Genomic DNA, 288358 nt, shown 5'->3' with positions numbered 1-288358 from the left:
CCTTATTGTAACGTACTCTGGCAGAGGTCTCTCTATGCAGTTCCCTCAGCGTATAGATTATACCTGGGTCAATTCCCAGGTGATTCATCATCGCCCAAAGCTTGTTCCTGTTAACATGGTCGAATGCAGCGGCCAAGTCCATGAACCCCAGGTAAATGGCTTCGTTGCTGGTTTTAGTGTACTTTGCAACCAGCATATAGAGGTTCAAGCATTGGTCACTGGTAGACCTGCCGGTCCGAAAGCCGTACTGGGCGTCTGAGATGATGTTATTATCCTCGGCCCATTCGGTCAGGCGATTCAGGATTACTCTTCCTAGGATTTTAGCAGTAACGTCTATCAGAGAGATTGGGCGATAGCATTGGGGGTTATATCTGTTGGCCTTTTTAGGTCGAGCCTAAAACAGCGCATGCGCTGTTGCTCGAATTTTTGTAAGGGGATTTTCAAAGTGCTGCAGCCGCTGGCCTAAAGCCTGCGTGCATGTGCGCGTGAACGCGCGCAGCCGCCATATGTCTCGCGTGCTTGCCACACAGCGCGTCCCTTCCTAGCGATCGCGATCAAAGTCGCTTTGATCGCGATCGCTATTACTTTCGCTTTCACGTTACTTTTACGGCCGCGCGGCTGTCCTGTTTCCTTTTCTCTACGACCCGATAATTACGTTGAAATGCTTGCCTTTCTCTTCAGTGTGCAGGGCCCTAAGCAGAGGGGCCTCTCCCCTGTCTTACTCCACTTGGGTCCATCCAATATTCAGTCCTGTGGAGACAGCTGCTCCGTGTGGCACAGCTCCCGCGTGAAACCCTCATCTTGGTTGTAGTGTGTCTCTGCTGGTACTGATGTTCCGAACTCTCGCGCTGATTCCTCTCCTTGCATGCAGTATACGCAGCCAGCCTGCAAGGGGTCCGTCCCTGCTGACACCGAGGCTGACATGATGTATCTTTAGGTGAGTGCGGCCACGATTTGCACGTACATTCCTCTGACGCTACTTGGTGGTGTAACCCACAGCACCGTGCTTCTTCCTTCTGCAGTATCTTTCAACTGGCGGCCTCCTGCATGTGTCTTTTCCTCAGACACTCGACGCTGGCCTCCTCTTGCATGCTTCGTCCTTTGCCACTCAGTGTTGCCACGTCTGGCACAGGCGTTGCTCTGACACTACTCACTGCCGATTCACAGCGCTGCGATCCTTCACTTCCGAACACCTTTACCGCCTGCCTTCCTCTGACGCGTAATGCTGGCCACCTTCTGCCTATACTTTCCTCTGACTCTACTTAATGCAGTGGCACATAGCCCCTTGATACCCTGACTACCAGACATCATGTGCACATTTTCCTAGCACCCGCTTCTGCCCAGGCGCTCTGTTCACTGCAGGAGACCTCCTGCACACACCTTCCTCTGACTCCCAAAGCAGGCTACCTTCTGCATGCGTCTTCCTTTGAATCTACTCGCTGCTATAATGCACAGTTTTGCCCTCCCTTTATGGTTGCCTGGCTTCGTCGGAAACCCACTTAAAACTAGATTCTGCACGTGCATTCCTGTGACACCTTCCGGCCACCTTCTGCTCTGATAGTACTTACTGCTCTGATGCGCAGCCATACACTCTATCTTTCACCAAAGGGGACCTCCGGCTCGTGCCTTTGTCTCACACCGGTTGCTAGCCACTTTTTGCATGCTCCTTCCTCTGCCATCCAAAGCTGGCCACCATATGCGCGCTTGTTTCTCTCCACCTCAAGGTAGCCACCCTCTGCATGCGCCTTTCTCTGAAGCTACTTGCTGCTATGATGCACAGCGCCGCTTTTCCGATAAGTGCTTACACAGGTTCTTCACTAGCCTTCCCGGAATGCAGTGTAGGCCACGTTCTGCATTCTTCTTCCTCAGATATCCAATGCAGCCCACCTTTTGCACATTTTTTCCTTTGACATACAAGGTGTCTACTCTCCGCACACAGCTTCCTCTGAAACTACTTTCTGCTGTGATGCACAGACAGCCCCACGCTCCCATTTCTGTAGAGGACCATCTGCAGGCACCTTTTTTCAACACTTGTCGTTTCAGTGATGAACAGCTCCTCACTCCCTTCAGTGCAGGGCAGCCTGTTCTGACACCCACCCTCCCATTGTTATTTTTAATCACCCCCACCCTTCCATAGTCGTTTCAATCAACCCCACCCTCTCGTCATTTTCAATTTCTCCCACCCTCCCATCGTTGTTTGCTGACCTCTCACCTCCCCCAACCACCATGTCATTAAAAAAAAAAAAAAAAAAAAAAAAAATCGGCAAAGCTTGGCAATGCGTTTATTCATTTCTTTATGTATATACCCATTTTGGTTAAACAATTAACATGTTCGGAAGTTCTTCCACAAATATTTTCTTCACATACCGATTTTACAAGAACATACAAATAAATATGTAAGTATCCAAGACGATCGTATGTGCAATGTTTACTTACCTACCCCACTTCAAAAGCACAACACAATCACAGGATTGTTGTAGATGTGGGAGAGCTAACTTGATCCCAATAGCTACAGCACGAGCCTAGCCTGGAAAGCATCGCTGTGTAACACACTAACCCCCAGGAAAGCGTTATGGCATTTTTAATGTTCATTCTTTTTATTTTTATTCATACAGCCGCTCAGTTATACATAATATCTTAATTATATCTAAGGTAACAAAAAATGTTATAACACTTGTTATAAATTTATAACATACTGTTACTGTACAGCAGCCATACTGCTCTACATCATCACTTAAACACATTAGTGAGAGCATTTGGCTTTGCCAAACACTTATAAGGTCCCAAAGGCGAGACCTATTGGCTATGCCAATGCTTGTTAAAAATAGGTACTATAATGGCCAGCGACCAAGACCGGGGCAGACCGGCCATGATGGCCGCATTTATTACTCTGGTTAAAATGGGGGCCCATAACTCCTCGTTACTCAAAAACAGATCCGGAGGGGTCCCATCTGGGCCCGGGGCTTTGTTTTTAGTGAGACCCACAATTCCCAAGATAATTTCTTCTAGGGAGAATTCCAGTGCCTGTCCCTGCATAACCACCCCCATCTCCTCTGTCCTATCTTCCTCCCCATGGTTATACAGGCCCTCAAAGTGAGCTGTCCACTGTTCCGGCAGGATATTTGTGGCGACCTCAGGGGCGTTTTTATCTTGAAAACAAGGAGTGTTTATTAATCTCCAAAATTCTGTAATATCCTTTTTTTCGGAGGCCTCCCTCAAGGCCGCCCACGCTTCCCCCTGCAGTGCTACTTTCCTTCTTTTTTGCTCCTTCCTATATTTTAATCTACATGTGTTGACTTTTACTGGGTCCCTAGGTTTACTGCTAAGGGCTTTTTTTTAGCTCCCTCAAGGCTCGTGTGCAGTCCCCGTCAAACCATCTCGGCGAATTAGAGTTGGTTTCTTTTGGAGCCTTGGTCCACAATAGCCCTTCCACCAGGCTAGTTATTTGGCCAAATACGTTTATTAACCGAGCCCCTGCGACAGAGAGGTCTAAAAACTCATCAATGAGTGATTTGCCTTTTTCCATTAAGGACCGGTAAAATCTATCCCCGTCTAATTTCGCCCACCTAAGTCTTCTACCTTGGGCCTGTGGAAATTTAGCTTGCAAACTGAACATTATCTGCGCCATCTTGCCTCTCCCCAGCGCCACGCACAGCGAATGCACGGCCACCATTTTAGGCACCCCACTCTCTCCCCGCTCATTGTCAATCGCCAGCGCGGTCCCCTTGGCGCTGCGAGCATCCCCCGCGCGCTGGCCACCCCCGCTCTCTCATACAGGCCATAAACCCTCTCTTTCTGCGCGACCCTGCTACGGAACCACTTCCGACCGACAACCCATACATGGTCATGCCTCTCCTTTGATAACCCCCTTCCTCTGCGCCCCATTGTCTGAACTGGTCCCAGGCCATCACCTAGCCCTGCGGATGCAGTTTATTGCCCCTACTGTAAGGGAAACACCCCACATCAAAGGGATTACAGTAGATCAAAGCCCCTACTCCCTGAGACCCAACCGGTCACACACCCCCCAGGAATTGGCGGAATACCCTGCTGCGCAATAGCCATCTCCTACTGTGGGTGGGGTGGGAACTTCTACTGTATCTATGTGTGGGATCGGATCTGAACCGGGGCTTCAGGGGATATTCCCCCCGTACATCAAGGGAATCTCAAGAATGTACTATGTGTAATAAAGCAATAAACCAGTGTATAAGAGACCAGGTCTCAGAGATGCAGTTAGAGCACCTCGTGACGATACCTTGCTGTCTGATCTGATGTGTTCTGCTCCGACGGAATAAAACTTTGTTTCCTGCCTTCCAGTCTCCGGCGCCTGCCTCTTTTATTGGTAAATTATCGAGTGGTATGAGAGGCGATTACCGCCGGGCAAATACTTGAAAGGTTATCGACTGAAACTGCCGCTACCATTTAACAATTGGCGTCCCAAACGTGGGGCCCATCAGCGACACGTGGATCCAGTGGGAGAGGTCCCGACGACAGAGTGAACGACTGCAACGATCGGGAGAGCTCCTGCCCAATAGACGCTCGTCTGGCAGCCGATCATCCGAACTTCACTGGTTCCGAGCAGACCTCTCTCGAGTGATCTACGGTCCTGACTGGGAACCATCAGGAGTGCCGCGGCAAATACGGAGAGTAGAGGACGATCGGGCGCTGGAGGCGGAAGACGAGAAACTGTCCACGCGGTCCGGGTAAGGTCGTGATACACGACAAATTGAGAAATAATTGATTGATTGTTTGATGCTTTGGAAATACTAGTATTGCTCATTGATTGTTCTTTTTGAGATATTCGCTGTCTACAAACGGGGAGGAGTAGAAATACTCTCTCTCTCTCTCCCTTTGCAGATAGTGAAGGGTAGGTAACGCAGACTTTTGTCCCCGTTGAAACCCGTCGTGCCTATCTTTATCTCCCCATTGATTGATTGTCCGAACATTGATTGTTTTGAAGAATAGTGCTTTTTGAGATATTCTCTGTTTGCAAATAACGTAGAATAGGAATATTCTGTCTAGTCTTTGCAAATAGTGAAGGGTAGGTAACGCAGACTTTTGTCCCCGTTGAAACCCGTCGTGCCTATCTTTATCTCCCCATTGATTGATTGATTGTCCGAACACTAGTTGTTCGATATTGGTTCTTTGGAGGTATTCTCTGCTTACAAATAACGAAGAATAGAGATATTCTGTCTAGTCTTTGCAAGCAGTGAAAGGATAGGTAGTGCTGACTTTTGTCCCCGTTGAAACCCGTCATGCCTATCTTCTCCCCACTGATTGGTAGTTGGTTCTGCCCGGACCGCTTATTAGAGGTGAACCACCCGGCTCCACTGGAAGGCACCCCTAATAAGGACATGTTCATTAAATATGGACTAGTCGCCGTAGCTTATAGCAAGCTGTGGCATAAATATACCAAGAAGGACCCCGAAAGTCAGTGGCCACTGATGGGATCCTTCGACGACCATAAGATAGAAGCGCTAGAAATAGCTCTGCGTAGCAACAAGACGACGCCTACTATGCTTGACAGTATCGGCATGTGGCGCAAAGAAGCGACGCAACGGAAAAAGAGGGAAGAAGTAAAAGCAGAAAAGGAATTACGAAAGGCAGCTCACCTTGCCGCTAGAAAGTTAGAAGAAGACATAAAGGAGAGAAGGGAAACTAAACTAAGACAGGAGCCCGAAACCTCAGGCCAGTACGCTGTTAGGACCCCTTCTTTGCTCTACCCGGAGTTGTCCTCCAAGCAGCGAACGAATGACGAGTTACTGTTAGGTCCCCCGATCATTTACATGCCCCCTCCGTATGCACCCTCCCAATCAATAGTGCAACACCCACAACCCCCGAACACGAGCGAAAGCAGTACAGGGGCCTCGGCCCTCACGGCCTCCGCGCCGGCTGAGCCTCTTGTGCCGAACCCAACGTCGACTACAACGCTAGACGACCATGAGATAGGAAAGAAAGAGACCACCAGAATGAATCGATTAACTAAGGATGAACGAGCAGGAATTGACAAGATAGTAGGGACGCTGGTGGAACGAAAAGAAAGTGAGGAGTATATAACAGACATGTATAACTCGTACGCCGACAGCCGCAGACGACACTTCGTCGTACGGCTCTGTTATCACGCCCTGAATGCATATGAGGATAGGTACCACGATAAAGGTCCAGAAGGCTTAGCGGCCCTATATAGGAAGGTAGACATTGGGGAAGAAAGAGAGGGCGATGTAGCGAACCTCTTCACCCGTACACTCGAGGTCTACCGACACCTTAAAGAACATGGACAGACCACCAAAACAGAAACCCCCATAGCAACTAAGCCCCAGGGAGGAAGGTCCGATGCCATGATGCCCATTAAAGAAGCTGCCCCCTACTGGGTCCCCCCACGGGGTCAGGGAACACACGACGACATCAACCACCAAGATGCGAAGGGAAGGGTTGTATATAACTGGGTCTACCAGCCGTGGGACCGGCAAGATATTTTGACCTTTAGAAAGACTCTACCCGACTTGAGAAAGAACCCGACTGCCTTCTACACTGAATTGGGTACAGCCTTAGGCTCAACGATAATGACGTTAGCAGATATCGACTTGTTCTTTGGGCTATGCCTGCCGGCTGATGTGTGGAAACAAATCCGGAAAGTTGACCACGCTGAGCCGTTCGGATATACCTGGGTACAACTCGATACCATAGATAAACAGCGAGAACCAGGACAGAAACCCCCGAAGGCCATCTTAGAGCTCCCAGACAAGATTGTACAAAAGCTGAAGACTCTAATCCCAGAAAGAAAGGTAGACTGGTCGATAGTGACGGCTTGCCGCCAGAAACCCCAGGAGGATGTGTCTGAATACTTCTCCCGATTCGAGACTGTGTTCTCCGATTACAGTGGCCAAGACATGACCACCGCAACCGGACATCACCTTTTTGTCCAGAATTATGTAAAGGGTCTGTCGCCAGAAGTTTCCCAGAAACTACAGACCAGCGAGAGTAGTTGGGCAGCCTCCAAACCCGCAGCAATTCTCCAGATGGCCCAATACTACGAAAACCAGAAGAACGAGAATGATAGGGCGTCAGAGAAGAAGAAAAAGGAATTAAAGGAGAGGGTAATGATAGCACAGTTGCAAGGGGTGACCATGGGAAGGGAACCCCCGAAAGAGAATTACCAACCAACCGCCCCTAGAAAGCTACCCCCTAGAGACCATACACCTACACCCTACAACGGACGGAGAGACTTAGATGGGAATCAATGTGCGTTCTGTAGAGGATTCGGACACTGGAAATCCCAGTGCCCGGTCCTTTTGGAACTGAACAAAAATAGGGACCCCAATAGGCACAACAGGAAGTTTGTTGATACCCACCATCAACGTCACCACACTTGATTAGGATCACGTGCAATCGAACCACGCCATTTTCCGAATACGCTAACTGGATCGCTGATACGTACAACGCTCCAGCAAAATAGTATGGTCAAACATTTTTAATAACTTATAAGTATAACAACATTCCGGCAAAATGAACAGGTTAGAACATGTTTTAAACAACTATTTACATGACAGTCTGCTGCGACCTGCACCCCAAAGCATTTACGTCCACGTGACACCGTCCTCGCCTCTCCTACCTCGAAGTTGCAACATTGGCCTGTTTTGGGCGGTCCCTCTTAGTTGACTTTGGGCTATAAAAGCCATGCAAAAATCCCTTGACATCAGTGGCGGGCGATTGTGCGAATAGGCCGGAGGCTATACGAAGCGCCGAAGTTCTGGCAACACCAAGGCGGAGCCCGCCATGCTGTGCGGGCCTACCCGTCTTCTTTCTTCTTTCTTCAATAAGGGCTGATGCCCTGGCGGGGGGAGGCGACGCGGACGGACCTCCCCCACCTCCCCAGGTGGAGGCTCGCCGGGCACCCCAACCGTCTTTGACTCACCGGCCAGCTAAGCTGCACCCAGCCATCTTTTTCATCGGCCTGCTGGATTTCACCCTGACACGCTGTGCGGATCTTCCCATTCACTTCTTCCTTCAATAACGGAGGGTGCCCTGGCGGGGGGAGGCGACGCGGACGGGCCTCCCCCACCTCCCCAGGTGGAGGCTCGCCAGCAGATGAGGGCACCCCAACCGCATCTTTCACACGTCAGCCAGCTGAGTTGCGCCCTGCCACTTCATTCGCCGTTCGGCTGAGCCGGCACCCCTGCACGCGGCCGCCAGGCAACCACCCAAGCACAGGGTTCACCAGGACTGCCGCTAGCACCCGACGCGGGGAGTGGGCCCCCGCAGCCAAGTAAGCAGGGGCCCACTCCGGTGGTGATACCATCCGAACTGCTGTTGTCGCTGCTACTGGAACCACTCCGGTGGCAATACCATCTGAACTGCCGCTGTAGCTGCTGTTGGCCCCTCTCCGATAGCCGTACCGAAGAGCTGCTGCTACTGCTGCCCTTGAACTCCGGCGGTTGACCCCTCCGGTTCCAGGCCTGGCCCACCGTGAGACAATTCTGGACTCGAAAGCTTGTTTGCTAGGGCATGGGCCCCACCCTTGACAGAACGCTCCCCTCAGCCTTGCAGAATTGGTTGGAGTCATTTGACATTCGACTCCTGCGGACTTCCAGTAAGGACAAAACCACCGCCATTGCTCTTTTGCCCCCCGGGCGACGGCCACCTTGCCTCCGCTTGGTGCAGTGAAAAAGTAAAACGTCGGCGGAAGAACCCGCCTGCCGCCCCGCCCTAAGAACGAACCATGGCATTGCTACAAGGTTGCAGTGACGCCATGCTGACGCAAAGTTGACGCTAACGAAAGTTCTCGAACTACCGAAAGGAATTCTGGTTCAACTGCTAATTCATGGAAAGACTTAGACTGTGCACTGGCCCGACCCCGCCCTAAGATGGCGCTGATGTAGGAGTGGCCTACAACTCCTTGTGGCGTTCCAGTCACGTGACATTTGTGTTAAAAAGAGATATATATATATATGTATGCGATGCTTTCACACATGATGGTGGGGGAGAGGGGGGAACCGATTTTTATGTTAATCTAGTGTTGCTCATGTTGCTCGACGCCTCTCACACCGTGGCCGGCCTATAGCGGCTGTAGGCCCGTATTTCTACACTGACATTGTTTTAAATAAAGGGCTTCTTAAAAAGGAATTACGGAATCAGTGTCATGACTAATCATCTGGGTTGTTGAAGGTTTCTCTTTTAAATAAAAGATTGTCACTCCTAAGCAAAAGCATACAGATAATACAGACTCGATTTGCCTAAAATATTTTTGTTTAACGGAATTTGTACCCATCACGCCTGCCCTTTTTCCAAGAATTGTCAAATCAATAATGAACTATAACTTAAGGTATATGTCGCACGCAAGGTATGGTATCTTGCACCATAATACACGACCAATTGAGAAATACATGCACGACCAGGGAACCCGAATTTAGGAGATGAATGAACTAGAGCATCTTTGCCTCGAACTAAAGAATAATAGGTCCGTGGTATTACCCACCCCTGCGGCTAGCCTGGTACATGGTAGGTAGAACCTTTCGTGTCTGCGCGCGCTGGGGTATTTTGAATACTGCACCTCCCCTCCCCTCTTATTTTCCCCTCTATAGGTCACGACGAAGTTCCGACTGAAGAGTGGAGTGGACATGGACCGCACCAAGTTCAACATCAGGGAAAACATAGACAAACGTTGTGAGATAGTGCGTAAAATTACAGACCATCATTGGGAACATGAAAAACTGTATGATATGATTGTGCGTGTGTACTACGATTATACGATATGAATGTGTATGCATTTCATGTTTGGGTCACTTGAAGAGAGCGTCATTGTATGATTGAAGTGCTCGTCCACCGATCAAAGGGAGGAGAATAAAGGGTCAGACAACCCATAAGATAAACTACAAAATACTAAAGGTACGCAGCATGCATAGGAATAGAGGACAGGAAAGGAGAGGTCCCCGTGCTCAACGCAGCCCTGAGTCTCCGTCTTGATGCATGTACTGTCACACCCTATCCGGCATTTGTGTGTACGTGATCACCGAATTTATGTCTTTTCCCCGCTTGTGTTTTCTTACATGGAACAGACCCATGCTACTCCATGTTGTGTGTGCACCAAGTGGCCTATTATCTTACCCATCTCTCTCTCTCTCTCTCTCACTCTCTCTCCCCCTCCCTCGCAAAAGGCTCTTTCTTGCCCTCTTTCTTCTTGAATAAATTAACGACATACACCTCTTTGGTAAGTGTATAATTGGCCTGAACACGGTGGTGTTCGAACAAATTGACAGAAACAAAAACGACCATACTTTACCACGTTACTACCTCTCCTTTTTGCGAACGTTAAGCCTAATCGGCTGAGAAGGAAAGGACAGGTAAGACGACTGATGTCTCCCAATCTGACCCTCAACACGGGGACTATATGTCAGTGGTTTTTGTTCTTAAAGGACACCATCTCCACCGCCCAGAATTACCCCTGACCAATTAGCCCGAAATAGAATGTCTAAAGCACCCTGTTCTCCCAAAGATAACTCCAGCCCTATACTAGCCGTCTCAGAGTATTCCGAACGAAACAGCTGATGGCCCTGTTTTAAACTGATAAAGGGTCACCTACTGTATGAAAAGGATACTCGTGAACGCATGACCGTAGCACCTCGCACTTACGGGTATTACCAAACCTTGTATTATAGGGCGCAGAAACTGACACCTAGAAGGCCAGACGATGGACAGGGACACCCACAGAACCCTGCACCACAGCAGTAATTAATAGATTAGTAACACGCACATTAACATCAGAGTTAATAGACACCAATCATATAGTAACAGATAAGAGCATTTCCGCAACTACTCAGTGGTTGGGAGAGAGAATGAAGTATGTAAATGTCTTCCCTGCCAAAATCTCTAAGACTTTCGTTTCTTATAACCCATTCAAAGATAACCTGCAGCCATCGGAAGAGAGGGGTCGGACGTGACGCACAGTCTGGCTGCGGATCATAAAGCATCTATGACATCGACCAAGGGGGAAGCGACGAAGCAAAAAGGGTGTGAGACGAGACACCATTATCAGAACGATAAGCGCGAAGGGCTACATCGAGGCCCCTGCTCACTGACCAGCGTGCCTGAAGTCTCAACCCGTCGGGCCCGATTGATGGGCCCAGTGCTGAAAGATTCTGCTCTCCTTGGTCCGCATTTTTGATCTGATCCCACGCCACCCCATTCTCTCTTCCTCTTTCATTTGGACTATGACTTTGACCTACTACCGAAGAACAAAAGGCCGGCACCCTGTCTCAAAGTACCTGTGGTGAACTGTGTTAAGGAACAGGACTGTGATCAAAGAACAGTGAGTGGTCACACCCTGCCACGTGAGAAATCGGATTTGAGCTGGACCTTAGCTCCACCGCCGGTGCTCAACAGTGCCAACGAAAGAAGAACAACAATGAGAGCTTACCAGTGATAGCTCTTTATAAAACAAGGACACTGGAAAGAAGAACCCATGTCAAAGTTGAAAATCCTCTCCCAACCACCTTATTATATTAACTATCTTCTTATCAAGTTTTCATGATGTTGCATCAATCACTTCCGACTGTACACTGAGAAGTTAAGAAAATGTAACTTTGTATAGTAACATTCATACAACACCAGCCATGTACACGACTATACTGCAACTTTGAATGTACTTCCTCCTCGCCTACTTTATCAAACTGTATGAGACAATGTACAAATGTGTCAGATTACTCCTGCCTACCCTAAAGACTCTGTATCTTTAAATGTATGACGAACATTGACGATACTGTAACTGAAAGGCTAACAAAGGTGAATATTGGCCGGACAAGCTGGCGAGATATGTTAAAAGGGAGGACTGTGGAAATTTAGCTTGCAAACTGAACATTATCTGCGCCATCTTGCCTCTCCCCAGCGCCACGCACAGCGAATGCACGGCCACCATTTTAGGCACCCCACTCTCTCCCCGCTCATTGTCAATCGCCAGCGCGGTCCCCTTGGCGCTGCGAGCATCCCCCGCGCGCTGGCCACCCCCGCTCTCTCATACAGGCCATAAACCCTCTCTTTCTGCGCGACCCTGCTACGGAACCACTTCCGACCGACAACCCATACATGGTCATGCCTCTCCTTTGATAACCCCCTTCCTCTGCGCCCCATTGTCTGAACTGGTCCCAGGCCATCACCTAGCCCTGCGGATGCAGTTTATTGCCCCTACTGTAAGGGAAACACCCCACATCAAAGGGATTACAGTAGGTCAAAGCCCCTACTCCCTGAGACCCGACCGGTCACACACCCCCCAGGAATTGGCGGAATACCCTGCTGCGCAATAGCCATCTCCTACTGTGGGTGGGAACTTCTACTGTATCTATGTGTGGGATCGGATCTGAACCGGGGCTTCAGGGGATATTCCCCCCGTACATCAAGGGAATCTCAAGAATGTACTATGTGTAATAAAGCAATAAACCAGTGTATAAGAGACCAGGTCTCAGAGATGCAGTTAGAGCACCTCGTGACGATACCTTGCTGTCTGATCTGATGTGTTCTGCTCCGACGGAATAAAACTTTGTTTCCTGCCTTCCAGTCTCCGGCGCCTGCCTCTTTTATTGGTAAATTATCGAGTGGTATGAGAGGCGATTACCGCCGGGCAAATACTTGAAAGGTTATCGACTGAAACTGCCGCTACCATTTAACAGGGCCGTCACTCTTTCGGAGATGCCCCCAACCGGGCTGTTCTTTTGTTTCGCCAGGTACAAAAACTCCATGACCAAGGGGTTATGGTCACTGAAGGGGCTCCACTCAATTCCTACTTCAATGATCCGGTTCTTTAACCCCTTCAGCGCTGCGCGGATTCCCCCGCGGTGCTGAAGGGTTCGAGCGCGGGCGGGGTCATGACGGAACGGTTCCGTCATGAGCACAGCTCAACCGATGCTCATGACGGAACCGTTCCGTCATGAGCATGGAAGGGGTTAAACATCTAGAAGCAAGAATATAATCTATATAAGAGGAGCACCCTCTCCCTTTGAAGGTGGGGGGGGGGGGGGGGGGAGTGTGCCATCTGGCCCCAGTGGGATCTTATCCACCGTGTGTTCCAGATCGTGAGATTGGAGGAGCTTTCCCAGTTCTATACCACTCGATGAGTGGCTAAAATGGGGACCTTTTTTCACTGGGCATTTTGACCAATTCACATTGATCGGGAACAACAGGGGGCATAAGTGGCAGTTCAAATCACCCACTACTAGTGTCAATGGAGCCATGGCACCGTTAGCAGGTGCGAGTTCTTGACTCATTCTGGCATCTAGTTCCCTCAGAATGGGAGTGTCATTTACTGAAAGACCGGAGTTATACACGTTAAACAACACGAGCCCTAACCCTTTGTTCCTAAACCTCAGGGCCTGGATGTTCCATGCGAACCAGTCCACACTGGACCATTTACCTTGTATTTTTAAGTCTACATACGTGGACAATCCACCCTTGGCCCTGCCTGAGGAGGTTTTTTGTGCTGGGATAAAAAAACATTTATGACCAGCCATGTGGAAGTGGGTGTTGTCCGTTACCCAGGTTTCTTGCAGGAAAATTATGTGGAAATGTGCCATATATTGCCGCCAGTCCTCATTATCAAATTTACCTGCAAGACCTGCTATGTTCCAAGAGATAGTTCTCAGTCCCTCTTTCGCAGCGTTAACAGTCCCTGGCCCAGACATGCCTTGAGAGATGTTAACCAGCCCCTCTTGGTTCCTAGGAGGTGGTCTCTGCAAATCCCTGCCCTGCTGTATTGGATCTGGGGCTATAACTCCTAAGAGTACTTGCGGGCGTCCCTTGGCGATGGAGTTAGAAGCTTCCGTGGTCTTTACTGGGGTCCTACACCTGCCCACCCCTAATGTTAACTGTCTATCCTCTTTGGCCAAGAAATGTGTGAGTGGTGTTCCTCCTATCAATGCGTCCAAATCAAAGTTCTTGTGTTCCGTGTCAGCCTGCTTTACCGGGGTATATGGGGCGATTAGTCAATCGATCTCCTCAAGCGACCTTAATGGGCTAAACCTATTTAGCCAGCATGGATGTCCACCTTCCCAAATCCCTGTCATTCGTCGTGTGCAATTTAAGGCCCTGTTTGAAATCGGGTTTGGTCCCTCCCAGCTTCTCCATGTGTTATGCTGACCCTCATTGGTTTCCTGCTGCCTTAGATAGAAATAGCTGAGTGACAAAGGCCTTATGCCACTCACACGCCCAAGTGGCCCCTGTCTGAGAATATGCTCAACCACCCCCCTGTCCCTAAAGTTAGCAATAATACAATTGCCTTCAATGTTTTTGGGTCTGATTCCTAGCCAGTTCACTCTTCTGACCAGAAGGATTTCCCCATCCTGGTTATTAGCTAGTGGCCTATTTTGGGTCAGCCAATAAATGAGTTTATTTTTTAGCTCCTGGTGTGATTCTCTCTGTTCGTGTTTCAGTTCCGGAACCCCAGCAAAAACTACCACAAACGGGCACGACTCTGGTGGTAAATTTATAGTGGGCCGGTACTATGTTTGTGCAAACCAACTGTTTATGGGGGTTCATAAGAGTCTAGGTAATTGTCCAGAGCTTCCCACATCCCCCTCGAGGAGGCTTTCCATGGTGAGTACTGTAGCGCAATATTGTCTGCTCCTCTGAGATACATGACCCAGTTGATCCATGCTTTGTAGCTAGTTTTGCTTGTGTCTTTCCAGTTGGATAGTACTTTTTAATAAAACCACCCTAGTAGTCTTGTCTTCAGCACATCTCAGGCCTTGAGGAAAAAAGGTCCTGGTATAACCTCTCAATAGGCTGCTCCCATTTTCTTTTCCTGACCATGATATGGCTGCCTCTAGGAAAAGACTTGCGCCACAGCATGAAGTGTAAGCGCCAAAAATGTCAAGACCCTGTTACAAGTGCAACCCTGCCCACCTAACCTCCATAATCGTTTTTAAAAGCCTAATCCGTGTTATGTGTAATTGAACAGGATCTGGGGCCTCACTTTCTTAGTTCCCCAATGCTAAGGCAACCTGAATCCTTTCAGCCAGTACTTAGAAGTTCTACCTGCTCTGGATAACACATTATTGCCAGATTTAACAGAAGTTCAGTACTCTCTTTAGTGCCCCCGCCTGGCCATGGATTACTTCTAAGCACGACTGGCAGAACTACTCACACAGTCAAAGACCAAAAGCAATTAAATATACCAGATACTGCAGAATTTAGTGACTTAATACATAATGCCTGCATCAAGGTTTACAGATCGATGCATTTTTTAAAAAATCATTCATATCTCTAAATCCTATGTAGTGTTCTCACAAATGACAGTTAGCTCTAAAATACCCCTTCTTATAATATTAAATATAACATAAAATAAATAAAAACCCCACTTCATATCAACTGGTATTCAATTAAATGTCTTAAAAGCAGATATAGTTACAATCTTCTGAATGAAAATACTCTTATGTACATTATCAAGTCAATGTAAATCAGTGTTCAGGTTCCTCTTTCAGGCAACCAGCATGAAAACATTCTTTGTATTTGTAGAGATGAAATAGGCTCCTTTACATTCACTGTGTCATCTAAAAAACATACCCAGCACACAGGTAGGAAAAATATTTAAGACCCTTTGAATTTTTTTGGGGAAAATATAAGAATCGAGCATTAATTTGCTTCATCTGTACAATTCATGGTGTTGCCACTTACAAGCTGTGGTACTAACCTCTGCTCAGCCTGTGTTGACAGATCATTAATTTTCTCAGCTTCATAATGGAAAATGAACTCCAGAAAGGGACTATTCATCGCTGCTTTCCTTAAAGAAATAAAATCTTTCTCAGCCTGTTTGAGAAAGAAGTGAAACTCTGAACAGTGGAGCTCTTTTTAAACATGCCTGTGTCTTTGCTGCCCTCCCATTGCTTTCCTCACTCGTATTTTGATCCTTTTAGTGTTTTCTTAACAGCATCCGTCAACAAGCATTGACCAAGCCAATTTGTCTGGCCCTGGCTGGCAGTCTTTTTGATTTGTAAACACATATTGCCATAGTAGTCTTTGGCACTGAAGGGAACTTCTTTGTGCGTGGATGTGCTACTTGTGAAAGGGCAGAATGCCACCACTCAAGTAAAGTTATCTGGTGGCTGATCCATTTCCTCAGGCTGTAATGCAGAGGTCTTCAAACTTTTTTGCTCTGAGCCCTGTTAAGCAAAATGTTTTTAAGTTGGGCCCCAGTCCAAACCTTTATGGCAGTACTTGGGAGAGTGGAAGAGTCAGGGCTGTAGGCAGGTTTTATAATTTCAGGGGTACTTTTTCTGTAGCTCTTAATCCACACTAAATGCGAGCCTTCTAAAAGAGCAAATCTATCAAGCAAAAACACTACTACCTATAAATTGGGTGGGGCCCAATACAACTGCATCTGTTGCACTGAGTAACAGACTGTGTCCTCTGCCTCTTCCAACCCTTCCCCAGTATGCCTGGCCATCACTCCAATCTTAAAACAGATTCTCTGTCTCTTTCAGAATAAATTGATCTTACGCATGGTGCAAACTACTAGGACTGAGGGCAGTAAGGGTGCCCACAGGCTTAAAGCTAAAAAGGAAAGTTTGCCTCTTATCCTCTTTAATAAATTGAGGCAGTCATTGTTATGTGGTGGGCCTCTCAAACTCTTGGTGCCGGTGCCATTGCACCTGCTTTGGAAATGAGAGCAACTGCCTGGCAAAGAGGGCAGCCTTCTCTGCTCCTTGTTCAAAATATTGGCCTTCACCTTGCCCCATTCTCCACTCTGCCATCTCTCTGAGGCCTAAGCTAAGATGTCTCCCTGCTGCAATTTTCCCCTCTCTTGGGCCATTGGTCCAACACCCAAAGCAACACTGGCACAGCAGTGCTGCACTGGGTTGTAACGTAAGGAAGGATATTAAAATCATAATAATTGAGGTTTAGGATGCCCCTAACATCCCTGGGCCCCTGTGACAGTGCATCTGCTTCAGAAATTATACCTACTCCTCTACCCATTCCACTGGCCATCACTCTATGGCCTGAGTCCCAAAGAAGGTTATCCTCCTTGCATTAAAAGAGGAGGAACCCACATCTCGCCCCTGTTGCTTTGGAACTCTTCCCTGCACACAAGTGTCACCTGGGCCATAATACCATCAGGGACGGAAGGTTCACAACCATCTCTTTGCTTGTAATATAGCCATAATTTGGGTGCAGTGGTCCCTCGTAGCATTGCCCAAGTCTCACTGCACCTGCCGCAGTGATGGCCAGAAAATAAATCACCACACCTTCCTCAGGGGATGTCCCTAAGGAAGCTACGAATGTCTGTAAATGGGAAAAATACCCCCCCGCCCTTTACATAGCACCCTCTCCTTTGGCGCATCTATTTGACACTATCCGTGGGCAGAGAACTAAAGAAGAAGCTGGCTTGTTTACCAGGGTACTTGTTATCTGAGAGAAAGGTAAATGTGTACAAGTAGTTAATCACCAAATCCAAAGGCTGCTTGGAACAGAGTGCAGGCTTCAATGTATGGTGTCCCTTAAAGCTTGATGGTGAGAAAGATGTATTCTTTTTGAGAGGTGATCAAGGGGTGTTAAGTTTTGGAAAGTGTCATTTTAATGGGCATATAAAGATGATTGCACTAGGTACCTATTACTAAAATATTTTTTGAAAGCAGTTGTTTGGATCTTAAACACTAAATCATTTTGGCGAGCCTACCTTATACTCGGGACCACTGGAAATATGCAATTTTGCGGCTGCAGATTTTTCCACATAATTATGGATTTGCTACATAATCCTGAATCTGCAGATGCTAACAATGCACCAATACATATTGTGGCGCAGTGGAAAGTCCATTACAAAGTTTGACTGGTCATCTTTTTGATGTTTACTTCTGTATTTGGGTACTAATGAGGAGAAACCTTTGACCAGACAGTGTTAGCATGTGTAAAACAGACAAAATAATGAAGTATACTATTCCAAAAAGAGCCAAATTGAGCTGCATATTTTGCCTCATAATTTAGTCCTACTGTTCCACATAATTCAAGTGGCCATGCTGATACTCTGTGCAGTACAATTGTTAAACGACTTGCTTATTCACCGTGCATTGTGTTACAGCGTTATAAATGCACAAATCACTATTACGCACTGCGCCAACCAGGATTCAATTGTGGGAATCTCTCTGGTCACACAGTTCGGCATCTGCAGTGATCACAATAACCAATTGAAGTTTCACAACATAAAAAAAATGTGTTCCCAACGAATTTTTTAATTTACATTTTTTTATTGATGGTATGTGCATTAGTTTATATGCAGATGGCTAAAGGTGAATACAAATATTTACAGAACATTATGTTCTATTTGGCTACTTGGCCATGTCTTTGACCCCGTCACCAGGGCGCCAAGAATGGCAGTTGCCATACATTTCTATGCACTTTAACTGCTTGATAGATACAGACTGGAAACAGTAATTAAAGAAAGTTGTTCTTTCAGGTTCTTTTCATTTACAAATAATTACAAAGAAATTTGCCCTGGAAACACAGTCACGGACTCCCAGGGTGGGGCACGTCTCACAGTTTGAAGACCTCCGCAGAGGGTGGACTAAAAATGTGACTGACAGAACGACAGACCAATGGATGAAGAGAGCTGGTTAAAAGCCCCTGCAAGAAAGTATAGTATACATATAACTTTAGTAAAATCAAAAGGTCTTGGCTAACGCCAGACCTAAAAATGCCTTCGATGCAAGACTGAACTTCTAGATACAGCATGTGGGCTAGTCAGGCTTTGAAGCATTCAAGTAAATGCATTTTACTCTGGATTCTTATTAAATTAATAGATAGATCGAAAGACAGTAAAAGTCAATGGGAAAATGTGCATTTCACAGAAATTCACCACAGGCTGTACTGGTTACTGTTAGAAATGGGGGTCTCTAGTTGGCAATGGCTGGCCACTGTCCAAGTAGGGACCCTTCTTCCTAAGTCAGAGTAAGCGGGCTACACCCTTTGATAACCCCCAGCTCAACCCTGTGGAAACGTAGCACGAGCAGCTAGGCTTATCTCAGAGGCAGTGTGTGAAGCATTTATGACCATACACAGTAACACAGTGAAGAACTCTACAAAGGGACACCACACAAGTAGTTATAAAAAATAAGTATCTTTATATATAGACTTAACACAAGACCAATAACAGTAAAAAGCCACAATACTAGAAAAATAGGATTACTCTTGAAATGCTGCAAAAATAGTTCAAAGTGTGCAAAGAGGAGTTCAGTTCAAAGCAGTGGTCTCTGCGACCCTTTTACTTAAAAAGTACCTGGATTCTGTAGCAAAACAACCAAAAGGTCGCTAAGGAGCTGTAGCGATGATTTTCCTCATGCAAGACCAGCGATGCGTTGAATCCTTGCCGCAAGGGAGGATGATGCGCTGATCTGCAGAAGCGTGTGGGACAAAGCGACAAACTTCTCCACGCTAAGCCAGCGATCCGTTGAAATCCTTGCCGCGAGGGAGGATGATGCGCCAAGCCTGTTGCGTATGCGATCTTGTTGCGATGAAAAGAAATGGCGCTCCGCGAGGGAGCGACGATCCTGATGCGAAGCGATGAAAATGGTGGACGCCTGGCGTCCACGCTGCGATGTCGTGAAGCGATGAACTCGATGCGAAGACCTTTGGTTAGCGAGCACTTGGAGGCCGCAAACGTGTGATGCGATGATCTTCGGGTTAGCGAGCCTTTGGCAGCCCGCAAACGTGCAATGCGATGATTTCTGGTAGCGAGCCCGCAGCGGCAGCAGCGCGATGATTTTTCATACGCGCTTCAGCTGCGGAGGCTCGCAAACGGGCGTTAGCGGCGATTTTCAGCACTCTCTTTTTCTGTAGTAGAACTAGAGGCCCTGGAACTCACAGGAGCCTCACCTGCAGATATAAATCCTCGCTGGGAGGAAACAGGAGGCTGGTGGTGGAGTCTGATGGGCCTGATACTCCAGCAGGAGGCTAGCTCTCTTCTAGCCCTTGGGTGATTGTTTTAGCAAATTGAAATAAAGTTCTCTTCAAAGTACTTTTCCTCTTCTTCCAAGTCCAGTGAAAACTACTGCAGGCCAATCCAAGAAACAGCACACAGACAGTCACCTCCTGCAGATTCCTTCAGTTACACGGACAGAGGTTCTTCTTGTTGTCCAGGAGCAATACCAATTGTAGGGGTTTCAGCACAGATATTTATACCCCAAAAGTCTTTGTTCTCAGAAGCTACAAGTCACTGAACCCAGCCAGAAGCAGTTCTGCCCAGTCCTGGAGCACTTTGTTTACCAGGCTGCATCCTTCCTTCAGACGTGCAGTGGGAGGTGGAGCCAGCATTCACCTTGCCAGGCACAGCCCTATTCAGGTCCAGGAGCTACCCCTTCCCATACTCCAATGCAGATCTCTCTATTCCACCCAGGTCTGACTCAGCCTGCCCTGTCCCTCCAGAACCAGACAGCCAATACACATAACAGCAGAGCACACTGGAAGGCTTAGGCAAGAAAATACCTACTTTCTAAAAGTGGTATTTTCAAACACAGAATATCAATATAAACTTCACTAAAAGATGTATTTTAATATTCTGAGCTCAGGCATACTAAATTCGTTTTTCTACCATGTTCTTTGGGTCAGTTAGGACTATAGGATGTAATAGTCAAACTGCCCATTCTAGCCTATGGAGAACAGGTAGCCTTACAGTAGTGAAAAACGAAATTGGGTGTAATTCACTACCAGGACATGCTACACACACCAAGGCATGTCCTACCTTACACATACAATGCACCCTACCATAGGGGTGGCTTACATGATGCCAAGGGAAGGTTCAGGGGCTGGGAAGTGGGTGCACTTCTCAGCCAAGATGGCAGTTCTGGACTGCACACAGACTCTGCAGTGGCAGGTCTGAGGCACACTTTACAAGCTGCTTCTGTGGGTGGCGTAAACCAGCGCTGCAGCCCCACCAGCAGCATTTGGTTTACCAGCCCTGGGCACACACAGGCCACGCTACTAGGGACTAACAGACAAACCAAATAAGCCAATCATGGATATACCAATTCACATGTCATATTTACACAGGGAGCATTCGCACTGTGGCACTGAATGGCAGTGGCACAGCGCCCAGAGCATCTAATACCAGCAAAAACAGAGGAGACAACAGCAAAAAATGGAAGGGAGACCCACGCCAATGGTGCCAGGTCTAACAGTTACCAACATGTAAATACCCCTTGCACGGCGAGATTAGAGACGTCTAGCAAAACGTATTAGAACAGTAGCATAAAACACGATCCAGGAAAGCAGTACGTTTTAAATAATTAATTTACAACTGATTCACAGTCATAGTTTCATGGGTGCTATATGTGCATCCACAATCTTTGAAGTTTAACAAAAATGCTTCCCTTCTGTGCATGTGTATCTATATATATATATATGACTTTTTCACTAGAGTTCAGTCTGTTAAATACACGATTAAGAACTAATAACTGAGACGGTTCAATGAGTCCCTGGCTTCATGATAACCAGCTTTTGGAAAATCTCAAGCGAAGATGAACCATGTTCACTTTAAATCGGGTAAATAAAAACAATATTTTCTATAAGACATATATTGTCCATGAGTAGACACAGCTGTCAACAAAGCATAAAATCTGGCGGCGGAGTTGGAAAATGCTTTCATTTCTTTAACTGCACCCCTTTTTTATTAAAAAACAAAATGCTGTTTCGAACAACCAGTATAGGGCTTAGTAAAGTCTGGGACCCAGGCCCAAAAGTTTTTTTTATTTTTTTTAATGAAAGTTTTAACCAAGTGATTTTTGACTATGAAGCGGCTGAGCTCCGTGCCTGAAGGAATCCAAACAGAGCGCCAGAGCTTCTATGGTCGCTCTTTAACAGCATCCTCCTTTGTCTCCTGGAACCAGTATTCTTCTTGGCAAATAAATGAGGAACTACTGTGGGGGCTGGGACATTAGGCATCTGGGGGAAAAAACTGTTTTCCTCTATTTGCAGCCCCACCACCTGCAGTTTACAAGACAATACCACATTTAGCGGGATAGATCTTTAGCATAGCTAGGACTGGTTTGCTACCCATCCTCAAAAAATGAGCTTATAGACCTACAAAATAATTTCAATTAACAGTCTGCAAATGGTGTAATTTGTTTTATGAATCAAATCGCACTCCCAAACAGAAGAAAACATGTACCTTGATAGTAAACTTGCCCTTGATCTTGAATAATCTGAATTAAGCTGATTGCTGTCAGATCCGAAATGCTGATCTGGTGAGAGCACTCCAGATCTGCTCCTCTGTCTGGAAAGATGCATCCTTGACAACTATCACTCAATGGCGAGAAGAGTAGATTTGGTGGCCCGTCAAAAGATTACCTGGATCAGTCACCATTGTAGTTATTAGATCCGAGATGCCTGGGGTAAGGTAATATCTTTTAGATCCCAGCAGCACTGGTTCCATTAAAGGCAAAGGTGTGCCATTGCACAGTCTGGTTTTCAGAGGTCCACCAGGGACCAAAAAGATGCATGAAGCCATCAGACCCAATAGGTACAACACTGATCTGTCTGGTGCGAAGACCTGGGGAATTGTTAGATCATTTGGTCTATATGTAGCAAACTCTGTTAAGGTAGATTGGCATTCAGCTGGGTTGTATCCAAACCACCTCTATACACTGGCTGCATTGGCACGTAGTAAGGCAGGATTTTTTCTTATTCAAGAAGTCTGGCTTATTTCAAATGACATGTAGCGGAAAGGCTTTTAAAAAAAATTAATATGGCTGGAAACACTGTTGTTACTAGTCTATCGCTCTGGTAAGTCACAATATTACTCTGAGTATAAGGCTGGTATTCAGCATCAAAAAGATACTCCACTTAAAAAAAAAAAGAAAAAAACAGCTTCATATTTAGCAAAACCAGGTGGTTGGAGAAGCATAATCTCAGAATGAAATAGTACAAATAGATCTTCAGTCGGCAGCTGTGATGTTAGAAGCCACACCAGATGGGACAACCATGGCATCGAAAGTAGGACGAGGATGCAGCCAAGGGCGTAGTTGGGCCCGGATGTGGTGGTCTCAGAGCCAGCATTGGCCTTGGAGCGGAGCAAAGAGGCACAGCTGGAATCGAGGATGGATCTGCCAACAGTATTCCAGCTAGAGGTCCCATCGTATTCACGGGGCTTGAAGCGACACCTGCGGATCAGATATAGCTATGGAAAACATTTTTGGTGCCACCTTTAGCTGTTTGAGTTGATGTGCCAGCCTGATCCGAAGGAATCTGGAATGGATATGGCATCAGAGCCAGCCCTGCAAGGGGAGATCAGCTCAATGTCCTTGAAGGGTCAGTTGCGTTGCACGACTGATTGGTGCGAGTGGCATAACACAGGTGGGCCATGTTTAGACTTCTTATGGCTCAAGCAAAAACTTAAAATGAGAGCAAGAACTTGCCCTTAACTGGGACACTGACGTGGATTCTAACCAGGAATGGGTCCTGGACTGCCATAGCACAGCGATGACTAGCTTGGCCTCACGTTCATGGATAGCCCTTTTTAGTCATATTGGTGCACGACGTACACATCTTAAAGTCAAGTCCAGAGCCAAGACACCAGATGCAATCGTTGTGCGGATCTGTAACCAACATCTCTCAGGTAGAGGTTACACACAGCATAAACCCTAACAGTTCAAGTGACACTATTGCACACAATCTTTACAGTAATTGCCAAAGCCATCAATAACAAATAAGCTGAGGTTCAGCATCCGTTGGCAAAAAGAAAAGAACTGGCACTAGTGCGTGCAGGTGACATATTCTGGTTCAGATGTCATATCCACGTGGGATGGAACGCAATAGGGTAACATGATTCCACACAATGCCACCGGTCGGCAATGGTCATGCAAAAGTTTCCGAATCCAGTATAACTCATGGGGCTATTCAAAAGGTGAAAAATCCTAAGCTGAAGTCTGTATCAGAAGTGGCCCTGACAATGCATTTGAGCTACCATCACCACCATCATTTTCTTTGTGAAGACTCTGAAACCTGATGTCAGTCCAGGCACAGGAAAGCAAGTTGATAAAGGTAATCTCCTGTCATAAAATCTTATGTACTTCCTGTCTTGCCTACATCTCAGGATATAAAAGTAAGCACCTTCGGTGGTCATTGTGCCTGCAGGAGTAGTTTCGCAGCTTGAAGAATTTTCTGGATTGACATGCTGTGCATAGGCCTTCCATCCTGTGAATCGTTCTGCCATCCACTGGTTGGGTCTAGAATTGTATCTGTATTTTTTACTTTTTTTTTTTTTAACCTGTGCTGTGTCAACGATTTGGTGTCTCGTCTTTCACTCAAACACCAGACACCCAACCCTGAAGCCCTTTGTGTGGTCACCATCTTAATCTTCTTTTTCTCGTTTGGTAACTTTGTCATGGCTTCCTAATCTTTTTATATATTCTTTAGACATTATTTGCTCACCAACTGCCTCAACCCCAGGAAAGTGGGGGGTCAGGAGTCAACCCAGAAAATTCGTCCAGCTTCAAAACTACCCCTACTCCATTTTATTTTACACTGTGAATTTTTTCTGTATTCACATGCTCTGCATCAATTATATAGCAGTATTCTCCGCTCTTAGTATGTTTCAGTTGAAATGAGCTTGCGTTTGTGAACAATTGCTTTACTACATTTATCCCACCATTGGTTCTCAGTTAGCTTGAATATCCACATACCGATTATTTGTAATGGTATGTGCAAAAAACCACATGGCTGCTGTACAGAGGTAATTTATGGAGACATTTCCTATGAATGCCAGCGATGTCCCTCATCTTTCTTGGCCAGTGCACTATTGGTCTTTGTCCCAGCACTACACCTAATTTCTTGTAACGTGTCTAGATTATCCATCTTGCAGTAGTGATCGGTGGGCCACTGCTTGCTGGTGCGAAGGAGATGAAGAATCGATTTCCCTTCCTGATTTGTCCTTTCCTATAGGTGATACACAACAGTCCTTCTGACATCCACCGGAAGCAAGACTCTTTCTGCATGTGCTCTTGAATTATGGAAAGAAAAAAAAAAGTTGGCAGTTGTATCACTTGGTTGACATGAAAATGCAAAGTGACCTTCAGCAGAAATTGTGCGTTTGTCCTTATTAATACTCCATCCTTATATATCCGTAAGTAGGGCGTTTGTGTTGGGAGAGCAGGCAACTCACTAACTCCATAAAGATGTGATAGCAATCAAAAAGGCAGTTAGTTGAGTGTCAGACAGTCGAGCTCCTCCATATGAATCATTTTGAATGGAGATTTATTGAGTTGCTTTAGCATCAGGTTTTCATTTCCACAGTGGTGTAGGCATTGTTGGTGCCACTTTCTTTGCCCCTCCTAAAAAAATCTCCTGAGCATCTGAGTATTGAAGAACTGTATTCCAATGACAGCTCAAGCGTAGGATACTATGGCATAGAGGTGAACCTTATGTGAAGCGTATGATGGGCCAACAAGAGAGATACACGACTACTGTAGTCTCCTGTGTTCAACCATCCTTAAGATTTAATCAGTTTCACCGGTGTAGGAACCTATCCCATTTTGCACTGCCTTACTTTCTTTTGGTTGCTCTTTTGGCCTCCTTTAGGACTTACATGATTAATGTGGGAGTCGCTGGTGACTAAATCCTTAAGTCCCCAAGGAACCATATTGCTACGCTAAGGATTGCTGGTTTCGTGTGGTATAACTGGCCCCCTTGCATTTTTTATGAATCCTGATGAGGTGGCAGTATCATCACCCTGTCTTGGGCCATCTCCATCAGATCTGAGAACCTTTGCACTGCAATGAGGATTAATGTTGTGGACAGTTGTCTGCATCTGTTTAACATCCGTGGGATTGGTGGAAACAGGCAAGTTTAAGGCATTGACTAGGCATTCCCCCACAACCATTAGGGTGGGTACCTGGACACAAAGCTTTGGCATTTTGTGGGCCCCCCCTTATGCAAATAGATTTATCAGTGGTTTGCCTCATTTTTATTTTTAACATTTTCTCCACCATTATATCTTTCTGCTATAATAAGTGTGAAGTGCGTGCTTGCTTGCCTGCTTAGCCTGTCTGTCTCTGTGTTTTGGGCTACTGGTAGGTGGACAGTATGGTGATCTTACTCTGGATGGCCCTCTTACATATGCTCTGCACTAGCTAGGATAGGGAGTGCAAGCTTGTTCCTCCCCGTTCGTTGAGGTAGAACATTGTGGTCATGTTGTCTCGCTGTAACTGGACTGTTCTTCCCTTGATGTGTGAAAGTTAGCATGAGACTATCTTTTTAGCTCTTTTCATAATATTCATTAGTTTGGTCATCCTTCACTTTTCAAACTACTATGGGTTTATCCCAGATATTCCTTGTCCTATTAACTTAGTGAACTGGTCAACACTAAACCCAAAGGGGAACACCAAAAAAAGACACCACGCCTCCTCAACAACTCAAAAGTCACTAGATCATTAATAAAAAAAAAGCTACTTTAATATCGAAACATTTTCTTTTAATAAAGTATATTATTTTTTAATATACAGGGATTTGTAGTTTTTAATGACAGTTCAGCTTTTCATATTTTATTCAAATATTTCAGCTTTATCACGGTCTCCTTATATTGTACACAGCCATCCCCATTTAAAAACCTTATGCACTCATACTACACACAATACCACTTCCACCATCACACAAAAACTCTTTGAGCCCCAAGTACATCAACAGTGCCCAGATCAAAATGTAATCATCCTGTTAAAAGTATCCTAAACAAATCATTTTTCAAATTCATAGATGTGGTATCTGACTATATATGGTTGCATCCTTTTCCCATTGATCAACAACAATTTCTTATTTTCTTAATATTCCCGTAATTCTATTCACATGCCCATATCACAGAACTGTTGTGACTTCACATTGAGGTTCGCATACTAGTACTTACTTCGTGCTGACGCGCGTTTCCGTGTCACAAAACGTCCAGGGTAAAATCCAGAGAATAGGAAGGGCAGGAAATACACCTACCCCCACAGCTCCCACTCTGGGTTAGACTACAGATTAGCCACAACAGTGGATTTGCCATAGGTGGAGTTTTAGAGGAGGTTCCGGGGTATGGGGAGTTTGCAGTCACTGGCAACTACACTCAGGATGGTTCATGGAAGCAGACGTCAGCATGTACATTGGTGAGGAGATTGCGTAGTACTCAAAGTTTAATGCCTCTCCAGATATGTCACATGTTAACTTCTAGGAAACCATGAAGGCGGTGAAATAGGGACAGATAATCTCTTAGATTGTACATAGATGGTGGGAAAGGTGGTGAGATGGTCATTCCCTAGAGAGACAACTCCTAGATCTAGACTCTCGGCAGATCTCCTCCCTGTCCAACAAGGATCTGAGACAGCTAGAGGCAGTTCGACTCGTATTAAAACAGAAATTAGTGGATATGCGAGCAGCACTGACAGCGACGCAACATTGCAATGATTTTGGCTACAAGTCCAGAAAGCTCATCTATTGGCTTGCAGCCAAGCATAAACTACAGACTAGTGCCAGGCCTGAAGGCAGTCAATGGCGAAATGATCCATGTAGCACAGGGAGTGGCTGAGGCCCCAACAGATTACTATGAAGCTTTATAGTGATCGCACCCACCCTCGGAAATAGTCCTTTTGATCCCCAGGCTCTCCAAGGAGAGCAAGATCCACTTGGACCTGCCACTCATGGCAGAAGGACTTCTCTCAGCCATAGACAGTATGCCTGTGGGAAAAGCCCCGGGCCCCAATGGCTACCCTGTTGAATTTTACCGGAAGTCTGCTTCCGCGATGATCCCACAGATGTTAGAGATGTTCAACAAGGCTCACAGGGACAGAAACCTACTCCCCTAGACTTATCTGGCACCAGGGTGGTGGTGCTCCCCAAGCCAAATAAACTCTTACAGATTATGTCTCCTACAGGCCTATCTCATTGATCAACTTTGGGGCCAAAATATCGGCCAAAGCACTTGCATTATGGCTGGGGGCAAGAGTGAGGGTCAATGGTGTGCAGTCCCGGAAGTTTCTAATCCAGATGGATACCAGGCAAAGTTGCATCCTGTCTCCCTATCTCTTTGCTCTTGTGGCAGAGTCATTGGCAGAAGGGATAAGGCAAGATGCCCAAATATGGAGACTATGATGGGCAGACGGCTGAGGCCATCTTCCTCTAAGAGTACAACATCGTAGTGTTTGTGCAGAAACTGGAGGCCTCAGTCACCCAGTTAATCCATATGCAACAGGTATATGGAGAGCCCACCGGGTGAACTGGGACAAATCACACCTGCTTCCCATGGTGGCACACAGTACTAGAATATCATACACACATCCTGATAACAAGAGCATTGCAAGCCCATATATTTACCCTGGGTGTGGATGTCAAACAACCCCGCGATATGCACTACATGGTGCGCTGGAATTAACCCTCCCTCAATCTCTTGGGTCATATTGCCCTACTCAAAATGATTACGCTTCCCCAACTGCTTTATACCCTCCAGAACTACCTATATGAGCAACTGCCTAAATGGTTCGGAAGAGCAATCCGAGATTAATGGATAGGTCAGGTGTGGGCATCTCCCTTCACCACACCCTCCAGGTTCATCCACACACACAATTCAATCAAGAGCCACTCGACGGGGGCAATAGATATCCACCTTTACTACTTTGCAGCCCACATTCTCCCAATTACTGGATATTTGGGGACAGGAACTGCCCAGCTATATGTTAAGAAGGTGGGATTCGGGGCTCTACCCAATGGACATGGTTATACAGTGGGGGGCCATAACATGCATGCCCCCAATTAAGGCTATTCCCAGACTGTTGGCACAAAGCCCTAAAGCTGATGGGGTGGAGTAGGAAGATCAACAGGGAACATCACTATGGCTGGGAAACTGGCTCAAGCACACACACAGCTACGGGGGTCAGAGATGGGATAAAATAGGCCTCCCCAAGCTAGGAGAGGTTTGGGCTCAAGAACACATGCTCTCCTTTGACCAATTGAGCTCGGAATACGGCAAGCAGAAATTCCAGTTCTTCCTCTATCTACAATTGAGGCAATCTTTAGATCTCAGACAGGAATCCTGGTTTGCTCCCTGAGTGCTATCTGCTAGAGCTCAAAATTACGATGGGGACATTTGTGGGAAAGGTGTATCACGGCTATACATGACCCTTGTGATCAATACACTGACTTTACAGGGCTCCTGAGAGACCACTGGGCCATAGATATTGGTGAGCTAGACGAGGAAGAGTGGGTGGATGCCAAAATGGTGATCAAACAGCTAGTGATAGATTGTGGCAAATAGGAAGTGTCCTCAGTACTGAGTGCCTTCGATTCCCAAATCCTATGGGTAACTTGATGCCATACCATTTGGGACTTCCCTATAGGGCGAGACCCCCTAATGACTCTACTGGGAGTATTTACGGGATGGCCTCTGGAGACAATGCATCCTGAGGGCTCATGGTCAACATCACATGTGGTAGAGTCTCTGGGGTTAGCGTCAGGTCTGAAGGAACTGTAGAGTCCAGATCCTCCATACTAGAAGTCTCCAACCTTTTCTTTAAAAAGAGCTACTTGTGTTCAACAAAAATAATCCTGAGCTACTATCAAATATGATAGTCGTTGTGATAGGGACCATATCATTAGTAGTCACTCTGTGCAAGATTACCAGAATTGATGACCTAGGTGCATCAGCAGTTATGTAAACAAGCATTTGCAATGCAATAGGTCTCGCATTATTTAAGTTTGAGCTGTTGGCTTTGAAAATGATAATGTTATTTGTTTTTGTTATGGATGTGCAATAATTAAAGCTATTCATGTATAATGTCCAGATGTTCTAAATCTTAGATATGAGATAATATTTGTAGGAAAAGTAGTTTGTAGTAAATGTGAATAATGTATTAGGTATGCAAATTTTTGTAAGAATTTTAGGTGTGCATCTCTATTTGTCCTTTTCTGTCTCGGCATTTTTGTCAGTGCATTTCTGTTTAGGCGTCTGTCTGTGCCTTTTTTTATGTGCCTCTTTCTATGTGTATGTCTTACTTTGTGCAACTCACTAACTCTGTGTACCACTGTACCACCACTGGACGGAGCAGAAAGCAGCAGATCTCTTATCACAAAGACCGCGAGCCCTTATCAAGGAGGCCCAGGCAGCCCACCGCACACGCTCATATTGCGTACGAGACGACACTTATTCTTATGCCCTGAAGAAGTTCATTGTTATGAACGAAATGCGTTGGCTGACAATTACCTGAAAATCAAACCTTTTTGTAATAAAGGACTTTGTTTGATAATCTACTAAAAGACTTTAAGACTCATTGAAAAACAACTTTGTTTGTACTTGGTGGTGCACCACTCCAAACCTTGGATTCAGCATCTTTCTGCGTCGCAGTTAGCACCAAACAACGGCAGGTGCTGGAGTGGCCAATGCACACCCTTTCTATACAAATTGCTGATCTTCATACTATGAGTACACAATAGGATAGTGCGGTCACTGTGTCCACCGTTGTCTGTTACTGTATACTATTGTACCACTGTATCTGTGTATGCTCTGTCTTTGCATTTCTAGCTCTGTGTATTTAATCTGTATGTACAGTCCTGTCTTTCTGTGTACATCTCTGTTTTAGTATATGCGTTTGTTTTTTGCTGTGGATGTATCTGTATTAGTGTCTGTTTGTTCTTTCACAGTGTCTTCATCTTTGTCTTAGTATATGCGTTTCTCTCTCTATCTGTGTTGTCTCTGTATATGCTCCTCTGTGGGCGTCATCCTCCTCTGTGTGTGTTTACCTATGTGTACACTGTATTTGCGTGTATGTGCCTGACTGTATATGTGTGTTTTGTTGTTTATAGGTTTCTGTCTTTATCTCTGCCTCTGTTTCACTTTGTCTATCTGTCTCAGTTTGTCTTTGTGTATGTCCCTCTGATTTTGTGTATCTCTTTGCTTGTCAGTGTCCTTATGTGTGTAGGATGGTCTTCATGTGCCTAGGTGTGGACAGTCTTGTTTCAGTTTCTATTTCATCAATCACAACCATGTATCATCATTGTATCCCATACTACCACCCACCATTTTGAATTGTATAGACTACAATGGAGCGGTGTTCAGCACTTAAGCTGCAACAGCTTTCCAACAAGTATTAATTAGATTGTAGAGGAATAAGTGTGTGATTGTGGGGATCATGGGCTGTATCAAGGAGAACATTCCTTCCAATATTAACACTTTGAGGGGGGGCAATGCAGGTCTATCCAAAATCGTCCAGTGGGAAGTCTTAGGAGACAGCTCATGAAACACAGCCCATGATTAGTGTTCTTTCAGAAGTTCCAACAATTCTGAATTGGGTATTAATCCTTTTCAAAACCCCAAAGGGCCAATCATAGGTCAGAAAGTTTCCGTACCATTTAAACAAAAAGAAAGCCAACTAAAAGAAAGGCTCAGGCTGACAATCCAAGGTAATCCATTCTGTGTGGCGAATGATGTGCATGACAAATCTAGATACAATGGGGCTTATTTACAAGCCCCTTGCGCCCCCGGTGCGTCACTTTTTGTGACACACGGGTGGCTTATTTTGCTGCCCCATATTTATAAGGACAGGAAAAGCCACCCTGCGTGGCTTTTCATGTCCATGTAAATACAGCCTCTTTCCACCCAGAACTTTGCGTGAAAGGGGCGTTCTATGGGTGTTGCTGGGGGTGTTCCCACACAACACCCATGGAACCAGACACATTTCCAGATTTACAAGAAATCTTAAACCTGGAAATGCGTCTGAATGCTCCACCTCCCCAGGGGAGGTGTAGGGAGGAGCAACGAGGAGAAATTTATTTATTTCTCCTTGTTTTTTCGTCTTTCTATGCATGCTGCATTGTACAGCACACATAGAACGAGGAAATCACATCTGGTGATTGTTTATGTGCAGGAAGGTGTTCCTTCCTGCACATAAACAATCATTAAAAAAATGAAGTTTTGCAAGTTCCAGGTGTGCTAACGCAGCACACATAGAAGTTTCAAAAAGTAATGTCAGATTGTTTATGTGCAGGAAGGGACGCCTTCCTGCACATAAACAATCGTACCCAAGATGCAGGCATCCTTGCACCATGGTGTAAGAGTGCCTGCGTTCGCGCACGGCAGATAATTGTGCGGCAGCACTAGGGAGAGCAAAGGGATGTCATTTCTGACGCATACCTTGGCTTCGGAATTAACGCAACGCGTCACAGCCAAGTGGCTTGCGGCACCGCGCTCTGTTAATTCTTTGTAAATCAGGCCCAATGCTCATACTCCTGGGTAGAGAACACAGGCACTGTGGTTCCAACGTGGTCAGAGAGGAGAAATGCTTAGACCAATTTCATTGGTCCCCCGCTCTAGAAAATCCAGATGGGGGAGCAGAGCTTTTTCTACCGTTGCGCCTCTACTCTGGAATGGCCTTCCTCTAGAGATTAAGGCTCTTCCCTCTTTGGCCTTGTTTAGAAAAGCGCTTAAAACCTGGTTCTTTATAAAGGCATATCAGTAAGTTCTCATGTGTTCTTCCAGTCAGCTTTTATGTTAGGCGCCTTGACGCCCATTGGGCTAAGTTTGCGCGTTACAAGTTCCGCTTCATTCATTCATTCATTCATATCTTGACAAGAAGTGCCCAGAGGTGAAGCTAGTGAGGCGTTATACTTCACACACCGCAATTTATCTCAATGGCTACCAAAAATCAAGACAAATACAGGACTGTTGGTCAATAGTGTTGCATCAGTTTCCGACTCCTATGCTTTAGCAGAATTTTGGGCTGGTGACAATCAGTCTTAAACCAATAAAGGAAATGAATAAATTGTGAAATCCAAATTTGCAAAAATATTTAAACTAGATAGTGACTTTTTAGGTATAAACCAAAGAAGGATGTGAGGGTTCAGGATTACACTACCCCAGTGTCGCTCTGTGAGACCTCTATGTAGCTCAAGACATTACACATTACTCTTCTGTCCATCTACAGCGCATCTGTGTGCCATTGCATTTTCTGCAATGCATAGATCAAAACTGCCTAGTAAAATGCATGTGTGGCATTGTCTTTCAACAGAGAGGTACCAGGTTTCACAGGACTCAGAATGGGTTAGTGGCAAACAGGTCCCACAAGAGATATCTCTAGATCTATTGGTCTCTTTCAAGGAAAGTGTCAATGAAGCTATGAGAACAGCATCACTTCTATGAAAATTGGTAGGAAGGTGGGTTGATCTAAGTGCTTTGTGACAATACTAAATATCACAGGGTGATCCTCGATATGGTCAAAGTAGTGCGGCATCTACAGCTAGTGGCCAGCTCAGACTGTTTTACTGAACAATAATAGGGTCAGCCATTGTATCATGAGATGCGTCGTATAACACGGGGCACCGGCAGGCGCAAGACCTGGATGGGTTCTTGGAGGCCGCCCTCCTGCCCACGGTCCCAGCTGCACACCAGGAAGCCCTCGAGGGCCCTCTCACTGTGGAGGAGGTAGGCGATGCGGTGGCCTCTGGAAAGGCGCCGGGGCCGGACGGACTCCCGGCAGAGTACTACAAGGCCTATCGGGAAACACTAGTGCCCAGGCTACATGCGCTCTATCTTGCGGTCCTTGACGAAGGCACACTGCCCGCTTCCAAGCGAGAAGCCTATTTGGTCTCCCTACTCAAGCCCGGGCGAGACCCTACCAGTCTGGGATCATACCGCCCCCTTGCTCTGCTCAATGCGGACTATAAAATCCTGGCTAAGGCTTTGGCGGAGCGACTGGCCCCAACGGTGTCGGAGTTGGTGCACCGAGACCAAAATGGTTTTGTACCAAAACGCAGCACCTCTCTCAACCTGCGGCGATTTTTCCGTGTGGCCGCTGATGGGGCGCTGTGCTGGCCTAGGGCGGGCTGTCTGGTCTTTGACCTTGAAAAGGCCTTTGACTGCCTGGAATGGGGGTACCTGGTAGTGGCGCTATCGCACTATGGGTTAGGCCTCGGGTTCCTCCAGTTGGCGGCCCTCCTTTATAAGAACCCTATGGGGAGGGTGAGAACCGGGCCATATATTTCCAAAGCAATCCCGATCGGCCGGGGTACTCGACAAGGGTATTGACGGAGGGCATCCCGGGTGTCGCTTTATGCAGATGACCTCCTGGTCTTTGTTAGTGATGTGGCGCACATTCCGGTGGAACTATAGCGCACCCTGTCGGAATTCGCTACTCTTTCTGGTCTCCGCGTGAACGCTGCCAAGTCCTGCCTTTATGCGTTCCGGGCTGAAACGCAAGATCCGCACTATCATCTCGGGGGCGTACCGATGCAATGGCGACCGGACACCTTCCGTTATCTGGGTATCCAGATCTATCGGCAGCCGGCGGACCTCGTGGAAGGCAACCTAGGCAAAGCGGTGACGGCCATCAGGCACAGATGCGGTTCTGGGGCACGCTCCCACTCACGGGGCGAATCGCCTTGGTCAAAATGGTGGTTCTCCCCCGGCTGCTGTACTACTTCGCTAACATGCCCATTTATATACCGGCATCCTTTTTCGCCACCTTTGAGCGATTGCTGCGGGATTTTATATGGGGCAGTGCGTGCCATAGAGTAGCGCTACCCAAGTTGTACCTTCCTACTGGCCAGGGGGGGGCTTGCGATGCCGTGCTTTGAGCATTATTATCTAGCGGCACAGTTGCAATGGGTGGCCCGGTGGCTGGCCGACAGGGGGCGAGACGACACGGCGACTACGGCGCCTCCCTTATCTCTGGCTGACGTCACCACATTATTTCATCCTGCCGCGAAGGTGTCGAAACCGGTGCCCCTCTTGGTGTCGTGGCCTATAAATGCTTTCGTCGCTCTCTCTACCTCACCCGAGCCCATACACCGGGCACCCCAGCTATTCCCATAGAAGGCTCCCCTAGTGGGCGGAGGGTACTGAGTTCGACTGAGCTTGCAGACTGGCGGGCGGCAGATATCCACACGCTGGGGGATTTATACCGCGATGGTGCCCTCCTCCCATTCGCCACGTTGGTTGAAGAGTCGGGGTTGCCGCCCGACCACTTCCTTCGTCATCGGTCACTGGTGGCAACGCTGACAAGCCGTTGGGGTGACCTCAGAGGGGAGCCGGAGCAGCACCTCACGATGCAATACCTCCACGTCATGGGGCGCGGGCGACACATGACTCGGTGGTTTGCTGCCTCCTTGCGCACGCACGCGGCGATTAGTTTAGAGCCGCTGCATCGTAAATGTGAGGTCGATTTGGCCCGACCCATGACTGACAGGGAGTGGGGTAAAGTGCTGCGGAGCCCAACGAGGATCCCCCGGAACATGCGTTTCTGCCAAATACAACTCTTAATTCTGCACAGAGCGTATCTTACGCCTGAATCCGTCAACAGGTATTTTCATCGTCTGGACGCGGGCTGTGTCCGCTGTGGGGAGCTCGATGTTGGCCTGGTTCACATGCTGTGGAGTTGTCCCATACTGGCCCTGTACTGGCAGATGGTACATGGGGCGCGCCGCACGTGCACGACTGGTCGGCTGCCGTTGGAGTGGCCGGTTTACTTGTTACACCTCTTTCACATGACCCCCTCCACGAAAGTCGCTTCTCGGTTCATCGATCTGGGGCTGTTGGTGGCAAAACAGCTTCTTACTAAGCGCTGGAGGGCGACTGATCTGCCCCATGTGCGGGCGTGGCAAGGCTCCATGTTGGTATGGGCAAAGGCGGAAGGCACTGCACTCCTACGGGAAGAAACCCTAGGCCTTAGGAAGACACCAATAGCGAGTCAATGGGAGGGAATGGTACAGGCCCTGGTGCGACTAGATGGAGATGGCGCAGTGACTAGCTGGGAACACGATGGAGACACCCACCGGGAGGGGCCGGGTCAGCCAGCAGGCGAGACATGAGGTGGCGAACTGGCGTGTACAGTTCTTCGGGGGGTACATATTGCGAAGGAGATCATGTTGAACGAATAACATCCACACGGGACACCGGGGTGGGGAGTCGGAGCGGGGGGGAAGGATTGAGAAGTTGATATATTACGGGTCAGAGTTTGCTGTTGTTGCCTCATCTAGGCATTTGATGTTCTGCCTTACTGTTACATAGTTAGCTAACTGCTTATGGGAAACATGCAGGAGGCAAGGGGGGGGGGGGGGGGGACGGGGGGGGACATGTTAACGTCTCATCTTGGGGAGGCCTCCCAGTGGCAGGATGTTGAGGGGGATTCTATGACTGTGGCTGCCGGTGGGAGGCTCTCAACATTGCTACGAAACTGGAAGATGTCCCGCCCCTATTAGTTAATATGCAACTGGCTAGATGCATGCCACTCAAACTGCTACAAATGTGAGACGCTCTGACTACAGAGCGATCTGTGTATCCTGTTATAAGAAATGCCAATAAACAGATTTTATAAATAAATGAGATGCGTCGTATAATTACATCCAGACTTATCCCTTTCTTGCCATCCTTATCTGTGGAAAAGGCAGGAGCAAGGATAACCATCAGAGAATGAATCCCCTTCCTAGTTACTTTGGGTATAATCATGGCACCCGCGCTTTACTTATATCATTAAAAGTAAAGCGTGGGTGCCGCGATTATACCACAAGTAACGAAATAGAAAAAAATAAATCTATTTCTTTACCTTTAGTATAAATCGCGGCACCCACGCTTTACTTTTAATGTTATAAGTAAAGCACGGGTGCCGCGATTATACCAAAGGTAAAGATATAGATTTTTTTTTCTATTCCTTTACTTTTGGTATAATCGCGGCACCCGCGCTTTACTTACTCATAACATCAAAAGTAAAGCACGGGTGCCGCGCTTATACCAGAAGTAAAGAAAAACAAGTGGCGCGCGCGTCACGCCTGTCTGGGCAAAATCATAGCTCCACCCACAGCCTATTGGTGTCTATTACGCGCTTGGTGCGTGTAATAGACACCAATATGCCATGGGAGGAGCTATGCGCGCGCCTCAGGCCAATTGCATGCAGTCTTTTGGTAGAAGACGCACGCAAAGGCTAATGGGGGAGCTAAAAAGGAATAGCACACGCACGAGCGTGTGCAATTCCTAGGTCGATTTCTGAACCCCGGAACAAAAGGACTCTTGCCTGCGCAGTGCAACGCAGGTCGCGAGACCTACAAATAGAATGCCTCAATATGGGTAACATAAAAATCATAGCTGCAATGTCCCTGGCATCAAGGTAATATATTATTTACAAGTCTCCTAAATGCAGCAGGATTTATCATTCAAGTATCAGTTTAAAATATATTTGCGATTCTTAAATTGTTCTCCAAACATCATCTTATGAGATCTGAAAATGCACACATTTTTCAAGTTTGGTATTTATATATTAATTCAACCAAGCAAACGCTTCTAACTTGATGATCTGCTCTGCACATAAGGGAGCTACTTACTGGTAGCTGAAGAGTTTCCAGTAGCTCACAAGCTACTTGTTGGACAAGCCTGCTTCATATTAACTTCCACAATTTCCAGTTCTGATGTGGACAATTGAAGGGAGTCAGCTGGGTCTTTGCGACAAACTTGTAATGATGTTGGTCGGATTAGTGTAATTGGTTCTTCTTATGGTTCTTCTTGGACCACTTCAACGATGGTGACGACTCGGATGTCCTCAGCCTGTTCCACTATCCTCTTCATTCTTCTCTTGCTCTGGCCATGAACATCTTGGCCTCCCTCTCCTTAATAGCACTGAGATGCGCACAGGGATGTCTCTAAGGGCAGTGCGACTTGGGTGGTGGGCACGGACTTTGGATGGGGCGCCATACAATATGGTTTTAAAAGTACCTGCTGCTGTGTTCTTTACCTCCAGCAATTTTCACACCTGCTGCACAGAACGTGATCATGCATATCACAGAGTATATAATGTAAATAGGTCAGTACTTTTGTCAGATATCCTATTGTTACTTGCAGTTTGTAAGTTAAAATTAACTGTTATCAAAGAGCTACATGAAAACTGCAAGGTATGGGTTAGAACGTTATGATTTCCCCCCCCCCGTCTTTCATTATCCTAATGTTGCAAAATGGGTTTATTTGGGTAGAAATCAATTCTTATTATTAAAGAGCACCCCCAACTAACGTGTTATGTTTTACATTTTAAGTTCTTGCTTCTCCTGACCAAGCACTCAAACTATACTGCCTACAAGTATGGATCACATGACTCCTACACTTTGTAGTCCTATGACTTATGTAACGTTTCCTATACCCTGTTTTACACACGTATGATTGAGGGTTTGTGAAATGTGTGTGTGATGTTAAGGGCTCTGAAACCCTACACTGGTATGAGTGGCGCTATAGAATGAATTAAATGCATCGGAGAGAAAGTGTTTATGCAGACTTGAGGGGCACTGTTAAAGGGTGGTAGATGGGGAATCCGTGGTGGTCATTGGCGGTGCACCAACAAGCTTGTCTCAACGTGGGCACCAACAGTGCTAAAGCAGGCCCTGGGTGCATACTCATACAAGAGCCGCAAGGCCTGGTCATGATTGCACCCCAAAACCCATAAACACATTTTGTGTGAATCTGTGATGGACTTCGGCCTCTAACATATGGATATGGTTTGAAACCTGAATAGTTTGGGGGACTGAATATAGAATACAAACTGCACCTTAAAAGCAGAATTTAGGTTGACAATGTCGACCATCTCAAAGATTTGAGCTCCAGATTGGAGTCAATAGTGCAGAAAAATGAAAACGGTCATCAGCAGTCTGGTACTTAATAGCCCCAGAGGTGTGACAGGGATGCCGCTTCCAGTGCTGAAGTGGAGCCAGCACCCCAACCAAAATGGTGAGCAACTTGAAAAGTTTCCGGATTCAGTCGGACACTTTGGATATTCAAAAGGTGAGGAATCTGCAAGTAGAAGTATCTTTCACACATGGGGTGTCAGCATTATTCTCAGAATGGTAACTTGTGTATGAAAAACATCACCGACCGAAGTAGGGATTTTAATACTGAGCACCTAGGGTCAAGCAAAGCCTTTGACAGTTTTGCACAGAATGGACATGTGGATCACATGACAATTTAGAACTAGGGAAAGTGGAGCAATTTTACCATTGCAAACATACTGTGTATCATGTTTTTGCCGGATCAGGTTGATATATTTTTCTAAAACACATCATGAAATATTCAAAAGGTTCAGGGCGACTTTGCCTCAGCCATAGTCCAGTGAAAAGGAGACCCCACTGCCGGTTAGTCACATTACCATACCAATATGTAAAATGGAAAGACTGTTTCACTGGCACAATTTAGGAATAGCTATGCAGCAAGACTGACTGCGTATATGAAACAGAGGAATCCACTGTCCATATGCCAAAGCTCGCCATTCAATAGCAGCACAGGGACAGCACCAAAGGTACAACGGCCCATGGGATCTACTGCCCGTCTTAATTCATCATAGCAGTTTGCAATTTATCAGATTATCTAGCCGTAGCCAAATCTTCCATACTCCTTTACTGTGTTTAATCAAAGTAACTTTCTTCAATTTGATTGCTTGAAACTCAGAAAAAATGATACATAAATTCTACCTAAGAAAAAAGCATTTAGCAGCTTCTGTACATTTCTCTGTGTTGTGTGTCATTTATTGAATTGTGTTGATAACTAAATCATGCTCATTTGCCCCAAACAAAATCTTTTTTTTTTTTTTTTTTAAGGAAAGAAATTAATGCATTGATAAGCTCCGGTTATGCCATCTCAAGATCGTGACAAATCCAGTTGATTCCTGAAAAAGACAGGGCCAGTAAATGGGAGCTGGCAGAGATCAGTACTCGAACATTCGGTGCTATTGGATAAATCAGTTTCAAGGTGAGGCAGAGGGCAGAATGATCACCCTTATTGGGTACTAGTTAATCCTTTTGTTCACGCAGAACAAGTTACTTACCTTCGGTAACGATGTATCTCTAAGAAACATTAGTTAGTTAGATTCCTCACCTTAGAATATCCCCAGGCGTCAGACTGGATCCGGAAGATTTTTCGTCAGCAATACCCCTTGCGCGTCGCTAGGTGTCGTCTGCGGCTCCGCGTCAGTCGTCGGCGTCGTGCGCCGGAATGACGTCGGAGTACTTAGACGCCGCCCTCGCGCGCTGACGTCAGTTCTTGTACATAGCTTTCCGCGCCAGGAACGCAGAGCCATGCAAGAGACCGACACTGGTGCCAAAAATAAAATCATGGGGCCTGAAAGGGATAACGTTAACCCTAGATGTCAGTTCGTAGAACGGGGAGGATGGGTGGGTCGGTGAGGAATCTAACTAACTAATGTTTCTTACAGATACATCGTTACCGAAGGTAAGTAACTTGTTCATCTGAAAGAAACACGTTAGTTAGATTCCTCACCTTAGAATAGATACCCAAGCAATGCCATCCCCGGTGGTGGGTCTGCGAACCAAGATCAAACCAGAAAGTCCTGGAGGACAGAACGGCCAAAGAAGCCATCACTCCGGACTTGGCTGTCAAGGCAATAATGCCTGGCAAACGTGTGTAGCGAAGCCCACATTGCCGCCTGACAGATGTCCTGCACAGGGCCACCCCGTCCCAAAGCAGTAGTAGTCGCTGTGGCCCGAGTAGAATGGGCGCGCAGCCCAACAGGAGGGTCCTTTTTTGCCAAGGAATAACAAATTTTGATGCACAAAACGACCCACCGAGAGATGGTCCGTTTGTGCACAGCTTTCCCCTTCTTAGCACCCACGTATCCAACGAAAAGTTGGTCATCCACCCGGAACTGCTTTGTGCGGTCCAGATAAAAGGAGAGTGCACGTTTTGGGTCCAGACGGTGGAGCCTCTCTTCCCCTTTGAAGGATGCGGAGGCGGAAAGAAGGTGGGCAAGGTGACAGACTGCCCAAGATGAAAGGGGGTCACCACTTTCGGAAGAAAGGAGGGACGAGGCCGAAGGACAACCTTGTCCGGATGAACAGAGAGAAAAGGAGGCTTTAATGATAAAGCCTGGAGCTCACTCACCCGTCTAGCAGAGGTGATGGCTACCAGAAAAGCAGTCTTAAGCGTCAGCAGACGAAGAGGACAATTATGAAGAGGCTCAAAGGGAGCGCACATTAGAAATGTGAGAACAAGATTCAAATCCCACTGAGGCATTACAAAAGGGACAGGAGGGAACGTGTGAGTAATGCCTTTTAGAAAGCGTGTAACTACAGGGGACTTGAAAAGAGAACGCTGATCAGGAAGCCGCAAGAAGGCAGAGATGGCAGCAAGATAACCTTTCAAGGTGCCCAGGGCAGAGCCCTGCTGGGCCAAAAAAAGGAGAAAGAGGAGAACCTCAGAAAGAGGGGCGGAAAGGGGATCCACAGCCTTTGCTGTGCACCATGCCACAAATTTGTTCCACCGGCAGGCGTATACCGTCTTTGTGGAGGGACGCCTGGCTGCCAGAATGAGATCACAGACTTCAGGAGGCAAGTCAAATGGCATCAACTGCCGACGCTCAATCTCCACGCATGGAGGTGGAGGCTGGAGAAGTTCGGGTGTAGGACCGTCCCCTGCTGCTGCGACAGAAGATCCTCCCGAAGGGGCAACGTATCGGAGGATCGGTCAACATACTGAGTAGCTCGGGATACCAGTACCTTCGTGCCCAATCTGGAGCCACCAAGATGACTTGGGCCCGGTCGCGCTTGATCTTCAGCACTCTGGGCAGAAGTAGTATAGGCGGAAAGGCGTACAACAGACCGCAACTCCACTCGCGACGAAAAGCGTCGCCGAGCGAGTGCCGCCTTGGAAATTCCAATGCGCAGAACTGCTGACATTGCGCGTTCTCGTCGGTGGCGAATAGATCTAACCAAGGCTCTCCCCACTGCTGAAAGAGACCTTGCGCCACCTCGGAGTTCAGACGCCATTCGTGATCCATCATGCACCGGCGGCTGAGTTCGTCTGCTCTGGTGTTCAGAGAGCCCGCCAGATGTTGAACCACTAGGGTGACGCCCTGGTGTTCTAGCCACGTCCAGAGGCGCAGAGCCTCCTGACAAAGGGTCCACGACCCCAACCCGCCCTGTTTGTTGCAATACCACATGGCGGTGGTGTTGACCGTGAACACCTGCACAATACTTCCCCTGACAGAGGGAAGGAAGGCTTTCAGTGCAAGTCGGATCGCTCTCAACTCCAACAGGTTGATGTGGAGGCGAGACTCCGCCGGAGACCAGAGGCCTCCGATCTCCGCCTCTCCCATATGGCCACCCCATCCCAGGAGGGACGCATCCGTCACTACGACATGCTCCGGTTGGGGAAGGGAGAGGCTCTTGCCCTTGACCCAATCGCGGTCCGTGAGCCACCACTGCAACTGCTGTGCAGTGTCCTCCGAGATCAAGACACGGTCGGACAGGTTGCCGTGATGCTGGGCCCACTGAAACTTCAGGTCCCACTGCAGAGCCCGCATGCGCCGCCTGGCGTGATGCACTAGTAGGATGCAGGAGGCCATCAGCCCCAGAAGCCGCAACACTAGCCTGACCGAAACCCAGGATAGAGGCCGAAAGATGGGAATCGGGGCCTGTATATCCCGGACCCGATGTTCCGGAGGATAGACCCGGAACTGCGCCGAATCGAGAACCGCTCCGATGAAGAGGAGCGTCTGAGAGGGACTCAGGTGTGACTACGGCACGTTGATGGAAAACCCCAGCAAATGCAGGAGATCCGCCGTAGTCTGGAGGTGGGAAACGACTGCCTGGGGCGAGCCTGCCTTCAACAACCAGTCGTCGAGATAGGGGAAGACTGGAACCCCTGATCTGCGCAGATGAGCTGCGACCACCGCCATCACTTTCGTGAACACCCGAGGGGCACTGGTGAGGCCGAAGGGGAGCACAGTGAACTGAAAATGCTCCTGGCCCACCGTGAACCGCAGGTAATGCCGGTGGGCCGGCAGGACGGGGATGTGGAAATATGCATCCTGCAAGTCCAACGCTACCATCCAGTCTCCAGGGTCGAGGGCAGCTAGAACCTGAGCCAAAGTCAACATTTTGAACCGTTCCTTCCGGAGGAAGGCATTGACGTTCCTGAGGTCCAAGATAGGGCGTAGGCCCCCTCTGCCCTTCTTGGGAACCAGAAAGTAGTGGGAATAACAACCACGACCTACTTCTGGGCTCGGAACGCGCTCGACGGCCTCTTTGGCCAAGAGGGCCGAAACTTCCTCTCGCAGAAGATTCAAATGATCCTCCGAGATACGGTGGTGCTGCGGTGGCATGGCTGGAGGGGTCGTCTCGAAGGGGAGGGAGTAGCCCCTTCGGACGATTTGCAGCACCCACCTGTCCGAGGTGATGGTACGCCAGCGGAGCAGGTGATGGCGAACTCTGCCGCCCACTGGCGAGGAATGGGCCGCAAAGCTCGGACTAGGAAGGCTTGGAGGCGGATGCTGCCGGGGTGGATGTGGGCTGACCGCGTCGTCCTCCAGAACCGCCTCGGCGGAAACCACGTCCGCGCGCAGGTTGGTTCTGCGGCTGGTGGCTAGGCGGACGCGAGGAGGTACCCCTTCCTTGGCCACGAAAGGGGCAAAAAGCGAAAGTTTGCGACCGCGGGGCCGAGAGGCCCAAGGACTTGGCCGTAGCCCGGGAGTCCTTAAAGCGATTCAGTGCACTGTCCGCTTTCTCACCAAAAATGCGAGTGCCATCAAAGGGCATGTCCATGAGAGTGCTCTGGACATCCCCCGAAAAGGACGAGGACCGCAGCCAGGCGTGACGTCTAAGCGCCACTGTGGTAGAAATCGCCCTACCCAGCGTGTCCGTAGTGTCAAGCCCACATCGGATTGCATGTCGTGCTGCATCCCTCCCATCGGCCAGAGCCTGGGTAAGTCGTGTCTGGGCCTCCTCCGGACACAGGGGCAGCACGTCCTCCACCGTATCCCACAGAGAGTGGGACTAACGGTCCAAAAGACAGGCGGTGTTCAAGGACTGCAGACCCAAACTAAGGGAGGAGAACAGCTTTTTGCCAAACTGTTCCAGTCTCTTGGAATCCCGGTCCGGCGGAGCGGTCAGGAAGGAGGATTGGGAGGTAGAAGCCTGGATAACCAGGCTCTCGGGGGTGGGGTGTTGGGACAGAAAACTGGGGTCACCCGGAGCAGGGCGGTGGCGCCTGGCGACGTTCCTGTCCACAGGAGGTACTGTGGAGGGCTTGGACCAGGTGCTCTGCAGAACGTCAATGAGGGCCTCATTGAATTGCAGCAGAGGCTCAGTGGAGCTTGCTGCAGAACTGAAGCACCTCAGTGAGGACGTTCGTCCTCACAGCCACGGCAGGCAGCTCGAGCCCAAGGGCTGCGGCCGCCTTGCGCAGCACCACAGAGAAAGTAGCACCCTCCTCCGAAGCCACAGTCGGAGGAGAGATGAATCCAGTGTCTGGTGAGGTATCCAGACCACTGGCCTCCCCCAGTTCATCTGCCCAGTCCTGTGACAGCTGAGCCTGAACGGCCATAGGGTCCTCGGACCCCTCCCATTCGCCCCCGTCATCCGATTCCTGGTAAACCGGAGGAAGGAGCGGAGCCGGACGATAGACATAATGTGTCTCTAACGGCGCCGTACGCGGCGTCCATCGACGCCGTAATGGCGCCGGATCCGGAGCGGGGCTGAACTGGGGCTCGACGCTGAGCAGAGCGAGCGTCGGGGGTGGAACCGGTGTCGACGCCGGCGGAGGAGGCGTGACGAGGTCGACCGGCGTCGGCGGGGACTCTGGGACGAGTCCCTCGGGAACCTGCGGCGTCGGGGCCGGGGCCGAAGCCGGCGCCGGGGCCGGAGCCGCCGGCATGCAAGGTTGCCCAGTCGGGTCTGCAGGGCCCGAAGGCGCGCCAGCAGGCGTCGACGGCAGAGCCAGGCTCTTCATGCCGCGAGGAAGGCACTGACTTCCGCCGGCGCCGCGTCAGTCCCAGGGACCGGCGGGTATGGGGACATGCGCGGCGCCTGCGGCTCCGCTGGAGCCGGGGGGGTGGAACCACCCTGACCCTCGGCCGGCGAGGGGAGTCCGAAGAGCGGTGTCGCCTCTTGGACTTCTTGGAGTGCTTCGACTTACCCGAAGACTTGGAGCCAGACGAGCGATGATAACGTCGGCTGCGGCTCCGCGACCGATCCTTGGACCTCCTCCTGGACCGGGATCGAGAGGGGCACCGAGCCGAGTAGCGAATCTCGAGGAGCTTACGGGACCGCTCCCGTCTAGCCTTCGAGGTCAGGGCCTTGCAGTCCGAACACGACTCCGCGTCGTGGTCGAGGCCCAAACAGTAAAGGCACCGGCGGTGATGATCCGTAACCGACATCAAGCGGTTGCAGTCAGCACAGGCTTTGAAACCAGGCATCCTACCGGCACCGGAGTCGAGACAAGATCAAAAAGGATCAAAAAACTTAGTCAAAAAAGACTAAAATGGGTAGCTCTCCCAGATCTGCGCTTACAGGCGCGGAAAAAAGAAGAAGAACTGAAGTCAGCGCGCGAGGGCGGCGTCTAAGTACTCCGACGACGTCATTCCGGCGCACAACGCCGACGACGGACGCGGAGCCGCAGACGACGCCTAGCGACGCGCAAGGGGTATTGCGGACGAAAAATCTTCCGGATCCAGTCGGACGCCTGGGGATATTCTAAGGTGAGGAATCTAACTAACGTGTTTCTTTCAGATATTTTAAAAACACTGATTTAGTATTTCTCGTGTACTGTCTATTAACACAAAAGGACTAATTTTAGGGAACCAATGAGAATAATTTACTAATTTCTTAAAGGTACTTGGCAAACATACTTGGCATCCTCCCACACGACTGAGGGCCACATGCACAAATACATTTACCCATAGACGCAAAATGGGTAAAACCCTTTAATACATCGGAGCCCAAAACCACACATGCAAACACAGCTGTAGAAGTTTTCACTTTCAGGTTCCTAGAAATAAAAACAATACAACACTAATCAAACAGAACCTTTTTTTATAAAGTCAAACATTTGTTTACAAAAGACGTGTACCGGATATAGAAACCGATATAGTTATTCAATCAGAGTTCATTACATAAATGTACATTCATGGTAATTCTGAACCCTTGTGTGTGTGAAATGCATTTTCCAATTGTTTTTTAAACTAATAATGTTTTTCACTTTCTGTGCCATGATCCATAAGTTGGAAAACCAAACAATATAAAAGATAAGGACAATATTTTAATTAAAATAAGAACATCTGTGACGTTGAGTAAAAAGTACAAAATATTGAAGTAAAGAAAATAGTGTATAAAATGTATGCATCACTAACTTATGGTTTCCTCAAAAATATAAAAGAATAACAAATGAAATATTGTGATCATAACTTTATCACTAAATCAATCTTTAATCCCAAATTACGAAAATAAAATCTACCATTACATCAGATTCTGAAACAGATTCCTGGCTATTGAACAAAACAGGCACAGGCAAGGTTTTATACAATTAACATCATCAGTCTTTTGCCTATGGAAAACTAAGTAATGGCAATTCATTCTGAGTCATGCATGAAAGTACAGTACATATTGAGTTTATCATAATAGCAAACAGGCAATGGAATTCAAATACATACCATTCATATCTTTTCAGGCCCTATAATGTTAATTTGGTTTCAGAATACTTACATTTTCTTATTCACGTTTAATGAATGGGGTGTACGGTTGTGCTTGACAAAGAGTTAACTGCAATGTCTGTTTTTTCAAACAAATGCACAAAGGACAAAAATGTTTAGTGGTTTGACATACATTTACAACATAAGCCATAAAAGAAAGGCTGGAGTAATCATTGAGGACCCATAGGAGTATGAAGATGTGAATCTGCAATCCTATTTAGAACTATATAATAGCTATCAAAGTTGTCAAAGCACACAGTAATTATTCATGCACACTTAACATTTATAAAATATTCCTGCAAAGCAAACAGGGAAGACATTTGCATTTTTTAAACCAGCACCAGGTGATCAATAACATTGAAATACAGATATCTTAAAATATTTGGCACCCGTTTTGAGGTTTTCCAGATGAATAAGATTGTTATGTGTATACAGTCTACTTAAATACTTAAAACAAAGAGCTATGTACAGCTAGTGGCATAAACAAATGCGTAAGTAATGTCATATCTGAGAACTACATTTCCGCCTTTTAGTCTCTCTAAAATATTTTAAAATGAAGAATTTTTAAAGATATATACACAGATGTTTTAAGATAAGCATTACCAGTTTGGTAAATATGCAGTTCCTTTCCCGTTACCTAGTTAATATTCCATACACTACTAATATATACCAGTAGTAGTGCATGATTTTATATACTGAAGTTGTTTCGATAAACATAATCAGAACTAAAATCAAATGTATGACCTACGAGATAACCAAATCCAAAGCATAAAAATGTATTACTACCTTTGCCCAGACATTAGAAAGAAAAAGTCGGATCCAGCTGCTTGGACATTGAGAACAATTATGAAAACCTGTTTACATAACCGAGTCGCATTCTTGAGAATTCAGCACAATTTAAAAGCAAGTATATACATAGCAAAATCTCATTATGTAACAAGTGTAATAATCAAAGGCATCATTCAACGGCAAGGGGAACAATGTGTTGAAAGCTCTTAAGCTGCATAATCGTGCAGAGAAATTTGTGCTTTAAAAACTGGTAATAAAACAAGGAGTTGTAGGTTAAAAAACATAGCCTGGCGATTGATTTGAAGTTTAGCTGTTCTCCTACTGTCCGATGTGACACAAACTTATGCAAATAAAGGAGGCCGTTGAGTAATCACAGCACATCAGACACATTCCTCAGCAGACATCAGGAGAGGGTTGATATATTCAAAGCCTTCAAATTCAGACTGATCAATCTTTCTTACAATGTCCCTGTGAAAACAGCAAACAATCAAATTAATCAAGCAAATTACTGAATGAAATGAGATGCTATATTGCAAATGAAAGAAAATGTACATATCTATTCATGATTCATGATTGGTGGAGAAGTGTAGCTCACTGGTTAGAGGAGGCATACCCTGAAGCAGAGGTTAGACCCGGGACCAGGGTTCGATTCCCGACGCGGCAGGGTCTGGAGCCCAATTGTCCACGGACTCGATAATTCTCGCTTCGGTGCCTACTCTAAGCACGAGTTCACACTATGCAGCTCTGGGCAACAAGCTTGCTTAATCTCCACAACGGCCCCCTGCGGTGGGATGCCTGGCTTTCACCTTGGGGATGCCCAGTACGGGTTATCTCACAGGGAAAAACCAGGACGGGTTCCCAATGCAAGCGCCGAGATGCCCAAGGGTAATTTGAGCGCTATATAAGACTGCACATACATACATACATACATTCTGGCCATGTCTTCAATATCACTATTTTAAACACACGGGTACCCGACTCCCTACAGACAGACATCAACTCTGTTGCTGCCCACCTTCTGTGCAATAAACAGTACTTCCAGAAGCTTCTCATATGTTCTAGTAACATGTACAATTCAAGCTATTCTCACACTCTGAGAAAAAACAAGCTCATCGGGCCCAACAAAAACAAAAAAAAAAAGTTGCACCAAAGGCATGTTTAGACAGCTTTTCGTAAAAGACCACCACAATGCTTCACAAGTTTGAAGTTGCCGTCATGATTTCTAAGCTAAAATGAATTAGATAGTATGTCTTCATATTTCAAAGAAACTTCCTTTCAGAACATATTGGAAAACTGTGAATGGTACAATAATATAAATGAGGAAAACTGCACATGTGCCATAATCGATGACCCCAAACAAACCTGCTTGACACCAGAGAACAGTGGTGACTATAGGGTACCTTGTTTAAAAGTACGGAGATGCTAACAGACAAATATATTCTAGCGCTGTTCTGCTCCGTGTCAGCTGTGCTGCAAATGGTGCCTATATAGGAGCACTGACAGTTACGTTTATTGCGACCTTCCCATGCCAGAAGCACTAAGGGCCTCAGAAGGGCGACCCTGCGCAGAAATCCGTTCATAGAGAAGGGAGGACTGATAAGGAATCAGTGGCTGGAGTCTCTACCAGATATGGCGTTACAGAAGGTAAGTAACTTGTTCATCTGATAAAGACTTCTAGCTACAGACTCCTTACCTTAGATTACCATGAAATACCACCCCGGAGGTGGACCTGCAAACAGATTAGACCAAAATGTCCTGTAGGACCAAACAAGCAAAGTGCCCATCATGAAGGACATGACTGTTCAGGCAATAATGATTAGGGAACATGTGCAGAGATGCCTGGCAGATATCCAGGACAAGGACTCCGAGAGCAAATGCAGTAGTCGCAGCGCTGGCTCTAGTGGAATGAGAGCGCAAGCTCTTCGGGTTGCTTCTAGGCCAATGTGTAACAAATTTCTTTACAGACATATATCCATTGTGAGATTGTCCTTTTCTGCACAGCCTTTAAATTCTTTGCCCCGACATAACCAACAAAGAGTTGATTGTCCACTCAGAACTCTTTAGTACGATCCATGTTTTAGGACTACACCTTTTTTGAGTCTGGGCGGTAGAGTAGCTGCTCTTCTTTAGAAGGGTGAAAGCAAAGAAGGTAGATAGGGTGAGAATTTGACACACATAAAAAGGTGCCACTGCTTTTAGGAGAAAGGAGGCACAAATTCCTAGAACCAGTTTGTCTGGGTAGAATGTTGTGGAGGGAGGGTGCACAGAGAACACTTTCAGTTCGTTGACCCTTCCGGCAGATTTGGCTGCCATAAAAGTCATTTTGATGGTGAGTAAATGGCATGGGCAGTTGTCTGGAGACTCTAAGGGGGAACAGATTAGAAAGGTCAAGACCAGATTGAAGTCCCACTGGGGCACAATGAATTGTACTGGAGGAACAGTTGTTGGAGTGCTTTTAGGAAACAGGTGACGAACAAAGAGGTTTATTCTGGCAACTGCAAGAAAGCTGAAATGGCTGAAAGATAACCTTATACTATGCCCAAAACAGAGCCCTGATAGGCCAGAGAAAGAATAAACAAAACTTGGGATAGAGGGTCAACATTCTTGGAGGCATACCATGTCACAACTTTGTCCAAAAAAGCAGATGTATATAGTAGTCTTGGTGAAGGGATGCCTGGCTGCCAGAATAACATAACAGACTTCCAGGGAAAGGTCAAAGCTGTCAACTATCGCTGCTCAATCTCCAAGCAAGAAGACAGAGTGTGCCCAGGTTCAGGTGCAGCACCGTGACCTGCTCCTGCGACAGAGGATCCTCCTGAAGGGGCAGCCTGATCAGAGGACTGATGCTCATGTTCAGAAACCAAACTCTCTGTACCTAATCTGGAGCCACAAGAATGAATTGGGCCTGGTCATTCTTGATCGTCTTAAGATCTCTGGGCAGGAGTGGTATAGGCGGAAAGGCGTACAGGAGACCTGAGCTCCACTTGAGATGAAAAGTGCCTCAGGGCGAGAGCTGCCTTGGAAACTCCAGAGTGTAAAACTGCTGTTGGCAGTGGTGAACTGATCTAACCAAGGTTCTTCCCAATCTTAAAAACAACCTTGCGCCACCTTTGGATAGAGACACTATTTATGATGCACTAGACAGATGGTTGAATTAGTCCGCTCCAGAATTCAGAGACCCGCCTCATGTTGAACAACCAGGGAAATGTCCTGATGTTCTAGTCCTGTCCAGAGACTCAGGACCTCTTGACATAGGGTCCATGACCCCACCCGCCCTGTTTCTTGAAGTACCATATGGAGGTGGTGTTATATGTGAACACCTGCACCAGCCTTCACTTGATCGAAAAAGAAATGCTTTCAATGGCAGCCTGATCAACCGTAGCTCCAGCAAGTTAATGTAGAGCCCAGACTTGGCCGGATACCAGAGTCCTCTGATCACCACCTCTCCCAAATGGTTCCCCAGGTCCAAGAGTGTCATCTTTCACTACAGTCAGCTCTGGTTGGGGATAGAGAGGGGTCTGCTGCTGACCCAATCGCCTTTCATTAGCCACCACTGCTGGCATTTTGCAGTTCCCTCCGAGATCTGGATAGGGTCAGAGAGTTTCCGCCGATGTTGCGTCCACTGGAACTTCAGGTCCCACTGGAGAACCCACATATGCCAATGGGCATGTGTCACTAGCAGGGTGCAGGAGGCCACTAGGCCCAGCAGCCATAGACAATCACCTAAATCCAGGCTAGAGCCTGAAACATGGGAATAGCCTGAAATCCTGGATTCGCCATTCTGGAGGATAGCCAAGAAAACTGCACTGTGTCCAGAACAGCTACAATGAAATGGAGTGTCTGAGAGGGAGTGAGGAGTGACTTCGGCATGGTGATCATGAACCCCAGCAAGTCTAGGAGGTTCACCATAGTTTGGAGGTTGGTGGCGAGCCCAGCTTCAACAGCCAGTCATCGAGGTACGAGCAGTGCAACCACTGCTTTCACCTTGGTGAACACCTGAGAGGCACTGGTAAAGTCGGGAGCACAGCAAACTGATACTGCTCTTGGCTCATGGTGAGCAACAGGAAACACGTATGCAAACAGGACAGGGATGTGGAAGTAGGCGTCCTGCAAGTCCAGCGCTACCATTCAGTCTCTAGGATCGAGGATAGACAGAACCCGAGCCAACAGAAGCATCTTGAACAACTTCTTCAGGAAGAAGTTGAAGGGGCACAGCTCTAAAATAGGGCATAGGCCTCAATCATTTTTGGACATCAGAAAGTTGCGGGAATAGCAACCAAGACCTACTTCTGTTGACGGCACCCTCTCTATGGCTCCTTTAGCCAAAACAGCCAAGAGTTCCCAAAGGAGCAAGAAGAGAGATGGTCCTCCGTGAGCCGGTCATCAGAAGGTGGCATGGGTGGTAGGGTTTCCAGAAAGGGATGGAGTAACCTCATTGGATGACTTGGAGTACCCACTTATCCGATGTAATGGACTAGCAGTGGGGCAGGGGCTGGCAAATCCTGCCTCCCACTGGGTGCCTGTGCAAATACGAGGGCAAACAAAACGATTTTGGAGGCTGCTGGGACAAGGTGAAGGGAGGAGGCCTGGCCCGACCTCTGGCGGGTGGTCCCATGTGATCTGTGGGAATCACATCCGCTGTCATGAAAAGGCTGGGAAGCCTGTTGGCCTTGGTGGCTTGAGGGGAAAGGACACGGTTGGCTAGGATAAGGTTGAAAGGCAGGCTCAGGTTAGCAGAGGGCCTTGGATCGGTCCAAAGACCTGGCTGTAGCGAATGCCTTTAAAAAGCTCTAGCACGGAGTCCGTCTTTTTCCCAAAAAGCGAGAGCCATAAAAGGTTGGACCTTCCTGAAAATACGGTGGTTCTAAACCAGGTGTGGCATCTAAGTGCCACCAGAATCGTTCTGCCTAGCAAGTCAGTCATGTCCATCCCACATCGAATGGTGGATTCTGCTGCATCTTGTCCATCAGCAATAGCTGGGTTGAGTATGGCTCAGGCTTTCTCCGAGACCATGGGCAACATTTGCGCAACTGAATATCACACAGTGTGGGTGTATCGGTCCAAAAGGCATTCAGTGTACACCGACCGCAGTGCTAAGCAGGGTAAAGAGGACATCCTCTTGCTAAAGTTGTCCAGTCTTTTGGGTTCGCTTTTCCGTGGAGTGGAAGGGAACGTGACAGGGTTAACTTGGGAACTGGAGGCTTGGTCCACCAAGCTCTCCGGGGTGGGATGCAGAGTGAGGAAACTGGGGTCCCCAGGAGCGGGGCTATGGCTGCGGGCACATGTCCTATGCATAGGAGCCCCTGTGCCAGGCTTGGACCATGCCCAAAGCAGGACATTTGTAAGGGCTTCATTAAATGAGAGTAGAGAGTTGGAGGGGGAAACTCCCTGCTGAAGCACCTCCATCAAGACGTTCGTCTTGACCGCCAAGAGTAGCTGAAGGTCCAGGACCTTAACCGTACTCCGCACCAAGATTTCCTCCTCTGTAGCCACAGAGGGAGGAGACACCAAGCCAGTGTTTGGTGAGGTGTCCAAAACACTGGCCTCCCCAATTTCCTCGTACCAGTTGTCCTCTGGTTAATCAAGGCGGTTGTGGTATCCATAAGGGTACTCAGAACCCTCCCAAACGTCTCCCTCTCCAGGCCTATCAAAAGAAAAGGGCACTGGCTCAGATCAGGAAGGCATGGTTCCAGATGGTGCCGGAGTTGGACGCCGCCAATCTGGCTCCATATCGAGTCAGGGATGAAGACAGGGTTGATGCTGCTGTTGGGCGTCGGCGATGCTGAGAAGGGAATCTCGAGAGGCTCAAACCAAGTCTTCCACGCGGCGTCCGATACCCATTCACTTTAGAAGAACCTTTTTTCAAGGTACAATCTGACAGGGCAGTCCTTCGGACTAATCCAAAGTTTCTACCCAAGGTGGTCTCTTCTTTTCACCTTAACCAAACCACAGAACAAATGGTTTTCTTTCCACATCCAACGACAGTGGAAAAGCCAGAAGGCACTTCATACAATAGGTGTAAAAAAAGTACTCATGTACTATATTGATTGCACACAACCAATTTGGAAAACTCAACAATTATTTGTGGCTTTTTCTGAACCACATGAGGGACTGTTATATCAAAGCAAGGAATCGCTTCTTGGCTAGTCAAGTGTATTAAGTCCGGCTGTGCCAAAGCCAAAAGACAGCTCCCACCACCCTCCAAGTCACATTCTGCTTGGAAACATTCAATTGCTGACATTTGTAAAGCTGCTACTCGGTCCCCACCGCACACTTTTGCTAAACACTATTGTTTGCACGTTCCAGCAAAACGACAGGCCCAGGGGGGGGGCAAGCTGTCTCGCATACACTTTTCCAATGTTCGGCAACATCCTCTGGCTTGTCAAAACCTTATAGAGGAAACTGCTTTCTATTCTATTCACAGAATACTTATCTACAGCTACACATGCCACAAATGTAATGTGCTACTTACCCTGTAGAGATCTCTTCATGGCATGTAGTGCTGTAGATTCACAAGCCCCACTCTCCTCCCCAGGAATCCTTAATTGTTGCAGATGCCATATTTTTTCAGTTACTTTATTCTCTCTTACTGCATGAATATCTTCATGCTTCACTTTGCTCTCTATCCTACACTTCCTGAGTGGGACGAAAAAATCTAACTATGGAGTTGATGTTCATGCTCAAGACTCCTTAAGGAACGAATCACTGTACCTTGTGTCTCAAAAGCCTCCTTCTTACAAAAAGATGTTCTACACGTCCAAGCCCAACCCTAGAGGGCAAGAGGTTGCACAGCATGTGTAGATACAGCTACACTTTGTGAGAAAGTGGATCTGTATATACTGTTCCCTAATAGGTACAGGGTGTACAGAGTCCACAGTCCCCAAGGGTTTGACAGAGGCTAAAGTTAGATATAACCTTACTATCTAAAGTGGTAGCTTGGTCGAGCAGTAAGGCAGTATCTGAGGACAGTGTAAAGCATTTGTTGTACACACTCAGTCAGCAAATGGTCTCACACTCAATAACTGAACTCTAGGCCAATGGTTTATATATAAAAAATATATGCTTGTTTTATTTTAGAACCAACACTTGGCATTAAAATATACTTTCTCAGAATGAGATGCTTTATATAAATACTTTTGCAATATGCAATTGACTTTTGTAAACAGTTACAAGTGGTTGCAATAGGCAACACTATTTTAAACACAACAATGCATTGAGCTCAATGGAAATTTCAAGTAATTTGCAACAGATTACTTTTAGGATTACTATTGGAATTCCAGGACTAGATCCTAGATTCAGTCCTGGGTCAGTACTTCGAATCAAGTGATGAAAGTTTACTTAATTACTGTGATGATTTTTAAACAATATTTAGCTATTTTAAAAGTTGACACTTAGAAAATATTTCAAAGAAAACAGTCAATGGTTCCCTATGGAAGAAAATTCAAGTTGCAGGTACAGTATGTTCTCGTTACTTTTGTAATCCAGTACTGGGTACCTAGACTCCGTACTGGGACCTTTATCCAAAAATGGTAAGTAATTACGTTTTCAGATATTATACGATTTTTAAAGAATATTTAAAGATTGCAGAAATTGACACTTAGAAGAAATTTCACAGAAAAACAGTCAATGATTTCCTATGGGAGAAAATTGGGTTACTGGTAAGTACAGTTGTAAGTATTTTTCAGAGTCAGTGCTGGGCACCAAGATCCAGCACTGGGAGCTCACCTAAGAGCAGGTGAGTATTTTCGTTACTCGGCTGATTTTTGGTGAATATTTTAAGATTTGAAAAGTCCACACTTAAAAGAAATTCCAGGAAAAAGCCAGTCAATGTTACACTATGAAGAAAATTGAGTTATCGGTTTAAAGGTAAGTACTCGACTGGCAGAGTTGAGGTTCTGGGCATAGACTCAGGGGTCCCCCAGGGTCAGGTAGGTACAGTTGGTTCACCCTCAGCGACTCTAGGGCGGCCGGGTGCCGAGAGAGTTAGGCCCAATGTTATCCTATGAGGGATAGGGGGGCCTTGGTTGGTGGCTGCTGACTAGCAAGCCATGCGGTGGTGGGAGCTGGGCTCCTGGTCACTTACTCAGGGCAAGTGGGGAAGTAGGTAGGTGTAGAGGTTGCACTGCCAGGGCCACTCGGGCGGCTGGGTGCAGGGTGCTTTTGAGCCTTCGGGCGCTCAATTGATTTCAATGGGAAATCTCCGGTTTAGAAAAAGACTGCAAGCTCGGGGACGAGGATTCTTCAGGTGCCACCACCACTTCAAGAGGTACGTTGGGTAGTTGGAGGATAGGTAGGTACACCCGGATTGGGCACAGGGGGCCGCGGGCAGGGACGCCTTTTGGTGTCGGGAAATCTTACCCTCGGTTGATCGCGGTAGGGGGGGGCACCTTGTTCTGAGGCTGCAGGCTTCTTCATGAGTGTCGAGGGAGGTCCTTGGGTGCCGGACTCGTGGTCGCAGTCGCCGTGGGGTCATCCTCGTGGTCTTTGTTCACTCCGGCACTGGCCAGGCTTGGCTGGTGCAGAGTGTGCTGGGTTCGCGTTCCGGGCTGCTGCCAGGGATTAGAAGTAGGTTTTGAGTAGAGCCTCTACTCATGGGAGTCCCAGGGGCTTAGAGCCAAAAGGTAGCCAGGTCCTCCGGGGTTTGTGAGGTTGCTGGCCACAAGAGATGCCGGGTTGGAGCAGGAGCAGGTTCGAGGGTCGACAGGCCGGTAGGGCTGGGGCCAAAGCAGTTGGTGTCTTCCTCTTCTTAGCAGCTGCAGAGCAAGTCTTCTTTCTTCTTTCTCTTTGTATTTCGGAATCTGGAATCTGGGGAAGGAAGGTTCAGGGTGCCCCTAAATACTAGATTTAGGGGCGTTACAGGTAGGTGAAGGGCAGGGACCTATGGGTCCGTGTCCTGGGATGGGTACACCCCCTATCCTGCCTCTCTTCTGTGGGAGGGGAGCAGTAGCCTAGTCCTGATAGGGTAGGGCTTCCCATCTTCAAGATGGCGAGAGCCCGGAGATGTGCTTCACCTCGCCTCCCCCACCTGAGGGGTGGGGTTGGCAGGCTGGCACATCCCCGGTCCTTATTTGGGTTTTCCGGCCAAGCTTCCCGCCAGAGTGGGGGGTTGCAGTGGCCTGGGAAGCTCACAGAGGCGGCAGGCCTTTGAAGCTTCCCCCTGCCCATCCTGGGGAGGAGATTTAGCACCTCGCCCAGGATGTGCATTGTTGCAGGCCCAGGAGAGCAGGGGCTCTCCCACCCAGGGGTCCAGCAACATGTCTGCTGTGTGGCAGCCTAGGCAGCCTCAGAGCAGACGTGGATTGTAGGTTAGGTTTAAGGGGGCATCTCTAAGATGCCCTCTGTGGTGCTTGGTACATTAAATCCCACACTGGCATCAGTGCGGGTTTAATGTGCTGAGAAGTTTGATACCAAACTTCTCAGTCTTCAGTGTTGCCATTATGGTGCTGTGGAGTTTGTGTTTGACGAGCTCTCAGCACCATGTACTCTTAAATGGCAGCACTGCACTTACAGTGCTCAGGAATGGGCCTGGGTACTGTAGGGGCACAGGGCTCCTGTGCCCACACCATTGGCATAAGGCACCCAGCTAGAGGGGTGGCTGATGTATGCCATGGCAGTGTAGGTGATGGGCATGGCACACAGGGATGTGTGCCATGTCGACTTTGTTTCGTCTTGCACCCAGACACCCAGCCTGCAAAGGCAGTGTGTGTGTGTAAGGGTACAGGGCCTCTAAGGGTGGCACAATGAGTGCTGCAGCCCTTAGAGGCCTTCCCTAGTCACAAGGCCCTGGGTACCTAGGGTACCATTTACCAGGGGCTGACATGTGGCCAGGGTTTGCCAATTTGGGTTTTGTGTGTTTTAGGGAAGGAACATAGGCCCTGGGCACCTGATTAGCAGGAGTCCAGGGCACACTCAGTCAAAGTACATTCAGCAATTCAGCAAAAAGTGGGGGCATACCATGCAAGAAAGATGGCACTTTCTCACACACATGCCACGAACAGATATCAATGGAGGGGGTTCAACGGAAGGTTGCGGTATCTCGGGCAAAGCTGCTCCAGAACGAGCACTAGATCAATGGGGGCAGGATGGCGCTTAAGGTGAGCCCGCTGGTAGGAATCCAGTAGGGGCCCCTCCAGAAGTCATGGGGCCTAAAGGTGCTCCACATGGGTCGGCTGCCAAAATATGAGGCTCCAGAAAACCTCAGAAGGCGCAGAGAAGTTCCAGGCACAGGCTCCGAGGTGGAAGCGAGGCCTCGAATGGTATTGTCGTTCACACCTCTCGTCCGAGGACTTGGGCTGGCGCGATGAAGTTGAAGAGATCTTCAATGTCTTACGTTTGTGGGACTTATCCACGCCTTGGAATGGGATGACTGTCGTTGGGAGCGCCTCCTTGAGCAGTCCTGGGACATTCCATGGAAACGGGATCGTGAGCAGCGCGGAGTTGTCGGACATCAGACGGCATGGAGATTCAAAGAGTGTTCCAGCAGCACCTTTGGATTAATGGCGTGGCAGTTTTTGCAGGTCTTGGAGTCGTGATTCTGCTCCAAGCACCACAGACAAACCAAGTGTGGGTCTGTCGCAGACATCTGCCTGAGACAGGCACCACTGGGTTTGAAACCACGAAACAGGTGTTGGCTCTTGCATGACTGATTTGTGATTGGAATTTGTTGGACTTGATATCTGAAGGTTAGGCAGCTTTCTTTATTAACAAACAACTGGATGGAATTTCAGATATGATTTAAATATTTGAAATTGGACTTTGTTAACTCAGTATCATGACTGCTATTGAGCCTCAATATATCTGAAACTTGTTCTGATAACATTTTAGATAATAATATGTAATACTTTGAATATCAGTAAATTGATCGAATCATCATAATAGTAATTGCTTTCTCCCTTTTGACTTTTTCTAATACCCACTTCCCTTAAGTATATTACTGTAAAATGTATACCAAGCGAATAACTTGTAGTGTGGTTTGAGTGCGCAGGGCCTTTTAGCTTCGGTTATCCGTACACTTGTTAGGGTGATAGACATCGTGCAGGACACTTACAGCGTAGACAACGCCGACCGAGAGCCAAATGACGCTACCTACCGGCAAGCCGATGTACTGCTCAAGAGGTTCCAGGTCCAGTCTAAGCTCTGGGGATAATTCTAAGGTAAGGAATCTACGGCTATAAGTATATTAGATACACATTATTCCCATGTAAGTCACAGAAGATGTGTGGGTCACAGCATGTCTGTTTTCCCATCTGAAGTTGGTGAGTAGGTCCAAATCTGCACTTGCCAGAGCACCTCCGGAAATCTAACTGGGCAGAATGTAAGGGTTGACCTGTAAAAAACATATTAGAGCTACACAAGATAAGAAACTAAGTGATTAGGAAAAGTAACTTGTCTCTGATATGTTCTCTCTTATGGATACTCTATCTTCCCACAGAAACCTCATTTGAGAAGTTTCCACAATGGACTTTTTTTTTTTTAATGCACTACTACCGATTGCCACTTACTTCAGCCCCTCTCCCTCCTAACAGGGGAGGATGAAATTCAAAGAACAGAAAAACAATCATCAGGGAGAGAATGTTGGGTAACAGTCAGAGCTGCCGACTTCAGAGCTGGGGATCCAGGTTTGAGTCTCGGCATCAGCTCGACATCCTGTGATTCTGGGCAAATCACTTAATCTCCCTGGGCCTAGAGACAGGGCCTGCATACCCTCATGGATTATAAGCCGTGTGTGAGAAAGTGGCTCTGTATATACTGTTCCAAAATAGGTACAGTGTGTGCAGAGTCCACAGTCCCCAGAGGTTTGACAGAGGCTAATGTTAGATATAAACTTACTCTCTAAAGTGGTAGCTTGGTCGAGCAGTAAGGCAGTATCAGAGGACAGTGTAAAGCATTTTGTTGTAGACACTCAGTCAGCAAATGGTTTCACACACTCAATAACTGAACTCTAGGCCAATGGTTTATAAAAAAGAAATAGGCTTGTTTTATTTTAGAACCAACAATAGGTATTAAAATATACTTTCTCAGAATGAGATGCTTTAGGTAAATACTTTTGCAATATGGAATTGGCTTTTGTAGATAGTTACAAGTTGTTGCAATAGGCAACACAATTTCAAACACAATAATGCATTGGGTTCAATGGAAGTTTCAAGTTATTTGCAATAGATTACTTTCAGGATTACTTTGGTAACTCCAGGACTGGATCCTAGATTCGGTCCTGGGACAGTTCTTAGAAACAAGTGATAAAAGTCGACTTAGTTACTGTTATGATTTTTAGGCAATATTTTCCAATTTTAAAAGTTGACACTTAAAAGAAATTTCATAGAAAACAGTCAATGGTTTCCTATGGAAGAAAATTGGGTTACTGGTAAGTACGGTTGTGAATATTTTTCAGAGTCAGTGCTGGGCACCAAGATCCAGCACTGGGACCTCTCCTAAAGCAGGTGAGTATTTTCGTTTTCGTTACTCGCTGATTTTTGGTGAGTATTTTAAGTTTTAGAAACTCCACACAGAAGAAATTTCAGAAGAAACCAGTCAATGTTACCCTATGGAGAAAATTTAGTTATCAGTTTTTGTGTAAGTACTCGACTGGCAGAGTTAAGGTTCTGGGCACAGACTCAGGGGTCTCCCAGGGTCAGGTAGGTACAGTTGTTACACCCTCAGCGGCGCTGGGGCAGCCGGGTGCCGAGTGAGTTAGGCCCAATGTTGTCCTATGGGAGGCAGGGGGGCCTTGGTTGGTGGCTGCTGACTAGCAGGCTACTCGGCTGACTGAGCTGTGCTCCAGGTCACTTGCTCAGGGCAAATGGGGAAGTAGATAGGTGCAGAGGTTACACTGCCAGGGCCACTCGGGCAGCTGGGTGCAGGGTGCTTTTGAGCCTTCGGGCGCTCAATTGATTTCAATGGGTGGTTGGAAAAAGGCTGCAAGCTCGGGGACGAAGATTCTTCAGGTGCCACCACCACTTCGAGAGGTAAGTTGGGTAGTTGGAGGATAGGTAGGTATGCTGAGATTGGGTACAGGGGGCCACAGGGCGCCAGGGTGTCTTTTGGTGTCGGGAAATCTTACCCTCTGTTGATCGCGGTGGGGGGGTACCTGGTTCTGAGGCTGCAGACGTCGTCAGGAGCGTCGAGGGAAGTCCTTGGGTGCCGGACTCGGGGTCACAGTCGCCGGGGGGTCGTCCTCGTGGTCTTTGCTCACTAAGGCACAGTCCAGGCTTGGGGGGTGCAGAGTGTGCAAGGTTCGCGGCTCCGGGCTGGAGCCAGGGATTAGAAGCTGGTTTTGAGCAGAGCCTCTGCTCATGGGAATCCCAGGTGCTTAGAGCTGAAAGGTAGCCAGGTCCTCCAGGGTTTGTGAGGTTGCTGGCCACAAAAAGTGCCGGGATGTAGCAGGAGCAGGTTCGAGGGTCGACAGGCCGTTAGGACTGGGTCCAAAGCAGTTGGTGTCTTCCTCTTCTTAGCAGCTGCACGGCAGGTCTTCTTTCTTCTTGCTCTTCTTTGTATTTTGGAATCTGGGGAAGGAAGGTTCAGGGTGCCCCTAAATACTAGAATTAGGGGCATTACAGGTGGGTAAAGGGCAGGGACCAATGGGTCCCTGTCCTGGGGTGGGTACACCCCCTATTCTGCCACTCTCCTGTGGGAGGGGGGCAGTAGCCTAGTCTGGATTGGGTAGGGCCTCCCATCTTCAAGATAGCAAGCGCCCTGAGATATACTTCACCTCGCCTCCCCCACATGAGGGGTGGGGTTGGCAGGCTGGCACATCCCCTGACCTTATTTGGGGTTTCCGGCCAGGCTTCCCGCCAGAGTGGCGGCTGCAAGTGGCCTGGGGAAGCTCACAGAGGCGGCATGCCTTTGAAGCTTCCCCCTGTCCATCCTGGGGGAGGAGACCTAGCACCTCGCCCAGGATGTGCATTGTTGCAGGCCCAGGAGAGCAGGGGCTCTCCTACCCAGGGGTCCAGCAACATGTCTGCTGTGTGGCAGCGTAGGCCGCCTCCCAGACCAGACGTGAATTGTAGGTTAGGTTTCAGGGGGCATCTCTAAGACGCCCTCTGTGGTGCTTGGTACATTAAATCCCACACTGGCATCAGTGCGGGTTCAATGTGCTGAGAAGTTTGATACCAAACTTCTCAGTCTTCAGTGTTGCCATTATGGTGCTGTGGAGTTCGTGTTTGACGAGCTCTCAGCACCATGTACTCTTAATGGCAGCACTGCACTTAAAGTGCCCAGGAATGGACCTGGGTACTGTAGGGGCACAGGGCTCCTGCTCCTGTGCCCACACCAGTGGCATAGGGCACCCAGCTAGAGGGGTGGCGGATGTATGCCAGGGTAGTGTAGGTGGTGGGCATGGCACACAGGGATGTGTGCCATGTCGACTGTTTTGTCTTGTACCCAGACACTCAGCCTGCAAGGGCAGTGTGTGTGTGTTAGGGTACAGGGCCTCTAAGGGTGGCACAATGAGTGCTGCAGCCCTTAGAGGCCTTCCCTGGTCAGAAGGTCCTGGGTATCTAGGGTACCATTTACCTGGGGCTGACATGTGGCCAAGGTTTGTCAATTAGGGTTTAAGGTTTTTAGGGAAGGAACATAGGCCCTGGGCACCTGATTGGCAGGAGTCCAGGGCACACTCAGTCAAAGTACATTCAGCAAAAAGTGGGGGGCATACCATGCAAGAAAGATAGCACTTTCTCACACCGTGCTCTACAAATCGGAGTATTTATTTATCAGAATCTGGTAATTTATGAAGAATCTACATAATAGGGGGGGGGGGGGGGGGGTAGATGCAAGTTATGCACAACTGCGCTGCCCCAGCGTGAAGGCCCTTATCTTCATCACATCCCACACAACATACTGGGGTCGTGAACAGAAGCACTCTGATGACCAGCCCCATCTGTGGAAAGGTCCTCAATCTACACAGCGGCCCCCACCTGACATACAGGGGTTGTTAACAGCAGCACTCCGGCAGATGGTCCGATCGGTGCAATGATCCTCAATCTTCACAGCAGCTTCCAAAATCTTACACTCTGCTTCAGGGATCCAAACAGAATTTCCATGGACCTCACACCCTCAATGAGCTCTCCACCTCTTCTGGTCCCGGCAGGCAGGCCGATGCTAGTGCTCCAGGTTCCAGGATGAGTGGTTTAAATTCTCATGCCTGATGCTCCCTCACCTAGTAGGAAAACTAGCATCCTAGAATAGTTTTGAAGTGCACAAGAGAGCCTGGCTCTCCCTTCCTCTAGTGTGCATGTCCCACCCAGCTATCCAGAGTACAGGTAATTCACACATCTGTCTGGGATAGCTCCTCTACCTTCACATGGATCTACAAGGCCCTGGACTTCCAATATGGAGCACACAGGACTCCATGTACTGACTATACACAGGAACACATACATTACATCATGTACATGGGCGCTGCACAGACTGCATGCTAACAATCTACACCACGGATGACTTAGTTACACAGCAGCTGACGTTTACATGAGTGGGCCAGTAGGCCTCATTCCAGTGATACTGATAAAAAGGTTTGTTCACGCTAATGATCTCAGTCTCACGCACACAAAAAAAAAACAATTAAAAAAGAAGATGTGCATGTCCATTATAATGCAGGGGTATTTGCAATGCCAACAGTACCTATAGTCATTCCTTGTATAGGCAAGTGCATATAACTCTTTCGGTCATTAAAACCTGTAGTAGCGTGATACAGGGCCTATCATCTATGGAGTTCCACAATGCTTCCAATTCATACATGGTCCTCGGGACAGTAGAGAGACTTCAAGGTATCCTCACTTCACCCCTCGCCTCCCCAAGGAAGCAGCTCTGTTTATCAAATGCAGGTTTCACCATAAGCCTCCACAGGAGACAACCTCTACTACTCATCCCAGCGTTCTTGGTTTTCACTGGAAGATCCTGACCTCCCCAAGGTGAGCTAGCACACTGGCTCTGCAAAATATTCTCGGACTGACTGTTTATGGGGGGAGAGAAGAGCATGGGGGCTCACTACGCAGGCACTTGCAGGAATACACCTGTCACACTCCCTCTTGTTCTTTACCAATGGGTTCATCCCAACCCAGGGAATGAGTTAAGAAGTATAACAATTCAGCTGTTACCAGGAGCACCAGTGGACCACCACTGTCTTGGTCCCCCGCTAACTTAGACCCAGATAAAAATGTAAAAGAAAAACATACATTAAGTGAACGGAAGAACCATTCAGCACTCAGGCAGCCAAGTTGATAGTTTAAACAAATGAAAGAAAAACACGTGTATGCGGAAGACAACTTTGATGTAAAAAAGCAAATCATTTAACAGAGAATTATAGGACTAATACAAGAAACTGAAATATTGGAACAATATATCTATGGTAATATAACAGACAGATTATAAATAGGGAAAGAAAATTCTGAAACATCTGGGAAACGGAGCAGACTGTGTACGAAATATCTGAATGACCGGTATAACCATATTTGAGAAGGAATATATTCAATTCAAAATGGAAATCGTGCTATAAATTGGGTGTATTACTTTGTATTTTATGTTGATGTAGTTACAGTTGCATTTACAGAATAAGTGAGAACGGTTAGCAAGACATAAAAGGATCAGTATACTTATTTTGTTTCAATAGAGCTACACCAAGAGATTTTAATCATGGAGCAATAATAAAGAATATTTTGTAGATCTTATTAGATAACGAAAGGGCAATACCTGAAGGAGGTAACTCCTGTTAAACGTATTGGAAATTATCATTAGCCGATTCTGATTAACGTACTTCAATATGATGTAAAGTAATAATTAAAGTGAATCACAACCTTAACAATAGTTGAGACAAGAAGAGAAGAGACGTGCTCTTTTAGTTATTTAAATGGGACCTGCATTTTAATTTTCAATGCCAGTTGTTACACTCTTAAGAAGTTACTATTGGTTCAAGTCCCATACTGGTGGAATAATCAGTATGGAGGCAAGCAGTATTTTGCAGACTGTTTGGGAAAGAGAACCAGTAATTATTGCTGTTCTCAAGTTAAAAAAAAAAAAAGGTGGACAATAGAGGTACATTTCTCCTAGGTATGCATTGTTCATAATATCATAGCCTCTCCTTTTGTGCTTGCCTGGTGCAAAAAGATCCAATACCAACATAGAGAAAAAATGGGCAATGGGAGAGAAGGCCTGGGTAAATGTCAATACAAAATAAATAAGTGTGACCCATTAAAAAACAGAGGAAAGGACAGCAAGCCATAAACAAGTGATTAGGTGGGACATTTTCACCAGTAGTCTTCCTCCCTAAGATAATCTAAATGTACCGCTGGATAGCTGAAGTCAAACAAATGTAAGGTGCCAGACAGTGAGCTCAGGTACACACTATTTCCTAGATGTGACCGCCACTCCAGAACTTTACTTACTCTCCTGCTGTCAGACTTCACCATAGGAAACCATCTGAGGCCTTAGTGTTGCACACATGCACACCATCAGGGTTGTCCTCAGTCTAGACAGCCAACATTCACACCTGCTTCATACAATCATTCTGGCATAGACCACAATCTGCAATTGACCTCTCTGACCGGGTTTGAGACAACTCCTTCACCTTGAGTGAGCGAGTTTGTGTGTGTGTTTATGTGTGTGTGTCTGTGAGTGAGTGAGATTTAGGGGCAGATGCTAGACATGCAGAGGCATGAGGGGCTGGTGCAAACAAAATCTCTCCTACAACCATCTACACATCCTCTCACCATGGCAGTATGCACATAATTACTGGTCAATCATGTCGCTGAAAATCGTGATTTTACTTGATGACCAGTAGTGTGAAAAAATCTCTTAAGCAATGAGAATGGTCACCATATGTTTCCGTAGATACCATTTTCAACATTTCTACAGCTCTACGAACTCTAAGATAGTAAAAGCTATGGGCGGGTTCTAAAATTAAGGAAGACTGACACACATCATAGATGGTGGAGCAGTAACTGAAAGGTCGTAACTGTTTCTTGAAGTTCTTAAGATGATTATTAATTGAAGATGCTAACAAATTAAAGTAGCAGAGACCAGAAAGAAAAAAAGAAATGTCTCCAGGTGTATACTAACTTTGAGAACAGACAACAGCTCAGTCTCCTGGAAGCAGACTAATTTACTTTCAGCATTGTGTGTGGATTACAAATACTTGTCATCCAGTCTAGATGGCTTTATAAAAAGAAAAAAAACGTTTTAAGTGCAGGGGCTTCGCTTCTTCACTGAAGATGCAAGTGGATAGAATAAAAATGTCACAAGCAAAAGCAAACCAAGTATGTTTGGGAAAATGGCAATTTTCACAACTTTTTTGTTTATGAAGGAAAAGCTACTGAACCGCCTAATTTCAAAAGCAACAAAAGGACAAACAATGAAAGCAATGGAACCATAATGGAAGGAGTAATGTTGATGCCCAACATACACCTGATGCCTTTACATAAAGCTGAAGATTTCTGTGAAAGTTAATTTCCTAGCTAAATTCTAAGAAACAGGATTCCATAATACAGTTGGTGAACATGCACCACTGTGTGTTTATCACTGGTGGGTCTATGACAGCCTATAGAAATAAACTGACCTAAAATGGATGAGGAATTTTAATTGCATATCAAAGTTCAGGAATATTGGTTTACCACAGAAACAATCATCATGTATTTGATGTTAAGCAACCTACCTGCTACTGTGGTGAAAACAACGGCAAAAATAATTTACTGAGCGTGCAGTATCCATAATTTACGAGGCAATATATTGTGAAGTAAAAAGTTTGACGCATTAGCAAATAACTCCATTATCATGCCTGAAAGAAATGTCAAAGCTCAACACTAATGACATTTATTTGCATTTTACGAAAAGCCCCTCTAAAATCATATACTTACTCGTCGTCTGGAGTGAGCTGTACTGGTTCATTTGTGAACTGGGCATCAAAGTTGTCCAATCCAAATTCTCCACAGATATTTGGTTTAAAAGGTGGAACAATCTGCTTTTGCTCCATCTAAAAGAAATGTTTTCCAAGGAAAAAAAGTCACATCTAGCATACAAGTAAAAACAAAATTTTTAGAAAAAGCAAATAAATCGTGGAATCACTTATAAGTATTTCATGAAGTTTAAGGTATGGTCCCCGAATAGCTAACATGCAAACATATTACAGTGGGGAAGTATTATGCAGAGTCATGAATATTTTAACAATATTAACACAGGTCTACATCTTGCAGAACAGACGCTGATCAACTATTCTCCAGCAAAAACAAATACAAGTACTCAATAATAAATTTCACACGTGCACTGAATGGTTACATAATTGGTTTAATGGACTAGTAATTGTTTCTAGAACTCCTGGATAAACAGCTAGCTCACAACTACTATCAACAGCTAGCTCATAACTTCAATGTGGAAAGAATAAAAACGATTCTTGTCCATCTTTGTAGTTCTCCAGCATAGATAACTTTTATGTAATTCCTAGGCTTCATAAAGTGCACCTCACCATAATCCATGTTTACATTCAAATTTCAGTTTCACCTTGTGAACCACTTTGCTTTGTAACTCTAACCCACTGTGTGGATGGGTGTTTAAACCCTAGACAAATTCGTCATCTCAGATTCTTTCATGCAGGTGGTTGCACCTACATGCACCCAGCTTCCGAAGGAGGTTGGGATGGTCGTATGTGAATCTGACCATTACATCAGAGCTAGAGAGCTTTAGGCAACATTTTTCTCCAGCACTATGTTTCAATTACCACATGGTTATTTAGCAAAGAATACAAGTGTTTACCAAAGAGGAGGGAGTGAAGCAGCTTACAAATAAAAAAATAATCTTGAGAACACTACCTCATTGTGGTTTCTGCCCTTGCAGACCACCAAGCGTCAGTGCTTTGTGAAGGTGGGCATCAACCTCTACGTTTCTGTTTTAGTGGTCTTGAAACAATGTCTGGAGTAGAAACAGGGTAAGCACTAGTCTGCCTCCAGTCAAATCTACCATCCTGTGGACTGACATTTTCAAGTTTGTTTTAATTTCATATTACTTGATGCATGCAACATAATGCGCTTTAATGTTCTGCTGTCAAGTGGTTTACTGTTGCATTCAAGCTGGATCAACAGCTGATCTTTCATTCTGAGGTCCATTGCTCTTTCGTAGAACACTTCTCACATTCACACATCTGAAAAGACTGTCTAAGAAAAGGCTTATTATTGGGGGACTATAAACAAGGATACCCCCGATATGCAATTAGGATCTTATTTGTGAAAGGTTCTGATGAGTTCTGATCCTCTTTCTCTCTCAAAATCCTGGAAAAGGTTTGAATGCTATTAAAACTCACAACCTGTTAACCCTTGCACGTGAGATTATAATCAGGAAGATCATCTTTCACAACACTGTTGAACTTAAGCTACCCAAACTTAAGCTACCCGGTGTGCCAGCATTTTAAATGAAGGCAAACCCTAATTCGAAGAAGGTATCCGATGAGGCTTGAAAAGAAACTACTGCCAGTTTTAGGGTTTGACATAGGGTTAAGTGGTAAGATTTCATCTCAAGAGGTCCTTTGCCATGGGAACTCATCATGAGCATTTCTGTGAACCACCCATGTCAAATAGTTTCTGTGAGTGTGATGCACCAAAAATTAATGTAAGCAGCTTGCAATTCTAGGGAATAAATTTCACCTGGCTCGAGCCCCACACCGGCAGCTATTTTAAAAGTATAGGAGGACCATTCTAATGAGACAGCCATCCTTCTACAAAGCACACTTTCACTGGCTTGATATAAGTGAAACTGAAAAAACTGCTGTTCTATTTCCTATAGAGGGCTTGAGCAAATGCTGCCGAAACCGCATCAAAATATGATGCCTTATTTGCATAGAGGGCCATGGAACACCTAATGGCTCTCTTGCAAAAGTGGTCAACAAGATCAAATAACATGTAAGAAATATGCTGAACTCGATCTTGTTCCACCTTTAATTTTTGGAACTGCACTTCAAAATATTCTTTGCTTTTTTTTTTTTTTTTTTTTAACTTTGAGGTATTTGCGCATGTTCTTTGATTTATTTGTATTATCTGTTGAATAACTATGACCAGTAATTTTCGGTGAAGGAGGTTGTTTGAAATATCTAGTACCATCATTTTGGACTTGAATAATTCCTTTTTACATTATGTTGGTTCAAGTCCTGAAAAGACTGTCCTTGTCTAGACAGGGTCTTCATTTTAGCATCAGTGCATGCGCCTGCAAGGCATCCACATTCAGCTCACTCTTGGACCCTTGACCTCAAAAGATCCTGCAATCTATTGCCAAGACAATAGCTAGCCATTCAACTACTATCTTCAATAAAATGTTCAGTCAAGGATATTTCCCTAAAGTCTGGAAAGTAGCTTCCATCTTACCTTTGCTAAAACAAATATGTATCTTAATCCGCTGGACCCAAGCAACGACAGGCCTATATCCCGCCTTCCCTTTCCGTCCAAGATTGTGGAGACTGCAATTAACAAAGAACTCCCTTTCTTTCTGGAAGCTAATATATTGTTGGATCACACACAATATGGTTTCAGGAGCAAACACAGCACAGAGTCTGCTTTGATAACAGCATCAGAAGAACTGAGAGCTATCCTGGATGGAGGTAATCCTGCGGCACTGATTTTGTAAGACCTCTCGGCTGCTTTCGATACGGTCGATAAGTACTGAAAAACAGTATTGATTCTCTGGGAATCAGAGGCTCAGCTCTCACGCTGCCTAAATCTTTTCTATCCGAGAGAGAGCTATTTGTATCTATGGATAATTACACTTCCAGTCAATTGGCTCTTCCCTTGTGGGGTACCCCAGGGCTCTTCACTGAGCCCTACCCTTTTCAACTTGTATATTACACCCCTAGCCAACCTTATCAAATCATTTGGATTTTCAGTGATTAGCTATGCAGATGACACCCAGATCATGGACTTCTTGGTCAAAATCCAGCAGGAATCAGCGGACAAATTTCACAGCTGTATGCAACAGATTAGTTACCGGATGACCAATAATGGTTTAAAATTAAACTCTGGCAAAACTGAACTATTGCTTCTAGGTAACAATACTTCCTTTTGGTTTCCAGACTAGTGGCCATCAGACATGGTGGACTTACCTATTCTGGTCTCCAAAGTAAATAAAATTGGGGATATTATTTGATGATCATTTGTCATTTGATAAGCAAAAATTGCAGTGACCTCATCCTTCAACTTAAAGATTCTGAGAAAGGTTTTCCCTTTTATTCCATTAGAATGAGGAAATTAGTGGTCACTGCCCTCGTCCTCTCAAAGTTGGACTACTACAATGCCAGTTCATTAATTTGCAGCAGCATCTACTTAAGTTACAGATTCTGCAGAATGCTGCAGCATGGCTTTTGGTAGGGATTCCTAAGCATCAATTCGCCTCTCAGGCCCTAGTCCAACTTCACTGGCTATCTGTACACAAACACAGATTTTAAGGCATTATGCATTGCTTTTAAAGCCCTGTATCACATTTGTCCGGTATGTTCCACCCAGATCTCTGAAATCTTCATCAGCTCACAATTTGTTTGTACCCAAATGTAACGGAGCCCGCTGGGGCAGCAGAAGCTTGGTCTATGGCAGCACTAAGCAGTAGAATGCCCGGCCTTTTACATTTGAAGATCTGTGTTTCCCTGTCTTCTTGCAGGAAAAAAACTCAAAACCTGGCGTTTTAATTTTTAGATCAGGTTTCTTTGCTATCTTTTCTCTCCCTTCTGCTGAACCGGCTAGTGCCATGATGCCCTCGGGCAAACGTGCACTTTATAAGGATAATGTCATTTACCCAGTAAACATCTGTTCTTGGCATGTACAGCTGTAGATTCACATGGTTTGAATACTCCTGCCATCTAGTGTTGGGTCCGGATATTTGCAAGTTGTTTTTCTTCGAAGAAGTCTTTCCAGTCACGAGGTAGGTGACTCCTCCTTTCGGTGATAGTGCGCATGGGCATCGACTCCATTGTTCGATTGTTTTCCCGCAGAGGGTGAGAATGGAGTTAGTAAAGGTAGAATAGAGATGTCCATGTGTATGTATGTGAAGTAAGAAAACTGCGACAGGTATAGGTACCCGGGGAGGCAGGTGGGCGCATGTGAATCTACAGCTCTACATGCCTAAAACAGATGCTTACTGGGTAAGTAACATTATCCGTTCGAGGCATGTGAGCTGTAGATCACATGTTTTGCATAGACTATACGGCAGTAATCTCCCAAAGCGGTGACTAACGTGTAGCTGTTGCAGTTGTTTAAAAAGGGTTTTAAGTACTGCCTGGCCTACAATAGCTTGTTGCCTCGCTAACACATCTACACAATAGTGCTTGGTGAATGTGTGCGGTGTAGACCATGTTGCTGCCTTACAGATGTCAGCTAGGGGAATATTTCCTAAGAAAGCCATAGTAGCCCCTATTTTTTGGGTGGAATGCGCTCTAGGGGGTATTGTCAAGGTTCTATTCGCTTTCACATAAAATGTTTGGATACATTTCACGATCCATCTTGCAATGCTCAATTTAGAAATGGGATTGCCTTTGTGTGGTTGCAGAAAAGCAACAAAGAGCTGTTTTGTCTTAAGAAAATCTTTTGTTCTTTCTACATAATATAGTAGAGTTCTTCTAACATCTAGTCTGTGTAGAGCTCGTTCTGCTACAGAATCAGGTTGAGGAAAGAACACGGGTAACTCAACTGATTGATTGATGTGGAAAGCAGAAACCACTTTAGGAAGAAATTTGGGATTGGTTCGAGGAACCACATTGTCTTTGTGAAGTTGAAAGAAAGGCTCTTGTATAGTTAGGGCCTGGAGTTCAGCAACTCTCCTTAAGGAAGTGATTGCAATAAGAAAAGCAACCTTCCATTACAGAAACTGTAGTTGACACTTGCATTGGTTCAAAAGGTGGACCCATTAGCCTCGTAAGGACTATGTTCAAGTTTCATACTGGCGCAGGTTGAACTCTTGGTGGTATTACTCTTTTTAGTCCTTCCATAAAGGCTTTAATCACTGGTACTTTAAATAGAGATAAATGTCTGTTTTGTAAGTATGCAGCTACTGCTGCTAAATGCAATCGAATGGATGTGTATGAAATCAAGATTGCTGTAAATGTAAGAGATAAGAGATGATGTTTTGTGCTGAAGCATCAAGGGAATTCATATTGTTATGGTTACAGTATATAACAAATTGTTTCCACTTTGCTGCATAACATGCCCTAGTAGTAGGTTTCCTAGCCTCCTTTAGAATATTCATACAGTCTGGTGGTAATTGTAAATGACCAAACTCTAGGACTTCAGGAGCCAAATTGCTACGTTAAGTACCTTGGGATTTGGATGTCTGATTTCTCCATGGCTCTGAGTGAGGAGGCTGGAGTTGAGATGCAGCTTTTGGCATGGAACTACCATGCTCTAGCAGGATGGGGAACCAAGGTTGACGTGCCCATGTGGGAGCTATGAGAATGAGTTTGAGGGATGATGGTCTGAGCTTCCAAACTGAGTGGGAGAGGCGGAAAAGCGTAGGCAAATATCCCTGACAGGTTCATCCATAGGGCATTGCCTTTGGAGAGCAGGTGTGGGAACCTGGAGGCGGAGTTTGGGCATTGTGCATTTTGAGCTGTGGGGAACAGGTCTATGTGAGGAAATCCCCATTCCTGAAAGTAGGGAAGAAGAATCTGGGGTTGAAGTTCCCACTCGTGGATTTGCTGTCTGTCTGCTGAGAAGGTCTGCAATTTGATTGATAACTCCTGGAAGATGGTCTGCTAGGAGATAACGTTTTGTGATGTATGGCCCATTTCCATATGGCTTGTGCTAGGCGTGACAGTTGGAGTGTGTGTCCCCTCCCCTGTTTTTGTATATAGTACATAGCTGTCATGTTGTCTGTGCGGACTAAGACAGTTTTACCTATTAGGTGAGTTTGAAAGGCTTTGAGCGCTAGAAACACTGCTAGTAGTTATAGGTAATTTATATGGAGGGTCTTGTACTTTAGAGTCCATAATCCTTGGACTGTGTGACTTTGTAGGTGAGCACCCCAACCAGTGAGGGATGCATTTGCTGTTAGCACTGTCTGTGGAACAGGGTCGAGAAAGGGCCGCCCTTTGGATACATTTTGTGGGTTCCACCACTGCAGAGTGTGATGGGTGCGGCCATCTACTAACACTAGATCGGTCAACTGACCCTGCGACTGGTTCCACTGACTTGTTAAACATTCTTGAAGGGGGTGCATGTGAAGTCTTGCGTAAGGAAAAATTAAGACGCCATAATTCCTAGCAGTTGCATTAATACTTTTGCTGGTAATGATTAATTGGGCTGAAATGGAGTGAGAAGGGACTGAATATTGTGAATCCTGGCTGTATTGATAGAGGCTAGAGCTTTCTGAGCGTCTATCATAGCTCCCAAATAAGTTTGTGTGTTGGAAGGCTGTACATGAGACTTCAACACATTTAATGTAAACCCTAGTTGGTGAAGTAAGTGGATTGTGGTTTGAGTGTGTTGGAGACACATTTGGTAAGTGCTGGCTTTAATGAGCCCGTCATTCAGGTATGGGAAGACATGGATGCGTTGTCTTCTCAGATGAGCTGCAACTACTGCCAGACATTTGGTAAATACCTTGGGAGCAGTAGTGACTCCAAACGGTAGTACTTTGAATTGGTAATGATGACCCGCTATTGGAATGTGGAAATATGTGTCTTAAGTCTAGAGTAGACATAAAATCGGCCTGCTGTGGAAGTGGGAGCACTTGAAGTGTCACCAAGTGGAAATGCTCTGAAAGTATGTAGAGGTTTAGTTCTCTGAGGTCTAGAATAAGTCTCAAGGAGCCGTCCTTTTTGGGGATGAGAAAATACAAGGAGTACACGCCTGTTCCTTGCTGTTGTAATGGCACATGTTCAATGTCTCCACTGGACAGGAGAGATTGGACCTCTTGTTGAAGTAGATGTAAATGTTCTGGTGACATTTTGTGAGAACGTGGTGGAATGTTTGGAGGATTGTAGGTAAGCTCCAGGCAATAACCATGTTGGATAATTCATAACACCCATTTGTTTGTGGTGATAGATTGCCAAATGGGGAAGAGTTGTAGAAGACGTCCCCCGACAGGTGTTAAGTGAACGGGGGGAAGTGTAGGCAAGTCACTGCTTGTTGGGGGAGGGGGAATTGCGTGGTGTAGAACCCCTGCCTCAACATTTGTTGTTGTTGCCTCTGTATCCTCCTCTAAAGAAGCCTCTTGTAGAGGAAGATAGATTGTTGCCTTTGAAGAAGGCGGCAGTATTGTCTGAGGACATTGTTTTTGACCCTCCACGGTCGAATATGCGCCGAAAGGAGCCCCGATTAGAGGGAGACTGCATAGCTACCATGGACTTGGCTACTTCTGTGTCTTTTTTCATTTTTTCTAATGACTTATCTACTTCGGGCGTGAAGAGATGTTCCTTGTCAAAAGGTGTATTTAAAATCGATTGTTGTACTTCAGATTTAAAACCAGAAATCCTCAACCATGCATGTCTTCTTAACACCACACTAGTGTTGATTTCTCTAGCTGCGGTGTCTGCAGCATATAAAGTGCATCGAATTGAGGAATTGGATACGAGTTTCCCTTTCTGGACTAAATCTTGAGCTTTTGCTTTGTGCTCATCTGTGCGGTGTTGTAGCAATTGCTCCAACTCGCGCCAGTGTGCCCCATAATATCTGGCTAGCAGGGCCTGGGTGTTGGCAATGCGCCAATTATTTGCTGCTTGGACGGCTACTCATTTACCGGAGGCGTCAAATAGTTTGGACTCTGTCTGGAAGGGGATCATCTCCTGTAGTCTGTGAATTTGCCACCAAGGAGTCTAGTGTTAACTGTCCTTTAATAAAGACTAGAACTGAGGAAGCAGGTTTGTATTTTTTATCAATTATGGGGGTGAGAATGAGAGCACACACTGGATCTTTAAAGATATAATCGGCATGTCTCATCATACCTCTAAGCATAGGTAGAGTGTGGCTAGCCCTTTGTGTGCTACTATGCGTTTCAAATAGGAAATCTTCCTCTAGAGATTCCTTGTGTAACTGTACCCCATGATTTTCTGCAGCTCTAGCTAGTAACTCTAGATATCCTACATTGTTGTCAGGAGGGGAACGCTTTGCAGTATAAAGATCTGGGTTATCTGTAGGTGAATCCGTGTTATAATCCTTCCAGGGGTCTATTAGTAAAATATTGTCCCCCCATCGCCATCATCATCATCAGGTGGTGGAGAGTTAGTTGGTGTATTCAGTAAATGGTGTAAAGGTGGAGACCTAGGTGTAGGGGAACGTGGTGGAGGGGGGGGGAGGGGTGTACCTACATTCTTCCTCTTCAAAGGAATATGGTAAGGTGTGTCCTCTGACTCAGGTTTGCGTTTTTTAGGTGATTTAGTAGGAACATGTCCTGTATGTGGATTTATATAAAGTACCTTTTGTCTTGGGTCTGATTTGGGTGTTGGGGCGTTGAAAATCGAATCCTGCAGCTTCGGAGGAATAGTTTTAGGTTTAGACGCTTAAGATTTAGGTGCCGGGATAGAATGACTTTTCGGCGCGGAAGGTCGAGGCCGAAGGAGGTTTCACATTTGGTGACAATGATTTCTGCTCCGAATCGGTTTTCGGCTTTGAGCCTGAAAGTTTCGGCTCAGTGCCAATCTTTGGCCGACTTGATCCCAAGCCGGAAGGCTTAGTAACATGTTTGGGTGCCAAGCCAGAGGGCGGGGCACCAGAAACATCTTGTTGGTGCCAACCGTGGCCCAAAGGCGGGGCTGGGACCGAAGCCTTTTGTTTCGGCCAAGTTGGAGTTTGGGCCAAGGGGCGTTCGATCCTCACAGGACCTTGACCTTGTGGCAAGTCTTCTTACATCTCTGAGTCCAATTCTGGAATGGAGACAAGTTCTGCTAGTTCTTCCTCGGCCCCTTGTGTGTCAAATTCTTGCTCCGATTCTTCACCGAAGATGTCCGGTGTGTATTCGATGGTTTGACTTTGCATTTCCCAACCTCGAGCCAGACGATCATGGAGCGTTTTCTTCGATCGGAACGATCTGCACGCGTTGCAGTCGTGTTCGTTGTGCTCCGGAGTCAAGCATAAGTTGCACACTTTGTGCGAGTCGGTGCGCGGATACTTGGCATGGCACAGAGGGCAGAGTTTGAATGGAGTCCGTTCTATCGACTGCGAAGTGGCCCAACGTGGTTAAGCCGGACGGCCTTTCAGAGGATCTTTGATCGAAATAGAGGTTTTCCTCGACTGATACGATACACGGAGAAGTGGGATATGTGTTCGAAACAATACAGACGCGGGTAGTGGATTGTGCACCGAGGGGAACCCGAAGAAACGGTTTACAAGCAAAGCGCAGCAATACACGACGGAACCCGATGACAGAAAACAATGGAGTTGATGCCGATGTGCACTATCACCGAAAGGAGGAGTCACCTACCTCGTGACTGGAAAGATTTTGAAGAAAAACAACTTGCAAGCATACGGACCCAACACTAGATGGCAGGAGTATGCAAAGCATGTGATCTACAGCTCACATGCCTCGAACAACGTATTTTCATTTCACTTCACATGTCAGTATCAGTGGTCTTTGATCTTGAATGTGTGCCATTCCTTTACTTGACAAGTAACATCTGCCCTTGCATTCCTTACTGTAGAGTTATACTATCACTTTTCTTCAACGCAAAATGCATCTTCGTTGTACAAAGCTATGTAAAATCTGTAGAATTATTCCAGGCTACAATTAATATGATTAAGTTTTGTTTTTTTAAACAGGTCTAGCTATGCTTTAAAGACAGATGTGCATGTGATTGGTTATAAAGCAGTGTTTGTATAAATTAATAGTCATCTTTTTTGATCCCTTCTTTTAGTGCCTGACGTATCAGTGCTACAGCCCATTTTTCTTTAACTATATTACAATGTCTATTGACCTCAATGAGAAGGACTTTCTTTTCTGTAGGGTTCATTATTAGGTCTCGCTGCCGCCATCTGCCTCCCAGCGCGATCACTTTCACGTGCTGCTGCGCACGCACGCAACCAGCGTGTTTTTTTTTTTTTAAACATTACTACAAGCTTCCCGCATTGTGCGGCCAATGGATGTTTTTTAGAAACCATCGACTTTGCAGAGTCGCGATCGTTGTGGGTGAGTATCCTGCTGCCCGCTGCTACTTTATTTATACGAAATAGCAATCACAAGCCTTTGCATTGCTTGTCCTTAATGATCAATTTTAGCCTTTTCGCATCCTTAGTTGCACGACGCATTGTGTAATTCATTTCAGATGCCCATAATCTCCCCATTTGGTGAGAGGTGTGGTTTTCTTTTTACTCACTTTAATGATTCTTTATGGTCAGCAACTAGATAGTTGTTGCTTGCAGAGCCACAGTTTACTGTGGCCTCAGTGTCCTTCCCTCAGACTGATAATGTGTCTTGACACTGAACACCATGATTTTACATACGTGCGCCTCTTTCAAGGAGGCTGCGCAGTAATGGACAACACAGCACAGCGCCTAGAGGCTACCACATGCCAAAGGTTGCCTGAGCTCCATTCTCTTGTTGGCGAGTTCATGCAATTTTTCTTTACCACCATGTGACACTTAAAAACATATACATTAAGAAGAGGGGGTTGCTGCGAGGCTCTGTGCTGCAGAGGGAACTTACTAGCAGAAGTTCAGAGCAGCAGCCGTGTGTAATGTTTGCAGGCAGCGCACGCTTCGTCACATCTTCCCGCTGGCTGAAGTCCAAAGCAGCAGGAAAAGGAAATGACGCAAGCGAGTGGCAGAAGTTGTGTTTCTGCGCTGCCAGACAGGTGACCCTGGTTAACACATTCCATGCCGTCAGCTTCTGAATGCAACTGTGCCAGCTTGGGTACATTTGTGGAGCTTTGTTCTTCCCCAAAGGGTGATGCTCCCGAATATGTAGGCTTAATTAAAACGAGGGCTTTTACTTTTGATGCTTTATTCAGCTGAGAACACAAGCAATCGACATAGGTGTCTTTTGTTTGCACTTGTTGTCGGCCATATGAGCCTTAATTGAGTCTGGGTTTGAAAATTAAAGAAAAATAAGGTATTACCCTATATCCTTTCCATGTTTTATTTAAGATTAAATTGGACCTTTATCCAACGAATTTTAAAAGGTTTTTTACCAGAACTTGGTTTAGCAAAATACACCATGCTGTATTGATGGTTCAGACTGCAGAACATTCACTTCCTTCTGTCAGGAATCCTTCGGCATCACTGGGGCTTTAGTGACTCTTTTTATGGTTCAGTTTCAATTCACAGTGAAAGAGAAAATATCGGTGCAATAATTACCCGAAATGAGGGCCTGGCCACCATGTATCGATTATGTCTAGTTTGTCAGAGATCAGACAAGTCGCAGTTAAGACATAGGAGTCCTGGTGTTCCAAAAGTTGTTTCCGGTTCACCCTCCCCATAGAGAATGTGTTAAAGCACAAAAACAGTGTGCTGTTGAAAGCCAGAGACCCAATTACAGAGGAGCCCCCGGGACAACAGGTTCGTATGTATGCACACTTTGCACATCCGTGCACTTGAGCATTGCAGAAGGGAACATCAACGCATGCACAGCCACTTTTCTGAGACCCATTGCATGGACCTAATTTGGTGCCTGTTCAACGTCAAGTCAACACTTCCCCATTCACATGAAGGTGAGGGATCCCACTAATGATGGAATGTCTGGTTACTTACTGGTAATATTAATTACTTCAAGTCCATGTCTTCTTTGTCACAGTCCTGAGTCCCTCCCACGTCTCTCTGTGGTCCAATGATTTTGGTTTGTGCTTGATGATTTGAGGAAGTCCTTCCCAGGAAGTGAGGTACTTGTACTTAGGGGTACGGGGGCCATCTTGGATTGGGAAGGAAAAGTCAAGGCTGGTGGTTAGGTTCTGAATGAATGGAGCTAAACTCCTACTTAAGGACTGTGAGAGGAAGACGGCTGAGGAGTTAATGCTTTGCCTTAACACCCGCACTGTATCACTGAGGCTTGCACAAGGGAGAAGGAAGTCTTAGGACGCACTATAACTGTGCACTAACACTGACCTAAAGGGTGCCTTTTGGAGGTGATAACGGAGTTCAAGTATCCCACAGATATTCCACAACAGAAGAGGTGCAGCCACAGACTTCACTAGCCAGCGGTGAAGGATGCGGCATGGTTTAAAACCACAACTTAATCTTTATTTGCTGCTCTCTTTCTATCCCCGGGCGCAGACTCAGTAGTGCCCGGTTTCAATTCTGGCAGGGTCACTCAACCTTTTATCCTTCTGCGGTCGATAACATGAATATTTTTCATTGGATAATAGCAAACATCTGTTATATAGTTCGGAGAAACCCTTTGGGGTGAAAGAGTGTGTTGCAGATAAACATGTAAAAGCAAAACGGAGCAGGGTTGTCCACAGAAAATGGCTCAAGTCTCCATGTCGTAGCAGGATGGCTTACGTCAACCTTGCCTCAAACACAGCGGGTGCCTGGCTGGAACCAAAAGACTGAAGAGGTCGTGTTCCAGAGAATTTTCAAATTCTTAGACTAAGAAACACGAATGAACTCAATCGATTACACCGATACCTATGTCACCTTCCTTTTCCTCCCATACTTCCCCCTTCCACCTACATCCACACTGAGCTAGTTTGTGTCCTAGTGGGTATTATAAACCTGTGAGTGGGAGTTGGTTATTTGCAGGGATGTGATTGTTCAATATCTTTGAGATGCGTGTCCTGTTCTGTCAAAACAAGGCTTAATAAAACACTTTTCTTATAATACCGTCATTTGAGAGCTTTAGCTTTGAAATGGAAGTTAAAAAGTGTGCCTGACTCAAGTATAACATACAACTTTTAAGCATCTGTTGATTTTGGAGTGAAATAATTCTATAAAAGATGCAGGGTATGCTCTAATGATCAAAGGGGAACGCCTCTCTGTGCGGTGCCAACCAGCCCGAATACATTTTAAGTACTAGGACTATCAAAGCCTCCTCTGGCACAATTAGGTGCTCGGGCGACCATAGAAACTACTTAAATTTACTTTCTTAGAATTTGCTCCTTCACAACGAAGAGGGAAGAATTCCATGTTTATGATCTCTTGCCAGCTTCATTACTCTCATACCACCCAGACCCACTCTGCAGTACAGTTCTCCACACTGCACAACCAGTTCGTGTGGCAAAGCTGCACCACTGCACATGGCCATAGTGTTATGGCAACTCCCAGTGCACCACAAAGGTAAAAAGAACTCCCTTGACACAGTGGACAGCACAAGCAGAGATCACACCCAGAATCACACATGAGCACCTTTCATTCCACAGGAAGGAATGCTAGCTAGTCTACACCCTGCTGTATCAAAGGGAGGAACTGTAAACCCTGTGCTTGTACTGTGCGTTCAGATGTGGCCTTCTGCCTTCTCATACTATGCAGGTTGACACCGAGGGTCTGAAACAACACTCTAATACCCAGATTTACTGGCACTTTGTCGGGCTGGCCGGCTACCTTTCTCCGGCAAGCCCGACATGCGCACTGGAGGCCTCTCTCCACCTGCACATTAGGGACTGGGGGTTGATCAATGCCGGAACTCCTGGTCTCCAAATGAACGATGAGACTACCGGCTCAAGCCAATCCTGGCGCTGCTCTCATGCTGTGTAACAGCAAGGGAGCAGCATCTGGATTGGTTTCACCCGCGATGAATATTGACCTGCCTGAGCGTGGTGCGTTTTGATTCTCAGTCTTTAGTTTTCTGGCTGCTAAAGCTCCGGTTATTATGTGCATCACAAACTGCCTGAATCCTTAGAATTTTAGAAGAACCCTCTAACAATGAGATGCTCCTCTTAAGGAAACTGCTCAAAGAGGTGTTTTACCACACCAAGATGGCTATAAGTATTTTACATGTGAGGGTGCTACAATCTCTTGGTGGTGGCAAAGGAACAAGCATTTTTTTATTTTTATTTATATAGCACGAACTCGACTCGAAGGTACTGGGGCGCTTTACACAAGCAACAGTTATATTGCATAAAGACACATTGATTTCTTAGTAGGTACGGGAAGATTAAGGGCCTCATTTATGAGGCTCTACCAGCACTTGTGCGCCACCGGAATGTTACTTTTTTGACATTCTGGTGGCACAATGTGCCACGGCATATTTATAAGGCCACGTAAAGCCACTTTACGTAGCTTTTCATGGCCTTGTAAATATGTGCCCCCTTCAAGCAGGATACTGCGTGAAGGAGTAGTTTCTTACCTGTAACTCCAGTTCTGTAGTAGGGGTATCTCTGTTATAGTCATAATCTATGAATAGTGCCGCCCATGTGCGGGGACCCCGGAGCAATCAAAATATCTCTTAAGCTGTCCTGCATTTGCAAACCTGCAAAGACACTTAAGAGACAGACAAAATAATACAGCCTAATAACAATATGGCTGCACTGGCCAGCACTTCATCTGAAGTGAACACAAAAGCCAAAATAAAGTTTAAATGTCATTTTTATTCACATCTGACATGTTCCTTTATTGTATCACACTCCCTTCACCAAAATCCCCTTAAACAATAGAGAGGAAGGGGTGGACAGACAAGCCCTATAGGCTGTCATTATGTGTCTGCTAAAAGGATACCGTGCCTTTAAGGAACTCTCCAGAGACCCCCGGTATCCCAGGATGCACAGCCAAAGCAAGTTACTTTCAGTTCTTTTTGAAGGTGTATAACAACAGGCCTGATACTATCAGTTTACTCCACCGGGGAGGAGGGAGGGTCGCTTATGACTATAACAGAGATACCCCTACTACAGAACTGGAGTTACAGGTAAGAAACTACTCCTTCTGTAGTAGGGGATCTCTGTGTATAGTCAATCTATGAATAGAATGGCAAGCCCATCCCAACCAATAAACAGCGGTGGAGTAAAAACCGAACACCAACAAATTACTGTGCAAACAAATTCCTCAGCGAAGCCTGTCCAACCTGCGCATCTGCCCTAGCATCAGAGTCCAGGCAGTAATGCTTTGTAAACGTATGGACCGACTTCCAGGTGGCAGCCTTACAGATATCAGCGATTGGAACATTCCTAAGCAAAGCTGTAGTCGCTGCTTTGCCCCTAGTCGAATGCGCTGTAGGCTTACCCCCTAACGTCTTATTAGCTTTCTGATAACAGAGCTGAATACAGGACACAATCCATCTGGAGATGGACTGTTTTGAGGTAGCTAGACCAGTTCGTACCGAACCATAATTTACAAACAGTTGATCCGACCTGCGGATGTCTTTTGTCTTATCTAGATAGAATTTCAACACTCTACGCACATCTAGTGAATGCAGAGACCTCTCCGCCGGAGAGGAGGGATGCAGAAAAAATGTAGGCAAAGTTATCATTTGATTTACATGGAAATCAGATATCACTTTAGGTAAAAACTTAGGATGAGTACGCATTACCACTTTAGAAGCATGGAATACAGTATACGGCTCTTGACAACACAGAGCCTGAATCTCACTTACTCTCCTGGCCGATGTAATGGCCACAAGGAAGGCAGCCTTCCAGGACAAATGCTGCAAAGAAGCCTTATGAATAGGCTCAAAAGGCTCCCTCATTAATCTGGACAACACCACGTTCAATTCCCATGGTGGAGAAGGTCGTCTAACAGGGGGAAACACCTTACGCAAACCCTCCAAAAAATCTTTAATCACAGGGATTTGAAAAAATGAGGTTTGGGAAGGGCCCTTTCTATACGCAGTCAAAGCTGCGAGATGAACTTTAATAGACTGAAAGTTAAGCCCAGATTGAGCTAACTGCAGCAGATAAGGCAGAATCACATCTTCTTTACAGGATGTAGGGTCAATGTCCTTTGCCGTGCACCATAAGCAGAATCTCTTCCACTTATAGGCGTAAGAAGTCCTCGTAGACTGTCTCTTCGCCTCTTTCAAGATCTCCATACAGTCCTGAGGTAGGTTCAAGTGTCCATACTGTACTAGCTCAGGAGCCATGCTGCCAAACTCAAGGACGAGAGATTGGGTTGAACCATCTGTCCTCCGAACTTCGTGAGAAGGTCCGGCCGACACGGCAGGCGCCGGTGTGGTAGAACAGACCGGTGAAGAAGGTCGGTGAACCACCATTGCCTCGGCCACTCCGGAGCAATCAGGATCATCCTGGCTCTGGATTGCGACAGCTTGATCAGCACCGCCGGAATCAGGGGAATGGGTGGAAAGGCGTAGAGAAAGCTGTTCGACCAGCTGATCCATAGTGCATTCCCCAGCGTCCCTGGTTGGTAGTACCTGGATGCGAAGTCGCGGCATTTGCTGTTTTCTGCCGTAGCGAACAGATCGATATACGGAGTGCCCCACTCTGCGAAGACGTCTTAGCACGTCGTCGTTTAGCACCCACTCGTGATTTTCTTGAACGAGCCTGCTGAGCACATCGGCTTGGGCATTCTGCACTCCCGGCAGATGGGTTGCCGTGATCGTTAGGTTCCTGGCCACCAGACAATTCCAGATCGTCTGTGCCTCCCGAGACAGCGTGCGTGAACGGGAGCCCCCCTGCTTGTTGAGGTAATACATGGTAGTAGTATTGTCCGTCTGAACTAGCAGGGAGTTCGTCTTGAAGGAGGGATGGAACGCCTTCAGGGCCAAGTGTACTGCTCTGAGTTCCAAAAAGTTGATGTGGTAAGTCATCTCCGTCTGTGACCAAATCCCCTGAATCTGAAGAGGGCCCGAATGCGCTCCCCAGCCCTGGAGAGACGCATCGGTCACTATGGTCTGGACCGTAATATCCTTGTGAAAGGGAGTCCCCTTGCAGACATTCTCTGAGGAGCACCACCATTTCAGAGACTGTCGAGCGTGTTGGGACAGATGAATCTTGTCCTCCCAACGCCCCCGCCTCTGGTCCCATTGATCCTCCAGACATTCCTGCAGAGGCCTCATATGCAGACGTGCATTGGGGGTGAGAAAGATGCATGAAGCCATCGACCCCAGTAAAGAGGCCACCTTCCTCACTGCAGGAGAGTGGGCTGAGAGGAGGTGCAGGGCCTTCCCACAGATAGATAAGCGTCTCTCCTCCGAAGGACACACGCTTGCGTTCAAAGTATTGACTGAGGCCCCCAAGTACTGGAGACACTGCACAGGGATCGGCACTGACTTCGTCATGTTGATGTGCAGTCCCAGGCGATGAAGCAAGGCAGCTGTCCTGTTGAAATGACACTGGCCTTCCTGGTACGTGGAAGCTTTGATCAGCCAATCATCCAGGTATGGATACACAAACACTTTGTTCTTCCGCAAGTGTGCCACTGCCATGCACTTGGAGAACGTCCTTGGTGCAGACTTCAGACCAAACGGGAGTACTGTATACTGGTAATGGTTGTTGCCTACCAGAAACCTCAGGAACTTGCGATGCTTTTGTGCGATCGGCACATGAAAGTAAGCATCCTGCAGATCTATGACGCACAGCCAGTCTCCTCGATGCAACTGAGGGTAAATCTGATGCAGGGACAACATACGGAACTTTTCTCTGCGGATCCACTTGTTTGCTTGACGCAGATCTAGAATAGGCCTGAACTCGTTCTTGTCCTTTTTTCTGACGAGAAAGAACCTCGAGTAAAGACCTTTTCCTTTTTGCCTCAAAGGAACAGTCTCTATCACCTTCTTCTTTAACAGAATGTCCGCCTCCCACTGGAGCTCTTGCACCATGTATGGATAGCGCACTGGTGGGATCTGTGGAGGCGGGCTGGTGAAACGAAGACTGTACCCATTGCAAACAATATTCAGCACCCACTTGTCCTGAGTTATTGTTCTCCACTCTGCCAGGTAGTATTGAATACTTCCCCCCCCACTGGAGCGGGTAACGGATGAGGGGGAAGTGACATTTCAGGGCTTCGACCCGGCCTGGCCTTTGTTCCCAGACGAGGATTGATGCTGTCCTCTGCCCCTCTGGCGCTTTTGGAAGGACTGCCTCGGGAACTGTTGTTGTTGCTGGTGTTGCTGTTGTTGACCAGACTGACGCCCTTGGCCGCGTTGTTTAGAATAACGCCTGCCATAGGAACGGAATGATCTCTTCTGTTCCTTGGGTTTTTCCAACCCCACGGCCTTCAGGGTTTCTGCTTCGGCCTTCATGCGGGCCATTTCATCATCCGCATGAGACCCGAACAACGTCGTGCCAGAGAAAGGCAAGTTAGCAATCTTTTGCTGCGCTTCAGGCTTTAGAGAGGTAAGTCTCAGCCAGGAATGTCTCCTCATGTGTACTCCATGACAGTACCCATGGGCCGCCAGCAATGACACATCCCCCGCTGCACTGATGATCTGGTTGGAGACCATCATGCCCTCATTCAGCACCTCCTGGAAGTCTTCCCGTTTATCCCTAGGCAGGGAGTCAGCAAACTGTTGCAGGGAGTCCCATAATGATCGGTCATAGCGACCCAGCAGAGCGGAGGCGCTAGCAGCCTTCATAGTCGTGGCCGACGTAGAGCACATCCTCCTCCCCAAGGAGTCCATCTTGCGACTCACCTTATCCGGAGGAGCAGTTGAAGAGGGCGACGTGGAATGTTGTTTCCTAGCCGCAACCACAATGACAGAGTCCGGGGGAGGGTCCACCCTGAGGAACGCCGGGTCCGAATCAGGGGCCCTATACTTCTTCTGCAACCTTGAGGGAGCAGACTTGACCACGGCTGGTGTCAGGAAGACCTCCATGGCTGGTTCCTCCATACCTGGAACCAGAGGGAGGAGGGGGCGTGATAGATGCGCCTTGTGTAATGTCTCAAATATCACAGAGGTAGGGGGAACTGGTACTGTCACTGAGATTCCCAATTTTGCCGCCCCTCTCATCAGCGCATCTTGGAAAGTGGCAATATCATCCACTGGCGAGATTCTAGTAAGCGGCGTTTCCGATAACGTGGGGGAAAGCCGTCCAGTACCAGACGAGTCCGTATACCTCGTGCATCTGGATCGAGATCTATACTTCCGTCGTCCATGCCTTGTGTGAGTGGACGATCTGTGTCTGCTCCGTGACCGCCGGCGAGATCTAGAGCGTGATCTCAGTCTGCGTGGGGTCTTAGGAGCCACTGGTAGCCGCGGAGAAGGAGGGAGCTGTGGCACCGGAGGGGGTGGTAGCGGAGGTGGCGTAGGTGGCTTAGGAGGCGCCACAGGGAGCCGGGGGTCCGGTGGAGGAGGAGGCGTAGGAGTCTTCTGAGGCCGCGGCTGAGGGGGCAGTGGGTCCATTGGAGGGTCACTCCGTCCATCACCCCTTGCAGGAGAACCCGGACTAGCTCTGTCCGGACTTCCGTCCCCCTTTCTCTTCTTTGCGGGTCTACCCCGTGAAGAGGCTGAAGTGAACGAGGGAGAGCGTCCTCCTCTCCTCGATCCACGACTGGAGATCGTAATCACTGAAGTGTTACCAGGGGATCTCGTCCTCGATGTCGAACCGTGCGTCGACCTCGTACGGCTTCTCCTCGCCGTTGAACGCAAACGGCGTCCCCTCGACGTCGAACGGCGTCCCCTGTCTTTCCTCGACGTCGAACGCCTTCGTCTCGACGGCGAGCGATGCCGCCTCGACGTCGATCTCCTTCGCCTCGACGTCGATCTCCTTCGCCTCGACGTCGATCTCCTTCGCCTCGACGTCGATCTCCTTCGCCGGTGCGTCGATGTCGATCCATGAGTCGATGGCGAAGGAGACGAGCGGGCTCGCCTCGACGGCGAGCGGCGCTGTCCGCGGGGCGCAGTACGACGTCGATGGTGTGTCGACGTCGACTGTGAAGTCTTCGACGGCGACCTAGTCCTAGGTCTCGCCGGCCCCTCTCTCGACGTCGAACGTCGAGGACGCCGAGATCCAGAGCCCTGGATCGACGGCGAACACACCGGTGCTGTACCTCTCGCCGTCGACGCAGTCGTCCTCGACGTCGAATGGGATCTTCCGGCCGGTAGGCGTCGTTTCTGCTCCTTTTTCTGCCCGGAGGTCCCTCCAGTGGCTGAAGCATGGGCAGAGGATGGGGAAGGAGATCCTCCATGCCCAGAGGTCCCACCTGTTCTCTGCTTCTCCTGTCCCTGAAGGCGAATCTTCTCCCTGTCCCTCAGGGTCCTCTTGGAGAAGGTCTTGCAGATGTCACATGTAGCAGGGACATGTGAAGATGATAAGCAGAGAATACAGACATCATGTGTGTCCGTCTTGGCCATTTTCCTCCCACACTCAGGGCATTTATCAAATAAAGCCATGTTAATTAAAATAGAGTGGGTCAAACTGCACCAAACTACAGGATGCAGCAGAGAAAGGCTCTAGATGTCGAATGAACAAACTTTTTTCTTCAAAAAACCAATTTTAGTCCAAAACATCCACCCAAAAGGGTAGAGCTCAATGCTCCCGGGTCCTGCTAGCAGGAGCCGGAAAAAAGACCTGAAAGTAACTTGCTTTGGCTGTGCATCCTGGGATACCGGGGGTCTCTGGAGAGTTCCTTAAAGGCACGGTATCCTTTTAGCAGACACACAATGACAGCCTATAGGGCTTGTCTGTCCACCCCTTCCTCTCTATTGTTTAAAGGGATTTTGGTGAAGGGAGTGTGACACAATAAAGGAACATGTCAGATGTGAATAAAAATGACATTTAAACTTTATTTTGGCTTTTGTGTTCACTTCAGATGAAGTGCTGGCCAGTGCAGCCATATTGTTATTAGGCTGTATTATTTTGTCTGTCTCTTAAGTGTCTTTGCAGGTTTGCAAATGCAGGACAGCTTAAGAGATATTTTGATTGCTCCGGGGTCCCCGCACATGGGCGGGACTATTCATAGATTATGACTATACACAGAGATCCCCTACTACAGAAAGGAGCGTTCCATGGGTGTTGCTGTGGGTGTTCCCACGCAACAACCATGGAATCTGGCACATTCCCAGATTTACAAGAAATCGTAAACCTGGGAATATGTCAGAACCTAACACCACCCTAGGGGTGGCATTAGGGAGGTGCAACGAAAATAAATGTTTATTTCTCCTCGTGCTTTCCTTTCTATGTGTGCTGCATTTTGCAGAACATAATAAACAAGCATTGGCATAGCCAATAGGTCTCACCTTTGGGACCTTATAAGTGTTTGGCCAAGCAACAGTTGATGTTCTTGCACCAAGGATATTGTGCTGCATAACTAAATACTTGTAAGGTCCCAAAAGCGAGACCTATTGGCTATGCCAATACTTGTTTCTAATTTCTCGTTGGTTAAAACACTTTAAGTACCTTACACTGGATCAATTAGATCCAATAACTTAGAAGCAAATGTTTCTTTGCGAGATTTACTTCTTTGCAATTGCTTATTTTAAATGTCGCTGTAGCATTTTTTAATGCAAGCAGTAACAAATATATAAAGAAATTGCACGGCGTAACTTGACATCTACCGGGGAGAAAGCCTAACTCAGTGCACATTTTGCTCATGAGAGTGTGGATTCTATTCGGATCCGTATTTTGGCCTTTGTAGTAGACAGCAAACGCAGGAGGTTAGGAGTCTGCTACCAATCTGTAGGTGGCCACTAGTTTCTCTTTACAGTGAAGAAGTTACTTACCTTCAGTAATGCTCTTTCTGGTGATGACTATCGAGATGCAGATTACCCACCTTTTGAATATTTCCCAGGCACCAGGCTTAATCTGGAAACGTTTTCAGATTACCTCCGAGTGTTGAAATTGGAACCATGTGGTTCTGCACTGATGCCGTTCCACTACGGAAGTGACGTGCAGAGCTTATGAAGGCACCACTCCAGTGTGCGGACGTCAGATGCCTTGGAGACTGTCCGCCCTTCCAGACGTAGAGCCCCAAAAGCAAACTGAAATATCCACGTGAAGATTCCTTGACTTGGGATTTTATGAAGAGGTAGAATCACAGCACGGGGAGGATATGTGGTCGGTGAGGAATCTGCAGCTATTGTCGTTGCCAGAAAGAGCATTATGGAAGATAAGTGACTTGTTCTTCTAAAAGAGACTTCTAGCTGCAGACTCCTCACCTTAAGAATAGATACCAATGCAGTACTTTAGGAAGGTGGGCTGTGGATGTACTCAAACCAGAAATTCATGGAGGACCGAGTAGCAGACTTGACTGTCCAGACAATAGTGCTTTGTGCACACATGGAGGGATGCCCACTTAGCTCCCTGGCAGATGTCCAAGATAGTGACTCTGCATGCTAACGCAGTGGTAGCAGCTTTGGCCTTGGTGGAATAAACACGCAATCCTCCTGGAGGCTTCTTCGCCAGTACATTGCAGATCTTAGTGCAGAGCACGATCCAGGTTGATATGATTCATTTCTGCATAGCCTTTCCTTTTTTTCGCTCCAGCGAACCCCACATATAGCTTATCTACCTGGTGGTCTTTGATGTGGTCAAAGTGGAAGCTCAGCACTCTATGCGCTGGAGCCTCTCCTACTTCTTAGAGGGGTGAGATGAAGCACAAAAGTCTGGCAGAGTGTAGTATTGACTGACGTGGAATGGAGTCCCAACCTTCGGGAGAAAGGATGCCCCAATACACACCAGCTTGTCAAGGAGGTGGATGGAGAATGAACACAGAAAGCCTGAAGTTTACTCTAACGCCGTGCTGAGGTGACAGTGACTAGGACCACAGTTTTGACGAGAAGCCAGAAAGGACAACTGTGGAGCGGCTTGAACGGAGTACACATCAAATACGTAAGGACAAGACTGAGGTCCCATTGGGTTGTCACAAACAGACGGGGAAAACGTATGTTGCAGTGCTTTCAGTATGCATCACAACAGCTGATTTAAATAAAGAGGGCTATTTAGGCAATCGTAAGAAGGCAGAGAGGTTTGAAAGATAACCTCCAACTGTGCCCAGAGCAAGGACTTGTCGGGTAAAACCAGAACAAATATTAAAATTTCGGACAGTTTGGTCTGGAGGAGGCTAATCTGGTGAGTGCTGCACAAAACCACAAATTTGTCTCAACAATAGGTGTATACAGTTTTTGTTCAAAGGACGCCTGGCTGCCAAGATGAAATCAACCACCTCTAGAGGAAGGTCAAAGGTAATCAGCTGTTGCCACTCAAATCGACACATGAACGTGGAGGTTGCGAAGGCCAGGGTGAAGAACTAGACTGTTCTGCTGTGACAGCAAATACTCCTAGAGGGGCAGCCTCATCGGAGCACAGATGCTCAAGCCCAGTCTGGAGTTACTGGAAGGACTTGGGCCCCGTGTGTCCTGATCTTCTGAGAACTCTGGAGAGGAGTGGTATTAGTGTAAAGGCATACAGAGTCCAGAGTTCCATTTGGTACGGAAAAGGTGTCCAGGCGCGAGACACCTTGGAAACAACAATGCGCAGAAGTGTTGTCGTGTACGTGTTATCTGCTGTGGCAAAGAGATTGAGCCAAGGTTCTCCCTATTTGTAGAAGAGATCTCTCACCACCTCCAGATGTAGCTGACATTCAAGATACGGTAGGCGCCGACAGCTGAATTTGTCCACCTTTGCATTTAAGGAATTCTGCAAGTTGGTTCACCACCAAGACAATTCCTTGCTGGTCCAGCCATTTCCTGAGGTGCAAGGCCTCCTGGCACAGGATCCGGGAGTCCGCCCTCACCCTGTTTGTTACAGTTTACCATGGCGCGGTCTATGAGCTCCTGCAGCAACCTCCCCTTGATAAAGGTCAGGAACGCTTTCAGTGCAAAACTGACGGCCCTCAACTCCAGAAGGTTGATCCAGAGTCAGGGCTCACCTTAGGACCCAAGGCCTCTCATCCTGACCTCTTCCAGATGACCTCCACAACCCAGCATCAGTCACCACTGTCAGTTTTGGGGTGCGGAAGGGAGAAGAGGGAGTCGTTGACGCAAATGCGGTCCAGTAGCCACCACTGCAGATCCTCTGCAGTCTCCTCCAAGATCTGGACGTGGTAAGAGAGGTCCCCTTGATATTGGGCCCACTGGGACTTCAGATCCCGCTGCAGAGCCCACATATGCCACCTGGCATGCTTGACTAAAAGGTGCACAAGGCTATCAGTCCCAGCAGCCTCCAAGCCAAATTCACTGAAATTGAGGACCAAGGCTAAAAGATCGGCATAATAGCTTGAATGTCTTGGACTCTCTTCCTCAGGAGAAAGGCACGAAACCGAACCATGTCCAAAATGGCTCAAGTGAAAGGGGTCGGTTGTGACTTCAGACCATTGATAATAAAGGCCCAAAGATGACAGGAGGGTCACCGTAGTCTGAGACTCTTGGTGACTGCCCAGGGTGAGCCCGCCTTCAACAGTGAGTCATAGAGGTAGGAGAAAACCATCAGCCCAGATTGCCGAAGGTATGCTGCACCACCACCATAACTTTTGTGAACACACAATGGGCATTGGTGAGACCAAAGGGGAGCAGAGCGAACTGAAAATGCTCCTTCACCACCACAAACTGCAGCCAGCGCAGCTGGACCAGCAGGACGGATTATGGAAATCAGCGTCCTACAGGTCCAACGCCACTATCCAGTCTCCAAGGTAGAGGGCAGACAAGACCTAGGTGAGGGTGAGCATTTTCAACTTCTCCTTGTGGAGGAAGACATTGAAAGGGTGCAGATCTAGGATAGGCCGAAGCCCTCCATCCTTCTTGGCCACCAGAAAGTAATGTGAAAAACAACCATGTCCTACATCAGACAGGGACACCCTCTTGAAAGCCCTTTTGCACCTTCTCCTGCAAAATGCAGACATGGTCCCCAGTCAGTGGTTGGGTAGATGTTGGATTATGTGGCAGGGACGGTAAGGAGTAGCCTTTTCAAACAGTTTGGAGGGCCCACCTGTCCAATGTGATCGCTTGCCAGCCCAGAAAGAATTTGTGGATTCTGCTTCCCATCTGGTGGCTGTCACCCTGTAAGGGAACACTTAAGGGTTTTGCAGGTGGGGCTGCGGAAACTGGTGGACTGAGCGGCACGCTGACCTAGACCACTGGGGCGGTGGGCACCACGACTTCTCCTGAGAAACGGCTGGTTTCCTGTTGCAGCGGGATAGCCTGGCAATAGGGAATGCCTCTGGAGGAAGGTTGGAAGTGTTAGTGGCAAGGCTGGGTGGAAAACCTTAGAGAAGGAGTGGTGGCCCAACTCTCACGCGACAGGTGAGTCCAATCAAACTTTATATTTAATAAGTGAGCAATGGACTTTGCCTGTGAATCCAGTTTAACATAGTCACTCATGGTGACGAATGGCAACACTGGTGCCAATAGCCTACCTGATGGAGTCAATGGTGTCCAAGCCACAATGAACTGTGACCTCTAATTGGCCTGTGACAGAATAGGGTGAAGTTCTTCAGGAACACCTGGGAGAACTTTAGCCACCCAGCCCCAGAGGGCATGAGTTTAGCAGCCTAGTAAACAGGAAGCATTAACGAACCGTAGATGAGAAGACATTTACTGAACGTAGCCATTTGCTTTGACTCCCTGTCAGGGGGAGTGGTAGGAAAATTGTTTGGGTTGGTCCAGCTAGTGGAGGCCTGCACCACGAGGACCTCAGGGAAAGATGCTTCGACAAGAAGGATGATTCAACAAAAAGGCTGGGTAGCCTGGAGCAGGAGTGTTGGCGTCTGGCAATCTGCCAGTTAACCTGAGGGCAGGTACAATGCTTAACACAAGCCTCTACTATAGGATCTGTAAAGGCCTCATTAAAATATAGAAGAGGGTAAGAAGCAGTCTGGCTAAAATGTTATTTTTTACCTCCATATGTAGAAGATCACAGAGCTCAGCCGCTCTACACATAATCATGGCGCAGGACGAAGAGTGTTCCGTGGCTCGGTCAGGAGGGGAGAAAAGGGTTGACTATGGGGAGGTGTGTAGCTCATTAGCATCTTGCAAATCCTCATACCTATTGTCATCAGCATAGGACTGAGCGAACTAATCACCTTAATCAGGGTCGTTTCAGTCTGAGCCAAAAAGAGAATGTAAGGAGTGTTACCTGCCTGTGGTAGGTAAGAGTAGAAACCTTGGTCGCAATCTGTTGAGACGTTGGTCGAATTTAGACCGTGTCGAACCCGTGTAGGAAAGGGCAATCTGGGCCACATCTTCGGGCGATGAAGTCGGCGTTAACACGAGCAGGTTTGAGTAGGGTATGAGCAACAAGGGCGACATCAGTACTGGAGCAGAGAGTAGAAGCAGCAAAGAAGGTCCAGCTGGTGTCAAGGGAGAACCCGCTGGCAGTAATCCAGGCATTAGGCCTCACGGCTCCTTGGGACCTGAAGGCGTGTCAGAGGTAGTTGTTAAAGAACTGAAGAGCCATAGCATGGGTGAGCGAAACTCTTTGTTTTGGCGCAGTGTGGCTGAAGGTCCCGGAATGAATATGCTACTTACCAGTATGCATCTGTTCTTGGCATGTAGGGCTGCTGACATTCATATCTGTGCATAGATCGCCGCCTAGTGTTGGGTCCGGATGTTTGCACGTTGTTGTCCTGGAAGAGTCTTCGAGGTATCCTGGGATAGGTGACTCCTCCCCTGGACTACAGTGCGCATGGGCATCCTCTCCATCCTCAGATTGTTTTTCGCCATTGTGGCAGTGATGGAGTAGATACAGAAAAGTGATGACCATGCTTACAGTAATTCTGAGAGCTGCAGCTGCTACAGGCGCCGGGGAGGAGGGAGGGAGATATGAATGTCAGCAGCCCTACATGCCAAGAACAGATGCATACTGGTAAGTAGCATATTCAGTTCGAGGCATGTGGGCTGCTGAATTCATATCTATGCATAGAATGTATAGCAGTGCCCTCTATTAGCGGCGGCTACCAGTGCCAGCTGCAGCGGTCTGAAAAAGGGTTTTGAGAACAGCCTGTCCTACAGCTGCCTGCTGTTTTGATTGCACATCTACACAATAGTGTTTGGTAAATGTGTGTGTGGTGGACCAGGTGGCTGCTCTACATATATCATGCAGGGGAATATTTCCTAGAAAAGCCATGGAGGCCCCTAACTTACGTGTTGAGTGGGCACGTGGGGGAATAGTTAATGTGCGTTTTGCCTTTTGATAACAAATTTGAATACACTTAACTATCCATCTGGCTATCCCTGCTTTGGAGATGGCGTTACCCTTGTGGTGTGGGGCAAAGGCAACGAACAGTTGTTTTGTCTTCCTAAAGGGTTTAGTCCTGTCGATGTAGTACATGAGGGCCCTCCTTACGTCTAGTGTATGGAGTGCTCGTTCCGCGACAGTTTGTGGGTTTTGGAAGAAAACGGGCAGTTCAATAGTTTGATTCATGTGGAACTGCGAGATTACTTTGGGCATGAATTTGGGGTTGGTACGTAGTACGACCCTGTTGGCGTGAACCTGTATAAATGGCTCTTGAACTGTTAGTGCCTGGAGTTCACTAACCCTTCTTAAAGAAGTGATTGCTACCAGGAAAGCTACTTTCCAGGTGAGGAATTGAATCTCGCATGAGTGTAGAGGTTCAAAGGGTGGACCCATCAGCCGTGTGAGGACCAGGTTGAGGTTCCACATTGGAGCCGGTGGGTGGTTTGGTGGAATGACTCGTTTGAGTCCTTCCAAGAATGCTTTGATGGCAGGCACTCTGAATAGTGAGAGGTGCTGCCTGGTTTGCAGATAGGCTGATATTGCGGTCAAATGGACACGTATAGAGGTGTACGCCAGATTGCATCGGTATAGGTGTAATAGGTAACAAATGATGTTTTGGATGGATGCGTCCAGCGGGTTAATGTCATTATTACTGCAATAAATGATGAACCTTTTCCATTTGGCTGCATAGCAAGCTCTTGTAGTGGGTCTCCTGGCCTCCTTGATGATGTCCATACAGTCAGGTGGCAGGTTGAGGTAGCCAAACTCTAGGACTTCAGGAGCCAGATTGCCAGGTTCAGCTGTTGCGGATCTGGGTGCTGAATCTCTCCATGGTTCTGCGTCAAATGCGCGGGTTTGATCCGCAGCCTTTGATGCGGCACCACGGAAAGTTCGAGGAAGGTGGTGTACCATGGCTGGCGTGCCCACGTAGGAGCAACTAGGACGAGTGTCAGGGAGTGTTGTCTGAGTTTGCGAGCCACCAGCGGTATCAATGGCGCTGGGGGAAAAGCGTACGCAAATCTGCGGGACCAGTTCATCCATATCGCATTGCCCTGCGACTGCGGATGTGGGAACCTGGCGGCAAAGCTTTGGCATTTTGCGTTTTCGCTTGTGGCGAAGAGGTCTATCTCTGGATGACCCCACTGCTGGAAGTACGGTTGGAGTACTGATGGGTGTAACTCCCACTCGTGCATCTGGTGGCTGTGTCTGCTGAGCACATCCGCCATCTGGTTGTCTTTGCCCGGGAGGTGCTCTGCCATGAGGAACATGTTCCTCTGAATGGCCCACTTCCACATGCTCTGAGCCAGATGAGACAACTGTGGAGAGTGTGTTCCTCCCTGCTTCTGTATGTAGTACATGGCAGTCATGTTGTCCGTCCGGATCAACACGACTTTGTTGCACAGATGTACTTTGAATGCCTTCATGGCCAGGAAGATTGCCATCAGTTCCAGAAGGTTGATGTGCATCTTCTTCTGTTGTGTCGTCCATAGTCCCTGCACTGTGTAGTGGAGTACATGAGCTCCCCATCCCTGGAGAGACGCGTCCGCTGTCAGTACTATTTGTGGAACAGGCTCTTGGAACGGTCGGCCCTTGCAAAGGTTTTGAGGGTTCCACCAATGCAGAGAGTTGTATGCCCGACCGCTCACCAACACTAGGTCTTTCAACTGTCCTTGAGCCGGATTCCACTGACGTGCTAAGCACTCCTGAAGCGGGCGCATATGTAATCTCGCGTGTGGGACTATAAAAATGCAGGAGGCCATCATGCCTATCAACTGCATGAACACTCGTGCCGGAAGTGAGTGTTGGGGTTTGAACCTGGAGATCAGCATTTGCATGCTGTTGATCCTCACTAAATTTGGCTGAGCTGTGGCCGCCAGAGTGTCTATAGTCGCACCTAGGTACTGTTGTACGTGTGCAGGCTGGAGATGGGATTTTGGGTAATTTAGTGAGAACCCCAGACTGTGAAGGAGGTGAATGGTGCGGGACATGTGGCTGGCACATTGCTGGGCTGACTTCGCTTGAACGAGCCAGTCGTCCAGGTAAGGGTAGACGTGTATGTGCTGCCTCCGTAGATGTGCCGCCACAGTAGCTAGGCACTTTGTAAACACCCTTGGTGCCGTTGTCATGCCGAAGGGAAGGACTCTGAATTGGTAGTGCTGTCCTTGAACAGTGAACCTGAGGTATTTTTTGTGTGATGGGTGAATGGGTATGTGGAAATACGCATCCTTGAGGTCTAGTGTGGCTAGAAAGTCTCCCTGCTTGAGCAGCGGGAGGACTTGCTGGAGAGTGAGCATGTGAAAATGCTCGGAAAGAATGTATCTGTTTAGGGGTCTCAGGTCTAATATAGGTCTGAGTGACCCGTCCTTCTTCGGTATTAAAAAGTACAGGGAGTACACCCCCGTACCTTGCTCGTGGACGGGTACGACCTCTATTGCGCCTTTTAGAAGCATGCTTTGCACCTCCTGCTGTAAGAGCGTTAAGTGCTCTGAGGACATAGGACGGTTTCTTGGAGGAATTGTGGGTGGAGTGGAGGTTAGCTCTAGACAGTAACCGTATTTGACAATATCTTTGACCCACCTGTCCGTGGTGATGGAGTTCCACGTGGACAGGAACCTTTGTAGCCTTCCCCCGACAGGTGTTATGTGGTCGGGAGGAAGGGAGAGGGCGTCACTGCTTGTTCTTGGGGGAGGACCTGGTGTTGCCGTAGCCGCGTCCTCTTCCCTTTGTACTGGAGCCACGATATCCACCCCGGGTGTTTTTATCGTAGGTGGTTTGTGTATTGCCCTTGTTGTATGTCTGCTGTGACCCCTGTCCTCTACCTGCTCCTCTATTTCCGGGGCGACGAAAGGAGCTGCTCCGAAAGGACTGAGTCTGGAGAGCCCCCATGGACTTTGCGGTGTCCGTGTCCTTTTTTATTTTCTCAAGGGTGGTGTCAACCTCCGGTCCGAATAAATAGTCGGGGTTGACAGGCTGGTTGAGTATATTATTCTGCACCTCCGGTTTGAATCCGGAGATTCGCAACCAGGCATGTCGTCGCAGCATGACGCTTGTGTTAATGGCCCTGGCAGCCGTGTCTGCGGCATCTAGTGCACACTTGATGGAAGCATTTGTGAGTAGCTGTCCCTCTCTGATAAGAATTTCTGCACCTTCTTTGTACTGGTCAGGGAGATGTTGGAGTAGTTGTTCCAATGTGTCATAGTGCGCTCTATCGTAGCGAGCGAGGAGCGCTTGAGTGTTGGCTATGCGCCATATGTTGGCAGCCCGGGCGGCAACTTGCTTGCCGGAGGTCTCTAGCACCTTGGACTCTTTGTCCGGGGGAGGAGCGTCACCTGTCGTCTGCGAGTGTGCCCTCTTGCGAGCATTCGCTACGACAATGGAGTCTAGTGGTAATTGGCCTCTGATGTAAGTAGGGTCCCCAGGCGCCGATCTGTATTTCTTATCGATCCTGGGGTTTATCACTCGTGCCCTGGTGGGTTCTTTGAAGATGTCCTTGGCTGGTTTGAGGACCCCTTTCAACATGGGCAGAGTTTTTACATGTCTTTCTGAGGATGCGAAGGTGTCCATAAGAAAGTCGTCCTCGATGGGGTCAGAGTGAAGCTGCACTCCATGATTATTTGCGGCACGTTCGATAAGAGCGTTGAATGCTGCAGTGTCCTCTGTGGGAGATGTTTTCGCCCCATAGAGTTGTGGGTCTTGTGCATCTAGAGGTGCACCTGGATCTGCAGGGTCGCCCCAAGTTTGATCAGGGTCCTGTTGGTAATCAGGGTCTATGTCTCTGTGGTAGGGGACTTGGTCATCCATGTAGTCCTCCAACACATCCGTGTCGGAGTGTGTGGGAGAGAATGATTGTGGATCCTGGTAGGGCGAGTGGTAAGATTCGCTTAGGAGAGGTTCTTAGTCCACAGGCAGCTTCCTTTTTAGTGGGATCCGGAAAGGGTCCAAAGGTGGCTCTGAAGTTATCCTCCGTTCGTGGATAACCATCCTGCCGGTGTTGGCGTCGATGACATGTGACGGAGACGCCTCAGCAGGTGTAGTTGTGGAGTGGGTGACCCGTGTCCTGAGTTGGAATATTTTTGGGATCGTGGACGGAGGCAGGCCAAAAGTAATGTTGGCTGGCGCCGAAGAGGCTGCTGGAGCCTTTATGGGCCGGAGCCCGACGTGTCCTGGAGGACCGTTTTGGTTTTGCTGCTTTGTGCTGCACCAGGTCGCACTTGGAGCGCCTTCGAGGCTTTCGCGCCGACCAGGTCTGTAGAGGCGGTCGTCGACTTTTTCGGCGCCGGCGGGTCGTCGAGGGGCGGGAATGGCCGTCGACGTCTTCGATGCATGAGGCTTCGGTGTTGCCGTGGAAGCGATGTGAGTCGCAGCCGGCAGTGTGACCTTTGGTGTCGGAGTCGATGGCGTCGACGCCGGGAACCGATCAGGTTTGTTGGTACCGAAGGCCTTTTTCCGTATGCCGACTCCGACGTCGGCCGCTTCAAGTTCGGCACCGAAGTCTGGCTTGGTGCGCTCGGTGCCGACCCGCTTCGCTGGCGTCGAAGGTGTGGAAGGCCTCGATCCGACCAGCGCCACTTTTGGTTTCGGTTTCGATTGAACCAGTGCAGCTTTCGGTTTCGGTTTGGAAGAAGGGAAACCAGCCGATTTAGGTAATAATGGCTGCCGCTGAACGTCCGAGGCCGGGCCCGAGGGCGGGGCCGAAGAACTGCGGGATAGGTCTCGGGTAAGGCCCGAAGGCGATCCCTCGACCGGAGCCATAGACTGTGGCACTGGGCTCTCTTCAGTCTGAACGGGTAGGCCTTGCTCGTCATTGGAGCTACTCTCTTCGGCCCCTAAGGCCTCATCGTAGTCTCCTACCTCGGTGTCGTCTTCATCTCTGCGAAAGAGTGATTCGTCGACGTCGTTCGATCCGGAGTCATGTTCGGAAACGGGACTGGAGGGTAGGATCTCCAATTCTTCGACATCTTCGGTCTCGGCGTTGAAGATGTCTGCCGGGGCCGGTGCCGCGTGCTGCGCTTCGAGTCTTGCCGCTCGTCGGTTCCGTAGAGTCTTCTTGGAACGGAACAGGGCACAGGCCATGCATGTCGATTCGTCGTGATCCGGCGAAAGGCATTTGTTGCACACCGGATGGACGTCGATGTGGGGATATTTCGCATTGCATACCGGACATCTCTTGAACGGTGTCCTCGATTCCATCGTCGATGTCGTCGATGGGCAGGTAAGAAGCGAAAAGTCGGTGCTGAAAGTTGTTAAACTAACAAAGGAGTATCGAAACCGATCGAGAAAACAGTACCGACGCGAACTAAAGGCCTTTTAGCCTCGATAAAGTTTTTCCTAACTTGAGCTAAGATAGCACATCCGAACCCAATGGCGGAAAAATACAATCTGAGGATGGAGAGGATGCCCATGCGCACTGTAGTCCAGGGGAGGAGTCACCTATCCCAGGATACCTCGAAGACTCTTCCAGGACAACAACGTGCAAACATCCGGACCCAACATTAGGCGGCGATCTATGCACAGATATGAATTCAGCAGCCCACATGCCTCGAACACTCTGTTTGTGCCAGTACCAGCTGTGGAAACAGATCCGAAGTCGGGCGACTTGGGGAACAAGACTATTTGCACCGCCAACACATGCTTCATGAGGGAAGTGAGAAGGGCGCGATAGAGCAGAACTCCTCCTTATGTTTCCTTTACTTTCCTGAAGATTTGGAGTGCAACAAAGACCAGTCTTGAGAGCTGGTCCGTCGACTACATGAGTAGTACCAGGAACAAACTTTCGACTTGCAGCGGTCCAGGTGCTGCGCCTTCTTGTGCTTGGCAATGTAAAGATTCATCTTGCATTCCATGGTCCCCTTTCGGTCCCCGCAGGTCTTGAATTTGGGGCTTGACCCCAGAAACTGCAGGCAAACCTGGTGGGGATCTGTCACAGACATCAGTTTGTAACAGTCCTTACAGGGCTTAAAACCGGTCATGTTAGGGAGTGACAACCCTTGTATACTGCTGAAAATTTGGTAAAAAGCAGAGTCATAGACAAAAAAGCTCTGGATTTGTGTCTAGAGGTGTGGAAATAAAGAAATTGACGTCAGTGTGCACACTGCCACCTTCAGGCCTGCAGAGGTACTACGAAAATGTTTCCGGATGCAGTCGGCCGCCTGGGGAATATTCAGAAGGTGAGGAACCTTTCAGTTAGAAGTATCTATCAGAATAACATGTTACAGACTCTTTGACTCATCCCAAACATTTCTGACTACTATGGACTCTGAAATATCCTTCCAAACTTTTCCCTCTGCCTATCCAATACACCTAACAGTCGCAAATGTTCACCACTCTCAACACCATCATATCTTCCCTTTTCTAATCTGATTAGTCTATCCCTTTTCAAAATACTAGAGTAAATGTATGCAAATTGCAAGAGCAAAACTTACCACAACTATTCTTAAAAGGGAAAAATAATCACCTATTACTAACGTACTACCAATTTACAAGAAACCTTATGTTTTGGAGTGCGTGCTACTTGCCATAAAGTGCTTCAATGCCTCATCCAGGGTAGTAAGCATTATATAAACAACTTACATTGTCAAACACCATTTCAGTGACCTGCACTTTTGGCTTCTTTCAAACATTTTTGTGTGATAAGAACATCAGGCATTATTTGATATATTCATTGTTTTATATAACACTTGGGCAATCCTTTATCTTCTCAAAAGTATCTGTTACAGAAAACAGGCACAAGGGTAAACAGCTGCCTCAAAATTTAAGAACCAAAGGAGAAAAACAGTCATCAGTAGAGGTGGAGGAAGAAAGCAAAGGAAAATGAAAGTAGTATGTAGAGTGGAATGCCTTGCCACCAATGTTTTGGTGGTGAACAGGGATACTGTTCTGCACAGTGGTTCTTAGGTGTCTGGTCCCTTGGCAAGTCGTTTTCAGTTTACCAAGGGGTGGAGGTGCTTCGCTATGAAGAGCCTTGTGCACAAAGGTCTTGAATTTCATCCTTTGATTTTAGTGAGTTCCAAAGAGTGGTGCAGAGATTAGTGTGTTTCAGGCCAGGAAGAAGGAGAGGAGCAGAGTTGTCGATTCTGTGAAATTTACGAATGATTTTAGCATAAATTATGTTAGAGTTATCTATTCTGGAGACCAACACTGCCAAGGCAAGGATGATTGTTAGGGGTAATAATAACAGTAGTAGGATCAGTCAAAGCTTGCGCAAGTTGTATGAGGCATTTGTAACAATGTTATTCACTTGAGAGATCTTTGATGGGTAACAGTCTAGTACAATGCCCAGTTTGCAGACATTTTGAGAAGAAGTTGGTGGGTGGGCCATAGAAGGAAGCTGGTCAAATAGAACCAGCAATGATCACATGGACCAAGAAGCATTGTCCAGTTTGAGGAGTTGATACACAACCAATCTGAGTGTTACCAATGTTGGATGCTTTTGAAATATTTCATGGCTTTTATATAGTTACCTGGATCAGTAACAACTTTTATGTGCCCCTGAGTGTCATCTGCTTACATAGGATATGCCAAGTTAAGGCTTTCAAATATATCTGCAAGTAGGATGATGCAGATTTTGTAGAGAGTATGAGAGCGTATCATTGTGGGCCACTTCAGGAAATGATGTTGGAGCAGGATATGCGTGAAAGACAGATATGAGGGAGAACACATTCACTGGTAAGACCTGTTCGCTAGAAATAAAGGAAACTACTTTAGGGAAGTTCCATTCACACACCAGCTACTTTATCGAATGTTAGAGAGATCAAGAAGAATCCAAGCACAAGCTAGCATTTATCTAGTGAGTATATTTTTTTCTGATAGCGTCAGTAGTGGTCCCTGATCCTTGAGATGGCAGAACCCAGATTAAAATTCGCATAGGATGTTGCGATGTTGAAATGACAGTTAGTAGTTGACCATAGATTCCAGTATTTGACAGGCAGGGAACATGAGAAATCAGTGAATAATTGGTAGGCAATTTTGGGACACCATTGGCCTTTTCGAAAAGTGAGATTATCCTACCATGTTTGAGCGGGTGTGGATCCTCCCAATGCTGAAGAGAGGCATTGAAAAATGTAGTAATAATGGTTGTAAGAACTGGTGGGCAGAGTTTAATGACCTTGGCATTGCAGATTTCTTGGAGACAATGCGGCCGGATTGCGGATATTTGCAATTTCACTTATTTCCACTTTTAGGGTACAGGACATGTCAGGGAATCGGACGGAACTTGGGATTGGTGTAACTGAGGGTCATCAGAGCTGGAGGAAGCAGTTATGCTGGCTCGTCTAGTGACTGTTTTGTTATGAAAGTAGGTCAATTAGGTCATCTCCATAAAGGCTTGGGTGAAGTGGCAGTAAAGTTTGTCAGTTCTTTACATGTCTAGAAGACCTTCCTGGTCAAGTTAGTCACTTCAATAATGCAGTTTTGGAAATACAAATTTAGCTTTGCACACTATTTGTCTTAGAGGCTGACCATTACGTTTATGGCCCTGCCTTTCAAGCTGGCAAATATTGAACAACTCGTCATTCTAGTATTCATTTAAATTCTGCACTGTCCAACAAAGATTTTAATATTACTGTGGAAAAAACAAAAAGGTAATGGCTGATTTGATTGAATTAATTGGATCCTTTGGCAATTACTCTGGGCTTTATTTCTCCACATTTACTTTGTTCACTCTGGCACAATATCTAGCTGTGGGGAGAGTGGGAGATGCATCTGTCCAACTCTTTCCATTCCGCTACTGGTTACAATTTCTCCCCAGTCTTAATGTTTTTGTTCTTTTAGGCATGTGGGAACTGGCAAATTTTGTGGTATGGAGAAGCACAACTACACATGCAACCGCTCGCAATGACATCTGGAACTCCTGGGCCACACTATTGGCATTGGTATGCACTGCTCCGCAAGCTCCCTGACTACCAACTGCAGCATGCAAGGAAAATACTCTTGAGAGACAAGCTTAGACTCTGATCTTTTCCAACCTACAACACTGGTGGACTTGCCCTGCACACTGTGGGTGCATGACAGCTTTGGCAATATTAAGTGTGCAGAGCAAACTGCAGGATGGGCAGGAGCAGGAAGCTAATTTTTCAACTTGAGCTTGACCCCAATCAACAATTGGGTTTCATTTCTGATTGATGGCCACCAAATATTTTGCCTTTCCTTACAGATGCTCAAACTGGATTTCCATTTTGTGAGCCTGTTACAAAACCACATTTATCTCGGAGTTCATAGTACAGTCAAGTGTCTGCTGGCTGACAACATTTTCAGTTGACCTAACGGCAACTTAGAGTATCCCTTGAAATGGACTTGGGATTTATTAACCTCCATTATTTGATTGCTGTGACTCCATTGTATTATCTGGCATAGAACCCATCACTTGGAGCAATAACTCAGTCAATCAAGGTGTATACTTTGGATGGTTCAGTCGCTACATATGAATGTTGGTTTGCTAAAAAAAAAAAAAGAGCAAAATGGACCTGGCCTTGTATTATTTGATCTTGGCAAACTTTATTTTGTGGCACAAGAGGAGCAGCCTAGATAGGCCTGAGCCATATTCTCCCAAGCGAGTGAATTCATTAAAATTAGTGTCAAAACAAAAGGAACAGTAGGAAAATATTAAATCATCAGAGCTTATTGATACTACTTTGGGCTGTTCCTTGGCGGGTGTTCCATGACTGACACAGCAATACTTGACCTCCTTTTGTAGTGGCCCCACATGGATAGTCTATGTCAGAAAAAAAAGTGATAAATATTTTCTTTTTCAAACAGACAGTATAACAAGTGTTCCAGCACTTAGCCCAGGTGGCACGGTAGTGATGCAATTTGCGCACTTCATGAGCACCACTTCCACGGAGGAACTGAATTTGTATCGATAGTGTCCAATCAGAGGTCACTTGTTGGTGCTCCTGCCTTCACCACGCTACTCCGGTCTCCTGAAGGTGCAAATACTGCCTTTTACATTCTACTTGAGAAAAACTGAGCCACAGCTAATTAACTTCGGTTGGACAGAACACTGTCCTTGAAGGACAGGTCTGAGTAAAGTAGCAAACAGTCCCATTAGCAGCAAACCATCTGATAGAGGAGTTTCTCTGCTTTTGGCCATCCTGATCTCAGTGTCAACATGACTGAAGGGCTTTACTACAGATCCAGCAATGAATGTCATGTCACTAATTGTTTCTATTAGGCTGTAACAGCCAATTTGTGGACCAATTTTGCTCATTCCAAAACCTTTACATGGTTATAACTGGAAAAACGAAGTACAGGAGTCTATAGCAAAACAAAAATCAGTAATGTAATAACCACAAATGTATGTTATTAATAAAGCTGCTCTCCTGTTCGATGCAACCGAGAGCATAGGTGACATACTTCACATACTTGATATTTGTGTCAATACTGCATATCACTATGGCTTTAAACTATTCTGAACCTGAACACTCATCAGTAAATAACAAAGAGCACTCATCTAGCTGACAAACCACGATTTACAATTGTTTAATTACATTATAACAGGTTAAAATACATACAAATATTTAATTATACAAAATACATACCAGATCCCAATCAACATTGCGGAAAAATGGATGGCCCTGTATGTCAGCAAATCCAGTTTGTGGATGACAGCCTAAACGGTCCTTTGGGTCCTTAATAAGACAAAGAATAAAGTCACCCGTTAATAAGATCTACACAAAATAGTGAAACACCAATGTAAACATCATTCTCAAGTGAAAAATGAACACCACAATAAACAAGGAAAATTGTTTACTTGTATGAAAACTATTGTTTATCTGTAACAATAGTTTTACATGGGAGAGTGGCAATCAAAAGCAGATGATGTTTGGCCTTTCATGAGCACCTCAATAACCGCTGCCCAGACTGGACTATCCACAATTTATAGGAAAAACAATACTGCCACACCTTGAGTGCTTTCGTGGGAGGTGAATTCCTCGCTGATGCAGGGAACTGAGCTTGATCTCTGCTAAAGTGTGGACAATATTAGTTATTAAAATCAAGTGTGTTAGGGGCACAGATTGTGAACAGCCAAGATGACCAGTTAAACAAGTAGCTCTGTTTTCCTAGCCTGAAACAGATACAGACCTCACCAAGAGATTTGCACACTACCAATGATCCCGTTGCACAAGTTACTTACTTGTGTAACGATATATCTGTAAGAGACATTGGTTAGTGATAGATTCCTTACCTTCGAATATCCCCAGACTGGATCCGGAAAGTTTACATCAGCAGTACCCCTGCGTGTCGGTAGGCGTCGTCATACGGCTCTGCGTATGTCGCTGGCGTCGTAGCCGCCGAGATGACCTAGTCAGAGCTACTTAGACGCGCCCGGACGTCAGTTCTGTACACAACTTTTCCGCGCCAGAAGTGCAGAGCCATGCCAGAGACCGACTACTGGTGCAATAGAACTAGGCCACTAAAAGGGATGACCTGAACCCAAGAGAACAGTTCGCAGAATGGGGAGGATGGGCGGGCAGTAAGGAATCTATCACTAACTAATGTTTCTTACAGATATATCGTTACACAAGTAAGTAACTTGTGCATCTGAAAGAGACACGTTAGTGATAGATTCCTTACCTTAGAATACATACCCAAGCAATACCAACTCCTATGATGGATCTGCGAAGTGAGATTACACCAGAAAGTCACAGAGAACTGATCGGCCAAAGAAGCGGTCTCTCTGGACCGGACTGTCAAGGCAATAGTGCTAAGTGAAAGTATGCAACGAGGCCCAAGTGGCCACCTGACAGATGTCTTGCAGGTGGACACAGCGTCCCAATGCTGTGGTAGCTGCTGTTACCCTGTTAGAATGGGCGCGCAGCCCAGCCGGAGGTTCCTTTTTAGCCAGAGAGTAACAGGCTTTATTGCACAAGACAACCCATCGGGAGACAGTTCGCTTGTGCACAGCCCGGTCTTTCTTGGTGCCCACGTAACCAACAAAGAGCTGGTCATCCACCCGGAACTGTTGTGTGCAGTGGAGATAGAACGAGAGCGCACGTTTTGGGTCCAGACGGTGGAGCCTCTCCTCTTGAAGGGTGCAGAAAGAAAGTGGGCTGACTTACAGTTTGCCCGAGATGAAAGGCAGAGACTACTTTGGGTAGAAAGGAGGGATGCGGCCAAAGCACAACCTTGTCCAGATTAATCGCCAGGAAAGGAGGTTTGCAGGAAAGAGCCTGGAGCTCACTCACCCGCCGAGCCGAGGTGATGGCCACCAGGAAGACAGTTTTCAAATTCAATAACCACAAAGGACAGTTATGAAGAGGCTCAAATGGAGCGCACATCAGATATGTGAGAACCAGGTTCAAGTCCCATTGAGACATCACAAGAGGAAGTAATGCTTTTGAGAAATCTATTGACAACCGGGGACTTGAAAAGAGAGGGCTGATCAGGCAACCTAAGAAAGGCTGAAAGAGCAGAAACGTAGCCCTTGATAGTGCCCAAAGCAGAGCCCTGCCGGGCCAAAGAAAGGAGGAACAATAGGACCTCAGAAAGAGGGGCAGCAAGAGGATCAACAGATTTTGCTGTACACCATGCCACAAATTATTTCCACTGACAGGCGTATACCGTTTTATTGGAGGAACGCCTGGCTGCCAGAATCACATTACAGACTTCAGGAGGCAAGTCAAATGGAATCAGCTGTCACCGCTCAATCTCCATGCAAGGAGGTGGAGGCTGGACAGGTTCGGGTGGAGGACCGTCCCTTGGTGCTGCGACAGGAGATCCTCCCATAGATGCAGTCGGATTGGGGGATCCAAGCTCATACTGAGTAGCTCGGGATACCAAACTCTTCGAGCCCAGTCGCACCTGATCTTCTTCAGCACTCTGGGCAGAAGTGGTATAGGTGGAAAGGCGTACAACAGACCGCAACTCCACTCGTGACGAAAAGCGCCGCCTAGCGAGTGCCGCCTTGGAAACTCCAACGCGCAGAACTGCTGACATTGCGCGTTCTCTTCGGTGGCGAATAGATCTAACCAAGGATCTCCCCACTGCTGAAAGAGACCTTGCACCACCTCCGAGTGAAGACGCCATTCGTGATCCAACATGCACCTGAGGCTGAGTTCGTCCGCCCTGGCGTTCAGGGTACCTGCCAGGTGTTGAACCACCAAGGAAAAGCCTTGACGTTCCAGCCACGTCCAGAGGGTATGAGCCTCCTGACATAGGGTCCACAACGCCACCCCGCCCTGTTTGTTGCAATACTACATGGCGGTGGTGTGGTCTGTGAAACACCTGTACTACTCTCCCCTTGACAGAGGGAAGGAATGCTTTGAGTGCAAGCAGGATCGCCCTGAGCTCCAAAATGTTGATATGGAGCTTGGACTCTGCAAGAGACCAGAGGCCTCTGATCTCCACCTCTCCCATGTGACCACCCCATCCTAGGAGGGATACGTCCGTCACTACAGTGTGCTCAGGTTGGGGAAGGGAGAGGGATCTGCCGCTGACCCAACGCTGGTTTGTGAGCCACCACCTCAAGTCCTGTGCAGTGCCCTTCGAGATCTGGACGTAGTCGAACAGGTTCCCCCGATGCTGCGTCCACTGGAACTTCAGGTCCCACTGCAGAGCCCGCATATGCCATCTGGCATGATCGATCAGCAGGATTCTGGAGGCTATGAGGCCCAGCAGCCTCAGTGTGTTCCTGACCGAAACCCAGGACCAGGGCCGAAAGATCGGAATCATAGCCCGAATGTCCCGGACTTGCTGTTCGGGAGGATAAACCCGAAACTGCGCCGTATCCAGAACTGCTCCGATGAAGAGGATCTTCTGAGAGGGAATCAGGTGCAACTTCGGCACGTTGATGGAAAACCCCAGCAAATGCAGTTCAGCCGTAGTCTGGAGGTGGGAGACGACTGCCTCGGGCAAGCTCGCCTTCAACAGCCAGTCGTCGAGATAGGGGAAGACTGAAACCCCTGATCTGCGCAAATGAGCTGTGACCACCGCCATCACTTTCGTGAACACCCGAGGGGCGCTGGTAAGGCCGAAAGGGAGCACGGTGAACTGAAAGTGCTCGTGGCCCACCGTGAACCGTAGGTAACCAGTGGGCTGGCAGGATGGGGGGTATGAAAATAAGCATCCTGCAAGTCCAACGCTATCAGCCAGTCTTGCGGGTCTAGGGCAGACCAGATCTGAGCAAGCGTGAGCATCTTGAACTTCTCCTTCCGGAGGAAGCGATTGATGTTCCGGAGGTCTAAGATAGGGCGCAGACCTTTGTCCTTCTTTGGAACCAAGAAGTGGTGGGAGTAACAACAACAACCTACTTCTGACGTTGGAACGCGATCTATGGCCCCCTTGGCGAAGATGGCCGTAACTTCCTGCTGGGGAAATGCCAAGTGTTCCCAGACATGCGGTGGTACTGAGGTGGCATGGCTGGAAGGGTAGATTTGAAAGGGTGGAAGTTGCTCCTTCGGACTATTTGCAGAACCCACCTGTCTGAGGCTATGGAGCGCCAGTGGGGAAGGGGAATGTCGAATCCTGCCACCCACTGGCGTCAGGTGGGCCGGAAACACCGGCCTAGGAAGGTTTAGAGGCGGCGGCGGCGGCAGGGGAGGTGGCGGATTGACCCGTCCTCGGGACTCACCAAGGCGGGTCCCACGTCCGCGGCTGCGCCGAGACTGTGGCTGCGCAGCCTTGCGGGTCTGAAAAGAACGCGCCTGGGCGCCCCAAACTTGACCTCGAAAGGACCGAAAAGCGGACCCCGAGGGAGCACGCGTGGTGGCGAGACCCAAGGACTAGGCCGTAGCCCGAGAGTCCTTAAAGCGTTCCAGCATGCTATCCGCCTTGTCACCAAAGAGGCGTGAACCATCAAAGGGCATGTCCAACAGGGTGTTCTGGACACCCCCAGAGAAGCCAATAGTCCGGAGCCAAGCATAGCGATGGAGCGCCACAGTTGTGGAAAGGGCCCTATGGAGAGAATCGCCCATGTCAAACCCACAATGAATAGTAAATTTTGCAGCATCTCTCCCTTCGGTAATGGCTTGAGAGAGAACCGCCCGTGCTTCCACAGGGCACTGAGGCAGCACCTGTGCCACAGGTGTGCAGGAGGCTATGCTGCAAGATCGGAGCAGCTTCAGACCGAGTCTGGTGGAGCTTGTGGAGAGTCTTTGGTGCGCTCACATGGTCCCAGGGAGAGCGCAATACTGTACAACCGGTGAGGAGGGGATGCGCTTCATAGTCTTGATTTGAGCAAGGGGCAGCGGGAGCAATTTACCAGACAGGTCAACCAGCCCCAAGCTTACAACGGCGGCAATACGGACTCATGCCTGGCCGTGCCGGAATCCAAAATGGCGGCCGACACGGTCGAAGATCGTATAGTTGAAAGGGGTGAGGCTGCGGAACTGCATCAAAGAGCCTCAGCAGCAACAAACTCCTTAATGCAACAAGAGGGATATATTGAAGGAGGAGATCGGTGCCTCTCAGGTAAACCATTAAACACTGATAACACCCAGCATTTGGCTGTGCTAGATAGGAGCTACCAAGTTGGCGGTGGAGTAGCAGCTAGAAGCTGGAGCACCACTGGATGTGACCCTAAATCAGCCTGGGTCCCCCTACCACTGGGATCCTGCTGGAACTGTCCCTACCACCTCTCCTCCTCTGACCTGGGGGCGAGCTGGAGGATGAGGCAGTCGGCGTTTACCAGTAACACTGTGTCAGGTGCGCCTGATTGAATTTTGACAATGCCCCCTGGGCGTTAACCCTGTCTATACCCACCACTGTGCCTGAGCAACCTTGGCTGATGCCCGGTGGAGCTGTCCTATGCGGCTACAGAGGATTTCGGCTCTAGTTCACCCCTCGGCCGGCACCTACCTAGCCAGATATTGTTTTCCTCACCTCCCCGTAGTGTTTTCCCTACCTGCCTTCCCTACCCCTGTTTACCACCCCCCCTCTTTCCTTTCAGTCCCCATAAGACATGTGTTTGCGCTAATAACTCCCATTATTGTTAAATATCATGTTCTTTTCTCCAATGTTCTTTACTCGATTTGCATAACTATGTAACCTGTAACTTCACTGATCCTTATGTAAAGTGCTCTGATACCTACGGGTCTAGCCAGCACTATATAAAACTTCTCAAATAAAAACAAATAAAATGAAAGATATGTATAGAAGGTCCCGTCCCCTACAGTCTGGACTTGTGTGGTAGCCCTGTGTGAAAGTGCAAAAAATTGAAAAGAGGCAAATCGATGTACACCTTCTGGAAAACACATGGAGGGGAAAACAACAAGTAAAAAACTGGTTAAAAAAACATGGTTGAATAACCACAATTACATTTAACCTGGAAGTGGGGTGCCAAAGGGGAAGGACACCGTGGCAGGAAGTCCTAAAAAACATTGGTGCATATTGAATTACTGGAGAAATGTGCAAATCCAGTCAAACACCAACCATACGTGTATTTCAGTTGCGAAGGTGGGGTGGGGGGGGGGGATGGTTCCACCACAGAAGTGTCCCAAAGCAGGTGTCCCTTTCAGGCCTGAAGGGTGCAGGATCCGAAAGGACTCACCACACCAAGAAAGGGGGGCAGTCTACTGGCCACAACAGTGACGTCCAGGCTACTCACAAAGTGGCGAGGGAGAAACCTGTAATCAAATTAAATCATTCGGTCAAATGGAGGGTGGGGAGGGAGTCGATGCACACCAATGATGTGCTTGTATAAACATGAAGGCTGAATAACCATAAACAGTAGCAAGCGTAAGTTAAAGGATGGGAGTAGGTGGGGGCCGCCAGTGGCAAAATGCCCGCATCAGTAGCCTCAACACGGTAGGGCTACCGGCTCCGTTATACGCTGGTAAAAGTGCTTTCTAAAAGCGATGGACTAAATGGCCATACTGAGCTGGAAAACCAAGCCCCCTGCATGGCAGTATATATGTGGGTAACAAGGCGAAAGAGGGCGGGGACACCGGTGGATTTAAATCAGCAAAGGGCGGATAGTCACGTTGAACGATAAAAGTAATCCCCCTGCATGGCAATACATAATGCCAGTGTGTTATCAAAGAGCGAAGGACTAAAAAGCCAGGTTGGGCGGTATATCGTAAGCCCTCTGCAAGGCAGTACATATGTGGGCAATGAGGTGGAAATAGGCACGGGACGCCGTTAGCTAGAGGCACGCCCAGGTTTGTGAGCTAACAAAAATAATAATGGAGGTCCAAATGACCATAAGCAGTGGTAAATCGCAGCAAAGCAGTTCTATTTGGAAGTAAAAAAGGCCGGCAGGGACCGCCTAAGGCTGGCAGCGAACACCAGTAGCTGCCGGCAACCAGTACTTACTTCAATGGAGTTTCTCTGAGGCGCGGGGCCTACCCGCGGCTGGCCATCACCGGGAATGCCGGGGCCCAGACGGGTGCCTATCTTATCTAAGTGTAGACATGCAGGAGCCGCAAGACTAGAATGCATCCGGGTACTCAAGTAAATGGGAAAAGCGGGCACCATCTTTAGGTCCAGAGATGGGTGCCATCTTGTAGTGATTAGCCTTATAGTATAGAGGCACTCTTGGCCTTGAAATAACAACAATGTTTTTTAAGAGACTAGTGCTATAAAAGGTACCACAGTATTCATTGCAGTTTGTAGAGGGTCCTGCATATTAAATCAAATGCGAGATAAAAAAAAAAACTCATTTTGGACAATAGTGTGTGAAACAACACAAATCCTGCCTTGTAGTGAAAGGTGTCAAAAAGGGGGTTGGGTGGGGGTACCCATTGGTACTCCATATTGACACCCTTACCAGGTGTGTGGTCAGAATGAAAGAAAGGCTAGACAAATGTTCTGAACAACTGGATATGTCGGAAAGATGCATATCCAAAGTGGAGGATGAAACAAATGAACAGGGATGGAAGATACACTAGCTTGAGAAGCATCTCACCATTATCCTCACAATAAATGAGGACTTAGAATCCATACCCAAGATTCAGACACAATAAGTTGCGTAAATACTGGTCAGATAGTGCAGTTTGGAAATACAATGTTGAAAACAATGTTGGGGCCTGGCAACATTTCTCCACTGTTTATAGCGGAGAGCTCTCATCGGTCCTTGATGCCAAGACCCCCACTAAGTGCATCGCTCAGGCCCACCATAAAAAGGATCTTCTATTATAGATACTGTGATGTAGTAGGCTCAGATTTTGGCCATGGAGAAAAAGTATCGACAATATGAAGGACCATTGACATCACCATACCTGGATTTCACAGTAGCGGTGCAAGCAGCGCAGAAAGTTCATTTACTGGTAAACGTACAGCAGCAAGGTATTGAGTGTGCAATGTTATACCCCGCAAAATTTAAAGTCAAGCACACAAACAAACTTCACTTTTTTACTGCATCCAAGGCGGCATTGGTATTTATACAAGTAGAAGTAAAGAAATCTCTGGTCCGGTTCTCCGAAAGCCCCATGACACCAGCTTTGCAGTCACTGGACGATGACTAATGATAACCTCCAGTTGAAAGAATAGCAACACAATCTGATAGAATATGTATAGGGAACTGGGGAAACATATCCCCAGGGATGCCTGGACATCTCCCGAAAAGCCAAGCCACCTCTGCCAAGTGTGGTGCCCAAGTTCCAAATCGCTCTGCCTTGCGAACTGGTTGTATCCAGTCCATTAGGAATTGTGAACTTTGCTACATCTCTACCATCGACAATTCAGCGGCGCCAAGAACGAGGTCACGGAAACAGGCTCTGGGGAAGGATGCAGTCTCTCGATCGGAGTAGCTTTGGATCCCAAACTTGATCCAAGAGGCCCAACTGGTGCTAGTGGCAAACCCACAGGAGGGGCACCTACTGAGCACGCCTAAAAAAGAGGTGCATGGCCCAGTGAAACACTAGGAGTAGGGTGGGGGTTGCTCTGGCAAAATTTATGGCAGTGCAGAGTGGACCCAGAGGCAGGCATCCGCTAGGGAGCGAGGCCTAGAATGACATTGTTCCCATGCCTTGTTTGAATATTTAGTCCGGCATGGCGAAGTCAAAGAGCACTTCGACTTCTATGATTTTTGGTGCGAATTACCCAACGATTTTTAACGCGATAAGTGCCTGGAACAACTCCATGAAAGAGCCTGGGACCTTTTTTGCAACCAGGTCCTTGAGCATCTTGGGGACGACCGGCTTCGGGCGACAAGCAGTTTCAAGGAGCCCTCCCTCAGCACCTCCGGGTTCATGGCGCAGCAGTCCTCTAGTCTTGGATTCTTGGTCCAGCTCCAAGAACCAAAGGCAAATCAGGTGGGGGTCTGTCACAGACATCGGTCTGTGACAGGAACCACAGGGCTTAAACCCCACCGGCTTTTTAGCGGATATCTGGGTCACACTGGAAGACAAAATCTAGAACAAGGGCTTGAGAAAACGCTGCAAAAAGTCAGTCAAAAAACGACTGGAGATAACACTCTCCGGATCTGCATTGACTGGCAAGGAAAGAAAAGAACTGATCTCAGCACGCTGGGGTGGCACCTATATAGGTACCGCGCATGTCACTTCTGACACAGATGGCACATATGTGTAGCCAAACAACGCCACCTACCGGCACGCAAAAGTACTGCTTGAAATGTTTCTGAATCCATCTCATGACTGGGTAATATTCTGAGGTAAGGAATCTGTGGCTAGAAGTCTCTATCAGATATCACATTAATGGTGGAGTATTATGCACCTGACTTCATATTTCTAGTTGTGGAATAAAAGCATATTGCAGTGTATCAGCTTTGCTCTAGTCTTCTATGTAGATGTAACCTAATGTGGTTAAGCCTTTTCCGTTCCCCAGGGCAGAGTGCATTTCATACAGCTCCTTCTACACAACATGGCCACCCAGAATTTTTACTTACGATTTTCCAAATAGCCCTTAGTTGAATTTGCAACAAATGTCCAAGAACATGTTATTTTCTAACTCATACATTTCTTGCTTGTTAGAGGAGCAAGCATCTCCCTTTTGAGGGAAAGGATCAGGCTCCATTAGCCTGCAGGCAATCACTGCACCAATAATAATACGGTCAATTATTTTAGAAAGGTTGTGCTGCTCATTTTGTGGGAATGAAAGAAGTTTAATTACTTTAGATGTACATGTGTTAATATAAAAGTAAGGTAGAACCGTTATACATTTACATTCAATGTCAAAGCAGAATGTAAATGATTCATATATTAAAAGAAATCAAATGCTCTGTAAAAATTTGAACATTATACTTCACAAGTGGAAAAAGTAAGTTCTACATTTCGGTCTACAATTCACGTTTTTCATAGGAAGTAATAATTCTAATAAGCTTAGGGAGTGGGGTCTAATGTAATGTCACACAGGAAAGGAGCATTATATCTGACCAATGAGTGAAATAACGCTGTAAAAGACCCGCTCTCACAATTAACGAACTGAGCCGCAGACAAAGGCAAATAAAGATGGTGGCGGAAAGAAAGGGTTAATTTCCAGCCGAGCTGAGCTGCTGCTGCTTGCAGGTACAGGCTAAACAGGCACTGGCGATACCAACAGGTATGCCTTACAATTGAAAGTGCCCTGGGGCACCTACCATGCAATCATCAACACACACATGCATCCATTCATTAACCTTTGGACTCATTCTTGAATTAACCCACTCGGCCACTCATTACCAAATCAAAAAAAGAAAATCATCACCACTAAATAATTAAACATTTTCAGTTATAAGTAAGTACTACTGGCCAATGCAGGCATGATACTGCTCTAGCTCTAAACTAACCTGGAAATGGTCACGGAGAAGCATATGAGCATCACGTCAGTGCGCCAATGCCAGTTAGTCTTTTTCTTTTCCACGTCTTCAGACCTAAAGTGTAAAATATCTGCTGGTGACAATGAAAGGACCTCTGACATGGGACTTTTTAGGATGTTGAACAAGCCAACTCACAGATTGGGGAGGTTGGAGGGCAGTGCCATAAACTGAACAGCCCATCGCCGTTCAATATTTTTTTAGATCTTGACAATTTTCATATGCCACCTCCTTCCTAGGACCGGTCTAAAACAGAATGATTTGAACAAGTTTGTTCATGCATAGAAGACGCATCACAAGGGGCAGTACTATGACGTACTGCTGCACGCAATGGAAGCGGGGCTACAACATGCAGTGCTGACGGCATACGTAGGACCCAGCCATGCTCCGCAGGAACATCGTGCAGGGATTTGGATGTGGAAGCAGGTGCAGAAGCCCGGACGGTATCCCTAAACAAAGTAAGTAGAATTGCTTGTCTCCTCATGAAATACTACACAATCATTCTTTGAATAGATTTTGCAATACTCACTAATGGTGCAATGGCCTTGAATCTACCGGACAACATAACACAGAACTATGAATGTCTATTCTGTACTTTTTCTCCCCAGCCACAAGTAACAGTAGGGTCAATGAACCATGTGGGTGTGTGCGACTTGTTTTCCCTGTCCCCCCCCCCGCCCGCCCACACACACACACACACACACACACACACACACAAAATAGCAAATGTGACTAAAATTAGTTGATTAAATGTTGCAGCATAAGGAAAAGCCCATGTCATGTAATACAAAGGGATCTATTATAGGTCCTGAGGAAAGCCACCAGACCCTTTTGGGCTGTACACTGCTGGTTGAAAAATGCAGACCCAATTTTGATGCAGGGGCTCACTAATAGTCTCCATTGACATCATCCTTGTTTCTAATCTTGTAGGAGTATTCTGAAGTACACTCCTTTATATAGAAGGGACTCGAGATGACTTTAGGTTTAGCACAGATCACACCACCAAATGTAACTCTAATAAGAGCTCCCTTCTTTTGAAAGTTGAGTCCACCTAGACACAACAGGTGTTCTGGGTGAGGAATCAATGATAAAGCATGACACTAGTTAGTTCTAGTGGGTTAGAGTTCTTTTAACAATAGGAAGGGTTACCTTGAGGTTAGATTTGGATGAATTAGTAGATATCTGAACATATAGTGGTTTCTCTCCACATTATGATGGACGCTCATAAACTGCTAGATGACGTCTGCCCTGGCCTTTGAGTACCTTGCCAAGTTAATGGCTACTAGGAAGATGTTCTGCTGCTTCGGTCACTTCCAGAGACATGCGGCCTTTTGGCACAGGACCCCATCCTCAATGTTTGTTGCAGTACCACACTGCAGTCATGTTGTCTTCAATGACCCGCACTAGTCTCCCCTTAATAGATGGCAAGAAAGCCTTCCAGACCCAATGAATAGCCTAAAGCTCCAGCAGGCTGGTGCCAGCTTTCCTCTAGACACCACAAAACACTAATCTCCACAACGCTTAGATGACCCCATCAACCCAGTCGAGATGAATCTGTCACTACTGTGAGCTCTAGATGGGGAGGGAGAGCGGTCTGCCTCAGGACATAATGGGACTGGTCAGACATCACTGCAGATCTCTGGTCATCTCCCATGAAACATGGATGGAGTTGGAGAGGCAGCTTTGATGCTGGGTGTAGGAAGCTGGCTCTTTACATAGTATACCAAACAGAGGTATAATGTACAAAGTGTCTAGCTATTCCCTTATAAGTGGACTGGGGCTTGCTCTAGCAATCCCAAGGTGCTCTTCTGGGGGGTTTAGACATTTGATGCATACACAGTTAATACAGGATATTCTGGACTCCATAAGGAGAGCCACACCAATTTATAAAAATAACATGTATCTTTATATTACTTTAGGCACCTAGGTCATCAAAATCAGGCAAGTACGTTTCGAGAGAAGAATTTTTACAGTTTTAAAAAACATGAACACAATGCAAATTCTGAAGCTTTAATGTTATCCTATGGAAGAAAGACAGGTACTTCACAGCGTCTTACGGGACCAATCTCCTGGACTTAAAGTAAGTATGAGGCAAGGTGCAGGGCAGCACCAACAGGTCACCTCGGCGGCACTGGGGTGCCCGGGTGCAGAGTTGCTTTTCAGTGTCTGGTGAACAATGTTAGTCAATGGGGATCGGTCTGGTCGAAAAGAGGCAGTAGGCTTGGACTGGGAAACCAGTCAGGCTGAACCAACAGGGAGGCTCAGGTCTCATGATGCTCGGAGAAGTGGGGGGGGGGGGGGCACCTTTGGTCCACTTACACTCAGGCCAGGGACGAAAGGTGAAGGTGTCTTGAGGAGTCAGGTTTTTCACAGCCGAGCCAGTCGCGTCCAGGGGGCTGCACACAAGAGGCTGCAGGTTACGTCGATGTATCCCCTTCTGGCAAGCCAAAGGTGGGCGTCTTCTCAGGAGGACCTCGCTGACACCAATGGCCCATTACAGCTCAGTCTTGGAGCAAGGGGTGCAGTGCTGCTGACCAGTGTCGGGTTTAAATGGTCCAGAGTTCCCACAGTTCTTGCTTTGGTACCTGCGGGAAAGCAGCTCCGCTGCTACAAAGGAGTTCCGGAGTCTTGGCAGAAGTGCTGGCAGTCCTCCCAGGCTTTTGGAGGCACAGAAGCTTACAGGGTTAGTTGACTTTGGCACAATCGTTAGGAACAGCGAACAGGCCGGAAGGGTTGGCGCCAAGTCAGTTGTTCCTTCCACAGATCTTGCTTTTCACAGCTCTTAAGTCCTTCTTTTAGGTTGGCAGGATCTAATTTCCTGTTGCCAGAGGCTTCCCTAAATACTAGATTTAGGGGTGTAGGGTAGCAGCCAACGGACTACTGACCCCTGGGGTCAATACGCCCCCTATATGACTACTTTGGAGGTTGTCAGCATCCTCTCCTGTGAGGGAAGTCAGATTTACATGCTAAAGGTGGTGGGCCCATGCCTTGGAATGCTAATTCGCAGGTAGTTCGAAGAAGGGGGCTGTAAACACCATCTGCCTGAGCAGGATTTGTTCCTGACCTCCTGAGAGCAAAGGCCCTCACCCCGGGGGGTCAGAAACCTGTCTGTGGTGGCAGGCTCGCTAGGACCAGTCAGCATACTAGTAGCTGGTAGGTTTTATGAGGCACCTCTAAGGTGCCCTCTGGGTGTATGGATTAATAAATCCATCACTAGAATCTGTGTGGGTTTATTAATATGAAATGTTTGATACCAAACAGCTTTACTTTCAGTGAAGTCATTGTGTAGCTGGGGAACTCATTTTTGGCCAGCGTCCAGCACATGTATTTAAAATGGCTTCCCTGTTTATTTGTACTGGCAGTAATTGAATTGGCCAGCACAGGGGTATTTCTGCTCACACAGATGTCTACACATGTAATATAATGCACCCTGTCTTAGGGCTGTAAGGCCTGCCGTAGGGGTGACTTACAAATATTACATGCAGTGTTAGGGGACATGGCACCCAAGTGTGTCTCATGTTGTGTTTTCACTTTTTAGAGCACCTTGACACGCAGCCTGCAGTGGCAGTCTGTATAAGTTTGGTGCTGGGTCCCTTAGAGCGGCACAAGATATGCTGCAACTCTTTGGGGCCCTCTTTAGTAGCTATGTCCTAGATACCAGGGGTACCACTTACTAAGGACTTAGAGGTGCGAGAGGCCTGGTTACTTGGAGATCAAGTAACCAGTTGTCTTGTTTTGGGGGATCAACACTGACACCCTGGTTAACAGGAACCCAGTGTACTTCAGTCAAAGTTGCATCAAATACCAGGCAAGAAGTGGTAGTGGTGGTGGTGGTGGCGGCGGCTGGGGGGACACTACTGCAGCAAAAACTAAATTTCCTACACTGGGCTCACAGGGATATCTGGTTCAAGTGCAAGGCCCACATTCCTTGCTGACAAGGAGGATGCATGAGGTACTGAGAGCAAGAACCCTCAAAGTCAGATTCTGGACTGAACCAGGAACATGGGAAGAAGCCTGAATGCAGGAGAAAGGAATATGCTACTTACCATTATGCATCTGTTCTTGGCATGTAGAGCTGCAGAGTCACACACTGAGGATAAGATCGCCATCTGGTGTAGGGCTCGGATGATTGCAGGTTGGTGTTGTCTTCGGAAGAAGCCTTTGGTCGCGAGATAGGTGACTCCTCCCCTGGACAACAGTGCGCATGGGCATCCACTCCATCGTCAGATTGTTTTTCGCCATGATGGGAAAAGATGGAGTGTATAGGAATGAAAAGAAAGGATGTCCATGTGCAATGTCTAAGTAAGACAAATGCTGGAACAGATACAGGTCCCGGGGAGGCGGGTGGGCGTGTGTGACTGCAGCTCTACATGCCAAGAACAGATGCATACTGGTAAGTAGCATATTCCGTTCGAGGCATATGAGCTGCAGATCACACACTGAGGATAGACTATATAGCAGTGTCTCCCCTTAGCGGTGGTCACCTGTATCCGTTGCAGCAGTTTGAAATAAGGTTTTTAGGACAGCCTGGCCCACTGAGGCCTGTTGTTTGGCTTGCACATCAACACAGTAGTGTTTAGTGAAGGTATGCGTGGTAGACCACGTGGCTGCCTTGCAAATGTCTTCTAAGGGAATGTTACCTAAGAAGGCCATAGAAGCCCCTATTTTACGCGAGGAGTGCGCCCTAGGGGGAACTGTAAGAGTACGTTTAGCCTTTTGGTAGCATATTTGGATGCACTTAACTATCCACCGGGCTATACCGGATTTGGAGATGGGATTGCCTTTATGTGGTGGTGCGAAAGCAACAAAGAGTTGTTTTGTCTTTCGAAAAGGTTTTGTCCTGTCGATGTAATAAAGCAAGGCTCTTTTAACATCTAAGGTATGTATGGCCCTTTCAGCTACGGAGTCTGGGTTAGGGAAAAAGACCGGTAGCTCTACTGATTGGTTAAGGTGGAAAGGGGAAATCACTTTTGGAAGAAATTTAGGGTTTGTCCTAAGAACTACTTTGTTACGGTGTAGTTGTAAGAAAGGTTCCTCTAGCGTAAGGGCTTGTATTTCACTTACTCTTCGTAGGGAAGTGATTGCGATAAGGAAAGCTACCTTCCATGTTAGGAACTGTAATTCACATTTGTGCATAGGTTCAAATGGGGGACCCATAAGTCTTGTTAGAACAACATTGAGGTTCCACACTGGGGAAGGTGGTAATCTTGGGGGAAGAATTCTTTTAAGACCTTCCATAAACGCTTTGATGGCTGGTACCTTAAAGAGGGACAGGTGTTGCCTATTTTGCAAGTAGGCTGCCAAGGCTGCTAGGTGTAAACGTATAGAGGAATACGCTAGATTGCATCTTTGCAAGTGTAGTAGATAGCAAATGATGTTTTGGATGGAAGCATCCAATGGATGTATGTCATTATTAGCGCAGTAGATGGCAAATCGTTTCCATTTTGCGGCATAACATGCTCTAGTAGTAGGTCGTCTGGCTTCCTTTATGATATTCATACAGTCTGGAGGGAGGTTGAGGTACCCGAACTCTAAGACTTCAGGAGCCAGATTGCTAGGTTCAGTGTTTGAGGATCTGGGTGTCTGATTTCTCCATGGTTCTGGGTTAATAGATCCGGGGAGAGGTGTAGCTTTTGATGTGGAACTAAAGATAGTTCCAGAAGTGTGGTGAACCATGGTTGACGTGCCCAAGTGGGAGCTACTAGAATTAGTGTTAGCGACTGTTGTTTGTTTGCGTACCACAAATGGAACGAGTGGGAGAGGCGGAAAAGCGTATGCAAATCTGCCTGACCAGTTCATCCATAGGGCATTGCCCTTCGACTGTGGGTGTGGAAACCTGGCGGCGAAGGTTGGGCATTTTGTGTTTTCGGGAGTGGCGAACAGGTCTATGTCTGGTTGTCCCCATTTTTGGAAGAATGGGAGTAGAACCTTGGGGTGTAATTCCCATTCGTGGATCTGCTGTGTGTGGCGACTTAGGAGGTCGGCCACCTGGTTGTGGATTCCTGGGAGATGTTCTGCTAACAGGTAGATGTTTTGGGGAATTGCCCATCTCCAGATTTGCTGTGCCAGTTGGGACACTTGGAGAGAATGTGTCCCCCCTTGCTTCTGTATATAATACATTGTCGTCATGTTGTCTGTGCGTATGAGGACAGTTTTGTTCTTTAGGTGTACCTGAAAGGATTTTAGTGCCAGGAACACCGCTAAGAGTTCTAGGTGATTGATGTGGAGCAGTTTTTGTTGACTGGTCCATCTGCCCTGAGTGGTATGTTGAAGGAGGTGGGCTCCCCACCCCGTGAGAGATGCGTCAGTAGTCAGCACAACTTGTGGAAGAGGCTCTAAGAACGGCCGCCCTTTGGACAGATTGATGGTGTTCCACCATTTCAGTGAGCGAAGTGAGCGACTGTCCACCAACACCAGATCGGTAAGTTGTCCGTGAGCTTGGTTCCACTGTTGTGCTAGACATTCCTGTAAGGGACGCATTTGAAGTCGTGCGTGTGGGACTATGGAGATGCATGACGCCATCACGCCTAGGAGCTGCATGAACACTCTTGCTGGAAGAGATTGATGAGTTTGAAATTGAGAGATCAGATTTTGTATACTGGTTATCCTGGCAGTGCTGGGATAAGCTATGGCTTTGGATGTATCTATGTTTGCTCCTAGATACTGGTGTAAGTGGGAGGGCTGTAGATGGGATTTGGGGTAGTTGATAGTGAATCCCAAGTTGTGGAGGGTTTGAATAGTGCGAGGAGTGTGGAGAACGCATTTTTGGTGAGTATTGGCTTTTATGAGCCAATCGTCCAGATAGGGGAAGACATGGATCTGTTGTCTTCTGAGGTGCGCTGCCACGACTGCTAAGCACTTGGTGAACACTCTGGGTGCTGTTGTTACTCCGAATGGGAGAACTGTAAATTGATAGTGTTGCCCGTCTACCACAAATCGTAGATATTTTCTGTGAGCGGGATGTGAAAGTATGCGTCCTTGAGGTCCAATGTGGCGAGGAAGTCTCCCTGTTGTAATAGTGGGAGGACTTGTTGGAGGGTGGTCATATGAAAATGATCTGATTGTATATACTGGTTTAGTAGTCTGAGATCCAGTATGGGCCTTAACGTTTTGTCCTTTTTGGGAATCAGGACGTATAGGGAATATACTCCTGTTCCCCGATGTTGAAGAGGGACTGGTTCTATTGCATGTTTTTGTAACAGGGATTGAACTTCTTGTTTGAGGAGAGAGAGATGATGTGAGGACATTGGACGGTGTTTGGGCGGTATGTTCGGGGGGGATTGTATTAGTTCGAGGCAGTAGCCAGACTGGATAATTTGTCTTACCCACCTGTCTGTGGTGATGGAAGTCCAGACAGGTAGGAATTGTTGGAGCCGCCCCCCGACCGGAGTGGAATGGTCTGGGGGGAGTGGTGGCAAGTCACTGTTTAGTGGCTGGGGAGGTGCGGGTGTTGTTGTTGTTGCCCCGCCCGCGACCTTTGTTGTTGTTTCCCCTATAACCCCCTCGAAAATATCCTCTGTTAGGGGATGTTTGTCCAGAATTTTTAAAGGTGGACGTGGTCTCAGTTCCCGGATTTTTGGAGGCTCCTCTATAAAAGGAGCGACGAAAGGAACCCCGGGTTTGAGGAGACTGCAGTGCTCCCATAGATTTGGCAGTCTCATTATCTTTCTTCATTTTTTCTAATGCAGTGTCCACTGCAGGGCCAAATAGCTGCTCTTGGTTGAAAGGTTGAGCTAGAATCGTGGTTTGAACCTCCGGTTTAAAACCGGAAATATGGAGCCAGGCATGTCGTCTGAGTAAGACGCTGGTATTGACCGCCCTAGTAGCAGTGTCTGCTGCATCTAAGGCGCATTTAATGGAGGCATTAGATATTAATTTGCCTTCTTGAATGAGGTCAGTAGCCTGGGATTTAAAGGGCTCAGGCAGATGTTGCATAAGGTCCTCAAGTTGGTCATAATGCGCTCTATCATACCGGGCTAACAGGGCTTGGGTATTGGGTATTGGCAATACGCCAGTGGTTAGCCGCCTGTGCGGCGACCCGTTTGCCTGAGGCCTCTAAAAGCTTAGACTCCTTGTCCGGGGGAGGCGTTTCTCCAGTTGTCTGTGAGTTAACACGCTTCCTGGCATTTGACACGACCAAGGAGTCTAAAGGGAGCTGAGCTTTAATGTATGCAGGGTCCTGCGGGGCTGGTCTGTATTTTTTTTCAATGCGGGGGTTGAGAACCCTAGCTCTAACAGGGTCTTTAAAGACTTCAGTGGCATGCTTTATAACCCCTTTAATCATGGGCAGTATGTGAACAGTTTTTTGTGACTGCTCAAAAGTATCGAGGAGAAAGTCCTCTTCAAGGGCGTCTGTGTGCATTGTCGCGCCATGGAATGTTGCTGCCCTATTTACGAGTTGGCCAAACCCCAAATGGTCATCAGGAGGGGAGGGCTTGGAAGGGTAGGTAGTGGGGTCAGGCATGTCAGGTACTGGATAAGACCAGTCATCTACTGGTGCTGTGTCTGGGAACGTAAAAGGGTCGTTTGGATCAAGAGGATCATTAAAGAAATCAGGGTCCGCCCCTCCCCCTAAATCATCATTATCATCCTGTGGAGGAGGTGAATGAGAAGGAGATGGTAAAGGTAAAGGAGAAGGAGGAGGAGGAGGGGGGGGGATGGGTCAGGAGGTAACACAGGAGAGGAAGGACGAAGCGGTGAAGTAGCACAGTCCTTCTTCCGTATGGGAGCTGGAGGTGGTGTGATGTCCAGCTTCCGTTTTTTGTATGGGACTGCAGTCACATGTCCGGTTTTGGGATTAATGTAGATCCGCTTTCGAGTAGGATCTGGGCGAAAAAGTTCATCCGGCTCCGAAAGTGGTGGTGGCGATGGCCGTTTCGGGTCTTTATAAACTTTTTTCGGTGCGGACGGAGTTTTCGGCGCCGATGGAATCTTCGGCGCCGATGGAATCTTCGGCGCCGATGGAATCTTCGGCGCCGATGGAATCTTCGGCGCCGATGGAATCTTCGGCGCCGATGGAATCTTCGGCGCCGATGGAATCTTCGGCGCCGATGGACTTTTAGGCATCGGTGTCGAAGAACGTTTCGGTGCCGGTGGAGACTTCGGTGCCGAGGAACGTTTTGGTGCCGAAGGAGATTTCGGTCTTGAAGCCTGTTTCGGTGCAGACAGTTGAGTTTTCGGTGCCGAAGGTATTATCGGTACAATAACATGAGGTTTGCTCGAGCCCGAGCCACCTACAGGCTTACATGTCTTCGGAGCCGGGCCCGAGGGCGGGGCTTCTGAAGAGGATTTTCGGTCACGACTGGGCCCAGCTGGCGGAGTCTTGACCAATGTCTTTTTGGATGGGGTAGGGGGGGGTGGTACTCACACGCTGCCCTGGAGTGATGAGGTCATCGGAATCGTCGGCCTCGGACACGATCTCGAGATCTTCGGTGTCATCTTCAGGAACATCCTGAGCAAAGATGTCCTCCGGTTCTGGAGCTGGTTTGGCCAGAATATGGCGTCTCGCTCTTCGGTCCCGGAGGGTCTTCTTGGAACAGAAAGCGGCACAAGCTGGACAGTTCGATTCGTTGTGTTCCGGCGACAGGCAGAGGTTGCAAACCTCGTGGTGGTCACTGTGGCGGAACTTCGCTCCACACTGGGGGCATTTTTTAAAAGGTGTCCTGTCCATCAGCCACTTCCGGAACCGGTCCGAGTTGATTTCGATGTCGATGGAATGAAGATTGAAGAGTTATTTTGATTGCTGGAAGTTTTCTGCTGGAGCGGAAAAAAGTTCATCCGAAACCCAATGGCGGAAAAAAACAATCTGACGATGGAGTGGATGCCCATGCGCACTGTTGTCCAGGGGAGGAGTCACCTATCTTGTGACCAAAGGCTTCTTCCGAAGACAACAACAACCTGCAATCATCCGAGCCCAACACCAGATGGCGATCTTATCCTCAGTGTGTGATCTGCAGCTCATATGCCTCGAACATACCTTTTAACCTTACTGTATCCTGGATTGTGAAGCCTCTGTGAGGAAACCAGATAGCACTTTGGCTTGTTCATGGTGAAAGCCAACATTATTAAAAGTTATACCATAGACAAGAGATGATCCACAACAAACTTCTGTGAGCTCGCCTTCAGGAGCCAGTCGTCCCGGTACAGAAATACAGGAACTCCAGACCTCTTCCGAAGGGCAGCAACCACCACCATACCTTTAATGAACACCTTTGGGGCCGTGGTGAGGCCGAAGGAAAGCATAACAAATTGAAAATGTTCGTGGTACACCTCAACCTGCAGGTAACACCTTTGGGATTATAGGATGGGTATGTGAGAATACACGTCCTGCACGACCTGGGACATCATCCTGTTTTGTGGGTCCAATGCACATAGAATCAGAGCCAATGAAAGCATTTTAAATTTGCCCTTCCACAGAAAAGCATTAAACAGGCTGAAGGTCCAGGACAGGTCGGAGGCCCATGCTCTTTTTCAGGATGAGGAATTGGAGTGAACAACAGTCCACACCTCTCTCAGAGTTGGTACCTGTTCAATGGTAAACTTGGAAAGTAAAATATGCACTTCTGCAGTAGGATAGAAAGATGTTCCTATGAAATTTATTCTAGTGTCAGAGGAAGGTGGGGAGGGAAGAAAATGAAAGGCAGGGAGTATCCCCATTAAACAATCTGCAAGACCCATCTATCAGACACAAAGGATTGCCAACCTGGGAGAAAATCTTGAATCCTGTATCCCACTGTTTGGACATGGAGGACAAACTAAAGGGGCTTGGCAGCTGTTGCAGCGGTGGGATGAGAAGCTGGAGGCATGGCACCCTTGCTGTTCTGTGCGAGGTCTGCTGGTGCCACATGCACAGCCAGGGCCGGACTGGGAACCAAAACCGGCCCTGGCAAAGTGCTCGCCCCCCCCCCCCCACCCGTCGGGGTTGCGGCCGAGCTCTTTACCAGGGCCGGTTTTTTGCCGATTTTTTTACAGGGCCGATTTTGCAGCAATGCTGCAAAAACGGCCCTGTAACAAAAACGGCCACCAGGGGCCCAAAACCAGCCCCCACCCGTGGGGCACGCCGGGGGATTGCCCGGTGCCCGCTACGGCCAGTCCGGCCCTGTGCACAGCGCCTAAAGTGTTGTGAGGTCTGCTGCAACACTGGCTGGGAATCCTGCATTGTGCTTCAGCTAACCCCTGGAACATCTCCTAAACTTGCATAGCTGATGGGGCTATTGTTTGGTAGCAGACAGTAGCCCCAATGATAGTGGTGTGGCTCTACAGTCTATAAACCTTTCCAACGCAGTCTGCCTTCTCTCCAAAGATTCTAAATCCATCAAAGAACATGGCCAGCTGGTCTGCATAATCCAGGCACTCCTTCGAAACACTGGTGCCAACTGATTTGCCAATGCAGTATGTGGTATCAAGTCTTGAACAAGTAACTTATCTCATCCTGCCCATCATGGCTCATCTGAGCCAGGGAGGTGCTAAAGTAGTTCAGAACCACCAACAAGATCTTGCTGGCCATATCTAATAAGAAATAAGTATATTGGCCCAAAAGGCAAAATGTGTTTAAGGACTGCAGTGCCAAGCTAGCAAAAAAATTATTATAAAAATCCATTTGTCACAAGCATAAATCCATTGGGGTTCTCTATATGGGGGATTGGTCGGAATGAATTAGGATTAACCTTACTGCACAGTAAGACTTTCAGGAGTTAGTGGGTTGGTGAGGAAATATGGATTACATGGCACAGGACTGTCACCTGGTTGCTTGTTGACTAATTCGAGAACAAGATCTTGGTTTCCACCACATAGCCATCAAGGCATCCATAAGGGAGACACTGAATGGGAGTAAGAGATCCAATGTTGCCTGACCAGGTTGGAGAAATTCCGTCAGAACATGTGTCTTATTATCAATGGAAGACCACTTTAATTCTGGTATCTCAGCTGCCTTCCGCACCACCATCGCAAATAAGGTCCTTTGCTCTGTTGGGGACTCGTGTGGCGAGTCAATCTAGGTTTCAGGGGAAGCGTCAAGCCAACTAGCATTTAGTACGTCCAGTTATAAGGCAGCATCAGTTCAATGAGGAGAAAGCAAGCAATCCCCCGTCTACATAGTCATCATTATCCTGCGGTGCTACAGTTCGGAGTTCGAACTAAAAAGAGAATGCAGCCTCTGCGGATAGTTGTGTCCTGATGGATGCATCGATTTAGAATCAGGCTGCATAACAACTGGTTGTGCTTTAGATATTTCGTAGGGCAACATGTTATGTGAATTTGTAGAGCACAGGTAATCATTCATGATTATGTAAACATAAGTTGAGCTTAGGCTGATGTCTGTTAGGGGTACAATGGGAGACGGCACTAGTTCATCAATCAGCTCCGATGTACAGCAGTAAATGGTGAAGGCCTGAAGTGAAAGTTTGTATCAGCATGGGTTCAAGGCTCGTAATGGGGCCCAAGGAGGTAAGATATAACCGGAGACAGCGATTCCTATGGACTAGGTGATTGATACTAATAACTGGAACGCTCACTGGCATATACTTGGGTGGAAATTTAATGTCAGAAAAAGAATAAGCACCATACACTTAGTAGAATGGTCAAGAAACACTTTTACTAAATTGATGATAATTCTGACAGAAAATGCAAACCAACAAGGTGCTCTGTGTCCCAAGTGAAGTAGGGGGGTAGTGCTAGTGAGTGGTAAAAAAGGTATAGGTATATATATATATATATATATATATATATATATATATATATATATATATATATATATATATATATATATATATATATATATATATATATATATATATATATATATATATATATATATATATATATATATATTAATTAAACAACCACAATTCAATGTATTAAATAAAAAGAAAATCAGTCCTCTAGTACAATGCTAAAAGGCTTTAACAAGGATGTAATACACACAAAAGTGAAAAGAAGCATATGGCTATATCGACTCCGCTTGTAAAGTACAATAAATCTCATACAGCCATTAAATCCAAATATATTGATCAGGGAGTCTTAATTCATCTGTTTTAAATTCCACTTTATTGCAGTTTAGTTAACATGCGTACATCAGCCCAGCCAACGCATTTCGTTCAATAGGACTTCCTCAGGGTTGGGTATATTCCTCAAAGGAACAGACTAATTTTCCTTTAATCAAAAGTCGTGATCTGCCATGTTCACTGTCGGGTTTCAAATGTCGAGTAGTCTATCTGTGTATTTTGAATTTTGATTAATCATATGCTCCTTTTCACTTTGTGTGTATTAATAACTGTATTTTGTTGTGACTTCTAAGCAGTGGGGTCACGAAAAGTTTTAGCATATAAGATCTAGATACGAAAGAGAAAACTATACCTGTGCAACAATCTAAGGCCCACACTGCTGACACTATAATTTTGGCTTTCACAAGGAGGTAAGATGACATCGAGGGAAGACATGCCCACTGTAACCTGAAAGAAAGCCTTTGAACTTCTTTAGAGCCCAAAGGCATGCCAGACAGAGCCAGAAGTGCAGAGGTATTTGCAGCATAGCCTCCTTGAAGGCCTATATCTGCTTTGGGGCTGATAACATCCCAGTACTCTCTCGACGTGTCAGGAGTAGTCGAGGTATCCGTTCCATAGCTGGAGGCTTTGAAGGAGTGCAGCTTAACTCTTGACACCCTGGTGCCGCCTCTTTGGAACTAGAAGGCCTGGATGCGGTCAAACCCCACTTCATTTTCTTGTGTTTGAGTTTGGACTTTGACTTACCCTATGATTCTGAGCAACAAGTGGAGCAGTCGCAGGAAAGGCCTTGGGTTCTGGCCTGGGACTTGGACAGGGAACAGGACCTGTGTTATGACTTCTTCCTTCTGCTTAGTGAAGTACAGCTTTTCCTCCCAGGCTCAAATTACCTCCCGGTGCATTAGGACGCTTTAGTTACACGACTTAGAGTCAGGACCAGGTCCTAAAGACCCACCTTGTGGGGGTCCATGACCAACATCTGCCTATAGCAGTCTCAGATGGCTTAGGCAGTCATTTTTGGTGGAAACATAATTCTCTAGCAGACATCAGAAGACTGGTGAAACTGGGGCAGGGCACCCTATCAGCGCAAAGAAGGGAACTGACGTTGGCATGCATGGACGGCACTTTTATGAGGGTTCGCTCCATCATTTCCAGGGCAGTGCAGAGCAAGTGCAAAGTCGCACAATGTCACATACTGGATCGCACAAACACTGCTGATAAAATTATCCCAAAGCAGTCTGGCATCTGGGGTATATTCCAAAGGCGAGGAATCTGCAGTTTGAAGAATGCATGAAAATAACCTCTTCTTAGGAGCAATACTGCTGCAAATAAGAGGGACGCCAACATGCTGCCAGCAGTGCTGTTCCTGTTCCAAATAGGGAGACGTTGCACTGTTTCCTCTAAACCGGTACCTTTTGAGCAATGAAACAAATACATTTACTGTCCCTATTTGTGTGTGTATATGAGGAGTGTCTGCACTACTAATGCCAGTTCGGCGAGTGTATGAGATGAAGGGTGACGTGGTGCCTGGCTGTGATCTATGCTGGTGAATGCAGTGGCAGATCGGTGTGAGTTCTACACGCTACTCCAATACACAAAGAACGTCTTTAGTACTGAAGTGAAAGGCTCCTGACTGAAGAAATGTGTTTTCTCTTATGTTTGAGGGCACGCACTTTACAAGATGGACCATTAGGTCTAATCGGAGTAAAAGCCCTTACCTGTGCAAAATGTCCAGTCTGGTCACTGGCTGTGGCCAAGAGCTTTAGATAGTCAATCACTCTGCCCTCGTGTTCTTTGTGCCAGGTCACCCACCTGCGGATAATGTCCACCATGGTTGCAGCTGGTGCTTTGTGGCCCTCCTGTGCTGGCAGACTGTATGAAGCACTTGCATTCCAGTGAGTGCAGGAGTACACGCAGGCCGGCTACGGAGTGCGGCACATCTCTCCCACTGATGTCTAGGTGCCTCTACCCAGCTTTCTTCGCTGCAAGACCCAGCAGCTGCTAGCAGTCTGCGAAGGATTCCCTATGGCTGTTTCTTCCTCGCAGCACTGCCCTGGCGCTTCTGGCACACGCAGCTTGTGGCGCAACTGCACAGAGCACGAAGCGTGGAGTAATCTTCACAGAAGCAATAAGGGTGGTTTATAATGACGCGGGGGCGGGAAGTGTAATGGGCCTCCAACAGTATGGATGCGCACTGCACTCTCCTCAGAGGAATACCACTGCTGGCCAATAGAAAACGCTCGGCTGCCAAGAAGAGGCTGGCCAACAAGAGGGTGGCACCACGAATCCTTTCTTGTACTCTTTTTCTCCAGTTTTACCAGCATGGCAAACCTCTACAAGAGCTGAAACTTTCTCTAGCCACACCTAAAAACTGGGACTCGCAATGTCTATGAAGATGTTTGGAGAGGGAGCGGGGAGTTTAATAGCATGACACTCGGTGCGTCAAAAATAAATATCCGAAAGCAGCCATGGGCTGAACGGGAATACCAGGAAGCACTCGGGGAACAAGAAGTGCGAATAACGAGGGGTTTTACCAGGAGGGAAAAAGTTAGTATAATTCGCTGAAAAAAAGCACATCTCTCAGAATTCAAACTCACAAAGTCAAAATGTACGGTGGAAAAAGTAGCACCCCAGATTCAGAGCTGCGGGGAAGCAAACACCTAGGGTCACAAGGCAGAAGGTGGGATTCACAAGACGGATTCCGAAGGTGTGATGACAGCCCAGAGTCAGCAGTGAAAACCGCACGTCACGAGGCCGCAGCTTCCTGCAGCCGACGAGTACAAGCCGTTCCGGAGGGAGCGAGCATTCCCTTGACAGGAGTCACTGAACAAAGGCAAAGAAAGTCACGCGCGGAAAGCAAAGCGACCATCAATTCATGGAGCCGGCGGCAGGCTGCACAGCGGGAGCGAACCTTCCGAGAGTTCACGGCTACTCAGCCAAAGCATAGCGGTCATCTACAGCAACCAAACAGAACAAACCACTGGCTTTGGAAAGGGTTAAATCGGCAAGCGAGCAGCCAGGCAGTCATGTGTTCGTATGACAGCAGCATGCATTAGAAAGACGCCCACCGAGCCATGGAAATACCGAGTTCAGAGAACGCCCACATAAGAATGGCTAAAAGTGAAAGCAAAACAGCAGCACGTAGTAGGGGAACAAAATGCGAGGCAAATATGCTTCAGGAAATAAATAAAACCTACATGGCGCCGCCCATTACTATCTTTTCAATCTCGCTCGTCAGGAATTGCTCGAAGACACCTGCATACAACCCTTCGAGGCCCAGCTTGACAGCGCGGCCGTGCACATCCCCCTGGCCACAGCATTGGACTGTGCAGACGCTGTGCAAAAAGCTGCACCACCCGATTCACGCGGGAGACTCCCGGTTTTCCGAGCACGCGCTGCCCCCACCCAATAAAAACGGCTGTATTTTAGCTGCCACCACCTGAAATTGATTTTTCTACATCATAAGTGGAGGGGGGAGGGGGAGAGAGGGTCGATACTTTCTTCCTATTTCTGTTTCAAATTCTCCCACTTCCCTGTCCTAGAACGTTGGCATGTATCTGATTTGCGGGTGAGCTGATGCTCAGCACGGTAGGTCAGCGTTGGTTATGGTGCGAAGCCTTAGATGAAGGCTACAGGTGTGGTCTGCGTTTAATATTTTACTACAGAATGCTACAATGAAGGCTGCAGGCCGGACTTCCTTTATGTGAAAAGCGTTCGTTGCAGCCAGTAAGCGTTTATGGGTAGAATGTTGTTTTACTGTGTTAGAGGCAGTATGAGGAGTTTGGTTAGAAGGCATCTCACAGGTGCCATAGGTTTCATCTGTTTATTATGAACGTTTTTGACAAAGATAGTAGGTCTGACTTACTTGTTGTGAAAAGCACATTTTACGCCAACCAACCTTAAAGGATGGATTGGTAGTAGGCCGCTTGTAGTCATATTTTGCTACATGGAATCTTAAAGCGATTATAGGGTTTTGGTGCTAGTTGCGCTCAAACTAACTCGGCGAGTAGGGCATTGCAAGGCCTTCAAATGAGGGCCTTACAGGTTAATTTGTCTGCTAGGCTCTTGTAAATTGTAAGAAAATTAAAGCTAACATATATATGCATATATTTTGTGTGCTACATGTTGGTGTTAAACTGGTATTAATAAGGTATAACCAATGGCCAACCTTGTTAAAGGGTAAAAATTACTAATACAGTAATACTATCAAAGTGTGCAGCATTACACAGCATAATTGGTCAATCAATCATTAATAGGCATTTGTATAGCGCACTGCTCACCCGGAGGGTCTCAAGGCGCTGGGGGGGGGGGGGGGGGGGGGGGAACGCTACTGCTCGAACAGCCAGGTCTTGAGTTGCTTCCTGAAGGCGAGATGGTCTTGCGTTGTCCGGAGGTGGATGGGGAGGGAGTTCCATGTCTTGGCTGCCAGGTAGGAGAAGGATCTTCCTCCGGCGGTGGCTCTGCGGATGCGGGGGACGGTGGCGAGAGCGAGGCTGGCGGAGCGGAGCTGGCGGGTGGGCTTGTGGAAGGTCAGGCGGCTGTTGAGGAACTTGGGGCCCAGGTCGTGGAGGGCCTTGTGTGCGTGGGTGAGGAGTCGGAACGTGATTCTTTTGTTGACGGGGAGCCAGTGCAGGTCTCTCAGGTGTCCGGAGATGTGGCTGTGTCGGGGGATGTCCAGGATGAGTCGTGCTGAGGCGTTCTGGATCCGTTGGAGTTTCTTCTGGAGTTTGGCGGTGGTGCCGGCGTAGAGGGCGTTCCCGTAGTCCAGCCGACTGGTGACGAGGGCCTGGGTGACCGTCTTCCTGGTCTCCGTGGGGATCCACCGGAAGATCTTTCGAAGCATGCGCAGGGTGTTGAAGCATGAAGACGAGACGGCGTTGACTTGTCTGGTCATCGAGAGGGAGGAGTCCAGGATGAAGCCTAGGTTGCGTGCGTGGTCTGTTGGCTTGGGGGTGGCTCCCAGGGCGGGGGGCCACCAGGAGTCGTCCCAGGCGGAGGGTGATGATCCCAGGATGAGGACCTCCGTCTTGTCTGAGTTCAGTTTCAGGCGGCAGTTCTTCATCCATTCGGCGAGGTCTTTCATCCCTTCGTGTAGGCTGGCTCTGGCGGCGTCCGGGTCGCTGGTGAGGGAGAGGATCAGCTGCGGGTCGTCGGCGTAGGTGATGATCTTGAGGTTGTGTTGACGTGCGATGGATGCGAGGGGGCTCATGTAGACGTTGAAGAGGGTGGGGCTGAGCGATGACCCTTGTGGAACGCCGCAGATGACTTCGGTGGCCGCTGACTGGAACGGGGGGAGGCGGACTCTCTGGGTTCTTCCGGCGAGGAATGAGGTGATCTACTCCAGGGCCTTCTCCTGGATGCCGGTGTTGTTCAGGCGCTGTACCAGGGTGCGGTGGCAGACAGTGTCGAACGCTGCGGAGAGGTCCAGGAGGATGAGGGCCGCAGTTTGTAATGTACACATTATTTGGAAATCGAGAAGCATCTGTCCACCAGTCTAAAGCATAAACGCAACTAGAAACCAAACCTCTGCGGGGTTGCAGTTCTCATGCCCAAGGTAAAAGCCTGATCGCACTTCTGCTCTAACATTTTCAGGGAAGAGAAGCTGACCTGTAATGCAAGAAGGACGACTGTCATGATCTTGGACCAGCACAAGGCCTAGCTGACTTGAGAATCTGTGTAGAGTACACCTTAAGGGACAGAAACCACTAAGGACTCACAAAATACGGTCAGCTTAGTGGACCAGAAGAAGCACGAAAGGCAACAGTCAGTCATTGTCTGGGCAACAAAATTGCAAAGAGCCTTTTTTTAAGCGAGACATCTTTTTAGGGAAATAGGTGAACATGCCCCTTCCTCCCTGTACTCTTACAGCCCATCATGTACCTTTTCCCAGTCCAGAAGTAGCCAGGAGTCTTAAGCATTCATTTCCCTAGCGCTCCTGATACAGGAAGTGTATGAATCACCTTTCTAGACCTTACAGTTTGGTAGATATAATTTTGAAATTGGACTAGTTCTTTATCCGTAAACTTGTCACAGCAAAAATAACGTCCACAGTTGTAATTACGGAGATACAGGCCACTAGAGAGGCATTATTATGCACAATTTATAAAGCGGATGCCTACATAAAAAAAAGAAGGTTTCCCATCTCTAGGCCATATTACGGAAAATAGATCAACCAGAATACTGTAAAAGGAGATGCGGAATTTGGAAAAATCCAAATGTCGAAAAATCTATGTTTTTAAGAATTTGTGAAATGGAGAGAGTGACTGACACTTCCTTAATGTTGAGGATAGATCATTCTAGAGTCTGGGTCGAAGGCAAAAGACAGGCGTGTCTCCTTGGCGGGTTTTTCCAATTCTAGGAATTACGGCTAACTTCAGATGACTGGAACGCAACAAGCGTGCAGGGGAATACCAAGAGACCAAGGTTCTAAGAAAGACAGTACCTAGATAGACAATGCCTTGAAATGTACACATTGCTCGATGGGTAACCAATACACAAGTGAATTAAAATGTGAGCTGATCGACTATCTCATATGACTCTTGGCTTCAACTGAAAACCAGCTGAGACCTAAACTGGTTCCAGAAACACTTAAACTGTTCTCTGAGACACTTGTAACTCAAAACCTGGTATCCAGTGGCTTGACACCAAGACACAGAAGCTACCTTGACTGCACCATAGTCTACATCAGTAGAAACACGCGTTTTACTGGTAGGCTTTTCGGTTCAATGACTTTATACTCCGACTAAAAAACAGTAAGATGTACATCTCTACACCTAGGGAAAATCACTGGTACAGAGGGACTAAAGACATTGTAGTAAGGTCGCTCAATTAAATCATTTTTGTCTGCAGCTCTCGTCCTTCAACTACATCTTTTGTAACCACTGCAGCAAAAGCCTCAAGGAGTCCTGAAATTGCACAAGTTGAGACATGTGTAGAATATACCAAATTAAGCTACTACCACGTAAACATGATAATCCATTTGCATGGTAATACAGCAAAACAGAACGGGACAGCACCTTGTACGTTTTCTATGTGCGTTATATTTGAACTGGGTTTAATTTACATGTACAACACCTCACTGGCTGGATATGGACTTTTGAGTAGACCTATTGTGTCATATGGTACGAGTCCCTAACCCCCAATCATCATCTACAGTACACCTGGTCTGCTTGACTTTTTAGGTCTCGCCTGGAGAACGCAGCGCGAAGCGCTGCTGTCGCCAGCGAGATCTATTGTTGCTGATTTGCCTCGGAAGTGGGACAGGAGATGGGCACGCGCAGGCTCTTGGCGGATTTGAGTTGGTGTACGCGCTTACAGCCACGCGGCGTGCACATCTCCTGTCCCCCTTCCCTCGCAAGTCAGCATGCAGTTTCACTTTCGTGAACATTCACTCGTTAAAAATGCAGCATTTGTTGGTGGACGCATGATTTACTGGCTTTCTCGTTAACGAACAACAGTATGCACACGTAAAATATGCGCGCAGTAGCTTTTCCTATGAGTGTACGACTAGCTTTTTCAGTACAAATAGCGATGATGTAATATTAGCATGCGGTAGGCTATGGCGCGTTCGTAAACACGTGCTACTGGCTTTCTCTGTAAACAAACACCAAAGATACCACGCGCCAGTTTTGTTAAATAAACTTCGCAAAAAAGCACGCAGTACCTTAATGCCCTTTAAGTTTGCAAACAAGGTGCTCCAAGTATATTCGCGCAGAATTATTTACTATTTATAAAAGTTGCCTACTAATCTATTTCTCCCTCTTTATAAACATACACAATGCTACTTCGGTACAGTTTATCACATGTAACATTTCACTTTTGCAGGAAAAACACCATATTTATATAATGCTCTACTACTACTTATCAGTTCCAGCCCAAGTATTAGAAACTCATACTATCGCAATAGATTACAAAAGGAAATACAGGCAGACCGTATTTTCGTATCCTTGCCTACCAACAGTCACTCTTCTACAACTAGAGATATTATCCAACCATCACAACCATATACAAAACAATACTTAGTTAAAGCATACCACACATTGCATGCCGTTTATTATATATTTTAAAATAATCCGCTATTAAGCCTGTTCGCAATACATAAAATACCCTTTTAGACTTTACAGACTATAAAAAGACTAACACTGTTTACACCGTTGCTATACTAAATGTCACTATTAATTATACTGAATATGTCGCCTCTAAAACGTCCTAATAAAAATACGCTAGGAATTTATAACAATTAAATGCCACAAACTAGACATTCATACATTAATATTGAAAAGCTTACACTTTTGGCGCCATTAAAATATTAATCTCCCAGCTGCTCAGCTCCTCGCAGACTGGTAACATACCACATTGTGCACGTGTATGGCATCGTTAGCAAAACGCCATGACCAGAACTGTGAACGAGCACGGAAGCCAAGTACTAGCACGTTCGTTTTTTTTCCCGCAGCATGCGTCTAGCAGTGTTGCGCAACTTTATCAGTAGACGATAACACACACATACTGCATTGGCATAACACATCTTAGCAGCCATCACAGTAAGATGGGGCACTTACGCTATAGAAATTTGTTGTGGGAGCAAAAAATAAGGCTGCGCCTACAAAGGAGCGTCAACAGTATTTGCTGATAAAAAATTGCTCCTATACGTACAGTCTCACCAAGTTTCCGTTTAAATAAATTATGTACACATGCCAAAGAACATCTAAAAGCCTACACATCTTCTGTACCTTTATGTGTCACCCCTACAATAGTGCACTTCAACATCCCTCGCTGCTGTCACACTACGAAGAATCACTGTTGCTATTGCTACCTATTACTTTAAGTCCAGGGAGACAAGCCATACCTTTTGTTAATGAAATGTTGCTCCCATGCGCACAGTCTCTCCAACTGCCGTTTAATTAAATAATGCCCACACAACAAAAACCCTTTCAGCCATCACAGTAGGAGGGGACACTTACACTATAGAAACCAGTTCTCAAAGCCGGAAAAAAAACCTGCGCCTACGAAGGAGCGTTGTTAGTTTTATAAGATGCCCTAATAAATCAAAAGTAATTCATGGCATTTAATTGGACACCGTGAATAAACAGAGCACATTCTATTTTATTTAATAAGCCGCTGTAAAGAATATTGCCGTGGCTCAAGCAGCTTGAGGAGTGACTTTTTTACAAAATATTAAAAGAGCGTATAGGTTGCTTTAGAGACCCTGAACCTCTTTCAAAGCTACATTAAGGAGAGATAACCAATATGCAGCATAAAAGCTGCAAGTGGGGGGCTCTCTCCACTAACCTTTAACCAGTCAGACATAAAACTGCAAAGTTTCACTAACCTCACAGAAGAAGCGCCCTCTAGTCTGTGTCAAAGCCAAGCCCCGTATTACTGACTTCTTTATCTCTGTGAGCTACAGTTACATATTTACAATTAAATCTAGGGGGTAATACTTTGCTAGCACCCCGCGCGATTGGCCGAGCAGAGCCGATGCAAGCACGCGGCCGGCGCCATAATTATAAGCAGTGCTCAGCCTCCCGTGGCAGCCTCCTTTGCAATGCAATAGGTCTTGCATTTGCGAGAGTTGGAGCTATTGGCATTGTAAATGACAATGCCTTTTATTTATGCGTTTGAAAACCTGCAAGCGGTGCCTGAACAAGCACTTATAGTCCTTGCTTATGAGAAGCAAGGCTGGCAGTCTCCTTTACTGCAAGCCTTGCTTCTCGTAAGCAAGGACTATGCATACAAAGTGCATGTTTATGCGCCGCTTGCAGGTTTTCAAACGCATAAATAAAAGGCATTGTCATTTACAATGCCAATAGCTCCAACTCTCGCAAATGCGAGACCTATTGCATTGCAAATGCTTGTCTACTATACTTGTCTGCTTGACTTTACTACTCAGAGTCAAGTGCCCGAAAGGAATAACTTTGATATACAAGAAGAGTGCTATAGTACTGCTGGCTCTGTGAAAAGTTTAGGTTTAATAATTAACTGATATTGCACACACTGCCAAGCTTAACAGCTCTTGGGCAGTACATCAATCAATCAATCAATCAATCAGGGGTTTGTATAGCACAGCTACTCACCCTTGAGGGTCTCAAGGCGCTTAACATACACATCAGTGGTAAACAACAGTACCCACAAAAAGGTAAACAATATAATTCTAGGCATCCTGAATGCCCAGAGAGCCCAAGAAAAGAGATGCACATAAGTGCATGTATGGAATTCGTAGTAGTGTTTGTTTTGACCACTAAATCGTTGTGATGTGTGTGAGACTGTAATGTGAATGGTGTGAGACTATGATACAAATAAATATTAGGAGAATGCATTGGGAGGTAATGAATTTGTGAAGGAAGGAAATTAGTCCAGGGTGACAAGATTGTGATTAAATGAGATTGTGAGTTACGAGATAGTGACAGCCAAAGTAGGCTCCACTGACAGAAGAAACCAAATGCAAAGTAGCAGTCAACGCTTTTCCTCTATAGGTACGGCCCTTTCGTCAATGCATATTTTCAGGGTTCTCATTTTCAAAAAATACTAAACAAAAAGTGGAGAGAGGAATAGCAATTTATGTAAGAGATTAATTTTTTTACCTGAAAATTTGGTTGTTTACGAGATTTGACCTGAAGGCTTTGAAAAATTCCCAGGTTATGTATCTGGCGATGCTACTCTAGCAGGAGAATTATCGTTGTGGAAGTGAAAGGGTTGAGATTTGCGTGTACTTGTGTGTGTGAAAAATGATCAGTGCCTCTGGGAGGTACAGAACAGGAAATTAAACTGGCTTTTGGCGAATCAAAATACTCATTTTTATTTTTTAATACTCGTATTTTTTTAAGTCTCTCTCTAACTAGCTGTTGCTGCTGTCCTTAACTGACTGTATCTGAAGTTTGCCTCTCACAGAGAGTAGCACTGAAGTATACAGAAAAGTATACTTCACCTTGAGAGAGAGCAAGAGAGACCTCCGACAGGACTAGGAAGTGGAGCTGGAATTTAAAAGTCTAAACCATCATTGTTTGGTTTACTCGATCCCACTCCCATTGTGCACGTTTCACAGTCAACTGTTAAGCTGGAGCCAACACAAATGCATGAAATGCGGGATCCCCACAGGAAAATGTGTCCCTTGGACACGTATGCCAGTGACAAATCGCTACTTCATATTACCAAGTCTAACAAGCATTGGAATAACCAATAGGTCTCGCCTTTGGGGCCTTATAAGTGTTTACCCAGAGCTATGGACTTTGCCAATGTCTTTAAGCTGTGCTGTAGAGAAGTGTGGCTGCTGTGCAGCTTGCTGAAAAGTTTTAATAAAAAAGTGTCAGAAGCATTTTTGTTACCTTATATATGACCAAGAAGGCATTATGTACAACTGAACAACCATATTAAAAAAAGTATTTACAATAAAAAATGTCCTCAGTTTTCTTTTGTTCTTGCAATGCTGGCAACTTGTTTCTGCCTATTCCAATGGTTGTTTGTTAAAGCTTTTTTTTGAGGGGGCATTAAGAATCGGAGGGTGAAGGTTGGGAACTAGTACCTGTATTATAACACTAGCAGCGGCCAGACGCTAGGGGAGAATCAACAGATGCCAGATTCAGAGAGCAGGCTGAGGTGGTGCTGAGGGATGCTGAGGTGGTAGTGGTGGTGGTGACTGGTGTGGAGACGATGCTAAGTTGATACTCAGGTCTTGCTGAGTGATGATGTGGTGGTGCACTAGTGCAAAGGCGATGCTGAGTGAGACTGATGTGGTGCTGAGTGATGCTGTGGTGGTGCTGAGTGATGCTGAGTGATGCTGTGGCGGCGCGGACTTCGTTACACTGTGCTTAAAAACTGTTGTGTAAGGGGAGCTGATTTCCGTGTGAAGCACTATAATGCCGTTGGTTCAAGTTCACGCTATAATTATGTGGGACAGGCAAGCGGGTGTGGCCTAATGTAATCCGACAATAGCAGGTGAAAGCACTAAGCCCGGAAGTTGTGTGCGCGCGTGCGCTAAACAGAAATAACAAGCGCGCGCCTCAAGTGGGGGAGTGCGGCCAAGAGCAGGGACGCGCAGTTTCCCTTGCCAGAGCGAGCGCAATAATTGCTACCAGATGGCGCTGCTCGCTCCCTCAAGGGAATTGCCAAACGTGTACGCGTTGCCATTCAAAGCAATGTGTGCACGTTTTTGCCTGAAAAAGGGAATCTATGGCTAAAGGTCTTTTTCCTACGCAGCGCATGCGTGTGGGAGACCTAAAAAGCATTGTCATTTACAATGCCAATAGCCGAAACTCTCGCAACTGCGAGACCTATTGCATTGCAAAAGCTTGTCACTATCTTGCACTGAACAAAACATTTGATGGGGAAAAATAAGTGCGGGTCCCAAAAATGAATGCTGATGAGCCCCACCTGAAGCCACTAGCTCACAGTGAGCACCGAGTCTAGCATTTCACCCATCACTTCAGCGTGAATTAGCACCAAGGGGGCTGGTGGGCTTGTCAGACTGCCTGTTGTTAAGTGGTGTGAACAGCAGCAGGGTGACAACAGCCATGGTGCCAGGATTTCCTGTGTTTCACACAAGCACAAATGATGAGTGCCCAGTGGAGCCCGCCCTCATCCGTAATGTGCGCTGCACATGACGGGCCATGTGCCGCCCCCTTAATAAGGTCAGAGCTGCTGGAATCCTTTATTGTGAAAGCCAGACTCCGGTCTGTTTATGTTCAGCCCAGACAATGCTTGGCTACACACCGCCAGAGTCATTAAAGTGATTAGCACCAAAAAATAAGCCGGTCAAAATGTAGACGCTACTGTAGACAGCGGTACCAGGAGGACCCTCATTTTCGAATGCTTCTCTTCCAAAGCACCTCTCATTTTAAAGCAGAGCCGTCCATTACTGTTAGGTTTGTGAAATAAACATAACTTCAAGTAACTTCTTCGGCCACAGAGTGGATATGCACCTGAATCTCGTTTCTTGTCAAAGATTAAGAAGGCAAGGGTTATCGAATAATGACGGGTGGCAAAAAGCACAGCTGAATGTTCGAACTTCGGTTACAATACTTGTTTAGCCACTTAAGTGCTAGCATTAAACGACATAAGATTACAGCTAACTCCTCCCTTCCGCCGCTCACGTCTCCAAGAGTTCGCACAATAGTACCATAGAGGCGGAAAATGTAACTATTTTTGCAGTTTCATATCAAGCGAACTGGACCCAAAAGTATTGGAGCGCTTTACATGAACGCCCGTTACATTGAACAAGAACACTAGGACTTGTGATGGTGGTGGAAAATCCGGCGGAAACTTAAATTAGGAGTATAAATTTACAGTGCAATTGTTTTGCCGCGCCTGCTTTTCGTGTCTTCACTCTATAAATTACAAGTCATATGGCTTTCATAAAAAAAAAAAAGTTTGATGTTTGAAATTTAAGTTTCACAAAACATTTTAACAGCTACAAGAGCAAAAACGTAATAACACCTGTGACTAAAGCGCTTAGAAACGGCAGAAGTACGGTACGCAGCGCTATGTAATACACATTTCCATTATTCTATTGTCATTATGCGTTTAGACATTATAATATAGGCTTCTGCTAACCCTTGCAAGCATATTTTACTCATTCTCGTTCCGATCAGTGTTTATTTTGTTTACCTCAAGAAGTATGAGAGGCATAGTGATTGAACACACACAACAGAGGCATCTTGCGAGATAACGCAGTCCTGCAGCCCAGGTAAAGTCAAAAAGCCAATCACATCTACTTAGCGAGGAAGGCAGATGTTTGTGTATTTGGCCAGCCAGCCATCGACACTCGGAGTGTTATTTTCATACCACGTGCATTGCCGGATTTTGGGAAGTCAACTTTTGTCTCACATGCAAATGAGTGAGACCTGCAAATGGATAAAGACCACTAACTGGGATCCGGCTAGCAGAGAGTTCACAAACTAGTTAGTTATGCCAGTTTAGGTCACTGGAGGTAAACTTCAACAAGCATTGCCCGCGCGTGCGAGCGGCTGCGAGACGCGATATGTGGGGGGGAGGGGGAGAAGCAAAAGAAAACAAGCCCGGGAGTTGTGTGCGCGCTTGCAAAAAAAAAAAAAACACGCGAGTGGTGTGCGCAAAAGGAGAGGCCAGGGTGCTAAAAGCTGGCGGCAGCGCGGGTGCGTGAACGCAAGCGCTAGGCCGTGTGGCAGCACTTTTAAAAGCCCTAACTAAATGTCTTGCAGAGCAGCGCATGCGCTGGCTCAGGCGAGACCTAAAAACTACGTTATTCGGCTATCTGGCTGTAGATTCTTAAAAGTGTTCTCCTCTGTAGATTCAAGACCCATATTTAAGAAGTTGCAACTGAATTAGAAACTAGCTCAATCTTGGATATTGAATCTTAATTATGCTAAGAGTATCAGGCAAGCAGAATGCTAAAACTCATCACCACTGCACACAATGCATTTGCAGTCTACCCATGTGTACTTCTAGAGAGGAAGTTCTCCATATACCATACAACGTATACTTTTTAAAGTCTATACACTGCAGCCATTGGTGTGATTTTGCAAGAGTACACTGGCATAAGACAACAAACATGTAAGGACTCATTACTTAAAAAACAGAGTGAATTATTTGTTTTAATGTGCTGAGAATAGAAAATATATTTGGTAACATCTTAACTCACTTTAAAATGTTGTTGCAAAAGACTAACATTGGGCATTATCAATGCATGCTGTTTGTTTATTTGGCTAGTTTCAGAAAGCACAACATTGCTGTACAAGTCAGGGAGTGAGGGTACACAGAAAATAAGGAACAGTTATGGGGAGAGAGGACTAGAACAGGCACAGAGCTCTGCAATAGGATGTGGGCAAAAAAATTGAGTGAAGTTGGGGGGCGAGGGAAGTTGACAATGTGAAGAAAAAGGCAGTCACTGAGGGGTGGTTGAAGAGTGGTTTGTCAAACAAAGGTTAAGCACTTAATTATAGCAATGAAACCACTTCACTTGTTCAGAAACAAAACTATATTACAAAATAAAATGTGTTTGCAAAACTGTAGTCTTACCTTATTTAGAAAACTTTTGAGAACGCTAGCAGCCTTAACTGAAAGGGATCTTGGTATACGAATTTGCTTTTCCAGAATAACTAAAATGAACAACAGAAGTTCATTGGAATTATGTTTATTTTCAGAACATAATAACGCTAAAATAACCAATGCTGCAATATACCTTGGAAAAGATAGTCCTCCGTGTTTTGATCAGGATTATCTGAGCTTCCAACTATGTCAAATGGTGACCTGCCAGCCATCATCTCAAACATGAGAACTCCCAGAGCCCACCAATCTACGCTGAAACCTAAAATAAAGCAAAACAATACAATCAATTATGTAATAAGCTTATTTTTTATATTGCTGTTACCAATGCATTTTATCTGTTTCAAATATCTAGATCAGATATACACAAACAGTTTAGACATTTACAAACAGAAGTTTGACTTTCTTGAATTTTATAAATTGAGATTGTATGGACATTAACAGACGCCAAGACTTTAATGGCAATAAAGTTCTTGTCTGGGAGTGGTTCATATCAAGCAGAGTCAAGGGGAAGGAACGGGTGTGGAATCTTCCAATATGGCAGCTTCTGTGTTGGGTATACTAGAATGACCACCTGTAACCAAACCTACAGGAAGCAAAATAAAATGTTCTGAAACCTGACATAAAAAAGTTTAAGAAAATGTAAAAGCAATGGCTTTCACGCTGATCTAATAATTATGGCAATACAATGTGACACTATTTGGACTGAGAAGATGCCTTCCATGTCTTGTATGTTCGGGTGCCAGAAAGGTTTGTTTGGAGCCCAAGCTCTTCTGTAAGCAGAACATAGAAATAACATAGCTCTTCATGGAGAAGAGGCGGGGCTGGTCACAGAAATTGACAACTTTCAGAAGTCAATACACAACAATGCTAGTCTACTTGACTGCTGTGAGCTTGATACAAACCTGCTACGGTCGTTATAACGGAATACTCAAGTCCCAAAATCAAATAATATTTTTCGGTGATCCTTGAGCACCTTCACCCATAAGAAGTGAAAACACAGACAGGATAATGAAACAGAATATCACTAATTACTTCTGACCGCTTCAAAACAAAATGGTAGATGGAGCTGTCCACTAATGTGAAAATCCAAGTTAACGGATACCTTCAATACATAAAAATATGATAAATACAGGTTGTGAACAAGATAAGGATAGGAGTAATGCAGGTGGTGGGCCATCCTTTACATCACTGGACTGTACATCTTGCCACAAAGGCGGCATTTAAGGCAAGACTGCCTTAACCAGTAAGTAATTTATACTTCCTATTTCAAGCTACAACTCTGCAGGCCTCTTGACACTATCCACGAGTTATCATATGTTTGACAACAGCTTCAAGAAGAAAAGCCTTTGAGTGTTGGGGTCACATGCATTTAAGAGTATAATTTTTTAACATTCTAGTTAAAACAAATAGGCTTTAAGTTTTCTCGCAGACTGAATGCGTGAGATATTCTAACTTTTTGTTGTCCAAGCATCGCCACACAACCATTTATACTTTGCATCATGCCCCATATAGGCAATCTTTAAAAGTGATGTATCTATTCTGGACAGAACAGAAGGGTGCTCATTCTGCACTGTAATCCATAATCTCCCAGCCATCAACTGCTCCCAGCAAACTGGACCCCACCGGTTCTAACCCCCACTTTGGAGGGAGAATTGGCGGGAAAACCAAGATAGGTGGAGAGGTGTGCCCACCTTTGACAACCCCACCACTCGGGTGGGGAGGCGAGGCGCAACTCTCAGTCCCTGCCATCTTGAAGATGGGGGACCCCACCTGTCAGAATGAGGCTTAGGTCCCCCTCCCACTGGAGGGTGACATAATAGGGGGTGTACCCACCCCAAGGAAGGGATACACTGGTCCCGACCTGTACCTACCTGAAACACCCCTAAATTTAGTACTATGGGGCAACCCTGAACCTTGTCTCCGCAGACAAGCAAGAAGAAGGATCGAAGAGCCGTGCTGAAGGAAGAAGAGGAGAATACCAACTGACTGGGCCTGTCCCAACCTCGACCTGCTCCAGCAGAATCCAGTTGTGTCCTGTAGCCAGCAGCCCCCCAGAACCCGGTGGACCTGCCCTGCCTTCCCTACAAAGACTTTGTTTCCTGTGAGCACCTGACTTGCTCAAGAATCAGGCTGTGGCCGAATCCCTGAGTCTGCACCAACCACTCTGCACCTTACGCCTATGGCCCGAGTTAGAGTGGCCGAACACGACAATAAGGTTTCCCCGGCGATCCTGACCTGGGATCTGGTGATCCCGGACCTACCTCAATCCTCATGACAAACACCTGCGGCCTCTATCTGGAGGATCCTCCAAACCGCGACCAGAGCTGGTAATGAAAACCAGACGCCTAAAGACACCCCTGCACCCGGCACCCCACGGCCTTGGGTGACCCAACCAACGGTGTTCAGGCAACCCCCAGCCTCCCAACTTACCTCTCCAACAAGAGGTCACCTTCAGAAAGTCTTCCTGCCTGAGCATGCAGTGTTTGCTCTGACTGGAGTTCCCCCACTGGGAGGAGGGGGCAGCTCACGTGGAAGTGAAAGCGGGGGCAGCTCAAGTGGAAGTGGGGGGGGGGGGGGGGCCAATGCTGGAGCGGCAAGCGTCCAAGTAACCTTGGAGGACAAGGGAGCCACAATGAACTTTGTGATTACAGTGGTGGTTCCGAGGAACTGTGTGCGCAAAAGAAACATTTGTAAACTTGAGTTTCCTTCTTCCGTCTTTTTATTTTTGTGATTTTTCTGAGCGGAGATTTTCCAAATGTAGCGATGCTACATCCTTTCCTGCTCGCTCTGCTCAGCGGTTCAACGGATATTCAGAACATTTTATGTTTCTTTAATTTGTAAGATTTTCTATAAGTATTGTTAGCCTAGAGAGGGTCTAAGGCCACTTCTTCCCAAACCTGCGTTGGTGAGGATCGATGCTGTGAAGACGGCGACTCGGGAGACTTCTACTGAGAGACCTGACCTGACCCATTTATGACAATTAGCTAGAATAGGTAATTATGAGAATAATGATTTTGCTTTTGATTGACTTTCATTTGAACTAATTTTAGATAAAGTACCATTATTTTAAATACAGTGTTGGTGGTTATTTCTTGTTGTTTATTGAATACTCTATTTTGATTATTGTTGTTTAGATCATGACTCAGGACAGTATCAAACTGATCCTATTGGCCTCACTGTAGATACAGGGTGTTTAGGAGTTTTCTCTCCGCAGGTTCAAGGCTGATAGAGTAATCGAGCGTATGTTAGTGAAATGGGCCCAAGTGTATGATGAGTGCATGTGCGTGTATCTGTGAAATTACTCTATCCGTGGAAGTAGGGAGAATTTGTATGCCCTGAATTGCACCACCAACTCACGGGACAAGCGGGGGCCCAACTCACGGGACAAGCGGGGGCCCAACTCACGGGACAAGCGGGGGCCCAACTCACGGGACAAGCGGGGGCCCAACTCACGGGACAAGCGGGGGCCCAACTCACGGGACAAGCGGGACCCAACTCACGGGACAAGCGGGACCCAACTCACGGGACAAGCTGGGACCCAACTCACGGGACAAGCTGGGACCCAACTCACGGGAGGGACAAGGGGGGGCCCAACTCACGGGAGGGACAAGGGGGGGCCCAACTCACGGGAGGGACAAGGGGGGGCCCAACTCACGGGAGGGACAAGGGGGGGCCCAACTCACGGGACATGGGGGGGACCAACTCACGGGACATGGGGGGGACCAACTCACGGGACATGGGGGGGCCCAACTCACGGGACATGGGGGGGCCCAACTCACGGGACATGGGGGGGACCAACTCACGGGACATGGGGGGGGACCAACTCACGGGACATGGGGGGGACCAACTCACGGGACATGGGGGGGACCAACTCACGGGACATGGGGGGGACCAACTCACGGGACATGGGGGGGACCAACTCACGGGACATGGGGGGACCAACTCACGGGACATGGGGGGGACCAACTCACGGGACATGGGGGGGACCAACTCACGGGACATGGGGGGGACCAACTCACGGGACATGGGGGGGACCAACTCACGGGACATGGGGGGGACCAACTCACGGGACATGGGGGGGACCAACTCACGGGACATGGGGGGGACCAACTCACGGGACATGGGGGGACCAACTCACGGGACATGGGGGGGCCAACTCACGGGACATGGGGGGGCCAACTCACGGGACATGGGGGGGCCAACTCACGGGACATGGGGGGCCAACTCATGGGGCAGGGAGGGGGAACAGGTCTACGGAATTGATGCATGCTGCTGAGGTCTGCCAAATAGTTGTCCACCCAGGTATGTACAATAGGAGGAGATGGACTGTGATGTATCGCCCACCGCCAGATGCCCTGGGCTAGAGCAGACAACTGTAGGGAGTGTGAGAGCCATGCTTCACAAACAAAACATGGCAGTTGTGTTGTCTGTCCAGAAAAGAACCACCTTATGTTGAGCTAGAAGAAGGAATGCCTTAAGGACTAGTTGGATCACTAGAAATTCAAAATGCTGGATGTGGCGATCCCTCTGATGGGTGTCCACACACCTTTTATAGTTAGGCCTTTTAGGTGTGCTGTCCAGCCAGTAAGTGAGGCCTCTGTGTTGATGGGCGCTTGCAGAACTGGATCCATGAAGGGCCGTTCCAGCAACAGGCTACTGACATTCCACCAGTGCAGACAACGAGGAGTACGCCCCAGATCAAAACTCCCAGTGAGCCTCCACTTACGACTACTGCGTTGCTAGGCACTCCTTTAATGGACACATGTGTAACCTGGCATGTGCAGCTATGAAAACCAGACGCCAAAAGACACCCCTGCACCCGACACCCCACGGCCTTGGGTGACCCAACCAACGGTGTTCAGGCAACCCCCAGCCTCTCCAACCAGAGGTCGCCTTCAGAAAGTCTTCCTGCCTGAGCATGCAGTGTTTGCTCTGACCGGAGTTCCCCCACTGGGAGGAGGGGAGAGGTGGGGCCATTGGGGGGGGGGGGGGGGGAAGCGCTCAAGTGGCCAGAAAATGTATTTTCTGGCCAAATTAATCGGCGTCCTATACAATCTGTGTGTAAATATTTAAAATGTATTAACCGTAGTCTATAGTTTGGACAGAGCTCCGCTAACTGCCCACAACAAAAGGACCTCTGTTCCTCTGATAGCGGAGGGTGGAGCTCCCCATTCCAATGTTGAAGGGATTGTGGTCGGACTACTGGCGCCGTGTCCTGCATCTGTCTGTACAGCCTGGTGACCAGCCTCCGAGGAGATGGGGAGCGGACCAGACCCTCCAGCGCCAGGAAGACCGGTGGGGGGGGGGCCCCGCCGGAAAGTTCACACTTAGCGTGCGGCATGCCGCCCGCAGCTTGTAATATAAAAATAATTCGGAGAAGTGCACCATCCGCCCCTCCGCCGCCACCGGGGGCTGCATAAATTTATTATCTGGAAATAAATCTGCAAACGTATGAAGGTGCATCCTCCGCAGCAGAGGCGACCCAATTCCGTCCTCAATACAAGGCAACAGAGGGTTTCGCGCCAGGGACAGAGATGGGGCATACAAAAGCGGCACACCTGCCCGTCGTCGCAGTTCCTCCAAGACCCAGCGCAGCATCTCAGCAGAGTCTACATCTCCCCGAGGGTGGCGCGCCTTCACACATCTGGCCACTTTCAGCGGGACTGGCGCCACAATGTCTTGTTCGACAGCTACATGAGGTTGGAAGGGAGTCGGGTGCACCCAGAAGTGCAAAAATTGGGCCTGTGCACATAGGGCGTATAGGCGCATGTCCGGAGCCCCCAGCCCTCCCTGTTTTAAAGGCAAGGTCAGCATATCCCAGGATGCCCGTGCCTGGCCTCCAGCCCACACCAGCGTAAGCAGGTGCGAACGCAGCATTGCAAAAAATTGTGATGTCAAAGGAACTGGGATATTCGCAAATAAATATAAAAATGTAGGCAATACAACCATTTTTACCAATGCAATCCTGCCCGTAAGGGACAGAGGCAGTCTCACCCATATCTTCACATTCTCCTCCAACCACGCAACAGCTCTGCCGTAGTTCAAATTCCAAATTTCTTGAGGGTCCCGGCTTAACCAAATTCCTAGATATTTAACAGCTTCCGCCTCCCACCTTAGGGGGTATTCTGAAGTGACCCTCGGGGTACCATCCGTCAGCGGGAAGACCACCGACTTGGACCAGTTCACCGAGATCCCAGCCAAACCTTCAAAATCGAATAAATTCACGTAGTACTATGTCCAGGTTCTCCTCCGGGTTTATGAGATAAAGTGTCACATCATCCGCATAGAGCGATATCAACAAACATCTGGAGCTGAACCCTATGCCCCGCGCCGTATGGTGTTGTCTAATGCGGGCTGCTAGGGGTTCCATCGCTATTGCGAATAGCAGCGGGGATAGTGGGCACCCCTGTCGCGTACCGCGCGAAATGGGGAACGGGTCAGAAATCATTCCGTTTACCCTGACCCTGGAACTTGGCATAGTATAGAGCAAGCAAATCTTTTTAATGAGTAGCGGGCTAAAACCTATGCGACTCAGTATTGTAAATAAATATGGCCATTCCAGAGTGTCGAAGGCTTTGGTGACATCTAAAAAGACCACCGCGGCATGTACGTCTGGGTGCAAATAGTGTAGGGTAGAAAAAATCGTGCGGATGTTGTGGGATGTAGAGCGCCCCGGAATGAACCCCGACTGATCTGGAAGAGCTATTAGAGCTAGCATAGGTTGTACTCTGTTGGCAATCAATTTGGCGAGAATTTTCACATCCACATTGATCAGAGAGAGCGGTCTGTATGAGTCCATCTCCTCCGCCGGTTTGTCGGGTTTTAGCAGCGTAATGATCAATGCTTCGCGCATTGTTGCAGGCAATATCCCTACCTCCAAAGCCTACTCGTAGACTGCGAGCAGTCGGGAGCCAGTTCTTCAGCGTATGCCTTATAAAAGGCAGTAGTCAGGCCATCTGGGCCCGGGGCCGTATCAAGAGGTAGGCTTTTGATTACTTGGGCTACATCCTCCGCATTAATCGGGAGGTCCATATATTCCCTATGGGTATTATTAAACCAGACCAGCGCTATGGACTCCAAAAAAGATTCCATCCCTTCCGGACTTGCGTCCTGAGTGGCAGTGTACAGGCCGGAGTAGAAGCCCGAGAAGGCATTCAGGATGGAGTCTTGTCCCCTAATCGTGGCGCCCGACTTCATGCGCAACTCATGAATGTATGCCGCGGATCTGGAAGGTCTTATCATAGTTGCCAGTGTGCGGCCTGGTCTATCCCCCTCCCCATACCTCCTTGCCTCAGCATATTTGCCCAAAAATTTCACCTTGCGCCGTGCCTCCTCAGCGTATTCTAGTAGCTTAGCCTTCAATAGACCTATGGTGTCGTGGGTGCCCGTCTCATAAAAGTTTTTTTCAAGGTCTTTAATGATAGCCTCCAGGGATGCAAACGTGCCTCGTATTGCTGTCAGCACCCCCGCCTGGCGGGCTATGCATTGGCCCCTAATAACTTTAAATGCTTCCCAAAGGGAGGATTCGGTAGCCACCGATCCTGTGTTCAGCGCAAAATACTCAGTAATATCCCCTCTAATCTCTTCTTTAAAGGCCTCATCAAGCAAGGCATGCGGTGGGAGGCGCCACAAAAAGCTACGATGGGGCAGACCAGGCATCGATAACCTCAGCAGGCACGGCGCGTGGTCAGACAGAGAACGGGGCATATGCTCGACCTCCGCTGTCCACAGAGCCACATCCCTGGATAGTAAACAATAGTCCAAATCGGGACCATGCATAGCGGTGGTCAGAGATATAAGTTCCCTCCCTCAGCCCGCCATGCCTGTCCTGCCACACATCAATCAACCCCTCCTCCTCCACAATCGCCCTCAGGGCGGCGCCAGCCATCGGGTGCAGGCTACGGGCAGTGCCCTGTCTGTCCAGTGCATCATCCAGGACCGCATTGAAGTCGCCACCCCAGAGAATAGTACTACATCCGGTTGCCCCCACCATCGCCCAGACCCTGTGAAAGAACTCAGGGGAGTCCACATTCGGGCCGTAAACAGCCACAATGGTCACCGGCACCCCACATAAGAGTCCCTGAACCAGTACATATTTCTCCTCTGGATCTCTTTGTGCCATCCCTTCTTTCCAGTCCAACCCTCGTTCGATCAATACAGCCACCCGCCCGAGCATAGTTGGAATACGTGGCAGAGTATACGTGACCCCATCTGGCATGACGAAGTTGGGGAGATGCGTGATCCTGCCCTTCTCTCTGGCGAGCCTTAGGATAATATCTCTATCTTGGTAGTTCAGAAGCTTTGCAATGATTGGCCTAGGCGGCGCTCCAACCGGTGGCCTCTGACCCAGCGATCTATGCGCCCTTTCCACCACAAAAACTGCAGATAGATGCGGGTCGAATAGTTCATGAAGTAAGTCCGCTATGTAGATCTCCATTTTGGATATAGCGGTTGTCTCCGGAATGCCCGTAACACGGAGGTTGTTGAGTCGCGACCTGGCTTCCAAGTCATCATTCTTCGCTCTAATGACTCACAGTAGTTTATCTATATGCAATAGTTGCTCCTTAGTTTCTACCTGAAACTCGTGGAAGTCAGTGGTATGATTGTCGAGCGTGTCCAAGCGCGTCTCGTGTGTCGCAACCTGTGATTTAACAGAGTCAAGTTGCGATGTGAGGGTATCCAATTTAGAATCAATGCTGCAGAGACTAACCTCATCTCCAGCAGGAGGGTCCTCAAATCTTCCCCTTGATCTTCTGCGACAGGTTTGTGCCGGTCCTCCGCCTGCGACGCAGCTTCGGAGTCCGCATGCCACGTCGCTCTTATGGTCGAAGGTGAGTTTCGGATGCTTCGCGTCGTGCTTCCCCATTTCAGCAGATACACTACGCCCACTGCGAGCTGCAGGATAAAGGAAATCAGCCGTCTCCCAAGTAGATCTCTCCTTCCTAGACTTTGATAATCCTCCACAGCAGGCCGTCGGGTGGGGGCAGGTGCATAGGACAGATAAGGCGCTCTCCAAGTGCCATCCACCGCGCCGCAGGCGGATCAGGCCTCACATCCGCCTTTTCAGCTTCCGAGCACAGGACAACTGGGTGCAGCCTGCGAATCAGGCGATCCCGGCTCCGCAGCGGCGCAGCAGTGTGTGCTTAAAGTATCACATCCAGTCCCCATCTACATTAGCTAGGGCCCAGGCTGGTCTCCTCCGCTGCCCAATGATAGTACTTCCAGCTGCGTAGCGCCAGGTAAGCACAGAAGTCACGAGTGCAAACGGCCCAGCAGGCAGATTTAACCTCGTTTGGTCAATACTCCAAGTTGGCGCGATGTGCGCATACGACATACGGGGGGGACCGGCAGCACAGCGACACAGCGAAGCACCTTCACAACTCACAGGGGGGGCCCGCGTCCAGTATCAAGCACCATCTTACTTCACAGCAGGCATATTATAACAGTCTCACCTCCTCTGCCCCTCCGAGCAGGGGGCTCTCGCGGTTAGCAGCCACTGCGCCAGAGAAAATGGCCGTCATCAAATGCCCCCACAGGTATTGCAGAGCGTCGGTTACAGCAGGGCCACTGGAGCAGCAGCACACACCGGTGCAGCAGCGACGCGACTCCAGGCCAGCGCTCGCTGTTCCACCGGTCCGCACCAGGAGTGTCCCGGGCGACCCGGCAGGACGCCTCTCGCCTCGCAGACTCACCGGGGCCCGGGCGGCCTCCCAAGCGTCACCGTCGGATCCGCGATCAGGCGAACGGGGTCACTACATCCCCGCTGAAGTCAGCGTCCGGGCTCCACAGGGCTGCACAGTTCTGCCTTCACACAATCGTAGGCGCAGATTCACCTCACCAGCTTCAGGGCCTTAGTCGGCGCGGGCGCCCCGGGCTCGATTTTGACGGTCCTGCCCCCGCTCCAGGGAGGCGTCCGGTCCTCTCGCAGCCAAGGCTTCGGAAGGCGATATCTCCGTTACCTGTCGCCCTGCGCCCTCAATTTTTTGTCTGCCAATGCCACATAGCCCGCGTCAGCTCCGCAGCAGGTCCGGGCGGGTCTAGCCGATCCGAGAGTGCAGGATTAGTAAAGTATTTTTTTCCGGCCGGCGGAGCTCGCTCAAGCGGCGGCCATTTTGCAGCTCAGCAGGCCACGCCCCCCAAGTGGGCTAGAGTTGACTGGATATTGCATGAAGTGCATTTGGTCTTTGTTGACCTGCCAATATCTGTCCATAGTAGCAGTAATTTTTAAATGGACACCTGTTCACTGAAAAGTGGAACAGTAACAGAGTAGACTATTTAACAGGCTGCCGACAAATCTCACTACATGGTAACAAATGTTGATCTGAACAAATTTAGAGCAATAGACCCAGCAACTAAGTGTCAAAATGATGAGTGATCATCCCCACTTAATGAATTCAGCAAGGTTAATGTTACAGTTTGATAGAATTTGTTAGTAGCACTCCCACAGCTCGCCAAAGAAGTGACTTCTGAAACACCTGCCAGAAGGAAACCTGCATTACAGTAATACATCTGCATGGAAAGAAACCCAAGGATTGCTTAACAGTAAACTGAACTGTGTTTGGTCTTTCACTGAAACTTTATATCTCTGGAGCACTATGTAAACCGGATTATTCTGTCTCAGGAGCTGGGCGTTCCTCTTATGAATAGCTGCATCGACATGATCTTTGCATATTCTGTAAACATGCTTTCCCAACGCTTGCACAAAGTTAAAAACCAAAATTAACAGTCCCTGTTAAAACACTTTAAAGAGGTGGAAATGCAAGTGCCTCGTTTTTACATAGCATGTAAAACTGGTGCTTTTTAATTTCCTGAATTTCTGCAGATGCGATTAGCCCAGGATCACAACATTCAAATGGGAAAGTGAACTTGGGCCTCCTAATTCCACAGCTGGCAATTTAGCCTTGTATTATCTCTCAACTACTCCTCAAATGCCACTGTTGAATGTAAATCCATCTATCATAAGGAGTGCTTCTATTATTCCATTAAAGTGGTGAAAAATACTAAGCAGATCATTTCCATACAGAGGTCTCCTCAAAGGGGGACGGGTTCTGGATGGGGGGGTAATGTGACATATCTTTAATCAAATGGGGCACACATATGTGATCTAAACAAGTCAATATTGGGCCAGCAAAGAAAATGAAGAGCTTATTTACAGTCCAAAAAGATTTGAAGACATAAGGTGATCGACTAGAAGCTTATACCATTCTTTTCAACAAACAGAAAAAAAGCATAATAAACATCCTCAAAATGCAGTCTTATTTTTCCTTTTATTTTCTTTGCACACAGTCATGACTTTTAGCACAAAATAAATGTGCAACAGAATGAAAATTATAAAGCAACTATTGCTCCTATAGAGATATCAATCAAATTTCAGCTTAAATATTTGCATTCCTCACGAATTCCAACATTAGGCATTTTAAATACCAAAGCAAGTCTGTGAAGTAAATAAAACAGACATTCAAGAGCTGGGTAAATAATTACCATAATCTTCTCCTCTCAAGATCTCTGGGGCAATATAATTTGGAGTACCACAAAAAGTGCTTGTTGTATCACCAGGCCTCAATCCTTCCTAAAGAAAAAAAGCAATTTTCTGATTTTAAACAATTTGTCATGTGTTTTAGCGATCAAAACTTCAGCAACAAAACATGGTGAGAGACCATGTATGCATGTAGGTAGGTCGAAGCATGTGTTTATGAATAGAAATATGAATGCGCAGGCAAAAGTATGCAAATGGATGCACACATGTTGATTGATGCATGTATGAAGAAGGGTACTTGTGCGTGGATAAATGTGTGTATGTGCATCTGGACTTAGGGTGGAAATATGCAAGTGGTGGGTACATTTGTAGAAGAGAACTTAAGTGTAGATTGCCGGTTACAGTCCAACTGCACTGGGGCCAAGAAAAGAGCATGTATAGTATCGGAAGGGTGAAATGGAGAACCCAGATATCAGTACATACAACTGAGATTAGTCTGAAAGGCTCTGGCAGCTCAACAAGCACTGGCAGCATAGGCAGCAAGCATTGAAAATGCATTAGGTCTCGCCTTTGATTAAGTTAAAGCCATTTGCTTTGCTAATGGTATTGTATAACAAAGCAAATGGCTTTAACTTAAGAAAACACAAGACCTATTACGTTTTTAATGCTTGTTATGGCAGTGTTTGGCATTCTAAATGAGATACATTTGAGCTCTTATAGGATGAGTTGTCCCAAAGTGTAGACTGAATATATTCATAATAATAAAAGTAAACTCCGAGGTCATTAAATGCGTGCAAGGAATAAAAGAAAACCTGCATCATGATTAAGTGCCAAAACCATAAATGTTCCCTACCTTCATTTGGTGATGAGCAAAACTACTGCTCGCAAACCTTATTGTCCGTCTCTATCCTTTAAACAAGCACTCCAACTGCATGCTACTGCTGACAGGGGGTGCCTTCAGATGCAACTAAGTTTCAAAAACACCACTACGTCCAAACTACTACCGATCTCAGGCTCTCATATGACCCGTTTGTATTTTAAAATCATGACGCCTTTGCCTTTTCAGAAAAAACATGAACAGTCGTCCAGCCTCTCATGTTAGGTTATTTCATCCGCAAATGTTTGTTGGTAGTGCTCTGAAGAAACACGCACCCTGGCTTTGTGTGTATTGTGCAAAAACAGTTGGACAGAATGCAGAACAATGTCATACATTCACCCCAGTACAGAGATCTGGGCCTAAATCCATCGTTTTTTTGCTCACCGTGCCATTCCAGTTTGAACCCAGCCATATGCAAATCAGTTTTGACCCTGTGCCTCATGGGAACAGTCCATCCCGAACTGCCAAGCCAGGTCCTCCCTGGACTGGAAACAAGCATCCTAGGACCGGTTTCAGGCTCGACTGTTCCCAGGAGGCACAGGGTCAAGACTGATTTGCATATGGCCATGTCTGGAGTGGAGTGGTGAGCAAAATAACGATGGATTAAACCCAGATCTGTGACTGGGGGTGAATGTTTTGTCAATGTGCAACATTCCGTCCATCATCTTGTGTGTTTTGCTGTTCGCCCTATGTGGGAAGGGTATGCCCAGACGTGGGTCCCGTGCTCACTACGCCACTGGAGTCAAACTATCCTGGCTGAAGAGGGGTGAAACCCCAAAACTGGTCCTAGGATGCTTGATTCCGATCCAGGGAAGACAAGGCTTGGCAGTTCGGGCTGGACTGTTCTCAGGAGGCACAGGGTCAAGACTGATTTGCATATGGCCATTTCTGAACTGGGGTGGCATGGTGAGCAAAATAACGATGGATTAAACCCAGATCTGTGACTAGGGGTGAAGGTTTTGTCAATGTGCAACATTCCGTCCATCATCATGTGTGTTTTTGTGTGTATTGTACCTTACAATTAGAAGAACTGAATAGCTTAGTTCCGTGGTGTTTGCGCGCAACCTTGAGTCCTGAGTTACGAATGCTTTTATCAAACAGGTTGCTCTTTCTTACTCGCAGTATAACTCGCAGCGCTTAGAAGAACCATACTTCGTCCTTGAAAGCGCAATGCATGCTGGAATATCACGAGCACAAACTAGGCTCCAAGAGTCGGATTCTAGAACAGACATGGGTTAACAGACTGTGGTTTTATCAAGTGAACAGCTCCGGTTTGACTACGGGACAGGACAGCTCTGTTCCATTACTGCATTTTACAAGTCGGGCTATTTCTGGAGCACAAAGTGTGATGTGCATTTTCAATCTTAAAGCAGCATACATCGAAACGGCTGACAAGGACACCTAAAAGGTGCCCGATTAGATTGCTTCTTGAGAACTGATGCAGGTCTAGACAATGTAAATTAGCACCGTCCCCATTAATAGTAACTGGGCTTAACGTAGAGAGCACGCTAGTAATAGAAACCGGAAATGAACAGGCTCTCTGCTTTGGCAAAGGCAGCCACTTGTTTATGATTGCATCGCGCTTTCACTAAGTGAAAGCGCGATGCAAAAATAAACACGCGGCTGCCTTGGCCACAGCCGAATGACAACAACAAGCGCAGTCCCGAAAGTGAAAGAGGACCGCGCAGCAGACGGAGCTTGGCAGCGATCTCTTGTCTTTATGTGGCCATGTGTTTCTAACACATGGCCCCATAAAGATAACAACTTGCTTTGCAACAGACGCAAAGTAGGCAACAGAGTTGGCTCGGAGGCGAAAGGGCGTCCACCAAAAAGCCTAATTTCCAATGGCAGGCCACCGTTTAGCATAAATGGTGACGCCAGCCAATGGAAATGAGGGGCGGGGCTTAAAGCCCTCTTCTGAAAGTCCTCTCTTACAAAATCTCTCGCGGTGGCGGAGCAGGGCTCTGCCCTGCAACACCACGCGAGACCTAAAAAGCTTGAATAGGGCAAGTCATCTTCCCTGCAATGTTAGCGAAGGACACATCCAGTTATGATATTCCCCAGGTGAAGAATTCTCTCCCCATCATCCAACCCTGGAAGTCTAGGGAGTATTGCAATATAAACCCAGCCAAGACCGAGCTTGTTCTAATTGCAAATGCCAGCCATCAACTCCAGATACAGAAATGAATGGTGCAATGAACAACTTCACACTACATGTTGACAGTGCCAAATCACTGAGCTTTCAAATTGACAAACTACAAATTTAAGAAGAACTATATCAAGACTGTCTGGCATCAACTGACCATGTTCCTCAGAGTTAAGCTACTTTACTTAGACTACCACTTCAGAACAGCTTGTCCAGGTGCTTGTTTTTTGACACTATAATTAAGGCAAAGGTGCACTAGCAGGCACCCGAGAAACCCAACTTTTCTATCAAGTGTTCTTACAGCGTTCCGCTTAATCAAAGGCCTTCGGATTTGACAGGACAAACCCCAAAATCTTCACAAGCTCGTATCCACTGCATTATCTTGATAAACTGCTGCATAATCTACAAAGCTGTGCAGAGGCAGCACACTATAACTGGCATCCACAATCAAATGTTCTGGAGGGCCAAGTAAGACATGCAGGAGGAGCATCATGAGATCTGAGGCCATGAAAACAAACAAGTGAGCCGCAGACAGCAGGCTGTCTTATATTATGCATAAAGGGTGTGGAATGTAGCTGCCAGCACAATCAGTCCCCCACTTCATAAAGCAGCACAATACCCTAGGCTTAAAGTTTAACATTCTTTCCGTTTAACCTCACAACTACCAGAGGTTTAAAAGTGCCACCATATCCCTTGAAGCACTTTGCCCGCCACCATCTTCCTCTCGCCGCCCCCTAAAATATGCCGCCCCCTAAAATATGCTGTGCTAATTTCAATTCCTGTTGCCCGTCACCCATTTCTTTCTGCACCATATTCCTCCCACTACTGTAAGCACTCTGTGGCTTTATAACTAGACTCATGTCATGTCCATACAGTCAAACCGGGGACTACTGGTTGGGAAATGGTAGTTGTGTTATAGGGAATTACTGGTATAACAAAAAATGTTGTAGTAAAACTGCCAGTTCAGGAAACCAAAACGAGGTTTGACAAGTTCATAATTTGCTGGAGGCTAGACGTTAATGTACAATAGGTGATATGTCTGTTAAATAGTTTAACTACCTATACTCAATATTGCTAATTATAGATGTACAGGCTGAGACGTTTTCACACGAGTTATAATAAACAAGTTAAGATATTTCTAACCATATTGTGTGAGTAATAAAAGAAAAACAAACTTTAATTTTTGGAGGAAAAAGACCCTGCATATACGTACAAACCGAAATCTTAACTGGAGAGGGAAAAGAGCTAGCAGATTAAAAACAAGCTTGAATTGAAACTAAAACATCTTAACTATTTGACATTTCTACCTTAATGTTAGCTAAAATAGGGACAAATTAAGATAAAAGGTAAAACGGTTTAATAAACTTCGCTTTCTCACCTTGCACATCCCATAATCCGTAAGCTTTATATGCCCTTCAGAATCCAACAACACATTGTCCAGCTTCAAATCTCTGTATATTATGCCTCGTTCATGTAGATAGTTTAACGCAAGGCTGATTTCAGCAGAGTAAAATCTATTAAAATTAAAATGTATGTATTTACATTGAAGGCTTATTCAAAGCACTTTTCAAAAAAGTTTAAAAAGTAGACAAATTAAGAATGCATGTGAAATATAAAACAGGGACGTTAGAAGAAAAGCACATCAATCTGAAGGAAATGCACAAAACAGCAAATGGTTTGTGACATACATACATGTGTACGTGCTTTCATCTGGTGGGGGTAAGTGGTATGGCTTGGTTTTATATAAAATGCATCAACACATTGACTAGGTATATATACCTGGCATGCTCTTCGGGAAGTTTTCTTTGTCGCTGCATGTGGAACATTAAATCGCCTCCATTTACATATTCAATGACAAAAAATAGTCTGAAAGATAATGAAAGGTAATCTAAGAAATGTAGAAAGTTAAGTGAATCCAACATCAGCTAAGCGGAACGCTACAACACACAGATATTTTCTTCATAAAACATAACACTGTCCCCTCGAACAGGCATCTATACAGCTATATTCGACTTGGAGTGTTAGCAACACACAAGGCAAAAAGCATGTTTCACAGGAAAACAAAAATACAACCAAGATGCACATCACATCCTTTTTTACGCATACCTGCTTTCTGTCTGGAAGCAGGAATGCAGTCCAACAAGGAACGGGTGGTTTGACGCTTGCTCAAAAACGTGTTTTTCGGTTTGCACCCAGTCAATGTCCTACAACCGAATAAAAAAATGCAAGATTAAAATGCGATTGTGCTTCCTGCGACATCTTAAAAAATAAAGGGATATGATAAATATCCCAACAATTAAGAACCTCGATTGATTGAGAGATTGTGAAGGACTGGAGGTGTTTGTTATCCAGCAGTAACTATGCAAACGAGGAGGTTTTATAGTACACAAAAGATAACAACAAAAAACAGTTCAGATACTGGGAATGGTTTGTTATAACAGACCTCTAGGACAAGCAGCAAACTGTTTTTAAGAACGTAAAGACAAGAAAGTGACTGTTCATGCCCGGAAAATTAACCTCAGACTATAATACAACTGAGGGAAAGATTGGAGGAACAAGTGGAAGCACGAATAGCACATAATAAAACTACCGTCTCTGAAAAGCAATATATTGTTTTTGACAACTTGACGTACTTTTTTGGAGCTTTTTAAGTTAGTGTATGTTGCCCTTTCATAAAAAGGTTACCAATTAAAAAATTAGACCCCTTGAATTTCACTGTTCTATCTAGCAGTATGGGATTTTATGATGTTCAGTAATTAGCAACACCTACCCCAAAAAAGACCAACCAAGCAGAAACGACAAGTGACGTTCAACAATTCACATTTTCAATTTTTCACAGCCTAGACTTGGTATGGTCACCACTATACTACTGCACATCTACGCCAAATGGATGTCCATGGGTAATGAACCAGAAAGGCATGGATTCTTTTTTATAAAAGTGTCCCTGCCCAATCCGTCAATAACCGAAAAAGTGCCACATGTTCAACGTATTATTCACCTCATTAAACGTAAGAACTGGAAAGTAGATAATGTAGAGAATGGGAGCACAGAGAGTTGAGAAGGGTTCACAACTAAGCGTTAAAGCAAGTATTAACAAGCATTTGCAATGCAATAGGTCTCGCATTTACGAGAGTTTAAGCTATTGGCATTGCAAATGACAATGCCTTTTATTGATCTGTTTTAATAATTAACACAAATAAAAGGCATTGTCATTTACAATGCCAATAGCTCAAACTCTTGTAAATGCGAGACCTATTTCATTTCAAAGAAGTAGCCGCCATTGTTCCGGGCTGCTTGGAAAGTGAAAGAACTCATGGCACGCTGAATGTTGCAGGAAAGCATGTCGTGCCTGCAGTAGGAGAAACTCTTTAAAGAAAATAGTGCTTAGCGATTAAATAAGACATATTGAGTAACAACAGAAGTAAAAGACCCAGGCCTAATGGGAGGTTACAAATGAAGACAAGGCGGTACTAAGGAGGGACTAACAAGCCTATTAACGAATCAGAAGCCAGCATTTACAAAGGACAAAGACACAAGCCAATTAAAAATATGGGCGGAACTTCACGCCCATACTCAATTACGCGGTACAAAAGGGGGTGGTGATGGACGGAGCATCAGAACCAATCAAACACTCACACCCAGTCAACAAATCTGGGTTTGATCCATCACCGTTCTTTAGCCCACTCTGCCACCCCAGTTCAGACACGGCCATATGCAAATCAGTCTGACCCTGTGCCTCATGGGAACAGTCCAGCCCGAACTGCCAGGGAAGGCATGGCTTGGCAGTTTGGGCTGGACTGTTCCCATGAGGCACAGGGTCAGACTGATTTGCATATGGCCATGTCTGAACTAGGGTGGCAGAGTGGGCTAAAGAACGGTGATGGATTAAACCCAGATCTGTTGACTGGGTGTGAGTGTTTGATTGGTTCTGATGCTCCGTCCATCACCACCCCCTTTTGTACCATACTCAATTACAGCATGCCTCGTAGAGCAGCGCATGCCTGGCCAGGCTCAACCTAAAAATGAGCCCTCGAAGACTAGGAGAACCATGGCCACCCCAGACCACTGCCTGCATATACTGGCAAAAATGTGCCTTAACATCAAAGTATGGGGAGTGTTCTGGATTTTAACTGGTCTGGTTATTTCATAGATCTCTGGACAGAAAGTTGTTTAAACTGCCACCACATGTGCCAATGGGAATGAATCCTGAATTTCACTTTCTTTAATTTCAGTGTCCAAATTGAGAGGGCCTTGTTCAAGCATACGCACCATATCTGTAGAAAGTCCTCCTAGAAGGGTACACAGAGCTTTTTCCTGTGATGGCCTTATGGGACATTGTTAACACTTCAAACGTCGATCATGTTCCCACTATGACCCAACAAAGTCTCCCTTCTTTGGGCTGTGACATGCCCAATGGAAGATCCTAGATATTGCTCATACTGGCTGGTTCTGCATTCTACGTAATCTGGCCAAGCATAGTCTGGAACTAAAAAGAGTTGGCATGCATGCAAATAAATCTATTGCAGCAGACTATAAAACAACAAGTGGGCTTGAACTACAAGAAAATGCAAACTACATCGGAAAGGAGGATATTTTTGTGCATGCTTCGGCCACTAACAAGATCTGCCAACTAAGCAAAAGGTCAGGATGGAAAGGATCCAATCAGAGATCCATTAACCCTTTCTGGTGCTGAGCCCAGAGCATGAATGATGGTAAGTAGAGTCATCATCTTCTTGGACCCAACGAGAGAGCACCTATAAGGTATACAAATTAGCTATTCCACAGAGCAGTCTCGAGGGCAAAACATCATGACCTGTCGATACGTGAAATACGGTTATGCAACACACATGCTACTCGCTGCATTACGGGAAAGCTCTGAGGCGCAGCCATGGTTGGAGCTCATGACGCACACTTAGTCATGTATCACGGACATGAAACCCTCAAGCTGTTTTCAAGCTGCAGAAAGTATTGCTTGATTCAAACGAGATATTTGATACATCCACCTTCACACTTCAAATGTCGATTGTGTTGTTGTGATAGAATGCAGTAAAGGAACAAAATACTAAAATGTACTGTATATATCTGTAGAGGGGTCGTACTGTATATATGTACTACGTATTTGTATGGAGAGAGTTCAAGTCGATTTCACAGTGCATTACAACTTCCAGAAGAAACTAGCTTTGTGAGAAATGATTTGATGTGAAATATATGCCTATATATACACAATAAAACTGGAAAGTACAGCTCTGACCACGTCGATATCACAATGCAGAGAGAAACACATCAATAACTCTTTCTCTCTCTCTATATATATATATATCTGTCTCTCTCTGGACAGTGCACTCATTGATAGAACCACCTGTTTGAGGATGATCTTTGCATTGAATTAAGTGGACTAAAATGGAAAGACAGTGCACTTCTAGTACAGTGCTGTGCTGTGTGTTATCCTTAACTTACCCAGGGGCTGCTCCACCTCTGCGGGAAGGAACTCCCTCCACTGGCTCCCGGTTCAACAAAGAATGGAGTTCAAGGCACTTTGTTTGGTGCATCGGGCTCGTTTTGGCGGGGGCGCGAATGATGGGACTGACAGGCTTATACCCTACACTCCGCTCCGTGCTCTGCGATCGGCCAATCTTGGCCTTCTGTGTACGCCAGATTCAATCTTGCCAGATGGGGTGGGCGTTCCTTCGCCATCTGTGCAGCGAGATTATGGAACCAACTGCCTGTCGAGTTGCGACTCCAACCTAGCTATGTACTCTTCAGAAAATTGCTCAAGCATCACCTATTCCAGGTCCAGCTGTAATTTTATTCTCCTGCAAGTCACATACACCACAGCGCCAAGACACCTTATGGTATTCGAGCGCTTTATAAGCCTTTTTATACTTGTACTGAGAGTATTTATCAGTTTAAAAATTAGGGGAGGGAATGCAGTTTTCCGGGTACAACTAATTTTCAGCCATAACCGGTTTTCAACCAATGACCGGTCTTAGTTAGTTTTATTTGGATTAAAAAAAAAAAAGATTCAGACTTTTTAGATAGCTTCAAAGGGGAAATATGCAGGTGACAGGGGTTGTGAAAATCCCATCCACGAGTCAACCTCTTCTCACCACTGAAGATGATTTAATCACCAAAAAAACAATCAGATGGTATTTTGATTTAACCTTCAGAATAGTCCATTATTTTTTCACAGGCATAGTTCAATGTCTAAAAATATATACTGTGACTAGAGCAAGTAGAAACGAAGAATAACTAGTCAATGTCAATTTCCCCCAGCGTAATTGTTTGGTGTGTTTGTTTAGCACTTGGCTACACCTACGTTAAGAGGTTCATAAAACCTCCAAACATCTTTCTGTGGATGCATTGCAGCAAAATAATATATGGCAGACGTGTCATCACCTTGGACGCCCAACTTAATTACATGATGTGGCATAACATGACCTCTAACTCTGAGAGCCACTGACTTTTTTTTTTTTTTAACATTCTTCAATGAAAACTCAAGCAAGTGTTAGTCCGCAAATAAACAGACATAGCAAGCACTAAGAACCAGCTACTATAAGTAGCAAAAAAAGGCATCCTTACTGTGAAACCATATGAAAACACAGGTATCTCAAACCAAATCAACAGAGGCTGCAAGCAGCGAGACAGGGGTAGCAACAGTTGCACCTAGCTACATTTCAATGAAACCATGCACGTCGTACGTACAACATTTAAATGGGACAACTGAGAACCTCATTATGAGTGACCTCTTAATATGGATTTGGGTGAAACCTATCTGTCAGGACCGGTGTTAAGATACCTTTGGGTCGAGTTTGCGCTATATAAATCGAATTTTCTTTTTTGATTGTATATGTAATTATTAATACCCCTACTATCAGTAGTATCAGATATGGAAGTACCACACCACATTACAGAGGAGGACGTAACTTCACCACTCCCACTCTAGGCTCACGATTACCTGAGGGAGTAGGCCGGGGTCACTTTGGTACCAACTCTCCTTTTATAGTGGGTCTTGAGGCAACAGTTCAGACCTTTTTAGGTGGAACGGTGTTCAATTTGCAGCTTTCATATAGAAAGCAATGCAAAGTCTGAGTGGTCTTACCAGAGGCACACATTCACTATACCAATAGGAGTAACCTAAACTTTGTGTACTTGTGAAACTAGGTGCATTAATCTCTAGTCTCTTCAAAAAGTCGCAAGATGCGAGATGGGCATCTTGGAGGTCGGGGCATATTATGGTTTATTGTCCCCAAAGACACTAATCTTTGTTGTGATTTTATTTCAAAGCTTGAATTTAACACATTGCGCTCATGTTCTTTAAGATCAGAGATAATCAACAATGGTTCACAAGGGCTGGGTCCAAAAAACACATTTTCACAAAAACAGATTATGCAAAACATTCAAATTAATTGCATCTAAATATATCCCATGCAAATAACCTATAAAATAGGTATTAAGGTATTAATCTGGCCTTTGTGGACTAACACAGTAAATCTTCTTTTATCCTCCCTTTGTTGGATGCCTATTACGTTTCGTTTTTAATGTTAGTAAATCTATATTGTATCCAAACGTGTTAAGGGATTAAAGGTTTTGTTCCACCATATTTAAACAACATACCAGGCACTACACTTAGGCCAACCAAGGGCTCCAGATAGGTCCTTTCCTTCTTGCGCTCCTTTCCATTTTAGGTCTTTTACCTTGTTTGATCAAATATTCTGTAATGACCTGCCGATTTTGTGAATGACCTTTCTATTCTTGGATTATGTTTAAATCACGCTTAAAGGATCATTTGTTGAACTTGGCTTTCTCTGAAAGTTGATCTTCCAATGAATTTGACACCTTGCTAATGTCTTGGGCCATTTTTGTCTATCTGGATGGGCTTGTGTACTGCGCTTTTATTTGTTACAAGCGTTTTGGCTAAACCTTTTAAACATATTTGACTAGATATATGAATAAACCCCCTTTTCTAGACTTTGGACATCCAGCACTAAGGTAAGATGTCAATATATAGGGAGGTTTTTCATAGATTAGGCCTCGTATTTTCCCAGATTGCAAAAAAAAACACCAAAACTGCCTCAAACAAGCCTAAAAGCATGTAGAGCCATGAAGAATTAAAATATATGAACTCATCATTCTCTGGGGTGTTCAGTAGCATCTTGGGTGACCTGCATCGTGCCCATACGAAAACATTTAAAGTGAAAGACTTAAGTTCTAGCACAGAGGGGATGCCAGTTCGCCAATTACAAAAAAAATATTATTGATGATGGTCCAGTACATGGGATTTTGAATATCAGACTATATATACACAAGAGGAAAATACAACGGAAATTCATCAATTTAAAGAAAATAACGTCAGGGGCTACCAATATCATCCGACACCAAAAACAAGTTGTAAAAAGCAAAAGCAATCAACTAAAATTTTCCAATCAGCAGTTCGATATTGGTCAAAGAGTTGGATACGGTAGGAACTGGTGAACTGGAATTTCCACCAGGGTCAACTTCCTCCTTCTTTAGGTTGAGCCTGTAACAGCGCGCATGCGCTGTTCTGGCAAAGACTTTATGAAGGGGCTTTTGAAATCTGCCCGCACACGCTTGTGCGTATGCATTTTCTTTTGTCCTACGCTATTGGCCATTGCGTGCGTCTTTTTAACAAAGACAGCACGCAATTGGCCAAAGGCGGGCGCATTGCTCAGTCTATGGTCTATTGGTGGCGGTTACCTGCACGGGTGCCATGTGTTTTGAATTATCATGCACAGTTGCGTGTGTGATAATTCAAAACACATGTCTTGGTGTGGTGCGCGCACCACTCTTCTATTCTACGTTCTCAGCAATGCGTGTCGGGGAAGACCTGCAGCTGCGCCCCTTTGCTATCACTCAGTCCTTGGGTAGTTTCTCACCCAGGTCCCTGTTACTGTTTTACACCTTTCCCATTCCGGCTGCGTTCCTCATGCAGTTTCTCGCTACCTCTAAATCCTACTAGCGACCCAATCACTTACATCCCACGGCTGCGCTCACCCTCTTCTCTTACCCACACCCCTAGACGCTTGGCACTCTAGTCACTTGCTCCCTCTCTGGCTTCTCTGTTTCACGCTGTGTGGGGGACGCCTACAATCTCTAAACACGGACCAGCTGTAGAACCTCTTTTTGGGGCCCAGTAGACACTCTCGTCCTAGTCACTCTCCTCCCCCCAACTATAGCTTCCCGGAGTGCATGTTCTTCCTGTCAGGAGATCGGAACCGTTAGACCGGCCATAGTTATCCACCGCTGCTCGCGGGCAAGGGGGTGTAGTAATGTTGTGTCCTGTACCGGCCCAGGGAGTTCCACATCCTTCGGCACCCGACCCTCCATCCCTCACGGGCCCCCTCCTCACCTCAGGAGCGGTCAGTGCCTGCACGGTTCATGCACTCTTCCGCCGCCATCTTGGCTGTCAGTGGGCGGAGAGCTGTGCGTGACGGAGGGAGGGAGTGAGGGGGCTGCGGCCCCAGACCTCTCAACAAACCCGACAGTGACACCGTGACCTCCTGCTACCCTGCGGTGAGGAGCACGCTGAGGAATGTTGTGTGAGGCACTGCACATCACTCCGGGGGTCGGCGTGTCCCCCATGACATGGGTGACACCTACAGAAAGTCCTAGGTTTTTAGCTAAGGACCCGTTGCATTCTGGGATATGCAGTTTTCTAGTGGCGCTCTAATAAATATCCCAGCATGTTGGCCTAAAAGCTGGACTGGTTGATGGTCTCACACATGACCTGGGGGGCACTTAGCAGGTATGCCCCAAATTACAAATACGTCCCATGACATGTGTCACCCACATGTAAAAAGATTGTGTTTATTTAAGTGCTCAAGTTCCCCCCACACAGTTATCAAAATACATTTTAAGCTGTTGAGACTCCAAGAGGGCCGAAGTCAGATTTTTGGAGCGTATGCTCCCTTTCAAGCCAAAGGAGATTAACTATTTTATATGGATGGGAGTTTGAATAGTGGGTGACTCACCTTAACTTAACGTGAAACATTTGGTACGCTGTCATGCATCAATGTGCCCATACACGCCTTATCCGTGCCACAGCACAGACAAGGTATCATAGCCTACTGCCACACAAACACACTGACTTCCATGCTTATGTTGGACCATAATAAAAGAGGGATTACCACGATTTTGCCAGGACTGCCCCCAGAGAATGCCTAAAATATGCCATGGCAGGCACCTTATTGCCATAATCCACAAGCTTGCCAAGGACAGAGTCCAAATGTCAGGTATGGTCACAGGATGCATGGATGGCCAGCATTATGCCAGGTGCAGGCACCATCATATGAAAGATGCTCGGAATACATCAAGAATAGCCACCATTTCCAGTGCAAACCTTAAGCCAGGCATGGGCTCCACCATGCCAGGGATGAATATAGAATGCAATGTATTACTGTCGATGCGCTAGATATATGCCTTGTATGTTGTATCAGGACCAACAGATCCCACAGTGGGTCCCAGAGATGCCAAGGGAAAGATTACGCTTCCAGGCAAGAGGAACACAAGACAAGTCCCATGCTCAGTCTGCTTCACACAGACACATGCACACACGTGGGCACAGCACAAATCTGTACATCAACAAAAGCCATTTTTTACTCCATGTCTCCTTTGCTGCTTCTGGCACCTTCAGCAAAGCCATGCTGACTCTGGTTCTATGCACTTTACACAACATCTGCAACTTGCATTAATCGGTGGAGCGATCCTACATCACATTGTTTGATAGACACCAGGTAATTATTGCACTCAGATTGGCAATGGTGTAGGTTTTGTGCTGTAAATGACATTGTGATTGTGAATGCAGGTCCCTGCAATTGTCGGACTCCCACTGGGGTGCTGATTTGCATGGTAATACTACAATCTATGGGCCTGCCTTTTCTCATCAAATTCTCTAACAGAGCAATTGTGCATCCATTCTACAACAAGCATTGGCATAGCCAATAGGTCTCGCCTTTGGGACCTTATAAGTATTTAGTTATGCAGCACTATTTCCTTGGTGCAACAAAATCAGCTGTTGCATGGCTAAACACTTATAAGGTCCCAAAGGCGAGACCTATTGTCTATGTCAATGCTTGTTAGACTTTGGTACTAACATTACTATAAATCTGTTAGATGTAATTTGTTGCTCTGCAGAGATCCTGGCTATCTCTTAAAACTCTACAAGAATAACTGTTAGGTACCTATTCAGTCTCCTAGAATCAGACTCCTAGAACAGTGGATCCATAATGTGCTTCCAGGAATATCCTGACAGACTTTTCAGTTTTAGGACTATTTTTGCTTCAGTTGACGTCAGTTTCCAAGCGAATACTTTATAAACCCCAGAACACAAAGTTACCTAAATTCAGAATGCCTGCCTAACGTTATCTGCGTCACACCCCGTTGCCAAGGTTTATAAATCCTGTTCCAGTCTGGGATTCCGAGAGGCAAAGCGCAATATTTTCCAGAATGTTCTGGAAAGCATCCACGTCCAGTGAAATGTTGCGCTTCCATCACAGCATTATACCAGTTTATACATAAGCAATGCAGGGGTCTTAGGGAGGTGGCCTATGTGTGACAGCGGCTAAATTATCGATCGTGTCACCTGGGGTCCCAAATTCCAATTTCAACATTCGCACTTGCTTGAGCTGTGTGATCTTCGGCAAAACACTTCACTTCAAGAGGTTTAGGTAACAAAAGGTAGAGGCGTCAGGCCGTCTACATAACAGAAATGTGGTCAGATATCGTTTGAACGATAGGTTAACGCTAAGCTAGTTACAAACTGTTTTCCAGCTCCTGTTCGATTAAAAGAAAATCACACTGGTTTTGGACCGAACCCCACGCATGATTTCATAATCACATCAGCCATTATTTACCAAATCAGAGGGGGTGCAGTGAGATGCCAGCAACAGAAAAAATATAACAAGCATTTGCAATGCAATAGGACTCGCATTTACACAAGACCTATTGCATTGCAAAAGGGAGTGCTGGCGGTGGGCAGGAGGGCGAGAAGGTACGAACAATGAGAGTGGGGATGTGTGGGGAGGGCAGGAAGGCATAAGAAGAGAATAGTGCTCACAATCTAAATAACATACCATGCAACACTCGAAGGGGCCAGTAGCCATGGAAGGATACAAATGACAAGATGGCCGTCATAAGGAGGGACTAACAGCCTATACCAATCAGAAGGCAGCATTTAGAAAGGACAAAGCTACTGCTAGAACTTATTGCACCTCATGTACTTGCGGCAGACAACTTCATCTTACTTGGCGACTTTAACTATCATGCCGAACAGTCACTCGACCCTGATACAGGCCATCTCATTGGGGCAATGCTAACACTAGGTTTGACTCAGAGGGTGGTTGGACCAACCCACTCTGCGGGCCACACCTTAGATCTAATATTTACTAATTCCCCTAAATTAACTATCAATTCTCCTCGCCCGACAATATGGACCGATCACTTCATTCTTGACTTCAGTATGCCCTTAACCATGCCTATCAATGATAGCTCAAAGATAAACACCTGGATTCGGCCTTGGCGTAAACTTTCAATTGACACCTTTTCATCTCACTTTGGGCCTTTCTCACAAGGAGTAAAGGTGGATGCAGTTGATTCCGCTGTTAGTAACCTAGAACTATCTATCACACAGACCCTTGATAAAGTTCTCCCTCTTACAAGGGTCCAAGTAAAAAGTAATGCTTCACCATGGTTTACTGAGGAACTAAAAATTGACAAGCAAAAATGTCGGGCCGCTGAACGTCAGTGGAGGAAATTAAAGACTGATGAGCACCGCAGAAATTATATAAATTTTCACTCAATTTATATGAACAAGATTAAATCCGCAAAAAGGGCTTATCTCACTCAGCGTATCAACAAAGCGGCTCACTCTAGTAAAGAGCTACACAAGATACTGAAGGAATTTACCGCCCCTCAGGTTGAGCGATCTTCTTTTGTACCTACCCAAGACTGGGTCGACTCCATTGCCTTGTTTTTTGATAACAAGATCAAAACTATCTATGCCTCATTTCTTTCTCGGACAGCCGTTCATGTCTGCCATACCACCAATATGAGTCAAACTAGTCCCTCGCCTCAACAGAATAACATTCCTTTATTAACGGAGTTTGATCCCATAACAAGCATCGAAGTCAGGGAGAGCCTAGTAAGGGTTAAGTCTGGCTCCCCCGCCGATCCCTTTCCTCCCCGCTCCTGTGCCAAAATTTTACCTCTATTTGTGGATACCTTAACCGTTGTTTTCAACCAGTCTCTTAATCAAGCCACATTCCCCCGAAGATGGAAACAGGCACAGGTGAAGCCCATTCTTAAAAAACCCTCGGCTGACCCTAGCCTGCCAGCCAACTATCGTCCTATCTCTTTGCTCCCCTACTTTGGGAAGGTCCTGGAGCTCTTAGTTAATAAACGTCTCACGACCTATCTAGAGACCCACAGGCTCCTCGATCCCTCCCAATCAGGCTTCCGTGCGGCTCATAGCACGGAGACCACACTTATTGAGGTAGTGGACAATATCAGACTGGCCCTGGATCGCCGAGAGTCGGCAATCCTGGTCCTTTTGGACCTGTCGGCAGCATTCGACACAATCTCCCACAGTATTCTCAAACATCGTTTGTGGGAGATTGGTGTCAGAGGGAGGGCCCTGGACTGGTTTGCGAGCTATCTGGCGGATCGTTTTACTAAGGTTTCTGTGGACGGGATTACCTCCCGTTCCTACCCAGTAACGGTCGGGGTCCCGCAGGGCTCGATCCTCAGCCCAATGCTGTTTAATGTTTACCTAGCCCCGTTGGCCGACATCATCAGGTCTTATGGTTTTGACACCCTATCATATGCCGATGATACTCAGCTGTTAGTGACTTGTGATCCTGACCAGTCTGATGTCCAAACACGTTTCAAGAGCTGTTTAATTAAGATCAATGACTGGATGCATTTAAACAGGCTTCAGCTTAACGGTGGGAAGACCGAGGTAATCCTATTCGGGAAGGCTGAAAAGTTCTGGACCTGTGACTGGTGGCCTCCAGAGCTGGGTACCTGCCCTACGCCCAAGCTCGCAGTGCGTAACCTGGGTATTACAATTGATAATTCTTTATCTCTGAAAACCCACGTAAATCAAGTGCTGGGGACCTGTTTTGGCATCATGCGTCTGCTACGCAAGATTTTTAAATGGCTACCCATAGAGGCCAGGAAACCTCTGGTCCAGGGTCTAATCATCAGTCGTTTAGATTATGGCAATGCCTTATTTACAGCACTCAACCAGGATCAACTCTGCAAACTACAGATTCTCCAGAACACGGCCGCGAGGCTTGTTCTGGACCTCCCTCCACGCACTCCCTCTGCTCCCATTTTGAATACCCTACATTGGTTGTCAATTCGCCAAAGAGGGCGCTTTAAAATCCTATGCCTTACGCATAAGCTGATGCAAGGCACCGGCCCTCTATACTTGGCAAAAAAACTTCAAAGGTACGTCCCAGGACGCTCGCTGCGGTCCAGCGCTAGACCTCTACTTGTCCAACCCCGTGTCCGGACTGCCCGCAATGGAGGTCGCTCTTTTTCATACCAGGCTCCCACGCTATGGAATAGACTTCCTTTGGATTTACTTTCCATAACCGACCATCTACTTTTTCGCAGAAAGCTGAAAACCTGGCTCTTTTCCCAACAAGCTTAGGCACATCAATATAACGTCACTGTCCAGTCTCTTTGTCTTGGTTGCGAGCGCCCTGCGACCTTTGGTGATTTGTGCGCTATATAAAAATCTTTGACATTGACATTGACATTGACATTGACAAAGACACAAGCCAATGAAAAAGATGGGCGGGGGAGTGGGCGTGGCTTCCACTCCATACTCCATTACTGCATGCCTCGCAGAGCGAGCAGCGCATGCGTGCTGCCGCTATAGGCTCGACCTAAAAAGAAGTAAAGAACAAGTTACTTACCTTCTGTAATGCTTTTTCTGGTGGATACAGTATCTGCCTGTAGATTCCTCACCTTGTGGATATCCCCTGCGCCAGCATTCCATGGAATTTTTTCCTAGCTCTCCACACTGAGGTGGACGTCATAATTCCATGGCTCCGCTCGCGACTCCGTATGACGTCATCGGAGCCATAAGAGAGCCACGTCGGCATGATGACGTCCGTTCCACCCATTTTTTCCGTGCCTTCGAGGCGAACAGGTGGACTGACACAGACTCAAGTATACATAGTACACAACATTTGAACCAATATAAAGAGCACAAAGTCAAAAAGGAAAGCTAAAAAAAAAAGCATTTCCTATAAATGTACTAGATAGAAAATACAATGAATAAACAATCAGCCAAAAAAGGTATCTTTTTAGGTATACAAAGGTGGACAACGGGGAGGCAGTGGGTCAGTGAGGAATCCACAGGCAGATACTGTATCCACCAGAAAAAGCGTTACCGAAGCCAAGTAACTTGTTCTTCTGATGGATACATCTGCCAGTGGATTCCTCACCTTGTGAATAGATTCCCACAGCAGTCCCACTTCCGGAGGAGGGTGTCCACCTTCCTATACCAAAAAGTCCTGCAAGACAGAGCGCGCAAAATGGCCCTCCCTCCTCATCTCAGAGTCTAAGCAATAATGCTTTGCGAAAGTATGGAGGGAGGCCCAAGTCGCGGCCTTACAAATGTCTGCAACTGGAACACCCCTGGCCAAAGCAGAGTTGGAAGACTTGGCTCTAGTAGAATGAGCTCCAATACCCTCAGGAGGTACCTTACCAGCAAGGGCGTAGCAGATCTTGATGGTTAGGATGATCCACCTGGACAGAGTGCACTTGAGCACAGCTTTGCCTTTTGAGTGTCCAATATAGCCCACTAAGAGCTGATCTTCCAAACGAAAATCCTTTGTTCTGTCCAAATAAAAGCTCCCTGCTCTTTTAGGGTCCAAGCGGTGAAGTCTCTCCTCCTTGGAAGGGTGAGGGGGAGGTGTGAGAAAGTGGCTCTGCATAGACTGTTCCCAAATAGGTACAGGGTGTATAGAGTCCACAGTCCCCAGAGGTTTGGCAGAGGCTAAAGTTAGATATAACCTTACTCTCTAAAGTGGTAGCTTGGTCGAGCAGTAAGGCAGTATCAGAGGACAGTGTAAAGCATTTGTTGCACACACTCAGCCAGCAAATGGTCTCACACACTCAATAACTGAACTCTAGGCCAATGGTTTATATATAAAAATATATGCTTGTTTTATTTTAGAACCAACAGGTATTAAAATATACTTTCTCAGAATGAGAGGCTTTATATAAAATACTTTTGCAATATGCAATTGACTTTTGTAGAAAGTTACAAGTGGTTGCAATAGGCAACACAATTTTAAACACAATAATGCATTGAGTTCAATGGAAGTTTCAAGTTATTTGCAACAGATTACTTTTAGGATTACTTTGGGAATTCCAGGACTGGATCCTAGATTCAGTCCTGGGTCAGTACTTGGAATCAAGTGATAAAAGTCGACTTAATTACTGCGATGATTTTTAGACAATATTTTGCCTTTTTAAAAGTTGACACTTCGAAAATATTTCATAGAAAACAGTCAATGATTCCCTATGGCAGAAAATTCAAGTTGCAGCTATAGTATGTTCTCGTTACTTTTGTAATCCAGTACTGGGTACCTAGACTCAGTACTGGGACCTTTATCCAAAACAGGTAAGCAATTACGTTTTCAGAACTTATACGATTTTTAAAGAATATTTAAAGTTTGCAGAAATTGACAGAAGAAATTTCACAGAAAAACAGTCAATGATTTCCTATGGGAGAAAATTGGGTTACTGGTAAGTACAGTTGTAAGTATTTTTCAGAGTCAGTGCTGGGCACCAAGATCCAGCACTGGGAGCTCACCTAAAAGCAGGTGAGTATTTTCGTTTTCGTTACTCGGCTGATTTTTGGTGAATATTTTAAGATTTGAAAAGTCCACAATTAGAAGAAATTTCAGGAAAAAGCCAGTCAATGTTACCCTATGAAGAAAATTGAGTTATCGGTTTAAAGGCAAGTACTCGACTGGCAGAGTTAAGGTTCTGGGCATAGACTCAGGGGTCTCCCAGGGTCGGGTAGGTACAGTTCCTTCACCCTCAGCGGCACAAAGGCGGCCAGGTGCAGAGAGAGTTAGGCCAAATGTTATCCTATGAGAGGTAGGGGGGCCTTGGTTGGTTTAGAAAAAGGCTGCAAGCTCGGGGACGAAGATTCTTCAGGTGCCACCACCACTTCGAGAGGTAGGTTGGGTAGTTGGAGGATAGGTAGGTACCCCGGGATTGGGCATAGGGGGCCGCGGGGCGCCAGGTGCAGGGGTGCCTTTTGGTGTCGGGAAATCTTACCCTCTGTTGATCGCGGTTGGGGGGGGGGCAACCTGGTTCTGAGGCTGCAGGCTTCTTCAGGAGTGTCGAGGGAGGTCCTTGGGTGCCGGACTCTGGGTCACAGTCGCCGTGGGGTCGTCCTCGTGGTCTTTGTTCACTCCGGCACAGGAGAGCAGAGTGTGCTGGGTTCGCGGTTCCGGGTTGCTGCCAGGGATTAGAAGTAGATTTTGAGTAGAGCCTCTACTCATGGGAGTACCAGGGGGCTTAGAGTCAAAAGGTAGCCAGGTCCTCCGGGGTTTGTGAGGTTGCTGGCCACAAGAGATGCCGGGTTGGAACAGGAGCAGGTTCGAGGGTCGACAGGCCGGTAGGGCTGGGGCCAAAGCAGTTGATGTCTTCCTCATCTTAGCAGCTGCAGGGCAGGTCTTCTTTCTTCTAGCTCTTCTTCGGATTTTGGAATCTGGGGGAGGAAGGTTCAGGGTGCCCCTAAATACTAGATTTAGGGGCGTTACAGGTAGGTGAAGGGCAGGGACCAATGGGCCCCTGTCCTGGGGTGGGTACACCCCCTATCCTGCCTCTCTCCTGTGGGAGGGGGGGGGGGGGGGGAGTAGCCTAGTCCTGATTGGGCAGGGCTTCCCATCTTCAAGATGGCGAGAGCCCGGAGATGCGCTTCACCTCACCTCCCCCACCTGAGGGGTGGGGTTTGCAGGCTGGCACATCCCCTGTCCTTATTTGGGGTTTCCGGCCAAGCTTCCCGCCAGAGTGGGGGGTTGCAGTGGCCTGGGGAAGCTCACAGAGGCGCCATGCCTTTGAAGCTTTCCCCTGCCCATCCTGGGGGAGGAGATTTAGCACCTCGCCCAGGATGTGCATTGTTGCAGGCCCAGGAGAGCAGGGGCTCTCCTACCCAGGGGTCCAGCAACCTGTCTGCTGTGAGGCAGCCTAGGCAGTCTCAGAACAGACCTCGATTGTTTGTTAGGTTTCAGGGGGCATCTCTATGATGCCCTCTGGGGTGCTTGGTACATTAAATCCCACACTGGCATCAGTGTGGGTTTAATGTGCTGAGAAGTTTGATCCAAACTTCTCAATCTTCAGTGTTGCCATTATGGTGCTGTGGAGTTCGTGTTTGACGAGCTCCCAGCACCATACACTCTTAAATGGCAGCACTGCACTTACAGTGCCCAGGAATGGACCTGGGTATTGTAGGGGCACAGGGCTCCTGCTCCTGTGCCCACACCATTGGCATAGGGCACCCAGCTAGAGGGGTGGCTGATGTATGCCATGGGAGTGTAGGTGGTGGGCATGGCACACAGGGATGTGTGCCATGTCGACTCTTCGTTTTGTCTTGTACCCAGACACTCAGCCTGCAAGGGCAGTGTGTGTGTGCAAGGGTACAGGGCCTCTAAGGGTGGCACAATGGGTGCTGCAGCCCTTAGAGGCCTTCCCTGGTCACAAGGCCCTGGGTACCAAGGGTACCATTTACCAGGGGCTGACATGTGGCCAGGGTTTGCCAATTTGGGTTTTGTGTTTTAGGGAAGGAACATAGGCCCTGGGCACCTGATTGGCAGGAGTCCAGGGCACACTCAGTCAAAGTACATTCAGCAATTCAGCACAAAGTGGGGGCATACCATGCAAGAAAGATGGCACTGTCTCACAGGAGGATAAAACTCAGGGAGAATAATGGACTGCCCCAGATGAAAAGGAGTAACTACCTTAGGAAGGAAAGCAGCCCTGGTCCTGAGGACCATCCTTTCAGCATGTATGGATAAAAACGGGGGTTTCGAACTAAGAGCTTGAAGCTCACTCACCCTCCTTGCCGAGGTTAGGGCTACAAGAAAGACAGTTTTAAAAGACAACATCCTCAAAGGACAGCTATGAAGGGGCTCAAAAGGGGACCCCATCAAAAAAGTTAGAACAAGATTAAGGTCCCACTGTGGCATTACAAAGGGAGTAGGTGGAAACCTATTAGTAAGGCCTTTGATAAATCTTAAAAGAATAGGAGATTTACATAACTGCTGATCTGGAAGACACAGAAAAGCCGATAAGGCTGATAAATAGCCCTTAACCGTGGCCACAGCACAACCCTGCTGAGCCAAGGAAATAGCAAACTGAAGCACATCAGAAAGGTGGGCTTTTAAAGGGTCAATGGATCTCTTTCCACACCATTTTACAAACTTAGACCATCTATAGGAGTAAATGGACTTGGTGGAGTGTTGCCTGGCCGATAAAATAACATCCACCACATCAGGCAGGAGAAAGAAGGAACTCAGGTTGCCCCATTCAATCTCCAGGCATGAAGGTGCAGGCTCTGGAGGTGGGGGTGTAGAACCTGCCCCTCCGACTGCGAGAGGAGGTCTGCCCTGAGAGGGAGACGGAGCGGAGGGTGCGACGAAAGGTGAAGTAGATCTGTGTACCACACCCTTCTTGGCCAATCCGGAGCGATCAATAAAACTTGGGCCCGGTCTTGGCGAACCTTCCTCAGAACCCAAGGAATCAAGGGTATGGGAGGAAACGCGTAAAGGAGTTGAGAGACCGAACTCAACTGAAACACGTCCCCCAACGCCCCCTGCATCGGAAACTGGAGACTGCAGAATGACGGGCAATGCGCGTTCTCTTGAGTGGCAAACAGGTCCACCCGAGGAGTCCCCCACGTCCGGAAGATGTGCTGAACTACCTCTGGATGAAGCCTCCACTCGTGGTCGGCGTAAAACTGTCGACAGACTGTCCGCACGTACGTTCAGCACCCCGGCCAGATGATTCACCATCAAGCAAATCCGATGGTCCTGAGCCCAGGACCAGAGTCGCAAAGCCTCTCTGCAGAGACGGTACGACCCTACTCCTTCTTGCTTGTTGACATACCACACACATCGAGGTAGTGTGGTCTGTAAGGACTTGAACCGACTGACCGCAAAGGGAAGGGAGAAAAACCTTGAGCGCCAAACGTATCGCCCGCAATTCTAGAGGACTGATATGAGACAATCTTTTCTCTGGAGACCAAAGACCCTTGATCTCCAGATCCCCCAGATGAGCACCCCACCTCAGGGTGAAGGCATCCGTTATCACGGTGGCCACCGTTGGAGGAAGATGAAAGGGCTTTCCTTGAGACAGATTGCCCTCCACGCTCCACCAAGACCAAGACAGATCCGCTGCAGCTTCTCTGGAGATCCTGATTGACTCCCCGAGATCCCCGTCGTGCTGATACCACTGCTTGCAGAGACACCACTGGAGCGCCCTCATGTGCCAGTGTGCATGCTTGACCAACAGAATGCAGGAGGTGAACAGACCGAGCAGGCGAAGGACCTTCAGAACTGGAACAACCGCTCCATAGTGGAATAAAGGGATTATCTCCTGAATGTAGAGAATTCTTTGTGGCGGAGGAAATGCTCGACACACAGTAGTGTCCAGTACCGCCCCTATGAACAAATTGCGCTGAGAGGGCACCAGGTGAGATTTGGGCACATTGATTGAAAAACCCAAGTTGAATAACAGATGAGCAGTTACCTGCAGACGATGTTGCACCATCTCTGGTGACTCTGCTTTCAGTCGTCCAGGTAGGTGAAAACCAGAATCCCCGACCTCCTGAGATGAGCAGCCACCACTGCCATCACCTTGGTGAAGACTCGAGGTGCAGTAGTAAGACCAAACGGGAGGACCGCAAACTGGTAGTGTTGCGACCCAACCGTAAAACGGAGATACTTCCTGTGCGACTTCAGTATTGGGATGTGGAAATATGCGTCCTGCAAGTCGATCGACACCATCCAGTCTTCTTGCTCCAACACCTGAAGAACCTGTGCAAGGGTTAGCATCTTGAATTTCTCCTGCTTCAGGTAAAAATTCAAGACTGAGGTCCAGAATCGGATGCAACCTGCTGTCCTTTTTGGGAATCAGGAAATACCGGGAGTAGCATCCCTGACCCCTTTCCTACTCTGGAACCACCTCTATCGCACCTTTTTGAAGCAATGCAAGAACCTCCTTCTGCAGAAGAAGTAGATTGTCCTCTGAGCAAAACCTTGGCAAGGAGGGTAAGGGGGAGGAAATTCTCGAAAGGGAAGGGCGTACCCATTCTCCACAAGGTTAAAAACCCAAAGGTCCGTCGTGACCAATTTCAACCTTGCAGAAAGTGGGACACCCGACCCTCAACAGGCCCCACATGATCCAGGATGGGGGGGTCTAGGGCTGCTTCCTTGTAGCATCATTGGGAGCAGAGGAGGTTGAGGAGGAGGAGGGATTGCGGCCAGAACCACGTCGACCCCTTTGTCTTCCTCTATAGGACCTATAGAGGATTTTGTTGCTGCTGCTGCTGTTGAGGTTGACGGAAGGAGCGAAAATAAGACCTCCCAAAACCCCTATACTTTTTGAAGCCATAACCTTTCGACTGGGTCTGCAATCCTAATGACTTTGCAGTAGCTCTGCTATCTTTGAACCTCTAAGGCAGAATCCGCTTTCTCTCCAAAAAGCTTTTCCCCATCAAAGGGTAAGTCAATCAGAGTGGCCTGAACATCAGATGAAAAACCAGAAGAGCGGAGCCAAGCCTGCCTTCTAGTGGCTATGGAAGAACCCATAACTCTGGCCACAGAATCAGCCGTATCTAGGCCTGACTGAATAACCTGCCTAGCTGCAGCTTGAGTGTCAGAATTAACCTCCATGAAAGAACCCTTCTCCTCATCAGGCAATTTGGGAGCCAACTGTTTTACAGAGTCCATCAAGGCATGAATGTAGCGGCCCAACAAGCAAGCAGCATTAGTTGACTTTAGTGCCATGCTAGCTGATGAGAAAACCTTTTTAGCTGACTGCTCAATTTTCTTTGAGTCTGTCAGCTGGCGCTTGTGGAAAAGCCCCCAAAGATTGTTTGGAGCAGGATGCTTGTACTACCAAACTCTCTGGAGAAGGATGAGAAGAAAGGAAGCTCGGATCCCCTGGAGCTACTCTATATCGTCTCGCAACAGCCCTAGAAACAGCAGGCGAAGAAAGAGGCGTGCTCCAAACGTCCATAATAGGATACAAGATGGCCTCATTAAAAGGCAACAGAGGCTCGACAATAGAGGAAGGCGAATGAAGAACCTCGGTCAATAAGTTCGGCTTATATTGCACAGAAGGCATCTGTAAGTCCAGAAGCTCCGCGGCCTTCTTTATCACCAAATGGTAAGGAGCCAGCTCGAGGCGGAGAAGATCTGGAAGAAGAAAGTTCCCACTCAGGAGTGGTGTCCAATCCACTTGCCTCCTGAATACCTTCAAACTCATCCGTTGAGTCACCCAATTCACCTTCCTCCACTTCCTCTACACGATACTGCTCCTCCTCTATAAGTCTGAGCCTCTCTTCGAGAACGGATCCGTGGACATGGCGTCGGCGGCGCCGTTCACGGAGTCGGCTGCGCCGATGGAGTCGGCGGCATCACACGCGGTGCAGCTGGAGTCGGCATCGAGGGAGGCTCCGACGAAGGCACAAAATCCTGACGAGGCCGGGAGGAAGGCTCTCCAGACGGCGCTGGGAACTGCCATGATGGCGCCATCGCATGAAGGGCATAAATGGTGCCTGAGCATAGTGTTGTGGCACGCCCAAACTGAATGCCATTGGACCCACGGGACCTGAAGGTTCACCGGATGGGAAGGCTGCTCTTTGAAAAACTCCATACATAGCATTAAAAAAATGCGACGGATCCACGCCCGGGGTCGGGAATTGCGGGTATGGATTCGAACCTGCATCCAGCCGAGGAGTAACTGGAGCCGGAGCCGACGGATCCTCTACTGGATCCACTGGTTCACCTTCAGGCACAGGAGAGAGTTCAGCAACCTGATCAGGCTCGGTGTTGGAAGCTGGTGAATCCATCGGCGCTGGAGACTGCGCCGGAGTTATCTTTGGCGAAGGAGACTTATCCGGAGAGACATGAGGAGAAGGAGAGGGTGAAGGAGACACCAAGTCCTTACTGCGACATCGGGGTGAAGGCGACCTTGAAGCCCTACTCTTCGTCGACCGGCGCAGAGTCATGCTTCCTCTTTTTATTGTGTCTTCTCGACTTCGACGAGTGCGAAGTCGACGACTCCGGCTTCGACTTGTCTCGTTTTCGACCTCTACCTTCCTTCTTCGCCTTGGCCATGAACAGCTTCGCTTCCCGTTCCTTTAGAGCCTTAGGGTTCATTTTCCTACGTCGTGATCCGACGACAGACACCATAAGCAATCTTCATGGGGGTCAATGATGGACAGGTGACCCCCACATTCCTTACACGGCTTAAATCCTGACTTCCTCGACGGAGACATGAGTACTTTAGAAACAGTAACCCACAAGTTAACTACAAAGTAACTCTACAATCAAGGAGAGTGCTAGAAAACCGTTACGCGTCGACGGCGCGGAAAAAAGGGAACGGATGTCATCACGCAGACGTGGCTCTCTTATGGCTCCGGTGACGTCATAAGGAGTCGCAAGCAGAGCCGTGGAATTATGGCATCCACGTCGGCGTGGAGAGCTAGGAAAAAATTCTGTGGAATGCTGGCGCAGGGGATATTCACAAGGTGAGGAATCCACTGGCAGATGTATCCATCAGAAAGTCCCAGCATAAACAGCAGGAAGATAAAGCAAAACATGGAAAGGAGAAGAGACTTGTCCTGCGCACATCAAGCAAAAAATATATTGAAGTCTGTCAAAACCAAAGCTTGCATACTATTGCAGCACTTTCATGCAAATTAGCTACATTCAAGTACAGTCAAATCTCACATTTTCACGCAGGCACTTCAATATATATTCAGCACTGTCATGCAGCCACATCAATAACATTATTCATATCACACTGACCAGAACATACTCCCAACTGTGCGTGCCATACCTTGCACTGATGCTCAATTATAACTCCATGATCACTAACAGATCATCACACACCACAATCTATCTGCCCTCTTTAACAGCGAGATTTGGTTTGTACCTTCCTCTATACATATCTTCACCATTCTCAGGTCTTTAGACTACAACTTTCAACAAGTAGACCACTCTTGCAGTATTGGAGGAGGACTCTTAATCCACAAATTCACCTGGTCTTGTACGATAAGCATACAAGCTACTCCCACATCTTTAAAACTCCTAACCTGAGACTACAAATTCTCAGTTTTGAAAACAGTGTCATATCGTCTGTTCTGCTGACCTCTATGGCCCATAGAAAAATAACTTCATACAAATTTCAAACCTCACCCCTCTGCACGCTTGACTGCATTATGATCACCTCCTCTTCTTTTCACTTCTAGACCCGGTGCCTTTGGAATTAACTGTCAATTACACCCCTTTTCCATGCAACACCTATCCAATTAGGTCTACACAAAAGACAAATGCATGTTCATCAATCCTTTAACTTCTCCTTGAACGCCCTTCAAGATGAACCAAGAACATTATCACACCAAACAAACTGATATCACATTCCTCAACCTATACAGCATTGCATGGAGAAATTATGTGGAGGCAGCTGCTCCACTGACAAACAATACTTCGAACCTCACCCCTGGCGTGTCCCCCACCAATTGGACACACAAGAACTTTAAACAAGCAAATTGCAGACAAAAAAGAGAAAAAAAACAGATACCAACAGTACCTAGGGATCTCTACCAATTCAAATCACACATCACTACTGTTATAGGTGACTTCTACAAGATGAGCAACAACAAAGCGACCAACCGAAAGAAGCAGGTGCACTTCAAGGAAGTCAAACAGTGTCAATCCCATACTGGATCCCCGTTATATTCCCAATCCCACAACCAACAAACGATTGCACCATGGTCCACTCTTTCACATAGAAGATAAAAATAAATACGTAAAAAATACCCAACAAATCAACCACCATGCCTCCCCATGCCATTGTAACAACCACAATTCAACGAACTTCCGAACTCCCTCCAGCCTATCGCTTATGAACACTACCTTATATTGTAATCCAATGTAAGACTACACAATTTTTCGTCCTCAACTAAGGAACCTTTCCAGATGAACTCACAATTGGACAGATGTTACCGGTCTTGGAAAAAAAAATAATAATATCCAACTACCCTCTAATCACCAATCTACCACTCATCATAAGCCATTCAGAAAGCAGCAGCCACTCAATTGCAGGACCAAATAAACCAGAACAATCATACAGGACTATGTAGCCGGATTCAGAACGCATAAGCAGGTATCATTAAAAAAAAAAAAAAACAACAATGAATCTGGTCTTCTTATATTGCTGGACTTCGCCGCAGCCTACAACCAAATCAACCACCAAGCCCGTGTTTGTTTCCTGGAAAAATAGAAAGCCTTTTCAGACAATCAATCCTGTAACAATTCATCCCCCAATGTCATCAAACGACATCAATTTGCCTAACTGGGATCATCAAAAAGAAAGAAACCACCCTTCTTGTTGAGAAAAATCTAAAGATCCACCCGGTCACCCGTCATCTTCAATCGCCATATGGAATCTCTGGGATCCATATTCCACAATGGTTTCAAGATCCACAAATAAATGGATGGCATCACTTTACTTAAAAAGTAAGGCTGCTTGAATCTCATATACTGTACTGGATACCCAGCTCCTATCTCATTAAGGGGAGTATTTCTCCTGCTCACCAATAGCACCAAACAACCCTCTGATGGTAGCCTAGCTGCTATAAACCTGTATGATTTAATCCCCAACTGACAGCCAATGTAAAGTAACTGATTCACTATCAACACAAACCTCCCCTTTAAAGAACATTTTGGCAATTAAACCAAGACATCTTAGTACTAGTTCAGTTTCATAAAAGTGAAAGTTTACATATCTGAACCAGATTTCAGGAAAACCTTCAAATTATTAGCTCTCTCTCACTGGGACAGAGGCAACAGTCCAAGTCCCCACATGCATCACTCTCGCACCGTTAAAGGACATGCAACAAGCTAAAACTCATTTCTGCAAACGACTACAAATGTTTGACCAAATCACAGCAATGCCAAGTAACATCACTGGCTACCCATCCAGGCTTAAATAATCTAAAAAATAGCTGCATTACATCCCCGAAACAGGACTCCGTTTTAACTAGTTAACTGAGCAGTCAGCAGCAAAGTAGGAGCCAAGAAATCACCAGATGAAGAAATGTAAGGTAAAAAAACAGGCAACAGGGCTTCTCCATCTACACAACATAACCATTACCTTCAGAAAAGCACCCCCCCCCCACCTACAATTCCAAAAAGAACTGAAATCCAATCTCTTGAAAGAATACTACCACCCACATTTAAAAAATATATTTTTATTGGTACTTTTGCAGCATGAACAATAAAAACAAACAGATGGTGACAAATATCATGACACCTTACACTGTAAGAACCACTATGGCTCATACAGGCCGCATGGCTGCTACTCCCATGTGTCCATTATAGCCACTTCAGTACCTTCCTACTCACCCACAGTCACCACCCTGCAAGTCTATGCCCATTCATCTAAATCATCGGCCAAATGTTTATAAGTGAATACCATTTTCATTCTTATTTCCTCTGCCACTGCCAACTCCATCAAATTCCGTTCCAAGTTCACAGCATCGGGTCCCGTCACCTACATCCATCAAACAGTTATGTGTCGTTTCGCCAACACCAAAAATGTAAACCGATACTGTATCTTCTTCTCTTTGGGCAATGGAAGGGTGCCCATCAAACAAAGATGGGTGGGGTGAGGGTTTGTAAAATATTCAGCCCAATAACCCTGCATAAGGTCTTTATCGAATCTATCCAGCAGACCTTAAGCCAACCACAGGTCCATGTCATGTGGAAAAAATCTGTACGGTCTAGGCCACACCTGGGGCAATCCGAACGCCTGGTCTAATATATCCTGGCCAGTCTCAGAGGCGTATAGTAGGTTTGGTGTTGGAAGTGGGAATTACTGGAAATCGTCCTGACTTGCTCACAGGCGTGCCCCCACTCTGCATCCGTACAAGGAGTGTTGAGAGCCTTGACCCACTGCCTGCGGGTAGGCAGACCTGTGTTCAGTCTCTCAGCCTTTAACGCCCTATACAATCTAGAAACTCCATGTGCTGCCATACCAGACTCCAGCAGTGGCAGGAAATCCCTGCAAAATCTCACTCTTCACTTTGGTCAACCGTGCCTATTGTAAAAATTGTCCCGGTCTCACCCCTAACTGATCCGGCACATGTCAGCAATTGCTCTCATGGGAACAAGTTCCCCAGCGTCGTGCAATCCCAGCGCCTGCCTGAGAAACATAGTCATATCTCTTTCTATTTTCTGAAATGGCAGTAACCACTTCAAGTCTATTGCTCTGGAAAAAGGGTAGCAACGGAGCACTCTACGTTTCATCTCACCCAATATTTTTGGCATGAGTCTTATCATATGAGAGAGGCCCGAGGGTGCATTCTCCCACTCCCCATCAACAGTATCTTCTGAAGCACATGGATGCCATAGCAGCCAGCCAGCCAACAACGACTTTCCCAAGCTTCACCCCATAAAATGGCGTACTGCAGGCAGGCCGCGTCTTGGGCCTCCCGGATTTAGAATAATATTATTACGTCAGAATACTCCTTTGACGTAGATGTATCGCTAGCGCTCTAGCACCAACACAAACAAAAAAAGACGACAAAGGGTACACCTACCGGGTCACTCTTTCCACATCCCAGGTCCCAGACACTACTCTCACCCTTGCGGTTGGCTTACCATCCACATTAAATATGCCTCCTTATAGAACAACCTGTAAACTATATAACTCTTGTACTAGGGGTTTCTCTCTTATTAGGCGTACCACTGCTATCCAGCTTGGTTTTCTCTATTCAAATACCATTACTCATCATACATTGCTCATCTTCCAAAATCTCAGAAAGGAGATCCACAGTCACGTATGCTGTACCTACTACTTGCTGATCCCTAGGCACTACGGGTTATCATTACAGTCATTACCATAAGATTTTGGTTTAAAACTATATACTTTTGGTCACTGTCACTAACAGTCAAACCACAAGAGGGACTTGTTACAGCAACAGGGGAAGAGGTGTGTCACAACAGAATGTGGAGAAATGTAGCACAATTAATGGATCAGTTTTACCCATAGGTATGCAAAACAATAGAAGTAATTTGGAGTGTGAATGCTAATTGACAGGGAGCTCCTTAAAGCTATCTAGATGAATCAAGTCTCTCTGCATCTAGAGACTGTTTTTCGTTATGACATGGTCAATGTGGCACATTATCTCGAGATTCCACTTGGTTTCCCCTCTGCATTTTTGCTCTTGCAATAGTTTGAAAAGGAATAAAGCGGCTATTACATAATTAGTCTGGTCACAATAAGACTTCATCAAAGCCTTCTGGAGACCAGATTATGGTCCCATGTTACTGAATTAAGAAACTCCAGCCAATTGGAAAATGAAAAATTCATGACTAGCCGCAAAAACATTTTAAATTAAATATCTGGATCATATAAATGTCATCCAGAGGTCTGACTGTATTACACTACCAAACTTTGATGGCAAATGCACAAATTGGTTTATTTGGGTAACATGAGAATTGGGGATGGACACAATTTTTACCGCAATATATGGGACCAGTGGGTGCTGCTTTACCAACAAAGCAACATCCCCACAAAAAAATGATGACATCTTCAATTGCTTTTGTTTGCAATGAATCAGAAAGAGGCTATCTAATTGAATTAGACCAACAAATATTTCATGAATGAAAAATATCAGCCTTCCTATGAAGGAAAACGTAGCCAAAATTAAAATATAAAATAAGCAAAGAAGCAAACAAAAATCAAAACAAAAGCCATTGACTACAACAAAAACAAGAAATGGATGTCAACCGAAAAAGAAGGAAAAACCTTCAATATGAAGTGAGCGTTAATTGATATAGATGGCAGAGAAATTGACAGAATACAGAACATAATTCTGCCATTTTAAATGCAAATGATTTCAACAGCTAAATACAGATAGGAATTTTACTGAGGCGTGTGTGGGGAAGGGTAATACAATAAATGCATTAACCAGTGTGCAAGAACATTCACATGAAAACAAGAGTTTTAATATTGTGCCAAAATACATATTTGAAGTAAAAAAATAAGAGTTCTGGAGGTGAAGTGCAATGCTTCATAAAACACAACGTTATTTATCATAACACAACATGAATAAAATAGAGGCATGACAGCTAGATGATAGTGCTATATTCCAGCCTCCAAACACCAATATAACAACAGAAGCTCATTCTTCCCAAGTCCATTTAAATTCCGTGAAAGGCAAAGATAGTGACAGGGTTGACATGTGAACAGACTGCAAATTATAGTGCGGGACAGCCAAGAACAATAATCGCTACTGGTGACTGCCTGTGTGGCCATGAAGAAGCTTCACTAATTACAAAGGGTGAGAAGAGCAACCAATTTGCTGTTCGTTGACAGGCAACAGGATATTGAGCATCTCCTAAATTGTTTCCAACAGGCAAGGAATGAGTAATTAAATAAAAGTTTGATGTTATCATGATTACCTCATCATCGTTGACTAGCTCCTTTTTCACAATTTTCATGGCATATATGCGTTCAGTTTTCTTTAATCGGACAAGAAGTACTTTTGCGTAACTGCCTCTTCCGATTACACGCAGCAAGTCAAAATCTTGGAGACCCAAACTAGAAGGTGCTCGGCCACTTTCCCGGATATTCATTGCCTAAAAATAAAAGTAACTGGAAGGTCACAAATATGACAACAATTACAACACCCTAAAATTTCCAACCATTCCCAAGTGCTAAACTCACAGATGAAGTTAACGCCCAGCTGTTCCCATTTATAGCCCTCACAAATTCATATTGAAGCTTGCAAAAAGATCACCACCAAATCATTTCATAAGGATTGCTGAAAAACTGTATATAATGTGGTAGTGAATCGACATTAATTAAGAACAGTTCACTGTGAAATCTAAATTGTGTTGATGAGAAACAAATATTTTTGTCTAATTACATTTTACTGGTGACATTACTCAACAGTGCTACTGAACATCTTCAAATTTAAGAAAAAGAAATAAGGTGCGAGATCTAAATAAAAAAGAGAAAATCTATAATTTTACTAGTGTGCAAAGCTTTCCAAACATGGTGTGCAATTGAGAAGACTATCAGTGACTGACCACTAAAATTCAGCTTCACTTCAGAACACCAAGAAAAGAACTAGCTGAAATGCCCATTAAACTGCAATAATGCAATCCTCTGACCTCAAGGTTCGAGTGAGACTAATCAGGCTAGTTGAATACCATTTTACTTTGAAGCATATTTGGAATTGAATGAACAAGTTACTTACCTTTGGTAATGCACCTTCTGGTGGATACTCCAACTAACCTTAGATTCCTCACCTTAGAATACTCCCCAAGCACCGGACTGGATACAGAAAACGTTTCCATAGAGGTGATCCGGACACTGCTTAGTACAATCACATGGCTCTCCACTGACTCTACAATGACTCTATACTGACTCTACACTGACTTCCCCTAAGTGACAGAATGGAGCCGCATAGCAGCACCACCCCTGCACTCTGACAGCAGTTTATTGCGTTTAGCCTGTATGCGCCCTTTGACAGTGAACAATTGCAATAACAGTATGCAAAGTGCTAACGATAGTCCTTTTCACATGTTAAAAAGAGGCACTGCACAGAACGGGGAGATGGAAACGCGGGGAGGAATCTGCAACTAGAGGCAGTACCTACCAGAAAGATATTTACCAAAGGTAGATAACATTTCTTCTTATGGATATTTCTAACCACTTATTCCTCACCTTAGAATAGATACCAAAGCAGTATGTCCCCAGGTGGAGGATCTGTCGAGTGGGTCTTTGCAGGACTGAGTGGGGTAAATGCCCTTCCTGCCAGTGAGCGCACGCACAGACATCCAAATCTCAGCCTGGCAGATGCAAAGACAGGCACTCCATATGCCATCTCAGTGTTAGCAGCCTTTGCCCTAGTGGAATGGGTTCTCAGATGTTCTGGAACAGTTTCTTGGCCAACGTACAGCTCATCTTAATGCAGAGGACTATCCACCTCAACAAGGCCGTCTTCTCGACTAGCTCCACTTTCTTTGCTCCAGAAAACTCCACAAAAAAGCGACTATACTAGATGATTTTTGGAATACTCAATGTAAAGCTTAGAACACTTTTGGGCTCGAAACAATAGAGCTCCGCCCCCACTTTTGACAAGTGAAGGGTAGCAAAGAAAGCCGATAGTGTGATGGATTACCCAATGAGGAAGAAGTCACAACTTTTGGTAAGAGGGCTATAGTCCCCATTACCAACTTTTCCCATTTAAAGGTGGTAAGAGGTACTTTTGAAAATACCTGAAGTTCACTCATGCGACAAGCTGAGATATTCCCAATGAGAAAGACAGTCTTTAAGGTCAGAAGACACAGCGAGCAGCAATGCTTTGGCTTGAAGGGCATACACATGAGAAACGCTAGATCAAGTTATGGTCTCACTGTGGCTTCAACAACAGTGAAATTGTGGGTCAATCTGCTAATAAATCGTATCAGGACAGGATATTTGAACAGGAACGGTTGATCTAACGTAGAAAGGGCAAAAGGGCCAACAAATTAACTTTATAGGGCCTAATGGAAGGCCTTGCTGGCCAAGAATTAAACAAAAGGACGACTGACAGCTTTGCTTGAAAAGGGTCAGTCTTGCAAACTACACATCAGGCCACAAATTTGCTCCAATGCCTGGCATTAAAGGATTTCGTCGAAGGTTAGCAAAGATGACATTTACCACTTTCGGCACAGATCAAAAGCAGTCAGTTGCCACTGCTCAATCTCCACGCAAGTAGATGTAGATTGTGCAGATTGAGTTTGAGGGCCCTGCCCATTTACTGAGATAGGATTTCCTTGTGAAGTGTCAGCTTGATAAAAGGACAGCATGCTCATATTCAGAGGGTCCAGGCATCACACACTCCTGGACCAATCCAGCCATTTGGATGACTTGGGCCCGGTCCTTGCTGATGATTTGTGATTAACTAACTCCTGGCTCCCACTCTTCCACCCTCTGCAGAGATAGGCCACATAGCAATAGACTACATTCCAGACACGGAATTTTGAAACTGCCCCTAATTCTTAACATACCAAAAGTAACTGGTTGAACTCCCAACTCCACCCCCCCACCCACTGGACAGTGGCACAGGTCCACCCCTCCCGATGTCTCGGGGAGCTAGCACTCGAGTCCCCCGCCCTATTCCAACCCCCGAGGATCCCCATGCAAATTAACAATGCACTGCATCATCAACCATAACTGTATGCTTGTTATTCTTGAGGTATTCTGTGTGCAGTAGCCACGTCCCTTCATAGAAATTTGTTGCAAGTGGTTGTGCACTCGTTGGGGTGCAAGGTCAGGGCCTCTAGCTCCTCGGACAGTACTCCGCCTCTGACGGGGAGGCGTGGTCCCGCCCCCTCCCCCCCCAAAGTCACAAGGACCAATACACTATAATTCCCCCACTAAATACACTTTTGAATTGAATTTCCATTGAGTACTTAACTGAGCGTTCCAGTAGTTGTCCTTGCTTTCCTTTTAATCAGTATCAAATTAGGTAACATCAGAATCAGGTACTATATCGGATGAGGCCATATCAGAGTCAGATAACCCTTCAGTCATTTGTAGGGTGCCATCCGTGCACACCCTGAAACGTCCCGAACTGCTGGCGTCTCCAGACAAATCGGGCTCGCCCGGCAGTAGGGTTGGATGTTCTCGATGTCTTTGTTAGCCAGGGTTGTGATTCCCGGTAGGTGCCTGGCCTTCCAGTGGAGTCCAACCAGTCTGATGCCTCTGTTGCGGAGAAGAACAGAGCTTTGCCTTTGTATTCAATCCATAGTTTGGCTGGAAACAGGAGACTATACTTCATAACAGCCTCCCGCAATGGTCTCTTGCCCGCCATAAATGTTCATGGTTGGTCTTGGCTCATGTGTAATCAGGGTATATTGCTATCAGGTGAACATCAAAAAGCGGGACTTTCTTTGTGCGGGTGGCCTGCAAAATCAGGTCCCGATACCGATAGAGAACCGGGCAATAATAGCCCTCGGTGGTGCCGCCGGTCGTGGTGCAGGGACCAGTGCCCAGGGGCCCTCTTGATTTCTTTTTTTTTTGTTTTAATAAACAGATTGGTTTTCTGAAAAAAGCCATACAGACAGCCCCATAGGCATCATACAGAAGTAGTTGGGAAGGCGATATGCATTACAATTATAAACATTAGCATTCCTGCGGCCCTCCCAGAGCTGGCTGCAAGCAAAGAGTCTCATCAGGGGCCCCCAGGAGCACACTACTGGTTCTCCGCCATCTCCCGTAGTTAGCCCAACATACAGCTCTGTTCACCGCCATGTATGTTACAGTCCAAAATGCAGATTCAAATAGAAAACTCCCAATACCCAACCCACCCCCCTGGTCCTTAATCACCCCAACAAAGCCCCCCCCCCCCCCCCACCCCATTCAACCTCCCAAGCATGCCGCTGGCCACTAAAATACTCAGGGAGTCACCCAGATTCCCTGCACCACCCACCAGAATCCTTGCCTTGCAGATCTCAATCTAAGGCAGACCGGGAACACTGGGGGAGAGTCCTTGCCAGGCCCTCAGTCTCATCATGCCCCTCCTTCGAGTGTCAGCCGCTTCAATTGGCCTGTGCGCCCTCCATCTCACCAAGTACACCCTTTTCCCAGGGGCCCTCTCGATGTTAAAGAACATTCTCCCGGGCGCAAGAACCTTCGTGATCCATTCCTCCAAAAACAGCTCTGCTGAAGGACCTTCCACCCGCTCCGGAAACCCCACGAAGCGTAGGTTGTTCCTTTTCCATCGACCTTCTTGATCTTTGGCTCAATCGTCAAGTTTAATCGTCTTGTTTTGCTGATCCATTACCATTTCCCTGACTGACTTCACTTCCGATTGATGGGTCTCTATATGGTGTTCCGTCGTACTATCAGAGATCTTGCGTAAGTCACATCGTAGGAGATTGACATCAATGGCCACTGCATCTATTCTGTTCACCATGTCGTCCCTGGTGGACTGGATTGCTGCCAGGATATCAGTTAGTGAAAGGTCTCGGTGGGCTGCAAAAGGGGCATCCTCAGCGTTGTCTCCCTCCCGCAGTTCCTGCTTGTCTGCAATCTGAGGCAGGGGTTCGCATAGTTCAGGATCTTGTTGGTCTGTGTTCTGTTAGTTTTTTTCTTACACCACGTTGGTCCTGTCCTCGCTACCCACTCATGATAAAGGTAAGTTTATCAACCCACTGGGGGGTTGGTGTTCTCCACCGCTCTCGCGAGAGTCAAAGGCTTCTGCGCTTTTGTATCCGTCAACCAGAGCCGTTCTTTCCTCCCGAATAGAATTGCCCTCTCGGGGGGTCTTATCCGTCAGGTAAGTCCCTCTCCAGTACCCCCCTTCAGGTGTCTCGCCCACAGTCCGCGGACCCATGCGACAGCCCTGCCTCCACCGATGGCATAGGAGGTGATGCCCAGTGTTGACAGGCCCCCGGAAGCAGGGGAACACCCCCCCCCCCCCCCCGACAGCCAAGGCACCCGTCTCTAATTCAATCCCGGAGCCCCAAGACACCCACCAGTGGCTCCAGGATACCACGTTATGTCTTGCCGCAATGTGGAGCTCCACCCACTGCGACGGGTCTCCCCTGGGTAGGCCTGCTAACCGCTCGGCAGGGCCTTGTAGGCCTCGGGTCAGAAACCGGCTCAACCACGCCACAGGCGGCGATGTCCAGTACCAGCAAGCCCCAACGAGCAGAGGGAGCCCCCAAACAACCGAGGCGAGCACCTTTAATTCAATTCCGGGGCACCAAGACACTCACCGGCAGCTCTGGAATGCCTCAATATATGTCTTTGCTGCAATGTGGAGCCTCACCCCCTGCGTTGGGTCTCCTCTGGGTAGGCCCATTCCCTGCATGGCCGGGCCCTGGTAGGCTTCGATAGCTCCGCCGATTCTCAACGGATCACGGCCTCTGGGGTTGAGGTTAGACTGCGGTACAACACTCCATGTTCATGTATGCCCCCGCTAATGGAAGCCCCCCGGTCATCAGGCCATAGTCCGGGTTAGGAAGTCCGCCCGGGCATCTGCTCACTGCTCCCCGCAGCCTGTTGTTCACTCCTCTGGCCGCCTGTTATGTGTCGGTGGCTGTGCCTCGGTCAATATCTGCGGAGTGGCAAACTCAGGGCCAAGACCGCGCGTCCTCCAGATCAGGAGCAGGATTAACCCTGCCACAGTTGGCATCACCGTGGTGCCAGACAGGGCCACCGGCACCACCTGCTCTTCGCGGATCCAGCCGTAGAGCCGTCTGCATTGGTCCAAAATGGCGCCTCCCTCACCTCTGTGTACGTGTGCCTTTGTCTGCTCCCAGGCACGATTAAGGTAAATTACAGTTCCTTAATCCCCCCCCCCCCCCCCGAGGAAAACGGTGAGACTCGTCAACTATCGTGGGGTCGATGCTAGCGAAGAATCGCAGGATAATACCGATCTCCCTGTAACTCAGGAGGAGCTACGAGCAGACACGTCTTACTCGGCCATCTTGTCGTCCAAACCCCCGGGGGGAAATACGGTTATCAGTTTAACGGTAAGAACTTAAGTTTGGGAGTTGGTTTTCTGGGATAAGAACCAAGGTTCCCCAGGGTCAAGAATGCACTCTCTAAGCACCCTCAGAGGCACTTGGTGGGGAGGGGCGCATAGTGCTTAGGCCCAATGTTATCCAATGGTGGATAGGGGGCTCCAGTTGGTGGCTGCTCACGGGCAAGCCACTTGGATGTGGGAGCAAAGCTTCTGGGGTTTAGCTCAGGGCAAAGGGAGGTCTGAGTTAGCACACAAGGTGCACCCACAGCGACACCGGGGCAGCCGGGTGCAGAGTGATTATTTGGCATTGAGTGCCCAGTTTTAAATGAGAGTTGCCGGTTTTGGATTTTGGCTGCAGGCTTGGTCCAGGAAGACTTCCGGGAGGAACCAACAGCTGGGCAGGTAAGTTGGAGGGCTCAGGGACGTAGGTGCACCTCAGGTTCTCTTCTCCATGGCGCAGGGCGGATGGATGCAGGGGTATCTTTTGAGGTCGGAATTCCCCTTACAGGGCCTCTCGCGGTTGGGGGGTCTCATTGCAGAGGAAGCAGGCGACTTAGGGGAGTCATGGAGGGGTCAACCCACAGTAAACATGGACTCTGGAGCACTGGGGGACCTCACTGGGACCGGTAGGCCACTCCAACTCGGCTGTAGGCGACGGGTGAAGTGGTGGTTCCAGGCGTCTGGTTTCTTTGTCCTCAGCAGGCTCCGAGTCTTGCTTTGGAGATTCTTTTGAACAGAGCTGCTGTTCACGAGAGATGCGGTCTTTGTGGAAGGCAGTCAGTCCTACCAAGGGTTCTGGAGATCGCTGGGTGCAGGACAAGGCGACTTTTGGTGCAGGATCTCTGGAAACCGCAGACGGGCGTTAGGGCTGGGACCAAGTCTGTTCTTCTCTGCAGTCTCCTCTGCTGGGCATCTTCTTTCGTCCTTCTTCGTAGGTTGCGGGAATATGCCTTTTTGTTTCAGGGCTGCCTCCCTAAATACTGTATTTGGGGGCGTTTTTAGGGGTCTCTAGGTCAGTAGCCACTGGGCTATCGAACTTAGGGTGACTACACCCTTGGGGTGCTCACCTCACATGGGGGAGTGAGCACAATCCCTAACTCTTATTGGAGAGTGCCTGCCATCTGCAAGATGGCGCGCACTGAAGATTGGGCTTCACCTCGCCTATCCCACCTGAGTGGGGTTGGCAGAATTGGGCACACCTTCTGGGCAGCTCTAGTTTTTCCCACCTGTCTTCCCACCGAAAAGGAGGGGAGACAAGGGAGCCTGCTCCTGATAGCAGGAGAGGCTGGGTATCGGGTTACAAAGGCTGCAAGGCCTTTGAAGCTCCCATGCCACAGATGACTCTTCCCGATCTGGGTGAGGTGTGAGCACCTTCGCCCGGGAAAGGCTTTGTTACTGGGCTCAGGGAGTGAAGGCTCCCACCTCAGGGGTCCAGAAACTTGTCTGGTGGTTGGAGGCTGGTGTTAACCTGTCAGGGAACCCACCAGAGGCAGGTCGTTTTTCAGGGGGGATCTCTAAGATGCCCTCTGAGTGCATGGTATAATAAATCCCACACTGGCATCAGTGTGGGTTTATTATGCTGAGATGTTTGATAGCGAACTTCCCAGAATTCAGTAAAGCCAATATGGTGAAGTGGAGTTTGTAATGACAAACTGCCAGACTATATACTCTTTATGGCTTTACTGCACTTACAATGTCTAAGAATGGACTTAGACACCGTAGGGGTACAGTGCTCATGCAAATGTACCCTCACTAGTGGTATAGTGCACCCAGCTAGAAGGGTGCCCTACCTATACCATAGGCAGTGGGTTGTAGGCGTGCCATGTCAACTCTTCACTTTTCTCTGCACCAAAACACACAGCCTGCAATAGCAGTGTGTATGTGTTAAGGTACAGGACCTCTAAGGGTGGCACAATATGTGCCACAGCCCTTAGAGACCTTCCCTTTTCACAGTGCCATTGATACTCATGGTACCTTTTACAAGGCACTTACATGTGGCCAGAGAGGTGGCAATTGGGGGTACAAAGGTACAGTTTGGGGAAAGAACACAGGCCCTGGGAACCCGATTGGCATGGACCCAGGGCACATCATGTCCAAGTGCATCAGAAATCTGGCAAAAAGTTGGGGGTTATTCCAACAGAAACCCAGCTCCCTACAGCGTGGCAAGATGGGGTTGAGGGGTTGAGCACGCTACACTTTATGATTACACTGGAAATCAACTTACCAACAAACTTAAAAATTGAGGGGTTGGGGAAACATTTTTGGGACGGAGTCTACACCACTGACTTGGAGCATGAGAGGGACCTAAACGAAAACAGCAACTTCTGCTGGTGATCGGTGATATGCAGCTTCACACTCCAACCTCGGATCGCATTACTTGCCGCATGACTTAAAACGGAGGCCAAACACCAAAGAGACACCTGGTGCGGGTCGATGCCGAACACATGCTACCTGCAGTTGTGGCACGGCTTTAAACCTGTTCTTTTGGGTGGACACCTCATTTCCTAGTACGTTGGGGAAAAGGGTTTAGAAGTCATAAGAAAACAGTCAAAGTTGGGTGTGCAGCTTAAGACTCACTTCAGAAAGCACAAAAAATAAAGGAACGGACGTCAGCGTTCAGGGGTGGCGCTTATGTGGTTCTGCTCCTTCACTTCCAGGGCAGTGTGGAAGAAAAAAAACACTGGGAGCACTGCTACAGAAAGGTATTGAGGATTCAGTCCGGCACATGGGAAGTATTCAAAAGGTGAGGAATCTGCGATTAGAAGTATTCATCAGAAATTCGGGAGTATGTTAAGCTTTGTCACAATCAGATCTGTGTAGTTGGGCGTTTCCAAATGAAAATTTAACTCAGCAACCTTAGCTAGATAGAACTGTATAAAGGGAGAGGGTTTCTGATTAAAAATTAAAACCCATTACAATGTAGTTTTAAAAAGGTAATATAAGCTAACAAGATGGATAGATTACCTCCTTTTCTTCACCAACATGGTCCAGGCTTTCTTGACTTGATGGGTTATATGGAATAACTAAAATAGTAAAAAAAAAAAACACATTTTTTAAATCATAACTTACGGAACTCAAACAATAAAGTTCCAACACGAATTTGACATAAATTTGGTTTTGGATTATGTGAAATCAAAAACTCTAGATAAAATGAGTTTTAATTATGTTATTGTGTATTCTAGCACTGCTGACAAATTGTAAATGGGCAGGAAGATGGTGAAGCTCTTTTAGTGGTAACATACATGAGAATCAGAAAGCTAACTTCTCTGCCAAATGGTAGTCACATTCCATCACTGTGCTCTACCAACATGCTTCATATCACCAAGATAAAAAAAACAAAGGGAAATTAAAAAATGATTTACTTACGACAACTTTGTCTTTCAAATGAAACTGAAAGCCTAGCAAAAGGTGTGTTCTAATTTATGTAGAGTAATGAAGTATTACCAGTGGACTACATAGAGACTTTGATTCCTCGCTAACATGGAAAATTCTGAACTAACTTTTGGCCTACAATCTACTCTCAGACATGTGTTTTGGGGAAAGAGGTTAGGCGAGGGAGTAGAAGAATACAGAGTTGGATACACTTATTTGACCAACGTGCATGGGATACGACTGATCAAGAAAAATAAACAGGTGGTCTCCAGCATCAATAGGAGAGTTGCTCTCCTGGAACAGATTCTAGGCACAGCCCTCTCTTTTTACATAGAGATGAACCAAGATGGTAGTGCTGCAGAGGTCAAGCTTCACATGGTAGGAAGCAGATGTTCTCTCCACCTGTAGCAGTAAGTCAGCAGATGAAAAAAAGAGTGAAAACAGAGATGGATAGGGTACACACTAGTAAATGTTAGGGCAGCAATCCATCTTTTCTTTCAGGGGGTATAACAAGCAAGATGCTTCTATAAGCAAATCAGTCTTGGCACCACCACAGCAAAGGACTGTCTGGACAGACCCGCTCACCTATTTGCCATCTGAACAGAAACACAAGCAACCTTAGAAGCATTTCAGCCTTGCTGGCCTCCGAGATGGTGCGAACTTGAACGCTTATTGATAGAACTCACTCTTGGGCATGTCATTTGCAGAGACACAGTTTAAAAATGAAACAGAAAAAAGTGATGATTCAAAAACCCAACTCAATCACGACTACTAATAATTATTCTGGGGAGCATTAAATCAATGTTAACGTCTTATTTTGTCACAATACAGATGCTTATCCACTGACAACAGAAGTAGCAGCCCAACCAGTTATGGTACTTTTATGCATCACAACGTCCAACAGTTCTGCGGCAAGAATGATTTATTATCTTTGTAGTGAGCTTCTCTGTGATTTGTTTTCAATACTGTTATCACAATATGTTCTCGCTCTTCACCCTGCTCTATCCTACCCTTTTAGTTCACCTGTGTGCCACAAACATGCAGCAACCATAGTCAAATCTTGTCCCCTTCCCGAAAAGGGAAGCCTGAACCAACTGACCATACACCCGTCTCATTTTTACCCATTTAAGGGGCCTACACTAGCTGTTTGGCTTGAATGTACTTTCTAGGGAACTGCTAATACTGTTCTCCTTGGGTTGGTTCTTATCTTTAATGACACAGACTTACAAAACAAAGACATAGTGATCCTACTGCTTTCTGCTGCACTGCGACGTCCTTACCCCCTGCCCTAATCCAGCTACTAATAATCAAGAAATAAACACAATTCTGATCAGCTGATAAAGAGTCTTAAGGCGGGCCTTGTCACGATGTTTCCGCTCTCGCTGTTTAAAATCACACTTGTCTCATGTGATTTTAATTGACCTTACCTGGCTGTTAGACATCCGGGCTAACCGGAAGCTAGGAGGTGAACAAAAGGCTGCCTCAGCAACAGCTGATTTATTCACTGCTGTCGAACAGGTAGACAGTAATAAGGAGGCTGAAAACAGGCACAACATATGGTAGAGAGACAGAGGAAGAACAGTACTGGAAAAAGGCGGGATAAACCAAGACTACACATGGCCAGTTACCAGAAAAAAGTAGTAAATAGCTAGACTGGATAGGGTTAGCAGTCCTCGTCTGCCGCCACATTTATGTGGTATGCGATATCTCGATTATAGAAGACTAGCTCTAAGAGCTCTATGTCCTCTGTACTAAGCAAGGTGATTTCATGTGAGGTCATGATTAGTGTTAACTAGTGGAGGCGCTTGGGGGAGAATCTAAAGGGGGTGTTCTCCATTTCACACTATCGGTCCCACCCCTCAGTTGTATATTCTCTAACCGCATGATTGGGTCGCCCACGTGTCCAACCGTTTTCCCTGGTGTCCTTTAGTGCTTTCACTCTTTTCCTGATGTGCCTGTCGATGGTGTCTGTGTCTACCGGTTTTATTGGTTTGCTTTTTTGTTGTTCTGTCGATGCTCCGGGGCTCCCAGGATGTACGTCCGACATCACAGGAGGATGGGCATGACACCTAATGATGGTCAACAATACCCAGAGAGGAAAAGTAAAAAGAAGGGACTAGAGAAAACAATTCCAGACCCAATTACCAGAAAGCAGAATAATACACAGTATGTGAATACAGAAAAGATCCATGCTGCTAAAGCAATGCAACGGAAAACTGTCCGGAATTATTATCAGTTGTCAAGAGTGTTGCAGGCATCTCCAACCAGGAATTGTCTTTTTATGGCAGTACAGGGGTAGAGGATGCTGAAGATAGATTACTGAGAAACAGCCCAATTCTTGATCCATGTAGTGGCACTTGGAAGCAGGGTAGTAAAGCTAGTTGAGAGGCAATCCTGTGGTAGCTATGCCTTTATGGAGGATCACAAAGGTTAGTCCAATTTGTGATAGACAGTGAATATATCAGTAAAGAGATGCAAAACATCAGCATCCCTTTGGAAATGACACCTGGCATTAAGCAAGAGTTTGTTAGTAAAACTCTAATTTAGAAACTACAGCCATCTTTTTGTCAAGGGAGCTCTGAGCCTCAACGTCCACATTAGGAGTTACTAAACCAGAAAATTAACAGAGGAAGGGCTAAAAATTCCAGGATGAAAGATCAATCCTGTTGAATCTGCCAAAGTTCGCAGTGGGGCAAACAAACAGAGCACTGGTGGTATACGAAAAGGAGAATTCCCTTGTTTTTTGAGGGACAGTGATGAAGAAGAGGTGCGCAAACGAGTAAAACAAGGTTAGAAAATTAATTTCATCTACAACTTAATTTGTGTATATCACCACTCAAAGTAGCTACCAACATGAATAAGAGTTTTTAACACAAAAAGTTCAGTTCTGTAGAGAGCTGTACTTAGACTGCCAGCAAAAATGGAAATAGCAGCATAATGCTAGCGAGTCTGGGAAAGGGAAGAAATAGGCACAGAGAACTTAAAGCATATGTCTGGGATATGCAGGACTTGCAAAGGAATGCCAATAAAGGGAGGATAAGAAATCTACATGCAAAAGATGCAATGGAAAATGGATTATATATTAAAGTCCATGGAATATAGCCAGCTCAGAGGCGAACTTCATATGGTTCATTTAAGAATTGCTCTTCTCCATAACACGCCACCATTAACAAATAGGGGATTACATGTTAATTTTAACATAAATAAATACAGAAAATGACAAGGCACATTCTAGCTCTTCCTTTCCTGTTTAAAACGGTTACAAGTTTTAAATAGCTTAAAAACAAAAAACAGAAATTCTTTAATGGAGCTAACAGCAAGCACTGTAAGCAGAACAATCAGAGCGCATTGTTTCATCTTAGTAGTATTGGGATCAACAGTGGAAGACATACCTGCCGATCCTACAAATGTAGGTAACCCCAAGGATATAGGTGGAAAGCTACCACGTTAGAGCAATGTCTACTGATTTTGCACCATATCCCTGGGGTTTTTAAAAGCCTGCCTATGCACTTTCTGCTAAGCCCTTCACTTCTTAAGTAAGCCAAAAACACAGGCCAAGGTTGGGACTCGCCTAGCTAACAGTAACAGATCGATTTTTCACCAACTGGATCTGTGCTGGATGCCAGAATTATGCCTCTAGAGCCAACGCTCTCCTTGTAAGGGGTAGAGCTACTGACCAGATCTATGGGATACGTAATTACATAATGTACGTAATCCAACTAGTGGTGAGACTCAAGCACTCCCTGGTAAACCTTGTGGTTAGTTGAACCTTTTTAATGGTGCCGGTTGGTAGGTCCTCCTTAGTATGAAGTATAGTTATTCAACAAAAAATGCACTGAGCCCTTAAGCCTGGGGAGCGACCCCAAACCGAACTCAAAGTTTTCAATATCAAAAAATGAATTGTTCAAGTTGCATTGTGGTAATTAGTAGAGTTCCTTTTATTTATTTTCTTTCCATGAATTACATCCTTGTTTGCATAGTACTACTCATTTTATTTTTCTTCCAAACTCATGTATCCATAAATTAAATTTGCCCAAATGTAATTCATTGATACATGTGTGGAAGAAAAAATAAAAATTAGTATATTTTTCATTTTGGATATTGAAAACTTTGAGTGCAGTTTGGGGACGCTCCCCAGGCTTAAGGGGTCAGCGCATTTTTGGTTGATGCTGAATTACATCACAATAACCGAAACACATCAGTCCTCTGTTGATCTGTGTACCCAAAGGAAGGTCATAGAAATAATAAAGCATGTGAGCACTGTTAATGTTTACAGCACTGTGGTGTGCGGGGAGTACAAATTAGTGACACTGGCGAGACATGCTGCACTGCAGTTTTATAATAGATTTACTGTGAGACATAAAATAAAGATGTTTCCAACATTACTTTAATCCTCTTGGCTTTAAAATTTTTCAATTACTGCCCAGTCTGAAAAGGGTAAGCTAAATCTATATTGTGTATTTTCAGTTAAAAAATTAATATGTCAATTTAAAACCACTACCTAATTTTCGGCCCAGAATTCTAAAATGTTGGCAAGTATGGGAAGATGTTTCATTTTGCTATTTTTTTTTTTTAACTGTTTGACATTATCATTAAGATATCTATTAGGCCAAACAATACGACAATGACAATTTCAGTTCAATTTACCAGTCTCCGGTAATATGGACCTATGTTAATATTATGTTAATTATATTTATATAGCGCAGCTGTTACCCGGAGGGGTCCTGGCGCTAGTTACATCTCCTGTGGCAAAAGAATGGAAGAAATTTATTGGGCGAAAAGCCAAGTCTTAAGGGTTTTCCTGAGAGCTAAAAGGTTTGTAATGCATCTTAATTGGAACGGCAGGTTGTTCCAAGCTTTAGCCGCACTGTAGGTAAAGCTTCTGCCTCCCCATCACACTTTTTTTATGCGTGGTACTGAGACAAGCCTAGCCCCTAATGAACGAAGTGGCCTTTTCGGTGTGTACCAATGGAAATGCGGTTTTAAATAGCCAGGTCCTGAGCCATACAGCGCCTTATAAACTAGACAACTGGCTTTGAAGCAAACTCGGTTCCTTACCGGTAGCCAATGTAGTTTGTTTATTTCCTTAGTAATGGGTGCAAACCGAGGTGTGCCTGAGATCAGTCTGGCTGCTGCATTCTGTAATGTTTGGAGTTTATTCAGGAGCCTTTGTTGAGCATTAAGGTACAAACTATTTCAGATTAGCTCTGCATCACATATACATATAAAGCTAATCATTAATTACATCATGTGTCTAGTCATAAACTGTATGCTCCAAGCATGAACTTTTAACATTGTGTTTTGTATGACAAATGTATACATATACATGGTGGGTCTTTTGTCCAGGTCAACAAAAAAAACAAAAAAAAGACAGCTTGTAAGCTGGAAGATGTGGACATGGTGTTGGCCAAAAGACAGATAGCAATGTGATGAAAGAAAGCTCCCTTGACTACTGGATGGCTATCAGACCAGTGTAAATCTGTAATGGTGGAAATCAACACTCTAGCAGTACTGGCCAGTGACACAATCTAGGAAGCGATGTGATCAACTGAATGTATATTTAATCAATCAGACTTCTGTAAATCTTAATGATTTAACTCTATTGTAGGCTAAATGCAAAAATTATGAGGAAACAATGGATGATGGAGGGTAGTGATGTTGTAGAAGTGTATACCACTATCATTGTAAAAGCACTGCCAATTAATCCAGAAAATAGAAGCGCCCACTACTCTGTTAACGGTAAATGATTATTTATAATGCTACTGCTGTGATAACGCATCTAATGATGCACAACAGACTTAGTTAATTTCTCTGCACGAACAAGTTACATATGTGCATGTTTGTTTATGGTTTTATTTGTACACTTGTGATAATTAAAATAACAAATATTTTTCAAAAACACAAACATTGTAAACAAGCGTAGTAGTTAGCACAACAATCATCACAGTGGTCGACAGTTCAAGGGCTATTCCAAAATGTTCAGATCTACATTCAATACATCAAGTCCAGGTTCTATACTCTGCACTAGGTTGCAACTTTCTCACCTAAAACACATAAGAAGTGATGGCAGAAATGCTTGCAAATAGTCTAACCACTGGCAATTGCTCGGGTTAGCACATGTGGGCCCCTTGCTCACTATGCAATGAGAACCAAGATACACCAGAGTGTAGAGTTCCAATCAACTTGCTTGGTAGTTTGGGCTGGACTGTTCATATCAGAGCAGGACCTAGACTGATTTGCATAGAGATGGGTCTCATACAAGGTGGCATTGTATGTCGAAGAACGATGGGTTGGAATGCTACCCTGAGTGATTGCCAGTGATTACATCAAACACACCTGCTTGCAATAAGTGTAAAGTCCTAAGTGTCCATGGGATTGGACAGACATGGATCCCTTGCTCACTGTGTCACAGGAACCAAGCAACACCTGCCTAAAGAGGCCCAGTCAGGCTGAAACCGGCCTTGGGTTGCTTGTGTCCCTGGGTTGCTTGTGTCCCGGTTTAGAGAGGACCTAGCTTGGCAGGTCTGATCCTGTTAGAGCAGGGCCAAGACGGATTAACATATGGCTGAGTCCAATGCGAATTAGCATTGTGGGCAAAAGAATGATGGGCTGGAATGCTACCCTGAGTGACTGCCAATGGTTAGACTTTTTGCAAGCATTCCTCTAGTCATATTTTGTGTGTTTCATGGGTAGTAACAGACAATCCTACCACACTGTCCTGAACTAATTACTTCATTTGTTTAAACACTGAGCCACATCAAGAAACAACACTAAGCACGTGATTTTAAATAGTCTTTTTGTACATTTTATTTTAAAAATATTTATACGGACAGGTTGAGAAGGTTGCAATTAAAGCAGTGGGTCTGAGGGTAAACTATACTAATTAGACTATGGACAATGAGAGCAAGCTTGAGCTTGATTATGCGGTGATTGGCAACCTACTGAGAGTCTGAAGGGTGAGTATTAGGTGGGGCTTTTTGGGGGGGGGGGGGGGGGGGTCCCATTACTGAATTCTCAAGTTACCTCCATTTTATAAAGAAAAGAAAATATGATAAGAACTTTATGACAGCATTATATAAAAAGCATCTTAAATGTGTGAGTAACAAAGAGGTACCAAACATAACTTCTTCTTGAGGTGCACTACTTTACACAGGGAGTACTAGGAAATCACTGCTGCAGAAGGATAGCTCTTTGCTGGTCACACCGGCTTGCTCGACCCTGCCCTGCTAGACCACTGGCCACAAAGGCTAAGGGCCATTATCATCAAGAGAGGGAGTCCACAGAGATCTCATGTCAGCAGTTACATCTCCACTTTATGAAATGAAGAGGACAGCTTCTTGAGAGACTTGCCTAGAGGCCAATACACTTCAGAAATTGTTAGAATGTACCAGTTATCCCTTTTTAAGGGATCTGACTGGATGATGATAAATCCTGACAAAGCATATCTCAGAACCACAATAGAATAAAAGAGTGACAGGATACCCAACAAGAGCATTGCCTGAAGCTCAATTGAGATTTGCACAGGAAAGCGATTTGGGTGGATGGGTGTAGTGCACATATAATGGAGAAGAATACTTCCATGGGCAGTACCTGTGCTCCTAGCATGGCTAATCTTTACATGCATGGTTTTGAGACAAAACACATTTATCCAGTGGGCAATCCTTTTTATAACAAACTAAAACTATGGAAGCGTTAGATAGATGATATCCTGGTCATCTGGGAAGGTGACCAGGAGTCTCTTGTGACTTTTTCAGAGTGGTTGAATACGCGTGATGGTAATTTGAGGTTTACTGGTAAATTTAACAATCATTCCCTGGCATTTTTAGACCTCAGACTATACCCACATAATGGCAGGATACATACTGAACTATATCAAAAACCCATGGCAAGGAATTCCCTGTTGAGCTATCACAGTTTCCATCCTCGGGCTCTTCTGACGAATTTGCCAGTTGGTCAGTTCCTCAGATTGAGGAGAAACTGTACTGAGTTAGCCAATTACAAAAAACATGCTACTAAACTAAGTGAAGAACTGGCTGCACAACATTACCCAGTTCCGTTTATTAAAGGAGCCTCTAAAAGAGCCTGTAATAATGACAGAGGGACCCTTTTAGAAACCTGCAGTAAACCAAAAATGGAGAAAATGGTTTGTGTTACAACTTTTAGTAGTCTGACTGCGAATATCAAAAGAGCTATAAATAAAAATTGGCACATTCTCAATACTGGAAACTTGACACTAATTCGCCCACTCTTTGCACTAAAACGCAGTAGCAATCTGCAGGATTTGATGGTACACACCAGACCCAGAACTATGACTTGTCAGAATAGACAAATGACCTTATGAAATTCGGAGCCTGAGATTGGACATTTCCCATGTGGATCTTGTTCAGTATGTCCTTTCACTGGACATTTGACAGAGGTTGATATTCTATCGAATAAACCTTGGAAATTGAATAAGCATACCAATTGTAATTCGAGTGGAGTGATCTACATGATCAAGTGTCCCTATTCATTGATTTACATTGGAATGACTTCACGTAAAGTGCGCCAGAGGATTACAGAACATCGTAGTACCTTTCGGTGCAAAAAAGCTAATACACGCATGATCAAACATTATCTAGAGAAGGGACACACAGAGAACGACCTACAATGGGTCATTATTGACAAACCCCATTATGATACCAACATGGGTCCTTTAGAACCTGTACTATTTCGCCGCGAACAGCGGTGGGTGTTCCGTACAAAAAGTCACATTAAAGACCTGAATGAGGACATTCCTTGGGGGTCGGTGTAGTAAAAACCTGCCATACCACTGGTTTGATTTTGAAGGCGTATATATACATGGCACATTTTAATATACCTGTTGTATTACTATATGCCTTGGGACTATGTCCAAAATGCATTGACTACATGTATACACATACATATTGTTGTGATAATCCAACAACACAACATTTAACATATGACTAATGAACATTTCATCCATCGGACTTACATATAGGGCTGAGAAACCATTGTATTGATAATATATATCCCCTCCATTGTGTATATGATTTCTTTTTGGTCAATGGCTAGTGACTATGGGTTTAATTAGTATGCTCAATAGATTGTGCTATATTGGGAAAATGTAGGCGGTATAACTAGTCTTGCCATGTAACACACTTCGATCTCGCTAGATTTTGTTATACATGTATGGCGCTCCTCCTGTTTTCCTGTTTTTTGACTGTAGTGAATGCTCTCCCGATATGGAGTAGTTCAACCGTGTATGTTGAACTACATTTCCCTTGGTTCCCATGACCCGGAAGTGAATTATCACACTTCCGGGTTGTTACAATACCGCAGAGAACGCTGTATAGGGATACAAGGAGACGGGAGCTGACCGGGTTTCCCCTCGGGTGGTCGCCGCACAAGGAAAGGACACAGAATATTCCTAGGTAACGTGGAGGCGGCGGTTGTGCACAGGGACTGAAACGAAACTACGTAATGTCCCGTAACTTACTTATGGAGTTTTGGCTATCTTGACACAATACAAATATCAGCGTTTTAGACTGAGGCTGAGAAGGAATTGTGGAATGCTTTGTATCTTGTTTGTGAAACCATGGCGGATATGAACATCAATATGCTAGTCATTGCAGAACTTGGGGCTAGCATTCGTATATTCCAGGAGCCTAATGAATACAATATATTAATCTTTGTCCATTGGGTACACATATGAGGGCTACACATCAGATTCTACATTCCACAAGACAGATTCTGTGACTACATGTATAGTCATGGCTTGGTGCCATGTTTGCTTGAGATGATAAAACATGTTCTTTCAAGAATATAATGGGATCTACATATACATCTATAAATTGACTTACATATTCCACACTCTTTTTACTGTCATGTGTAGTTTGAAGACGGAATCTGACCTTTTTTCCTTTTCTGTGTGCGTTTTATCCTCAGAAAACTGATCTGAGGCAATACTCCCTTAAAGGTTGAGGTAAATTTATATTACCCCTTAGGTGAGTTATGTGATTTTCTTGTTCACATTTTAAATCACGTGTGCAGTTTGGTATCACGTGTGTGGTGTTTTTGCAGGGAGTACACCAAGGTTGAAATTTATAATGAACATGCTATTTATGTATGTTTCTTGTAGACACTGGACCTGACTGCAGCTGGTGCCATTGTCCTAAAACTACCATAACAAACCAAGTATGGTTTTCTTTTTATATTTCACTTCTTTTTTAGCAGAGTGACAACGTTGGAGGTCCTGATGAATGCTGCGAACTTATAATCATTTGGCAGAAACATGTCGACCATTGACAAATAGGACATTTTTTCAGTCCTTTATCACTTTCTTTTTAATCTTAGCCCATGGGGACATTTATTAAATTGGTCTGTGTCACCCAGGAGCTATTTTTAATGCACCCTTTTTGCTTTGTATTTTGCACTCTGCCCCTCACTCTCATTGCCTAAATTGGTAACCTTTCAAAACACCTCACGCTCCTCTCCCCCCTTTCTTTGAGAGTTGTAGCCCACACTGTATACCTTGCGGTTGCAGTGTGCAAGAGGGGACCCAATGATAAAGCATGTCACCCTTGGGTGAGTGAGGGATCTCGTCTTTAGAAATAAAGATGTCTTCCTTCCACTTTTTCCTGCTGTTTTTTACCTTGGTTTATAGACACATTGTGGTCAGCAATTTAAACCAGCATCCCATTACTTTTTGTGAGAAATATAGTTTGGAGTGGTGATGTGGATGCAACAATTCACTCCATTTTCATGAACCCCCCTAGTGTGATACAAACATATTGCGCCCCCAGGAGTCCAGCCAGCGGGCCTCCCGTGATGGGGGAGAACAGCAGCGGCAAAGCAGTTAAGGCAGACTGCAAAAGGGGGCCTTTGGTCGAAGGGTGAAGACAAAGGCACACCGGATCACACGGTGTCGGATGGTGGAGGTGCAGAAGGTGCTGGGGCACTGGGTCCCCCGTGGCGGGACAGCCCCAAGTCCCCAAGAGAGAAGAGTGGAGTGAACCCTCGAAGGGAAGCAACAGTTCTCTACCACCAGAGCCCTGATGGAGAACCTCCAGAAGATGATCTGCGGGGAAATGAGTAGCTGGGTCACCCATGCGCAAAATTCCCACAGCGGTGGAAACAGCGTGGGCGAAAGCCGCACCCACCTCCGTAGGGCCCCGCGGAGGGGAAAGCAGCTCCTCGTTAGGTGACGGCTGCAAGCTAAGGCGGCCATACCCCCAAGCCAACCGGAGGAAGGAAGGGCCAAGGCCGGAAGGAAAGAAGAGGGACCGAAGAGTGGGGGACCTGCGGCTCCTCCGTGAAGACCGCGGTCGTGGAGATGGCAAGGAGCCGCCCTCAGACGACGTCGGGGGAAAAAGCCACGATGCGGCGGCGCATCTCCGGCGAGGTGGACACCAGCAACCATTGAACCACTGGAGAAGAGGAGGCATCTGAAGAAGAGTCAACAACCAGACGTCAGCCCGGCGCCATAGAGTGCGCAACCTGAGGCAGGACACCGTCGTCGACCGACGCCGGAGGAGACGCCGGAGCGACATCTGACACAGCACACGGCGCAGGAGACCAGAGCTGGGCCGGAGCCGGGTGTCAAAGGGGCAGCGCCGCAACGGCGCCGACCTGACCTCTGACGAGGCAGCCGCCTGCGTGGAGGGACGAGGAGTCCCACGCCAGCCGTAGCGACGTCACCTCGGCCTCAGACAAGGCCGCTGCCTGTCCGAAGAACCGAGAGTGGCCCGGGGTGCGACCAGAGCCCCGGTGACCTCCCGCAAGACCACAGGGACATCGGCGGGAGTTTGCGTCGAAGCAGAGGCGCCGTGGTCTGAAGGAGGGACCCCCGAAGGGCCGCACCCCAACGGCACCACATCCTCCGAGCCTGGATCCGAACCAGTCGGCGCCGAGAGGGCCCCGCACACTGCAAGGTATCCGCTGACATCCCAGGAGGAGGAGGAGGAGAAGCCAGCGAGGCCTGCAAAGCCGCCGCATAGGTCTCCATCTGGACTCTGGTCGCCCCCACGCTGGGAAACGGCAGATAAGGGGACGGCACACTGGGCCGCACCACCCGCGGAGAGCCCACGCCCCAGACAAACTGCGACACTTACCAAGAGGTGAGCGGCGCTCTTGCGACCTGGGAGAAGATCGAAGACGGCGAGGGAAGCCGCGGGTCCGAGAACCCTCCGCAGGGGCCGGGTGAGAGGACAACGCCGACCAGGACACACGAGCCGAAAGAAGTTTCATCCGGCGCTCCCGTTGGAATTTCGGCTTCACCTGCTGGCACGCCTCACAATGAGTGGAGTCGTGGTGCTCCCCCAGACACCACATACAGATGGGGTGAGGATCTGTCACCGACATGAGGCAGCCACACGACAAGCAAGTTTAAAACCCGAAAGCATTCGCACACTGTTCCTACACACGCAGCAATAGCATAAGGGAAAGGCCTAAACAGGCCCAGAGCACAAACCGGATCCACGTTGCACGCGGAAAAGGAAAGAACTGACGTAGGCGCACCGGGTTGGGACATGTGACCTCGCTGGCGTCACGTACGCGGACGATGCCTGGGCGGAGTCGCGAGATGCTGTCCCCACAGCGCGCAGGGATGCTGGGCAAGAAAGTTTTCCGGGTCCAGTCTCACGCCTGGGGATAATTCTACGAGAAGGAATCTGCGGCTAGCAGACTATCAGATATTGAAATTCATTGATTTTGTCAAAACTTCAAGCTTCGTTACTCTCAAATTATATCAAATACAATACTTCGAATCTGAAAAATGGAGAGAATGCCACTGACAGTTGAGAGACCGGTCTCTACCAGACAGATTGCAGTTTAAAGTGCTAATACTCGAATTTTTACTTTTTTCTTAGAACCACTAAAGCCAAAAGCTGAATATCAGACTCCTACCAGCCCCTTCTTCACAGCACACGATTCTGTATAGTCCAATTCAATATACTTTGCAGATCCCTTCACTGCTTGCTAACACTATGTGAATTCGAAGACTTACATACTCTGGAAATAAAGCGTCTACAGTGTATGCGCCAATCCTGGGTCTATTGGTTTACGGGTGCAGGGAGGGGCAGCAGTAACTGTATCATCACAGAGTCCATTCCACTGCTTGACAGGATTCAAAATTCATAAATCCCCCTAATTCTCCATCAGTGAACTGATTACCCAAAGGAGTGACCATTTACACTTCTGGCAGATGTATCACTGGCAACTCTGTAGAATTGAAATGAGAGCCAAACCATTAGATACTAATGCATTCTAGCAGCACAGTCCTTGTTGTAAAAAGCATTTTCACTAAAGTCCCTTGTTTTTGTTATTTTACCACAACACATTGAGACTCAGATAGGAACACACGTAGGCCCATTCAGTGTGCTTCCACTCAAATGAAGAAAGTATGTTATTTTCCTTGAACCTAGGTTGTAGCTGATAAAGAGAACAATGTGCCAATCCCTTAACAGGATTAATGCGGACACATTAACTAGAACATTATCTGATCTTACCCGTTTCCATGTTTTCAGGATGCAGTGATGTCTGGTCCATTTGTGGTAAGTGTTCCTGTAATTGGTCAGAATGAAAACACAGACTAATTAGTAAAATGAAGCATCTAAATATTGTCGACAACAAAAACATATTAAAATAAGAAAACTGACCATGTACGAAAAGTTTAATTTCTTTAATTCAAAGAAGGTGCATCTTAAAAAAAAACATGTATTACCCTCAAACAAATTTAGCAGACTCAATGGCCAATGTACCACCATTATTAGAGTGGCCAAAGCCTGGTTCTATGAATGTTTACTAGGCCTAGAGATGGAAATTATGTAAAAGTACAGTCATTATTGATTTGTAGTGAGGAAACATCTCTTATTCTTTACTTTGTTTCCTACGAGTTGCGTTTAAAATCCTGTGGTAGAAAGTAAAGATTAATATGAACCAAACGCGGAGAAGTGGTATTTTGGACCTTTACTACACAAATTAAGCTACAGTCACATTAGAGCCCTTGTTTTGCTTTTCTGCGACCTACACCGAGACAATGCTGCAGTAATCACTGTTTACGGAAGTGAAACAATCTCCTGAACACCATTAGATGAAAGGTGATGTTCTTTACTACTACGCCACTGCTTTTTTACATGTTGGTATAAGACAGGGGCCTCTGATAGTTCAATGGCTCAGGCAAGCTATATTAAAGGGTAATGAGTTTCTAGTTCGGCGTATCATAAAAATGATCTCCAATTTCTATCTATCGACTGAAGTGGTGTAGCTTTGGTTCCAAAATCAGATATGTTTCAGAGACAGACCCTAATCAGGATTACATACGGACTCTGTCTTTACTGCGTCAAAATTGCAGGTTTCAGAGCCATCTGTAAGTCTGAACTCCGGATATCAGTCAGTGGAAAGTTGTTTACTACTGATCTCAGAATTTAAATCTATGCTTCAAGTTTTGTTGCCGCAGGAAATAGAATGTCCTTCCTATATTCTGAATCAAGTTCTATGAAATATTTTACGACTTCTTCCTTTTCCAGGTGCAGATGGATGGTTTTATTATCCTTATACGTTTGGAACTAGATATTATGCTGGTTGATAACCCAAACCAAAAGTTGAGTTTTTGCAGCAAACAAAGAAAATTATACCACTAAGCTTTGTGTTACAACACAGGCCACTATTTCTGATGAGATGATGCTGCTGATGATGTGGCTTGGCGTACTGTAGGTAAACAACATGATAGGATACGTCTCAGAGGTTGTCTTGTTGTCCTAAAGTATTTCAGTCAGGAGAATTTTTAGGTCACCTGTATCAAAATTTGCAAAAAGGCTGAGATGGCAGGTCATTGCTGGATTCCAGCAATATCAGCCAAATATTGTTGCCTCTGGAAGGCCTAGACATGGACTGAAAGAGTCTGGATACCTTTCAGCAAATGGAGAGGACGCTTGAACAAGTCCTTGCATTTTTTTATAGCTTAGGGAATAATCCATGCCTTAAGGAGGAGGTACAGACATCCAAAATAAAGCAAATAGATTTGAAATACAGTGCTTAATAAAGGTTGTTGGGCAGGTAGCCGCTGAAAGTTCGAAGCTTTTATTCTGCCAATGATTTACATACTTTCAGCACGCTCACAAGTTGAAAGATACTAAGAAGTTATGTGATGTCAAGTCGTGACTTTCTCCGGACCCCACGGCCCAGCTTCTCGGCCGGTTGGTGCCCAGCCGACCGGCGGCCATTTTCACTCGGTCCTGCGGGCCTCTCCGGGGTGCATCTCCCACCATGACTGCCAGGGGTGAACCCGAGAAGCGGAAGACCAAGACGTCTCTTCGCGGGGGACAGTTCCAGACAAATGTTATGGACGCCTACACTCAAGCCAAGGGATCCCCAGGGCTCTCCAGCAATACTCCGGAGGATGCTAGAGACGGCCCATCTGTCCCTGTCGACTTGTCCCTGCAGGACATTATGGGCGCCATTACCGGTATGAAGGAGACCATCGGCCAGCAGTATGAGGCCCTGGCTCGTAAACTTGACACGGTCGCCATCGATGTCACTTTAATCAGGGCTGACCTGTCCAAAACTAACGAGAAGGATAAGTCATTGGATTTGACGACCTCCAGCCTCACGGCCGATGTGTCGGAACTTCGAACAGACCTTGGCGCCCTGAAATCGGCAAACGACTTGATGTCCCATCGGTTGGATGAGTTTGAGAACCTGGCAAGACGCAACAACATCCGCGTCATAGGTGTTTCCGGAGAATCCCGAGACTCGTTCTGTTGACCTCCTGATCGAAGAGCTGATCCTCACCCATCTTGCCCCGTCTGGCCGTAGCAAGTTTTTTGCTGTGGAGCGTGCACATCATGTCCCGGGCAGTAAGCCTAGGCCTGGCGCTCCCCCGAGGCCTATCATCGCCAAGCTTTTCCATTTCAGGGACCGAGATGCGATCTTGCAGGCCTCGAGGGTGCACGGCCCGGTGAAATTCGAAAACTCCTCAGTCAATTTTTTCCCGGACTTCACTCAACAGACAGAGGATGGGCTTTCAGGGGGTTAAGCGACGTCTTCGGGACCTGAGCTTGAAGTATGCGATGCTCTTCCCTGCCAGGCTTCGAGTGGAACATGAGGAGCGGACCTTCTTTTTTGAACGACCGGACAATGTGAGTGACTGGTTGGATTCCCTGCCTGGTAGGGGCGATCGAGCGGGGCACTCTGGCGGTGCCGAGGGTGGTGAGCCTCCACAGAATTGACTTTTCGGTCCCTAACCTTGATAATCGGACATTACTCAGTTGGGTTCTACCTCTCTTGTATATTTTGTTTTATAGTAGCTCTCGTCTGGGTGGCGGGTGGTGGCTGGCCTTCCTCCTCCTCCGGGGTCTTTTTGTAGAATGGGATTGTTAGGGCGACAGGCACACTGCATTTTGGGGTGGTTTTACAGTTTGCAGGGGTGCAGGGAGGGGGGAGTTGTAACAGGTTTTGGTGGGGGTGTTTGTGTTTGGGGGTGCTTTTTTTCCTCTCAAGGCGGCATATTTGTTCTTTCTTTGTTTCCGGTGTCCTGCTTTCTGTGGGGAGACTCCTGCTACTTTTGTGGGGATGGGGGGTAGTGGGTTGAGGTTGCTAACTTGGAACGTCAATGGATTGGGGGATCGTATCAAACGGGGGTGTTGTACTACAATATTTGCGTCGTCTGGCGCCTGATGTTGTACTCCTGCAGGAAACGCATTTGGTTGGCAATGTGTGTCATGCTATGAATAGGTGGGGATACCGACTGGTTGCACACTCCGGGTTCACCACCGGTTCCAGGGGGGTCGATATTTTTGTTCGGTCTTCCCTCCCACTAGAGATTGACAACGTCATCCTTGACGACAGAGGGCGTTATGCCGCCCTAACTGGAAGGTGGGAGGGTAGGACCCTTTCATTAGTCACGATATATGTCCCCCCGGGCCTCCAGACCTCCACTTTCTCTGATGTTGGTCGGATGTTGCTGGAACTCCCGGATAGTCTTCTCTTCATGGGTGGTGACTTTAATGCTGTGCTATCCGGCGACCTGGATCGTCATCCCCCCAGGGCCCTTCCCGTTTCCCAATCATGGCTTGGTGGGTTCTTGGACACTTTTGGGCTGGTGGATTGTTGGAGGTTGATGCACCCGACGCAGTGTCAGTACACCTTCCACTCCGGGGCGCATGGGAGTCTCTCCAGGCTTGATTACTTCCTTATGCCCGCGGCCCAGGCCACCCGCATTGGTGAGGTTCGACACTTGGCCCGGGGCATCTCAGATCACTCCCCTGTGTGGCTGCATTTCGATACGGGGATGCAGGCCGCGGGGCGGATCGCCCCCATTAACCCTTGGCATCTCCGTAGCCCTAAGACTCGCGATAGCCTCCTGAAGTCGCTCGACCACTACTTCTTGGAGAACGAGGGGTCTGTCTTGTCCTCAGTGTCCTTGTGGGAAGCCTTTAAAACGGTCATACGGGGCCAGGCCCTCTCTTTAATAGCTGAGACCAAGAAAGCTAGGAATGGGGAGGTCGCGGGGCTTGAGGCTGAAATACTGGAGTTGGAGGCGGAGCTAGACTCGGGTGTTACTCATGAGGGGCTTCATGCCCTTAGCTTGAAACAGTTTGAATACAAATCCCTTGTCACTGATGCCGCCAAGACATTGTACAGGGAACAGCAAGGTAGACTGTATGATGTCGGGGATAAGGCGGGTAAACTGATTGCTTGGCTTGATAAGAAGGAGAGAGTGAATCGCGTGGTCCCTGTGCTTCAGAACCCCGATGGGGTGCGTGTGACTGACCCTGGCGAGATTGTGGAGTGTTTTGCTGACTATTTTCGTGTGATCTACTCCCCGGTGTCCGATAGAGATGTGGCTGACTCTTGTTCCCTGTTGAGGGATATTGCGCTGCCTTGTCTGTCTGAAGAGGATCGAGAATGCATGGATGCGTCGTTGTCAGCCGACGAGATTGCGGCCGCGATTCGTTCCCTTCGTACTGGTAAGGCTATGGGCCCCAATGGCTTGCCCATTGAATTGTACAAATTATGCCCTGATAAAGTGGCGCCGTTTCTCCGTGATATGTTTTTGGAGTCGCGTGAGCTCGGTTCCCTCCCTAGTGACCAACGTCTGGCTACCATAGTTGTGATTCCTAAGGAGGGCAAGCCTCGTGATCGTTGTGCCTCATACAGGCCCATTTCCCTATTAAACGCTGAACCGAAGATTCTTGCCAAGGTCCTCGCTAATCGCTTACTCGCTGTAATCTGTGACTTGATTCATCCGGATCAGTCCGGTTTCATTCCCCACCGGAACACTGCTCTCAACCGGCGGCGTTTGCATGGCGTTCTCGCCAGGGCGGAGTTTCTTTCCGAGCCGGCCATCTTGGCTTCGTTGGACGCCACGATGGCCTTTGACACGATCGAATGGCCATACCTCTGGGCCGCACTGGCGAAGTTCGGTTTCGGGCGGGATTTATTAGTTGGGTGAGACTTTTCTATACGGATCCGCTAGCTCAGGTTGTTGTCAATGGGAGGGTGTCCCAGCCCTTCGCTCTCGGGAGGGGCACTAGGCAGGGGTGTCCGTTGTCCCCCCTGCTCTTTGCTCTTGCTTTAGAGCCGCTCGCAGCCTGGCTCCGATGGGAACCGTCGATAAGGGGTATTCAGTGGGCCCCTGGCTTTGTGGACCGAGTCTCGTTGTACGCCGACGATATTCTCTTGTACCTCACCTCCCCGCGTGAATCCCTTAATGTCCTTTTTGATGTCCTCACTTCTTTCGGGAAAAACTCCAGGTTGATTATTAATTGGTCCAAATCTTGTGTGTATGTCATTTCCGGTGGCCTTCCCCCCCCCCCCCCCCCTGCCGAATAGGTTTCCCATCCAAATTTCGCAAACCGGTTTCAAGTACTTGGGGGTCTATGTATCGCTAGACCCGGCGGTCCGCCATGAGCATAATCTCCTTCCTCCTCTTCGGCGCTTGAAGTTGGATGTGGCCCGCTGGCGTAGGTTGCCGTTGCCGCCACTCGGTCGAGCGGCACTTTTTAAAATGATGTCACTGCCCCGATTTCTCTACGCACTCCAGAACTCCTTTGACATTATTCCGGCGGCTTATTTCCGGGAGGTAGAGGGTTTGCAGAGGAGGCTTATTTGGGATGGTCGCGCTCGTATAGCTCTCGCAAAACTGACTCTCCCCTGGTACGACGGGGGCATCGCGCTCCCGGATATCAGGAGGTATTATTGAGCCTCCCAGCTGTCCGCTATCAACCATGCTACTTACGCACCGGGTCCGAATCCGGCTTTCGAGATGGATAAATATCAGTTGCCTGGTGGCGACTTCAACAGAGCACTCTATTCTCGGGCGGCTGGGAGGAACCTAACGGGACCCACTAAGATTGCAGTACGTGTGTGGAGGGATGCTAATGTTGCCATGGGTTGGAATGAGCGCCTGACACGAGCGACCCCCTTGTTTGCGTCGGACGGATTGGGATGCCTCTGGACAACGAAAGGCTTTGAGAACTGGGATATGATTGGCATCAGCAGAGTGGGTGACCTCTGGGTGAAAGGTGTGGTCAAATCCTTTGTGGTGCTTCAGAGTGAGTATGAGTTGAGTGAGAGGGAGTTCTTCAGGTACGTACAGGTTCGCCACGCTCTGCTGTCGGCCTTTGGGGCAGGTACCACGATCCCCGCAGCTTCCCCACTCGAGGACCGTATACTTGATGGTCATCTGCCCGATAGTACGATTTCCTTAATTTATAAGAAGTTAATTAATAATCGGGCAGACCTCCTTGTGCGTCTTCGGGAGGCCTGGACCGGAGACGAGTTGGATGACGAGGACTGGCAGTCTGCACTGTCCTTCCCGAAGGAGGTCGCCATTCCGGCCCGTCTCCGTCTTGTCCAGCTAAAAATTCTTCGCCGTGTGTATGTGACGGGTCCTCGGTTGATTGTGATGGGTTTTTCTTCGGATGGGCTGTGTAAGCGCGGCTGTGGATTGAGTGCCACCTTCCTTCATATCCTTTGGGAGTGTCGCGAGGTCGCGGCTTATTGGCGCCGTGTGCATGCGGTGATGAAGGATGTCACTGGGGTCGCTCTGTTGCCTGAGGCTCGTCGATGTCTGCTGAATGTATGGGAGCCTAATGATTACAACGTTGCCCAGGCCCGGTGGGCGGCACTTGGGAACATGATTGCAAAGAGGGATATCGCGCAGCTTTGGGGTTCCCGACGGCCTCCCACCGTGTCAGTGTGGAAGGAGAACATGGATTGGTGCATGTTCAGAGAGAAGACGGTATATCTGGTTCAGGGCAAGCCTGGGGCGTGGGGTAAAATTTGGGGTCAATGGAACGCCTACCGAGGTAACATTTGTACGCCCCCTTTTGAAGATACTTCTGACATTCCTCTGTCCCCCTGATCCTGGGGTTCCCGGAATACTGTACTTGTTATGTGGATGGTTCTGACTTCCCCGCTGCCTCCCCTCCCCCCCGGGTTGACCTTATTGACCTCCTGATTCTTTATCTGGTATGGTGGGGTCCCCCCCGTCGGCGCTCGGCACCATTTAGATTGTTTTTCGCCTTGAGTTTTGTTTTTTGTTTGTTTAGTTCTCTTTAAAATTTAAAAATGTCTGTATCCTGTCTAACTTTTGAGTTGCCGAGAATAATTCTATATTCCGGCTGTGCCTTTGGAGATCAGTTGCTGCTCTGCGACGCTATGTAATTGACTAGCACAAACTAGCGGCCGGCCCTGGTGGTTGTAGGCCCATGTCTGTAATTTTGACTCTGCACAATAAAGTTTTTCAAAAAAAAAAAAAAAAATGTAGTTATGTGATGGGAAAGCTAACTGGCAGATGGAGCGATTAATATGGATTTGCACAAACTGGGTCTTTGATCCCTGCAATCATCTCATCAAAGAACCTGGTTAGGTCTTTGTAGTGTTCAGCTAAGTTCTGCCTTGGCTCCTGGTAGATTTTGATCTGTTTACCCACTTGGTTCTTAACCTCTCTGAACTGAAGGTCTTTGTCTTCAGAACTGCTCTGAGTCTCTCATAAGCAGGTAGTAGCACTGTTTGTCCTCTTGCATCACTGTTTTCCTATGGTGTTTGAAAAGAAGCTCTGTCCTTACAAGCACTGCATGATACATGATAAACCAGGTCATCTTTGGGCTGGTTTCGCTTTTTGAATTTTAAGGGAGAAAATGAGTCAAAGCCCATCTTTTACATATGCTCACAGATTTCCAGACCTTTCACAGGGGTAGATGAATGATTCCGGTTGACAGGATAGAAGAGTAAAGCACAAATGCAAACAAAAAGTGAAAGGTTTTTATCTAAAACATTATCTTACTCACAAAATAAAAAATAATTTTCCAACACTGGTCGGATCAGCAGAAATCCAGGAGGATAAAAAGATCGAAAAGAGTGAAGAATTAACAAATTTCTCGCAAGCAGCCTAGTCAGTGTGGCAAATAAAGATCTTCTAGTATGTATGGTACACCATGGCTGGAGGAATAATGTTGCTCCTACAGTGGTCACTGTGACTAAACTTTCAAGAACTCCTAGTGTTCCTAGCTAGCAATGAAAAAGGTTAAGAAAGGTAAGCAAGGGTTTAAAGGAAAAGCTAAATTCTGAAAGCACCACCGCTTACACAGCAGGTCTCAAATTTCATGCACCATTGGACTACAGCAATACATTGCTCTTTAGTGAATCTCAACACAGAAATTATGAAATTAATTCTAAGCAACGGGTCACTTACGTGCAATGTATGACGTCCACATTCTATACTGACAAGCTTGTGACACTTTTTGTGAACAAGAAGCTTACAGTTGATACATTTATATCCTTGACGGCCCAGCCCCCAAATTCGGTCACTGCAGATGGCGCAGTGCGCTCGCTGAAAGAGCAATACAAAAAGGTAGCATTATGCAAACAAAATAAAAGATTACTTAAATATTTTTTAGACCATTGGAATGTTGTAAGTTCCACTGAAAGCAATGGAGCGGCTGAGAGTTTACAATGGCCAACGTAAGCCTCCTGCCCCATCACTCACAGGGTTTATGCTCCAGCTATCCCCGTTTCAATTAGGACACACTTTCCTCAATATGTTGGGTGTTTCAATAACACACTTCACAAAGTTAGAACACAGAAAATAGGGCACCCACAAACAGATATAGTCCTCTATTTTGGACGGAATGCTAAGAACATGCTCGCCTATGCACTTACAAATACTGGCATCACTGCAGCTGCCCACCGCATGATGTGATTTTTACACATTCCAGCTTTTGTCAAAGAACTCTTATTGCTACATCTAAACCAGTTTAGGTTGAGCGTTTGCATATGTGATGACTGATCAGAATGGTTATAGTTAACTTTGAACGCAAGGTCTCCAATGAACCTTAAGTATGGCTTTTGTTCATTATGTTTTGAATGAAGGACAGACTAGTACTTTGAGTGGTTATGAAAGCTGGAATGAACACAAAGTGAAAGTGAATTGATGGCAGCAGGAGCATTCTGCCTGGTGGCTGCGTCATGCTCCCTTGCCTGTTAACTTACCACAATACTCTACTTTCTAGCCCCAGCATTGTACAGCACTCAGAGACTTAGTAGCTAGCTATACACATAACCATGAGCATATTTCATAGAAAGCTGTGTGAACAGCGGAGAGAAATGCTTTCCAGCATGAGCCAGTTCTATTGAAAAACTGGTCCTCAAGAGGCGGCCCATCAATCCAGCCAGCACTAAAACGAAGAACTTCAGACTGTCTAAGAACTGATTAAATAGTATAAGTAAAGGTGCTCAGCTCAAGACTGCTGCACAGTGCCACGCCACTATGAAATGGTTAGAGGATGAGAGGGAAACTGTGAAATGGATTCCAGGGGAAGCCAGGCTTCCCTCATGCTCCCGATCACATATTAAAGAGAGACTGAGCCTTGACAGCTGACCGATCAACATTGACTGTGGAAGCAGAGAGTGGTAGAATGACTGAAAGAATGCTAGTTTGTCTAAGGTCGACTGAAAGTATTCTGTGAAACGCAGAGAGAGGTTGTAGTCTATGAAATCAATTATATCTTACTATTCATGGATTGTGGTGCTAGTGCCAGATTAGCTTGTGTTTGGGACTTTGTCGGTGTGAGGTTACCTCTTCCAGTCAGTCATCAGATATGCCATGGTCGGAAAGATATTTGCCCCTTTACCACATACCACATGGAGCCCATTGGCCAATCCTTTATGGCAGTATTCAACATTAGACGCCTCGTCAGGAGTAGCAAGCGCTATATAAATGCATTTACAATGCAATTACAAAACATCAGGGTTTTTTAATTAAGAAATGTACTGAGGAGACACTAGTCTGTGTTGGCTATCATCCTACACTGTTATCACACAATCTACATGGCTGACAAGCAATAGGAAATTGGTAAATCATGGATTCTTCATCTTGTCAACAGCATTAGCTATTCAGGGGGCAATACAAAGGAGGATTTTGTTGTTAAAATAGAAAGTTAATAAGCACACTTCAGAGCCCCAACTTGTGGGTGTTCTTACCTGCATTTCAAAAAGCACTGGGCACTTTTTCACATTTACACTTTATTAATTTGGATGAAATTCAACCTACAATAAATGGGTATTTCTATTGAGCTGCCGATGTAGCTTTATATTACAGGTCCAATACATTATCTAACAACATGGACATGTAAATGAAATTAATTTGCCAAGGAACTGCGGTTTTAATTTATATATGCATTTACCCAGGTTCCTCTGGTATGATTTGAGTAGTCCTTGTTCATCTTTACCCGTTCGGCAGTAGGCAGTATCGTTGCATTAACAAAACAAAAAACAAAAAACCTGCTGCTGCTCATGTCACTAATTCCCATTCTTATCTTTATGGCATCCTTTTACTCATTCAGCACCATCTCTGCTTGGAGCATGTGGATATATGGATTACTGGTCCTTGTCCAATTATCTGTGCTGTCTATATGCTACACTGGTGCAAAGTAGCTGCCTATTGCGTCGTTCCCCACAACACAATAACCGCACATCTCTGGTCATCAAACACATGAAACCAGGGTCTACATAAGCTTAAAACAAATATGCTACTCTTCTAATCACACTTACTTCAATGTGAAGCTTGCTATACCTATATATAAACACTTCACTGCCCCCACACTATATAAACGCTACAATACTATAGGTTATACTAACAAAGTTAAATCATTGTTTTAAAGGGCTCTTCATTTAAAATCAAATTTTAGAGCGGTCGGAAGAGTACAACTATTACCATGATAGTCCTAAATCATATTTAAGAAACTGATCAGCCAAACTTACCCTATTGAATCTTTTTGCCTGGAAAGTGTGTCCATTCGCACAGTAAAGCTTTCTCCATCTCCGCGCACCTCGCCTATAAATGGACTCTAACAAGAAAAAAAAAAACAGCATGCATCAAAGTCACAGCAAGGTGAGAATATTTTCTGAAGAGAATGCTTTTCAATAAACAAATGATAATACTAAAACAATGAACTGGCGATTTACAGCATAGCATGAGTTCTGCTAGACACCCACTCCCACCTAACCCATTCCCTTAAGGACAGTGTCAGCTTTTTTCTTGTCAAGAATCTTCTAAATACAAACTGTGCAATTTTGTTATAAAACACAGGTTTGCATCTTTTAAATTGCTAGCGAATACCACTAATAGTTCTGGGGAAGGGATCCTAACCAACAGGAACCATTTGATAACTATCTGCTAAGGAGAAATCCCTCAATAAATCTGGAGTGTTCTATTTTTCAGATCATTGGAGAATACATTAAGTCCATAAATGGACTTTCCTTTTCAATTTGATAGCTATCAGATGTTAATGGCTTTTGGTCAAAGGATAACATCTTCTACGGATGTAGGTAATGAACAATGGAAAACACAATATCAAAAGGATAAGTCAATTAATCATTTGTCACATTCTACGGTATGTATTGTTGAAAATAATCTATTATAGAGAAGTAACTGCTTACTATCTTCTCCGGGACAAGGCATACCAGGCCTTTCAGGCACACAGGAGAACACTGCAAACAGAAAAACAAAGACTGTATCAGCTCTGAAATCATCAAAAAGACAGACTTAAAAGCACTTGTTCTGCATAAAACGTCAACAAGAATGACTTTTCGTAACCTTCAATATTTTATGGATGAATCTTCAATCACTTTACTGTGGATCAAAAAAACAAAACAATAAAAATTGAATTACATAATTTTCTTAGAAAACAAAATAAAGTCCCTCGTCAAAAAAACAAATCAGTCAAAACAGAATTCTAGATTTTCTGTGCGTACGGAATTCAGCCTTGGGCCTCAGAGCAGAAAGATTTTATCAAGTGCTTTGAGGCTCTACTTAGAAATCAGTATCGGTCAATATGAAAACATCCCACACCTTTATTTACCTGGCACCTATTTTTAACCTGTTCAATAAACACATTTCAACCACAGCTAAAATAGCTGACTTACAAGAGTGTAGAAAGAAGAGTGCATTAGTGTGTCAATGATGCCTTGCTTCTGCATGCATTTCCTTTATTTGAGTGTCTTTTTTTCTGCCACAAGCCCAGAGTGCCTGTCTACTGGGAGTCTCCTGAATCACAATGTCACAGATGGAATGGAGGGAGGGGGGGAAGGGGTGGGGGCGGAAGAGGACGGTAACCTAGGAGTATTAATTACTCCCATTTCAATTTCTGCTCAAAATAAAGGATTGCCTGGAATTGTGAGTCTCCATTTTCTGTACAAACATTAGATTTCACGTTCCTGAAGACAGTTTTCACTTGTTACCTGGACTGCAGAATCTCGAACGCAGGAGAAGCTGAACTACACCAAGGTTCTTTAAGGGCAGACAAGAGGCTAATGTGCCTGTTCATGCCTAATGTAGGAAACTGGAATTTTGTTGAAGTTGTCTTCCCACTTTTTGCCCCCTTTAGAATCACTGGATGCTTGTTTTCAACTCACAGTGCACAGAGGTCTGCTAACCAGACCTCCGTGCCGGTGCTCTTTCCCCTAAAACAAGTAGAGTCTAGCTGTAACCCAACTGGCATGGACTTTAGCTCCCCTCCGGTACTTGGGGCATGTGTACTAAAGAGGGTCCCTAAATGCTGCAGCATGTCTTATCCCACCCTAAGAGATCCCCACACAAATTGCATGCACACTCGCTGTGTGTCATGCCAAAGTAATCTCAAGTAATATATGTAAGTCGCCCTTACAGCAGGCCTTGTATCCTTAAGGTAGGGTGCTTATATTACATGTGAGGACATACCTGCATGAGCAGATATGCCCCTGTACTGTCTATTCCAATTACTAGATGGAACAAGTGAAAAGGGAAGCCATCTTAAATTTATGCACTGGTCATTACGAGTTCCCCAGCTACAGGATGGCTTCACTGAAAATACTGGTGTTTGGTATCAAATACCTTGTCTCAAATCTGGACAGATGCCAGAACTAGATTTAATATGACATGCACTCAGACGGCACTTTGAAAGTGCCCCCTGAAACCTTACGAGTCTTCTAGTGTGCTGCCTGCTGGATCCTTCCAGCCTGCAACCCCACAATGCATTTCTGACCCCCTGCAAGTGAGAGCCCATACTCTCCGGAACAATGCCTGCTCTGGCAGGAGGTGTTATCACCTCCTCCAGCAGAATGGCTAGTATATCTGCATACCAAGGCCAGAGGTTTCAAAGCCTCTACAGCCTTTGATATACGACCTTGGCTTCCCTCTAGACCTGAAAGATGCCGCCACCTGCCCCGAGGCCCATTTGGCACCAGGACAGGTGGGAAAATTAGCTATGCAAGTAGGCTTGTTGCATCACCAGGCTAGTCACACCCCTAAGGTGGGCTGCCTGATGTGCTCGACAAAGGAAGGGTTAAACCATCTTGAATTTGGTGGCATTAGGAACTCTGGGACAGGGTTGTGCCCACTCCCCACAGGTGGTCATATATTGGCAGTCTAGTGACCCCAAGGGTACGTAGCCCATTGGTGTAAGAAAGTGGCTCTGTATATACTGTTCCCAAATAGGTACAGTGTGCACAGAGTCCACAGTCCCCAGAGGTTTGACAGAGGCTAAAGTTAGATATAACCTTACTCTCTAAAGTGGTAGCTTGGTCAAGCAGTAAGGCAGTATCAGAGGACAGTGTAAAGCATTTGTTGTACACAGTCAGTCAGCAAATGGTCTCACACACTCAATAACTGAACTCTAGGCCAATGGTTTGTATATAAAAATATATGGTTGTTTTATTTTAGAACCAACAATAGGTATCAAAATATACTTTCTCCAAATGAGATGCTTTAGATAAATGCTTTCACAGTAGCTACAGTTGTTGCAATGGGCAACACAATTTCAAACACAATTATACATTGAGCTCAATGGGAATTTCTAAGTATATTCAATTAGTTACTTTTTGGATTACTTTTCTTACACCACAGGACTGGATCCAAGGTTCAGTCCTGGGACATTTCCTGGAAACAGGTGAATAACAACGTTTTGGTTACAGGTATGATTTTTAAGGAATATTATTGTATTTTAAAAGTTGACAGAAGAAGTTTTGGTGAAAACCAGGCAATGTTATCCTATGGAGGAAAATCAAGTTAGCGGTAAGTACAGTTGTAATTACTTTTCAGGGTCAGTGCTGGGCACCAAGATCCAGCACTGGGATCTCTCCTGATAACAGGTGAGTAATTTCGTTTTCGTTATTCGGCTGATTTTAGACTAATATTTTAAAGTTTCAAAACTCGACACTTTGACTGGTTTCAATTGTAAATTCTTCTATGTTACCCTATGGAAGAAAAGTGAGTTATCGGCTTTTGGGTAAGTATTCGACTGGCAGAGTTAAGGTTCTGGGCATAGACTCGGGGGTCTACCAGGGTCAGGTAGGTACAGTAGTTACACCTTCAGCGGCACAGGGGCAACCGGGTGCAGAGAGAGTTAGGCCCAATGTTATCCTATGGCGGGCAGGGGGGCTTTAGTTGGTGGCTGCTGGCAAACAGGCCACGCGGCTGTGGGAGCTGGGCTTCTGGTCACTTGCTCAGGGCAAGTGGGCAAGTGAATTAGGATAGAGGTTGCACTCCCAGGGGCACTGGGGCGGCTGGGTTGCAGGGTGCTTTTGAGCAGTCGGGCGCTCAATGGAGAAGCTCAGTGACGAACAAAGGCTGCAAGCTCGGGGACAAAGATTCTTCAGGTGCGACCACCACTTCGAGAGGTAAGTTGGGAAGTTGGAGGATAGGTAGGCACCCAGGAGCTGGGCACAGGGGTCCGCAGGGCACCGGGTGCAGGGGTGTCTTTTCGCGTCGGGAATTCTTACCCTCAGCTGGTCGCGATTGGGGGGGGGGTGGGTCCCTGGTGTTGAGGCTGCATGCGTCGTCAGGAGCGCCGAGGAGGGTCCTTGGGTGCTGGATTCGGGGTCAAAGTCGCCGGGGGGATGTCCTCTTGGTCTTTGTCCACTCCGGCAGAGCCAAGGCTTGGCAGGTGCAGAGTGTGCAGGAGCCGCGGTTCCTGGTTGGCACCAGGGGCTTGTTACTTGCTTTGAGCAGAACCACTGCTCGTGGGAGTTTCAGTCTTTAAGAGTCACAAGGCAGTCAGGTCCTCTGGGGTTTTTGAGGTTGCGGACCACTGGAAACGCCGCGGTTTAGCAGGATCGAGGGTCGACAGGCCTGTAGGGCTGGGGCCAAATCAGTTGGTGTCTTCCTCTTGTTAGCAGCTGCACGGCAGGTCTTCTTGTTTCTTGATCTTCTTGCTTGTTTCGGATTCGGGATCTGAGGAAGGAAGGTTCAGGGTGCCCCTAAATACTACATTTAGGGGCTTTACAGGTAGGTAAAGGGCAGGGACCAATGGGTCCCTTCCCTGGGGTGGGTACACCCCCTATCCTGCCACTCTCCTGTGGGAGGGGGCAGTAGTCTAGTCCTGATTTGACAGGGCTCCCCATATTCAAGATGGCGAGAGCCCGGAAATGTGCTTCATCTCGCCTCCCCCACCTGAGGGGTGGGGTTGGCAGAGGCTGGCACACCCCCTTTCCTCCCTTGGGGTTTCCCGCCAGAGTGGGAGTCAGACCCGGTGGGGGCCACTTGCTGAGTACAGCAAGTTGCCTGGAGAAGCTCACAAAGGTGGCATGCCTTTGAAGCTTCCCCTGCCCATCCTGGGGAGGAGACCTGGCACCTCGCCCAGGATGTGCATTGTTGCAGGCCCAGGAGAGCGGATGGCTCTCTACCCAGGTGTCCAGCAACATGTCTGCTGTGTGGCAGCCTAGGCAGCCCCACAGACAAGACGTGGATTGTAGGTTTGGTTCAGGGGGCAACTCCAAGTTGCCCTCTGTCATGCATTGTACATTAAATCCCACACTGGCATCAGTGCCGGTTTAATATGCTGAGAAGTTTGATACCAAACTTCTCAGCCTTCAGTGTTGCCATCATGGTGCTGTGGAGTTCGTGTTGACGACCTCCCAGCACCATATACTCTTAATGGCAGCACTGCACTTACAGTGCCCAGGAATGGCCCTGGGTACTGTAGGGGCACAGGGCTCATTCACCTGTACCCACACCACTGGCATAGGGCACCCAGCTAGAGGGGTGATTGAGGTATGCCAGGGCAGTGTGTGTTGTGGGCATGGCACACAGGGATGTGTGCCATGTGGACTCTCTGTTTTGTTATGCACCAAGACACTCAGCCTGCAAAGGCAGTGTGTGTGGGTGTCAGGGTACAGGGCCTCTAAGGGTGGCACAATAAGTGCTGCAGCCCTTAAGGGCCTTCTCTGGTCACAAGGCCCTGGGCACCTAGGGTACCATTTACCAGGGGCTGACATGTGGCCAGAGATGCCAATTGGGTTTAGGCTTCATGCAGTTTTAGGGAAGGAACATAGGTCCTGGGTACCTGATTGGCAGGTGCCCAGGGCACACTCAAAGTACAACAGCAATTCAGCAAAAGGTGGGGGCATACCATACAAGAAAGATGGCACTTTCTCACAACTGGCTACTACCTTTCAATCCCCTTAACACCACTAAAATCAGTATTTTGGTGTCCGCAGACACCAGGAACTCAGATTCACCTGAGCACAAGAAGAAGAGAACAAAGAATAGCCGAAAGAAGTGAGAACTGTGGACTACCGGTAGACTATGCCTACAAACCCTGCTTGCCTGCTCCGGTCCAGACAGTCACGACAAACCCGACTCGTCCTGTAGCTGTGCATCTTTCGAAAGCCTCGGAGGGCCACCAGCACTTAGCCAAGCAATCAGCATCTCCCACGAAGTGGAGGAGCTACTTCCCTGTAGCCACCGACCGCAATGTCCGATTCCACGTACTGCTGACCACCGGGTCCACTGACGCAGGAGCCGCCCAGGAGGAGCTCACCATTCTCCTAGAGGTCAGATCAGTCTCCCTACCAAGTTTGGAGATGCCAAGATCCCAGGAGCCACCCTACACCAATACCTGGGGTGCTGGACCCCTTGCAGTAACCAAAGCTTGTTTGAAGCCCAATCCAGTCTCCAACACCGCAAAGTCCGACCAGCTGACGAGGAATGTCTGCATCACAAAGGCCAGCACAGGGAGTTGCCCAGCTGTCCTATTTTGTCCACCTCTGCAGGCCTGAGCGAGAACTGAGAGTGCCTACAACACACAGAAACAGTGGACCAAATGTCTCTGCACCCAAGCGCCCCGGGCCGGGTCCACGAACACAGACTATACCCTCCTGCGACCCTCAAAAACAGAGCCACCCAATGGGAGATCCCGGACATGTCCCCAAGTCCCCCTCTGCAGCCTGTTTCTAGGTCCCCCACCTGGTCAATGGAGTAGTGTGCAAGGCTACCAACCCATCCAGCACCTCTGCACTCGGACACTCCAGGGCAGGTAAAATCGAACTGCTGGCGGCTCTTGTGACCTTGACCCTCTACCACCTTAAGTCCAAGGGGGAACCAACGAAATAGGATTGCAAATACTTGTATGCAGTATATGTTACTTCTCCATAGAAAAGCATTATCGCATAAAGGCGCATTAGTGCGACATTTCTGAATAACTGAAAAAAATGTATAACTCAAAAAGTACTTAACTGATAACGAAGCTTTTGGTGCTAATTTATATAAAAATACCAGTTATTTTTCTAAATTGGTCACGAGTTTCTTCTTGAACGTGTATATCATTTATTGACTGTGTGTACAACAAATGCTTAAAGCTACCCTCTGATAGGCCTAACCTGCTCGGCCACTCTACCATAAAAGAGAGCATTTAGGATTATTAATTTTAAACCTCTAAGCCAATAGGGGTTGTCTGGACTTACTACATAGTGTACCTCTTTTTAGTACACTACATGAAAAGCCAGCTTCCCACACCTAGGATATCAGCACAAACAGACATAGCAGGCATGGGGATTTAACTAATGTCTCAACCTAAAAAGCTAAATGTAAGCTAGCTACGCGTTACCCTGCTAGGTGAAAAGCCATCTTCATCCTGAACATAGCGAGTGAAGGTTTTGAAGGACACCCAGTATTTCCATTGCTAATTAAATATTTTCATTTAAGACAGGGACTTTATCAGCCCCATATTAAACAGCTAACCGTACTGGCCTTATAAACCCATTATTAAAGAGTTTCAAAGAGCCAGTACAATCGACATTTCTACCATCGTCTCAGTCATCACTAATCGCTATCTCTGAAGAAAAATGATTATCTTTACATTTAACTCCAAAGAAATCCATACATAAAACCACATGCAGGTCAACTCCAACCAGGACAATGCCATCTCCTGACCTTCAATGCTAATCCATCATCAAAATTACAGAATTTAACAAGCTTTATAACGGAGCACTTTATGCATATGTAAACCTAGATTTCCTCTTGTATTGCATCCATGCATTGTGGAGTCAGTGCAAGAACCATCACATTTTTTTGTAAATTATTACCCTAGCCCTCCCAAATTAAGAGGGAGTAGTGGAGCCCCAGGGAATGCAAGGAAGAGCACTTGTGGGGTGTCCAGTGCGAGTACATGTCTAACAAGGGAAGACTTCTGCGTTAAGCCTGGTGCACTCTGCGGCCACACTGCCCAGTCTACCTGGAAATAAGTGGTGATGGGAGAAGCTGGGTTGACCCGGGTGTGCTCCCAGGGCGGAGGTAATTTTCTGTTTAAATGTTCAAGGAAAGGTAATGCTGCCCTAGAGTTGAGGAGATGGGGTGGGTAGATAACTGCAATTGCTTGTCTTTTGTCTCACTCTGCCGTCGCTTCCTTCCTTCAGGCTCCTGCGTGTGATGCGGAGATGGTTCTCTGCCGTTATAGCATGCTTGGAATGCCAATGAAAAGTTGCCCGTCTACTTTAGTGACCACAATTTGACAGATCAGATGGGATGGGATTCGGTTTCTGAGGGGAGTGTCCATTGTAAGGTGCTATATATTTGTGGCACAGTGCATGTTGTTTTCTGGTCATGGTTTTCAATAAACACAGACTTGAATCTAAATGTAATGATGCAACACATCCATATAATCAAGTATGGTTTCTTTGTATGTCCCTGGATAATAATCCTTAAATTGCGTCTCGGACATGGCTGGTCTCCTAGCATGCTGCGTATGCCCAAATTAATTTCTACCCCTTCAGGCTGCCAATTAAAGGAACACCCTCCTCTCTTACTATTTTATCTGCAGTTCGAATTCGGTTATTTAAGCCTTTTTGCGTTTAGAATTCTATTTTGCAACATATTTTTCAATTTGTTGTTTTGGAAAACGTCCCAAATACATTCAATTAAATAAAATAAACCAATGAAGATCGCTATGTTATTTGCATTTTAGCCCTGCTGCACAGATTAAATTTGTTGTTTTCATCGATCCCACACTGCTTTCACAAAAGACTCCCTAAACTTAGGGTATTGAGTGTTTGCCACAATAGTCCAGTATAGATAGAGTCCAACACTCGCTTGAAGTCCATAAATGTCAAAAGCAGGAAGTCTTTAATTTCACATATTTGACACCCATGAATTGAAGCGACAAGCCCCATTTCCTTGAGTCACAGTCTCAGAAGAGATGTCACCCGCCGACACATATTCCTGCCCTCTGTTAAAAAGTGCTATGGAGCGAAGTAGAGCCACTCGCTAAACAATAACTATGTCCAGAGGGATCCCGTTGGCTGGGAAGAAGGGAGATCTGTGTAACTCTAGAATATGGCTAAATGCCCTAAATGAATGTCCTAAACCACCTGGACTTCAAGATCGCCGATACCTACAACTGAAAGATTAAGTGGCAGAAGTCACCTTATCATGCAGGTTTCAAATAAGCAAATTAAGGACAATCATGCCTTGTCTTACAGCAGAAAGATGTTTCATGCAAGCTTCTGTGCTAGTGGCATCACAATTAGGTTATAACCAAGGCACAGCTAATCAAAGGTCTGTTCTGCAAGATGTATTTCTTTCAATCGGACAGCAGAACATTGGTCATTCTCACAAGAAAGAAACTTATAGTAATATGAACACTACAAAATTAAATGTACCTAACCGCAGGATTCCTCGCCTCTACATACAGTACATTATGTTTCACAAAAAAACAGAGTTTCAAGTTCTTTCCGAAGAAACACTATTGGAGGGGCCTGAGGCCCAGAAACAATGGCATCTGCACAAACAGATTTCAACACCGTATCCCAACACACTGACCAACAGGCTCCACCAGATTGGAGCTGAAGGAGCAGCCCTCATGTGGATTGCATCACAGGAAGAACAGAGAAAATCATCCTCCCTACTCCTCGCTCCCTAACATCAGCAGTGGGGTACCTCAAGGCTCATCCCTCAGTCCAACCCTCTTCAACAAATACATGACCCCCTCAGGCCAACATCGTCAAAAGCCACGGACTCAACATCCTCTCCTACACTGAACACCCAACTCATCCTCTCTCTAACTAACATTCCAAGATCCATCAAAGGCAAGTTCCAAAGATGCATGAAAAATGCTGCCAACTGGATGATCACCAACTGTCTCAAACTCGACACAGACTAGACAGAAGTACTCTTCTTCGGGAAAGGCAAGAACGCACACTGGAACAACGAATGGTGGCACCGGAACTGGGGCCAACCCCGATACCCACCGGACACACCTGTAACCTTTGCATCATCCTGGACAGTCAGCTATCCATAAAGAAGCAAGTCCGCGCCATCGCCACCGCCAGCTTCCTCATGCTCCGTATGCTCAGGAAGGTTTTCAGATATCTCCAGACCAACACCAGGCAAACTGTCATGCAGGCTATTGTCACCAGCAGACTACACAACGGCAACACCCTCAGTGTAGGAATAACAGCCCAACTCATGAAGAACCTTCAGACAATTCAGAACACAGCAGCCAGGCTCATCCTTGACCTCCCCAGACAGAGGCACATAACCCCTCACCTCAGGAAACTTTAATGGCTACCAGTCATGAAGAGATGCCAGCACTAGCTACTCACCCACGTGTACAAGACATTACACAATGAAGGACCTGCCTACCTCAACCAATGTGTGACCTTTCACCAGCCCACCAGGAAACTCTGGTCCGGATTACTCACCCTAGCTGTCGCCCGTCGCATCCGCCAGACAAACTGCCCCAAGTCAAGGTTTACGCACTGGGGAAAAGTTAAATTTTCAACATAAATAAATTGCTTATCTGTAACAATAGGTTGACACCTTAAAGCTATATACATTGATGTTGTGTGTAATTCCACCAGAGAGTGATCGGGTTCAGACAATGTTTACTTGAAAAATTAAGAATTTAGAGTATCCACCATAGGTATGGCCAGAATGCCTAATTTTTAAACCAACCTGAAGCCAAGCATTTTTCTATCTAAGACGCCATCTTCAGAATGTCTTTTTCGTCACATTGATTTTGTAATAGAGGAGTGGAAAAGGGTAAGCTTTAGCACCTGTTTGTATTATGTACTTCTATTTTCATTTATAACGGCCAAATTCCAGAACCAAATCTAGCATCAAGGCGCCTACAATCATTACCCATTACAATTAAAACAAAATCAATTACCCAAAACATACAATTAAAAGGTTATCTTGACAATTATGCCCACCACAAGAACAACGCACTAAAGAACTGTCTAAACAGTTTTAAGTCTCAACAGTACTTCTTAAAGATATAAGGCTAAAACATTCCATTTCAGTTGATGTTTAAAGCCTATAAATAGGGTTGTTCAGCTTACCAGGGCAGAAAGCTGGTTCCACAGCATAACTGCCACCACATCTACCACCTATTTTGGAAACAAGCAACACTGGGTTGGTTTGATTCGAATCGGCTTTGCAGCCTCAGGTTTTATTTGGTTTAATAAATTGGAAGTGATTAGACAAATGTAAGGTTGCCATGCAACAGTTAGATTTAGAACTCCTACACGATACCCTTAATCTGGCCTGGATTTTCACTGCACGATCACCAAATTAGTTTGCACATGCATTCATGTTTAACAGCCCCACGTGTCACGAGTCGTTTCATTTTGGGTATGTTGGGGCTTAGCCATTGAGTTTTGGGGACTATTTAAATACACCACCAAGAAACAAAAGATGCTGGAAAACACACAATTTTGAACGAGAGCTACATGGTTGGCCAACCCTAAAAGGGACCTAGCTGTAGATAAACTGAAGGCCTAAATGCGAGCTTTTTCAGAGGAAGTGTCCACGGCAACTGGCTACTCAAATGCCAGTGATGAAGAGGGAGCAGGACCCAATACCAACATTCTAGAACTGCCATTATTTAAACAGAGATTAGCTAACATCGAGATTTTCATAGGTAGCAGACAAGCCAAAATCGAAACAATGTCCGCAGAACCCTCTTAAAGATCCTGAGAAACTATGTGTCATTGACGTACATCTGAAGCCATGGACTCCAAAAATCCTGTTAATGACCATATAAGCATTAAATAGAATGTGTGAGGTTGCAGATCCCTATGGAGCAATACACCTTAAGGTTTACATGTTTGGCAAAAACTGCTGTAGATGGACCGATAACAGATGTCGATTGGAACAAACGGTGTAGTCCAGGACCTGGTACACATCTGTAAATCATTATAAGCCCATGTATGAAACAGTACACAGTCTTCAGGTTCAACAGCTAGACACGGTTCTAAAACAATAAAATCTACTGACTAAAACTTAACAGCATTTCTGGTAACTGATCCTCAATACACACGTTACTCTTAAGGAAACTATAGTCACAGTTCAGCTATTCAAGTATGAGGAGAATTTTTTACACCATTTTTTTTTTTACCAAGAGTACAGGTGTAGCGAAGGGCCCATCATTAACATGTTTTCTAGGATCTAAAGTAACCTTTAGATAGTGCGAAAAAATAAATAAACAAATAGTTCCTCAATCACATCTGGCACTAATAAAGTGCAATTAATATGTGCTTAGTCCATGCTCCACAAAAAGACATGAAGGTGAAACGTTGTACGTACTTTTCCACAACTTACTCAATGTATGTACAGTCCCTATGACCCAGGTGATCATTAACTATATTGAAAATATGAACATTGTAGATAACCAACTATCTGAAAATACAGAACAGCTCAAGAGACTAACAGCGAATTGGACCCTGGTTGGCGAGGATGCAGGTATGGATCCACCAGCAAAAGATGTGCCTCAATGCCACCAAAAAAGTGTGAAAACTTCGAAGTAAGATAAGTGTCCAACCTGGCCTTTATAGGTCAAGTTAACAGTCGTAAAAGTCTTTAAATTTTATGCCAACTAAGGGTTATCTTTCTCCTGCTGACCTTTTCAAACTGGGTCATAGATAAAACATCCAGACTCGCCTACCGCAATGCCATCCACAGCAATCTAACAGCCAAACATATTGCCAAACTGCAAAAGGCTCCGAATCATATCATGTCCTCTACTTAAGCCAGCGCTCATACACCACATCATACAAAATATAGAGGGCTATCAATAAAAAAAGATTAAACAGTCTAAATCCTTATGAACGGACCGGTCCGTATGCCTTAACATACAAGGCAGCAGTCCACCTCAAATACATGTTGCAGATGTACCAGTCAAAAAGATGCCCAAGATTGAGGTTCTTGAATTTACTTGCCACTAAACAGGACAATTATATGTAAAAAGATCTCAAACCACAATACTTGCTTACCACCCACCTATGCTTTGTAGAGACTTGAAGAACCCCCAGAACTGATGAAAGAATTGAAAACATCCATTTTTCAGTAGACCTTTGAGTAAAGGGGTCGTAAAAGCAGCCAGCATATGCTTCAGCCTGTACCTTCACCATTTCTGGCTGTTTGATTCTAGAACACCTACTAGCTGCCTCTGGAACAGTCATTGTTGACAACACACCAAGCCACTGGTGTCTGGGGACTCGTCCTACTATGGCTCTGCAAACTGTCCACACGTCATGCAATCAAGGCATCTCATGGAGGTAGAATGCAGAGAAGAGCTCAGAACCATCAGATACAACAACATATTGATCAGACGAGGGCTCATCTTTTAGCTAAAAGAAATACTTTAATCTTACAACAAAATACTATTCAGATCAATTGGAGTCTCTGTGGCAGGGTTGAAATCTTACTCACGATCTTCAATGAGATTATACACCCCTTACCTTACCCTGTCCACACTACAGATATTTTTTAACCAGGTATACTGTTGTAAATACTTATCTGACTGTTTATGTTAGCCATTTAATAACTGATAATGGCACTCAGCTTACTTCACATAGTATGTGCACGTTTTTATCCTCTTGTGGTGTAACACATCACCGCACTTCACTTTACAATCCCCAAGGGAATGGGGTTTGTGAGAGAGCCAACAGGGTTGTCAAAGGAATCATACAAATGTCGTGCACATCTGGTGGTTTTGCAGATGAAATGGTACAAGATATGTATGGGCATATCGCACTACATCTCATGATTCGCGTGGAAAGTCTCCATTTGAATTAATGAGAGGTAGACGTCCTGGTACTAAATTGAATCCATCTTGGATTAAAAACAGGGTGTGCAAAACTTCAAAAGGGAGCTGTTCTCTTTCATCTACCATGTCTATTTCACCAGGGGATTTAGTGAAAGTTAAACCTGGCAGAATAACCAAGGGACTCAATAATTTTAGAGGTCCCTATAGAGTTAAGGAATCTTTCCAAAATTATGTTGTACTAGATAATGGTGAGAGGTGGAATCTGAGGAGAGTGGCCTTGTATCAAAAGTCTAGTGTGGGCAACACTTCTACTAGGGGTGACTCGGACTCCATGTCTAACTCGGGTTATATGCTATCAATTCCTTGCGACATCACTCCATCTTCTTCGAGTTCTCTGAGGGAGGAAGGTGGTGGAGATGCTTTTCAAAGTGTAAACCATTAAGAATGTTCTACGTCGGTAGAACCCAGAAATGCAAGATTTCGCAGACCTCCTGCGTATTTGAATGATTGTGTTAGTAGTAATGGCTGAAACATTATTATAGATATTGTGGTTTAGGCTTGTTTGATTTATTCTGTTTAGTCTTTGCTGAAATCTTTCTTAAAATTAATCTGTAAGGGAGAAGATGTGTTGTAAATACTTATCTGACTGTTTATGTTAGCCCTTCCTTTGTGTCCTTTCCCTCCTATCACTCTAGAAGATGTAGGGTGTTCGAAGAGTGTATATCTATTAAGGTATATTCCATGCTTGGCAGTTATGTGTCGGGCCAGCTGGAGAGAGGTTGCTGTTTGCTGTTATCCGAATAAATCCACACCTGCTTACCTGTAGACGACCGTTGTGTCCCTGACGTCTTTGCTTACATCATATACAACAGTTCGCACCAGACTGGCTTGATGTGCAAATCAGTTTGAACAGCTTTATATCAATTAGAGTTCACCTGGCAATAGCCTTAGGGCAGAAACGTCTTGTTCTACTCAAAGTTAAACTTCTGTTTTACCTGCTCAGATGTAGATGCGGTTGTTGACATGGTGGGTGCTCTTGCCACATCTACCCTGCAACGGCAGGGGCTGTGGTAATGACCTCCTGCAGAACACGCCTCTGGGAAGCATCAGCATGGGAGGTTCACACAGTGTTAATTGTTTTCAACAGCACAAGTGCACTTGAATATGGCATGTCAAGCCTCCACGCTGGGTCACAGCAGGTGGGTGTCTGCAGCAGTTGAAGCCTTTCGGCGGGTTAGGGCTTCTGCATCAGTGGCGACAAAGGATCTCAGACACCCGCAGCACCAGTCTCTTGGAAACATGGCAGAATGCACAACAGCATAATGCTTAAAAGATTAAGTGCATTTCACAACAACCACCACTCTGGAAGACCCCTCCTGACATCTCCCCCTTGACGCGGTCAGCCTCCTCTGGGAGAGCCAACATGCTGGGTTTCTTCTACTGGACAGTCCCTTTACCTGCAGGGCAAGGGACACTCCTTACCTCCAGCTACAGACAAGCAGGCAAGATCCTAAGCAGACCCTCAACCATAAAGTTCAGATTTCAGGTGAGGTCTCCTAACTTTTGTGAGGCTAACACAAGCGCAAGGCAAGTCATATAGTAGTCCTACAAGTACTGTCCAGAACACTTGTTTCTTAGTCAAGAAGAACTAGGAACTGGAACAAAGAGGGACTTTGGAACCCACTTTTATACACTTTTTCCAGAGAGGAAATACAGATCCACTGTCTAAGATATATATAACTGTTCGGGGTTGGTTCTTTTTCTAATGTCATTTTATTGCTGCCCTTCGGACACAGCCTTATGTAAGGTGGCTCTTACAGCAGTGAAGATGGCTTCAAGTAGGACTAATACAAATAAAAACAACGAAGTGTGAGATTTCTGCACCGACTGTCATCAGCCTTCCTGAAGCAGTAATCGGAGATAAACAGAAGGGCAGCCCTGCCTAGAATCTTTCTCACCTTGAACAGTAACTGCAGTTTCCCCCCCCTACCATCCATCATTTATCAAATGGAAGCGCTCAGGAGGAACTAATCAACGGCTCTCTACTAACATTGAATTTCTGAGGGTAGCCTGGTCTCCACACTCCCTCTCTTCTGGGTCTTGGTCTGCATCCTAGAGCAACAGGAAGCCAGTCAATGCACTGCCTCCGTCTGGGGAATCTTCGTTCACCCTCCATCTTGTGGCATGCTAAACCAGGGGCCATCAAAATGGATTGTACTGGCCCCTGTACTCCTACTTACCACACAGATTCAATACAATACTCGAGTCACACATCAAATGCCTCGACTCAACTTGCCGTGTCTGAGCAATGTCTGTGTTTCACATTAAAGTGGAACTTTACATTAAAGTAGTGAGAACAACGGCATCTCTGCTGACAGACAGAGAAAGGGCTGCTCATACTAAAGATTCACAGAACTCTAAGCTGCCACCACCGCTTGATGTGACTAACCCAGGGCATGGACAGTAGTTCTATCCCCACTTGGAGGACCAGCTTTGGGGAGTCTCTCCAGATCAGATATCAGGTTCTGGGACTTGAATTACTAGGGAAAAGCCTAGGCCTCTGCGCATATACTAGATTAGTGTGATGACAGTGTCAAACAAAAAGTCTGAACACCAGTTTCACATTTGATTGGGCATTCAGGTCTGGGGTACAAGCAACTTTACCATGCAGGGGGGTATTCCTGTGCCAAGAATGCCTACATTCCACAAATGCAAATTACATTGCATCCCTGAAGCATCCTTCGATTGCAACCAAAATTTACAAATACTGTTAAGCACAATAATTTCAGTCCAGCAACAGTATGTGAAACAGTTTCAATGTTCTCAGACATTAGGTCATCAGAGCAAAGGGCCACAAATCTAACTTAATTGCTGTCCTATAGTAGTCAAAATAGGAATGGTATTTTTCATGCCAAACATACGCCACAAGTTGGAGTAACAACCCTAGACCGGTGGGGGTGTGAGGTGATTCCATTTAGTCACAATAGCTTGTTTTAGCAATTATGTCAGAGTTCCCTTGGCCACTGCACCTCCGACAAGCATTCTACGTGGAATTAGACTGCAACAATATCCCACTTCAATCTGTTCTATGGTAGCTAGGAACTATATCCATAAGTTGCGCAATATTGCTCAAACCCAAACAATATGCAAAGACATGCCTCTTTCGTCACAAAGCCTGGAGCTTTTTTCTCATCTCTCATATTTAATAGTGAGTAGACGTGAGACGTCAATAAAACAGGTTTAAAACTGGCTGCAATACCCTGGGCATGAGTAGCTCCTCAACCCCAATTAAGAATAACCATCCCTATTGGCCATCAGTAAGCTGCATCCTTAATTTCTCCTTCAATGTCATTTGGAAGTGCAACAGCTATACGGGTTTCACTTTTAAAAAGTTTTGGTGCATAAAAAACATTGTGTGCAAAAAAAATAAATAAAGTTGTTTCTTTTTTTCCAAGTTTGAGTCCCTAATGGCACACGGTTTCATAATGGGGTGGAGATCACAATGTCTAACCTTGACGTAGCAAAATATTACAGCCTCACCTAAACATTACTCCTAAAATAACAATGAGGTACACTGAAATGGGGAAATAGTCAACCCCATTCTTAAGTTTCAATGTGTCCCAAACTAAAAGTGTGTGACTGAGGAAGAGCAGACCTATCATTCCTATTGAGTCTTCGTACCACCCAAAGTGGGTGTCTGCCAAAGTATGGTCATTAAAGAAACAATGACATTCAGTCCCCACCCTGGACCATTCTAGCAAGAACTGCAGCAGAGCAGCCTGACATTACTCAAATCTGGGATCCTAAGCCCCGTCCGTTAGGAGGTCATACTTCCTGCATCAAATCTTTCCCAACCTATTAAATTAGACCAGAAGCACTGCACTTTATGTAATGTGAATTAAGCATAAACTTTGAGAAAGGTCTGAAAGAAAACAGAACACTAGGGAAAATTGGCATTACATGTACATTGCATCAAAGGTTCTAAATAAAGTGAAGTAAGGAGAGGAGAAAGTGAAATAAGGAGAGGAGAGAGTGAGCATGACAACCTTATGCCCCTCTGGATTATTACCCTATGGAACTGTCGCTGGTGGATTAACATAACTGTTCTTCAAGAGAAAAATAAAGGACCATTTCCTTTCACCCTGAATGCCTCTCACAAGAAGCTCCATGCTACCCTATCAGACTTTTTTTGGTATTGAATTATTAAAGTACCACCACTTCCACTCCTTTCAGCTATGTGTAGATTATGCTGTAATTTCTCCTACCTGCCTTTTATTTTGCACCCCACCTGATATGTATGAACCACCTGGGGCAGTTCACAGTACTAGAGACAAAGCGCAAAAATCTTGGTGATTTTCTGGTCGACATTAAATAAAGTGGATGGCCTTCTGATCCACAGTCTTTCATAGGCTTATGAATGAGGGTGAAGCTAGCCTCGACCATGGATGGAATTACCTGTGCCGTAGTGGCAAAACTGTTAAGAAGCCTGGTAGCTATGCCCAACATTAAGTCAGCTTGGGGCAGGATTATCAAGGATTTAATGCTTCTAATTGCACAAATTATCAGATCATTTGCCAAAGCTTATTACAACTGGACAGACTGTTTAGTTGTTAGAGACGGCTTTCTAGTCTGTTATATAATGCTGAATCACGTTAAAATTTGAGCCCTGCAGATCAATGGATTTTGTCAGTTTGAGACATATAATTTGACTCATTGCTTCCACTCACTGCAACATATGACCCAGTCTGATGTGATCATAGTTTTGCTGTCAGAAGTGCCTTTGCCTTCTTGCCCCAGTCATAGAATTTCATCCTAACCATACATTTTGCCTTGTTTTCTTCAAGGAGCCACAGCTGCCCTCTCAAGGTAAGAACAATTTGCCATGTTTAAGGAGACTGACACTGCGCATGTAAGGGCAATAATAAGATCTCCTTTGTTGTTGGAACCCATTCAGACTGGTACAAAGCCTGCTCCAAATGATGAGGGAAGCCCAATGATGAAGCATACCACCGTTGGAGAATGAGGGCACCAGTACTAAATAAGGATAGTCAGGAGTGGATTCTGAAACCTTATTGCCTTAGTAGAGGTTTGCTTTACTACCTGCATGCATGCATTTACGATATGTGTTAGAGGGTTTACTGCAAACATTTTACTCATATACTCCCAAGTTGTGGATCATATAATGATAAATTCCCACAGCAGGTGTAATCAGATCTCTCTACTGGGGCCCAATTTAGGATGGATGATCCCAAGCAGTAAAGCAGAGCTCCCTGGTGAGGAAAAAGCCCAGTGACACTTCGAGTGACAATGCTGCTAGATATGTCCTCCTACTTTTTCAGTGGGTGGGGGAGGGATGGGGGTGGTTGTTAAACCATTTTCACTTACTACACAACATATTGCAGGAATAAAAATTTTAATTTATGATCATATAGTAAGATCAAAATGCATTAAAAAAGAAAATCAAAGGCTCGATCATTTAACAGACATAGCATAACACACCTGCTGTTGGCGAAAGGCCTTCAGAAGGCATACACCACTTAACGTGCTTACTCTATATAAACCTGCAAGTTCGCAATTATATATTATAGATATTATATCAGGTATCAGAGTTCTGGATCTGGTCTCTGTCACTCTGGAAAACCTCTGTTTTGGTCAAAAGGTTAATAAATCCTAAATATAGAAAACTCACCATGAATTAAGAGTTCAGAATCTTTATTTAGTTCATACAAACGAAAAGCCTCCTCCAACTCCAGCTGAGAAGAAATTGTGCATGGATCCCCTAAGGAAAGTAAAAGATAAAAAATACCTTTACAACTGCAGAGATGAAAACCTAACACCATGGAAACACAAATAAAAATTGTACATAACTAAACTCTTATTCTAAATATATATATATATATATATATATATATATATATATACATACATATACATACATACACATATACACACATACATTCATACATACACACATATATATATAAACATACACTAACATCCTTCGAATATGCCAGTTTCTAAAAGTGGTATTTGCAAACACACAATTTAAACCATCTTTACTAAAGGATGGGTTATCAAATTCTGAGTTCAGGGATACCAAACTCCATTTTCTATCTTATCCTTATAGGAAAATATGCATGTAAAATGTTACAAAGCATTCCCCATTCTGTCCTATGGGGCAAGACAGCCTTTTAATAGTGAAAAACGAAATTGGCAGAATTTCAAAACAGGACATGTTACACACACCAGTACATGTCCTACCTTTCACATACACTGCACCCTGCCCAGGGTTTACCTTGGGCCTACCATAGGAGTGCCCTATATGTAAGGAAAGGGAAGGTTAGGGCACGGCAAGTAGGTGCACTTGAAAAGTCAACATGGCAGTGAAACTGCGCGCTGGCACCGCAGTGGCAGGCCCCAGACATCTTTTCAGGGCTACTCATGTGGGTGGCTCAATCAGTGCTGCAAGCCTACTAGTAGCATTTGATTTGCCCGCCCTGGCACAATCAGTGCACTTTACTTGGGACCTACTGGTAAATCAAATATGCCAATCATGGATAACCAATCGCAATAACAATTTACACAGAGAGCATATGCACTTCAGCACTGATCAGCAGTGGTAAATTGCCCCGAGTCCTATAGCCAGCAAACACAGGTCAGGAAAAAATAGGAGGAAGAAGCAAAAAGTTTGGGGATAACCCCTGCAAAAAAAGGCCATTTACAGCAGATGGGCACTAAGCCCATTTTAAGCCTTTTTTGTTATCAAAATATTTTGCCGAAGCGCATGCGGGGTCTCGGGGGGCGAAACCTAATAAAATTACTGGATGATTCTAGGTCTTTGCATTATGGCCACTTCAAATCCAAATACACAAGCACTGGATTGAACAACTTCTTTAGGGTCAAAAATTAGGATTGTAATTTCTGGTTTTCATCGCTTAAATAAAACTATTTTGTTTGTATATTTATTAGTTTTACATATACATGATTAAAATGGAAAAGGACACCCAGGATAGTTTTTAAGCAGAAATCCAGGACGCTAGTGCATGAAACAATTAAATCATTGTTACCTACATTTATAAAACTGAGTTTATTTGCATTTAAATTACTTTATAGAGCACAACGTTTACCTAGAGGGTTTCATGGCACTGAGAAACAACTGAAATACAAAGCAGTCAACAGCTCTAAAATAATTAACTGCTGGAAAATGGCAGAGTTAGTAGATGTTTTCTGAACACTGTTTAAGATCTGACTTATGTCGTAGCTGAGGATGTAGTGCGTTCCATCTTTTGGCAGTGGTTTGACAAAAGTGTGGTCTCCCGGCGTTACTAGACTAATTTTATGAATAATTAGGTGTATCTGGCCTGACAATCGTTATAGGCAAGCCGGTTTGTGAAGCACCAAACGATTCGTAAGGGGAGAAGGGTGATCTGAATACAAGGCTTTATCGATAATGGGCAGAGTTTTAAAGGTTATTCTGTGCCTAATGAGCAACCAATTAAGAGACCTCAGAGATGCGCTCCCAGGATTTAGGTTCCCTATAATCTTGGCTGCAGCGTTCTCTACCTTTTGAAGTTTTTCGATCGCCGACCTGGTTAATTCTGAGTAGACAAAAAGTTGTTGAAGACAAGCTAGGAAGAAACAAAGGCACTTAAAATCTCTACCTTCTGACTACAGGTTAGTAGTCTGTTTTAGTGACTGGGGTTGCAAAACACAGCTCTTTACAGCAGTTTTTATTTGGTCTTTCATTAGTAAGCCAGAGTGGATTTCTTTCTCACAGATTATTTTCATGCTATTGTCAAATTTAGGTGTAGGTCCTAGTGAAAGGGGTTTATATTCTTTTCTTTTAGGACAGACAACAGGTCAAACCAGTTATATTTCCAGAAAAAAGTTCTGTTGAACACAATGACATTCTATACAACAAAGGTAGCACTGTTGAATATTCACGTACCTTCTTCGTCAATCCACTTCATAGTAAATAGCTGTTCGTTGTCAAAAATGCACATGTCGCGAACATCATTGCAGAGTCCCTCAAACGAAATGGACGGTTCAAAATGTGTTATCATGATATCCCTGTGGTAAATTAAAAACAATTAAAAAAATTAAGGTATTATTCTCCTCTCGAACAATATTTTAGTGAAATATTTCATTTCTTACAGTCTCCATTTTCCAAGCCTTTTGGCATATTACCTTTTGCCAAACAGAAAGGATGGTAAGTTGATCGTATATTTTTAAAGAAAAAAAAGGTTTTCAGCCAATAATTGCCTCACTTGTTACTGACTTATCCTAGGAAGTCTAAACTCAAATACTTTCAAATAGATACTGAAGTGCACACATTTTAAAGCAAAGCTAATGTCAAATCTGTATTACAAACTGCAATAAAGCATTATCCTTGAAGAACCATCGAAACAGCAGGACTAAAATACAAAATCTAAGTTTGACTTGCAGTGCTAAACATTGAAATAGATTAATATACAATTTGAGTAAAGTCAACAAACATGAACTGAAATCATCACCTTGCACTTAAAACATTAAAAGTTAGTTAAGGAAAAAGAAATGAAAAAAATGTAGAAGTGTACTAAAAAAAGAAAAATCTACAGTTCTGCCAAGCGACTAGGATAAAGCATTGCAGCCAACTGCCACAGCAGAAGCACTAATTTCAAGTGAAATATACAAAAAAGGGATGGAATGCTTGAATTAATCTTATCCACAGTCTGCATTGTGTGATCTCTCTAGCTTCAGCGTTACACCAGCTCCAAACTATTGCATGGAGACCGTAGAGCTGCAAATTGTAGGAAAGTCGGCCAATTAGAAGAATAAATGGCGCCGATGTGTGGGAGTGGTATAACTAAAAAGCAGAGTCTACCTACGATGTACTTACAATGACAAAACCAGCACCAACATGTTCTAAAATTTCTTTCATTCAAACAGTTTTAAAATGATGAATTATCCTTAATGAATTCAGTCCAGGAGTCCACAAAACCTAATCTGTAGTAGGGCTGCCAGGATGGCGGTATATTTGTGTCTTGGGCCCACTTGGTTCATCCCGTAGAACTGATTTGTTAAGCCACCAGTCCAGACGTTTCAGCCAATCACAGACTATGGAAATAATGCTGTGGATCTTCATCAATCTAATGTCTTTCCAGAAAGCCAAGTAATCCTAACCTGATGACTGCTTCAAGGGTGCTTGCTAAGCTTAATATCGTTTCTCTAGCAATTTATCTTTATTATAGTTAATGTCCTATTACTTTTCCAGTTGTATGCTGTTGCCACGGATATCAGAGTAGAAACAATTCTGGCAATATACACACTCAATGAGGGGCTGGCGTCCTATATGTTCCATAAAATGTATTGGTCCATAAGTTTGCATAATTATATTTACTATTTCACTGCCCTATTTATGAGGCCCAAGAATTTCGCAATCAAAAATGAATTCCAAGACAACCGTCCATGATATTTTATATTTTACTCCATAAACCAAACATGAAAATCTATTATTGGCTTTCACACCATTTAAGATTTAGGTTTTCTTTAACTTTATCATAATATGATTTTCCATTACGTAAAAGGTCCAAAACTGACAAAAAATATATTCCTGTATAGATTCTGTAAACTACACACTAAAAGAAGCATGTTCACTGCCTTCAAATCAGCCCACGATGGGTTAACAAGCATTGGCAATGCCTATAAGTCTGGCTTTAAAGGAATGGCGTGTGTTAATGTGAAGCATTAAAAGTAAATAGCATGGGGCTAGGTATGTATTTATGTAGAAGGAAAGAAGTGTAGAATAATATTGGTGTAGGTTGAAACATCAGGTTGCACTGCCAAGCCAGACCTAAAAATCCATGTAGGCTAATGACCGCCATCCTACCATCTGTGCTGCTGCCAGTGAAAAACAAAATAAATGATCACATTATCCAAGATGCTTTAATAGCATTCAAATGACTTGTGTGTGCCCCTGAAAGTTCAAGCTTAGGCAGCTGGATAAATAAACAATGTTCACAGCTGCTTGGAGGGTGAACACTTTTTTGGAAGCACACTTCTACCAAACTACAACACGTACTCTTGATTACCACCTGTGAAAGGACCCCAAACCCCCTCTCTAGTCATGCTCACATATAGCATCAGCTGTGCTGTTAAGCCAGCACATAAAAAGACAATGTGCTATAAAGCAGCCTCGTCACAGACAGTTTAAGGGTAGACATTTATTTTAATACGGTCATCCCCCTTCAGCCAATGGTTGTGTGACTTGTCCTTCACAATTCTGATCAGGCTTTTGCCCTGCTCATATAAAATTCAGAGTGACAGGCCGTGCTTAGGTTTCTTAGAGCAGCTAGAATTACACCTTTTGGCAATACATTAAAGAGCTGCGACAATTGCCTGGCACCCGAAGAAGCTCGCCCCCTTTAGCCTTCACTTTAGGCACTGTGAGACTGAGTAGCAGCGTAATAGCTTGTACGTAGGGCATCCAGTTGGATCCCTAGCATCTCCACTTCTTCCTTTCTTTTAAACCTCATTATTTTAATATCATGCAGACTCTAAAACACAGAGGAAATTTCTATATTATATTATCTCACCCTCGGGCACAGTCATGCATGTTTTTATAGGTGATAATATTCCATGTGAACATTATATAAATATGCGCCATTTCCTAACAATTCTATCTGTCTACACCGAGAGGGGTAGGGATACTGCAATTCCGCATAGGCAGCCATTGGTGGACGTGCTTCGCTACGTTAAGCTTGGATGCACATTCAGTGGCTCCTTCAATATCAGCAGCTCCTGGAGACTGATTTAGGAACTGCTGTGCTCAGTCGGAGGTCCTGCTTAAGCCATATCGCAAGTGAGAGGAATGGTCTTTGTTGACAATGAATATTAATGTATGGATTCTGCTTCCGAGTCCTAGTAATTGGGCTCAGGGTGCCAAAGTCGTTTTGCACTTGTTCACACACAATTCCCATCTCATTCTACAGCTACTAATGATTTTCCAGAAATTCAGTACAGGCTGTCACAATCTGGTTGGGGGAAGGGGTGTATATCAACTGAGACTATTTGCCTTACGCACAGCTCTTTCATGGGCCCTCACTGCAAATCAATCGATACTGCAAATAAACCTTGATTAAATAGCCAAAAGAAGTCGTACCATTAGATGGTGCCAAACTCTATCTAAGATTGCGCAGAATTTTCTTTTTATTTATTCAGTATTCATGGTTGCCCAGCATGAAGAAAACCACAATCAAAGGCCGAGTGGTGCATGTTTTATTTTATATTCAGCACCCCATCTGAGCACGTGTTTTTCTTGCTCCCTAACCCTTCTTTTTCTTCTCTCGGCCAAGCTGGTTTCATTCCCTCTCCCCGCTCACCAGATATTTGTTAATTTTCATAATGCCTAGCAGTTGCAAAGCTCTTCCAAACCGCTTAATTCATTGTTTGCAATACACACAATATATATATATATATATATATATATATATATATATATATATATATATATATATATTATTATATATATGTATGTATATAATATATATATATATATATATATATATATATTTTCACTGGAAAAACCATAAGTTTCAGGCACGTTATGTTAGAAATTAGCATTTAAAAAACCATGGAAATCCACTGAAAAAAACCATAGGTTTCAGGAATGTTATAGTTCGTTAGACATTTCACTCGTACAAAACCATAGAAATGCCGGCGTTATAGTTAGTTCAGCTAACTATAACTCGTGCCCCGCAATGCACTGCTGATCACGTCACATATTACATCATTCTTGACATGGTCAGTGACATCACTGATGACATCATCCAGTGACTGTTTCTGTAAAGTTTAATTTTGTTGTATATATATATATATATATATATATATATATATATATATATATATATATATATGCCAAGCTGTATTGAGGAATGAGTGGGTTTCAAGTGTCTGTATGGAGGATTTAGTAGGAACGTGACTGACTGTATAAGTGAGTGATTAAATGTGTCTTACTGAATGCATGGGTTAGTGACTAAACTGTGTGAAAGTCTATCAGTCTGTCTGTTGTTGTTGTGTAAGGTGCTGCAATTGGTTGGTGAGTAGCTGCATGAGTGTGTATATGGGTTATTGATAGCTTGCCTGAGTATTTGTATGGCAGTGTGTGCACGAGTGTGCGTGACTGTGCATAGATGTGGGAGTGGTTGATTCACTGGGTGTATGGGTTCAGGAGTGCATGTGGAAACAGCTGCAAGGGTGGGTGAGTGTGTGTATGGGCGTGTTGATGAGTGAATGGATGTCTCAGTGGTACATGTGCAAGTAACTACATATGTAAAAGGCAGTATATGTGAGTGATGGTGTATATAAATAACTATATGTGAGAGTCAGTGGCTGCATGGATGAGTGTGTATTTGTATCAGTGATTCTATAAGAGTAATTATGTATTAGTGTGTGTATGAAGAAGTGAGGTTGTGTCTGTATAACTGTATAGGTGAGTAAATGGAAGTATGATTGATTCTTTGCATGACTGACCAAGTGTGTGAGTAACTCTGTATATGTGGAAGTGTGTGTGTCTCTGTATAGGCATATGAGTGCATATGATAGTGTTGTACTGATGAGTGACTGTATGGGTGGATGTGTGTGTATAGACCTAGGAATCAGTCAGTGCGTATTTAGTAACTGGTATTGATGTGTCCATTTTTTCGAAAATGATAGTCTGTATTTTTGAGTGGGTGTATCAAAGGTTATATTCAGGTGTGAGGAGGTGTATCAGATTTTCACGCGGATGATGTCATGAGTGATGTCACTGACCATGTCATGAATGATGTAATATGTGACGTCATCAGCAGTGCATTGCGGGGGCGCGAGTTATAGTTAGCTGAACTAACTATAATGCCGGAATTTCTATGGTTTTGTACGAGTGAAATGTCCAACTAACTATAACGTTCCTGAAACCTATGGTTTCCTTTAAGTGTTTGTCCAAGTATTATTTTCAATATAATTTTGACTAAAAATGATTCGATTATTATTGGATTCGGAGGGATGGCCATTTTGCTCGATCTGTTTTGCAAGATTTTTTAGTCTAGTCAGGTGGACACCCTCCTCCGGGTGAGGTACGGCTTGAGGATTCTATTCAAAAGGTGAGGAATCAACAGGCAGAAGTATCCATCAGAAGAGCAAGTTACACTTTTTCTGGTGGATACAGTATCTGCCTGTGGATTCCTCACTGCCCCACCCGCCTCCCAGTTATCCACCCGTTTCTACCAAAAAGATGCTTTTACTGTTGGGCATGAATGTTTTTAATATGTCTTTATCATGCTTATGTTCTAACAGTGAGAAATGCTTGATCTGTTGCTATTTCTTTATTGGTTATGATATATATATATCCACGCTACCAACAATGTCCACGCTCTCGGACAAAGCACAGCACTCCGGGAGGATTCCGTATATTAGTTTATTCGGCAACAAGCAAAGAACAGACGCGTTTCAGGGTATCCTTCGACACTGACGAAGGATACCCTGAAACGCGTCTGTTCTTTGCTTGTTGCCGAATAAACTAATATACGGAATCCTCCCGGAGTGCTGTGCTTTGTCCGAGAGCGTGGACATTGTTGGTAGCGTGGATTTTAAACGCGGGCACCACCGCGTTACAGCACCCGCCTATGAGTGCCTTGGCCCTTGGTGCAACTTGGTAGCGATTATATATATATATATATATATATATATATATATATATATATATATACATACATACCAAACAAAGTCTCCAATTCCAAGGAGCCCCCGACCCTTCAGGGTGGCCTCACGGAACAGTGAGCATGGAGCAGCTCACCAGCACACACCGTGACCAAACAAAGATGCGAGGCCCATCTCGGAGATAAAAGCATTTATTTCGAAGACAGCAGCACTAATCTTCTATCACCTTACGCGTTTCGGCTGTCGCCTTGCTCACAGGTAAGAAGTTAACAATTGCAAAGTGCGTTGTGCTTGCTTTTTTAAACATAATGTCACATGACCTTTCATTCGAAATACTGGCCCCATAATGCATTGTACTGTTCGTAAGTTCATTACACATGGAATCATAATTAATCCTCAATCAGCATGTTATTTCAGCATTATTTTCTTTAGTACCTGCATCGTTTTAGTGGAAATAAAGTCTCGCAGCCATGTGTTTTTTTGGAGGCAACTGTTTATGTTGCCACTCCAGAAACCGAAACCAGTGATCCGAGGGCAGAGGCCCTGCAGATGGCACACGAGGTGGGGAGCCCAGTCGTGTGCACCGGCGGGGCAGCGAAGTGGCAAGCACCACTACCCACATAAAAGGTAACGAGGGCACTGAATAACACAGGATCTTCTCTTTGTATCTGGCAGCAACAACAAGGTTAAAATGCCCTAGTTCCAAAATGTAGAATTAGTGCTACAATGGTCTTGAAGAGGACCTGCGATGGATGCCGCTTCTGCCTTCCGTACACTGGAGGCGGCACATGGGTCACGCGGTACGGTCATACTGCAGTGGAACGCACACTCGATCTCTCATGGCACTGCTCCACACTTCGGGGACAACGATTTCCACTAGCTGTGTTTTCTGATGAGTTGTCGCTACGGCCCCGTCCAACAGCAGAACCCCTTTAGATCCAAACACACTCTTCCACTCTCTCACCGGAAGTGAAACCAGGCCACGCGGACACTTTCACAATACAACTGCACTTTTTGGTAAAAAAAAAAACAAAAAACATTTCTTCCTCCGAATGTATCAAATAAACGACTCACTGAAGAACAGAGGCCAGCTTCGATCGGTAAATAGCTGTTACAAAGACTTTTCTACTTTGCAATACCATTACAACACATGCATTACCACGCAAGCTTTGTACATCGCAAAGTCATTACTACGCATTTTTTTTTTAGAACGCATGGTCATTTACCACCCATGCCTTTGCAACGAATTTTGTTGTAAAGGTATGTAAGGTAAATGACCATGAGTTCTAAAAAATGTAGACAATCCACGTCGTTATAAGGAAACAGAGGCTGTACCGTTTCCTCACAACAACGTGCACCGCCCCTCAGAGACGACATGAAGCAGGAACCACGAGGAGAGAGAACCATGAGGAGTGAAAGATAATGGGGATTGGGCATGGGGTGGTGGTTACTTTTCTAGGGTTTAGGGTAGTGGTGTTTGGGTAGCGTAGGGGGTCGTGCTGGTGGTAGAGTTTTAGGGTAGTGCAGCGGTGTTTGGGTAGTGTAGGGGGGTCGTGCTGTGGGTGGTGTTTTAGGGTTTAGGGCAGTTGTGTTCGGGCAGTGTAGGGGATCTTGCTGGGGGTGGTGTTTCAGGGTTTAGGGCACTGGTGTTCGGGCAGTGTAGGGGGATCTTGCTGGGGGGTGGTGTTTCAGGGTTTAGGGCAGCACAGTGGTGTTTGTTCGGGTAGTGTAGGGGGTCGTGCCGGGGGGTAGTGTTTTAGGGTTTAGGGTAGTGCAGTGGTGTTTTGGTAGTGTAGGGAGTCGTGCTGGGGGGGGGGGGGGGGGGGGGGGGGGGGGGGGGGAGTGTTTTTGGGTAGCGCAGTGGTGTTTGGGTAGTGTAGGGGATCGTGCTGGGGGTAGTGTTTTAGAGTAGAGCAGTGGTGTTTGGGTAGTGTAGGGGGGTCGTGCTGAGGGTAGTATATATGGGGTTTAGTGTAGTGCAGTGGTGTTTGGGTAGTGTAGGGGGGTCGTGCTGAGGGTAGTGTATATGGGGTTTAGTGTAGTGTAGGGGGTCGTGCTGGGGGTGGTGTTCGCCAGTGTAGGGGGTCTTGCTGGGGGTCCCGGTTTAGGGCAATGCAGTGGTGTTCGGGCAGTGGGGGGGGGGGGTGTTTCAGGGTAGTGCAGTGGTGTTGGTGTAGTGTAGAGGGTCATGCTGGGGGTAGTGGTGTAGGGTAGTGCAGTGGTGTTGGTGTAGTGTAGGGGGTTGTGCTCAGGGTAGTGTTTTAGGGTGTAGGGTAGTGCAGTGGTGTTGGTGTAGTGTAGGGGGTCGTCCTGAGTGTAGATTTAGGGTTTAGATAGTGCATTGGTGTTTGTGTAGTGTAGGGGGTCGTATTTTAGGGTAGTGCAGTGGTCTTTGGGTAGTGTAGGGGGTCGTGCTGTGGGTAGTGTTTTAGGGTAGTGCAGTGGTCTTTGGATAGTGTAGGGGGTCGTGCTGGGGGTGGCGTGTGGTGTTCAGGCAGTGTAGGGGGTCTTGCTGGGGCTGGTGTTTCAGGGTTTAGTGCAGTGGTGTTTGGGCTTTGTAGAGGGTCATGCTGGGGCTGGTGGTTTAGGACAGTGCAGTGGTATTTGGGCAGTGTAGGGGGTCGTGCTGGCACTGGTGTTTCAGGGTTTAGTGCAGTGGTGTTCGAGCAGTGTTCGTGGTCTTGCTGGGGGTAGTGTTTTAGGGTGTAGGGTAGTGCAGTGGTGTTGGTGTAGTGTAGGGGGTCGTGTTTTAGGGTTTAATGTAGTGCAGTAGTGTTTGGGTAGTGTAGGGGGTCGTGCAGGGGCAGTGTTTTAGGGTTTAGGGTAGTGCAGTGGTGTTTGGGTAGTGTAGGGGGTCATGCTGGGGGTAGATTTAGGGAAGTGCAGTGGTGTTTGGGTAGTGTAGGGGGTCATGCTGGGGGTAGATTTAGGGTTTAGGATAGGGCAGTGGTATTTGCAGGGCTCGAAAAATGGTACTAGTCGTGCAGGTCTAGTACCTTGAAAAATCTCCTCGACCTAACAGTAACCTACTTGACCTCCGTCTCTGAACGTGTAGCAAAAGTGACAAGATAACAAGATTTAAAGGCATCTTTATTGCTCATTTGCTTTGTGAGCAATAAAAAGGCCTTTAAATCTTGTTATCTTGTCACATTTGCTCCGTTTTCAAAGACGGAGGACAAAAGTTAGTATGATTTCCTACTCGCCAGAAAGGGCGAGTAGGACCTAAAAATAGCTCGACCTCAAAATTTACCTCGCAATTGCGAGCTGTCGAGTGGATTTGTCGAGCCCTGTATTTGGGTAGTGTAGGGGGTCGTGCTGGGGGTAGATTTAGGGTTTAGGGTAGTGCAGTGGTGTTTGGGTAGTGTAGAGGGTAGTGCTGAGTGTAGATTTAGGGTTTAGATAGTGCAGTGGTGTTGGGGTAGTGTAGGGGGGTCATGCTGGGGGTGGGTTTAGGGTAGTGCAGTGGTGTTTGGGTAGTGTAGGGGTCGTGCTGGAGTAGATGTAGGTTCAGGGTACTGCAGTGGTATTTGGGTAGTGTAGGGGGTCGTGCTGGGGATAGTGTTTTAGGGTATAGGGTAGTGCAGCGGTGTCTGGGTAGTGTAGGGGGTCATGCTGAGGTGGTGTTTTAGGGTTTAGGGCAGGGCAATGCAGTGGTGTTCGAGCAGTGTAGGGGGTCGCGCTGGGGGTGGTGTTTTAGGGTTTAGTGCAGTGGTGTTCGGGCAGTGTAGGGGGTCGTGCGTGGTGTTTGGGCAGTGTAGGGAGTCTTGCTGGGGGTGGTGATTCAGGGTTTAGAGCAATGCAGTGGTGTTCGGGCAGTGTAGGGGGTCATGCGGGGGTGTTTCAGGGTTCAGTGCAGTGGTGTTCGGGCAGTGTAGGGGTTCGTGCTGGGGCTGGTGTTTCAGGGTTTAGTGCAGTGGTGTTTGGGCAGTGTAGGGGGTCGTGCTGGCACTGGTGGTTTAGGGCAGGGCAGTGGTGTTTGGGTAGAGTAGGGCGTCGTGCTGGGGTAGTGTTTTAGGGTGTAGGATAGTGCAGTGGTGTTGGTGTAGTGTAGGGGGGTCGTGCTGGGGGTAGTGTTTTAGGGTTTAATGTAGTGCAGTAGTGTTTGGGTAGTGTAGGGGGTCGTGCAGGGGCAGTGTTTTAGGGTTTAGGGTAGTGCAGTGGTGTTTGGGTAGTGTAGGGGGTCATGCTGGGGGTAGATTTAGGGAAGTGCAGTGGTGTTTGGGTAGTGTAGGGGGTCATGCTGGGGGTAGATTTAGGGTTTAGGATAGGGCAGTGGTATTTGCAGGGCTCGAAAAATGGTACTAGTCGTGCAGGTCTAGTACCTTGAAAAATCTCCTCGACCTAACAGTAACCTACTTGACCTCCGTCTCTGAACGCGTAGCAAAAGTGACAAGATAACAAGATTTAAAGGCATCTTTATTGCTCATTTGCTTTGTGAGCAATAAAAAGGCCTTTAAATCTTGTTATCTTGTCACATTTGCTCAGTTTTCAAAGACGGAGGACAAAAGTTAGTATGTTTTCCTACTCGCCAGAAAGGGCGAGTAGGACCTAAAAATAGCTCGACCTCAAAATTTACCTCGCAAATGCGAGCTGTCGAGTGGATTTGTCGAGCCCTGTATTTGGGTAGTGTAGGGGGTCATGCTGGGGGTAGATTTAGGGTTTTGGGTAGTGCAGTGGTGTTTGGGTAGTGTAGGGGGTAGTGCTGAGTGTAGATTTAGGGTTTAGATTGTTCGGGCAGTGTAGGGGGTCGTGCGTGGTGTTCGGGCAGTGTAGGGGGTCGTGCGTGGTGTTCGGGCAGTGTAGGGGGTCGTGCATAGTGTTTGGGCAGAGTAGGGAGTCTTGCTGGGGGTGGTGATTCAGGGTTTAGGGCAATGCAGTGGTGTTCGGGCAGTGTAGGGGGTCATGCGGGGGGTGTTTCAGGGTTTAGGGCAGTGCAGTGGTGTTCGGGCAGTGTAGTGGGCAGTGTAGTGGGCCGTGCTGGGGGTGGTGTTTCAGGGTTTAGTGCAGAGGTGTTCGTGCAGTGTAGGGGGTTGTGCTGGGGTAGTGTTTTAGGGTTTAGGGCAGTGCAGTGGTGTTTGTGTAGGGGGTCGTGCTGGGGGTAGTGTTTTAGGATTTATGGTAGTGCAGTGGTGTTTGTGTAGTTTGCAGCGCATGCGAAGCGTCGGTAGGCAAGACCTAAAAAGCATTGCACCAAGATGGCTGCCAACACTTCCTGGATTGAAGTGTTGGCAGCCAATTAGAGCAAAGCTTGTGCAGTTAGGTCCCGCCCAGATATATAAAGATTTTTTTCCTTTAATATCTCGAAAACTACTGAATAGATTTACACCATTTAAAAAAAATATTTTATAAAAAAAAAAAAGGTTGCTTTATGAACCAAGCACTACCTTTTTGCCAAATTTTGCTGTAACAGTGTCTAAAGTTTACTATGGGAAATTGATTTTTTGACCTCTATTTTTCGAATTTCTCAGGAACTACTGAACGGATTTACACCATAAAAAAAAAAAAAAAAAAAAAAAAAAAGTCTCTTTCTGAACCAAGGGCTACCTTTTTGCCAAATTTGGTGTAATTCCGTTCAGCAGTTCGGGCTGTAATCTTGTCTAAAGATTCCTATGGGAAATAACATGGAGAAATCGCGTTTTGGGACACCCCCCCCCCCCTTTTTTTCTCGGTCACCGCTTGGCGAATCACCCCAAAACTTTCAGGATAGGAGATGATCTGAGCGGGACCAACGTTTTGAAAATTTCGCGAAGATTCGTCAACCAGCGCCAAAGTTATTGGGAAAAGATAAAAACGCTTTTTGAATAGAAACAAGGTCCTAACTATAACTACCTACTGGCGGTCGCCAGTAGGTAATATACATATACACACACATACACACACCATGCCCTTTTAGGCTTAGAGAGAGTAAAGCATAGGACTAGCACAGTGCTATCGCAAAAGCTTTGCTGTAGAAATGACAAAAGACTATGTCCCTTTCTATTTCGGCTTGGATGACACTGTGCTAATCCTACCCTTAAAGACTGATAGAAAAGCAGACATTCGAGGTGAGCAAATTTAGAGTGTGGAGGGTGCGCTATACAGAAGCTGCTTTCCACCTAAACTGGAGACCTACCCAGAGTTCTCTGCTGCTTTTTTTGCTATTATATATATATATATATATATATTCACAAATGTGAAGAAATATGAAGCACTCTTCTTGGATATTTTACCTTCTTTAATAGACCATCACTCTCCTCCTCCTATGCGTTTCGAACAGTCAGTTCTTGATCACGGTAGTTAACAATGGTACAGCCCTTCGTGGACCAGCAAATGCAAAAATGTGTCATGACACCAGGGCACTCAGCCTACATATAAATAAATAAAGACACTCAGTCATAAAGCGACAAACCCTCAATCCACCTTGTGCTCGGAAACCTTGGGGAAGGAGATTTTGTCCCAAGAAATAGGACATCGCGTACGTGAGAATTTCTCACAACACGGGTTTTGTGGCGTTACAGGACACTAATGGCATCAGTGTTACACACCACACAGGCAATTGAAAAAAAAAATACTGACAAAAAAAACCAAATATATAGCTCAGCCTTTTAGAGTTAAGAACAATCAACTTTGCCATTACTTGTTAAATAATGGTATCCGTGACCTGCAGCACCAAGAATCAGGGATCATTCCTGTGTTCAATATCGAATTATAAGACAAAAGCAAACCTTCTGGCCAGATATCAATCTCCAGTACTGCTGCGGGTACTGCATTTGTTCCAGAAGCCTTTGAAACCTTCATCCCTTCATTTTTTTTTTTTATTAGATCACCCGAAAGCTTCCACTATCTTTAGCACCAACTGGTTTTTGGGAAACATTCTCTAGGCTTGCTCTGCCTGTAAAGTCTGGCTATATGTAGCTTCCATTTTTTATCAGTAATTGCTAAATCGGAGTTAGGCCTGGATCAATCAGCCATAATCACCAAAGACTAACGCTGTTTAAATGTTTTTTTGGGAGGTATCTTACAAATTCCACCCTTTGAAAGTGCCAACATGAAATCTTGTCTCACTATATGTACATTTTTTCAGGTGCCGAGTCGACTGCTTCTTGGGATCTTGCTTGTGAACTGGATCACACAACAGGCTAGTGCTGCGACTTTTTTGGGAAAAGCTTTTGTTCTGATTTTCTGCCTGAAATACGGGCCAAAAAGAGTCAATCTCCACTCACGAGCAAAGCACTGAATGAACTCCCTATCCAAAAAGTTGTTGTAACCCATTTCTGCCCCTTTAGCTCTGATGCAACCTACAGACTTTAAGCAGAGCTTTCAAATCAGACCACGGGGTCACTTTCCAGGGGGGGGGGGGGGGGTCAAAGCATGCATGGAAATTTAATGAGCTTTATCTGGAATTCCCTGCCCACAGCACAAAGCATAACTGGAAACTGAATCAAGAGTTTTACCACACATTCTCAAACAAGGAATACCATCACTAACCCCATGCTTTTAGATTCAGGGGCAAGGAAAGCGTGGAGCAGAGCTGGTATACTAATAAAATCAGAAGGCACGTGTGGTGAAGGCAGGGTTTTGGCATCGATTTACCAGTACCAGCAAGTGCATGACTGACAGTAAAATAACCACAAAACAAGGACTGGCGTTTAAAAGAAAAAGGCTGGCTGAGGTCAGGTAACTTTACCTCGATTCGGTAAACAAAAAAAAAGTGCGACTTTGAACAGCATTTTCTCCCTCAGCGTGGAATTTCAAAAGTCATTTTGGTGCTATGTAATTCGCTAACTCACTGCACAACTACAAATCTTAAATCCGAGCTCCAAATGTCTCCATATGTGGTCAATACATTTTTGATCCGTTCACTTTTGCTGAATAGGAAATCACACATTTTTCGATTAATTATGACAAAAGGACCAGCATAGTAACACTGGTAAAACTGCATCAAGTTTAAACACTCCATATCAGTGAAGATGCAAAAAAAGCGTACTTTATCACTTCATGCGAATAAAAGGTTAAAGAGGATTATCTGTGAGGATTACATTTCAAACCACGGCAGGCTGCCTGAATTGAAAAATGGTTTCTATTTTCTAGCAGAGAATTAATCTTGAAACTTAAAGGTGAACGATATGTTTACACTGCGTGACCTTGACAGACCTTATAACTAACACCTAACAATACACTAACCAAAAGGCATGACTCAACACTTTACAATTGAGTTGTAATGAATCACACACAACCCGGCTTCTAGCCGGAAGCTGTAAGATTGAGCAAAACGTTCATGATACGTTCCTTTGACTCACATTAGTTTCAGGAAATTAACATACGTGAGTCATCCGTGAAAGATTGCCATGAAAAAAACCAGCAATAAGATATACATGTATGCATGCATTTTAAGCAGACAGACTTCCCTTTAAATACATTCTTTGGGAAAAATCGGGCCATAAACACAAGAGCTATCTTATTAAAGAAGATTTACTTGTCTTTGATACTTATATAAGCAAATACATTTTAGATGAGTAGATTGAAAAAAATGCAAGCGACGGCGGCTTTGAGTGGTTTACTTAGAGCCAGCTACATTTCTACATATTTTTATAACTTCAATTTAGCTAAAGTAACCATGCTTTCCTTAACGAAGTTGTGCTTTTAAAATGCCATACTATGAATCAAATATTTTTCCACATTTCCTGGCAGTAGGACAAACAGCAGGTGCATTTTATCAACGCTATCGCTTCGGTTCCTCAGAAGACTGAAAAGCTCAAAAGGTCTTGCTAGTATTTAAACTGCTGATTTTCCAAAGCTAACCAAACTCCAATACATCTTACCAAGCACCAAAACATAGGGGAGGATGCACAAAATTAGATTAGGTAAAAAAAAAAAAAATTCATTAAGCAGTTATGCTTCCGGCTGTACCAAATCGTTTGATGTGGGTATAGTGATCAGGCCTTAAAAACCAAGAGCAGAAACAACAAAATGCTACTGCTAGAAAAGCACACTAGACGAAGGCTTCACGGTCACTAAATTTCTTATGGCACGCTGCCGTGTTGTGCAAAGCCACAATAAAATAGAAGCAACTTAATGGAACGGTAAAGTAAGCCTTCAGTTCACAGTATAATTGAAGCAGTCTTGGTTAAAGCAACTATTTACATTAACCTTTGAGAGTAACCTTAAATTCTTAGGAGTGCCGCTTGTAATGAAACTGTGAACAGGGTCAACTCCTACTTGGGAGTGGAGAACCAAATCCTGCCCAGAACATCCACATCTAATTAAATAGGGAGCGTGAGGAGAATTAGTGCAGGTCAGAGGCCAGGAGAGCGCAATACAAGTCAACAAGCACTGGCCAAGCCAAAAGGTCTGACATTGGCTGACAGCCCTTTCTTTGGCTTTGTCAATGTTTGTTTTGTCTTTGTTTTTGCTAAACTTTATTCTTGGGGATGTTGCCTGGCCCTCAATCAGTCCTCGACTGTGCGTGGATGTGCTCGCTGTGAAACAAAATGCTGTCACTCCGTGAAATTAGTCAATGGTGAAAGTCGGCGGATCCCTAACCTTATGATGTAATGAGAGTAAGAAAAATGCAACTAACAAAACAACAGATCCATGAATGAAGGGAGCTGGCTGAAGGTCCCTTCCTATAAGTAAGTATATTATGAATATAATTTTTGTACAGTCAAAGTCTCAACTAATGCCAGGCCTTAAAAAGAAACCAAAAAGAACCCACGGGACAGTGTAGGAATACTTAGAAAGCAGTTGCTGCTTATAGAAGTTTAAAGTCTCAGGCGCGTGCCTTCCTGTGAAGATTTGTCATGGGAGAGCAGCTAGTTTTCAAAAGGACACTCTTCGTTTACCGTTAGATATGTACCTCTTTGACTATGTACAATTCCCAAACAAGTGAAAGTAATTTTGAACAAGCAGTGGCGAATCTGGTAATAGTAGGGTGACATTGGGTGGATTGCCCATTGTGTGCTACAAGAATATGGATGCAGAGTGTCGAGCCATTTTGCTTAACAGACTACATTAGTAATGTACCTTGTAAGAAAATAACGGTTGTGTTGTTAAGTGGTGAACTTAGCAGCAAAATACTGCATACTAGATACTTATGACAAAAAAAAAAACAAAAAAAAAAATCAGCATTTTCATTGCACCTTGAAGAAAGCCTTTGCATGTGTGCATACATTGACTTTGTGTACAAAAATAACCATAAATCCAACATGTTAGTTATCATGACAGCAAAATCAAACATAAGAAATCACTAGGGAGATTACTGAATCATACCATCTTTGATAGTCTGAGGCAAACAAAGAGCATGCATTCATTAAACAAAAAAGACAATGAACCAGCAAATAGTCATAATGTCAGCATAGTCAACACAACAAAGAACACACGACGGGTTCAATTACAGGATACATGTCGCATTTGCAATTTAACGAACAAAAAGGAAAACTCAATGCACCATCACCTAAACCTAATGGAAACACAAATGGGACAATGTAACCATCTTCAAAATGTCATGGCCTCAGAGAAGATGCCCAAGCTTAACATTCTGCTGTAGTGAGGAGCACCCTTAGGCTGCGACTGTCATACTCAAAGTGTGCCCAGTAGTGAATATACAAAGAGCACCATATCAGTAAGCGCTTGTGAACAGAATTGGTTTCACAGTTATGTGCCACTGGTGGTCATTGGTTGCTGTTATTTGCAGCTCTCACATCTTTCATAAAGTTAGTACGGTAGTGGAGGGCATGAAATATTTGGAAACAAATATTTCAACACAAAATCAACAACAAAAGGACAAAATAAATGTCCCGTTTCTGGAAGTTATTTAATCAGCAACTCTGTTTTGAAAGAAAAACACAAAACTGTACATCAGGTTACAGAAAAAAAGATCAAGAAACCAAAGAACTCTAGGAACAATGAGGTCTTTGCTGTCATAGCTCAGTGTGAACAGGAAACATGCGGCAATTACTTAAGCAAAAATAAACCACTCACCAACTCATTACTTGATGCCCTACCAGCAAGCCAAAGGACAATATGTCTTCATTTAAGAACGCCTATTATCGCCAGGACAGAGTAGAATATAATTTAATGCACTATTAATCATCGACGAAGTATTATATTATTAAAAAAAAAGTAGAACAAGTTTAAACATATTTGTGAGGAGCTACTGCACGATATTATTGGCTTCAACACACAGCTGCGGGAAGAAAGGAAGAAAGACTTTGGCAATAAACAGAAGTGAAGTCTACAACTTTTTCTGTTGGGTGGGAACAATGAACTGGGACCCCGGTGGCTTGCACAGATCTTAAGACTATTGCTTCTGTAGCACAAGAGGTTAGGACAACTGGTCCTTGATTTTGGCAATTTTATTACAGAAGGGATCAGTTATGGGCATCAGATAGTTTTAGCCATTCCTTCCTGATGGAAACCAAGAGCCAAGCACATGGGGACTGACGGCTGGTACGGTGGGACTGCGACTTCTGAAGCAGCCGAGCCAAACCCTGCATGAAGCCCCCACAGTGCTGCTGTAAATAAATATAAACACGCCAATAACTATATAATTTAAAAAAGGGTTGGCGCGTTAGGAGAAAATAAGTTAATGCACCAAGAACCCCCTCTCCTGCCTACATCCGCACATAGGCTCAGCTGGATTGAGCCCTGGGGTGGAGGTGGAAGGGGGGAGAAGCACTACCGTGGCTTGCCTGTGAGGGACAGAACACAATTACAACAAGCAAGGACTGCGTTCCCACTGCAACGTCCTGCGATTCTGGCAAGTTCTTTATCTATCCGTGCATTAAAAAAAAAAAAAAAAAAAGTGCAAGCGCTCTGGAGAGAGCAGCAGGCAGGGAAAGTGGGGTGGGGGGTGGGGAGAGAAATAGTACCTCAACCACGTAGGGAGCAGCGAAAGGGGCACAAATTAACTTGAATCAATCTATGCATGGTCCCTGCTACATGGAAATTATGTTTCGCCTGCACTGTCCAATTAAGGAGCCTGTTTTGACTGTGTGAATCCTCAGCTCTCTTAATCAGTATTTGAACAACTATGCTAACTGCAAAGAGTAGATGTGTAGCGGTTGTCTCCTCTCCATCCAGAGCCACTCTACTCCTCCACTTCTTCCTCAACAATCTGCTTTCTCCTCCTCCTCCACCCTGTTGTGGAGATATCACACGCGGTTCTCCCTTTTCCGAATTCAGCCTCCCATAGTGACAGAAAATTTATGTTGAATGCTTAAACTAATAAAAAAAGCTGCCGTTTTAAAACACATTAACAAAAAGTGTGCCCTATCCATTCAATGCATTTCGCAATTCCCTGAACAACTTAAATGACAGCCTGAAAGTGCGTTGAAGTCACATACTTAAGATAAAACTCTCTGCTCGCAGCACCAAATTATTGAACTGATGTGCAAACGTTCACACCAATAGTTCACCCGTTTCAAAACATAAATAACAATTCAAGCAATCTTTACAGTTACTTAGTTTATGGGATCCCCATTTCCCCTCTCTATCCAATGTGTAGTTATTACAGACGCTGACATCCCCTTCCGTGTGCAGCTACCTCACTGATCTTCCAGTGTACTTTTAAATTCCTTTCTCTGCTTCCAACTCCTTTCTGTGCCATTCTATACAGTGTGAAAAAGAGAAAACAAACCTCAACGGCCTGAATGGAGGTACAAACGAAGACCAAAACAATACTAAACACTGTTTTTGTGGGTGATGCCCAGTCCCCCTGCTCACAGGGCTAGACTGATTAAAGGAAAGTGAAAGGGGTGATGGTAGCCACGCTGCAGTAACTCAGTGATTATTTTGGAACCATGTAAAAAGGATGAGGCTTGAGAATCATACGAACTGGTTTGCTTAATTAACATTGGAACCCATGAACTAGGAACTCTCTAGCAGACACGTTTCTTATGAATAATTATACATTTGGCCCACCATGGTCAGTGCAGTTTTTTTCAATTTCACAAAGGGACACTGTTCCTATAGCAGGATGCAAAAATGTCACCCATGCTCAAGGGTGCAAATAGTCACCCGTGCAACAAGAATAAAAAAGGGTGAAGAAGTAAAAAAAGAAGAAGAAAAGAAACATCCTAGGTAAAAGTGACCCAATAGTGAAGTGGAACAACCATTGGTGTTTCCTCTGTTGCCCTCACACACCCCAAGAGGGGTCATGCTTCATCATCGGGCAGTTGCTCCTCGTGGGGCCGGCGCTGCAATTCCCCATGGGTCCCCCGAAGGGTCTCTTTGTCGGAGATCTTTTAAAGAACTGCCGGATGGTGCATGTGCAGTGCAGTTTTATACCAATCAGATTAATAACGCTGATTTGAAAAATCTCACCAAGGCTTTGGTAACAATCCAAGAGATAGGGGGCTCATCTATCAATCCAAGCAGTTTCCTTAGAAAAGGCCCGATTCTCTGACATTAGAATATATGTTCAAAATTCTCAAAAAATTTGTCCAGGTCTTCAGTATTCGAAATGAATAGATCTCTATGCAGAACAGTTGGCCCATGTGAGATTCAGATGATGATTCTCGAGGTATTATGACCAGGCTGGAATTGAAAATATTCAATAAAGAAGTTGGGACTAATAGAACAGAGATAAAGATCACACATCACACATGGATGAAATGATTCAATCGATGGAGATCCAAAGAATAAGGGCGACAATACTAGATATGAAGAGATTTGCAGACTATGCAGATCAGGTGATAAACTGCACCACAGCAAGACTTCTTGGATCAGAGGAAATTACAAGTCATAGCGTGGCAACAAATGTTGATAGGGAAAACTGGTGATGCAAAATATGAGCGCATAGATCTGTAAGACCCAAACTCAACACAAAAAAAATAAACTGGCAACCCTTAAGGTTGAAGTGACTTACTGGGGAAATCTCACAGCTCTGCAGGAAGGCAATATTCATGAGAATAGTTATACTCAGATTCCCATATGCACTGTCCAATTCACCTGTCAAAATATTCAGGTAATGCTTTAGCAGTTGAGGTCCTGCAATTGTGGTGGGGTAAGAAGGCCTTTGGGTACCCACAGTGAAGTGGTCTCTATTGGTTTGTGAGACCGTTTTCACAGACATAAAAATTATTGGACGTCTTTAAACCCGGAGTACATTAAGACGTCTGCATGTTTTATCAAGTTTCAAGTAAAAAAAAAAATCTCTCTTAAGGAGTGCCTCAACAAAATGAAGTAGTGTCGTTTCCTAAAAGAAACAGGTGTCTTACACCACTCAGTAAGGGCCAAGGTCATCTGCAGCTTCCATACAGTTTTTTTTAATAGTGGCCTGCATGCAATTAGTCTAAAAGATAAACTTAAGTAGTCTGCATTTATTGTTATTCAAAAAGTGTAGTTCAGCTATCATATACTAACAATGCAGTGGGAAGCTATGCCTTCAAAAAAAAGGTAAGAATGGAGGGTATTCAGTTGTGCCTGAAAAGAACAAATAGAAAACTGACGAGTGTTTGCTAAACGATCACAGTGAATTTGAAACTTCCAAGGAATCATGCTAGAATGTCATACAAATGTTGGCAAATTAAGTTAGAAAAGTTGTCAGTCACAAAGTTTTGGGGATGATCAGAGGGAGGCTGTAAGTAGTCTAGACTGACCATTTGCGAAATTAAATCAAAAAACCCTATTGGCTATTTGATAATAGAAAATAATTTGCAGTCATTTTCTGCCTAATTTTTTTTCTTTAAATAACTGTACTCCCCACTGGTGTTCTTCATAGGAAGTTTGATCTCCTCTGGACAGGGTGTCAAGGCAAGTAGGTACAGTTTGCCAAAACTTCTGGAATATTGATCATTGTATTTGAAGGTGCAAACTTGGGATGCAACAGCAAAATAATTACTGAACGGACTGAGTAATTCATTAGTTGTGTGAGTTCACAACTATTTGTGACTCCACAACCACTGAAAAAGGAAAATGATGGCAAATCTATCTGTAAAAGGAACTTGTTTTGGTTTTGCCCTAGAAATACAATTTGGTCAAAGACGAACATAAGATTCATGAGCAAAAGGGTTTATAGTATACGGAAACACAAGATTAAAGGTTACAGAGTGTTACATGTTGCACGATTAAAAGACTGGTAAAATCCTATAGAGCATGTTACACATTATACAAGAAACTACATTATCCACAGAATAACAAAAATTTAAGTTGATTAATATTGGTAACTTATTAATCTTGATGGTTCAATCTGATATTGGAAAACATCATAAGTGGGAATTCTGCAAAAACATGCACGCAGCAAAGTCCCTCTTCATTTCCATTCCCTTTCAGTCACAGCACTCTGACATTGCATAACCATATTTGAATTAATTCTACCAATTTAACTAGAAATGTGTCTTGAAACTAATACCAATTAAAAGCCTTCTGCTGCGCAATCTCTCCAAGCTCACATTTCTCACAATTGGGTGCTATAATGATGAAACACAACCACTTCTGACCTCTCAGAGTTAAACAGCGATAGGTTTGTCACGAATGAGTATATTACATCCAAAGATACTCACATTTCACAATGTACTGATTTTATTAAGCTCTCAGGTAAATATTACTTGATCTCTTTCACTAAAATGCCACGATTCAGCTCATGATCAGATCTTATGCTGACCGTAGCAATGAGGTGTGCATATAGCCTTCTTGAGCTTCTGGACTTATTCACCCATGGCTTGTTAGTTCCGTAAGCCCCACTTTAGTAAAATACAGTTCTTGGACTGTGTGGTACAAACAGAAGCAATAAAAACATACACAAATAACTTCTTGATTAGGCTGCCTACCTTTTTTTCTCTTTATTTTCCTTCTTGGACATGTAGTAATCGAGTTCAAATCTAAACAAGTTTCCAAGATCGAGAAAATCAAATCAAACAAAACACATTCCTACAGTACCTATCCATTTTACTAGTGTTTAAATCATAAACATGTCACTGAGTTATTGAAACCCTGAGAAAAGTTAATCAATGCAGTACGTTCATTTGAATACATTTTTCTTTGCGTTATTTTTATTGTGTAAAACAAGTTATTTTAACCTTTTCTAAACTAATACACAAAACAGGAAAGCTGATATGAAAGAGGTAACACATTCCAACCCATTGGGGGGACAATACCTTTTTGAGAGAATAATGTTGAGAGCAAAACAGATTTTCTGCTGCAGCCTTATGTTGGTCCAAATGGACATTATTAGTATTTTGAATATTTTAGAATTGCTATCCATATGCACGGTTTTGAAAGATTTTAAAATGCTTATACAATTTTAAGAGGCGCTTTTTAGAACAAAACATTTTGACTGTCTTGTATGCACGCAATGCAGGAAGCCTTGGACAAAATTAAATTGGCTCAATAACAGACAGTACACAATACCGCCTCCATTGATGCAATTCATTTTCACTGCAAGATACATGTATTACCTCATACACTTAAAATTGTGAATCCGTATTTTTTTTAACGAACAACAACTGTGTGCTTCAGATGGGGGGGTGGGAGGGAGTAGAAACATGTTGAAGATTTTGACCCATCTATTGGAGACAAGCTCGAATTAATCCAACAACTCCACTGCACAAGAATACAAAAGTGTAAGGTATGGGGCGGTACAGACTAAGCACCCATGGAGTCACTACATAGACTTAACGACCAAAGAATGGTATATCCAGATTATATACAGTTTTACAGAACATAAACACAGACACATGACTATATGGGAGGCTGAGCTGGGAAGGGTGGTATCAGACGCAATACGAGCGATAATATGGAGAAGAGCTAGATAGGTTTGCAATATAGGGAAAACTCATACAAGATCCTGTTATGATGGAATTATATACCAGAGAGAGGCTGGGGACAATGTTTTGCACTTCTCATTCATTCATTCATTGAATCTTTATTTCGGTCACTGAGAACCATAAAAGATACAGAGTAAAATACAATATCAATTAAACAAGAAACATAGCAGTGATAAAATCATGTGGCAATCTTAAAACAATTCGGAAGTATATTATTCACAGGGCATAAAACGATTACGAATAAACCATGCTGCAGTTAAAAATTTGGCTACTGCGCATACAGTGGGGGCAGGCAGATCAGATTTTAAAACTCTAAATGCAGGACGGTGTTCCCTGAAACCTAGGTTCCTCAGAAGTGGTGCAAGCCAGTATTTACGTGGAATGTTGTATGCAGGGCAAAAAAAAGATCATGTGTAGATAATCTTCTCGCTTGAGAGGGCATACTTGGCAATTTGGAGTGGTCGCCGCTTTGTGCCAGTGCTCCGTGTAAGCCCTCACTGGGAGTGTTCCATAGCGCCACTGCAAATACAATTTTCGAGTTAGTGGTGGACTAACATCATCAAAGACTAATTCTAGCTGATAAAGATCCTTGATAGCAAGGAAGTGCCTTGATAACGAATCTTGGGATAGGGATTCAATTGCAGCCTGTAGCTTGTACTCGCGGTATGCCTCCACCAGCGATCTGCGGGAGATCCTAGGACAGGCACTCCGCGGGTCCCGCCACAGCTCCGGTTTCCCCATTCTTTCTAGAGTGGTCTTAATATACTTGAACCAAGGTATTTGCAACACGTTTGGTAGGCCCAGAACTTCTTCTAATTCTGCTCTGTAGCTAGATAGCTCAATCGAACTCCATATTCTACGCCAATATGTCAAAGGCTGGAGTCCCAGTTCCTCAGTGATTGGTCTTAGGCCGAGGTCCAGTCTCAACGGGAGTAACGGGGTGCTTGATGGTAGAGCGGTGAGTTGCCTGATGAAGTTGTTTTCAGTTATCTGCAACTTACAGCACGCGGCATGACCCCATATCTCACCCCCGTAGGTGACTGAGCCTCTAGCCTGGGTTTTGTAGATGTGGAGTGGTGGGCCAAGTGGCTTGTAGGAGGTCCTAGATAACATCCTATGTATGCCACCTGTGAGTTGGGCGAGTTTCAAGTTTGCTCTCGTGATGTGGGTGTCCCAAGTCAAAGTTTGGTTCAAAGTGACACCTAGGTATTCAAATGTGGAGACCCGGTCTAATCTTTCGTGTCCTATCATAGGGTTTGGACGGGTTGAGGTGGACGAGTTAAAAGTCATGAACTTAGTTTTCGTCGCGTTCACTTCCAGACCACGAAGCTCACAAAAGTTCATGAAACCGTCCAAAATTCTCTGAAGGCCCATCGGAGATTTTGAAAGCAGGAGGGTATCATCCGCAAACAAAATTGCGGGTACCCTCCTACTATTCAACACCGGGGCATCAATATTACTCAACCCTGTCAAGAAATCTACGACACCGTTCACGAAAAGGCAGAACAGGGTTGGTGCCAACACACAGCCCTGTCTTACCCCAGAATCCACCGGAAAACCCTCTGTGAGAGCGCCTCCTCTACCACACCTCACTTTGGCATAATTGCCCCAGTGGAGCCTCATCAGCATGGATAGGATGTCACCCGGGACATCTAGATCCTTGAGTACTGCCCATAGTTTGGCACGGGGCACCAAGTCGAATGCTGCCCGCAGGTCAACAAACACCGTGTACAGCGTTCCTCTACCCAGAGTCACAGTTTTCCAATGTAGGATATTGAATCGGAGAATCTGATCTATTGTAGAGACACCTTCTCTGAACCCTGCCTGATATGGGCTCAGTATGTCCCTCTCTGCAATCCATACTTGGAGACGGTTCAATAGCAATCTCCCAAACAGCTTTTGTGGGACATCTATTAAGCTTATTGGTCTATAATTGGATGGGAGCAGAGGTGATCCCTTTTTGAATATTGGGACGATCTCTGCTCCCAACCAAGTTTTTGGGACCCCCATGCCCCCCAAAATAGAATTAAATAGGCACAACAGGTATGGAGCCCAAACTACTGGCTCGTGTTTAAAAAGGTCACCAGGCAGGCCATCTAGGCCGGGTGCCTTGCCAGGGGCTAGACTGTATCGCCTCATATACTTCCTTCAGGGTAAAGGGGTGCCCTTTAGTTTCGTCAGTATTTTTTAAATTTATTAACTTTGGTGGGGCAGATGTGCTATATAAAGACTTAAAATGGTTTCGCCATGCAGAGGCCGAAATGTTAGGCTCAATTGCATCAGGTTGTGTTTCTTCCCCTGTGTTTACAATGCGCCAAAATAAACGGGAGTCTGCACATGCTAGTGTGGTTTTAAGTTTCTCCCATTTATTGTACTCCCATTCCTTTTGTGCATTGCCAATCATACGTTTGTAGGCTGAGCGCCTGGCCCTTATAACCTCAATCCCTAGGCTCTCTTTGATTGCCACCAGAAGATCCGATTTAGCCTTCCGGCATGCACAATTATACCAGGTGGGGCTAAATGAACATTTGGGAGGGCCTTGCAGTGTGGTAAAAAGAATATCAGAAGGAGCCAAAGTTAGATCTTTGTGTAGTGTTCCCCACTCCATCCAGTTATCAGGGCAGACATCTCGATCAGTTATCATCAGTGCTTTTTCCAATATGGGAATTGCCCGGGCGTAAAGACTGGGAAGAGTTTCTGGGTTCGAAAGTAATCTTTCCCATCTCACTCTGCGTCTATTGTTTGCTAATATTAAACCCTTCCGAGGGGACGAGGTCTGAGACTTCACGGCTTCACAATCTGGAAGGATAAATTCTGCTTCCAGAGCGTGATGGTCACTATCCACACCTGGCAGGACCCTAAAATCTTTGATGGAAGACCAGGCTGCTAAGGGGACAAAAATATAGTCCAGTTTTGATTTCCTTTCACCCCGGCTAAATGTGTATTTTGGAGGGATGTCTGATTTTTTCCGGCCATTGCAGGCCCGCAAACCAAATTTTAGGGTTAGGGATGTGATTTGGACCGCTAGAGGTGTCCATGCTCTGGGACCGGGAGCCTCCAAAGAAGGTATAGACCAAAGTACATCCTCCTCGTCGGTTAGTCCATCTAATGGGCCATGGAGGGGCTCAAAGTGACAGTTAAAGTCACCCCCGATTAAGTAGAGAGTATCGGCGGGAATTTCGCATAAAATGGAGGCGAGATCATCTATAGTTCGTGATTCAAGCCCATTAGGTACTGGGCGAGAGTAAACGTTAACCAACATGAGCTTATTAGAATTTGGCCATTCCAATAGAACCACAAGGCTATCCTCCGTGGACAGCGGGTGTAAAACAGCACTACATCCCAAGTCTGCTGCTAACCATGTAGCAAGTCTGCCCGAAGGACGTCCTTTCCCTCCCCATTTCGCCTGCATGGAAAATGACGCGTATCCTAAATAGGTCACCTCGTCACAGGCCCAGGTTTCCTGGAACATACAGATGTCTTTGCTCCTGACAAGTACATTCCACTCTGGAGAATGCAACTTGTTACCGAGGCCTGCCACATTCCATGATAGCAATTTTAAAACGGTGGAGTTAGTGCTGCCAATGGATTTTTCTGCAGCTGGGGTACAGCACCGCTCGTGCAATGGGGATGTGCTTGTATTATGAATAGGAGATGCAGAGGGCGCCGCCTCACAAGGCGGGATAGCAAGGTGCACCGGGTAATTGGCTATCCGGTTCTTAATCTCAACCTTCATAGTGTTAGACTCCTTTGTGTGGTGGGGTAGGACGGATTCCTCTTTACTGCTTTTCCAGAGCAGTCAGTCCTCCCAGGCTAAACTTCCAAATCTGTTCTGCGTGGGGAAGTATTCAAGGTGTGGTAGGTCACTCATGTAATGAGTACCCATACTCTCCTGGCTCCCCCTGCAGCCATGGCCACGTACAACTTCCCAGTCTCCCTCTCCCTGCTTTTGTAAGACAGATGGGTAAAAGAAAGATAGTGGTAGGGCTTGGATCGTAGTACCCCTGTCACGATAGGGCCAGTTGATTATGTGGGAGACTGACCTAGGGTCCCTAAAGTTGACCAGGACACAGTCTCCCGAAATAGATTTCTTTTTACCGCCCAGCCATGAAGCTCTTCTTACCATCAGGACCTGGCTACGTATACCATCGGGAAGAGGTCTGTTGATTGTGAGCCAATTGATAACCTTATTTTTAAGCGATTCAACTGGCTCTTGTGTTGACTCTTTTAGGGCAGGAACACCTGCCAAAATTACTGTGAATGGGCTGGCCTCAGGTGGTAAGTTTATAGTCAGTTGTTTCCCAATGATGCTGTTAAACGAGCCCTTGGAGCCAGGTACAGACGGATTCTCTTTTGGACTTCTGTTTAGTGTCTGAGCTGTAGCTGGTAATGTCAATTGGGGAGGAGAAACATGGGATATTAGGGGGATAGTAGGGGAGTTCGAATTTATAGCTAGAGGGGCTGCTTTGTTTGTGGCACCGCTCGAGTCAGTAGCTGGGGCTAAGACATCTTTTGGACGGGGAGGTGATATACCTGCCAATTCTTTTGCAATGCAATTTAAGGTGGTTTCTATTTTCCCCAAGCGAGCTTCCAGTGGTTTAAGCAGCAGCCTCATCATATTACGAATGTCCAGTAGTGTAATATCCTCCTCCCCAGAAGTTAGTCCAGTGTTGTCAGATTTAAAGGGTAGTGCATTAGTTGGTTTGGGCCCCTTAGATTGTAATGGGGTTCGACGTTTATTCATTGACTCAGATTTCTGGCTCTGGGGTTGAGGAAAGGATTTGGTGTTTTTACATTTTTTCTCCGAGACGTCTGGGGCTTCTTACTGTTCTTAGGGATAGCTCCTTCTCTCGCTCGTGCCCTATTAGGGTCCATCAGCTCAGCCCCTAAGCTATTTTCCTCCCTACCATGTACAATAGAGCTGGGACTGGAATTAGAATGCGGCGGCTTTGATAAGGGGAGGGGTAATAAGCTAAAATCTATCTGGGATGGTATAGAACAATCAATGTTGGAGGTGCCTGCTATAATAGAATGCGGTGGTCTGGTTGTTTCAGGCAATTCAATCTGTCCCTCTCTCCCCGCCATTGATTGACTGCCATCAAGTCTCTGAGTCGGAGTCCTTGCAGAGCCTAGGGGGCCCAGCGATGATCTCCTTACCCATTCTATCTCTTGAGAGATACGTTGTTCGAGTGTAGTGATGTCCTCGATTAACAAAGAACCGGCTTTGGCGAAATAACTGTCCAGAGTGCATTGGGGCTTTCCAGCGGCCATCAGGGTCTTACTCCGTGTCTCCCTCAAGGCCATTTTCTCAGAGCTGCCAAGAGCAGGTATCGTGAGGCACGGGAGGGTGAAGTAGCAGAGGGGGCTGACCGAGACCGACCGTCCTCGAACGGCCTCAAACGGCCCGCTCTTTGCCCGGTCTTCGCGTCCCGCGCGCGTCCCGCTATCGCGCGTGTGGCCGAGGCCCTTGATATAGTTGGGGAATGGGAGGTCCAGAAGAAAGGAGGCAGGGCCAGGAAGAGGATGCAGGTGTGCAAGGTAAACTGGGCAACAGGCACCCTGGTCCTCGCAGTCCCGGCGATTCTAGCCTCTGTAACGGCCTCCCAGTTGAGCGCAGCGTCCCCTTCGCGCTGGTAGTTCAATCAGGCAAGAGAGCGACTCCACAGTATCCCGCTATCCAAGCTGCGAGCGGCACCCGCGGAGTGGGGGCCGCAAGAGGTGAAATAGTGGATGGAGGCGGGGCCAGGAAGAGGATGCAGGTGTGCAAGGTAAACTGGGCAACAGGCACCCTGGTCCTCGCAGTCCCGGCGATTCTAGCCTCTGTAACGGCCTCCCAGTTGAGCGCAGCGTCCCCTTCGCGCTGGTAGTTCAATCAGGCAAGAGAGCGACTCCACAGTATCCCGCTATCCAAGCTGCGAGCGGCACTTCTAAATATAGATGGAAAGAATATTGAGACTCAAAACTACGACACATACATTTGTGGCAATGTAATCATATTCAAACATACCAGAAATTGATATTAAAGACCCGTAAAGATATCAACAGGCATAACCTTGTCACCTGATTTATTTTATCAGGCTGCATTGGGAAGTAATATTCTTTCTCACTAACACCACCATTAGGGTAAAAGCCAAACTCGAGGTGAAGCTTTCACTTACAAATCACTGATTTAAATAAAGTGCGTAGTGGAATGGAAGCAAAAAACAAACACCAAACAAACAAAAAAAAAAAAAAACACAAAACCCCAGAACTGAGTAGGCTACCACACAGAAATCCAGGGCGCAAAAAAATGTCATAATGCCTTGGAGCTAGATGACAGTCCTAACCACTTTGGGGAAATGGTCCACACGGATGCTCCTAGCTGCAAATCGGTTTGTTGCGCAACTGTAGAACTGATAGTATGCCACGTTTGAGTTTTTGGTGGACCAAGTTACAGAACTTATATAGCACGGAAAAGTTAAAGACAACAATCTGTAGTAACCTTAGAAAATGCGGCCGAATATGGGACCCATTTTTTTAACATCTGTGAAAACCACATCCCTAAAACAGCAGCCATTTTTGTTCCTGATGAAGTAACACATTTTAAACTGACAGGAATGCCCCCCACCCATATTATCTAAGACTAAATACAGTTTGTCACTCCATCACACTTTCACAACAATGCTCTACAGTCTTTAAGGTTAAATATTGTTCCCCTCTTCTGAATAGAATGCTATACTGCCTTATTGTAAAAGTAAGTATGTTTGAATGACCACTGCTATTCTGTATCAAAAAGGTAATACATGTGTTAACAAAAAATAACCAAGACTCTTTGAGCATTTATACTCGCCTAATATAGGCAACAATGTAAACAGACATATTTACAGTGAAACCTGCAGTCTATTTAAAACCTGAAAAAATTATCTGTCAGAAAACAGGCTCAATCATATACCTGCAAAGACCTCAAAGAGCTCCAAATAGTTAAATCAGCTCCTTAGGAAAAAACAAAACCCAAGATAAATTTGAGGATACTAAAACTTCTACAGTTTGTGAAACAATTACAACCAATACATCTTTTAGCAAAACAGATCAGTCATTAACCTCAGATACAACCTTCAGATGCCACCCAAGATATAATTTACTTTTAATGTAAACTCTAGAAGAGACTACTGCAATTACTAAAGCAATAAATCTCACTTTTTACCCAGGAGAACCCATGTAATCTGAGATAGTTAAGGATCATAGGTACGCCTTTTTAGGCCTCACCCGAGACAGCGCGCATGCGCTGCTCTGAGAGGCTTCTAGTAAGCACTTCCAACTCGGACCACACGCTTGTGCTTTTTCTTTTGCTCCCACGCTATTGGCCTTTGCATGAGTCTTTCTAAGAAAGACAGCACGCAATTGGCCGAAGGCGGGTGCATGTCCCGCCTTCTCTCTCCCCCCTGGCCTAGGGAGCTCAGGAGCGAGCAGCAGCGCGACCGGGTGCCAGCTGCATACCTCACATTCCTTTCACGTCCGCGCTTGTTTTTTTAGGGTGTCCGGGCCAACTCTGCATTCCACTCCAACCCTGCTTCTTCCTCTCACATAACATTGAAGCACATTTTGGTGGAAGTATACCAAAGGTACAGCATCCCGGTTTAAATTGCAATGCTGGTAGTGTCTATTACGTCTATGAAAAGTGCTGGCACTATTCGTCGTACTAGGTCTCTATCCATTACCACTTCAGGGAGTATTCACATGCCTGGTGGCAAGTCACTCGCTTGTGGCACTTTCTTTTCATTCTGGTTCTAGCTAATTTCTTTCCTCTTCCTCCTGTTGCAGGTACAGAACCACAATTACCAGAATGCAACGCGAAAACACAAATATGTGAGCTGCTTCTTTGTGGCATGGTAGCGCTTGAGTTTCAGGTGGGTAGGAGCTGGCAGGCTGGTGGGGTTACCCTTGCACTGGGTGGGGTCCAGTTTAGGAAGGGCAGGGTTCCTTGTAGGACTGAGTTGGCTGGAGTTCGGATCTAGGATGTGATTAGTGTGGGACGGGTGGGGCTTGCAAGGCTCACCTGCCTGAGGCAGGCAAGTTAGCACACAGGTACGGAGCAGGGAGGCTGCTGCAATATTTAATCAAACATTGCACCGCAGCAGGTGCGCCCGGAGGAGAGGGGCTGAAGACATTTGTACTGGGAGAAGGAGCTACACCCCTTCTACACCTCTGGTCCCGCACACATCTGTACACAGCATCCCTCTGCACACAGGATTCTGTACTGATCGGTAGGTACACAGGACCTAGCACTCGTCTGTACACAGAAGTCCCTGCACACATCTGGACACAGAGGATTCTGTACTCATCCGTACACAGAGGACAAAGCACTCGTCCAGATCTGTACACCGAAGTCCCTGCACACATCGGGACACAGAGGGCCCGGCACCCGTCAATGCACAGAGGACCCAACACTCAGCTGGAGTCGGCGGTACACAAGTGATCCACAACTACCCTATAAGCACAGAGCCCATCACTCGCTGGTAGACACAGCACTCGCCAGTCGACACAGGACCCACCAGTCGCCTCTAGGTACAGGACCCACCAGGCGCCTCTAGGTACAGGACCCACCAGGCGCCTCTAGGTACAGGACCCACCAGGCGCCTGTGGGCACAGAGCATCAACTGCAGGCCAACCCAGCAAAGCAACACACAGCAAAGGAGCAACCCAGTCCTCAGTCCAGAAGTGTTCTAAATAACATGGGGTTACAGGCCTAATACCTATACCCTCTTTTGTCCTTTAAAGTAGGCATACTTCAAAGAAAGTCTTTGTAGTCCACAAGCTCCTGCTTTGGCTACGGAAACTTCAGGGGGGGGGGTGGAGGACAGGCACAGCCCTATTCAGGTGTCAGTGGCATCTTCTCCCACCACTCTAGCTCAAGAAGATCAGTCAGTCTGGGGATGGGCCATCAGGATATGCAGGGCACACCTCAGGTCCTTTGTGTGACTGTCTAGAGTGAATGAACAAACAGCCCCTGTCAGTCTAAACCAGGTGGTGTTTCCACAGGCAGGCAAGAGACACAAAAACGGTAAGGGAAGAAAGTGCCCACTTTCTAAAAGTGGCATTTTCAAACACAATTTAAAAACTGCCTTCACTAAAAGATGTATTTTTAAATCCTGGACTCCGGGAGCTTAAACTCCGAATTTCTAGCTCTTCCCAATTGAAAGATGTTACAAGGCAGCTCCAATGATAACCTATGGGAGAGATAGCCCTTGAAATAGTGAAAAAATGAAATTAGCGGTATTTCTCAATCAGGACATGTAAAACACACCAGCACATGTCCCACCTTTTACATACACTGCACCCTGCCCATGGGCCTACCTTGGACCTACCTTATGGGTGCCTTACATGTAATAAAACAGACAATTTGGTCTTGGAAAGTGAGGGCACTTGCCAGGTCGACATGGCAGTCAGTTTAATACTGCTTTGGCAGACACTGCAGTGGCAGGTCTGAGACATGGTTACAAGGCTATTTATTTGGGTGGCACAATCAGTGCTGCAGGCCCACTAGGAGCATTTGATTTACAGGCCCCGGGCACCCACAGTGCACTTTACTAGGGACTTATCAGTAAACCAAATATGGCAATCATGTATAATCATTCATAATCACAAGTCACACAGGGAGCATAAGAACTTCAGCACTGATTAGCAGTGGTAAAGTGCCCAAAGTCCTAGAGCCAACATAAAAAGGGTCAGAAATATAGGAGGCAAAAGGCAAAAAGTCTGAGGATAAACCTACAAGAAGGGCTCGATCCAACAGTAGGCAACACAAACAGGAGGGTAGGGTGGAAGGTATAAAGCAACACTGACAAAGGTTGAAGTGGGAGGGAAAGAAACAGCATAACAAGTGGGGGGAGAACGAAGTAGTAAGGTGGGTGGGAGGGGAAGAATAAATAATGTAGTACCTGAAGCAAGAGGACAGCAGAAGGACACTAATAAAGGTAAAATCAATCAGAACTTGGTCGCTGTTACAAACTGTTTAACAGGAAGTGACTTAGGAATCGCTGGCCATTTAGAAAGCAGCAAATAATCGTGACAACGAATGGTAAGCAATCAGCAGGCTCTAAACTACTTACTGTTAACAATACCGCTTGCAGTCACAGCACATGCGCTCTTGGCATGCGAGACCTAAAAAGGGGGACAGAGTTTCACTTATAAGCCGGCCCATTTTTTGTAACCCACTCTTTATTCAATTAAGTTGAGAAATAATCCTAAGTAGCTGCATCTAAATAAATGGTTTAATAAAGTTGAAATATCTACTGGTTATTTAAGCACATATGAAGCCTCATTCACTATTCTAGACATCCTAGTTCCAACCAACTATGACATCATCCGACAGGATTGAGCAGACAGCCATGGGTGTGCTCTAGCCTGTATATTCCAGTCCAAATTTTCTGTGAAACAGACAGATACTTTGCCAATTTCCTCCTGAGAACACATTATGATCAACATCTCAACTAAAGACAGCTAGTCTTGCACTCTGCACACGATTTACCACTCCCCTGTAAATAATAATATTTTCAACTAACAGATTATGGCAATCTTATCTACAAACAATGTACACACAATACACAGATTTTCTTAGGAGGTTTCAACATTCACTATAACGACTCGAACAATCCGCTAGTGAATTGTTTCAAGGCCTTTCCCCTACCTCAATCTGATGCAAGCCAACAACAGCCCCACTCATTTTGAAGGGGTCATCTTAGACTTAATCATAGCCACGGGGAATACCATCCAAACTGACTCGATTTCACCCTGTGACTGGGCTGACCACCACTGCATCACCTTCTCCATAATTAAAAAGGCAACCATCCACCAAAGGTCAGCCAGTCAAATCCAAACACTGGGTCAGAGTTACCCGTAACATCAATCCAGGTACGCTATCCGCTAGTTGCCACAACCTCCTGTCCCCTTCCACCGACACGTCTGACACACAAGACCTCACAGAGCACTATTTTAGCTCTCTCCTACATCCTAGAATCCACTGCCCCCAAAACAATTAAAGAGAGTCCTGATTAGAAAAATGGAGCCCTTGGTTCACCTGCAATCTTAATGAGGAATACTGCTCCCTTAGACTTCCAGAAATAGCATGGAGAATGACCAAGTCAATGACGAACCTCAAACATATGCGGCAAAATTAGAGCGCCTATGAAAGGCACATCAGAAGCTCCAAATCCTATGTCCGTCAACAGCTTGATATGGTCATTAACTGGCCCAAAAAACCCTTTTAAATGTTTTTAGGTCGAGGACTACCGGTCTGCCGAAGGCAGAACCGGAAGTCGGAAGATTTAATGTTTCCTAGAGTGGCTATTTAGCCCGCCTCTCTTTTTGCTTCTCCTCCATTGGCTGGCTTCCTAAACGGAGGCCAGCCATTGGAGGAGAGAGCCGTCCCTCCAAATAGGCTCCGTCTTTTTCAGATTCGGGGGCGTGTTCCTTGCTGTTCTTTCCACTTTTTAGCCACGCCCTTTTAGAACAGCAGGAACACGCCCCCGAATCCGAAAAAGTTTGGAAGCTCCCATCCGCCATTTTGTATCTATCCTCTGGCTGTGAGGATCTTCTTGCTGTTGCTCTCGCGCGCTGCCCGCCTGCGTCCTCCTCGCTGCCCTGCACACCGGGTTTTCACGCTGTGCTTGTTTTTCCTCCGTTGTGCGTTTTCCCTATTGTGCGAGCCATCCGATAGAACCCAACGGCTCGAATTACGAACTTCGTAAGGATCACGCACTTTGCTTGTGACAGAGGAATGAAGCCATTGTCTTGGAGACGCTCCGAGGTTTTTGTGAACCTTCTGTAACTGATGTTATCAGCAGGGCCCTAGGACGAGTTTCGAAGCTTCCATCCACCATATGTTCAATATGCACGCGCCACTTTTCACGGTGTTGCCCACCCCACCACCACCGCCCCTCGCTCCTTGTTTGATTTGTTTGATAAGCCATGCATGTTCCAGCAACCGGGATTCCAATGAACCGGTGCTTGTCAATCAGCCAAGACACCGTTCGAGAGTTGCCTGAAGCTCCTACCCTTCGTTTCCAGTAAGTATTTCCTAGCGGGAGAGATGCCGGAAATTATCCCGCTCTCCCAACTCCAGCCTCAGCCATCGATGGAGCCCTGAGCCCAGCTGCATCGAAGGTGGCTTGCGCCTTCCAGAAAAGCCTCTGCAACTGCTTGCCACCCCCCTGTATCGGCTTTCGGACGAAACAGGAAGTGTTACAACAGCGGGGCAGGAGGGGCGGCTTTCTCGCCAGCTTCGCATTCGATCACCGAGACTGTTGTGGTCCAGAACGCGCTTCGGATTTAAACTATTGTAACCTTTCATTCACACGGAGTGCTGCGGTGCGAGCGGAGACATCATTGGCCAGTTACACTTACTTGCAGGGCATTTCACAGCTCGCACGCACGGAGTGCTGCGATGCGAGCTACAGCCGCATTTATGTTCTTTATTTTTGAAAAACATTGTAACCGCATGATGTGTGAGGTTATAGTCTAGCATCTAGCCCTGTTCTCCTAGCGTTAGCACACAGAAAGCTGTGCTGCTACACGCATACGGTCTTCAAGAAGGCATACCCAGCTCTTTGTAGGAGGAAAATGAGGACGCTGGAACACAGTGTACCAGATGAGTCGCTGGCTGCCTTTGAAATGTCGCCTGCCAGCTTCCTGTTTGCCCCCCTGGGGAAGAGAGAAGTCGCCGTGCCCCCAGGGAGCCCTGGCTAATTGAGATAACGTGTGCCGGGGCCCCGCGGCGGCGCCTAATAGCCCCAGAGGTGTGCCAGCGCGGAGAGCAGCCGGGTGGCCGTGCCGCGCCGCTCCCCTGCAGTCACCCCCAGAGCCCCGGGGAGCGGACATGCCCGAAAACCTTCTTTCTCCTTCGTTTGCCTAGCTGACTTCTGTGAACCATGCTTCCCAGAATCGGCTGCCCCAGGAAGCGCATCCCGTGTGCGCTCCCTCCCAGCTGTGCAGAGGGATTTTCTCCCGCCTCCCACCCCCGGGGGCGGGTGTTGGGTGTACATCGTGTTCGTTTTGGTTTAGAATAAAACGCTCTCCAGGATGCTTTCCCAGTGGCACGGGGCCGGGAGCTATTGTTACTCGTGCTCTAAAAATAACCCTTGAGTTTATTATTGTCTACCAGTCTCTCTACCTCACTTCTCCACTCTATCTCACTACCTCACTATCTCACAACTTCTCTCTCTCAAAACATCACTACCTCACTCTCTAGCTCACAACTTCACTCTCTCTCACTCACTACCTCAATCACTCTCTATCTCACTCTTTCTATCTCACTAACTCACTTTCACTCTCTCTTTCACTACCTCTCTCTCTCTATCACTACATCACAACATCACTATATGCTTATATATCACTACCTCACAATATCCCACTACCTCACTCTTTCACTACCTCACTCTCTATCTCACTCTCTATTTCAATACCTCAGTCTCTATCTCACTACCTCACTCTCTCTGCTAATGCAATAGGTATCACATATGCAAAAAAAAAGCTAATGCCAATAGAAATGACAACGCCATTTATTTAGGGATACAATAATGATTAAAAAAAATGAGCAATTCCAATAGCTCTACCTATTATATTGCCGAGACCATTGCATTGTAAATGCTTGTTTAATCTAACTAGTGGGAAACTGAATCCTCCCTCCTTGGCCATTAAAACCCTACACAATTGTTTAACATTCACCTCCTTTTGAACAAAAACAAAATTAATTGATACTAATTTCAGGAATGCTGCCAATCTCTTACAGATTGAAGTCCCACCACATTGCAACTCCTGATCACAGGACGGCTGTCCTGGTAGTCATCTCCTTAAACCACAAAACAATGCCTCGTGGTCCATCTTCGAGACATTCGATGAATCCGACATCTTAAAGCTACTAACTTCCATAAACTACTCGAACCACTTCAATGACCCTCTTCCCTCCAAATTCCTCAATGAGACTACACACCTCCTGCTGCCTTTATGAACCAGACTCATCAATGCCTCACATGGTCTATCCCTGACTGCCTAGAAAAGTGGCTAGGTCACTCCTATCTTAAAAAAGCCTGACTCAGACCTTTCCCTTCCCAAAAACTACTGCCCTTCTCCAGCATCCCAACTTTAGCCAAGCTCTTAAAAAAATGTGTTCACCAGCAACTCGGCAATCACATTGCTCAATACCAATTCCACGACAATTGTCAATCTGGCTTCAGACAGGGTAACAATACTGAAACAGCCATGGTCTACATTGTCAATGACGCTTTCTCGATCAAAACGAGTGCTGCTTACTTATCCTACTAGACCTATCAGCCACGTTTGACACAGTCAAACACAAGATTCTCAAGAACCTCTTAGAACATAGGATGGGACTCGCTAGTACGGTCTAGAAAGGGTTTTCCTCAGTCCTACAAAACAGATCTCAAAGATGGATAGACAAGTTTTTTTATTGTGCAATTATTTAAAATAATTACAATAAAAGCCACAAAATGTGTTTATATATGAGCAACATAAGTAAATACTTATTGAGGCGTAATAGGGGGCCTAAAACCCGCACAAATGTGTGATTGCTAAAATATAATAAAAAAGGATTTTAAAATTCCCTGGGCCTTTTTTATAAAAAACATAAATATAAGGTGCAGATATTGAAATACACAAGAAAATCTAAAATGCAATTTTTTGCCCCTAGATGGGCTGTAAAATTGTACCCATAACTCTGCCCAGTGGATCTAGGCTAGCCCTGAAACCGGACATGTGGTCCAATCAGGTGGGACTGATCCATGCACAGTACATCTTAAGTAAAGCCAGAATTAAAGTACAATTACTAAACGGTTTCTTGAATGAAGGGGGGACTAATTAGATCGCATTTAATCCATTTGAGGAGCTAAACGTCGTTGGGCCCACGAAAAGTTGAGCATATAAAGATTGCAGTGCCTTTAAATCTCAGAGAGTCTTGATCAATCACGCCCTATCTGACTAAACTCTAGTCACGATCAGCACTCCCCAAGGATCTACGCTTTCCCCTACCCTGTTCAACCTGTACATGGAGCCCCTGACCCAAATTCTCTAACATCTCATACCATGTGCATGCTGATGATATGCAACTTTACATGAAAATTACTACACATTAAGACATCAACATCCTCAACACCTTGACTAAAACTCAACACTAGCTCACTCTCAACCACCTAAAACTTAACGCCCTCTAAACCAAATTCCTATTAATCTCTCCACCCAACTCCATCTCTAACATCAAGGACTGGCTCCCAGTCCTTATAATCTTCAACAGTACCCCTCATATCGTTGACTCAGCAAAATCCCTATGAATAAATCCAAACAAAAACCTTTCCATGCAGAACCAAATCAGCACCTCCAATAGGGGGGCTAATCGCCAACTTCACACATCAAGGAAACAAACCCTTCCTGCCCACTGCAGATCTCAAAATAGCAGTTCAAGCACTTGTAACCTCCAAGCTAGGTTATGGAAATACTAGGCTTGTGAGCCTACCGAAAATAAAACTTACACTCCTGAGGGCTAACCTAAATGCAGTTGCGCGGCTCATCACAGACTCTAAAAAGAGTGATCATATCACCCCATCATACATGCATTGAACTGGCCACCTTATGAAGCTAGGATTTTTCAAAAAATTGCCTGCATGACGCATAGAGCCATCCACCACAATACTTCTCGCTACTTGGCAGAGTAATTTGTCCTATCTGGAGGGATTAGATCCTCTTGTAACACAAGATTCCTTCTGCGGAAACCCCCCCCAAAAAAAAAAAAAATCAACAAAAGGAAAAACATACAAGCGAATCACCTCCAGAATTGCCCCTAAAATCAGGAACTCTTCCTCCTGAGATCAGTAACAACCTTTCGATAACAATCTTCAAAAAAGAAGCAAACATGATATTATTGAATACTTTCCTCGGCACTACTTTGTTTTCATCCTGCCGTTCTTCTGCTCACCTCAACTGCAGGCTCACTGTATTCAAAGCCTAGCTACCAATTTGGACTTGATTCTTAATAACACCCTGTGTCTCTTTGTATTATCTGTGCGCATTTCTAGTGTACAGTGCTCTATGTTTTACAATATGTACATTCGCCACCATTTCCCATTGTACAGAGCTCTGTTACCAGAAATGGTCGTTTGCGCTTTATAAAACTTCAACAAAAAAAATATATATATAGCCTTATGGTACTTCCTAGCTATCATGTTAATTCTTATTAAGCTACATTTGGGACAACAAAGAAGGTTATTGACTACCGAGCCTTCCAAACTAATAACGAAGTCAATGGGGCAGATACAGACCAGCTACCATGATTTTTCTGCTATTAGTTAAACACAGTCTTTGAGACAGTGTTTCGACTACTTTTCCCCTTTATGCATGCACTTTTGGCTTATTTTTCAAAGACATAATTTTTTGCCTTGTTAGGGGACCTTTCACCTGACCCACTCAATCCTTACTGGAGAGTAAATGCATAGCCACTGACCACCCTCAATACAGTACTAAATGTCACCATTGCTGCCTAGACGTCGCTCAACATGAATTAGTTTCCATCATTTTGTTTACTTCTATGCTATTAAGCTCATAGACCATTTAGAGAGGGACAGTAGTGTTAGAACAGGCACAAACAACATGTGCTCATTTTAACAGCCGCCAGTAATTACAAGGGCTGCTAATGACACTCACGTGGCTCCCTTTCATCACCAGCTACAAAGTACTGAGTGCAAAAACACACCGAAATTGAGCAAAACACATTTGCAGTAGTTATGCCTCAATGTTTACCACAATACTGGATGCAAAAACTCAGAATCAAACCAACATAAGAAACTGCACGTGGAAGCCTTTACTCTCCCCTAGTGCTGAACTCAGAAGCAACTAAATCATTTAACCACAAATCAGGTTAAAGTAGTTGGTTACTTTGACACCTACTGATGCAAAGATCTGCATCAGTTTTTTCTGACTCATGTCTGCTTCAAATATCCATATGCCACCCGACTGCCAAGAATTTTAAGGATTTCTTGGTTACTGTGTCTGCTGCATTTATTTGACCAACATTTTTTGTGTTTCATCCTGCTTCCACTAGTAGCGATTCCAACTTTCATCTCCATCTCTAGATAGATTTTCATGTGCGAATTTATTCAAAACCTCCTAGGGCAACATTTGGATATGATTATTTATTTGTAATATTTCTAAAACCTCTATTTCTACTTTAGAAGAAAAGCAATCATGGTAGACGAAAAAATGATGAAGAGATATTGTCCAGTCAATACAGATACCCGTCAGCCACAGGCAGGTTTTCATTATTTGTTACTTGAAAAGATGTGGCAAAACGAAGAAAGGGAACTCTACCAACGGTCAGACTTTAAGCTTTCTGACATAATTAGCTAAATATTGCTTATATAAATCAGATGAAAAGTAGCATATCTTTGCAAATGAAATTCAATCCTGTCGTACCTTGAACGTATAACAAGATGGCAGCTTTGTTCAAAAGGCTACTCCATGCCCGAATGTACTCATCAACTTTTCACACTTCTAGGCAGCAGTTGGAATGTGGGGTTCTTGTGGGCCTACAGGAGGTGTATGAGTGACAGCTCACCTTTGTGATGGCATATGCTGTAGCAGTTGATTTCACAGCAGAAGAGGAAGCATTTCAAAGGTCATTGAACTCTGACAACACTTTCGGCAAAAAGTGACATGCTCTTCACCATGCCCAAGGGCATTCAGGAAGAGGTGGCCTCCACTCAACCCCTTAAAGCACGAGAGGGGAGTTACATTTGAACATGGAGGAAGCCAAGCAAATAAACACATTTCTCTTAATAAAGCTGTATGCAAAACTTCCCAAAAAACAACGGAAAGTGCAGAAATCTCATTAAAATTTAATAAACAGCTCCACCTTGAAACTTACTATGAGAATCTCTAATTTCCACACCAATTTTTTCCTCAGGTCGATGAATCTTTGTCACCATGTTTAAATGGAGCATAACTCAAATAAATGTTTTAATCAAATCATCAACTTGCATAGCTATAATGTTCAGTCAATGATAAGGTTTGGTGAAGTTTTAAAAGTGTATTTCTCATTAAGAGATTAGTCTGTATTTTTGTCTTTTTATTCAGGTTAGTCAGATAAATAGGTGTAATGAAATAGAGAAAATCTGGTTAGAATGAGCATACAATGCAACAGCGTGTCCATAAAGAAATGTGGTCCCAGTCTTAATCTAAAGAACCTAACCTATCCTAGCAAGAACCCATAAAGAATTATTTTGGAAAAGAGCAAGAAATTTCGAAGCAACAGGCTAATATCTATGAAAGGTCGAACTCCCCATAAAGAGCAATTCCGGAAACTCAGCCAAGTTCCCCAACAGCTGCAGTAGCAACTGCTAAAATAAGTAGAAGGAAATAATCATAGAAGTAGCTATGATCAGTGTAGAGCAAGTCACCTAAAAGATATCAGGAAAACAGAAAATCACTGCTTGCAGTAGTTTACAACAATTCAGGCAAGAATAGCACTATCAAGCGCTAAAGGGAATGACAGGAGAGATGGACATAGAATGCATGGCAAGAACTGACTAGAAACACATACTATATAGAAAAACACAAAATATATTGCAAACTCTGAATGTTAGTTACATTAAAAAAATCGCCCCGCCGCACGTTCAAGAAAGATAGTTGGGTCGCGAAAGCTTCTCTTTCTAAAAATCAGGACGTGATTCTAAATGTTTGGGGAGTACTGCATTAGAAGCAAACAGTTCTACAGAACTTTATACAATGAATCGCATTCTCATAATCTTTCGCTATCACAATAATTATTTCTGAATCCAAACAAGTTTGGATAAAAATAAGTTCGGGTATTAATGTGCATTATTCGTGAAACATTATTGTTAGAAGAGAAAACAAATTAAAAATCCGGTGTGCTCTTTAAAGTTAGAAACCAAAAAACGCCTGGGAGTAACATGTTAAACTTTCCAAGTTCAACTGAATATTAGCTTTCCGCAGGGGAAAAAAAAAACACTTTATGCCCACTATCATTTATTGGTCACAACACAATTGCATAAAATACACAAGTGAAACCTGGCGCAAAGAGCCGATGAGGTTCCTATTTTGTACCGTTCTACAAAATCCCTCCACTCTTCGCCCCTCAAGACATAATATACCATATGACAGGTTACTGAAAGTTAAGTCTTGGAGGGACAGGGAAGTAAATTACGTAAGAAGTGGGTTGTTCTGGATGCAATCCTAACTGAAAGAAAAGTCTTAATCCGTCTGCCAACCAGGAAAAGCAGTTCCGGGTGTGCGAGTATTATCAATCCTGAACACAATAGGTGCGAGAAGGGCCCGTACTTTCATTTCAGAGCACTGCGCTCTGTACAGAGGCCAGGCCTGTAAACCCACACCTTATAACTCAATCCAGAGGAAGAGGAGAGAATACCTCAGACCAGGGGACTTAAAACAGATGACGGTCCTACAAAGGACCCACTAGTCGGGGTTCACCCCTTCCCAGACAGGAAACCACAGCCAGCATGCGATCCTATACACAAAACCCACAACAACACATTTGCAAATCACAAACTACGGCCAATCCTAAGAGTCGAAATGCACATGACATCTCGTAGGACCAAGCAAATTCCACCAGCAAAAAGTCCCATAAACCAACACATACCTTAAACACTGCGCCTCAACACACAAGTAGATTTTCAAGGCACTGCGGCATCTCTCTAATCACATGCTAGCTGTACCCCGTCCTAAAACTAATTCACACTTCATTCGCCAAGTTTCAACCTCAGGCCCATCCAACTCATGCGCTGAAATGCTCCTTCCTGAAGTGTTCTGCCCTCGTTCTTTCCTCCACCCTTAACCTGTTTGGCGGCCCTCTCGATGTCCGTAGAAGCCACCTACCCTTTGAAGTAGGCTTTCACTCGTATCTGGTGCGCGTTCTCCCGAGGGTGCGCCATGGTACCGTCTCGCTGTGTGGGCATCTCCGGGGCTGCGGCTCACCTTCCTCGGCCGCCCAGGGAGTCAACGCTCCCACGTCCTCCTGCAGCAGTATCGCCGCCGCCAGCCCTACTGAACCGGCGGGCCGAACCAAGCAGCTACGAGAAGCGAGGGGAGAACCTGGATCAAACCAACCAATCTGCTGGAGAGAAGGGAGGACTGCCTTGGGAAAGGACAGGAGCCAACCAACTGCCGTTTAGGAAGGGGAAGCAGGAAGTGAACGATAAACACAAGCAAATGCTTTCGTTGGGCTCTGAATCCTAAAGAGGTAGCAGCACAGAAGGGTAGCGTAACCAGGTGGGTTTCAGTCACGGTGCTGGAAAGATAAAGGGGGGGGATACATAGTGCGTTCTAACACCCCACACAGCGAGTTATTGTGGTATCAGCCCACGTACGTCCCACAACATTCCTCTTTGGCACAGTACATTGCAGAGGTGAGTTGCGCCTGCGCACCAACCTCTGCATATTTTGTCATTCTTAACAAGAAAAGTACGTGTGCCTGGTTCAAATAGGAGGCTACTGAGCTAATACAGAAATTATGACTTATAATATATTATCTATGCAGTGTGGACAGTGATTTTACTGATTGTGCAGATAAGAGAAAAGGCACTGAACTTAAAGGAAATTGTATTTCTAAAGCGCTTACTACCCAGAGGAGGCATTAAAACACTTTACAGCGAGTAGCATGCGACCCGGGAGCCCTAAATCAGTGGTCAGCCCATTGGTTATTGGAAAAATTCTTGCATGCTAAAGGAAACCACTCCACGCATTAATTTATTTGTGGTACATTAGTGACTTAAGTGTGATCATTGGAGGAGATATGAGAGATGCACATGATTTAAAAAAAGTTTTAAGACAGACAGGCTTGAGATTAAAGAAGGGAGTTTATATATAGAAGAAGCATATAAGGCAAGCAGAGGTGCATTGAAAGTAAAGGAGGGAAATAGTAATTCAAGGGCATGCGTGATTTTAAGGAATGCGACAGCATGCAATCTGTGGATGTAAGCCTGTGTAAAGAAAAGTATAAATTCTGCTCTTAAAGAAAGTGGCTTTTTAAAGATGTGGCAGATACTCACCTCACTGTAAAAAGCAAGCCCACTGCTTACTGATACCCCTTTCCCCGCAACGGTGAAGAAGTGTGACTTTGAAGCGCATCCCGGTGCCCATAATTACAATTTAACAAAACCGCCATCGCCCCACTGTATGCAGTCCAACCAATAATACATACAAAGACTCCTATGTGTACCTACCACAGCAGTACATTCAGTACCATGACGTTTCTTTACAGTTTATGCAACTCATTATACACCATTGGTGCAGCGCAATTTTGGACATACCTTTACCCATCAGAAATACATAACATAAACGTGCATTTAGCACATGTTTCTTGTGTGGTCTAAGAACTTTAAAATAAGGGTTGCGCTTGACATTATTACTAAAGTGTAATCACTGTAGAATTAGCGAATTTACTCATACTGTGTGCCTTAACTGTATTAAATGATATATTCTTTAGAGATTTAAAAAATAAACCCGTTCTTACTTAGTAGACATGTACTCACTATAAAAATGAAATCGATTTACATAATGTGTGCCCTAATGCATCAAATAACTGAGGAATGTGGAATTCCTATAGCCCGACGCTAAGGACATATTGTTTGGGATCAAGGGCAATAAGTTTTCATGTGCATTTTGTCCTTGGGACAAGTAGGTCCAACCCCTACAGCACAAACCATTTGGCTGCCAGTTTACAGTAACATATTATGGATCAGGGAATGGACATTGTCTGCAGTCAAGGTAATATTTGTATCCATGAGTTAATTCTGTTCGGACTTATGTTTATGGTTCATTAATGCAAAGCCTTTATTATTAGGGTGAGCGTTGTAAGTAAATGTTAGCTCCGACTGCACTACTCACTGGTTCCAGTATAAAAATGTGTACACCCATTTTCAAAGTTTAGCAATATGAGGCTATGTATAATGCTCTCAGAATGCTCTCTGATAAGATGTAAATATTTGCAGAAGCTTGAAAACAAGATGGATGATTCTCTGCTTTAACAATAAAATGTTAACAAACAAAATGCAAGTAGGGAAAAAAATATTTAGCTAAAGTACTGTAAAAGTTTAGGTACCATTTCATTGCAGCATCATTTAGTCAAATGTGTTGATGTATGCTAGTATTCCCCAAAATATTCATAATGTAAAATAAGTGTATCCAGTTTCAATAAGATTATAGGAAACATAAAAATAAACACGCATTGGCAAATCCATAGGTCTCAAATTGGTGGTCAGCTTTTTGGTTTTGTCAGTGCGTGACTTGTTTTGGCATGGGTTTTGTAAAGCCTTATTGGTGTGCGAGTTGCTGGGCCCTCACCATTATAACAAACATTAGCAAACGCAAAAATTGTGTTTGGTCTCAAAAAGCACACATTGCCACAGTAGTTCCTGGCACTGAACAAAACTACTTTGTGTGCAGATAAGCTCCTTGTGAAAGAGCAGAAGTCTGTCACTCACAGTGAAGTCAGCCGATAGACTGGGCGAGAGATACAGATTTTTAATAAACAAACGGTCATGGTTATCGCCAGACCCAAATATGGGCCCAATTATTAAAGAAAATCTCACAAGTGCACCCATGGTATATATCCTTGAGTTAAGTGCAGATATACGGATTTCATGAATTCACAATAATTTACAGAAGTAGGCCAAGAAATTGTACTTCTAGAAAATATTTGTGGACTGCTTTTTGCATGAGCAAATATACATGTGCAGATTTGCTTATGCACAAATCTGAGTGTTTGCAAGTTCACTTTCTCTCCAACCACTATTTTCCCAACCCTGGAAGAAGTTTTATGTCTGCCATTGTTCAGAGTACATTTCCAACCTTTCTCAGTATGGGAAAAAATGTGAGAAGAGTTGGTGAAAACCCTTAAAACACACAAGCTAGTAGGTTTGCACACACTCAAAATGGCATTCCAACACAGGAACTATTGCTTACCACTACCTTCAGCCCCAGTATGTAGATCTGCAGAAACGCGGCAACATAAGGGAATTGCTAGTATTCAAAACCTTCTATGATATGAGCCCGGGCATAATTAGTGAGGCTATTTAAGAGCTCTTATATAATGAAATTTTTGCCATAATTTGTCTCCGCATTACATGGCACAAAAGGAACAAGTGGATTTTGTTACAGGCAAAGTAGATTTATGAAGTAACTTGCCCCATGGACAAATAGATATTTCATTAAATTCCACACCCCTGTAATATTTACTATTTAGACATTTAAGTAGAAACCATCCTTGCGTTATGAAATTTCATTCATATGAGAAACACATTTGATTTACGTAATGTGTACACTAATGTTACATATATTGCATTAAAATGTAGTTCCTAGTCCTCCCCCCCGGAAGAACGAGTACTTTCAGAGGCACTACTGAACAAAGCCTTGTCAATGATGTATCGCAAACTAATCAAATATGCTCCTGACCCACTTGTATCTCTGAGGAGGGCGTGGGAGGGAGATGTGGGTCACTTGAATGATGATGGCTGGGTGTAAGCTATTCAAAGTCCACGAGAGACAGCCATATACGCCAGTTACAACAAAACATACTACATCGGACCTACTACTCATAGACATTACTGCATAAAATTGGCAGGGTTGCGACCCTGCAATATAGAAGGGGTTGTCGAGAGGAGGGACCCTTTTCCAAATTATTTGGGAGTGCCCACACATACAGACGTTTTGGGCTAAAAAAACTGGGTCAGTGTCTTGAGCCACGCGGGTAGAGGTGCCATTGGATGCCAAGTGGTTGATCCTGGGAATCACTGGGGAGACTGTATGGCCCAGGTACACCAAGATCTGGTTGCGATTGGCAGCAGGGGTGGCCAAGAGGAATATCGCAAGGGCTTGGGACGCAGTGATTCCCCCAGAAGTTGTGGACTGGGAGGAAGACTTGGACTGGTGCCAGAGGGCAGAACAAGTGATATACAAGGCCAGAGACTGTCCCAAAAAGTAGGAAAAAGTGTGGGGCCTGACAAGACCACAGGAGCTAAGATTGATCAAGAGTCGGGAGCATGGTTTGGGGAGAGTAAGGAGGACTGTTGGGAGGGCCTGGGGAGCCTCTGGCATTTATGTGGCGCATAAAAGCGCCACTATTTGATTTGATGGAAACACTCATCCTGAAATGTATCAAACCCATGGTCTGTACAAGGAAAATGTTCACTGACCTTTTCTGTGATGTGTGCGATACGAAGCCTTTGTTTAATAAAAATAATTAAACAAATAAAATAAAATGTAGTTCCTAGACATACTTACGTGTATACACTTAATATTTTGCTGGAAGCCACATATTACATAATTCAAATGTACTGACAACTTATGTTCGTTTGTTTTTCAATATGCACATGCATATTAAATGTGCACCATTGAGTTAATGAGTTAAGTTGCATTAAGTAGGCCTGTTTTCCATGCTGCATTAAATACCGTTTTCTATTTTCTGCTAACATAACGTTTCTTGCAGGTATTCACACTCATTGTTAGTTTGAGAATAGATACATTCCTGTACTAGTGATAGAAAGACAGAGCCTTGACAAATGAACATAGAGAGCTAGAGCGTTAACTGAAAGGTCTATTCAGCAATTTAACAACCTAGCCTGAGTGAGAAAGCATGATGTCGTTCCCATGTCCAGTTTGTGATA

General features: G+C 46.0%; 1 protein-coding gene across 2 annotated transcripts; it reads right to left on the bottom strand.

Annotated features, from left to right (window-relative positions):
* Positions 1–45745: 45745 nt before the first annotated feature.
* Positions 45746–284103, bottom strand: PRKCI (protein kinase C iota). 2 transcript variants are annotated; one of them, XM_085635235.1, is made up of 18 exons: positions 283572–284103; positions 241208–241329; positions 238949–239038; positions 220400–220450; positions 219722–219807; positions 217155–217292; positions 208963–209017; positions 195050–195108; positions 186021–186197; positions 158380–158477; positions 158053–158139; positions 157652–157787; positions 153256–153343; positions 141908–142033; positions 141745–141824; positions 103608–103697; positions 66047–66162; positions 45746–47675 (listed from the first exon to the last, which is right to left on the bottom strand). In XM_085635235.1, the coding sequence occupies exons 1-18, from the start codon at positions 283649–283651 to the stop codon at positions 47588–47590; spliced, it is 1767 nt and encodes a 588-aa protein (XP_085491361.1). In that variant the 5' UTR covers positions 283652–284103; the 3' UTR covers positions 45746–47587. The 2 variants fall into 2 exon arrangements, with proteins under 2 accessions (XP_085491361.1, XP_085491362.1); XM_085635236.1 differs by lacking the exons at positions 238949–239038; positions 241208–241329; positions 283572–284103 and adding an exon at positions 229913–229970.
* Between the last annotated feature and the right edge of the window lie 4255 nt (positions 284104–288358).

The sequence above is a fragment of the Triturus cristatus genome, chromosome 11 (assembly GCF_964204655.1).
Source record: "Triturus cristatus chromosome 11, aTriCri1.1, whole genome shotgun sequence".
NCBI lineage: Eukaryota > Metazoa > Chordata > Amphibia > Caudata > Salamandridae > Triturus > Triturus cristatus.
The sequence above is the reverse complement of the archived record's forward strand: the minus strand, read 5'-3'. Positions and strand labels throughout refer to the sequence as shown.

Excerpts from the sequence above, each read along its gene's own strand:
- PRKCI (XM_085635235.1), bottom strand. The coding sequence starts at position 283,651 with ATGCCCACACAGCGAGACGGTACCATGGCGCACCCTCGGGAGAACGCG. Across the intron at positions 241,330-283,571 it reads GTGAAAGCCTACTTCAAAGG|GGATATCATGATAACACATT; the intron begins GTAGGTGGCTTC and ends AATTTACCACAG. Across the intron at positions 141,825-141,907 it reads GGAGGACTATCTTTTCCAAG|TTATTCTGGAAAAGCAAATT; the intron begins GTATATTGCAGC and ends TGTTCATTTTAG.